Genomic DNA, 288,358 nt, shown 5'->3' with positions numbered 1-288,358 from the left:
ACAGCTTTGAATTCTATAATTGGACATTTTTTATACACCATCTCACTTTTACACCGTACCACAAGCACACAAAGACCTTCAGTCCCATAAGCATACAAAGAAGAATAATGTTAACTGAAATTTGGCCTTGCTTCTAGTGCAGAGAAGTGGACCAGAGCACCAAGAGTTCTCATCTGGCAGCTTAAAATATTCAGTATGTCTATGGTTCTCTAATGAGACAAGAGAGCTCCTACATACAGACTCTTGAGTAATAGTATCTTGAATGTACCTCATGAAGGCTGAAGCCGATTTAGACTGAATTGGAGGTACTCTGAACCATGATGGCAGTCACATACACATCACTGCAAGAACAGCTGGAGAAGATGGGCCAAAGAAAGAAGAATGAACTCCAGCACAAACACATCCTCATCTTTCCTTCTGGAAGCAGGACTGGCTGGGTCATCCTGCCTGCAGAGAGAAAAGACCACATCATGCCTATCTGTAAAGAGGAACAATCCACACCAAACAGAGGTACTTGTTTGTAGAATAAACCAGTCTTGGTTGTCAAACTCTCATTCAGTCTCACTTTCTCTCACCACTGGGTACTGTAGTTCTACTTTTAACCTCTTGTCATCACATCAAACACAAGGTTCTGACTGGGATCTAGAGTTGCTAGACCTGGCCAGATAAGATTTCATACAGACTCCTCCTGAGTCAGGACCTGAATCACAGTCTTAGTGACAAACTGGTAACACTGAGGTAAGTTTGCCTAGATAGATTCATTTTCCCTGAAACCTTTTTCTCTCTCTATCTTCTTTCAGTAATTTTTTTTTCTTCTGGATTTCAGCTGGGTTATGCACATACAAAAATTACTTATTGAAGTACAAAATAGGTGAGTATAATGACACATTTTCTCTTGGCATAGAGACAATTGAGCTAGAAAATAATGATAATAGTAAAAGATTGAACAAAGAACAACAGCAACAAAAACTGCAAGAGTATATTTGTAATTTTTTACTTCTCCTCAAAAACTGTCCCTAGGTACTTTGTGTGTTTCTGAAGTGTTCCTCTTATTCCACTTGCCTAAAGATGCATTGTGCAGGAGGCTGAATAATCTAACTATGAAGATGCTCGCTTGTTGTTGGATATGTTCCACACAAACAAAAATTCTGTGGATCACACAGGATTAAATATTTTTTTAACATTTCAGTATTGACAAATAAGCATTATTTGCAATAAGTAGAAGATATGTAGTCCATCAGCATGCACCTTCTGTTCTCTATACAATCACACAAAATCTCAGTCTCAGACCATGACTGCTTAAAATCCTGCCAATTTTTTAGCTGTGGTCAATTAAACACTGCTCTGACATGGGAGGGATACCATTTCTCACAGATGCTCAGCTGACTGCAAAACAAAAGCAGACTGTCACAGACTTGTGGGTGTTTGACAACCTGCTCTGCACAGCTGCGCGCCGAGAATGCAGGACCAAGCACAGTTCAGTCCAGCTCCTGTGATGCATAATTACTTTTATTCTGTTATAATAAAGATGTCATCCTCTCTGTAATTAAACCTGTGAATCATTAAATAGTCACTGCTTTAATATTTACAGAAGCAGTGAGTCTAATTTCTCATGATACTAGTCTCTGGAAGTATTTTTATGATTTGACATATTATAATGAACTCCAAAATACTTTTTTTCTTTTATCAAATCTGACAGAGAGAAGTTCTTAGACATAGTAGAGTGGCAATTTCCTGGGGCTGCAAGGAATCAGTGTTTATGTGTCCTGTATACTCTCAGCATATCAGAGATATCCATTTTATTTTTTACAGGCTATCAAAAATGACCTTTACTCAGGAAAAGTATACTTAGTTTATCCTTCAGTTCTTCCCACCAGATTCACCAAAGATTCAAAGCCTTGTTTCTTTCATTCCTGAAAGACATCTGGAAGGCAATTGAAGCCTTTAAATCAAGTCTATCCACTTATGGCAAAAGCAAATCAAAGCTGTATCTTCAAAACCCTCTGATTGCAACATCAGCTCTCTGTTGTTACCCCAAATCAATGCCTGAAAATGGCCAAGGATGGTCAAACCTTGTCATCCATAGTCTTTCTGGCTATGACCTGCAGGAAAGCTGATGGTGAAGGCATGCACAGGGCACTTAGCTGGGCTTGTAAGCTCAGATGAGCCCATCATGCACATCTGAGTGCAGCTTAGGTAATATGCAAGGACAAATTAAACATAATGTTTAGGTCAGACAGAGATATGGCAACCCTCCCCTGCTGTCTCCATCTTTCCCTCTTAAAAGAGGTTTTGTGGTTAATCACTGCCTGTAGATACTCTTGGACATAGAAACAGAGGCTGATTTGGAGTGACAGCAAATCCAAGGAGATGAAAGAAATAGTTCAGTAACATTGCATCTCCATTTATCCCTACACTTACTCATACTCCTGCATGCAAATATTTTGCTCTCTCTGGCTTTACATTCTACCAGCCTGTAAGAATGCTTTTAGCATTCTTGCAATAGGAAACCACTGTGGGGTTCCCAGCCTGGGCACTGCTGGAAGGCACAGGAGATGCTCTGGAGTGCTACAGACACTGCTCTTGGGCCAGCTGAGTGCCCTCTCCTATGGGTTTGTGGGAAAGAGGACTGGGGCACTGCTTTAGCCACTGCCCCTGGCCATTGTGGCCCCTACAATGTGAAATCAGGGTGCTTAAATGTACATTACTGTAATCAGAAAAGAGTGGCTTTCACTCAAACATCAGGCACTTCCTTAAATACTTGGCCACTTCTACTGGCACATGTCCCCATTTCTGTTGCTAATAATAGAAAGAGATATTAAAACCCGAGCTCTAAAATAAAACTCCTAAGGCAGTAAGTGCACATCTGAGAAATGTTATTTCTCTATCATTTAGCAGCACACAAGGCAAGGGAAGTCAGTGCTATCCAGCCTGGCACAGCAATATAGTTCAGGGTGCAATGAGCAGATCTGCCCAAAAATGTAGTGCTGTATCCTACAGCCCAGGGATGCCCACACCATCCATTCCCAGGGGTTCCCTTCACCAAGGACACTGAGAAGACACTGGCTACTGGCAGAGTAGCCCAGCATGTCCCATCTTGGGCTCGTTGCTATTTCAAGTCTAAAGCCCTTCGACAGGAATGCCATGAAGAGCACAAATGCTACATTCCCAAGTAACTAGGACAGAAATAAAGGAAGAGGGAGACATTTCCAAAAAGTGCTTTGACCTTCTCTCTGCCCCTATCCTCAGCAGTAAAGCAAACACCAAAAAAAAAAAAAATCCAAACAACTAAAATACTTTCTTGTGCAGTTTGTAAAGACAAATTGTGACCATTGAGGACTGCATTCCAGAGCACTCAGACATGGAGTTTTTGCGTTGTTTTAAATACAAGGAGGAGCAGCAGCTGTGGTGCAGTTCAAACCACACATCAACATATATTACACCAGATCCTTCCTTTTTTCTGGTCCATCAACTGCTCTAAATGTTTCTAAATAATACACATGGGCTGCTCTGACTCTGAAATAGACAGAGCACAATTTGGCATGTGGCAAACTGCTTTGCTGATGCTGCAATGATTTTCCCTGACTCTTGGGGCCTAGTTGCAAACACTGAAAACCAGTAGTTTAATTTAGTGGAACACGTCCTTGCAGCTTCTATTTCTTTATCACCAAGGAATAATAACTCAATAAAATTAAACCAAGATTTTTCACCCTTTTAGACTCTGGAAATTACATTTAGGCGCTTATTTAGGCGCTTATTTGGTGCACCTACAAATTTCACTCTAGTCAAGACACAGATGCACAAAACATACGGATCCCTGTAAATTTCCATTTGGATGTCTCCACCCTTCTCACTGAAGCCATTTGTGCACATGCCTAGCAGGACTCAAGTCAGAAGAGCTGAATTAAGCACCTAAGTAAATACAAGCCAGACTCTGTAGAATTAGGAGAGAAGGGGTTTTGACAAGAATATAAAAAATGTACCAGTCTAATTTAGATTGACAGTGCCTCTTCCCACTCTTCTTCTCCCCACTGCAGTGTGATACAGTTCTCACCTACCTTCTCACACAAAACATTTGGAGTTTCTTTTTGCCCAGGATCACTTCTATTGTTGCAGAAAAAAACTGCTCATTAATGTGAAAGGGTTTTGTAAATAAGGCCAGAAGAAAAAAAAAATCCTTTTCCTAAATATCAGTTATAGGGATCCAAATTAGAGTTAGTGAAATTTGAACCTTTTCATCCCTAGCCAAGAGGAATAAATGCTGGACAGCTTTGCTAGCTGCTCCTGACAGCCAGACAATGCCAGAGCAAGGTCATAAAAGCTAACAGAAACAAAATGCATACCATGAAATCTATGTATTTCATAGATCTAGGGAAGAAACCATGTGCTGCTAGGAAAATGGGATTATAATGAATATTTCCAGCTTCTCAAAATTTCATTTCACATATTGAGATTAATCTGGTTTATAAAATTTTCCAAATTCTTGATTTCTCTAGAATTTTAACTTTCATTATCTCCTACAGCTTTTGTTTTGTTTTTTTTTAAGGAGCAAATATTTATATTTAGAATTTTAAATGGTACATAAATCTCTTAAACATTGTTAATGACTGCAATGAGGCATTTTGTTCAGGCACATTAATTAAACTTGGAGCTTGTTACACCTGACAGAAATGGTATCGGGAATTTACAGAGGTTTCTTTGAGATTACCATGAAGAAGAAAGATTGTCCAAAACCTGGATTATTACCCTGCATTTCAGATGACAGATTAAGATTTTCAAAGTTCGCAGAATTCAGACAGGTTGACACAAAGGTATTCCAAGAGAGGAGTTACGTTGAAACTTAGGACAAAAAATAGTTAGACTTCATCTGGCAAAACTGACCTTAATTGACTCTGACAGGAAATTCTGCAGTTTTTGAGTTCTTCAAATGAGCATTTGCACAGATCAGGAGTGTCCATCAATCTTCCAGTGAACACTATTCCAGCAATTTCATAGGGTGGGATCTCATTTAGGTGTCTCACTTATCTGTTTTGCAAGCATCTTCTCATGTGCTGGTTTTAAGAAAATAAGAAAAACAAGGGGGTTTTTTTATATGATCTACCTAAGCATTATTTAACAATTATTTTGCATGAGATCAGGAGAGCAATTCCTCTCAACTCATAGAATCACAGAATCATAGAATGGTTTGGGTTGGAAGGGACCTTAAAGTTACCAAGTTCCAACCCCCCTGACATGAGTGGTACCTTCCACTAGAACAGGTTGCTCAAAGCCCCATCCAGCCTGGCCTTGCACACTTCCAGGGGTGAGGTATCCACACTGTCTCACACTGGGAAATGTGCACCAATGCCTCACCCCCCCTCATGGTGAAGAATTTCTTCCATAGATCTAATCTGAGCATACCTCTTATAGTTTAAAGGTCATTCCTCCATATGTTATCACTACACACCCTTGTCAAAAGTCCCTCCAGCTCTCTTGTATTCCCTCTAGGTGCTGAAAGATGCTAGTGCTCTCCTCTAGGCTAAACAGCCCCAACTCTCTCAGCCTGTCTTAATAGGAGAAGTACTCCAGCCTCTGAGCATCTTCCTCATCTCCTCTGGACTTGCTCCAACAGGTCCATGTCCTTCTTACATTGGGACTCCCAGAGCTGGACGCAGCATTCCAGGTGGGATCCCACCAGCACAGAGCAGAGGGGCAGAGTCTCCTCCCTCACATTTCTGGCCACACTGCTTTGGATGCAGCTCAGGACATGGGTGGCTTTATGAGCTGCAGTTGCCCATTGCTGGGACCTGCTGAGCTTCTCCTGAGCCAACAGCCCCACATCCTTCTCCCCAGAGCTGCTGTCAATACCTCCTCCTCCCAGCCTGCGTGTTTGCTTGGGATTGTCCCAACCCACATGCAGGACCTGGCACTTGGCCTTCTACTGAACCATTGAACTTCATGAGGTTCACACCTCTCAAGCCTGTCCAGGTCCCTCTGGAAGGCATCCCTTCCCTCAAGTGTGTCAGCTGCACCACAGAGCTTGGCAAAGCTTCTGAGGGTGCCCTCAGCACCCTCATCCCGTGAACAGTGAATCCACTGTTCACATCAACGAAAAAGACATTAAAGGGCACCAGTCCCAATAATAATTCCCAAGGAATTCCACTTGTCACTAATGTCCACTTGGACATCAAGATATTAAACACAACTCTCTAAATGCAATTTGTCTTGAGAGAAAGCTGTGTGTTTCTTGCTGTTCCAGTTCAGGAAAGGGTTCTTCAATTCAGAAAAAAATTATGCATTTTGTCAGTCTTCCAGATCCAGGTCCCCAACCACAATGGGCAAGTGACACTACTATCCATGCATTTGCACTCTTAAATTAAAAGACACTAAATAAGCCAGCTCATACTGACTGAGACAGCACAAGGTTAAGAGAGGGAGGTGTACTGAAGGGCAAGAGAGAATTAAGAGCAAAGAATGAGAAAAAAAAAACCCTAAGATTACAACTTGTGGAAAAGGGAAATAGGATATATACTCTGTAAGAAAAGCTGTATCAATATTGGTCAGTAAAAGACCCTCAAGCCACTTTGCAAGTCATGTCTCTTTTATCCTTAACTAAGAAATAATTCCTCTAGTGTCTCTTCTATTTTCTATGTGTTCAAGGGTCCTTTTGAAACCTGCCTTGGAAGGCAGCCAACAAGTCTCTGCCACTGTGCAGAGGATCTGCAGTTGAATACCAATTGATTTCACTGTGTAATACACTGAGGCTTGATCTATGCACCCAATGCAGAAGAGGAGACTGAACTCTTAGTAACTTGCTTTGATAAAGTGAACATCATGAAGTAGAAGACTGGAACTAGTTGATATGAATTATCTTTGCCATCCAAATGGCACAACAAAGACATCCTGAGAGAGCTCTGGTAGCTCTGCTGTTGTCCTGATAGTTATAGTGTAGCTCAAAGCAGCAAAAAAATTTAGTCTTTCACAATCAGAGGGCTGCAATACATAGCAGATTGTAGAAAAGATCCTATAAAACATAGGAACAGTGGCCTGTAGATAAGGGACAGAGTACAAAGTCCTTCAGCTACCTTTGCTTCTTCAGTTTATCATGGAAATTTTCTTGCCTGAGTAACAAACTGACATTCTAATAACACTAACTGTCAAGTAAGATATAAATGTACCATGCTGAGACCACTGGGCATCTTCTCCTTCTGTAAGATCAAGGCTTTCTGAAATACTTCTACCAAGTATGCAGAGCCAGGTATCACTCAGCCATATTCAACCACAGAGCAAGGGGAAACACAACTGAGCATTCTTTTTCCACTGTATGTTCAATCTATATGTGAGCTACATAATTAATACCTTGCAGCCAGGGGCTGTCTGTGAATAAAAATCCAAATTTTTATTTATAAAGAGAACATAGGGAAGCAGAAGATCACGCTTGGGTCAACAAGCCCAGTCTAAGCCCATACACCTTTTTGAACCTCAGTTTGGATATCTAAGCATTGTATTTCTGCACCTCAGAAGGGTAGTGGAGTGAAGAGCACAGAGAAGGATTCAGCTGGAGCAAGGTGCACACAGACAAGCCCTGCTACCTTGAGGAAGTCTTAAACAGGAGTTTAACCACTCATTAATCATCATTGGTCTTCGTCAGGGACTTTATAGTCTCTCAGATTTTGTTGAATGTTCTGCTAGTATTTCCTCCAAAATCACTAAAATACAACTTTCAGTTATAGGATTGGTTGAGCCACATTCTCTTATTTGCAATTATTTGAAATTCATCCTGGAATGTGCTCTGATAATAATTATAATTCTTGATTCAAAATTCTAGTTCAAAATCTGACATGCAACTTTAAATGAAAATCATCATCGATTTCATCCATAATAAATGTGAGATGCAATAGAGAAAAGAAGTTTGCAAAAATGCACACAGAGAGTTTCGAACTTCAACCCCAAATATCTTGCATTCTGTTCTGGCAGGAGAAAAAGAAGACCAAAAAAAATTTGGAAACTTTTAAAAACAAAATGGCAGACACAAGTTCCCAAGGAAAAGTAAAGATCATTCTTTCCTACTGTAGATCACTTACAGAAATTCAAAAAGTGAAACTCATTTCTCATATTTATGCAACCCCAAGAGCTTCCCTGCTCTTCATCATTCCAGTATGTCAGAACGTTAGGGCATTTTATAGAAAGTAACAGGCTGTCCTGTGCTTTCCTTTGGGTTTATCAGCAAACAGGACATCTTCTTCTTTTCAAGATTGCCTAAGGTAATTCCTAAGTGACACAGGGATTTCCCAGTGGCTCATCTCAGTTTACATGCTACAGATCTGCTTGGAAGAATCTAGGCAATACAGTCCTGGAGAAAAGAATGGTGGAGAGCAGGTTCATATCAAAGCCTTCTCCGAGCTCAAGAGCGGTCTGATCCAACATGCAAAAACCTATCAAATATGTAATAGGAGGCCTGCATGCATGAACAAGCAAGGAGCTGCTGACTAAACTTAAACATAGAAAGGAGGAATATACAGATACTGCCCAAACACACACACACACAAAAAAAAAAAAAAAAAAAAAAAAAGAAAAAAAAAAAAAAAGAAAAAATAAAGCTGGAGCTGAATCTGGCAAAAGACAACAGTAAGAAATTTTCTACAGCTCTATAAAAAGCAGAAAAAAATATTATGGAAAATTTGTGCTTCAGTATTTACTGATAGAAGTGGACTTTGGGAATCTCAGACCCTAAACAAGATAAAGAAATCTAGATAAGGCAATTTCCCCTCAATGAGGGGAAACAGGTCAGGTAGTACTTGAACTGGACATACATGGGAACTAATGATAGCTGAGCAGCCCTTTGATGACATCGTGAGGCTACTCTTGCTGTGGTAGTCCAGGCAACTGGAGGAATTTCCTAAGGACTGACAGAAAGCAAATGTCACTCCTATCTTCAAGAACAGCAAGAAGGAGGATCCAGAGAGGTATAGTCAGCCTCAACTTGATCCTTGGGAAGGTGATGGAGCACTTCCAAATTTCTTTAGCACAAATAGGTGACTGAGAGTTGTCAGCACAAATTTATGAAGGGAAAATCATGCCTGAACAAAAAGAGCCTTCCATAAGAAGATTAGTATCTTACTGGATAAGGGGAGAGTAGTGTATGTTCTTCATTTTGAATCTAGCAAAACCAAGCCTCCCATAACTTAGTGACAAACAGATGAAGCACAGACTAGACAAATGGACAGCAAGGTGGGCAGAAAACTGTTATCAAGTGCCAGGCTGAAAGTGTTATGGTCATCAGGACAGTGTCCACTGGAGGCCACACATTTGTGATGCACCTCAGGGCTGGTACTGAAGCCAAAACTGCTCACCATCTTCACAAATGACCCATTAAATGAGACAGACAGCATCCTCAGCAGGTTTTTAGGGGATTCAAAAACAGAAGGAGCATTTGATGCACTGGAAGGTTGTGGTTCCATACAGAGAGACCTCAACAAGCTGGAGAAATGAGCCAACACATAACAGATTGAAATGCAGCTTTGCAGAGGCAAGACATTGAATATGAACCAGAATTGGGCAGTTGTGGCAAAGAAAATTAAAAGCATAATGTGATGCTTTAGGTAGAGCATTGCCAGAAGGTGAAGGGAAGGGATCTTCCCCTGCTACTCAGCAATGGTGAGACTTCTGAAGTGCTGGATAAGTGCTGGAGTCCTCAACACAAGAAAGACAGGAGTGGGTCTAGTAAAAGTCATTCAGGAATTGTAGCATCTGCCATGCAAGGAGAGGTCAAGAGAACTGGGACTGTTCAGCCTGTAAAACAGAAGGCTCTGAGGCATCTTTTCAGTGTCTATAAATACCCGATGGAGTGGAATAATGAAGATGCAATCAACCTCTTCTCAGCAATGACCAGTTACAGGACAAGAGGCAATGCGTACAAATTAAAAATAAAGAAAATTCAATCTAAGCTTCTTTTTTTTTTTTTTTTTTTTTTTTTTACTTTGAGGAGAGTAAAGCACTTGTGCATGTTGCCCAGACAGTCTGTGTTTGAGTAATACTTTGGGAGATCCTTTGTTTCATACTGTACATGGTTCTGTCCAACCTTTTCTGGTTGACCTTACTTTGAGCAGAGGGTAGGACAAAGCTATCTGCAGAATTCCCTTCCTACATCAGCAATTTTTTAACTCTGTAATTCTATATGAAGTCATATTCACACCACCAGCTTTTCAAGGCATTACATGGCTGTCCCTAATAACTCAAGGAAAAGAGTTTTCACAAGTACCAGTACAATACAAGACTTGCTATGCCCTTGGAAAAAATAAGGCTCACATCTCCCCAGACAGGAGGGAAGTGAACCCAGCTTTTCCACATCCTATATGGTTTCCTAAAAGGTGGGCCAGAAGGTTAGTGCCAGTGCAGGAAATTGAACATAACAGGATTTATTCCCAAGCCTATTTCTTTGTGTCCTTCTAAGTGGAAAGAGATGGACTCTGGAGAGTGGTGGAGAACAATGGTAAACAAGCTGTTGCTGCGCATTGCCCTCTGAACAAAAGTGTATTTTTAAGAATAGTTCTGCTCTGTCCCCAGTAGTACATGAGGTACTCTAATGAGGTTTTCCAAGAGCTATTGTTTCTGCCAAGCTTCATATCCTACATTTGCATACCCTGGCATTTACAATGCTTTGAAAATTAAGAAATAAAAAGTACTGCCCTTTGCAAATCTTAAATCTGGCTATACACGAGCAGCTTTCAGCCTGCAGGCTCACAGCACTTTCATGGACAGAAATAGCCAAGACAAGTAGCACCCTGACCATTTAGAGAAGAGGCAAATCTGATGGGCTGCAAGGAAGAATCAGCTTGATGGGCTTTTGGGTGCTGTTGAGCTGATGGATGGCAAACTGACTCTACAGCAGAGGCACTAAGGGAGGTGGGGTAAGGAAAAGAGGGAGGAAAGTCTGCAGCATAGGACTGTGACCGTGTTGGTGACTATGCAAAAAAATGTTGGTAGAGATTTCTATAACCTTTTTCTCTTCTCTGGCCATAGAAGGTAGAAGAAGGGCAAAAGGAAATGAATTCTTCTGTTATAAATAAAAACAGAAAGGTAGCATGAAGATTACATTACCCCAAAGTAAAATTAAATTATCTACCCTGTTCTTACTGAATAGGGTGTTCTAATACAGAGCCCTGACTCAGATTTTAAAAGCAGCTTGTACCAAAAAAAGGGAAGATAGCAGTCAATGATTTTACAAGGTCATTATAGAAAGACTTGGAAATACCATTAAGCTCCAAATGAAAACAAAGAAGTAATTTAGAAGATTGCTTTGTTTCTTGTTGTTCTTTTAAATGCATGCCGTTGAGAAACCTCATCATGCACTGGTGGTGTTATAAAGGTGATAAGCAGGCCAGATTACCCTGAGGCTTCTGCTGGATGCCACAGCACCAAAGAAAAATTCCTTCACTTTCCACAGAAATAGTAACACTTTACCTAAGCTTCAAATGGACTTTTGAGCACCGCTTTTCCAAAAGAATTTGGACGAGCTGAAGAGATTTTAAAGGAACTCGGTGAGAATGATCTGTTGGCTTGGTCATTTGTCCTCAAATACATCTACAAATCAGATGAATTGTTGAATGATAGAATAAATCATAGAATGGTTTGAGTCAGAAGGGACCTTAAAGATCATCTAGGTACATCTCTCTATGGTATGGGCAGGGCCACATTCCATTAGACCAGGCTGCTCACAACCCCATGCAACCCAGCTGAACACTGCCAGCAGTGGGGCAGACCCAATTTCTCTAAGCAACCTGTTTCACTATTCTCATGGTAAATAATTTTTTTCTAATATCTATTCCAAATCTACACTATTTCAGTTTAAGCCTTTCTTACATGATCTAAGTCTTCTTCATGTCCCATATGGATATAACAAAACAAATTTTTTTCCCCCTACCCCTGCATTTAGTTCACAGACTGGAGAGAAAACTTCAAAATGCAATTCTCTAAACCAGACCTTAATTTCCTTGTGAGATCTTGCTCTGTATGTTATCTGTGTATGAACCCTGAAAGCAGCCTGATGTTCACCATTACTAAACTAAGGAGCTGATACCAACAGAGTCAGCTCAATGCCACCAAATCCAGTGAACTCAGGTAATATACACAGGAAATACTTTTCAATTTTAAATTATGATACAAAAGTTATTCAGATTGTTTTATCCAGTTCTCTGGCAGCCTATTTTGATCTTTTCCATCTCATCTTAATGCACCAAGATTTATATGACTACAAGGAGATTTAAGCTGTTACCAGACCCACAAGACAAATGTTCATTAAGCTGTGTAAGCTTTAAGGCATGGCTATCTTCCATGGACAAAAATGCAACAGGATGATGAATTATCCTGCTCAGGGGTTTGCATTTGTTTTCCCAATGAATGCACTTTAAATTGCTGGTAGGAGAAGGTTTTGCTGAAACAGATGGGTGACATTAACACAGCAGAGTACAACTGTCAGCGGTGGAAACTTTTGTCTTTATATTCTATTCCTGCATATGTGTATAGGGTTTTTTCCTCTTAAAGAAGCTTTAAACTTTAGGAAGTTTAAAAAACTCTTTCAGTTTGAACTTAAATAAGTGTTGTAATTAATAAATATTTGAACAGGTTGCAAAGGAGTAACCTTAAGAAACTGCTACAGTACTTTTGGTTTTACCTTTACTGCATAAAAAATTTGCCATGGCATCATTTTCCTTACCTAAAATTTAAAGTAACTTTCCACCACAACATGGAAAGGCTCTGCATTTTCAGGAATAAAACAGGGTTTTGTTCACTTTTTCCAACCAGATAATTAGATGTTTTGTTTTTTTTTTTATTAATACCTCTTCACCTTCTTACAACTCCTTCATTGCCTATGTTGGATACAGTTCAGGCTCATTTCTCAGCCAAACTCTGGCCTGGTGCCTCAGGTGCAGCCCTTTGGGCAGCTCACTGCCACCCTCAAAGAGCCTCCCAACATCCCACACAGGTTCACACCAAGGCAATGTGAAGCAACTTCTGTCTCATTAAAAAGGCTGCTGCAAATAAAAAATGATGCACTTATTGTAACACAAAACCCCATAATTATAAATTTGCATGGTGTGTCTACTGAAGAATACCTGAAACCTTAAAAAATTGTCTTCTCACCAGAATAGCACTTAATGACCTGCCACAAGGTGGGTGTCTTTAGAAAACTGTTTTAAAGTCCCTTTGCATCTCTCTCGCCTGGATTATTTGAACTATACTCTCCTTATAGGAAAGGTTGCCTGTTACTGTGGTATTGTTCAGTGGCTAGCAAAACAGGAACCTCTGTGTGCCACTGGGTTGAACTCTGTTTTTCTCTGTGCCTGTGGTACTAAAGAGCCTGTTTCAGTGCTGTAGCTGTAGTAGACTGTGCCTTGACAAAGAGCAGCTGAATACAAACAGAAGCTGAACTGTCCCCCACAGGGTTTGTGCTTTATGGGTCTGTGAATTATTTTGGCTAAACGTTGACTGGAAAATATCTCTGAGCCCTCAAGATTCCCTTGACAAGCTTTTTAAAAAATAAACTAACCAGAACTCATGATCTTTCCTCACAGTGCAAATCTCTTCACTTTAAAATACAGCCTACAAACAATACCAAAAGCTACTTTTTTCAGGTGAGATGTGGAATCGGCTGGGACTTGTCAATTTATTTGATTTACATCCACCACTTGGTACATTCAGGTGCAAGCCTGAGGAAAGTCATCTTTAGGATCTTATTTTAAAAATGCTTGAATTTGACTCAGAATTCTTGACAGTTGTAGTTTTGGTAGAATCCTTACCCAGGAAAATATCCTGTAGTTTGCTGAGTGAGAGCTAGTCCATGCCATGGCTTGTGCCTCTACTAACCCCTTATTCTCCATCCCACCCTTTTTTTATTCCTTTAAATTGAAAAAGACAGTCGGCTTCAGTTGCCCAGTGGAGCAGGACCTGATGAGGATATCACTTCAAGAAGAAAATGACCCCAAGAAGGTCTCTCCAGTCTTGAATGGGGGAAGGAAGGGACCTCAGCTCCATGAAACCCATAGCTCCAAGAAACTCCCTACAGAATTTTACTCCTGAGGTGGAATAGGTGTGGTGATAGACAATATTTCAAAAGGTAGTTGGGCTAACTGCATTCAAAGGCTCCTTTTACTAAACTTGGCAGCACTAATCTAAAGATTTGATTGGAAAGAAGGATAAATAGGCCTTCTTCCCCTAATCATATCAATATGAGAGTTACAAAACTCTCCATTACTGTTTGTGGGTAGAGTTTGCCCTTATACTTTGTCATAATTTTAACTATTTGCAGCTCATTCTTAAATGAGAGAAAAAAGAGGAAGTACGTATTTGGACACAAAGTGGATTTTTATAGTTCCCTTGAGTCTTACCAAAAGCAGAAGGCAATTGCTTATGGTTTTATAGTCCAAACAAACCTTCAAATAAGACCAAAAGAAGAAGACATTTTTATTGTATGTCCTCTGTTGATCCATAACATTTTCAAAAAAGTAGCATTTTCAAAAGGACCTATTTTTGTTCAGCAGCTCTGAGAGCACTGGAGACTCATTCACATTTCTTCTGATCCTCACTCATAGAATAACACCTCCAATATTACAGAATGCCTTCTATTAAGGCCTTCCTCACCTTTTAGATCACTATTTCAAAAGAGTAATGTCAGGGTGAATTTTCCCAGATGAAAACTTGTTGCTGTGTTCTTACAGCGACAAAAAGAAGTCCTGGGTATCATACACCAAGATTAGAGTGTCAGCCTCAAACTTCAAGGAATCTTGTAGCAAAGTAAAAGGGGTGTTCTTAACCCCTGAAATGCAGTGTCATGGGTGAGAAACACTCTCCAAATGACTTGGAGGGCTCTCAGTTCCTCCCTGCTCCTGGGGGATAGAAAACATGGGCACTGCTTCATATACACAAAAGAAAAAGCTACTCTATTCCAGCAAGGACAAGAGAAAATACAAAGCTGCAAAATACAGACAGGCAAGGAAACAAAGGTGAAAGAGGAAACCTTGGGAAGTACCACCCTTTGTTGAGGTGTTCTTCAGACAGTTGAATGAAGAAAGTTCTGCTCACCAACAACTCTTCTGTATGTAGCTCCCTGGAAGAGACCAGGGAAGGTGGCCAGAGACCACAGACATGGTACTCACCTGATTCACAGAGCATTTCTCTGTCCTCTATGTATGTCTTTTTTAAGGTCCTACTCTCTTTTAATCAGCTGTGTCCCTGGGATATTGGAAGAGATAGTAGGCACATTGATTAAACTTCATGGACACTTGCCATCCTTTCCTTTTCCGGTTAAATCCAGAAGTATATATATATATATATAGTACTATATGTAGTACTATATATATATAGTACTATAATACACTATGTACATATATATATATATACACACACACATATATATACACATATATACATATACATACATATATATATATATATATATATATATATATACACACTATAGTACTATGTATAGTATATATAGTACTATATATACTATATATAGTACTACATCCAGGTTGCTATTCCAATCCTTTACCTGGACTGAACAGTTGCATAACAGTGATTTGGAAATCAAATGTCATAACTCTGAATATCTCCCCCTTCCTTTTATTCTTTCCCCAGTTCTATATGCAGAGCATGGTGGAATATGGTATGGAGCATCCCTGTAGTCAGTTTGGGTCAGCTGTCCCAGCTTTGTCCCCTCCCAACTCCTTGTGCACACCCAGCCTCCCCACTGGTGGGGTGGAGCAAGGAGCAGAAAAGGCTTTGGCTCCATGTAAGAACTGCTCAGCAGTGATGTGAATATCCCGGTGCTATCAACACTGTTTCCAACATGAGTCCAAATCATAGCTTGATGCAGAGCAGCTACTATGGAAAAAAAAATAACACTATCCTAGCCAAACTAGCACACTAAATAACACTTTTTCCTTTAGTTTGCCCTATGTATATATTCTCTAGTGCTCAGATAGGCACAGGAACAGGGTAAAATGCACACATAGATCCTAACAGCTAAGTAAACTCAGAGACAATCCAGAAGAACATAAGACCTTAAGAACCGTAAGACAGAAGGCAGATAATGTTTCTACATCTCTAAGACAAATTGAGTTTTGGGGATCATCTGCTAAAATCAACCTTATCCCTTATCCTTTAAATCTGCTTGCAAAAGCAAAGAGAACAAGACTTTTCATGCCAAGACACATTGAAATTACACAGTGTCCAGCAACTTAAAAAAAAAGAAAAACAGTTGTGTCTGAATTCTAGTCTGTTTACCGGACTAAACCCTGAAAATTCAGTGACAAAATGCTGCCAAATATCTGTGGGGGCTTTAGCCTTACCCCAGTCGCTGCAGGCTGTTTCAAAGTAGCACATGTTAAAAACTGTGAGAAGGCGGTGGAGGATTAGATTTTCCCTCAGCTCATATCCACTGAGATGTCCTGGAGAAGCAAGCAAAAAGAAATGAAGAGTTTCAGAAAGGTACAGCTCCAAATCCATTGAAGATGTTACACCAGTCAACAGTACATGGCACTGGTTCAGTCTTTCAAGATTCTTCACAGTCTCCCCTCAATCACAAAAGCAAAATCCTTCCCATGACTCACTGGGCTGCTACCTTGGGATGTGAGGGTTTCTTTGTGTATATCAAGACTGACCTGAGGGGTAGTGCAAGTAGAAAGGTTGCTTTGCTTTCTTTGGAATTTTGGATTGTCTCTTGTAGCTCACTTTTTCTAGTCACAGAACTTGGCCTCAGGCTGACAACAGAACAGGTTTCCTTGACAACCTCTATATGTCTTGGATGTATATATTTAAAATAGAATCTATTTTTTGTTCCTTACAGAAGCATGAAATGCCTGTTTTAATTACTAAAGAGGTCTGGTAGGCCAGAATACATTAAAATGAACCTTGGACTTTACACTAGAACATTCCAACTGTGTTCCACAAGTCCATGGTTCATTACACCAGTGTTACTGGCAGAGCTTTGACAATGGCTATTGAAGTAGTCACATTTCTGCCAGTCCATTTAGCTGGTCCTTCTGCCACTTGCTCTCACCCTTGCCTCTTCCAAGCACAGAGCACTAAGATAACCATTTTTTCTCTCAAGTCAAAACTCATTCTCCAAAGTAGAAAATACAGACTCTCCTAGACTGAGGAAAATTGCAGAATTTCAGTTTGTCAGTAAGCATCTTTGTAGAAATTTTGATCAAGAGTTGTTATCAGTCACTTTTTAGAATCACAGAGTCATAGAATACTTTGGGTTGGAAAGGATCTTAAAGGCCATCTAGTTCCAAACCTCCTGCTACTCAGGACAGGGATGCTACTCACTCAGGGTCCCATCCAACATGGACCTTGAATACTTCCAAGGACAAGGCACCCAAAACCTTTTTTTTAGACATGGACACAAATCTTTCTGCCCTAAAATCCCACCACAGTCAGATCAACAGCATTCAGATTTTACCTCTATACTTTAAAGGAAATGCTAACATGCAGTAACATAGGGTGCCCTCCAGCAAGACAGTGCCATCCATGGAATCAATTTTCCATGCTCCAACCATGTGCTGAGAGAATTCATTCACTTCACCGTAAAACCACCCTGTGAAATTAGGATTGAATGCTCATGTCAGGACTCCCTACACATTCCCAGGCATCTGAAAAATCATAGGTGCTCACAAATTCTGGGTCATTGGAGTGACTGTGTTGCTAACACACCATTTGATAGGTTGCTTTTACTGAGCTACGTGGCAATTTCCACCATAACTGCACCAGAAAGGCTCCTGCTGTGTCTCTGCTGTGACTATCCACTCTCCTCAGCTGTTAGCCTTTGCCAGTAGTTTGGGCCCATGCCAACCAACATTCTTCCAGACATATGCAGGACATAGGTTGGGGAATAGCACAGGACAGGGACTGTACCAGTGGGGAGCAGATAGGGTTTTATCCTGCTCTGGACAAAAGAGAAAAGAGGACATGCCATAACTCTTGTTTTCACGACTGGAGACAGGATCCTGGTCCATTTTATTTTAAGCACAAGACCATGCGTACATGGACCGAGCATAAAGCTTGGTACAAATTGTTCCAAGTTTACTCAGAAAGAAAACAGCTATGCAGTCCAACCTCAGCACTTCTCCTGTAGTACAGCACTTTCCTGTAGCCAAAGAAGGCCATGTCATAAAGTACCTAGAAAAGGAGATTTTTATTTTTCTTGAAAGCAGAACAGCAAAACACATCTGACAGCCATTTTTCCCAATCATACATTTCTGTTCATATCAGCTGAGGCTCTGCCTTTTTTAACAAATCGCATTTAAAAAATTAGAACTTCAAGCATTTTTTCACTTGTGACTGTCCATGTTTTATGGTCACTTCACCTTCTTTGTTCCAGAAGTGTTCTCTACAGTGTTTCGTATGTTCCTCTCCGTCTCTGTCTCTCAGTACACAAAAATTATCCAATACTGGACCTACTCTGGTTATTAACACATCCATATTGACAAAGAGGCTTTTTTCCCAGGCAGTCTCTTCTGGAACCAAAACTGAAGTTTTATCAGCCACAGTCCAGGCCCTTTTATTCCAAAATTTCATTTACAAAATACTTTCTTGAAAGTGTCCTTTCATGTCTCCACATAGAATCATAGAATAGGCCACACTGGAAGGGACCTTGAAAGATATTTTCATCCAATCCCTTGTGGGAAAGGAAGCCTAGTTGAGATTATCTACTGTCTTGTCCAACCATGTCTTGAAAATGCCCAGTGAAATACATGGGATAAGAAGACCATGCTAAATGATCAAAATATTTCCCCCATCCTTAAAAATAATCTGAATTCCACGAAGCAGCCTAGGGGAGGTTTTCCCACAGAAAAGACCTAGAAATCTGTTGTAACACACTGCAGGATCTCCCAAAGAACTGCACGGCAATTCAAGGCTGTAGTAAGCCAGGCCCTCGTAGCTTGTCTCTGGAACTGTTTTTTCCACCACAGCAGCCCAGAACCATGGAAACACAAAATTACCACCTTCCCTTTGTTGTCTTTTAGGAGCAGCATAGATTCTGCCTAAATATCTGCTTACACACAAACCTCCAGTAAAAGAACAGCAGCAAAATATTTATGACTCGCTGGTATAAAGTTAATTAGTCATTTGTCTGCCATTCTCTAACTCCCTGTTTTAACACAATTTAACACAATTTCTTTGGGTGATGATTTAGGACAATATTAGCTGGAGAGGCCATAAGCCTTTTGTGAATTATTTGGTGCAAGCACTTAACTAATATGCTTTACCTCTAACTCAGTTATGTCTCTATAGTAACTGCTGTTTACACAGTATGTTTGCTAACTCAGGATAATATTCTTTTCATGTGATTCTTTAAAATTAAGCTAATATGACACAAAGATTATTAATTTTCATTGAAATGCTATGAAAAGCCTATTAAAGCGCTGGACATCAGCCTAATAGCAAAATATATTTCTTTGCTCTGTCAGGATCTGAAGTGGACAAAATGGCCATTGATAATAGATGTTCTATTCAGATGAATAACTGAATGGGGCAGAGTTTTAAATACAAGAGAAATCTGAAGTGATACAAGTGTTTATTCATTACCATAAGGGCTGGATTTCTATCCAAGTGGCACTACTAAAAGGAAAACAGAAATCGTGATAGACTGCCTCCAGCAATGCAATATCTACCTGGGTCTGACCTCTGTGGACAAGGAGCTGCACCATCTGACTGCTGCTGAGGTCTGAGGTTCTGAGTCTCATTTAAAATAAAATATTATCTACTACACAGAGGTTCAGTTGTGGCCTGACCCTACTACTCAAGACCCTCTACCAGCACAGAGCTGGAATAACTCTTGTACAGAGGCCAAGACTGCAAAGGTATAAATAGCTTGGACCTTTATCTGCTGTTAACTGGTTCAAGTTCAATGAATGAAGTTAATGGTAAATGGATTTATATCTGAGGATGACCTGGCCCTGAGAATTTTAGAAAGTCACACACATTCTATCCAGACACAATGAATTATCTGGTTTTCTCAGACATTTTGTTTGGTATGGATAGCCACTGTTGTGTTCACTCTGCCTTTAGATTGAAAGTTGTTCAGGCAAGGACACAAGGACTTTGCCATCAGTTCAGGCCCATTGAGAGGAAATAAAACAGCTTATACTGCTAAAGAACAAAATAAAACTGCAAGGGACAGGGCCCAAGTGACTGTATTGTGAGTCTGGACACTGCCTCAAGGGAGAGTTCCAGGGATGGGACAAAGGAAGACCCAGGGTGTCACTGGTGTCACTTTCCTCAATTTTCTAGTGCCTCAACCACTCCTGAAAGCAGAATAAAAGGAGGCCCCCGAAGCTGTTGTTTTCAACAACCCACATATTTTAACCTCGTGAAATAATTTTATATTTCAAGAAAACTGTTTATTTTGATCTTTGAAACAAGAGAATAGTCAACAGGATTTACTCTAGGTAAGTTTACTTCATCAGATATTGCTACCTTTATTTCCAGCCTTCACAAACAAGCAAGCAATAGTTTAATTTATGCACATAGATATAGGTTTTTTATCCTTAAAATCTTACCTAGAATTTCTGAAAGGATTGCCTACAGTCATGAAAGCTTGAAAAACAGCCCTTTTTGCATAGGTATGTAGTATAAGAGTAAAAACTGAGTGCCTCAGTAAAAAACATGGATCATTTTTATAGATTTTGAAAATGGAAAAACCTCAAAAACTGTCTGCATAGGGCTTCTTATATGTAATATATACAATAAAAATATTTGGTTTGTTATTACTATTTATTATTACATACTCATTACTTATATTCATACCAAATATTTTTCCAAGTCATCCACTTTCTTTAATGTACTTTTTCAAAACATTTATGTATACACTTAGTCACCTAGTCCCTTTTTTAAAATAATTTCTTTTTAATTGCGTTAATTTATTTTTTAAATAGAAGATTACAGTTATAGTGGAGTCTGAAAGATGTGGCTTCATGGGGGCTGTGGGACAGCTAAAGCAATAGATTCAATAAGGGTAAAGTGGTGAGATACCTACAAGTGTTCCCTCAGGGATCTCCAGGTACAGACCTGGTGCATGTAGAAGAAAAAGATCAGTTCATTTCATTTTATGACCTCTTTCCAGCTTCATTCTGTTTCCATAGGTGCATAGTTAAATAGAAAAGGAATGTTGCGTGACTTAATTGAAGGAAATTATCAGGTATTTGTCTCTAACCTCAGCAAGAATGGAATGAGTATAGAGCTCCTGGTGTGCACCTTTCCTGCAAACACCCAAACTCTCTACAGATTTTCCTTCTCAAGGTCTTTTCAGATAAGTAGATTTTCATATTGTTTCTTTCCTCTTCTGACTTAGGCAAAAGAGCATTCTCAGGTACTCAGAGGCTTCAACCACAGCACAGAGATTTCCTATTTATTACCCTTATAAGCACAGATATATAATCTCAGCTCCCTTATCTTAATATCTTGCTTAACTCCTTTTTCTTATTTTAGGGGCTCTAATCCACAATCTGAGAAATGATTAGTCCATCCAGGAACCACTTTCTAAGAAGCTGCACTTTGGAGTTCTATCTTGTGTTGGAGCCTCCCTCTGGCTCTGCCCTGTAGAGTCCTAACATCAGCTGTATGTGCTTTGGACACACATACATTTCTACACTATTGGATTTTCTTTCTCAAGAGAGTCACAACAAAAGAAAGCCTGTTTTCAGACAGGGACTTCTCAAACTTTAGGGAAAACTATAAAAATTGACTTCTTAATTTCTAGGAATCCAAAGCAGAGGTTAGAATAAAGCCTAGTTTTTCAAATTTGCATTTAAAAAAGGAGAAAAAATCACAACAAATAATTCCCTTGTCACTTTAGATGCTAGTTAAAATGCAGAGTGTGCAGTTCCAAAGTGTTGGCATTATTTGTATTTTTTTCCTGTATAAATTCCCCTTAGGCAATTCATTACAAGGTTTGGCATTCACTTTTTAAAATGCTGTGCAAGTTTATGCTGCCATTATACTAAATGTTGCTATGCAGCTTAAAAAGCATACCTTGAAAGCATGAGAAGTTCTGTCCTACCAGATACAAGCTAGCAGAAAATGCTACATCATCTCCCTAAATATCAGTTATGCACTAGGCTGCCCTTGGAGACTGCAGCTGACACGGGCTGTGTGATCCCCAAGGCTTCCACCTCATGGGCAATTCCTTCAGCCAGAAAACCATTTGTAAAATGTTTGGGGGAAAGAGTCTGTCCTTACCTCTTGTGGCATCTGTATGTTTTTAATCTGAATTTCAGTTCTGGAGGGTCTTGTGCTTGCTGATAGGTGCCTGGCAGTTGCTGAGGAAGATGACTGGACCCAGCTGCAAGGGAGCGACAAAGTCAAAGGAGCTTCGGTAAGCTTAGGTACATCTCTAACCCCGCCAGAGTGAGAAACTGTTTAAGCTCAGGGGAGGACACAAGCCACAGAGAAAATTTTCTGATCAGGTTGGGAAGTGTGCAGTGATTTTAGAGTACAAAACCCACAAAATTAAGTAGGAGTTGAGAAGTCTTTCTGTTTCTTTAGCATCAGTTTGGTCATAGACACCTACTCTGTGTTCAGAAATCAGTCCAGCTCTCTGCAGTTCAGTCTCAAAGCATGCCTTTGCTTTGAAGTCAAACCCTGAGGGGAAGAGGGGGGTAAAAACCTGCAGAAAGAGGAGGTCATCTCCCTCCTTTTTCAGTAGCTCAGCAGTAAGGGAACTTGCCGAGATAAGGAGCGTGGTTATTATCCCAGTGTCTCTTCAAGGATTTGAAATTTTCACCTTCTAGGCAACTGTTCTTATCGCTGGGATAAACCTTACCTGCAGAATTTGCCAAAACCCTCTAGCAGATTGTTTCACTTTGATGATTCTATAAATGCACATTAAAGAGAGAAACTGTGTGACATAAATTACACATTTGCTACATCAGTAAATAAAACTTCTCTTCCCTGCACCCCCACCCCCAGGTGACACTTCTCCACAAGGCAATAGCCTTGTTCATGCTTCTCTAGCTCATCAAATATCAAACTGCTCTACTAAAGTAAAATAGTTTTTATAGACTGGATAGGAAAAAATCTCCCTTTGGTGCACAAGGCTGTGGTTCAGGTTGCTGGTGATACTGCTTCCTATCCTCTGAGGCCAGAAAATATCAAAATCACATATTCTCATTACTAAGCACTGTGAGGAAATTCCACAACCACCTCCTCTTGCAGCTGCAAGCCTCACTCAGTCTCCCAGTATGCATCCAAATCCTTAGGAGTGAAATGGATTTCATAGGTACATTCCCCCAGCATGTGGTAAGCTCAGACATTTTCCTCTTCACAGGGCTGGCTCTGGTGAGGCACCATATCCTCTCGTGCAGCTTCCACTAAATTAAAAGTCTGATGAAAGCAGCAGAGTAGTGCTTACCAAGTTGCAGCATAATTCCTCTTGCAGATGTAAGTTCTGCCAGGATCCCTTCTGCATTTTGGTCTTACCAATGAAATCTGCAATCTGTTCCAAAAACATCCCAGGTTTTACCAGACCTAATCTAATGTACCTGGTTCATTCCCTTTCCTCTTATCAGGGTGCTGCTCTGAATTCTTTCAAGACCATAAATTTCATAGAGTATACAGATGATTGCATAAAACCATCTGGACTTGCCAGGTGGTATAGTATGTATTAATCAGCTATAGAGAGCAGTTCCTTTATGACCATTGCCACTTATCAGCAAACTTCAGATTCATTATATTTTATCAAATAAAATTTCTGTAATTATGTTCCTTATTCCTAATGCTTAGTCTGAAAGGTCTGCAGGCATATTCACAAGAAACAACATGAAACACCAGGATTAAAATTGTGAAATTGAAATTCATCTCCTTATGATTTTGTTGAGTCTCTAACACAAAACTTACATTATTTTTTTCACCTATATCTTATCTGCTGTCTACTATGAACAGCACTCCTTGATCAGATGTTTAATGGTCTATTTTTTCTTTCCTCTGGAAGGTAAGCAGTCCCATGAATGCTTTGCTTTCAGATCACAGAGCACTTTAAACCAAAGAAAACTCTGCTTCTCAGCTGAGCTTGAGCAGCTTGCAGACAGAAGAGATGGAGACAGCAGCAGTTTTCCTGGAGGGCAACGTCAATAAAAAACAGAGCAGGATATTGTTTCCCAATAAACAAGCCCACAAAGAAAGATGAGTTAAGTTCCCATTTCAGCCTCCCTCATACCTTCTTCTGTTTCAGCTACTGCTTTGACCAGCAAAAGTCAAGAGCATGGGCACTACTGGTAGATAAATCTACTGGAAATGTTGCAAATCCAAAACAGGACATTAATAATGGAAATCATGGAGCTACAAATCTACTTGTACACTGGAGTGCTGCTACCACTCAGGCAAAAAGGTAAAACTTCTTGATTAGATAGATCTCTTGATTGCTGTTCTTGATTAGACAGCCGGGGGGAGAGGGGGGAGGAAACAGCAAAATTTTTGCTAAACTGAGGGCTATCTGAGCTCTCCTTATACCAGCGTTTATGAACAGCTGTTACCTAACTATATCCCAGCCAGCCCCAATGCCTTACCTAATGCAAGGCAGTCATTTATTAAATTGGGGGGTATTTTCCTATAGACCATAAGGTCTTTCTACCTTTTCTCTCAAAGAGTAAAATCTCGGAACCAAAAGGCAAGGCACCACCTTCTCAGCTCCCAGTACAGTTTGATCAAGGATTGCACACACCCAGCTTCTGCCTGTTTTGTTCCTGTCAGCATTCTGAGGTACATGCACCAAAACCAGACAAACAGATGCCTGCAGAACAGGTTATGCATGCCAGGATAGTATGGCTAGGAGCATGAAAGCTGATATTCCTTGGTGGCCAGCTTCACACAGGCTTCAATTACTACTGATGATCTGCATGCACTGTTTGCTTCAGCAGGGATCTGCTTACAAATTAATGGTGTTCAGGTTGCTTTAGGAGGCAACCTAGAGTAAGGACATGGCACAATGAGAACCCAGACCTCAAATTGTTCTCCACAAGATCACCCTTGAAGGTATATGCTATCCCTTAAAAATCCTTTAGAAACTTCCCTGTGTTTCCTTGCCCTGAAAGTGGGTTTTCTCCCAGAAAGGAATATGGAACAATTATTCCTTTGAGAACTGGTTCTGTTGAAGAAATCTACAATTCTGACAGTTTGAGCTGCATGTAACAGGCTGGAAATATGAGAAATGGGAACTTAAGATGACTTTGACCATTAGAACCCACTGGCTTCCAAAGCAACATGCTACTGAGAATAAAACTTCTGCTTTGGGTGTTGAGTGTACCTATTCTCTTGTGTGTGCCATGGGTTTATTGTACGCTTTGATAGCCTTGAAGAAGACTGAACTTCTTTCATCCAATTTCACATCTAACTGAAACACCATCAGTCCAGAGACACAGCGAGAACTGAAATGTTTCTGAACTCCTCTCCTGCTGAGAACAGAAAAGGTTTGATGAAGGTCTTCACAAATTCCAAAAGGCAAGACAGTCTGCTTGAAAAGAAGCATTTGCTTGAGATATTGGTTTTGTTTTGAGTTTGTTGGTTTTTTGGATTTTCTTTTTCTGCAGCGGATTAGGAAAAGACAACTTTTTCCAGAAGGAAAGTTTTGTCAACAGGAACAATATATTTTATTAAGCCAAATGTTATAGCTAGAAAAAAAAGCCAAGCACATTTCAGGAGTGCAAAGAACTGAAGAAAGTTTATGTACCTTAAAGCTTGCCATCTGCTCTAATACAAGATATTTCATCTCCCTATAATCCTTCTCTTGTTTATAACCTTGGAGCATCATAAGCATGCAAAAATTTATATTTATTTGATATGAAAAATCTATGTGTAATAGAATAGCCAGTAGGCCTCTGGGAAATAAGATGAATTGATTTATAGAGAAAAAGTTAATGCTTTTTTTATTATTATTTACAGAACTAACTTGGGCTCAGGATCTAGCTATTTACTTGGTTGGTTGATATTTTGCAGTGAAATGCTTGCTCTTTCTATGATATTAGAGTCAAATCTACTCAAGGTTGGAGTTATCACCCCTGCCACAAAAGTTGCATTCTCACAAATAGATGATTTTCTAAAATCAACATTTTTCTGACCAAAAGGAATCTCTCTCAAAAAAATTTAATCCAACTCTTTGTCTGTCTGTGGAGGCAGACGAAAATTATAAATAATACCAAAAATAAGAGAAACCTGGGAAAAAAATAATGCTAGAAACAAAACATTGTGATGTACATAATAGTTTCTGTCAGCCTGGACTAGGGAGTGGGAAGAAAGATTTAATAAAAAGTAGAAAAACAGTTCTCATTAGTGAGTAGGCAATTTCCAGAATGAAGGGCTCTTGAAAATAGCTGTGAAGGGTTGATCCTGGCTGGACACCATGTGCCCACCAACAATACTCTGTCCCTCCTCAGCACAGTGGGGGAAAAAAATATAACCAAATTCTCGAGGATGGAGATAAGGACAGGGAGAGGGACAATTGCTCACTCACCAATTACCATCGTGGGCAAAACAGACTCAATCTTAACTCAATTTATTGCCAATAAAATCAGAGTAAGGTAACAAAAAATAACAAGTAAATCTTAAAAAGTCTTTCCTAAAACCTCCTCCCATGCAGCAGCTCAGGAGCACAGGGAGTGGGGGCTGTGGTCAGGCCATCACACATTGTCTCTGCTGCTCCTCCCTCCTCAGGAGAGGATTCCTCCCACTCTTCCCCTGCTCCAGCCTCAGCTCTCTCCCACAGGAGACAATCCTCAACAAACTGCTCCAATGTAAGTCTCACAAGCTTCCCAAGGGCTCACAGCCTCCTTTAAGTTTCCACTTGCTCCAGGGGCTGCAGGTGGATCCCTGCTCCACCCTGTACCTCCGTAGACTGCCAGGGAATCTCAGCTCTGGTGCCTGGAGCATCTCCTGGCCCTCCTTCTGCACTGACCCTGAGGTCTGCAGGGCTGTTCCTGTGATATATTCTCATTCTTCTCCTCTGACTGCTGTTGCCCAGAAGTTTTACCCCCTTCTTGCATCTGTTACCTCAGAGGTGCTTCCACCATTGGCGCTGGGTTCAGCCTTGGCCTCTGGTGGATCTGTCCTGGATCTGGCTGGCATCAGACAAGAGGGAAGCTTCCAGCAGCTCCTCACAGAAGACACTACTGCAGTCCCACACTACCAAAACCCAATATAAGGCCTGGCTTGAATTAAAAGGGGAAAAGGGGGATTTAAATCAGATCATGACTATAGAGTTCTCTCATAAAGGATGTAATTGCATAAGGCTGTTTTAAAATGATGAGAAGCATAAGAGAATATTGGTATTATTTTTAAAATAGAGGAAAAAAAACACACCAAACAGAAAAAGTGGGGTTTAGCCCTTCAACAGACATCTTAAAGAGACTCCAAGTTAACTCTTAGAATCCCCTTTTCTCCATGGCTCCAAAGTACAATTTCACTTTTTTTCAAGAATCAAGAATATAAAAACTGCACTGTCACACATTGTTTAGATACCTGTAAGGACTCTTCCCATCTGCTGCCAAGATTTCCCTGATGAGTCGCCTTCATAAATCAGCCTCATTTTTCATTTAATTTTTCACCTGTCTGATGGTGACAATAAGCTGCATCTGCTTTTACAGCTGCTGCCAGGTGCCACAGAGGTACAACTCCGCCTCTGACTGGGTAGGGAGTCCTTTAGGGGTCAGCTGATGTGACTAAGCTTTCAGGTCCAGGCAATCTGCTTTGAAATTCCTGTCATTAAAATGAGAATAAGGAAAAAAAGGAGGGGAGGGGAGGCTGCAGAAGTAGAAGGGATGTGACCATGACACAAAATTTCCTGACAATGATAAAGGGAGGGATTAGAAGTGTCAGCCTCAGCTAAGGGGAAAGGAGGTGCTCAGGCACCCCAAAGGCTGCAGCCATGCTGAAAACATGACTTTTGCCAGGTATCACTTCTTTTCTTTAACTTTGAGTACTGAGATGTTTTAAGCAGCATGATTCCCTATGGTCAGAGGGATAAAAAAAATTAACTTCTTACCTTTGACTTTGAACTAGGACAATTTTCCTGAATTATCAAAGTCACTATGAAGCTTCCCCATTTATTCTGTCTCTCTCTGTAACTAACTCTAGATCCTAAGTCTCTAGGGTGAGGTTCACACAGATAAAATTCTTTTATTTAATTTCATTTAGCAATAACAAAAGCCTGGTTTTATCCCAATATTTGCCCTTGGCAGACATCAAGCCCAGTACACTTAGCCTTGATTCCAGGGCCAATTTCAGGAAGGGAAGCTGCAGCTGGCTGTTTCCACATGCCCCATGCTGCTGCTGTGTAGAGTGCAAGGTGGCAGCTATGCAGAAATGTGTGGGTCAGGTAGTGTCACTTGTCCATGTCTTGTCTCTCCACTTGACCCCTTTTTCCCTTGCAGTGACAATTTCCTCTCCAGCAGGTCAGTCGTGGGGAGTTTTGAATGCCAGCAGGGGCTCTGTGGAATACTGCACATTTTGATACATACATGCAGTGCACGGAGCCTCTTCTCATCTGAAGTGAGACTGATTCCCTTATACATTTCACAGGAAATTCTCCTAATTACTGAAATTCTTTTGGTCTGTTTTTTTTACTGGGTTTTTTTGGGGGTTTTGTTTTTCAAGTCAGTTATCTGTATTTTGGGTATTGATTGGAAAACATTCCAGAAGTTTTTTAGTGGGCACATAGTTGCCCTCCCTCCCCCTGCTTTTATTGCTGCCTGAAATGTAAATGGCAAGAAACACGAGCCTGTCATATGGAACAAGACATCCCAGCCTATGTCTGCTCTTCACTCCTTATTGTCTGGCATCCCACAGGCTGGAAGCCTTTTCTGTTATTCCAGTCTATTGTAGAGGATGCATCTTCATTATTATTTTGAATTTTTATCTGCACTTTCCCCCTACAAGCTCAAACTGACAAGTTCTTTCTGAATATAAAAATATTGCATATGCATATGCTTATTTTAACACATAGATTTCTTTAACTAATTTTTTTTTCTCTTTTCCTATTTTTTATTTCATAGGATTCATCCTACCTCACATTTGCTGGCAAGATACTTTTGTAAATTGTCTTTGCAGGTAAGAGAAGGAGATGACAGTTTTTTCCATGCAAGCACAGACTCCTGTTCAGCCCTCATTCTGTATGGATTACAGGGAGAGCTGAGACAGCCAGCTCAGTCTACATGTCTGAATCTCAGACTGCTAATGTTAAATGCATCTCACTCTCTTCCTAGCAAAACTAATCTCAAAAACTAAAAAATCAACACTTTACTATTTTTTTATGCTAAATTTTATCTCCTCCACTGTTTTTTGGAGGGTTTGTTTTGTTTTGTTTTGTTTTGTTTTGTTTTTTTTCTTTAGTGCAAGTCTAGGAATGCATATGGATAAGGATTCAATTTGGATGAGTTCTTTGCCCAAGCAGGAGCTTAGGTGCTGTTCCAACAGAGCCACAAGTGCTTGTATAGCTGCAGTAGGCTGCATATTGTCTCTCTAGCTGATGCTGATAGGGATCAAGAACACCACAGTCTGATTGATTGTTTTTAAAACCAGGCTGCAACCAAAAAAGTAAAGCAGAATAGTCTTCACTCAGTGTTCCTATTACCAATACCTAATTCTAACCATCTTCAAAATAATCATCAAGGTTGAAACAGCAGTTTAAGTTCCTTCTACACTTGACAGAGGGATACAGGTATCTCCATAGAACATCTTTCCAGCACTAGTCTTAGGAAGAGATTACATGGCCCTCATACACGTTTGCTTTTCCACCTTAACTGCAGAATGAGGCATGACAGCTTCTTCAGACAAACTATCCAATTTTTAAGTAGCTAAAGTTAGATAATACAAATTTTAGTTTATTTAACTAGCAGGCATATTCCATCAGTTGTGCTTTCATTAACAAGTATTTACTTAATTCCCTTAGTGCAGCATCTCATAATCCATGTAGCTATTTTGGACAGACATTTGAGCAGCAACAAAAGGAGAGTTCAGGCATCAAACGTGACTGAATGGATTCTGTGGCAAATAAACTCATAAAATGCCTTTCTACAATAAGCAACCTGAGACAGTGACACAGTCCTAGGGTGTTCAGCATCACAGCAATGTCTCACTTATATTCAGTGAGTAAAATTGGGATATTTTCATATCAATACATTCAGCTTTAAAGTGAGAGTACATAAAAGAGCTGATGGTTGAAGCATGTTGCTCAACAATAATTTACCTCACACACAATTATTGCAGCGTGAAATACTGCACAAAAATACCTAAGAAGTTGCTGCAGTTTCGAGAGACAGGGGAGAAGTCTGCTCTTTTTGGGGAAATTGCGACATCTGCTGGTTTTTAACAACAAACCCAGAAATGCTTCATCATTACCGGTTTCAGAAGAGGCGCACTGTGTGAGGGCACAGATGTGACTTTGGAGACACAAACGGTGGTGGCAACGCTGCAAGGCATCAAGGCAGGAGTTGAGGTTCTGGAAACAGAGTAAAATCATCAAGGGTTAAAAAAAATTTGAAGATCGGCTTCACAAAAATGTTTCACAAAACACCACAGATCATTGGAATCTGACAGAATTACTCTCAAGACTTCAGAAGTCAATATTCAGAAAGAAAGTTTAAGTTCAATTTTCTGTCTTTCCTGTTCCTGTCCTACAATTGCACACATAAATATAATTTAACACTGCATTTGAAATATAAACTCTTCAGTTCTGCAGTGAGAAGAAAAACCTTGCAGGGAGAAGTAATATAAACCAACCCATTGTTAACAACTTTTGCTAGTAGATATTTACCAATTAGAAAAACAATATCACAATGCACTAGGAGTGCTGGCCTGTTCTCAGGTGCCTGTTTTTAAATAAATGGTAAAAACCAGAACAATTGTGAATGCCATCTTTAAAGATATGTTACTTTTCACAAGCAAAGGACTATGAGTTTGACAGGCTCTGAATTGTTCTGCAGAACTGTATTCACAGCTAACACTTGCACATCTCCCAGCAACTGCTGCTTTATTTCAAATGAGTGTGGAGAGATCTATTCATAAACTGTGTGCACAACCATAATCATACACCACTTTTAAACATTTACAATGAGAGATGGCTCATAAAGACAAGAGGAAGCTGTATTTTTAAGTATGGAAATTAACACTGGAAATAAAAGTTTACCCTTCCCCTTGAAGACCAAAAGTCTGGACCCATTCTTCTAAGCTTAGAATTAAACTTAAATAGCGTTCAGTGCTTTGTAAGTTGACCTCCAATTTGCTTTGTTATTGAAGTATAATATATCCAACATGGCAAAGAGGAGTCAGGTACAGTCGTGGTTGGAAGAAAATAGATTATTTTCTTATCCATTCAGGGTATAATGAATAAAAGAAGTACGTTTGTCACTCTAGGCAATGTGCCTAGAGCTTGGGTCCTTAAGGAACAGAGGGCTTTTGCAAAATCTGCTACTGTTTAACAGACTTCAGCAGCACTGATTTCTAAACCAGGAAATTAACAGAAGGCTGAAAAGAATGAAATGTCTCCAATTGTATCCTTCAAGCACACCAATAAATTTGTCAGCATATTCTTGACATAGAAAAGATAAAACATAAAGTTGACAGTGACAGAGTGCTGCCACCTGAGACACCGAAACAGGGAGTTTTTCTGCCTTCTTGTCAGCAGCTTGTTTTAAAAAATCCCTACAACAGGATGAGAAAATGAGAAAGACTAGAGAAAAAAAAACTTTTCAAAATGTCAGTACCCAGAATTACGCCCAGATGCTCAATAGAAAACCAGTCACTGAAAATGTGGAATTGGCATCATTGTATTTTGATGCACAGCAGAGAAACACTTCCAAGGCAGAACTGGAAAAGGACCAGCATCTGCTACCTGCTAATTAACACTTTAAACACAGCATTGCAGGTGGCTGAAACAGAGCAATGCAAACCTGGAGCATACAGCATGCTGAGCCCTGCTCCGCTGGGAGGGATCTTGCTCCCTCCCTTCTCGCTGCAGAATCCATTCCAGAGCTGCCTGCAGTCTTTTGCATTTGTCTGCTTCTTCACTGCCTTGACAGCCAGTATTATAGTTATTTAGATGTTGTGTAACTGTATTACTTAATGTTTGCACAGTGCTTTGAATATGTGAATTGTTATCCAGCTATTCAGTGTTATTATTTCCATTAGGATGAACCATAAAAGCATACTGAAAAAGACAGTGCTTAAGTTGAATAACCTCCTTTAAAAAGGAATAGCAAATCCATCAGGTCTTGTCAAGATGTTCCACTACCTAAATATTTGAAAATTGTACCTGCATTTGCATTACACATACAGATACTTGGACATGCATATGATTTTATTTCAAAGATCAGTGGCTTAACTAGTACTTTCGTTTATTACTATCAAAGAGAACATATAAAACCCTACACCGTGAATATAATAAAGATTCGGTTAAGTTAAAATTTAATAACATGTCTTAATGATAGTATTAAGAAAACTAACCTTGGAAATGAAATTAATGACATTCTTTGATGTTGCTCTGTCTCAACTTTGTACCTTGTACAGGTCAGACTAATTTTATCAATTCAGGGAAATAAGGCAGAAAGGTTGTACAAATGTAATTATACTATTAACATTTTAAAGACAAAAATTTTAATCTGTATACTGTAACCAAAGTAAAATTACTTTTCTAATTCCAGGATAACTGTTAAAAAGAGTCTTGCCTCTCAGTTTAAAACTAAGCATATGATGAATTGCATCAGTAGGACTACAATAGTATAGACTAATACTTTATGGCAGCTTGACTTGCTATATCAAGAATTCTGTGGGTTTGAAAAGCTGCATAGTCAATCAATTTAAAAAAACACCACAAACAACTGTTTTCTGGCCATATGGGCATAGATAATTCCAGTCCTCCCAGAGATTTATCTCAGAAATAAACACTAGCTAGAATAAAGTTTCCTAATTCCTAATTTCCTAATTAAAAGTAATTTTAATTAGGAAATAATTAGGATAGAATTAATTGAAAAGACATTACAAAGAAGACTGGTAATAGTTGTGGTGGATATAGAAGCATCTATGTTTGCACAGAGAGTTTTTTATAATGAATGGGAAAAAAGAACAAACCTATTTGTCAGAAGCCAGTCCATTTCCCCCAGCTGTAGCTTTTAATTTAATGAGTTATCCTTCTCTTTAAAATGCATGCCTCATTTTAAAAGATTGATAGATTAATATTACTGAAGTGATAACTTCAAAGAACATGTCACATCTGATGACAAGGTATGTTTTCTTTAAAGATGAAATCAAATGAAACATTTGCTTTTTAACACACAATCTGAGGGTTTCAGTTCACATTTGTTGGTTCAGAGGAAGTCTGGAAGTACCCATGGGTTGAGAATTCTAACAGTCAGGCAAGCTAGAGATTGCGAAAAAATGTTGGGTTTCATTAGTATATAGTCCAATTTTTTTGGACTATAGGCTTAAAGATTAATCAATGTCTGATAAAAAGGATTAATCTGAGACTCATGTTGCTGTCTCCATCCTGCTGAACCAGTCCCTAGAGTCTCTGTTATGGCTGATAAAGGAAAATGGGCACTCTCAGAGATAATTTATCCCAATGTAGATTGCAAAATGAAATAGACAGACCTCCATATGGAGAGACTGGAATGAAAAGTAAAATTATGAAAAAAATAGATTACACATTGGCTCCAATACTGTTATCAGTAATTAATTGTCATGGTTGGGTGTCTAGAAGAGAAAACAAAATGTCTTGAACATTTCTGTGTTGCCTTCCTCTCGCCGCCTCAGTTAATACAAAGAACAGTCTTGGAAGAGGAAAGGCAAGGACCTTAAATCCCTGCATGAGGCTGTCTTGATGGCTGCAGATGTATTCAGGAAATAGAAGCTGCATCCCATCCCTGGTTCTCCTAGCTGCCCTTGCTTAGCTACTTGGCATTTCCCTAGACCAAGAACCCTTGGGAAACTGCCCTGGCTAAGGGAAGACATCCAGGAGAACAGAACGGCTTCTCTTGTTCCATCATTTTGAAAGAAAATAGGGGAAAACTTCCCCTAAATGTCAAAGCAAAAATAGTTTATAAAAACTCAAACCCAAGCACACACAAAAGAGCTCTGTAGTGATCAGAATCTTCAGATTTGCTCCTCCAGCCTTGACTCTGAAGCTTCCCTTCATGAGACCAATGAGGTGGTTGATACATAAACACCATTTCTGCCTCTCTCCTAGCATTCTTTCAGCCTCCATTTGGAACTTCTCTGCAGATTCTCCTTCTGTTATCTCTGTTTGTTAGATTTGTTCATTAAACACATCCAGAAGGAAAGGCAGAGTGAATCAAGCCTGTGCCATTATGAGGCTGTTTCCAGTCACCCTCTTCACTCAGTTTGTTAGCTCTGCTTTCTGGACCTCCCCATGTGTTTCTTCCCTAATCACTCTGTTGGCCTCTGGGTGTGGACTGGCTCTCACAAGTGATACCCATATTGTTGGACAAATGGGTATAATGGGGAAAACTCAAACACTGGACCTGTAAACATCCACATCACCTCCTATTTATTCCTGATTCTTATCTTCCTTTCAGTAGCAGTGTAGATGTAAGCACAGTGTCCATGAAATCCTTGGTATGACAGTATAGATTGCTTTATAAGCTCTGCCTGAGCAAATATTCAATGATGCTTCTCCATGCAGGGAGCTCTGAAGAGCTCATCCTTCCTTGCAGAGCCTCACACTTTCACTTCTAAATTAAATCCTTGGCAGCCTTGCACATCTGCCAGAGGACCTCTGCACAACACAAAGCACATTGCGGGTCCTCCCACGGCTGAAGGTCACGTCTCAATTGCTTAAGGAAGAGCTTATATGTTCTTCTTCCAGATGCTTTTCATACACAATTTAAATATGGGCTGAAGTAACCTCTGTCTTTTTTTTAGACTAAATAATCTGAAACAGCAATAAGCTGTTGAAATTCAAGTCATATCTTCTATCAAAGATATGACTTCACTGTGCTCAGAAACACTGTCTGGGGACAGCCAAAAAGGACAAGTATTCTGCTGCTCTTCTGGCACCTCCAGGAAGACTAATGAATCCATCATGGGAAGGTCAGAAAAGGCAGCACCACACCACTTCCAAGTCACTGCCACAGGAACACAGGAATTATTTTAATCTCAAAATTTCTCCTTCAATTGAGCGAGCAGCTGCCTCTGGCAGCCATGCAAGAGAGGTTTGGGCTGAAATAATTTAGCAATGTGGAAGGATGGAGCAAAGCAAGTGGAGAGAGAGATGGAGGGGGAAGCTGTAGTATAAAGTATATAAAGTTACAAAGTTTATTTCCTCCACACCCACAATGGGAGGAAGTTAGAAGGAACACCTTTGTTTCAGAGAGAGTTCCTCTGAGAACAGATAATCAGAGAAAGCTGTCATTTATCAAGTCACTCTGGCTGTCACTGTGCTGCTATTAACTCTGACTCAGTTCCAGCATTTCTGCATCAAATGATATTAACACCACCCCTGTGGAAATTATTGTTTCTCTGCTATATCAAAAAATTATCAAATACATGTTATTCCTTTCTTCTAAATAGTTTCTGCTATTTGGTTTAGAAGCAAGCAAGAAATAAAGGAAGCAGGAGGAAGACAGTTCTGAGAGCACTGAACTGCAAACACAAATGCTTGTTGTAGAGAGATGCTTATGTAGGGTGGCAGGTATGAAGAAAAAGTGACATTTATAAAAAAGTACTGATGGTCAGCTTGAAGATGCCCATTGCAGAGGGGTTGGACTGGATGATCTTTAAAGGTTCCTTCCAACCCAAGGCATGCAAATATTCTGTGATCAGTCAGGTGGTCCTGAGGTAACCCTGAGGTGGTATATTTTGCAATGCCCATTTTACTTTTAAGGCAAAATGAATGAATGGTGTCCAATTACCCCTTTCTACAAACTGTTGCTAAGGAGAGTTGTACATCTGCTTTCAGAGTAGGGTAATATTCTCAATAGCAACATAATCTCCAACATTTTGGGGCTCAGTAAAGTGAAATGCATTTTTCACTAGGTAACAGTAGGATTGGAATAAATATACCTGTTTCTTCTCATCATGCCTGTGTGAGTTGAAGCATTAAACATATTCTGCCTAGATTCCTAATCTGGAATGTATATTAAAACTGTTTAGATGTCATCAGTAACTAATATAAATTATAAGTCAATGATTGGCATAGAGAGCTTTAAAAACTTGCTTCATAAAACAGATGATTGCAGCAATTAGTCTACAAACAAATTTTGTAGTGAAGAATCAGCCAGGTATTCTTCCAACTACTGATCAGGTTAGGGTCCAAAGAACATGATGAAGAGTGAGGCAAAGTTCAGCTTGTTGAATCACAGCTGTGCAAGCTGTTTTTACACTAGCTCTGCAGAGGAAAGTCGTAGACAAGTGCAATGCCAAAATTTGGAAAGTAGGCATCAGCCAATCTCCTACCTTTGTAGACTGCTGCTCCAAACATCTCACCGAGGTTACTGTTCTTCACTTATTTCCTGTTCTTATTGCTGCCCCCTAGGACCTCTACTTCAACCCTGTCTATGAACTACAAGAACCAGAGATTTTCAAATTCCAAGGAGCATCAGGAAGCTGCAATTGTGCAGTGATGCCTAGGACTTCTGCCAGGGCAAAAGAAATTGTATTCTCTTTGAGCAGCTGCTGAAGGAGAAATACACCCCTTTATCACACAGAAATGCACTAAGCTCTCCTGACTGCCCACTGCTTTTAATTGTGTGTTGCATCATTAGTCTTGTCTTCTCAAAACACTCAGAAAGCAGCAAGAGTGAATTCCACAGCACCCAAAGGAATTTTACAGACAAACAATTGACCTGTTATTAGAGTAGATGGCATGGAACTTCACATCCCACCGGACATGTGGTTGTCAGTAAGCCTTAGCAGGGGAGCAGCTGCAGTCTCCTTTGGAGCTGGCACACTAGGTCCTCTCTGGGAGCCCAGAGTGCTCCTTTGCCTCTGAAAGAAATCATTTCACTTCTGTCAGATAGTTAGGATGATAAAATAATTAAGAATATTGTGGGTGTTTCACCATATATTTGGTTTGTGTGAGGTATTTCCGTATAGAGGGAAAAAAAATGGCTTAATATAGAATTTGTAAAGGAAGGTTATATAACCTTCCCACAAATCTAACAGTTCATTTTATCTATTTTCAGACTTAGGAGAAATACTTTGTTCCTTATCATTCATGTCTCTCTATAAATTTGTCAGTGGAAATGTGACAGTGTCACTCACTCCAAGGCAGCACTATCTCAAGGAATATTTTGCAAATGTTACATCACAGGAAAAATAAGTACCTGACAAACCCCATCCTTAGAGAGGTCACTTGCTGTGTAGAAGCAGAGACAGCTTCCAATGCAATCAGCTGGCTAAGGATTTTTCCAGAAATAAGTATCACAAAGCCCTGACAATGTTTGGTGCTGTACAGCTGAGACCTAAGGTGTGGTCTGTGTCTAAAAATATTAAAGAACTTTGAGATAAAACTTGTGTTCAATACTTAATGCTTCATAGTTCTGGAAAATCTTGAGCTCTATGGTATATTTTCCTATTTCATTTTGAACGTATTTAATTTATTTAAATAAAAATGCTTCTACTTAGTAAATGTGTGTATGTACATACTGATATATATGCATATATATATATAAGTATATATATAGGGTGTGTTGGTACTGACTACTTACTTGCTGAGAATCCTTCCTCAGCACGTTATGATTTTTGCAAAGCCTGTGAAAGAAAGACAAAAAGATAGAGTGACAAAAACTCATGTCAGAGAATTTTCTTTTGTAGGATGAAAGGACGGGGAATAGATTATTATGAAGACTGGAAACAGAATTTAAAATAAAATAGAAAGAAAGGGATGGGAAATTAGAATTTTTGGGCTAAATATGCTGTCACCTTTTCCTGAAAGGCTACCAGAAAAGTTCACAAGATGGATGGTTTATATTTCAGACAGTAATACTTTTTACAGTTTTCTCCAAAACACATCTCTACCCCAAAGAGTACCTTTTCTCCCGTATTATCCTAATATGAAACAAAATTTATTCTGATTGCAAGACTAGAAGATGACTGTAGTGAAAAACTCCAGTGACAGTAAAACAGCAACCTTTAAGTGCCTCAACATACTAGTTAACTCAACACTTTCATTTTCTTACAGATTTGAATTGGTCTCTTTACTATTACTTGTGTTAAAAGAGCTTCATGGTCATTTTTCAAGGCAAAAACGTGGGCACTGTTAGTCTATAACACAAACATCAAAACAATAAAAGAGATTTCTGAAACAGCCAAGTGTCTGCTCAAGGAACTAGGAGGTGAAGAGCATAATCCAGGGTGCAGATGGTTCCTAATTCTGATAAAGTTGTAATTTCCATGTTCCTTTCTCCTCTGGTGATCTTAGAGCATTTTTGACGGGGGACTGCTGTCCCCTTCTCCACATTTACACATTTGGCTACAGTCTAGGGCAGTTTTGCAGAAAGCCCAACCGCCTGTTTCTAAGTAAAAACACATTTCCATGACCCTTCATGATAACTTAGGGGTGGTAAGCAATATTCCCTATATCTTATCCCTGCCTACATTTCCAGTTACAACACAAGTATCCAGAAGGAGACAGCTGTCAGCATAGTTAAACTGCATGCAGCAGTAGACTGGAAGGATACTTGAGGGAAATTCCTTATTCCTGCCCCGAATTTCTCCTTTGTCCAGAATCAATTTATAAATTAATTTCCCAGATTATTTTCCAATTTTATCAATTTACAATTAATAAAATTGGAAAATAATCTGGGGAGAGACTTCATAAACATTTTGGTTAAAAACCTTTATCTTCACTGGTGTATTCAAACTTCCAGTAATGTTTGGCTTACACATTTGATAAGAACTTTAATGGAAAGACCTTTCACATAATGTGTTTGAGTAACAAAGAGAGACATGAAGCATTTACAGGGCAAACAATAATACATATTTTTCACTGTACTTACTGTATATTTAACATTTTCTGTCACTGTTTGTAAAACTCACAGTACCAGGGCTGTTTCAACAGTTGAACTTTACTCAATGACTTTGTCAACTTCATTGTCTTTGAGCATTAGTCAAATATTCTCAATTAATTTTAGAGTAATGGGAATTTTGGAAAGCAAAGATTGTGGTGAATATTTGATGAAGTAATGGTATGTCAACAGTCTAAGCATGGCTTGATTATGGAAATGAAATTTAGGCAGGGAATTAAACTATTAAAGCAGAAAATGTCTAATTAAATGGAAACCATGCATTGACTTCAATTATTCTTTACACAAGAATTATTTTTCAAGTTCTATTTAAGTAGTATTATACAGCAACATATAATTAAAAATCTAATACAACCTTCAAATTACAAAAGGCATCCCACTTTTAACAGGAAATAGCAGCCCACTTTTAACAGGAAAAAACAACCTATGTGAATGATTTCTGTTAACTGAAACAAATATTTTCACTTTCAAAATGTATTTGATGTTTTAAGTTCAGCACACAGAACACAGAACAGATTTCAAGGAAAAAAGTAAAAGCAATAAGAAAATGCATTCACAAGTGTATGAAGTATTTACATATCTTCTAGATAGTAGAGGAAATGCCCTCAGCTTCTGAATGTTTCATAAACATTAGCATGCATATTCTGTAAAGTTTATACCCAAAAGCTCATCATCTGCATCATCATTGAGTCATTTACTGAATGCCACTCTCCCAGTTAACACATTTTAATAATTCAGTCCCAAATCAGGAACAATTGGACAAGATTTGCATTTACAAAATATCATGAATAGAAGAAAGTCAGTCTGCAGATAGCACAGGCACTGATGGCACTGCTTGCCAGCCCCTAATGCCAGGGAGAGGCATGACAGATTGGTCACCTTATTTTCCAGCAGAAGATCATAGAATCATAGAATTTTAGAATCACAGAAGCCTAGAATGGTTTGGGTCGGAAGGGACCTTAAAGATCATCTCATTCCAACACCCCTGCCTAGGGTGGGGATACCCTTCACCAGAGCAGGTTGCTCAGAGCCTCATCCAGCCTGCCCAACCAGGGATGGGACATCCACAGCTTCTCTGGGCAACCTGGGCCGGTGCCTCACCACCCTTGATGGATATACATGATATACATTGCGCCCTCATATATTTAGGATGCTTAATCCTGATGCCCAGCTTTGTCCTCAAATGAGACAAACAATTCAAATATTCTATCAGCAGTCCTGGTGTCATTGTAATGTCTCAGAGGCCCAATGACAGTGCAGGATGGTGGTGAGGCTGATTAAACAAAGAACAGAGACAGGTTCCCTGTGACAGTGGTCACAAGGGTTCTTGGATGAGGGGAGAGATGAGAATGTTGACTCCATGTTCAGAAGGCTTGATTTATTATTTATGATATATATATTACATTATAACTAACAAAAAAGAATGGAAAAAAAAGGTTTTCTCTCAGAAGGCTAGCAAAGAATAGAATGGAATGAAAACAAAGGTCTGTGGCTCAGACAGAGAGAGAGAGACCACTCTGCTGTGAGTGGTCAGTAAATCCAAACATCCACATGAGACCAATCACAGATCCACCTGATGCATTCCACAGCAGCAGACAACCACTGTTTACATTTTGTCTCTGAGGCCTCTTAGCCTCTCAGAAGGAAAAACCCTAAAGAAAAGGATTTTCACAAAAGATGTCTGCAATAGGTTCCCTGTCTCATCCTCATAACTGAGTGTATGATCACTGAAAGAAAAACACAGGGATAGTTTATTTCATTAGGAATAATCTTTCCAAGGGGAATGAACTTTTCTTCACAATTGATAAGTGATTTCAGGTGTAAAAATCCATTAAAAATGAAAATTAATTGTTTCTTCATTTTTAGATTAAGAAATGTGATGTTTTCAATTTAAAATCCCTTTTTAAAACTCTATTTTTCTTTTTATATGTAATTTTATTCCCAAGTAGAAAAATTGATTGCTTGAATATCAAAGCAAAAATTCTGTTAGAATTACATCTTTTTAGTCTACTTAGAATCTAACAACCACACAGGCCACTTAGACTAGCTAAAGATGGGAGACATAGGTAGTCATCAATTGCAGTTTCCTAGCAGTTTAAATTTTCCCAAGCTATTTCCAAACATGCACACAAGTGATTGAAAAGATCTTAAGAGTGAGACCTCTGACCACGTCATGAAGATGTCCAACTCAAACCTGACATGTCTGAGGGACACCTCAGAAGAATTTGCTTGAAAATTTAATGCTTTCTGCGAAATCTTTCATATTTTTAATTTCAATTAATTTCTCACGGGTTGTTTGGTAATTTTATGCATCATCCTAAATAGCCTGACAATACTATATTCTTGTTAAAACTACCTGGAACTCATCCCACAGCACACACAGAAACAAAAACTGATGGCAAATTCTTCTCAGAGCACCTGTAAAATCAAGAACATGAATAACTAAACATCAGAATAGCACAATTATTTTAAAAATTGTTCTAGCTGGTTAGTATAATTACCCATGTCACCACAAACCAATTTTTCCAGCGGCATTTGCATCTCCAGATCAGCACTAAAGTGCTGAGTATAGCTAACACATTTGGAGCACCAGGGAATTTAAAGACTGAGAAAAGCTGTTGAGGAGAGAAAGTAATGGTGTTTAATACCAAATGAGATCAAAAGAAACCCATCAGTATGAAATGGGCTGTGTAGAATATCTCCCAGTATGGCAATTGCATTAATGAGCATGCAGTTTCATGAAGCCAAGTTGTTACAGACCCTGGACTGTGATACTAATTACACCCTGTGAAATAGAAACAACTCAGAAATGTAGAAAAGCTGCTCTAAATCCTGCAGCCAGCTCACACGTAGATGCAGATTCACTAGGAAGATAATGGTGTGAATTTCCTTGTTCCCCAGGTTTTGACACGGGAGAGTTAACATGCATGGATCAACAAGAAAAGGGGTCAGAGAAATACCTTTGCTAACATGGGGAAGAGTTCTTCAGCTCTAGAGCAGAAGGCCAGGTCAATCATGCATGATTCAGGACATCTTATGATGGTAAAAGGACCTGAACACAGGAAATTCAGACCTAGGATTCAGCAAGATACAGGTAGGAACTGGAATTCACTCTCTGCAAGCTGTAAGAGACTTTCTGACTATTAACACCTCTGTACATGGCCCAGCCAACAACTGCAAAACAAACCAAATCTATCCAAAACCAACTTCTGTGAGTGTAACACACTTCCAGCAGCACATGGGTGGAAGCTCTTACAGCTGCATGGTCCCAGCACAGCCAGACTCAGAGCTCTTCTTAGAGCACTGAGGAAAGATTGTAATCTCCCTTAGACCCTTCTTTAGTGATGCTTTGAAGTCCTAATAGGCCTTAGCTCCTACTCCTTAGAGACTCACATGTGGTTTCTGACACCTATGGGGTAGAGTAAATGTTTTAAACTAAAAGTGGGTCAATTTAGATTAGATATGAGGGAGAGGTCTCTTATAATGAGGCCACTACGCATTATCCAGAGAATTCTGGATATCCCATCCCTGAAAACATTCAAGGTCAAGTTGGACTGGGTCTTGAGTAGTTGAAGATGTCTCTGCTGCTGTCGGGAAAGTTGAACTATGTGGTCCTTGAAGGTCCCATCCAACCCAAACATGATTCTATGGTTCTACATTGCTGCAGCTCTGTTTTCAGCTGTTTGAGCTCAACAAGTACACAACATCACCAGCTGAACAAAAAAATATTCAGGACAAGGAGTCGAGACAGAGGAGATCAGGCAGAAAGAAGACAAGGATTTCTCTAGAATTACTCTGTCACAGTTCATTCTGACCTAAGGCCACAATTTTCTCCCTTTCTTGTCATTACATTAGTTTTGCTCGTTATTTTTGTGGAGCAAATTTCTTCCTTGCCCATTGAAATGATTGGCCAAGTATATGTAGTCTCTCAGTAGACTCCATCTCCATTCACTTCCCCTTTTTGGAAAGGAACACATCACCTGCCTTCTCTTTGCATTGGAACCAAAATGCTGTAGGAAAATGCAAAGGGAAAAGAAGACTCTTCTCTGGATAAATTACATCCTTAATATGACATATTAGATGTCATGTATATAATTGATGTCTCTAAAAGCTATCCCTACATTTCAGTATTGTCTTGCTGTTGCCAAGGAGTTTTTTTGTAAATACTTGCTTTTGGAAAAATGTAGTGACAAAACACTTTCCAGGTTTCCATGACTGCTGCAGTGTTTAATTTATTTTGATTAATTCTGTGTTTACATCTGCTTTCAGTCTTTGAGAATCCTTTGAGAATCCACCTAGCCTATGCTGATCTCCAAAAAACTGATTGGGAATTTCATGTTACAGTCTTTGTCTAAATAAAAAAAAAAAAGGGGGGGGCGGCATTTGATTTTGTAATTCTTCCCCCTGAAAGATTTGTGACATACAGGATATAACTATAGCAGATGTGAGTAAGAAACGGAGGTCCCAAGTCATCTATGTTGCACAGTTATTTCACTGGAATAAGAGGAGTTTTCCTTTCATTGTCTCATCATAGTTTGTTCCAGCTCTTGGCCAGTAGTATTTCCTGTAACCCTCATAACCCATATGAAGCACAGAAGAAAAGACACACTGTTTTAACCTCCATTCAGCAACACACAGAGTGCCCTTATTGCTAACAAAATTAAAACGTGTGATTCAATTCCTTTGAACAACTTTCTCAAAGTTATCTTCTCAATTCACGTCTTCCCTTTCATATTTGACGTTTGACATCCTTTTAGTTGCAGATCTAATTTCAACTACATGGCTAAAACACTGGGTGTGTCTTTTTAATCATCCTTAGTCATGAACCAGCTGAAAAGATTCCTGCAATGGGTGAACCACACAAAACTTACACCTGCAAAATTGCATGTTTATTGCAGATTTCCTCTCTGGTCAAGTGTGTGAGTACAAATCCATGTTAGTACATGTTGCCCCTGACAGCCACGTAGTTTGAAAGCTGCTTGAGATTTCCTAAGAGCATTTTCTTCAAGGGAAAATATAAAAAAGTAGAAGCAAAGAGAAGTCTGTTGTCTTCCTCTCCAGTCTGTTTTCAAAGGCAATGATACTCAACTATTCCTGCACTGAAGCATAGCAATGAGGAGACTTCTCCCATCCGGCCTTAGCTGATTCAGACATATCTTTCAGTCTTCTGGCTTTTCATCCCAGTTCATTACATGAGGACAAGTTGTGCATGTTACTAACTTTCTAGCCTGTTTTTTGTGTGAATTTTGGATAAGGATCTGCCTAGGCTTTAAAATTGGCTGGAAAAGTCCATTCTTCTGTGAAGAGAAGCAGCCTTTGCCCCTTCTATTCATTTTCACAATGACTTTTGGGGACATATAATCCAGAAGGATTCAATTCACTGATTTTTACAAAATTTAACACATTCCAAAATTTTTGCTGTTTTAAATAAAAGCACATTTGAAAGACAAAATATGCAGAGTTGCAGTGATTCCTGGTTTTCCTCTTTACTACTTCTGGGTTTCTTCCTTTACTGCTGTGTCTCCTCCATTTCCTATGTCCCTCTGTTTAAATATGAAGTTAAATAGTTTCCAGATGCAATTTTACTGCTCCTTTACCCACATAATGAAAACTAAAAGACACTGTAGAATCCCTGTTGAGACACCACCATCAATAAGTTTGGAAAATAACTGCGATAAAGTTGTTTTATTGCTCTGCTGATTTAAAAAGTAAGTCATGGAGAACCGAATGACGTGCAATAATGGTTTAATAGTAACAGATTCACTTTGGGGGTGTTATGATATGTCTTGAGAACTTTTGTTTAAAATATTCATAAAAACACATAGGATACAGTGTGGCAAGTGAAACCTTTCCTAGGCTATAAAGTCTGTGGATTAATCCAGTTATATTTGTGTGATAAACAAGGCTGCTGAGAAAAATCACACCATGTTTATTCCTAAAGCCAAATACTTATAGAAATTTACTTCCATTTTCTTTAACCTTTCAATAAAGTCAGTTTGCACCTTTTTGGTTTGTAATAACAGGATTAAAAAAAAACCTTACAGATTTTGCATTTCATGTTGAAGGTAATTTGATGCTTCTGTCAGAGATTATTTACACCTAGAAGTCAGAGTAAAATGACAGATTCTGGAAGGCTATAAAAAGGAGTTTATCTTTCTAATCCTAAATTTTAAATGCAGTAAAAGTTTAAGATTCAAAGTCACCTATGTGAATCTGTCTAACAAATTGTTATTCTCTCTCATTGTTTTTTTCCATGAGGACTTTACTCCTCCCTTTAAACAAAATAGAAAAGAATTTGGGTTTTATGGTCCAGACACACTATATTTTTACTGAAGCTTACCTTGGACCAGGTAATGCTTTTGGAAACAGAGTATGAACCAATATGGATGGAAAACATTAATTTCTGTATGCAAAATTTTTCATGTAAATTCCATATTTCTGCATGTATTCTTAGAATGGTAACAAGTACACCTGATCAGTGTAAATGAGGTCAGAACTCAGGTCAGGGAGTAAACCAGTTCCCTTCAAAACCACACAGTACATCAGGATTTACATAGATGAAAAAGATTATATTGGGCAAGTAATTTTCAAAACCGGGGAGAGTAAGAATGACCTAAACATGAGACTTTAAAAGAAAAATAAAAGAAAAAATTTAGTAGAAATTAGCAACCTAAAACCATTTGGTAACAGATTCAGCCCTCCTAAATTCCCCATCTGTGTGCACAAGGAAGGGCAGAGGAAGCCCGTTACCTGCCCACAGCTCCTCCTCAGGAAAGTTGCTCTCTAGACCTGCCCTCCAGACCTCTTGCCTTGCAAAGTTCTGCCCCAGCCAGGACACGACAGCCCCTTGGCCTCGAGCTTCACTGATACAACAGCATATAACCTGAAAAGTCCCTCCTCTGGGTTCTTCAATTTCCTTTCTTCCACACTCAGCCCAATCCCAGGTCACTGCAGCGGTTGAGCTATTCCTTATTCTCCAGATGAACGCCAGCTCTTGCTGCATGACACCAGCTGGATTCTCTCTTAACAGGACCATGTGACAGCATCCACTTGTTTTGTGGTGCAAGTTCAATCAGCACTGGCTTGACCCAAGGTGAAACTTGTCGCAAAAGCCTGTAGCTGCTGTCAGAGGAGAAGTGTTTCTGTTATGTCAATGATGCTTTTGCTCCTTGCTTTCAGGAAGGATAAAAAAAACCCTTCTCTTCAGTCTGAAACCCTTCACTTCAGCAGCTTTTCCTTCCCTTTTGCTATTGCACTCAAAAATGCTCATTTTTTTAAAGAAATGACTACTTTTCCTTGGAAACACATTCCTAGCCACTCCAAACCCTCCTGATTTTCTCATTTGCAGTCATTTGAATGAAATTAGCCACCGCTAAAGGAATCTTTCAACATCTGGCATTTAAGAAAAATAGCATAGCAGGAGACAGAAAACACTTTTAAATTTCTTTTAGAGTAGAAAACTCTGATCTTTGAAAGAAGTGCTTACCATGTTGAAGATCAGATGAGCTCTTAGCTTCCAGTACAACTTATATCCTTTTCACTGGGATTATAGAGACCTGTCTTAAAATCTAAATGCTGCCATGGAAACTGTCTACATTCTTTTACTCAGTGGGAAAAGTATTCTGCAAAAATTTCTGTTCCAAACATATTTTTATTCTATCTCAACCCATTGAGGCTGTAAAATGGAATGGGCACAGCTCCTTGAGATGGTCATGGGGAGTTGCAATACCAGGATGCAATCAGCTTAGGCCACCTCCCATACTGAGATAGCAAGATACATGCATTTGATGACATCATTTTGCATATAGATGTCTATATGAATAAGTCACTAAAAATGATGTAATGAAAGAAGCAAGATCACAAAATACTCACATGGTTTGTAACAAATTACAAAATTCGTATGTAGGGCCATAACAGGTGGAGATTTCCCAATTAGACCATTAAACATGTTTGTCCTGATAGTCAGGACAAGTCAGACCACAGCAGAACATAGGTAAATTGATCAGAGAAGAACACCTTTTCATTTCTCATCCATCAAGGCCTGTGAAGTTAGAGGAAGTAACATAGTGCAATAGATAAAGAAGCTATTAATAGTCCACAAGAGAGAAACTCACATTGCTGAGTGGACAGTTTGACATAAATATTCTTTTCCATCTCTAATTCCAGGGAGCCTGTGGAAAAAGCTATTGACTAGATAGAGATGAAGTATGAGTAATTTCATTATGTCACAATTTTATGCTTAGCATCTGGAGATTATTCTGTCTCCAAAGTAAAATCTCATATATGACAACAATGAACAATGAATCTGATTCTCATCTTCATTAAATTATGTCTTCATTGCTATAATTTCAGTCTATTTTTTCTCCTAATATTCAGTCATACTAAAATCAGCTGATTCAGAATGTGAATAGCTAATTAGATTTGCATGATTTCATGCATCTTAAAGAGGGAGCTGAAATTTGCCTGAATTTCTGTTAAAAAAAAATAACGCTAAAAGCGTCGAGATGTACTGCTCTGTAAATAAAACTTGTTTTCATATTCTAATCAAGTGGAATAGACAGCTTTGTGCCTCCTGGGTAACTGTATGATTTAGGTTACTGACTGGTTTCATTGAAGGTCAAGAGACAACTTTCTTTTGCGGCACTGAAATATTAGAGAAGTTAAATTGTGAATCACACAGTCTTTGGTGTGATAGCCTCCATCACCAGACATGTGGAGCAGCTAGAGGTGTTATCTTCTACAGACACTTGTCCAGCTGTCCCACTACCCCATTGTATAAAATCTGTTGGCTGCCTCACTGATCAGGGTCCATTAAAAATACTGAGTAACAGCAATTTGAATCAGAATTAAGCATTTGGAGTGACAAGGCAAAGTTGGTTTGGACCTCAAGGCATATTGTGAATGTTGAATATCACTGCCAGGTCAGACAAAGAGATGCTTTAATCTGCTGACTCCAGAGAGGTCAGTGAACAGGTCAGGTCATACACAGATTTTCATTCTGTTTCTGTCTCCCTCTCTGAAGTTTCACAAGTACTTGTTTCCTTTTCCAGCTAACTCACCTCAAAGCTTGTAGGCAAAGCAAGTACAGAGCAGGAGCTCTGTACTTCAAACAGAAGTTTGCACTAATTTGCCTTGAAGGATGGTGTAAATTTATTTGAAAACAAATACTTCTTGGAAACATTTCTCATAGAATCATAGATCTGTTAAATTTGGGAAAGACCTGCAAGATCATAGTCCAACTTCTATTTTCTGAAACACTGTTTTCCTTGAGGTGGGATAAGGATTTCTAATTAGTTCTCTTCAGCACAGACCTTAAGATACGTATCATTGCTAATTGTGTGGACATAAGACCTTGTATCAGCATCCTATTTTATCTGCTTTGTTCTCACACAAACAAGAATCTAATTTTAAGAACAGGTTTTCCAATTACAGTATAATTTATGTGATGATACTTCAATATTATTTTGGATTATAGCAATTAAATTACAATCCTAGTCCTTCCAGTGGTCACAGTGGTAATACCACTGACATCAACAGAAGCCAGATGAGGTCCAAAGGGAATGGCAAAGCCATTGTTTGCCTGGGCATCACTTCTACCAAGAGAAGTTTTCATACTCATGCCTAATTCATTTCCTGTAAACAGTCAAACACTAGGTATGTAGGCAAAACAGAGAAGTCCCTGGTTCCATTTAGTGGTGTTGTTTGAAGGTGAATAGACTGCATTTAAACTGGTGTAAGATCCATCCAGGGCCCATTTCTTCATTACCTGGACTGTTCCCTCTCCACAAGCCTAGCACCCTGTACACTACACAGTTCCTTCTTTTGAGATGCAGTGACAAGGGACACGTTGTGTCAGCTCAGCCATCCTGCTGCCCAGGACCATAGGCTGAGCTGTGCTGTCTCAGCCTTCCTATTTCTGATTTACAGTGCATCCCCTAGGTCTGCAACCTGACAGTCATAAATAATAAGTCAAAAATAAATAAGTCAATATCAGTCAAAACATATTTCAGTTTCTAATCACATATATCTTTCTCTCAGCCATCTTCTTCTCCACGTTTCCCCTACTACTGATTTTTCCTGAATTGAGACTACACACAGCTGTAATGCTAATGTCACTTCAGACTAACCTCAGCCCATTCCCCAAAAGATCTTGCTTGTTCCTTCCCTGTCAAGGGTGACATTACACAAAAATGATAGGCCTGAATTAGACTGAAGGTTCATCTCTCTGATGGTCTGACAGGTACATGGCCTCCAACAATTTCTGAGATTTTTTTTGAGGCACACTGGGATGACATTCCGGTTCCTAAATATGAGTGCCTGCTGCTACTTCAGATCCCTATGTGTGTTCTTGGCAACCAGCTGCTTCTTCAGGAGGTCACCACTCTTCCACAGGTGCTGTGGCATATCTTTCAGCTCCAGGTAGATGTGTCATGTATTTTAAGGTACCTATTTCTCACAATAAATCCCAGAAGTCATGTCTCTATATTCAATACTCTTTGATAAATTTCTGGTCTATGTATTATTCTACTCTTTTTAATTACAGTTTTAGCTCTAACCTCATAGCAAGGAGGTTCATAAATTTTAAGAAAAATTGCACGCTTTTGTTGGTTATGAATTTGCTATTGCAGTTGACCTGAGCTGAAGCAGAGGTCTCTTGCAGCTATAGGACAGATGCACACAGGTATAGTTAATGCTTACTTGCCTTAAACCCATACCTAAGCACACTAAAATACCATCACCATCCTCAACAAAGCATATTGTCACATAGCAGTGTATATAAGGCAAGTTAAAATTTAAACAATAGCCATAACTGTAAAAAAACAATAGTGACTTGAGATATGGCCTCAACAATGGGATGCACAAAAAAACATGTGCAAGTTCTAAAATATGCAAGAGAACAACTAAGGATGTACAGTGAGCTGGAAGGGTATCTGATAAAACTGGAATTCCTGTTCAGATACCCAATAAGCAAAACCCCTACAAGACTTGATCCCAAAACCAAATATCAAGATGAGAATATCTCCCTGGTCGTTTTGGGCATGGGGCAGAAAGACCTAAAACTTCAAGAACGGATGAGAAAAAAACAGGAAACACAGCCCACTTCAGTTCTGGCTTCCCACATAGAGAGCTTTGAGGACCATCAGAAACTGTAGCCATCAATCTGGACTGAAACAACATCAGTTCTGCATGTATACTCACAGCTGTAGCTCAGGATAAGTTGATAAAAGACAATTTTGTTCTAGATGTGGTGATAATGAAATTCTTTTCAATGTCATTGATGATTATACAGACCTCCATCAATTCCCACTCTTATCTATGTGTTTAAAGAGCTCCTGCCTATTTATCTGTTCAAAATATGGAAGAAAATTTTTAACTTTAAACACCTGTAATGTTTTCCTAAGCATTTTTCAGTTCTGCCACAGCCTTTTAAGGTGGAGGAAATAGAATTGCTAAAATTTCAACTCACCATGGTCCAAGCAGAGACATAACAACATCCATAGATGCTCATTCTGTTCTTTCCTTACTAAATCCTAACAAACAGCTGACTCTCCATTTTGGCTGCTTACAGCATTTGTTGTGGCTATGGCAGAACAGGCCATTCTGGCATTGTGAGGTGCAGGTTAATTGCTGCTCTTTCACAGGGTTTGTATATTATATTGCATAGACTCCTCCAATAGACAGATGAAGTTAAGATCATATTTATTTTTGTTAGTGTAGGATTAACACCTTCCATTGCAAGTAATTTAAAACTGGATTTTTGCCTAATTAAATCACTAGCTCAGCTCAGCTATTCTCCCTGAACTTGACTATAACAGAGGGGGAAAGAAAAGAGATACTCAGAAGGGACCATAACTTTTTGAGAGTGTTCATATAACACTACAGAGAAAAAGGGGCTTGGGCTTTTTTAATATCATTCTGGCTGTACATTGGGATACCAACAGTACCATATCCCCTTAAAATGAAAAAGTGAGACCAAGAGGTGCATTTATGTTCCTTTTCACTGCTGGTTTTAATACACAGTTCCTTTTGGGGTTTGCTTGGTGTCTTTGAGTCTCAGTCCTCCACAGACTTCCCGGGACTCAGCTATATATTATATAGCTTATTTTATTCTTCCCACTGCTCTGCTGGCTGTAGGAGTTCAATACTGTTAAGTTCCAAGTTATTGTTCATTATGGAAAATGTGTGAAGAAAAAAATAAAAGAACTGATCACAACAGAGATTGTAGAATACTGTATTCATAATCCATCAATTCCATTAATAGTATATTCTTGCCCTTGATAGCCACCATGATGTCAAAATACTCTGGATTTCCTTCTGCTCCAGTGTCTTTGCAGTGTTACAGATTTAGAGTTCCAGATACCTGGATTTGGGATATTTTTTCCTATCTTTATACTTCTGCAGGACTAAGAAGTCTTGGTATCTTGTGCTTAATTTTAGATATTCTGAAGGTTTATTTAGCAACAGCAATAAAAAGGTAAAGATATGTCAAGATTGTAATCAAACATTAAGAATACTCATGAGTGTAGAGATTTTATGGATAAACTGATATAAATATATATAATGATAGGATACTGTGGAAATTGAGTTTAAACATCCTGTTTCTCCTAGAGCATAAATTGCTGCTATTCAAGCTGAGTAAAAAAAGAAGATATCTATCCCTAATGAAAAAAATCATCAGCTCTTCAGGATCTTATTAGCACAATTTAGGTTTCAATTCCATGAGACTTCAGGAAGATTTAGATAAAATATCACACAGTAAGTTCCCTGAAATTTAAATATTTCTACAGTATTTGTTTTGCTTTTCTTTACCAGACATGAAAATCAGTTTATCTGCAATGTTTGAGTGGAGTAGTTTGTCATGTTGCTCCCTGAGCCTGACAGTCACTGACATTCTTATTTTCATTTTCCCATAGCTGACAATAATTTACCACATTTGTCACCCTCATTGATTTTACTAGCTGTGGATCTAATATTTCCACCTTAATACAAACAGAACTCCTCCAGGTCACCCAAGTAACGGCAGATAAACAGAGTCCTACACAACTTCAGACAAAAACAAGTTTTTCTTCTATAAATAGTCATATATAGACAAACAAAATATTATATATATACACATCCCCATATTTTACTGAAAATAGGCATTTTTCTCTTATGTATCTATTTCACTACCAATCAGCCTCCTAGCTACAACAAACCAATTCCCTTTGTCTTCTAGCATTTGTTTTCAGGGGCACAGAACAGCTCTGTGCTGCTGAGAGTACACTGATGTGTTGGCAATGTGCATATTTAGCTCAGTTCAGAACAGTCATTGTTGCCCAGCTGGGTGTCCTGTGCCTTGAGCAGCCCTGAGAACACAGCAAGAACTTCAGCCATTATCTCAGAGTCTGATTATTTTATTGACTTTTCTTTTTGGTGCCTAGGAAAAGGCTTTTTGGTGTGGGGATCAGGGGAATGCATGGACTGCTGCTGAGGGTGGGCCATGAGCCAGATTTTATTCTGTCAGAATGGGCAAGGCCTGGTGAAAGCTGCCCAGAGAGTCTCTATCCTTGGAGATACTCAGAACCTGCCAAGACACAGCTCTGTATGACCCTGCTTTGAGCAGAGGGTTTGGAGTAGACAATCTGAAGAAGTACCACATCAACAATTCTGTGATTCTATCAAATGTTCTACAACAGCCATCCCCAAAAGAGCTACTGCACCATGGAGTGCACTCTGGAGTAGGGGTTTACACCTATCCTTACTCCCAAGAAGAGAAAACATCTGATGGAGCTGGTACAACATCTGATGGAAGAAGTACCACAACACTACACCAGGCACTGTTGAAGATTGCACACTGTTGTAGCTCAGACCACAGTAATTTTTTGCAGGGAAATGAGATATTTTTTCAAACAATTCAGGATCTGACTCTGACTGGAAGCAACAGGAAGAAAGTTCTTTCCTCCTCTTCGGTAATTAATTCCCACCATGTAATAGAGTGAGTGGAAACAGTTCAGATCAGGTTGTAAACTCATAACATCTTAGTCTCACCTCTGTGTTTATCCTGTGTCTTTATCCTTACATCTGTGCAACAGTTCTAAGACACAAGGAGCTCTGAATAATGTAGTCTTTGCCAGATGACAGAAGAACAGTGAGGCTTTTTGCCCTCAAGTACTGCAGTCCCGTTCTGCAGCCTCACACAATATTCATCTCATGTCTGAACAGCACCCAATCCAAAATTATGTCAGGCAAAAAACACAGATTTTTGAACAATCAACATCTACCCAACATTTCTTCACAACCTCTACTCCTCTTCAAACTGGACTTTTTCATGTTAACACAGGAGCAGGACACTTAGAACTATCAACCAGCAACAACTGCTTTTAGCCTAGAGATGGTGTCTTATGATAGCAACATAAATGTGTCACAACACTGATGGGACTGCTGCCCTTCAGTCACATCTTTATAGATATGCAGCCACTGACCCAATTTCCACGGCTTTGGCTTTGTCTTGGGCACTCTGTCTATACAGAGGAAGGTCATTTCTGTAATGACAATGAAATGTCTTCACTCTTCAGTAAGCTGTGAGGATTTAGAGAGCCCTGTGCTCCCTCTTGCTTCTGAATTTGGGGTTGGTTGGTGCAGGTAAAATGAGAGGAAGTCCTTCATTATTTCATTATTTCCTTCATTATTTTATCATTCCTTCATTTCCTTCATCATTCCTTCATTATTTCCCCTTCATGCTACTGGGAACTGAGGTACTGAGTGAAGGAAAACTTGTCTCTCTTGCTCACAGATGAACAACACAGGCACGTCCTGTGTTTGAGTATTTTCAGACTCTTTATAAAAATAAGTGATAAAACAAAACAGCTTGCTTCCTTGTTTTAAGATTAAACACAGGCACAGCCAGAATTTCACAAAAAATTATTCATACCATCAATTTTTAACTGAGATTAATTGACCTTTCAGTACCATGAACTAATAAGGCTTTCAAGGAATGGTACAGGATTAATTAGAAAGGGGAGCTCTCAATGGTTGCTAAGAAACAAGTATATATTTGTAATCACTTTTTTACCCTTGGCAGCAATGCCTTGTCATAGATTCAAGAATGTTTCTCTCAGAACAAATTTTTGTCGTTTTCAATTAGCAGGCTAAGAATTTAAAATCCAGTTGCTGATTAGTGTAGCAAGACAGGAGGAGGTATGTCTGCTGAAGTAAAGATAGAGAATCACAAATTATATCTATATTAAAGGCCTAAACATCACATGCAGGTCTGGACACGCTGAATTAGCAGGTCCACAGCATGGTTTTCATCTAGGTCAACTAACAATCTCACAAGGAAAAGCAAGGCATGGATATGGGGGTGCCATGACCAGGCAGCTCTTCCAGCATGCAGCTCAGATTCAATCACCCTCCCTTAGGACGTCCAAGAGAGCTTTGTCCTGCTGACCGGCTTCTGGGCCTTGGTCACCAGCCTGCTTTAGCTGCAGCTACAGGATAGCCATAGAAATCTGAACAAGTCAAAGAATAGATGAAAATCCAAAACCAAATAGACTACTGAAAGATGGGACACTTTAACACCTTTCTAATTTTCCCTCAAAAATGACTCATTAATTTTTTTCAAATGACGTCTCAGCTATGATTGTCTTTGTGATGCATAATTGCACTTCTTTATTTTGAATATTCCCTAGTCCATTGCAATGTGCTCCTTAGAAAACAACCCCTTTAAATCCTGCACAGCATTCTGTTTATGTGAATTGTTCCTTTACTGCCATGTAGCCACTTCCCATGGGTCAAGTTAGGAATGTGCTGAAGCATTTACAGAACTTAATGGACTACACAGGAATATCAGAAATCAACTGCATCCAGAGCACTTCCAAAACATGAAGACTAATAAAACCAGAAAACCCTAGAAATCCCTTTTTTATTTTCATTGGAAAGGATTACTAGTAAGAAAAGAGCAAGATTTTTAAACAAAAACATGACATTCATAGTAACGTTCCTTTTAAAACAGTGTTTGCATGTAAAGAATGACCTTCAGCTTTTATGAAAGATATTTTTTCAGGGCCCTGCACAGATTGGTTTTTGATACAGAACCAAAAAATCCAAAATTTGAAGCTAAACTGAAAGTTTAAAGTTATAAATCACACAGGAAGGTGGTGAGAGGGAAGTACCTGGATAATTTGGGAAGCTGGTCTTCAAGAATCACAGAAGTTTGAGAACAATCTTAAAGACAGTGATTCAGAACCTTGTCCTGGTTAACTTCGTGATAAAAATAACAAAGAGATCCCTTAATCAGAGGCTGGGAAAGTTTGTATTTTTAAATTACTGGAATTTCTAAAGGGGATGGAAAAAGTTTTGTTATTGTCTACTGATTGCCTCTGGGTTTGCCAGATTTACATGATGGATTTATTTTTGTCTCAATGCACAGATTATTTTCAGGAATGGAAGAGAGGTGTTGCCTTCTTCTGAGGCAACAGAAGAAGTAGTATAATTAGTTATGCTGAGATGGATCACAGCTAGGAACAAGGGATTGTGTCTCAGCAGATCTCGTCCCAAGGTCAAACGCTCTATCAGATCTGTCAGGACTGAAATTTTACTTGAATAAGTCTGGCAGTTTGTTTTTCTAGGATTTCTTCTAAAACACAGGATCTAGGTCATCTTGAAGACTATTTATTTGTTTTACATAAATGTCATTGAGGGAGGATTACTGATCCTCATCTTTCTTCCTCTTCAATTTACAGAAACAGATGCTCTATGTGCTCTGTGGGATGTCCATCTATGATACAGCTCCCAAAGATCATGGAGATCTGAATTTGCTAGTCCAGGAATAATATCCCATCCCATACTTTCTTTTTCTTAGCTATTTGGGAATAAGACATTGACTCTTCAATGTAACAAAAAAATTATGCTTCAGAGGGTAAAATGGAAAGTAAACTATTTCAGATTAGAATTAAGATTTTTTTTTCCTAACAGAAGAATACTGAACTTATTGGAACAGCTTTCCCTGAGCTGCTATAGATACCCTTTTATAGTCACCTTTTTGCATATAATCTTTTAAAACTTCAAAAGGAGGGAACTTAGGGTGTCTGGACTGGCTGTGCATGGCAAGCAAAACTGGCAACAGCCACTTATTCTCACTTTATAACATCTTGCATTTTTATCTTGTGAAATTACAGACATAACAAACTCAGCCTAAGGGGAGGTGTAAAATAAACACTTTTTTTTTTTTTTTTTTTTGCATTCTCTTATGTCTTTTGATATATTCTTATAAGACCAGGTAATGTCATGGCATAACTATAGCTTTTCTGGACTAGTCAGATTTTCAAAGATAAAAAATATCCTCTCTACCTGCATGGAGATTTATCATAGCTTGGAAGAGCAGTCTGGCACCTGATTTGCAGAGCAGCATCTTCCCGCAGCAGCAGTCGCTTCCCAACTCCAGTACATCCCCAATGCCATACACTTGGTTCTTCTGCATAAAAGTCTAGATGTTTTTTTCTGTTATCCTATGCAATTTGTTTCTTTGAAGATAAATATTAGCAATTATTTCTATAACAAAATTTCTGAAGAAGTATTTTTTGTGGTTAATTATTGGCCAAGACAAGTATTAACCACCATCTATTATTATTTCAGACTGTGACTTCTCTTTCAACATTAAAAACTTAGAAATAGGTCTGTACTCCTTAATTAGCCCTCCTTTATTGTCCTACCAGCATACAGACATGGTATTAATCTGAGCAGTGGCAACGACTGTTATCTATAACCTCAATTGACTAATCTTTGCTTGTGAAAGAGAAGCTTAAAGGAAACATCTTGCTACTTTTGGATAAAAACTGACTGGGTAACACATTTTGTCCTTTGAAAGGGAAGCTTCTGTTAAACACAGTCATTCCTCATCTATCTCATTATTTCACACTCTTTATAGAGAACATCTTGACCAGATAAAGAAAATGTGAGCCCATTAAAGTCAGTATGCTTATTGATGGGATACCTAACTTACCTGTGTAGTTAAAACCTGACATTTACTTTTTAGCTTCTAATGTAATCCAGAAAAGCATCCTCAAAATTCCTCCAAAAAAATGAGCAGACAGCAACTTTGTCCTTTACATAAACCTTTCATTTTCCATTGAAGCTCTGAACCTTCTCCAAGCACTTCTTCTGGCTCCTTCCCATTCCTATCTCAGTGAAAATCCTCAAAAGAATAATCTTTAACTAACAGGATACTAGACACTTTTTTTAAACCCAGTTCTCTTTCCTAGTGGCCATTTCTCCTCACTACTCTCCTCAGGCACCTTCTTGAGTCACAGGGTAGCTGCCACTCAAGGATGCAGAGACACCAGGGATATACAGGGAGTACAGCATCTGTGGGATGCTGCTGGCACACTGGGCAGTCCCTGCAGCAGACCCTGCACCTGCTCCTGCCTGTCCAGAGCAGGAGTTATGAGTCTATCCTTTGGTCCTGTTGTGAATACATGCTTGTCCACGCTGTGAGTATATCCTTTTCCCCTCTGCTGGGCATTCATGAGCCTCACAATTTCTCATGCAGGAAAGCAAAGAGTGTGTGGGCAACTCTTTCATGCCACAGCTTCTGCTGCCCTGCAGAACAGTTGTCTGGCACCTGCAGATGCTAAAGAGATGCTGCTTCTGGTCATCTTTCTTTTTCCTTGGTTTTTCCAAGGAAGACCCAACAGTCCAAATCAGACCCTACTACACACTGAGAGCCAAGTGGGTCTGTGTTGTTCAGAGGAACTTTCTGGCCCTAATCATGGGGACCATAACCTTCTCTCAGAAAGTCCCTAGACACATGCAAGATACACACAATTATGCACATGAGGTTTTTTTCTCCAGGATGCCCCTGTTCTGATGACACTCAATGGACAGTTATTGGCAAGAAAAGCCTGCAGTGAGAGGTCTGCCATGCCATGACAGCCACATCACATTTTCACTACTGCTTTATGGGAGCAGCCATCATCATCCCATAGAGTATAAAAGACCAAGACAGTTGTGATGTCATTACGACATCACAAGTGAGGTGGTCCATGAAATTCTGCATTGGCTTTCCTACCCTCTCTTCTAGAGAGTCTGTTCAAAAGCAGTTCTTGAAATATCTGTTTTTTGCAAGAATCAAAGGATAGCCTTTCCCAAAGACATAGTGTATAGCTTTTATATGAATGTCAGAGTGGCTCAGGTCACCCTAAAAAAGGTTACAACAAATCATGCTCAGATGTTGGTATTCAACCTACTGTGTACCACAGATGTCATTTTGAAAATTTAGAAACTCTGCTAGATTAATATTGCAGTTATCTTAAAGCAGAAGCATACTGAAACTAATACTAAAACACAGAGACATTTTTTAAAAGCATCATATTTCTTATTGCATTTTATTACACCCTTTTCAGCTTTGTGGAATTTACTGTCAATACTAATGCAGAGTATTGTCTTTTTTCTAAAGCTCTGTCATGGTTGAGGAATAGCACTCCCCAATTCCGTGCCCCTTCCAAGACTCTCACCAGCAGATGTCACTTGCTCACTCCCTTCTCCTTTCCCACTCCAGGGATGGAGTTGAGATTTGGTGGCACAAGGGTAAAAATTACAGTTGAGATAAGAACAATTTGCTGGAAACAGCAACGAGATAAGAAAAGGAACAGTAACTGCTGCAATAACAAAATACATAAGACAAAGAAACTGATTACATGGAAATAAAACAATCTCCTTCACCCCCAGCCTCCCATGATTTCTCCAGAGAAGAGACATTTACTCACAACCCTGGCAAGTGATGAGATGGTATCAAATAACAGCAGGGTCTGGCCATGTCCCCTTCCCAGTTACTGTAACAATCTAACCCTGTTCTGGCCAAAACCAGGACACTGTCACTAAATGTGCTGACAAAATTGTTATTAACCAGCACAACAGGAGAAAAAACAGGTACAACAAGCAATACTTTAAAAAATGGCTGTCATCTTCTCTCTTCTAACCGATCTTTTCCACGCCCTTACCAACCCAGCAGCAAATTCAGCAGAGAGGGTGAAGTAGATAGGGATAGGCAGGTATTAAGATCTGTGTAAACCATCTACAAAACTGCTGTAAAATACTGTGACTACAGCTATTATTTTGTTGTTTTAGCAGAAACTAAGTGGAAAAGTCATTTCCTAGCAATCAATGAACATAACTTTGCCAGAACAATCAATCACTCTCCCAGAATCCATTATTTAGAAGGGAAAGTGTTTACAAGAAAAACCCTGTAAGTGGTTTGGAAGCTAAACTGAGAAAAGGTGTTGCCAAGGGCCATCTTCTCAATGGATATGTATCATCCACTTAAGAAGCCTGTGGCTCAGCATCACCTTATACCTTATAGCTGAGATTAGAGATGCATGGGCTGAAAACCTCTCCTGCCACAGGCACAATGGTCCATCACAGGCATTTAACCTAACAAGCCATAACTTCTCCATAAAATGTGGATATCACCTGGGGTAATTCACCAAGTTTCTAACATTCTCACATTACCTCACATATAAATCTGCATTCCTGTCAAAGTGAATTGTACTTCAAAGGCCAGAATTAGATTTCTTGTTATTGAAACTCAAACCTTCCTATTCAAGTAGGTTTCTTATTCTCACAGGGCAGCATTTTGTTCCCCAAAAAGGCACAGTGAATGGACTTCTACAAAAAAAACGATGTGAAATAAGGACCCACAGGTGATGGGAGATTCCACAATGCCATATTTAGAAGTCAAGTACTGAACTCAGAAGTCAGGTGTTCAGCTTTAGAGTTAGCCAGGTTAGGTACCCTGAACACTGCATTGGAAGGAGAGGCTCTGACTTCCCCCCCAGCAACACTGGGATGCCCTGGTGCCTGAGAGAAAACATCACAGAAACACAAACCATCAGCTGGACACACATCTTCAAAACTGAGCCTAGGCACCTCTGCAAAATAGGAATTTAGAGCCTCAAATTATGTTTACCTTCTTATCAGTGCCTTAGTGGTACCGTACCTTGCCAGGAAAAGAGAGTTTAAGGTAGGATTCAGAGTACCAAATTGCTCCATTAACATATTCCACTGCCTTCAGCAGAGAAGGGCAGCAGAGTGGAGTCTCTTGTAATAGTGTGCACAATTCAGCTGTATAAATGCTCAGTGAAATACTGAAGTGGCTTTCCTGGATCATCTATCCCTGGCATATCACAGGCAGCCACAGGGTATAATCTTTCACATGTAGTCATAGAACTTGCATGAATTAAACAAACTCTGTCCTTGACAGAGTATCTTATTCTCTTTACTACAAGAAAGTTGTAAAACCTTAAACCTTGTTCTAACTAAACCAAAAACCAAAGTCATGGAAAATTAGATTATACCCATTTGTTCTTGTGCCAAGATTGGCCTTTAACAGAAACATCTAAGCTCACTAGGACATGCTTTTACTCCTGCAGTACTTGTTGAGAGAAATGTATCTTCTCTTAGTCCTGGTTATGCTCAAGTGATTAAGTTAAAATCTGTAGTGTGAGGAGACATGAATGCCTCCTTCCTTTCTGTGGAACTTAGAGTTTCTCTCTTTGCAAGACTTTTGGCTTCAAAGCTCTTTCTTCTTGATGGTAACTCTTTTAACTGTATCCCCCATGCAAGCTGCTCAGGACCTTATGCACTTTCTACCTGAAATCCCTCTGTTCACATACCCCAAACTCACATTTACCTTTTTCACAATTTTTTTTATTCATGCCACAGCCATTCTGTTACAGGGAGATTTATAATTTTTTTTCTTTTCCACGATTTCTTCCAGGTTCCCATTTTTGGTTTGTAATGATTTCATTACCTCAGGAGCCCAGGTCTCCTATTCTTACCCTGCTCACCATACACCTTTTCTTGTGTGACAGTCCAGATTCCATGTACTTCCAACAGCTCTATGACAGATTTACTACTGAATTTTAGCAAGATTTGAGGTATTGCATTTCCACTGACTTCATGCACCACCTGTACCTGTGTAGAAGGGTGCAAAACATGACATATTTGATGATGATAGAGGGGGCACATACTGCTTATTATTAGTGTTAAGCTTCTTTTTTTCCTTTGTTTTCTGTAGTTCCTATGGCAATTTGTTAGTTTTAAGATATTTCAGTTTCTGTCCCTTTGCCTATCTGTGGGATCATTGAGCCCACTTCAGCCATTCACAGCTGTGGGGCAAACTGGGGTCACTCACAGAACAGCTACACCAAGAGCAAAAAACACACAAGAAAAAATAGAGAAGTCAATAAAAGGAAAACATGACTAAAATCTTGGTAAGTGAGGCATCATGACACAGGAAATGGAAAAGTATTAATGAGATATTTTCTCAATTTCTTTTTGCACATGCCTATCTCACTCAAGAATTTCAAATAAGGCCTATCACCTCCTGAGCTGAATGGAAAGAGAATGGCTAAGCACTCAAAGGCTCTTCATAACTTAGGACTAAAAGCAAAGGGCTCACCTTGATGCGCATAGAAAAACTCTTATAGTCCAAAACATGCTGGCTATGTCCATGCTTCTTTCTACAGGACAGTCACAGGCCCAGATGATCCCTCACTTTCTCATGGGCTGGAACTATGCCAAAAACCATACTAGTGACTAAACCACTGCCTGCCAGTCTTTTATCTGGATTTTTTACTGACCCAATCAAAGGAGTCAGCTCTGTTCCGTATTCCTGCAAACTCAGAGGGAAATTGCTCCAGAGCTGACTCTGCCCCCTTAAAAAGCCCATGACTTTAATAGGGATGAGCTCTCCACATCTCAGTTCTCTAGCTGTAAAATGGTAAGTGTTGGCAGGAATGGATTAGAAGTGGAAGACTGGCAAGGAGGACTGTAAATCACTTGAGTGACTCTTGATAAGGCTGCGTGAGCATCAGGCCAGTCATGGACCAGGTTTAATGGTGCCTGTGTCTCCACTTGAGTACTCCTGTCCATGTGTTGCCTTGGGGTCCCCTGCTTCACATGGCATTGGAAATAAATTTACTCCATGCTCTAGACACAAGTTTCTGGTTGTCCCAGGTGTCTGCCTGTATGAACTCACACAGCACCTACTACTTTAGTGTTTGAGATGAAAAAACAGAAAACCTTTAAAACATATGATGTCCCTTTCTCTAGGGGATTGGGGTGGGGGGGAAAGGTGAATTTCTTTATTCCGCACTTCAAATTCTGTTTCTAAACAAATCATGAACACATCCAAGTTAAAGATTCCCTTCTGGCACACCTATGAGCATAAGAATAATTTAGGTATAAGCCAGTGAATAAATCTGTATCACATTTGTTTCTTTTTGCTCTTTGTCCTACTTCTTTCAATTCCTGTTTATGAGGATCTTATTTTTCACCTGAGACTTGAAAAAACCATTTTCACTATGAAATGCAGATAGGAGGTGACACTCATACTTGTGTTACCTCCAGTTTTCATTTGCAGGTACTGACCATCTGTTCAAACAGGCTGGAGTTAGAATAGAGAATGAAAACTTGCAAATTAAAGTCATCCCGATGTCAAAATATAATCAAATTTCGAAGAGTCAGGAATATTGTAAAGCACTAACAATTTTTTTAGAGATATTGTACTCAGCAGACGAATCTTTTATGAAGCAGTGTGGTGCCTGGATGAACACATCTCTGATATTCACTCCCTCCCCAACAGGTTTCCACACTTTGCAAGCAAAAAGCCACGTCAGATGGAACTTTGAGTAACCAAAGCTTTTTCTCATAGCATGTAATTCCACATTGCCCAAAGGTTTTCTATTAAAAAAAAAAAAAAAAAAGAGTAATAAAACCGAGAAAAATAGTTTCTCAAAATTAAAAAAAAAAAGAAAAATAAAATTGTAGTACATGAGGAAAAGAAATCAAAGATTTTATGCCACTTTTTTCCCCCACTGTCTGTATCCTACAAGTGGGTGGTCTCCTACCCTTGGTTGCAGCCAGTTAAGTGCATCTGGTAGCAAACTCTAATCAGTCCCCATTGGTACTAAGAAATTTTCTGATCACATTTGTATCCTGGTTTCTTACTCTCCATTTTTGGCTGGGTTTTGGTTGTGTCTACATCAGCTGCCCCCTGCCACCCCTTCCCCACTCGTTTCACATCTTCTGAAACTTGTTCAGCCTCAGCAGCTCCCTCAGGCATGACACAATCACCCCTCCAAAAGTTCTCCTCTTGGCCCAGACACCTAAGGGAAGACGTACAGTTTTGGGAGGAAAGGAGCAAGATCAATCTGTTATGGACATGTGGTTTACATTCCCTGGACAATGAGCAGCTGTGCCTATGCTGTTTCATCTGCACCCACACTAGTGCTACAAATAAATATCACAGAATGCCACAGAACACTCTGAGTTGGAAGGGACCCACAGGGATCTTTGGGTCCAACTCTTCAGTGAATGGTCCATATGGGGACTGGACCCACAATCTTGGTGATATTAGCACCAAGCTCTAACCAGCTGAGCTATAAAGTTTCACTAACCAGCCCAGAAACTGGCTGATGGAATGGTTTGCACAGGAATTTCTGCAGAGAGCATGTTTTCTCAAAGTCCAGAACATTTCTTTGGTGTGCTGAAAAGAAGTCAAACATCTTTGACTTCTGAGCTCTCCATCTGCCTAATTCTCTGAGAAAAGAAGGCGAGCTCTTCAGCCCTGACACATCCCCAAAGGTGCCCTTTCACAAAGGTTTGTTCCCAGCCTGCCTCCAAGCTGCACACAAAGCTTTCTGCTGTGGTGGCTGGCAGCCACAGGACCCCACTAAACAGCAGAAGGGAAGAAATTCCTCCAGAGGACAATTTGCAGAAGGAACATGCCTTGCACGCACAAACTGCCTGTTGGAGGATATTTTCTCTCTCTGCTGACTTTGTGAGGAGCCTGGGGAGATCAGCCTTCTGACTCAAATACTGCATTTAGGTGTTTGAAGTTCAGTAGTAATTCACAGGATTGCTAAGCACATATAGCTTTCTAAGTTAACATCAGATAAGAGATGTAACTACATTTTGAAGCCTGTGATAAAATGCTGGAGGTAGAGGGAGGCCCTAATCAGTCATCGAGTACATCAATCACCAAAACTGGGTTTTCATTTAATTGACAAATTTTATTACATTTTACAGTTTGATTTTTGCAACCCATATAAGCCCTTCTACTGATAAAGGAACTAGAGCAGACAGTGGTTTTGTGTCTGCTACAGACCAGCAGGACAATTTCTGGAGTTGTGTATAGAATCACAACAAATTATTTGCATATGTCTGTTCAAGAAGCCAGATTGTCCCAAGGACCTTAGGGAAAGCATTTACAGAGACTGAAGGGACAGACAGCTACCAAATGTTCCCAATCCAGTGCTTGATTAGTGCAGTCACACAGCACTGAACACAGAGCTGAGCATTAAAATCTCCTCAGGAAAAGACAGAAATGGAGTCCCCCTATACCCAAATGAAAATTCTCACCTATCAGTCACATCAAACACCTTTCTCCTTCTCAGCTCTGGGAAGGCTTCAGCTCCCTGTGCAAACCTGCTGCTGCTTTGCTTTGTCAAGTCACTGCCCAGTGCAGCAGTGCCCAAAGCTCTGTGTCCCAAAGCAGTGGCACTCTGGAGCAAAAGAGCCAGTTCAGCTCTTAAAACTTATTCCCACTTGACAGGAGTGAGTGGAAGGCAGAAAGAAAAGGATCTGACAGCTCCCAGTCAAGTACAAACCATAAAAGAATTTCCCTGCATACTCAGTTCTTCATAGGTTAGCTAATAAAGATGGTGAGCACTATGTTGTCAGTAAAAGCAATGATTTTTAGCTACACAAAGCAGAAAAAATGCACGTGTTTCTGCTCAGCCACAGAAGTCTTTAACATGATGATGGCTTGTTTTCACCTTTTTTTTTTCACACCTCAATGCTATAATTCCTCAAGGACCTTCTGACAATCGAGATGTGTTTTGCAGTGACTGGAGTCATTGCATAATTGTGAAAAAAATGACACATATTTCTTTTATCTCGTTATCTTAATCTGAGTAGACCAAGTGAGTCACAGAGACAAGAATACATGCTAACATCTGAGAGAAAAAAAAAAAGATAATTTTAGATTGGATAAAAAAGAAATGGATGACTCTAACTGTTATATAACATGGACCTTTATATCCTTCTGTGTCCCAGATACAGGTACAGACCTGAAATACTACAAATTCCCCAACAACAGACCAGGGTAAAGAGCCTGCCCCCCTCTGTCCCAGACATGCAGCCCCACAAAAAAAGTGAAAAAGACATCAGGGAAGCTTAGTATACATGCTGGCTCTCAGTGAAATTAACAACTGGCAGGAGGGAGCAAACAGCAAACTCACTGAATACTTCATTACCCATTTCAATTCTTTTGTTCCCTGAGGGAGTTAGTAGAGCAAAAGCACTCTTACACTCTCTAATCCAGTCCTCAAACTTATAATCACTTTGAGATAGGAAAGGCAATTTGCAGGGAGTTCATGGTAACTGACTCGCATTTCCCAGTGATTTTATGCACTTGGCCACTGTACTTCTGCTGAAGGCAGGAAACCCACATGGGCTTATGTGGCACAAGGATCTGCCTCCATTAGCAACCTGTCTCCAAGGATGGTAACAGTCACCAGGAACCACACACTTGAGAAGGCCTCATTAGACAGTTGAAACCAAATAAGTAGTGCTAAACAGAAAGAAAAAAGGGCCAGCTTCTTCTCCTTGCATAAGTGGAGGAGTGAAAGGCAACTTCCCTAAGACCTGTATCTCAGCCCCAAGCAAAGGGCTTTAGTTCCCTTCAGTCTGTCCTCTGTGCCAGCCCATGGCTTCTCTTGTCCTGGAAAGCTGCTCTCAGCATTTTGACACCTCATCTAACATGCACAACCTGCCAGCAGAATAACTCTGATGCTCTCCTACTATATTCAGTGAAGTTACTCAAGATGAAAATAATACAACTCAAGATAAAAATCATCTGTTCTCCAGTCATCAGCCACCCAGGGGATAGGAGTGTGCAGAGGATGGTCCTGTCCCTCCCCTTCTCATCCCTGAGGGAACCACTGGAGAGATTAAAACCACAGATGTATCCTGTCCCAGAGGAAAACAAGTGTTCACCACTCTTCTCCAAGCAGTCCTTCTTCAGTCTGAGGGATATTCAGCTGGCAGGAGATGGTATTCATGATTCTCTACAACAAATAAACAGGAATCCTCAGATGCATCTGGTTCCAACAGCGTGTCTGCTCCTACCAGAGGGAATCCAATTCTCAAAAGGCTGCACCAGAAGTAGGGAAGCTGCTTGGGTGGGAATGAGCCTCATGGGCAGAAGGCAAGCAGGGACCAAAGACACATGGGAGTGGACTCATGGGCTTTTCCCAAGATGATCTTGTGAGAAAAGAAAAAATAATAATATTGATAAGGAAGAGAACAAATAAAACTAACAGAAAGGAATGTGGTAAATGTGAGAAAGATGCTGTACAAACGTTCAAGCTGTGGGTGGGGTGTCATGAGTCCAGAGAAAAATACACAAGAGGTTGAGTGGGAGGGTGGAGTCAGAGTCTCTGAGGACATCTGCCAGCCAAGCTTAGCAGCTGGGAATGCCCATTAGGACTCAGAGAGAAACAGCAATGTCAGCCTCTCCTGATCATGAAGTAAGGGGGGAAAGTACCCAAACTACAACATTTTGAAGATCAAAATGAAGGTGTGTGGGCTGACTGCACAGCAGAGAAGTAAATATCTGCGATACAGCAAATGTTTGAGGACAGGATTATTCCATTTAAAACAGAGCTCTATTCCCTGAGTTTGGGTTTCATCAAGATAAGCCCTCACATTATGTATAGATGCTCCTCTTTCCTGGTTTTATTGCCAACTTTTTTGCCTTTCTTTAAATAAAAAGGGAATGCAACCATTGGAATTTTATGGACCCTCCAGGGGATGCCCTTGTCAGAACAGAATTTACTGCAAGCATCCTTAGCTTCCACAAGGCATAAATACTTATTAGATCAGTATGGATGAGACAATTTTCAAATCTAACACCAGGGTATAAAAATTTTGTGAATAAAAAAGGCAAATTAGGTTTTTGCTCTGGAGAGAAACATTCATAAATCAATCAGTGGATTGTATAATGCAGGAGGCAACGTGAAGCAAGAGGCTCAAGAAAAAAGAGAAATTAAGACAAACTTTTCAGAAAACTGAAATAGAAGTAACAATTTTGATTATTAAGTTTAAAATCCAATAACTCATTTAGCATAAACAGGGGGAGTGTTGTAGAGAGGGGAGAATTTTTCAGACTCAGAGAGGCCACTGGTTTTCAGGAGAAGCAACAGCTGTTTTGAATACCCAGAAGAAACCAAGTGGGAGAATAGAAAGTTCAGCTTCACTCCTGGAAATCTGCTTGTTTGATGTTAATATGAAATATAAAGAAATGTCATAGCGGCTGGTTTTCTACAAAATTCTATTATTCCATATAATTTAAAAACAAACAAAATGGTCTTTAAGATGTTTGTTTAGAGTTGACATTTAAAAGTAGGATTTATTATTTATATGGCTCTTCAGACAGTTTGTCCTTTAGCTATGCTTGAGGGATATGGCTTCAAAACATAAGCCACGGTTAAATAAGATTGTTGTGGAAAAGAAAGAGATAAGACAGGAGATAACTCAGGCGTGTCTCTCTCTTGGTAATGGTACAAGCTTGAAAACAATGTGACTTTAAAACATCAACAAGCAGGAGCTCCACGCCTTTTGGCACTATCTATCTTTTACATCCACACCATTACCTTTACCTGGCACTGAGGATATTTATCAATTTTCAACATAAGTCCTGTAAAACTAGCCACTTGTAATGTCATATGAAGAAATCAAGCCATAATTTAATATTTACTGTAAGCCAGGCAAATCCAGTGAATTTATTTCAAGATAGATTTCATGTTTCTATTCAAATTTTGTAAAACAATCGCCATGTTTCCTCAGAAAAACAAGCATAATGGATTTTCCCCAATTTGCTTCCAGATGGCCAAGTTGCTGGATTTAATTTCCAGTCAGTCTCTCCTAAGACTTTACATTGAAGGCAGGTTATATCAAAAACAGTGGAAATGCTGTTTGAATAAGGATTAGAGAAGTAGGGATTAAGGGATTCTTCTTCCAAGGAGACAAATTGATAGACTCATTCATGTTTCCATGAATTTCAGTGTTAGTTTTTCAAACCATCCTTAAAATTAGCAAATTGGTTCAGGCCAATTAAACAATGTACATAGTTGGCATATGTGATTGTAAGCAATATTGTACCCACCCTGCCAGATCATGGGACCATAAAGGAAAGGAGTTTAGGTCACTTAGGTCTTAAAAAGAAAAGTCTCCGTATCTCCTCATATTACAAATCATTATTCTGGCTGATTAGCCACCAAGTTTTTCCCAGTCTACTGCAAAGCCATTGCTTCAGACCACGCTTTCCATTCTTGAAGTCAGCCCATTACTGATAGGAATTGAGCTTAGCATAAGAAAAAAAGGAATAATTCCACAACTTTTGTCTTTTGCTAACTTGTTCACAAAGTATTAATCTTCATTTGGAGCAGTGAGATCAATGTTCAAAGGATCACATGCTCTAAGAATGAATTCATTCCAAGACTTCATAATGTGCTCTAGTATATTCCCAAAGGAAAAAGAATGCCTGAAATATATTATTCTTTTTGATTTTTTTCCAAGGATTTAGAACAAATTCTTTACAAGTACCAAACCATTCAGCACTGTCATACTACTCTTGTCCAACAAGATGTTTGTGGCTGGTCTAATTCCATCATGAAGGACACATTGCTTTGTTGTGGGATCCACAGTGATCACTTCAAATGATGGAATAAAAGAACTTACATTTATAATGAATGCTGTTACAGGGATATAATTTTGATAAGCTTCAGACAGATTCCTCCCCTCCTAAGGGATGGCTGAGTGCCCTGCTCTCAAGGCACCTGAAAACACAAATTAAGGGTCTGGTTTTCAGTCATCAGTGGTCACATACATTTTTATGAATGATCTTTGCAAATTTGGTGAGAGTTTTTTGTGTTGCAATTCAGCAGTGCCACTGTCAGGCCCTGGGAAACTGAGTTCTGCAACAGGAGCCAGGGCCTCACTCCAGCTCTTAGGCCAGCCAGGAGAGCTCTGTGAACTGTGCTGTGCTTTCTGCTGCTCAGCATGGCATTTGGCATGTGTCTCACCCTTGTAACCATCTTCTATCCACACAGCCATGAGTGCCTCCTCTGAACACTGATGTTGGGGCCCAGAGTCCTCATTTCAGAGCGACCACGCAATATCCAAAGTTTACACTTCAAGACTGAGCACCTGGCTTTGGCCTGGACCCAGGGTTCCCTCCTGTTTTCCATGTTGTTTTGACTGCCTAGACTGTGATCACTCATCTTTCCCACAGCCATCCATTTAAAAACAGCATTGATTTTTCTGACACCAAGCCCTGGCTTGTATTCTTACAATGCCTGACTGCCATCCTCATCCTGGAGTCCAGCCTGGCAGCAGTCACTGTTTTGGGGGATTTCCCATGTCTGTGGTGTGTCCCTAGTGGCTGCAGCTACAGAACATCCTAAACCTCCCTGACTGTTAAAGATTTTGTTTACTTAAAGCTTGACAAGGTACAGTGCAAACAAACTCTCAGGTATTTAAATATTAAGAGCAAGAGCCCAGGCATGAATATTCTGACAGCTTTTCTGACTAACAACAGCATTATTCTTTTGCTCAGTGATTCTACTCTTTCTACCACTAGGACCTTTCCTTTTGATTGGCTTGAAAGAACATTCAGTCTGAGGAAAAGCAGATGCCAATGCTCCCTGAGTGTTCCCTAGTGTGTCCCTGTGAGCCAACATTATCGGCACTTTAACCAACCCATGAAAGCAGCCCTCAGTCCTCCTCCATTTCATGACTTATTAATAGGCAAGTCTTTCTTTCAAAGTAGTCTTTCCTCTATTATTAAAGTGTTTTTTTATTGTGAGCAGGTCTGGAAGTAAAGAAGTTGAAACTAACCTGACTTCTTGTATCTGCAAAGTAGAAGTGTGTACCTGAGATCATCATATACTCCTTCTCCGTATTCTGATAAACAGGTTCTTTCTAAACCTGGATATCTACCTAAGGATTAAAATTCTGGAATTTAAACTGTACTCATGTCTACTCTATAGCACCTAACACTAAGAGAGATGAAGATTTCCTGAAGCTTGTCTGAAAAAATCAACAAAATAATGTCAAATTCCTCACAAGCAGTAAACCTCACTTTTGACAATACCTAAACTCACAAACTGTTGTGAGTTAATGATCACTGCCTAAAGACCTTCATGCTCCTTGTTGCCAGAAGCATCTGGGGATGTTAATATGGTTCACATAGATCGTTCATTTAACTAATGGCAATACACGTTATGGCTGATTGAGGTCTCAGGTACAAGGATTTTCCTATAAACTCCATGGCAAAGGTGCAGAGGGCAACATCAGGACACGGTCTGAACTGCGTCTACCATTAGCCTGTGCAGACAGGCTTATGGAACAAGACTTCTTGTCCAAGATGGAAAGAACAGCAATTGCTAGTGTGGTTAATTGTTTTAGAGACCTAGCTGACACCTGAAGATGTGCCAACAGAATTTAGCCTTCTGTGAACAACTCTTCCATGACTGCAGGGAATCTGCCTTCTTCTTGTGCTAAAGTGAGTGAAAGCACTTCTTTTGGAGCATATTCACAATGTGATCAAAGATCACTGAGGAATGATGGAAAACAAAACAATGCAAAACACCTCTGAGATATGGGATTTACCATCCTAAAATCTGTGAAAGCTGTTAGCTGTGCAAAATTAGTGTAAAACGCAATAGACATAGGTTTTGAACAAAGTATGAGTGCATATCAATCAGAAAGGGAAAAGAAAGATGAGATGGGGTAAAATATCTTTCTTTTTGGGGTAAAATATCTTTCTTTTTGAGGTAAACAGACTTTTACAAAGTCTGTTTACATGCTTAAATCTCCTGTTGAAAGCCATTCTAAAGTCTCTTACATCACATGCTTCCTCTGGACTGAAGAGAATATGCATTCACTACAGATGCTCTACTTCACCATTTAAAAGTATTTTTTATCTTTAACTTTAGAAGGTTGATTCTATTAATCAGAACAGCGGAGAGTGTGACAGCTAGAAGGGGAACTAGTGGAAAGCTGGGAAAATTTATTACAGCCTTTTGGGGCTCAGGGTATCTGAGTCTTATTTAATATTTTGACACATTGAACACTAAGCAATTTTTTTTATCATCACCACTCAGCTCTGATACATAAATACAGGCATCTATTAATTATACTGGCAGATAATATATATGAAAATGCCTACTTAGCTTCCACTTATGAGAAAATGCATTACACTCATCAGGGTTGCCCCAAGGGCATGAATGACTTGTCCTTGTGAAGACATGCTTGGCCCCCCAATTAAAATCCTGAGCAGAAAGCATCCACCTCTCTTATGGGACTGCTACTTCTGACAGGCATCAAAAATTACCTTCCCTTAGCCTCAGGGTATAGGGGTCAGAACAAGCCAAGAATTAAAACATTGTAATGAGAGAGGACTTTCACTGCTTAAGAAGATATTTCCTGCATAGTAAATATAGCTGTTACTTGATATGCAGCAGCCAGAGCTCAAATTGTGTCTTAAGATGGAATTTTAAATGTCAGCACAGTAGGAAACACCCTCCTTTTTAGGCCCAGGGGCTCAGTACATCAGGAGCAAACAGGGACATACCTGAATCACAACTTGATCCCTAACTACAAAATAGTGTCCTGGAACTGAGCAGGGCGGGGATCCATGGAATTCCCTAAGATGTACTGGGGGACCAAAACCAACTTAATGTATAGGAAGCTGTCTTTGTTTATTTTTTTTTTCTGACCATCTGCTAGCTGCAGGTTTCCCACAGTGAGAAATCTGACCCTGAGTAAGACTCATCTCATGGTCCAAAATTGAAGTCGCTGACTGATTATTGCTACCACAGTTAAGAGTTAGACTGGTGCAACGAGCTGACCCACAGCACCCCAATGCTTCCCGTGCCCTGGCTACTGCCATGGGCTCTGCTCTGCCCAAATCTGGACTGCAGGGAGCTACCTGGCATTTTCCCATGGAAGGCACTGATGTGGAAGGTGAGAAATAGTAACCAATTATCTAATGGGGGGCTGAAGAAAATCGGATCCCTCAGTGGTTTAAATCAGTATGTGCTGACTGGCTTCATACAAGGTTAGCCACATCCAGTCTTCATAGAAAGAAAAGGTTGTACTCTTTTCTTTCTAGGAAGATTCTTCTAAGACTTCCTAGAGGCAGTTCCAGCTTTAAGTAGATAATGATTTCATTTTGGAAAAAACCTTCCAAGTCCCACCCCTCCTCCCCACAAAAAATCCCCAAAAAAACAGCAGTGAAATGAAACTCATTCATGCCTAGCTGTTCTCATGGTTATTAATCTTGTAGTCCCATTATTAACTTTAATGCAATTTCTCAATAATCAAAATTGGAATTCAGGTTCTGGATCTCAGAGTAACATTTTTTGGTAGTCATTTGTTACCCACTTTTTTTCCCTGAGCAACTTCTTTTCAGAGTATTGTATTCACAGTTTGTTCATATTCTGTTCTTAACATGATTTGCAAATGGATATAATATGAAATGTGTAAGCACAAAGTATGTTTTTCAAGTGTTCACAAAATAATTTTGGGAGCGAATTCTTTCTGCAAGAGTCTACAATACTCTGGGTATCAGATGACAAAAAAAAAAATCTATCAACAGGTGAGTCCAGTTCATCTATTCTGCTGCATACTAAGTTTATTTATTATGGGAAATAGAACTTTTGAATTGGTGGTACAACTTTGAATAGACTTTTCAAAGTTAAATACTACCTGGCTTTACAGTCTTAATATCAGAAGAGATGATAAGCAGCAATGATATTAATAATAAATATTCTCAAAATTGAGATGCAGAACCCGAGTGCAGAATGAAATATAGCTTGCCTCAATACACATATCTGTAGAAATCTAATCAAGGCTGATCTTATATTCAGAGCCCAAGTGTCTCAGGTGGACTGGAGGCATGAAAATGGCAACAAGCTGGTTCTTCTTGTAATCCTGGGCAAGGATAAGAGAATTAATAATTAAAGTCCCCTTGCTCAACAAGGAACCAAAGAAAATGTCAGAAAATCTATGCAGAAGACTTCTTTGAGAAGAAAACAAATTCCAACTCTTTCTGAAGTCACCATTCTTTTATGTACAACATGAAATATTTAGATGCTGGAGAATTGAAAACTGAATTCTGATGGAGCTCGTTTTTGACTCACTTGCCCTAAGAACTTCATCCTCATATTTTCCCCAAGTACCCACCTACAACCAGGACAGTACTTGCTTTAGACATCATCTCTTTCTACCCATCTTTTATAGAGCCATGAAACAGGAGTTGCATCTGTGCCTCCCTGACTCTGCATCACAGGATATAGAACACCATGAGAATCCCTTCATGGGACTTTTGGAAGTTCACTGATGTTTTAAGAAAAGAGAAATAGAGAGAGAGAGAGAGAGAGAGATGATGTTTTTACAATACTGAAGATTCCCAGAAGTTAGAACAGTAAGTTTTACTCTATACACCTCCGATTATGCTCCCCCACTTTGGTCATCATCAGAGAATAACAACTGAATACAGGAGGAGATTTTATAACCTCCTTTAATATAATTATATATTTATAACTATTTATAAATAGTAATTTAATTACTCTTCAGATTTTGCCTTCTCCGGAAATGATTATTGCTCTGTTTTGCTATGAACTCAGTTTGGCACGGCCACAAGCAAAGCAGCAAAACCCTGTCCAACAACAGCCAGTGGGGCACTCAGCCAAATTTACCACCTCTCGTTTCTGCATACTTCATGCTGTAATACATTGTGTTGTATATATTAGTCACATGTCACAAACAATTTCTGCATGGATGGGTGTCCATACACACACACTTTTCCACACCTGTTACTTTTCATCCTGTACAACAATTGCCATCCATTCCAGGGGCCTGACAAACACATTCTTGGTGTTGGGGACTAATTAGTGTATCTGGCATTATGACCAAGTCCAGCTCAGTTTGGAGGAATTAGAGGCTTCTGTCAACTGCTACCAGCCTTCAGTATTTGATGGGGCCAGCAGTATCTATCAGTCCCCACCTCAGCACATATATAGCTGACACACATAATAGCTGACAGCTTCTTTCACTAGCTGTCATTCAAAAATGTGCTGAACATGCCCTAGGCCTGCCCCATTACCTGTATTTTCAAAGAACAACATCTCATACAAAATGCGAGCAAAGCCATCTCACTCTGCAGAAGGTATCAGCTTTCAGCAGCCATTTGTTATGTACACAGTCAAATGCCCTTCCATGGTTTCCCACATCACCTTTCACTGACAGGAGCTTCTCATAGACCCCCCCAAACCTGCTCAGGCTGAATTCCTCCAAAATCCACTGTGCTCAGACATTCTGGGACTCTGTTGTGTGGGTGACAAGTGCTGCTTTGCTCTCCTCACAGCTTCCTGCCTCTAGGCTTACACTGAGCTTTCTGTAGTGGTCACGGTACCAGCTGGATCTCACATTTGAAAATGCAAGAAGAGGCACTCTCAATCCCAAGGTCTATTTGGGATTTTCTTTCTATTGAATTTGACATCTTTGACCAATAATATCTCCAAGTGGATTGTAAGTAAAGAAATGATGCACACCAACAACAATTTTGTTAAAATGTGGAACTTTGCCAGACTCAGGAAGATCTGCAGCACTTGGCAGCAGACTGAAATATATAAGTGCAACCAGGGAAATATTGTGAGTTTACTATCCTCAAAAAGTTTACTGTCCCAGAAAATTGTTATGGTACAGAACACATGCCAAGTTAATATTGTAATGGATTTTATGGCTTGGAACAGCAGTTAGCTAGTGCTTGTAGCCAGAGGGCTACATCCTCAGATGGTGTAAAATAAGTGAAGGTGGAGGCAATCACAGATTTATCAGGAACAGACTTTTAAATGTGGTACAGCTGGCCCGAGAATAAACCTGTGGTTGCAAACCTTCCCTTAAAGAAATTGATTCTGTGATTTTGTGTAATTGCGAACATAAGAAATGTATAACTTCTAACAAATTTAGAGGAAGAGAGATGTGTAAAGCCTTGAAGACAGGTGGATTAAATGTAATAAAGCAGTATAAGAATTTCTATCTAATAACAGAAGACAATTATTCCTTGCTGATGCACATGGGACTATTGTGCCTATGGTTATGATCACCTGAATCCACAGAAAAATCTTTGCTGCTCCTACCTGCTTCTTGCAGAGGTGCTGCAGCATGTGAGAACACAGCTGAAATGGAGAGAGAAGAGCAGACACCAAGCTGTTGCAGAATGGCTTCACCTTGTATTGCTCAAGTCCTTTACTCTGCAGTACTGTAGCCTGTCTTCTTCTACTTGCAGGTCTGTAAACTTGCACTGAAGCCGCTTCATTATTTTTAAGCTTTCTCCTGCTGTTGTTTTTGTGCTGTTATTCGTATGGCGTTGCACCTGCAAACCTTGACATTATTCTTATCTCTGATTTCTCATGGGAAGAAACTGTCACTGGAGTAAGAATGACTCCTTCCTTCCCCTTGCTCTTCCCCACCTCTTCTTTTATAACTTGAAGTTTACATTAAAGGAAAAGCATAAATTAGCATAACATAGTGGCTAACAGAAACTTGAATCTCCAGTTGGACTTATATACCCCAGCTCACTGTGAAACACTTGGGCTCATTCAGAGTAAGCTGTTTTAAGCAGGAATATCCAGAAGGGAATTTGAATAGGTCACAATGAAAGGCATATGGTCACTATGGAAAAACATGGAGAAAATTCATCATCATTAGCATCACCTGGAGAGAATCACCAGAAGATACCTTTAATGGAGATTTTGCTGCACCTCTTTTTGGCCATCCACGAGTGAAAGCTTCTGTCTTCTCTGTTCTCTTTCTTTCTCTCCTTTGTATTTTTCCCAACAGTAACTTTAGAGTGGGTGTGTGCCATCAGCTACAGACTCCATGAATAAAACTTTAAATATTTGAGTCTGTCTCAGCACCCTTTGTATCTATCTCAACATCATATGACCAACTTTATCTTGCCTAGGGCTGAAAAAACTTCCTTTTGTGCCAGGCTTGACACTGACTTAGCATGTAACTTTTTGCAAGTTATTCCAGCCTAGCTGCTGTCTCCCACAGCAGTGATGTGCCTGTAGCAACTAAGCCGGGAGTTCTGTCCCATCTCATTGATGGAAAAACTCACAGTGCAACCCAGCCACAGCCTGAGTGGACTTCAGTCTCCCTCTACAAAAATCTCTATCTTGGTATGTATAAACTCTCCCCTGGACTCTTCTATAGCTTTATCTAATACAGAGGCAATCTGAAAATTGCTTTCTCAGTTAAAGCTTAAAATAGCTGTGTGTAGGAGTCCATGCTTTATTTCCCCCATATCTCAGTTCCTCAGCTGCAAAGCACCCTGTGGTGTGGACTCCATATCCCACAACACAAAAACTTTTTTCAGAGGCTTGCATGCAATTATGGCACAAATTGCACCAATGAAGTCAGTGGTGGCATGTCTGGGTGCTACAGCTATGTCTATATTTGTAAGTTAAAGAGTTGCATGGAAGGCAAAGCAGTGGAAATTAATTGTCTGCACTGTAAACTTGCATTATTAAATTATTCCAGTGCAGTTTGGGCCATGTCAGATGGCTTTGGCCCTCTCCAAAAGACTCTCTGGAAGAGAGCTAAAATGGGCCAGGGACAGTCACAGGCAGTTCATATGCAGCCTCCATTTTGGAGGGTCAGAGAGTATAATAATGCATTTTGGGACAGTTCTGTAAGAGCTGGTCCTACTGCTCCTGGGTGAAAAAAAACCTGAAGAACTAAGTGACAGTATGTAGTCCGATTAAACATGCTTATGCAACACATTTAATCCTCAAAGATGCCATTCCCCATTCCAAAGGGTAAAACCACTTTCAGAAAGATCCTTAATGCATAAAAAAAAATCTGTCCAGTATTATTACTTTGAAATGTCTAAACCTTCCTGCTTACAGTTTCAAAATCAATATTTAGTCTCTTTAGCACATGAAGTTTTAGCTCTCGTTGTTGTTGAGCACCTGTCTCCCTTCAACACTGGACTCTGAAAGAGCTCAACACTTCTGAAAAAGAGGACATTTTAGTCAGTTCCTGGATAATGGAGCTGAATCAGAAGAGACCAATTCCCTTCAATTTTCTAAGCATGGTAATGAAGGAAACCCTTCTTCTAAGCTATGACCTAATTTGAAGGCAAACTTAGCTGCTGTGCATTCAGAACAGATGTTCATTCACTAAGGTTGCTTAGGTTTTTGCATGGAAATACAAAATTGAAACATTGCATTCTCATTATTGAGGGAACAATGAAGTCGTGAAAAGAAGCAAAAATGTTATAAAATCAATTCTTCCTGTCAGCTTTGGAATAATCTGAAATATCTAGAAGTGGTGTGCTTGTATGATTTTCAGTATCATGCAAGGCTGATTAAATGAGTTTTTCAAATAGAAAGGCAGTATCATAAAATGGTTTAGGTTGGAAAAGATCTCTAAGATCAAGTCCTACCTTTAATCCAGCACTGTCAGGTCCACCATTAAACCATGTCTATAAGCACCTACCTGCACATCCTTTAAACACCTTCAGGGATGGTTACTCCACCACTTTCCTTGGAGAGCCTATTCCAGTGCTTGGCAGTCCTTGCAGGGAAGAAATTTTTCTGAATGTCCAATCTAAACCTCCTCTGGCACAACTTGAAACCATTTTTTCTTGTCTATTTTTTGTTATTTGGGATAAGAGACCTCCCCTCATCTTGATACCTCTTCCTTTCAAATATTTGTAGAGAACAAGAGCAAATCATCACAGACCCAAGAGAAATTTTCCTATATAAGCTTGAAAACTTCAAAATTAACATGACTGCAAAGAAATTAAAAGAATCAAACAGAAAGTTTAGCCTTCAGAGGAACCAGGGTTTTCATGATGCCAGAAAAGGTTCACACACCAAACACTGAATGGAAAATCACTGCAGAAAATATTCAAAGACTGTTCAGCAGTGTTCATTCTGGGGCAGCTGAAACCCACAAGTAACCATGTGGGTGAGCCATGTGCTATGGACTTGCATGTGAATTAAGCTTCCTATTTGTTCTATGTTTACTTGCTCAGACTCTGCATAGCATCATAACCATTTATAGTTTCCAACAACAATTACCTTTAGTTGTGTTTAGAATAATGGAGAATATGGATGTCACATTCAGGTTTCAATTCTGCAGCTAAACATCAGGATTCATGTAATCTGTGAAAGGATCAGCAAAGGAAATACACAAATATATACCTATATAAGATAACACTATTTTTCTGCTGTCTCTGCTTTAATGTCCTCCTTCTTGTATTCCTGTTCACACAGAGTAGTACCCTTCTCTTCAAGCAGTCTCACTGATTTTAAGTTGCTGTGAGGGAGAGTCAAACTCTATTCAGCATATGTAAGAGACCCTTGTGGGCACAGTGAAAGAACAGGGTTTGCACAAGATATGTGAAGGAGGAAGATGTTTAATGCAAAACACTTGGTCAGTTCTCATCTGAAACATGAAGGGCATTTTAATAAATGTTTAGCAATGGCCTTTGTCCTTCTCTTGTGTCTATTAAAATGAGAAGCCAGGCTCAACAAATATATTCCAAGGATTATTAGAAGATAAAGAACACTGGGTTTTGGGTTAAAGATTTTGGGGGGGAAGGAAATTTTTTTGGGGTCAGTTATGGGGTTTTTCACAGTTAATCTCAGTAACAATTTTTAACAGAAAATATAAAATAATTCTTAACGTGGAGTAAAGACTTAATTCTGCACAAATTTATATTGCAGATGCCATTTAAAAAATCTCAGGATTAGATACATTTTAACTACATTTCTTGCCTTCCCACTTTAGAACAAAATTTGATACTAAACTGAATTTCATCTGTGATAATATCAGAATCATAACTTGCTATCAGGGACATTAAACAGTACTAGATTTGTAAGTGAGCCATATTTTGCTAGTTAATGTTCAACCTAAATCCTAATGACATCCTAAAATTTATATTAATTCTCTGTTTTATATTGGGCATCCTTGGTTTATGGGCTTGATCTTCTTCATTTTGCAGTACCTTGCAAGACTGACTCCATTTAGCTAAATGTTATTACACTGTGTTATGAGGCCCTGTGTGAATCCATGCCTTTTTGTGTTGTGGTGTGTTGTTTAATTTCCCCAATTATTTCCCCATTTTATGTATTCTCCCCCCAGTTTTCTGTAAAATGGTTCCTCCCTCCCCTGGTTTTCCCGCCACTGCCTCCCCTGACTGCTGGTCTCCTTGGTTACCCCCTTCCCCCTCAACAGTCAATCTTCCTTATTATGTAATCACCCCTCCTTCATTCCCCTTATAAGTAAGTTTTCCCTCCTCCCTGGGCCCAGTCAATCACCCCCCACTCCTCCCAAGTTTCCAGAATCTTCTACTCTCTGGGGGCTGTGGTTGGCTGTGGTCCCGGGGCCCCTCCTTTATGTTGTATTTATTGGTTCGTTTTCCTTGCCAATTATGTTTGTACCCTTCCCCGATTGGCTAGTTGGGCTCCCCTCCTCTCTCCACCCCTTGTTTTTAAAACTGTACCTCCCCCCTCATTCCTGGCCACTTGCTGGTTGGCACCCTCCTTACCTGTTCCTGTCACCGAACCTTCAATAAATCGGAGTTAGCCCCCAGCCTGTGGTCACCTCTGACTTCGTTCCTTCGCGCTTCTGTCCGCACTGCGCAGCCAGCTCAGCCCGAGGCCAAGACGCCGAGGGGGGCTGACGGTATATGCGCCGGGGGTGTCGGCCACTTCCCTCGTAACAGCGGCTAGCCGGACACTCGGGCCAGATACGCCCTCGCGCAGGTTGGCGCCCAACGTGGGGCCTGAGAAGTGGACATCTGGACAGCTGACCACGGACCGGACCCCTCGGACTGGGATTTGCAAATTCCATTGGCCGTCAGCCTACCCCAAGGTAGTAGCAGGCCCGTTTTAGGGCAGCGCTCCCTGGGGATTGGAGTCGGGATTCCCAGGCACCCTTCGGGACGACTCCTGGAACGAAGACCCCCTCGCCTCGGTTTGTGTTCCCGCCCCAACGAGTTTGGTAAGTCCGGGCCCCTTCTCCCTGGGGACTTCCTGGGCTTCCCCCTTCGCCTTTTTAAACGTTTCCCTAGGGGTACGGGCCCTGCTCTGGGGACCTGCCCCCCACCCTTTTCCCTATCACCCAGATTTTGTTGTTTTAACTTTCCTGTGGGAGCCGGACTCTCCCCGGACGCGGGGGCCGGACCCACCACCCTAATTCCCTGTCCCTCACACCTTTTCCCCGGACTTCGGGGTGGTGGGAGGGCGAAGGCTCGTTGGTCGCAGTTTGTTGTTTTAGTTTGCGTTTTCCCCGGGCGAGAGGGGAGTGCCATCGGTTTCCTTTCCCCCTTTCTAGTAGTAAAATTTTTGCTGCTAGAAAGGTGCCATGGGTGCAGGCTTGGGAAAGGAACAAAAAGAGGTTTACTATTATGTTAAAGGTTTATTGTTAACTGGTGGGCACAAGGCGCCCAAACCTGAGTTAAAATTGTTAGTTAAGTGGGTCTTTTCGAAGTTCCCCAATGTCTCCTCGGAAGTTGTTAAGCAGCCACGTTTTTGGACTGCCGTTGTAGCCAAATTGAACGAAGCAGTGAAGTCCGGGGAGGCAAAGCTGGTTAACGTGGCGTACTGGGCTGGTGTTGTGCTCGCCACTCTCCGCCCAGTAGGGGAGCCGAAGAAAGGGCCCTCAAGTTCTGTTTTGTCCCCCCGTTCCCCTCGTTCGCTTGCCCTTGTCCCTCATTCCGCTCCCTCATCCCTTAGGCAGGAGCCCTCGAGGGGGATTTTAAAGGCCGAAAAGAAGCAGGGGGTTCCACCTGCCCCTGCTCCCCCTCGACCTGCTCGGCCTTCCCCTTCGAGGAGCCCTGGCCAGGCTTCTCCTCTTCCCGACCCCTCTGTCCCTACCCCCAAGTCCCCAGTTGTTAGACCCAAAGTTCGGTTCATTGAAGGTTATGAAGATGGTTCCCAGGGTGCCCAAAATGGCGCCGGCCACATGGCCGTTCCCGCCAGGGCCCCTTCTCTTCCCCAGAACCCCTTTCTCCCTAATCCCAACCCCTTTTTCCCTCCTGACCAAACCTCATTTTCGGCTGCCCCTCCCTCATATTCTGCTCCTCCCTCTACCCCCTATGTTCCTCCGCCCACGGTCCAACCCTCTATTGATCCCGCCCCTGTCCCTCCCATTTCGTTCGCTCCTCCCTCTGCTCCTCCTGTATCTCCTCCCCCAGTTCAGCCCCCCGCAGACCCCTCCCCTGTGACGCCTTCATGTTTGGCTCCGCCCCCATGTTCCACCCAGGGGGCGGAGAGGGGTGGTGTGCCGTGCCCGCCCCCTTGTCCTGCCTCACTGTCAGGCCCCGCCTCAACCTCCTCCACTTCCGGTTCCCACGCCTCCCCTTCCGGTTCCCACGCTTTGTGTACCGGGGGGGGGGGGAGTGGATGACCGGAGGCCGGGACAGGCGCCCTTGTTGGAAGCCGCCCCGGTTTCGTACACCCTAAGCGGAGAGGGGAGTTCTCTGGCGCAGTGGGTGCCTTTACCATCAGCCAGGATCAAGGAACTGTGCAAGGCGCAGAAGGACTACTCCCGGGAGTCTGAATACTTCCGGGGGTTGCTCCGTGATGCCCTTGCACGGGGAGACCTGGTACCCGCTGACCTTAGGGCTCTCTTCTCCAGCTTAACCGGCCCTATGGAGTTCCGGATTTGGGTGGCGGAGTGGAGGAGGGAGATTGTGGAGGTTCTCCCAAACCTTTGGGGGAGTCCTACCACGTCTCATGACGCGGATGGTCTGATAGTGCAAGAAGAACACCTGCTGGGCGAGGGGCAATGGGCAAATGGGGCAGCCCAGGCTCGGGCTCTTTTCCCCCAACACCTAGTGGAGACGGCTCAGGCTGCGGAGCGAGCCTTCTTTAGGCTGGCAGTAGTCACCTCCCAATGGGAGGAGGACGAAGTGCGGCAGGGCGCGCAGGAGCCCTACTTAGCCTTCATCGAACGCCTCTACCGTTTCGTGGAAGCGCAGGTGTCTGGGGACCGGGAGAGAGAGTGCATGCTAAGAAAAATGGCATATTACAACGCCAATGCGGAGTGCCGAAAGACAATTCGCACTCTCCCCCGGACCCCCCAGCCCACGGTGGAGGCAATGATGGAGGCGGTAAGGGCTCACGTTCCACTCTCTGCGCGCCCATGCCGAAGCTCCGTAGCCTTTGCCGACCTCCCAGAGCCCGAGCCGTTCGACCTGGAGGCTGCCCCCGCTGCTGGGCCACCGACACCAGGGCCCAGCAGAAGGACGACAGACACCCACCCCTGCCATTTGTGTGGCGAGATGGGGCACTGGATGCCCCAGTGTCCCATGAGGGCGGACTATTTGAATTTCAGGAGGCAAAGGGAGAGGGAAAAGTCTACAAAAAACTAGAACGAGAGCGCAGCCCCTCCCTGCGCGCAGACAAAAGTGCGGCGGGCAGAACAACAACACGTGGGGAGGAGGAAGATAAGGGAGTGCCGCCGCCAAACTTCGTTCTGCCAGATTTGACGCAACTATCGGATGTGACAAATACCTGTGGTGCAGTTCCTGCGCTTAACACCTTGTCCTCTGCTTCCCCTTACAGGCTGCAGCTAACTAGGGATTTTTACATCCCTAACAGTAACATCCAGCTGGTGTCTGTCGACCTCCATCATCCGGGTCGCTGGAGGAAACTAGGACGTTGCAGGTGGACTGTCATCGGTGACACAAAGCACACGCCGCGAGACGTGCACATTATCCCCGGGCTGGTCACTACCGACCGGGATCGTTTCGCGGTAGGGCTGTACTGTGTCCGACCCCCACTTCTCCTTCCCAAGGGACAGGTCATCGCCCAGGCCATCCCCGTTCCCGACCAAGACCACTGGGGTAGCGGCGCGGAGAAGACATCGCCTCCATCGGTGGCCTGGGCACAGCTCGTAGGGAGGGAGAAGCCCCGCCTGACATGTCAGCTTTCGTTGGGCGGGGATCGCAAGGTCATCAGGGGTCTCTTGGACACGGGTGCAGATGTGACGATCATTCCCTCTCGGGAGTGGCCGTCACATTGGGATTTGCAAAGTGCAGCGGGCACGATTTCTGGTGTCGGGGGTCTACAATTGGCCAAACAATCAAGGAGCACTGTACAAATTAAGGGGCCAGACGGGCAATTGGCTTCAGTATGCCCGTTTGTTTTGGATTACAGCGAGCCTCTCTGGGGGAGAGATCTGCTAGCCCAGTGGGGGGCCAGAATTGACCTGCCAAAGGCTCCCCAGGTTTTTCGGGCAGTGGCCATTGAGGAGCGCCGGACTTGGAAGCTGGATTGGCTTTCGGATAAACCAGTACAAGTCCAACAGTGGCCACTTAACAAGCAGAAATTAAAGGCGCTCCACGAGCTCGTGCAGGAGCAGCTACTGAAGGGCAACATCGAGGAGTCCATGTCTCCATGGAACTCCCCGGTCTTCGTTATCAAAAAGCCCAATAAGGATAAGTGGCGGCTCCTGACTGACCTCCGCCAAATTAATGATATAATCGTTGACATGGGATCTCTCCAACCAGGGATGCCATCCCCAGCAATGCTCCCCCAAAATTGGAATCTGGCCGTCATTGATATAAAGGATTGTTTCTTCCAAATTCCCCTTCACCCGGACGATGCCCCGCGCTTTGCTTTCACGGTGCCGTCAATCAACCGTGAGTCCCCGGCCAAGCGCTATCATTGGCGGGTATTACCACAGGGCATGAAGAACAGCCCTGTGATCTGCCAATGGTACATCGCTTCGCTGCTGTCACCTTTACGTACAGCCCTCGGGGATGCCGTCATCATCCATCATTACATGGACGACATCCTCGTGTGTGCGGCCGACCACAGTCTACTTGCCCATGCGCTTGACCTGACAACCAATGCGTTGGTTGCGGCAGGGTTCGAGCTCCAGCAGGATAAGATTCAGCGGATGCCACCTTGGAAATACCTGGGCCTCGAAATCACAAAGCGGACCATTGTTCCGCAAAAATTGGCTATTCGGACGAAAGTCCAGACCCTAGCGGATGTCCATCAACTGTGTGGGTCTTTAAATTGGGTGAGACCCTGGCTAGGCATCCCCACCGAAGACCTAGCCCCCCTTTTCAATTTGTTGAAAGGGGGAGAGGGGCTTAGTTCCCCTAGGACTCTCACCCCAGAGGCGGAGGTGGCTCTGGAGAAGGTACAAAAGACTATTTCGGCCAGGCAGGCCCATCGGTACCATCCGGGCCTGCCATTCAAATTTATTGTACTGGGAAAGCTGCCACACCTCCATGGCATAATACACCAGTGGGACCAAGACCTAAAGGACCAGGGCCTGGGTGACCCCCTCTTAATTATAGAGTGGGTGTTCCTCAGCCACAACAGGTCCAAAAGGATGACACGGCCACAGGAGTTGGTAGCCGAACTGATCCTCAAGGCAAGATCGAGGATCAGGGAGTTGGCAGGGTGTGATTTTTCATGCATACACATCCCAATTAGATTGGAATCGGGCCAATTAAAATTAAAAACCTTCAAAGAATTGCTGCAAACAAATGAATATCTTCAGTTTGCACTCGACAGCTACACTGGACGCATCGCGGTTGATCGGCCGGCCCACAAATTATTTAATTCGGAGTTCAAATTGTCTCTCAAAAAGGTCCAAAGTAGGGAACCATTGGATGCCGTGACAGTTTTTACTGACGCGTCTGGAGCATCCCACAAGTCAGTGATGACTTGGAAGGATCCTCAGACTCGGCAGTGGGAGACCGATGTTGTTGTTGTGGAGGGTTCTCCACAGATTGCTGAGTTGGACGCAGTCGTCAGGGCATTCCAGAGATTCCCAGGACCTTTTAATTTGGTAACAGATTCGGCGTATGTAGCCGGTGTAGTGTCAAGAGCTGAGTGTGCAGTTCTTCAGGAGGTTTCTAACAAAAATTTATTTAATTTACTAAATAGGCTCGTCGAGTTGGTCTCCCACCGCGAGCATCCGTTCTACGTTATGCATGTTAGATCACACACAGATCTGCCTGGGTTTATTGCGGAAGGCAACCGTCGTGCCGATTCTTTGGCCGCGGCTGCTGTGACGCAGGGCCCTCTCCCGGATGTGTTCGGCCAGGCTAAGATCAGCCACCAACTCTTCCATCAGAATGCGCCCGGCCTGGTTCGGCAATTCAATCTGACGCAGGACCAGGCCAAGGCGATTGTGGCCACATGTCCCCAATGCCAGCGAGATCAAATGCCCACCGTGGTCTCGGGGGCTAATCCTCGAGGCCTGGCGAGCTGTGAGGTGTGGCAGATGGACGTAACACATGTTCCATCTTTTGGCCGGTTGTGTTACGTCCACGTCTCAGTGGATACCTTCTCCGGTGCCATCTACGCTTCTGCCCACACAGGGGAGAAGGCAGCGGATGTTCAGAAGCATCTGCTTCAGGCATTCGCTGTCTTGGGCATCCCTAGGGCCCTAAAAACCGATAATGGCCCTGCGTATGTTTCTAAGGAGCTGCGGAGCTTCCTGCAGCAATGGGGAATAGTCCATAAGACCGGCATCCCCTATTCCCCGACAGGCCAAGCCATGGTGGAGAGGGCCCACCAGAGCCTTAAGAAGACCCTGTCCCGACAACAACCGGCGATGAAGGTGGAGACCCCCCACGTCCGGCTGTCGAGAGCATTGTATACCCTGAACTTCCTTAATTGCTCTTTCGACAGCCAAAATCCTCCAGTGGTTCGGCACTTCGGCAGCCACCAGCAGCTGCAGCCCAAAGTCAGGCCTCCGGTTCTAGTTAAGGATCCGGAGACCTGGCGGACGGAGGGTCCCTTCGACTTGGTGACCTGGGGGAGGGGATACGCTTGTGTGTCTACTCCCTCAGGTCCCAAGTGGGTTCCATCCAAGTGGGTAAGGCCCTTCGTCCCGAAGCAGGGGACAAAAGCAGGAACTGTACCGCAAGTTCGGCAGGCGTGTTGGCGGCGACGGAGGAGACCCCACCATCTGTCATCAGCTCCTCCAGATCTCCCCTCCGTAGAGGAAGAGCCTTCCCCTCCGGCCTCTCCTCCACCGTTGGACCTTCTCCTCCATGTTTCCACCTGTTCTCCCCCTCTCCCTGATTTATCCCCTCGTATGTTTTATTTAAGTTGGCTTTTCGGGGAGGAACCATATTTATAGTTTTGATATACTCTCACCTTTCTTTGTCGTTTCAGTTCCATCTCCCTAATGGCCCCCGCTTTGCCACCGCTGGCCCCAAGCCCTGGAGTGCTGACCATCTTTGTAATCACCTACTGGCTCCTGACACCATCCGTGGAGCCGTGGGTCGTCCCCCAGCCCAAGGTCAACGTCTGGCGTGCCTTGGCTCAATCCCTTGGACAAGATAGTATTTGCCTGGACACCGGCTTGCAATGACAATTGACTTCGTTTGTTGTTCCCTGATATATTAGAGTTATGAAGCTCCACAGTGGCACATTTAACCATTGGGTTTCCTTCAGTTTTATTTCACAGAGTTGAGCATTATCAGAAGACTGAGGGCAAAGAATTGAATGAAAAGTCATCCATCAGTACAGGGTCCTTTTCCTTTATTTAATTTGATGAAACAAGCACTGCTGTCAATTCTTCAGCCTTTCTGTGAGCAGGACTCCCCTGATCAACAGATGTGGATATTGGATGATTGCAAGATTATACCAGCCAAATGAAAAATGCACTTGGTCCTTGAATTGTGTTTTATTCTACAATACAAAAGTTATTCTTTCTCTGCAACTAACAGCCATTCACCAGCCAAGTTTCCCTTTAATTATACATTGCTACAGTTTTCCAGGACCTTGGAGCTTTTTTTTTTGTTTCCTCTTTTAAAAGATCTTTACTATTCCTCCCAGTATTCATAACTCGATAGCAATAATCTGAGCCAGAACAAAAGTTTGCTAAGCATCTGTTTGAAGTGTGGCTGGGCAGGGCACATCACTGAACTTCATGAGAGCAGCAGGAGAAAGTTGCTCCACCCTTTGTAACAAGTCAGACCCTCTGCTTGAACTTGCCTCAACTTGCACTCTGAGATCGGCTTGTAGAGGTCCTGAGCCTTAGTTGAAGTCATCTCTACTTACTCTCATGAATTTACATAAAAATTCTGCAAAAAGGAAAGCCCTAAGGATTCAAATGTTATTTTGACAAAATCATGTCTGTTAGATGGTTTAGCCCCAGAGAAAATGTCAACTAGAGAAATTTTCATGTAGTAGAGCTGGATAAGGTAAGTACCATTATTTTTCAGTCTATAAAATTTCACTCTAAAATCTTCAGTTATATTGAAAAGGCACATAATTAATTGCCTTCTGTAATACAATACCTGAATTTAATGAAATTGAGAAGTTAGGACATTTTTGTGCTCAGCCCAGTTTTCATTTTCTAGATTGTCACTTCCACAGCCCTGAAATAGCCTTAAAGAGATATAGAGACAAAGACAGATGAACCAGAGGCAGTTTCTCCATACTAACCTTCCAAAATACTGAATTGGTAGAGATGGGAAAAGCATGAAGAGAACAGGAAGGGCTCCTGCTGTTTTAGGACTAGCTGAGCAAACAGGGACTCTTGGCTACTACAGCTGGCTATGAGGAGCGATTGCAGAGCCAGGTGACAATTTCTAGGGAAGAGCACTGGCTTCATTCAGTGACCCTCTGAAACAGTTAACATCTGGCAGACACTTGTACCCTGATGCCGGGGGGGCTTCCCTCCCTCTCTTCATTGCTCTCACAGAGAAGTCAGTCAGCGTTGGCTGAAGTGAGCTCTGGAGCTTGTCTCCACCCCTGGGGTGCCGTGCTCCATGCAGCAGGATGAGTTGAAGGAATTCAGGAACTGGCTCATTTGTGTATGAGAGGGAAAGTGTCACCACCACCCCTGGGTTTGGGAAACAACCAGGACCTCTGGAGTGGTGATGATGGTTTTACTCTGTCCCATGGGGTGCAAGGACGGTGGCTTCAATACTTCTTTTGTCATGAGCATCCTCCTACCTCAGAGAGAAAGCAGTGTGGTAGGAATTTTCTTATTTCCCTTTCCTCTGTCAGTGCTCAAATGAAAGGTCAAGGAGCCCTACTTAAAAAAAATCATGCTTATCTTTTATTCCTATTGTGCCAGGAAAGAGGACATAGTCTGTTTGTAAAGGATTCTGACTTATTCTGTCCCCAAACCTCTGTTTACATAAGGAACCAAAGTTGTTCAGTCCCACTGACCTTCATTGGTTCCGCTGTGGTCTCAGGAGGTCTCAAGATTTCAGATAATAGCTTCAGTGTCTCACAATAATGTGCTCACACGAAGCCAAGCAACACCACGTTAATATTTATGTTGACAGATATATTCCATCTATAAAGCTTTTTTTTTCCTGATAAAATGTATTATACCCACTTGGGAATGGTGTACAGCCTCGTGGGAATTTTTTCCAGGTGTGGGACTGATTTTTGATTATACAAGGAAAGAGACCCTATCAGTTGCAAAACACTGGTGCTATTCCCAGCACTGGGAATACTGTCCCTTGCATCACAGGGCTATGCTCCAGTACCCACCCATAAGCAGATTCTGAAACACTCTTATTTTAATTACTTCAATTATACCTCAGTTTGCTTGTAAATCAGACCTCAATGAAAAGAGATATAACGTCAACAGGCAGTTTGGCAACCATTAAGAACACCCAGGAGGAATAAAATTTGTTGTTGAAGCTTTAATAGACCCCAAAAATCTGCAACAGCCTGAACTAAACCTTTTTCCTGTATTTTATTTTATTCTCTTCAGCTATCAAACACATATCCTTCAATAATTACTGTTACATCATCCAAGCAAGCCTCCTGTGAGTCCTGCTCTATTAAGTTTACCTGGTTATATCTGCACTTGGAATGAATAACTTGTATTTAACAAAAAGATTGTTCATGTTTGGCTAAACCAGGCTTCCTGGGAGGACAGTGAAAGACATATCAAGTGGTGGTTAATCTGCCATCACTGAAACACTGATTTTATGTTTTGTCACTTGAATTATCTTGCTTTCATTTCTGATGCTTGTATTCTTTTCCTCCTGAAGAGCTCTTTTAGTGCCTGTTGTCTCTTTCCACGGAGGCACTTGACCACTGTAACAAAGCCACTCTTCAGCCTTTCTTTACAAACAGATTGAACTGAGTTCAATCCACTCACCCTGGAGTATTATCCTCAGCTTTCATGTAATTTCACAGATTCACAGGCCAGCTGAGGTGGGAAGGCCTCTCTGGAGACCATCTGCTCAAAACAGGGTCACCCAGAGAAGGCTGCTCAGGACTCTGTCTAAACAGGTTTGAAATAAATATTAAATAATAATATAAATAAATAATTATTCAGGTTGCATGGATCTACGTTCAGCATTCCACTCAGAGGGTGGAATGGTAAAACAGAGTTGGCTGAAAGGGATCTGCAGATCTGCTCTATTCCCCAACACTCAATGCAAATGCAGCACCCAAGTGGCATCATATTGCTCCAGTCAGGTTTGGAAATTTTCTAAAAACATCCCCATAAGTTCACTGGGATGCTTCAGCAAAGCTTATGGTGAAGACTTCACTTCTTGTGTCCAGGTGTAATTTACCTGGCCTCATGTCTCCCTGGTGCTTGCTGTCTATACATTGAGCACTGCTGTGTTCAAATACTCCATCACCCCTGGAATTTTTAAGTTCACTGTAGTCCTATGCATTCTTGCTTTTTAAAGAAAATAAAAGTATTTTAAAAGTAGTTTGATTTATGTGTTCATCCAAGCTAGCCATAATCACCTAAGAGACAAATAAAGTTTTCACACTTGGGTGCTCTAGACTAAAAACCACAGACCTCACACCAAAATGTTAGACAAGAGCTTTACGAATAACAGGAAAATGTGACTTCTTTTTTCAATTGTGTCCTAATCAGCTTTTAACCAAGACCGAATCTTTCCAACACAATATGCAGGCCATGTGGAATAAAACTTCAGATCAACAATTCATTTTGGTACAGAACTGGAATTCTGTATGGGAAAAGTCTAAGAACAACTAGAATATAGAATTTGAGATCAAAATTAATTAAGTGCTTTGGTTTCACCCTATTTTGCTGTCCTTGACTCCAGTATGTGTTTGGGGCATTGCAGTAAGAGCCTGTCCTGACAGGGTTGTTACCTACAGCTTCAGAGTGGTGAAGAACCTGTATGTCCATTCTTCTTTCAGGTCCTCCCCTCCACCTGAACATCTCTACCCAGGTCCCATCCACGTCCTCAGGTAATGTCCTGTGGCTACAGTCCCACAGAATGTGCTTCCCAAAAGCAATTCAGGTGCGGCAGCTGAGCCAGCACACATCCAGAGCCAGGGAGCTGACAAGTCCTCAAAATTTCCACGTATGGAAGGCCATGAGGCAGAAGAAGATTTGAGGGTGTATAAGATGTCCATAAGATTTAAAGGTGTACCTTCATATAATATGTTACATTTAAGGTCCCTACAATGGATTTGGGAGGGATATTTACAAAAGTATTTTCCCTGCCATCATTATTTAGGGAGCAAAGAATTAAACGCTTTCCTACAGCATACAAATGACTGTGCATGGGGAATTTCAGTATCTGGCCTCTGTTAGGAGCATGTAACATGCATTGAGTAAAGAACCTGATCCCTGGATAGCTCATTTACTTAGTAAGTACAGGCGAAGTCTTTATTCATTTCCTCCTGCTACGGCACTGAGGTGGCAGCCTCACTGCTCAGCAACCCAAACAAAGCTTTTAACCCTTAGCCCCAAGGCAGCATGTAGGCATTGAATTTGCTGCTCAGCTGGCCCTGTAATAGTCCAGCCTCATTATGGAGTGTACTGTGCCTGTGTTTTGTCAGGTTATCTCTGAGCACCATGACTATGTTCAGAGAACAAATTCATTAATAATGTCATATTATTCAGAAGTCATACCCATGCATCATGTCATTCACTGTGTATTTTGGCAACAGAAAACTAGCCTGTCTGAAGATGCACTTATTCTTGAAACAGAGAAGAATAATGTATAATTCTAGCACACCTCATTCCAGACATGCAGAAGTAACAACTGAAGCTTGATTATTTAAACAGAAATGTATGGAATTGAAGAAATACAGAATCATAGAATGGTTGACTTGGAAGAGATCTTAAAAATCATCTAGTTCCATCCCCCCTGCCATGGGCAGGGACACCTTCCACTAGAACAGGGTGCTCAAAGCCCTGTTCAAGCCCAGCCTTGAACATTTCCAGGGATGGGGCATCCACAGCTTCTCTGGGCAACTTGTTCCAGTGCCTCATTACTCTCACAGTAAATAATTTCTTTCTAGGGTCCCATCTAAACCTACCCTCTTTCAGTTTATATGTGTGTGTGTACATGTGTATATATGCATGCCATATGTAAACAGTCCTGCTTTGGAAGCAATCCCACTCATGTGGATTGCTGCACTTACCCATTAGCCACTCCAGCCCACAGCTGAACAATATGCTCTGGAAAAGCAATTATACAGTCCTTACAGGTTGTGTGCACCCCTTTTAAAAGGAATAGGTTTTATAATTAGGGCAAAATGTTCCCCAGAACAGACTTGGATCCAGCAACACAGTTACGTGCATATTCAACTTCAAAATTGCACACTGTAGTGCAGCCACTTATTAACTGTACCTCTGTAGAGCTACCAGCAAGCCACCAATGTATTTCTCTCTGGGTAATTTGGCTATGTAAGACACATCCATACTCTATTAAACAAATCAAGAAAGTATATTGAGCAATCTCATATGGATAAACAGATGCCAGAGCCTGAACTGCAGCAACTTTACTGCAGAACAACTTGGAGGCAATCTCTGTTAGGCAGTCACTTATATCTCCCGAGCATGTTGGAAATATAAAACAAAATGAACTAATTTATTTCAGGGAAGTAAAGTAACTCTGTTTCTCAGCAGTAAGCCACGGAGCCACACTTACTCATTTTCTTGCAGACATATGTACATGCTATTAAACTGCAAATCTTTGAGAGTTAGGAGAATATAAAACTATCTCCACAAAATAAAAACAATAAAATATATGTTGAAAAAGAAATCTCCAAGATGTGCCATCAGTAATTGATAATAAATAAAAGAGCATTTTGGAATTAACATGAAATAATAATAATAATAATAATAATAATAGTAATAATAATAATAGCTAGAACACCACTATAAATAAAACAAAGGCAAAATTTTGACCAAGAAAATAATCACCAGGTAAGAAGGAAATGATTGTGTTTCTGTAGAAATTATTGCTGTAGATGGAAAAGCTTCATATTACTGAAGACCTGGTTTTAGAAGAAAAAAGTGTTGTCTGGCTTTTCTCATTCCAAGACTGACACTCCCGTGGCAAACACTCTGATGAGATTTCCTGTGGAGGTGGGTGGAGAGGGAGTAAGGTAAACAATCAAAGGATGAAGTGTTATCCCACAGCATGCAGCTGGACATTGCAAGCTAAGAAAAGCTGACAGGGATTGGATCATATAAATTCCATCCCAGAGATCTGCAGGAAGCCACAAGGGACAACAGAAAGCCTCAGAAGGAGCCTTTTTTTCACATAATGCTTTGCATGCACGAGGAAGAATTAAGTAATGGAGCCAAGTATAATTAATTGGGATCATGGTAAAAGTTCTAGTGGAAGGTTGAAAAAGCAGTTGCACATGGAGAGGGAGGAACAAGGGCCACGGTAAAGAGGTTACCTCAAACTTATTTGTGATTCTTAGCCCTTAGAGGGAGGCATTCATGCCTTGAGTTTCTTGAGCAACAATGGCCTGAAGTACAGACTGTGAATTTATAAATAAAAAGCTGCCATTACCCGAATGACTGCCCCTGCTGGAGTTGTGCATTTCAGTTCTCTGGTCAGCAACACACAGATGGGCACTGAGGAGGCAGGGGCACAGAAGCAACACCTCCAGGATGGTGACAGTGACAAGCAGTTGCAACATCAAACTTCAGATGCAGAACTTCCAAACTCTGTCTGGAAAGTTCATAATCTAGAACAAGGTTTGCAGGAGAGCCTGAGGTAGACCACCATGGTGTGGAGGACTAGGCTGGAGGAAGAAACAGACACCCCTCTTTTGGCAAGCCCATGCATTGTGTCAAGATGTCAGATATCAGCCTGGAGAAGAGAAGGCTCCAGGAAGACCTTCTAGCAGCCTTCCAGAACCTAAAGAGGTCTACAAATAAGTTAGAGATGCTCTTTTTGCAAGGACATAAAATGAGAGGACCAGGGATAATGGTTTCACACAGAAAGAGGGTACTTTATATTGGATTAGGAATAAATTCTTAACTGCGAAGATGCTAAGACACTGGAGCAGGTTGCGTAGAGAAATTGTGGATGCCCTGTCTCTGGAAGTGCTCAAGGCCAATCTGGATGGGGCTTGGAGCAACATGGTCTAGTGGAAGGTGTCTCTGCCCATGGGCAGGGATTGGAACTAAATTATCTATGAGGTCCCTTCCAAAACATTCTATGATTCTGTATTTTGGGTTCGAAGACACATGGGGTGAAGAACAGGGTTTTGACAGAAGAGAACAGTTTTTGGCAAGCTGGAAAAGAGCACAGGATTAAGAATGTCCTTAAGGACACCATCAGAACCTGCAATGATGTTGAGAGGCAGCCAAGCCCTCACTGAGATGAGGCATAGATGCCTGGGGAATAATGCCCTGTTGATAACAGCAATATTCCTAGAGTCCCATACAGGAACTGCCTTTTGCAATTTACGTGGGAAAAGCGTGCTCAACATCTGGCAGACACTGAGCCCTCAAGGAATTATTGCTCTGGTCTCCACATGTCCTCTGGCTGCCCCCAGCATGACATACAGCAAATCTGACAGAGCAACAGAGACAAATGCTGATGACTGTGAGGATAAGTACCCTGTGCCACATGTGGACACTGCAAGACTTCCCAGACGATGCAGCCCAGCCCAGACCCAGCTAATTTAAGAATTTATTCATCATTCATTGCTCTGCCTGAAATAATTCTGTGAGCTAAAAAAGGACATTTCAAAACACAGCAATTACATTTGTTTGGGACAGGTTTTTTATGTTTCCATTTCTTCCTTATTTTTAGCTAAACGTGCATCTAGTTTTGTCTGAGCATTGTCCAAATCTCTGGTAATAAAATTTGCTTAGTGCAAGTCACAAGCCAGATTTCAGCAATGTCTGTAATCAGAATTCAAGCTAAGTGCATGCTGAAGGGCAGCCAGTATAAAAATGGTCTTAATATTTTCATTTTAAATTGAATTAAGAGTGCACAGAACTTACTTTATCAGAACAGCTACTATTTTCTCCTGAGAAAACCTATGTACATTATTTTTGTAATGTTAGAGATATTTTTTGCTCAGCTCCAGGAAGGTAAGTGAAAACAGTTGGACTGACACAAAAGAAAACATCCACAGGATCTTGGAAAACTCTGGTGTTTATGCCTCTGGGCTCCTATCTTCTAACACATACATGTGCCTTGTCAATCATAGTGGATTCAATGCCAAATTTTACAGGGCAAGACCAGTTTTGCACAAGAAATTTTTAGGTTTAAATATCTAAAATCTTCACAAAGGTCAGGACAAGCAATAAGCACTCCTAAATTATCTGCTAAACTGATACTCTGCCTGTTGCTCCTAAAATCCAGCTGGTTTATTCTAATTGTCCTGAGAATATCAAAAAGCACTCAGCAACCATCTATTCTGTTCAGGCCAGCAGCAGTGAAATCCCAGCTCCCTTCGAATATCATTTTTCATCTTGTTTATAAAGTCTGCCAAGTTCCTGAAGAACTGAGGTCTTACTCAGCTTTGCCCTGATTGTAAACATACAGGGAAGAACACAGGCAGCAAGGAGTCCATATCTGTTTGCATCAAAAGTTTTCGTGTGGGCACAGAATATCAAGAGGCTCCTTCACTCATCCATCCAATCAGTTGGGTCTGAAAGATTAATTCTGTCCATGCTGCAAGGGCAGCGACCGTCTCCACTGACTTGCTTCTACTAGTGTGACACTGGAATAAATTCCTTTAGTGAGTGAGTTCAATGAATCTAAGTAACTAGCAGAGACACTAAAAATACTTTGGGATACATATTTCATACACACACACACATATATATATATACATATATACATATATGTAAGTGTATATGTGTCTATATATGTGTGTGTATATATATATAAATCAGAATGTCATTTGGATCTTGAATTTTTGAGGGAAAATTTTTAAGCAACCATCAACTGCCTGAAGCCACAGAAGAGTGAGTTACAGTAATAATCAATTGTTCTCCGATATTAATTAAAACTCATCTTAAACTGTACCTTGCCAGACACCACGGCAGATCATCAAGGGACTTCTTATCTGTGAAATCTCCCTTCACACACAGCAGCCTGACAGAAACAGAATAATAACTGTGTTGGTTCTTCCAACTCCTTCTGTCATTTTAGACTGCATTTATCAAAAGGGAACAGTGTTTCTGCCAAAGGTAATATTAACATAACTTAACATGAATTCCTGCAATTAAATCTCCCTGAGAAACACAGTTTTCTTCAGTGGTTTCAATCCAAAACACAGACATCTGAAAGCAAATCTGACTGCAAAGAAAGGTGACGAACCACTTGGTTTCCATTCTCTGAAGAGGGAAAACAGCATTAAATAATTATGAGATTGGTCCAGTCCAAGAAAATGGAAAAAGAAAAAAAACTTATATACTAACTCAATGATACACTGAAGGGAGGGAGGGAGGGAGGGAGGGAGGGAGGGAGGGAGGGAGGGAGGGAGGGAGGGAGGGAGGGAGGGAGGGAGGGAGGGAGGGAGGGAGGGAGGGAGGGAGGGAGGGAGGGAGGGAGGGAGGAGTTTCTACCTGGAGAGGGCAAGGGCAGGTTGCTTATGGATCTGCAGGTGAGGCAAAGGATCACCAACAGAGAGCCAACCTACACCAGCTTCCTAGAACACATATTTTTTATTTGGGAAGAAGATGATTGAGATCCCATCTCCCAGCCAAGACAGTTGTTTTCACTTGTATTAAAATCAAATGACAAAATAAAGCCCCATCCAAAACCATAAAACTCTCCTGGTTTTGTGTTACAACTGGATGAAGCCTCCACTCAGCTTTACGTGGTTTCCACACAAAAATATAAATTATACACAGGTTTGGCAATAGGAAGAACCATTCCCCATTCAGGGTTAAAGTGAAAGAAATAAAATTAAATGAATGAAAGCTGCATGTTTATGGGCTTCTTCTTAAAGATTTTTCACAGCTGTATCTGTTTTAGAAATAGAATCAGTCAAATTAGTTGTACACTAATATCCATTACAAAAGTGGTTCTACTGTATTTTCCACAAATTCATCTCTTTTCTTTGTGGGTTGTTTTTTTTTGTTTGTTTGTTTTGTGTTTTGGTTTTTTTTTTTTTAAGTGAAGATTGACTCTTTGTTTGTAAGGTTTTTGTCAATATCTTGTTTGAGCACTTGTACAGTAAAATCCCAGATTCTTTCCAAATGGCCAATATGATTATTCATTGTTTTTTGCATGTCAGTAACTACAAAATCATTGAGTATTGTCTCCACTCAGTTGGCAGAGTGGCAATGGAAGTACCAGAAGCTAAAGGAGACTGGGTTATGAACACTTTTCTGGGGGGTTACGTTCTGGATTAATTATTCATGCAAAAATCCACAAAATTGTCAGGATTTTTAAATGTTTTCAACTACACAAAGCAGTTCTTCCAGTATTCACAAATACAAATGATTTTTTAAAGCCGATCTCGGTATCATTATTTGGAAGATACTAAGCTATTTTTTCTACTATCAAATTAATCCTACACACAATTGTGTTTATTCCTAAAGCCTTAAAAAATATTGCATAGTATCCTCTGACAGTTACAGTATTAGAAAAGCTATTTTAAAGTTTTTATTGTACTCCTTCAAACTGTAATTGCAAATAGAGAAAATGAGGCAACAGGGGGATAGCGCTTTTTAGTTAAAAATAGCAGGAATAGGGGAATAGTAAGAGATTCAGCAAGTTGACCTAGAAATCAAGAAACTACACTGCATTCAAGTTGAATAATGTAACTACACAGAGGTTTGAGGTGAGGATCTCAGCACTGCATTAGCCTTGAGCTCACCCATTTCTCTCTCTGAGTGACAGGCAAGGTGGATAAAACAGCTCCTACCCAAAGGGGACCAGCCAAAGGCCACATGGATGCCTCCAGATCTCACAATGCTGCCAGAGCAAGGATCTGCTCGGTTCAGATGAGATACCAGACCTTGAGATCGCTTGATTGCAGGCCATCTGATAAATGTACCAGTGTCAAGGAGACAAACCTGCATTTACTGAGAATATGTAGAGACCCGAGTGGGAGGGCACCTTCTCAGAGCTGGCATAACCCAGCCCTACAGCCAGCATTTTTCTTTCTTTTCAAGGAAGAGGTGTAGGTTAGTCTCCAGGTGCAAAGATCAAAGGTGTTACCCAAAAGAAGCCACAGAGGAAGGATACTCCAAGTGACCCAAAATACCTCACTCACTCACAAGCAATGAGATGGGGAAGGGATTAAACCTGGAAAAAAAAAAAAAAAAAGGCAGAAGAAATAGGTCCTTTAATAGGTCCTTTCTGTTTACTGTAATAACAATGCTTGCTGATCCATGACTTGATTTGCTCTCCATATAGCCACAGCTATTTAAGAGCCCAGGCTGTTGCACTGCAAATTCCACAGATGCAGAGTAGTGGAGTGTTCATAGGCCTCTATGCACAGGGCTGATTAAATGCTCAAGAAATTAATAATGACTGAGAGAACTACCATAATCTTCCAGGGCAGCAACAGCTGTGGATATGACATTTACATCACATGCTCCCCACACAACTATTTGATGGGAAAGGTAAAACATTCCCATATGTATTTTTTTTCCCCAAAAAGGCTTCTCTGAGGTCTGAGGTGCTACCAGAGTTTGATAATCTCAAAGATCAGCAGAACAGGTCTGTAAATAAAGAGAGAAGAACTTCTCTCTGGGTCATATTCTATCCATAGTGCTGTCTCTGGAGTCTGCTACAAGATAATTCCACCAGAGAGAGATCAGTGCTCAGGAACACCAAGGGAAGGTGGCTCCCTTCAGTAAAGCAGTGTGAATGCCCCCGTGGTGAGATGACGGATCACCAAGCTAGCAGAGCAGCAATGGCCATAAATGAGGCAAGAAAAGGGTTTGCTGAGAGACCACCAGCTGAAGCCAGAGGTGGGTGAAAAAGGACACTCACCAGTGGGTAGCACTCACACAGGTGTTATGGGGTGCACACAGAGGGCACAGCAGAGCAGTTGTTCATAATGGGCTATGACTAATTATCTTCATTCACCAGCACATTTGGAACTATATTTCTCAAACAGTAACTTCATGAATGGTAACGAGACCCCAGGGTATTTACCACACCACTTATCTGTTATTAGAGCACACTACTAATGTGTCTGTGGGAAGCTGAACATTAGCGGAGGGGCTGGAATAAAAGGGCATTCAAATGCCAAGAAAAATTAATTATCTAAAAGCACAAAACAGTGATGAATCAATCAAAAACCAGCACACTAATAGGAAAAGATGGTCAGGTCAGTTGCAGCAGGCATCCACCCTTTCCACCCTTCAAACATTGTCTGGATCTAGGGATCAGAATTAAACTCCTGCTCCCCAGGGTCCTCCCTGTCTGAGTCCTCCCACTCACAGGATGAAATGGCACAGCCAGACATGCTGTGCTGCCATGGCTTAAGAGATTACAGTCCCTGCATGTCCCTGGCCTCTTGCCCCCACCTTTGCCTCCCACCACATTTGATGCCAGTTATTATCCTTCTATAACCCCTAGCAAAAACTGTGCTCCTGTCCAGGTTTGTATCTAAAACGTTTTAGTGCATTTTGCTTGTTCAGATCTTTCAAGAGGACATTTTGGCAGCCTGAATCTTGGAAAAACTACATCAGCAGAACTTTAGGGGGAGGTGAGGAGGACTGGTCATCAGGGTGGTGGGCTGAGCACCTCTACACCAGCTGAGCTATGGCCAAATCAGCCTGATGGACTGCAGAAGAAAACAGGGAAACTCTACTTACAGCATTGGCCAAGGGAGGTGACATCACACGTTTTTCAAGATTTGGGCCAAATTTTGCCCAACTAGGGGCACAGATCATTTCTCTGTTACTGTATTGGGCAACCCAGAATGCCAACATTCTTCTTCTTCCATTCCTCCCAACAAAAGGAAGGCATGGAATTTGGGGGATTTTGAGTGGACCTACAAGAAATCCAGGAGAAGAGGCAGTTTTAAGATGTGGTAACACAGATGGCACTTGTGACATGGAGACTGTGCAGTACAGAAGAGGATCTCCTCTATAGCCACAAATGTCCTTCACTGATCAAATCACCCAGAGAAGATGCCAGGTAGGAAGCACATGTCAAAGTCAGGACAGTGTGACAGTGCTGTCAAAGCTGCTGCTACACAAGGCTTGACAGCCCTTGAGCTACAGCTGAATGCTTTGAGACACTCTCTTGTATTCCACTCCACTCCAGCACTTGAAAAATAAATCCAGAAGCAGAACTAGCTATGAGCAGAGGGCTTACAACATCAGAAGTTATTTTTTGGGATCTACTATGCAGATCTGGGGGAGAGGAAGCTGTGTCAGTGCCAGCCTGCTGGGAGGACTAATATCACCCAGAAATCAGGACAAATGTGCTGGCAGAACCCAAGCAGAGCATGAACCTGCTGCAATGCACCACATGGCCAGGACTGCTGCAGGGAGCTCAGCACTGCACACAGATTTCTGTGGGCACTTGCATATCATACAACCCACAGAGGGTCCTGAGAAGGCTCTATTTGGCATTGTAAAAGTATCAAACGTTTTCACTGCATGTTAAAGACGACTTGATGCTTGATTTGAAGAATGGTACCTTCAGTGACTGAAATGTTACTACTCTTTATCCAATCACACACATTCTTACAAATGCAGGCACTACTGACATTGGTGATTTGATTCAAAACTCAAAGTGTCAAAATGAATATATCCCCCAGATCATTCAGCAACTGATGAACTTCATGGGAAGTATCTTTTCTGGCATGTTAAAGCTAGGAGGAACCATATCACTGAGAGATCTGGGGCCATGAGGATTACTTAAAAGGCCCAGATCCCCTTTTTAGAAATTGTGTGAAAAATTCCATTATCAATACTGAAAACAAGGCTAGTAAATTTGTCTTCTCTGCGCCAAAAGAAATTAATTTCCAATGAAGAGCTTAAAAATTTAGTCAAGCACCCTCACTTTTCTTTCCAGAGTTTCTACCCCTTGCAGCAGTTACAGCTTCAGTATTTGACTCTTCTCAGGAGGTAAAATGTTTCCTGGGGAGCAGAGATAGAATAAATGACTAATGCTAGGAAAAAGTGGGGGAACGACTGGTAGGTCTGCATGCTCCTGCAAGGGCCCTGTTCCTCAAGTCCCAACTGTGATTTGGGAGGCTTCTGCCCTGCACGTTTCCTTTTCTGCTCTTCAGTCATACCAAGGGCCAGAGAAGCTGTTTCTGTGCCCTTGTAGCAATGTGACAACTGCAAGAGAAAAAGCAACCTCTTAAAGCATTATTGATAAGCTATTTCAGCTATGAATTCTGAATTTTTTTTAAAAAAAGTACTAAACTGATCACCGTGTAACATCCCTATTTCAAAGTAAACCAAGGAAAAGGAAAATACATTCATGAACATCCATGAATTATTATTTTGCTTGATGAGCGGGCAATATGTAGATGTTTGCTCAAAACAGCCCCAGGAGGTTCTGTATTTTCTAACAAAGGAATCAGTTATTGCAGTTAAAGACAGCAGCTTAAGACCGTCAAAAAAGACAGAAAGTACATCCCACAGGCAGAAAGGAATCCAAATTTGCCATATAAATGAGTTATTGTGAATTTTTGGCTCAGCTCTGTAAGGCAGATTAGCATTCGACCGAGCAGCCACCTTCCATATGTCTGAAACCGAGTGACATCGGTCCGTGTCAGTGTCAGTGCAGCAACCACAGACTGCAGGTTGAACAAACACTTTCCACAGTTGCAAAGAACAGATGTTGCACCATTCTCTCTGGCTATGAAAGATTGAAATAATTGGTCTTTGTGCTAATATACTTTTATGGCTTCTATTGCCCATGATCTCAACACTCTCTCATATCCCTACTGTCCCCTATGAAATGGGAACAATAACCCATTAACACAACCAAACAGGCTGTATTGGGCAAAAAGGCATCAGGAGAGGACAGGCAAACACAGGAAGCTTTTCCTTGGCCAGTTCAATTGCTAATGTCTGTTAGTCCTTGCAGCTTTCAATTTTCCTCCAGAGAGCATGACTGAATTAGGCTTTTAAAGTAAAACAATAAAAAGTAATTAGACTGTTCTACAGGGTTCAGCTTAACTAGATTTTTTTTAATATTTTAGTTTCTTTATTTTCATCTTGTGAAAAACGTATTGTAAATCACCGCCTATCAGAGCCACTTTTCTAAAACCATTGAATTGCTTTAAAGAGTTTGCTTTGTTTAAAACTTAACTAAAATAAACAATCTCACACAACTGCAAGTTACAAGACTGATACAGATCACCATTTCTTTTTTTAATTTTTTTTTAATTTTGGAGCATGTATTTGAAAAATAACAAAATTGACCATGAGAAAAATAACCCTTTTTCAACCAGTCCTATTCCCTAAAAATTTCTAGATCACTTTTGGTTTTGCATTGCCCATGTGAGCCTCCTCCCATGTGAGCAGGACCATCAAGATAGCTTGGTCTGCTTCTGTAGGTCCCTCAGAGTAAGCAAGAATGGTTTTCTTCTAACATATTGCAAATTTCTAGCCACAATCCCATGTTTAGGTTGCATGGATCTGCAGTGGGCTGAGTCCCAGGCAGACTGCTGCTTTAAGTGTGAAAAGACAAATAAATTTCCCATGTTTAGCAGCAGTACTACTAACATGGCATGGCAGTTCAGTTATCCTTCATATAATTTTCTTAGCCACAAAACCTTAAAATATTTCTTGTGTGAAATCACCGCAGTACAAGAAGTTTCAGCCTGAGTATCAGAAGTGTATTAAATGCATAAAGCCATTTTTTGAGTCTTACACACTCCAGCATTTCCAAGTATTTACATGCCAGCCTATAGCTATAAACACAGCTCTGACCATAACAAAAATGAGACTTCTCCTTTTCCTCAGGCTGCACACATCTGCCACTTGTCTCCCTGAGTAACAGGACAACAGTTTGGAGGCACTCCTGCAGGGAATGGAGCACTCTGTCCTGTCCAAAGCCTTTACAGATGCTTATGAAACTGGAGGCTTGAGCTACAGGCTCAACCCTAAGTGGGGCCAGCAGAGAAGGTGCTGCTCACAAAATCACAGAATATTTGAGATAGGAAGGGATGTCTTGGAGATTGTTCAGCCCAAGCCCCTGCACAAAGCAAGGGTCATCAGGAGCAGGTTGCTAGGGGCCAAGTACTGCTGCATTTTTAATATCTCCATGGCTCTCATGCTGGTGTCACAATGCTTTTACCCCTGCAGTTCAGTCAGTTTTCAGTCCACATCCCTGTCTATTTATCTGCCCTATATTTCATCAGTTTGCCTATGAGGATGCTACAGAACAGTGTCAAAAGCCATCTCTCCTCATTCACTGAACTCATCATTTCTTTCTAGAATGCTCTTTGTTTGGTCAGGTAAGACTCCCCTTTCTTTAGCCTGTGCTGACTGCTCCCAATCACCTTCTTGAACTTAATATGTTTAGAAATGGTTTTCAGGAGTATTGCTTTCTCAAGGTGAGGCCGAGCAACCTGCAGCTCTCAAATCCAACTTCTTGCTCATCTGAAGTAACACTCATGTGGGTGACAGGAGTGACACTGGGTGAAAGAAATGCAAAATCTTAACTGAGAGAGCATGACCACCCAAGGCAACCATCCAGTTTTGCTCATCACCAGGGTTTGCTGACCTTTCTCATTACTGTAAAAATAAGAGCTGTCCCAGATAAGCAAGGTAAAGTATATTTCTGCTTTTTCTTTTTTTTTGTTTTTTTCTCTGTACTGGATACTGTTGGGCACAGATGTCTACTTAGGACACTTATAACACATTTATCTGCTGATTGTCCCTCCAGGAGACATCAAGGTACTTAAAGTTCCCAATGAAGATCCTGTGAATGTGAGACTTCTTCCAACTGTCTGAGGAAGATCTCAACTAGTTTTACTTCATCAGGTGGTCTGTAGCAGAAATCTGCAACAACAATACCAACTTCCAATCCTGACCCACAAGGTCTCAGTTTATGGCTTATCCCTCACACCGGAGGCAGAGCTTGACATGTTTCCAATGCTCTCTCTCATACAGGGCAGATCCCTCTCCTCACCTCCTTCTTTTGGAGCCTCTACCCAGCCTTTAGAGCACTCCAGTTGTGTGAAATATCTCACCATGATCCTAAAGAAGTTGTGGCCCTGCTATTGCACAGAGAGCTCTAATTCCTTCTGTTTGTTGTGCTGCACTGTTGGAGTGCCAGCACTTCAGGGAGGTGTCCTGTCATAATGATTTCCCAGAAGAGGCATGAGAACTTTCCTAGTTTTTGACCAGGTTGTTGAGGACCCCAGTGTGTTGACTCCAGTCAGTTTTGCATGGGTTCATTTGAGCCCCATTTCTCCTGTAGCAGTCAAGCTGATGAAGTTCCCCAAGTCCTGAATCTGTCCACAAGGCCTGAGAAATGAAGAGGATTTGTTTTCCTGCCCGGTACCCTTTATTAACCACTAGTCCAAGTTCAAAACAGATGCGAAATTTTGCTAATTCCATGAAAAGTTTCACCTGATGCCTTTAAAGAATTGCATCTTTCTGCACACCCCAGTTTTACTAAGGTGGACATGATCCTGCTGAGCAACATCACACTGCAGATACCCAAAAATCTCCCACCACTTACAAAGCAGGTTCCTTTCCCCCTGTTACTTGTGTGACCTGTCAACATCCTCTGGTTTGGCATTATCAGTATTTCAATCCTTTTTTCACAAAGGGGGGATGTTCACACAGTCCTGATGTGATCCTTCAGTGGGACAGCCTGCCTCACAAATGTTCATGAAAACAAGTAGACAAAATTTATTTCAGAAGAGGAATGGTGAGTGGAGATCCACAGAAACTCATTGACCACCTTGGAACTAAACCAGTCATACTCTAATCTGCTCACAAAAGATAAGTAGCCATGAGGCTTGAATTTATTCTAGTTTATATTCTAGAAGACACTGTTGTTCAGGAGTAAATATCATATGTGAATAAAAGACAGATTGTGAGCTGTAGATTTTCAGTAGCAGATAAAACCATAAAACTTAGCTTATCACTAGACTCCATGCATTCCAGTAATGCTAAATACCAGACTAGAATGACCAGAGAACAAAAATTAGTGAACAAATCCCACACATTTCAATGAGTTTCATAGCTTATAGCTCCTTTGAAACAGAAAAAGTGCAAGATTTTATATGTATTTATACAATGCCACCTAGTGTCGCATTCACCAACACTTTTTAGACCAGAGATCTCCCAGCATTTTTTAAAAATCAGCGTTTGCTGGCACATTGTCACCAAAATGCTTCTCAAAAACTGAAAACCAGCAGTCAGATTACATGGCCAGACTTCATTCTTTATCTCCATTTTTTCCTGTGTTGTTCTTTACAGTGCATGCAGGAATGTGACTTCATTCTTACTATTTCTAATTTGCAGCTATTTTATAAGCCCTGATGTCACACACCACAAAAAAAAAAAAAAGAAAAAAAAAGAAAAAAAAAAAGAAAAAAAATATTTTATAACAGTCCTGTATCTAGACCAGTTTTGTAGGCACTTTGAGGGACTATGTCATTTAACCCTTAAATCAATGTATAAGATAGGGCAGATGAATTACAGCCCCAGAGTTTGGCTTTCTCTCTGCTGGCTGTCTCTGCTATTCTGCAGTAGAGAAGCAGGCAGTGTCTACCTCCCACTACTAAAGTAAACAAAATTTCTGGGGAAGGGGAAAAGTGGAAGCCAGTGAATTCTGGCATCAGGGTGAAGGCTTCTGCCTCACCTAAGGGCTTAGCACTGCAAAATGGATTCACCACCATCAAAGACAAAGGGGGAACAGATGTGACTACAAGTGAAAGGCCTGGTCCTGCACACAATATTCCAGGTGAGACAATCCCCTCCCTTGCCCAGCTGGCCATGCTGTGCCAGGTGCCCCCTAGACAAGTTTGGCTCTCCTGGCTGCCCGGGTAGTGCTGACTCTTGTTCACCTTGCCCAGGACCCCCAGGCCCCTTTTTTGGCACTGCTTTCAGCCACTCATTTCCCTGTACACACACCAAGGGTTGCCCCATCCCAAGTGTAGGATCCAGCTCTTTCCCTGTGTGAGTGACAGGGCTTTGGGTTCTGTGGCCATGGGATGCTGTCTGCAGAGTAGCATCTGCTTGGAAGGTGCTTCCTAAGCAGAGAGAAGTCATTTTCATCATGGCAGCTGATCTCATAAGGAGGGCTTTAAATTCAGGAAAATCAAGGGCAGAGTAACTAGCAGTCTTGTGAAGGAGAGATGGACAGAATCACCAAAGGGCATGAGGAGTGATGTCATGGAAGGGACCATAAAGTCAGCAAAATGAGGCTTAAGATCTCCAGCATGTGTCAAGGAAGTGCCTGCAAGGCTCAATTATGGAGAACTCTTCCAAACCACCTCCAGAAACTCAGGGTTCTGGCTCTCTGAAGCGCCTGAACAGTCCTGCTGTAGTATGGGGCACACACAAAACCACAAGAAATACTGCCTGAACATCAGGAGACACTTTGTTCACGTGAGGGAGCACCAGCACTGGTTGCCTAGAGTGCTTGTCACCTCGATCCTCTGGGATATTCCAAAGCCATGTGGACAACTGGCTCAAGGTAGCCCTGTGTGAATAGAGGGGCTGGATGAGAGAACCTCCAGACATCCCTTCCAACCCTAACCACCATTCTGTGATTCTCTAAAGATAGCCAGAGTCCCTTGATCAGACTTCCACACTGCACAATTCCAAGGTTCTGTACAGGAAAGAAGAATATTGACCCCAAACCCATTATATTTTTAAAAAGGGGATAAAAGGTCTTGATGCCAACCAGCTCACTGTTTGGGCCCATGTACTTAATATTTTGGAACAAACTTGGAAGGAAAGGATAATTAAAGTCAAGAGCTAAAACTGTCCTATCTAAGCATTCAGGGAATTGGAGTTCTCTCAGGAGATACTGGGCTTCTTACATGAGTATAAAGCAGAGCATCTATACTTACTGCCTCTTTTTAAGCAAATAGTGGATATAGTGCTTCATGTCCTAAAATAGGGTCTCCTGAAAGAGGAATCACCAGGCTAGCAAAAGGTTGATAGTGCTGTTTCTCAATATTCAACTGGGGCACCAAGCCAGGTTAATGCTTTTATTTCACTGTTGCCCTGTATGCCATTAAATTCAGGATTGCCATTACTATAAAAGACCACAGGCTTCATTCTTTCTCTGCAAGGCCTCAGGACTTGCCAGGCTTTGTTCAAACGTGTCTTGGCTTGCCCAAAGTTTTGCTTTAGCTTGCTCAACTCTAACAGCAGTTTTTCTAGAGACCATGGTCATTATTGCCTCGTTTGTTTTCTTTGTTATAATAACGTGGTAAAAACGTATTTATTTTTTTGTATAGACAATATTTATTCTGCACTAAATGAAACATTTATGACCCCGGGATAATGATACATTGTATGGGGAAAGCAAGGCTGATATGATAGCAGAGGCCTTGAGAGTGGGGACGCGGGATGCAGTGCAAGCAGGCAGAGGGTGACAGAGACACTCATTAGCACTGGAGACTCCCCCAAGGCTACAAAGATCCCACCAAAACGTGCTCTTAAAGGAGTGCACACCTGTAGCTGAGCAAAACAGCTTCAGGGGCGACAAGAAGACCAAAGAAGCCGTCTTTGCCCTGGAGTCTCACTGATAGCTGGGATTCTCACCAGCTGTCCTGGGCGTGTATCTAGTAAAGCTGTTAAGCCTGTGCTTAACTTGAAAGAGCGCTAATGGAACTCAAAGCTTGAAGCAAACAGGACTTAGGCTGAAGTTAAAGTAGCTGTCTGGACTGAATGGCTTGTTTATATTAAAGTATTACAGCTCTGTGAAGCTGAGCAAAGTTTTCCAGTTTCGTCATGATGAAATATTACTTCAAATACAAGAAGAATTACCTTCTCAAAATGTATGTATATTTGTAAGCACAAACTTACATACTTTCTTATTTACACAGAGAATGATGTGTCTTCAATGTTACACTGTTTGCTATATACCTACTCAAAATTTTATGGTCTTAGTCTAAATGTTTATGATTTAAAAATTTAAATCACATGGTTTAAACATTAGTGACAAGGGCAAGCTAGTATCTTAGAGAAACTTGGTCTCAAACCAGGTGGTTATTTTATTCCCCTGAGGATTTATTGATTTCTGCAGTTTGAGATTTTCTTCTTTGGAAAAGGGGCTCTTCTCTTCCCCACCCTTATCAGTACAGCTGTGTAACTTCACTAATCTAAGTCATGCTCTTGCACCAGGCACTGCCCCACTGAAACGCTGCTAAAGTCAATATTTATGGGTGTGAATTGCACAGAAATGAGGTGAGAATCTGACTGATTTCAGTAGCTCTGATCTACTGAAAACTGAAGGGAAATCCAGGGCTGCAGTTTTCTAAGCCTTCATGTCAAGATAACCAGCATCAAGTAGTTTCCTGTGCTCAGACAGAGAGTATTCAAGTAAAAAATGTATGATTTTTACCTGCTGAGAGTTGTGTCCAGAAGCACCAATGTCCTGTGATGACAAAAGGAACCACAGATCCATTGGACTGGGTCACTGTTGGTTATCTTAGCTATACATTCATAGAATCATAGAACAGTTTGGATGAGAAGGGACCTTTTAAAGTTATCTAGTCCATTTCCCTCTGCTGTGAGCAGGCACATCTTCAAAAAGACCAGATTGCTCAAAACTCTATCTAACCTGACCTTGAACACCTGCAGGGACAGGGTGTCCACAACTTCTCTGGTCAACATGTTCCAGTGTTTCATCACCCTCGTAAAAAAAATAAAAATTAGTTCTTATAAGTGCTCTAAATCATCTCTCATTCGGTTTAAAGCCATTACCCTTTCTCCTACCACAACAGGCCCCGCTAGGAAGCTAGTCCCCATCTCTCTTATAGGTCCCCTTCAAGTACTGAAAGTCCACAAGTTCAGCTGTTATAGGATTGGAATGGTGGTGGGTGGGGAGGGAATTGGGCAGCCTTTGGGGCTTTTTCCCATGTGGGTGTTAATTATGCAGTACTTACCTTTGAGCTCTTTCTGGTAATCCTCTACCAATAGGAGAAGAGATCTTGCTCTTCTGCCTCTCTGGGTGATGTAATTTTAGTGCACCAATCAGCAGTGGGCTGGCAATGATCAGAAAACCTGAGAACTCATCTCTCACAGGCCAAGGATGAATTCTGTAGCTGACCAAGCAGAGAAAAGTAGATGAATTCTGTCTAGGCCATATTAAGAACAGGTCAACCCTCATTAACTATGTTTGGCCTTGACCACACTGTTACTTGCACTACCATTCTTCTCACAATTTCAAATATATCTATTTCAACCTGCATAAAGTAAAGGAGTGTAAAGCATGGAAAAGTCTAACTAGAAACAGAGCAGAGCTTCCATTGCCACTGACAAAATCTCATGGTCACCCAATGACCAGATCAGGGCAGGGAGCAGGGCCAGACAACCTCCCACAGTCCCTTCAGAAGTACATCACTCTGTGATGCCCTGACAGTAGCTCCTTCTTCTGTTGTACAACTGCAGATTGAAAGATCATCTTGATCCAAAATCCACATGTTTACAGTTAAAATGTTCTTTTTTTCCATTCAAAACAGTCCCAGACAGGACATGATGGACGCGGAGTGAAAGAGGAAACAACAGACAGACATTGAACAGCTTTGCTCAATGTCGTAGAATAGACTGAAAGCAGAAATGGAAATAAAACACTGTGTACAAGTCCAATAAAGAAGGAAATGGGAATTTTGGATCACTAAATCAAGGAAGATCAAGGAACATGACTGCTGAGTAGGGAAGGTTTCCAGAAATAGCATGCTGCATGCAACAATTATTCCCTAATGCTGCCTTCCAGACATGTGTGCAAAATCCCCTCAAAATCCCCATCTCCCCTGAGACGAGGACTGTGCCCTCATGACTAATGGTGGCTTAAGACCTCCACACATGTTGCAGAACTCACAGACAGCCCTGGCTGAGGGGAAAACTCACCTGACTGCTCACCAGGCCGAAAGCACAGAAAGAGGCCCACATGTTGCTAACCTGAATGAATTTGTCTGCTGCCTGCTTAAGCCAGGATACTCTGGAGAGTTGATCTGGGCACCACACTGACCTCAGTGAACAGAGGAGGAGCTATGCCTGCTCCTGTGGCTCCTCTTCCAGCAGCTGCCTTTCCGTGCCAGCCAGGAGCCCCAGCAGCCTGCTCAAAGGCCTTCGTGCCCCCCACAGCCCTGGGGGAGCCCGGTGCCCACCACAGTACCAACCAGCAGCACAGGGCAGGCTGCAGTCTAAGCCAACACTTAGACTGTGTGCACTGTGAGTGTTTCACATCCACTGTGGCAGGCCTGCATCGCTGCCTTCCCACGTCTCCATGGGGAGGTGTGAAGATGTTCCCGTGGGAAGGTGTTTGGTGTTGCTGCTTGCCCAGGTACCTGTAATAAATGTCTCATTTAACCTGATAAAAAAAAAAAAAAAAAAAAGTAATTACCCAAAAACTTTTCCATTTCCAAACTTTGCCACTTCTGTGACAAAAGAGAAAAAAGGTGCAAAATCATGTATTTTTAAAATTTTTTTTTCAGCAAAAATAATGAAAGGAGAGCTGGGGCTCTTCCTAAGAAGTAGAGGAGACAGGCACTTTCAGGAAGCCTTGTGCAGCTTCCCATGGTCCTGTGACTCAGAGAGCTGCTGTCCCAGTGATCTGAGAGGATGTTCTCAGCTGTCATCCACGACCCTCTCACCTGCTACAGTGCAAGAACAGTTAGCGCATAAACCTTTCCAGAGAGAAATGTGTCAAACACTTCAAAACAAAATCAATGCCTCAAACAGCAACACCCACAAAGGAAAACATGGTTCTGCAAGTGGAAAGTGTTCTGCTTTCTGACAGAGCACAGCATTTCTCAGATGCTGCAGGGTATAGCTTGGGTTTCCTCTGGTTCACCCAAATCCTAAGGAGGAGGGCAAGGATGCCTGGAACAGGCTAAAATAGACAGCTCAGCTCAGCTGCTCTTCCCCCACATGCTCCCAGCCTGGGCTGTAACCTGGCACTCAGGGCCTTCTCAGAATAGATGCTACTGACAGCAACTGGCACAGAGATCCCAGCTAACATTCCTATGGGAACCAAGAAATAATATATTTCCAATTTTTTCCAGGCTGTATTGACTTTATATTCAGTGATTTAAAAAAATGTTGCTCTGCAGGGTGTGGTTTGTCACAGTGTTAGAGCTGCCGATCATCTCTTTCTCCCCTCTCTGCCAGCAACAGGCTTGCTCACATCTGGCCTGTCAGGTCTTGCATTTCAAAGACAGAGAGCAAAGTGCTCTATTTAATTTCTGCCAGTTATTTCTTTCTTTTTTCCTTCCTGCTTTACTACAGTCACATGAACATGATTCAGCAGTGCCCAGGTGCCAAGAAGGCCAGTGGCACCCTGGCCTGGATCAGCACTGGTGTGGCCAGCAGGAGCAGGGCAGGGATTGTCCCCATGTACAGGGCACTGCTGAGGCCACAGCTCCAATCCTGTGTCCAGTTCTGGGACCCTCACTGCAGGAAGGACATTGAGGGGCTGGAGAGTGTCCAGAGAAGGGAAATGGAGCTGGGGAAGGGTCTGGGGCACAAAACTGGTGAGGAACAGCTGATGGAGCTGGGGGTGCTTAGCCTGGAGAAAAGGAGGCTCAGGGAGACCTTCTTTCTACAGCTACCTGAAAGGAGAATGTAGCCAGGCAGAGTTGGTTTCTTCTCCCAAGTGACAAAATAATGTGAAAAGAAGAAAAGGCCTCAAGCTAAGGGAAGCTATTGGATATCAGAAAAAATATGTCTGCTGAAAGTGTGGTCATGCATTGTAACAGGCTGACTCGAAAAGTGGAGGAGTTACCACCCCTGGAAATGTTGAAAATTATGAGGATATGGCACTTGTGGATATGGTTTGGTGGTGAACTTGGTGGTGCTGGATTGATGGTTGGATTTGATGGTCTTAGAAGTCTTTTTAAACATAAACAATTCAATGATTCAGTGATATCATAAAGAATCTTATAAGCATTTCCAGCTGTGCATAATAGTTCATGGTATTTCATTGATTGGTTCTTGACTTGAGACCTTCTTGGGGAGCCTGATCTTTATGCTGGGAGGAATCAGCACTGCTTGCGCCATCAGTGTGATAAAAGGTTGCCCTTGTATTTGTAGGAACCCATAAATAAGCCTTCCAGAGGTATGGGGTGGGGCATCTTTTTACTCGCCTGTTGTTTTTTTCCTTAATAAAAGTTCAGCTCTGTGAATACCTTTTGTTCATCAGCTGCCTAATTTTGAAGGAGCTGTAGGCAGCAAAAATTGCAAAAGACTCTTTCCATTGACTTCTCCCACCTCAGCTCCAGGTATGTTCTTGGAGGGTGCAGACAGTTCTTCAGGATGGGTGTAAGTATTGATGTTCCTGGAAAAAGTTGCAAAAGATCCTCAACCCTCTGGGTCACTATCACCTCTGTGTCCCCTTCAGGCTGTGTGCCCTGCTCAGCAAGCTGAGGCACTTTGGGCCAGCTGCATCCCTGCAGGGATGGACCAGACTCCAGATGAGTCCTGCAGAAGACATAGATTATTCAGAATGCAGGAGAGGCAGCTCTGGGCAGCTCAGGCTCAGCATGGGGGTGAGAGCCCATGGTTACACCCTGTGTGGAGCACTCCCTGTGTCAGAACTTGCCTTGGCACTCTGTTATGGTGAAGTAAGAGAAGCTCATCTTATACAAAACCTCACAAATTAGGTGCAACATAGCAGACACAGGCCTCAGAAACATTCGTTGGGTAATTTTGTTCTCATATGAACTCCAGCTCAGGGATGCATCCTGCAGAAACAAGAAACTCCTCTCCCTCCTCCAGGGATGACACTACACTTTTGGATCCCTGCCATGGGCAACCCAGGGCTTAACAACCCAGGTCATGGTGACTCACTTCCATCTCGGAGTTCAGGGAGACAGAATGTGGCACTCACTGCACTGAAAAATGCCCCAAGATCAAATCCACCATCACCCACCTGCACCTCAGTGAGTTCTGGTGGGAAACCATCTGGTGAGAGCCTCTGTCCTGCCCCTGACAGCACTCACTGACAAACTGCATCCAGGCAAGTCACCTGAAAATGAGCACAGGCATCCAATGAGAGCTGTTTGCTGGTGTGTTATCAACAGCTGCAAATCGTGAGGTTTTATGGTCATCCCAGAGCAAGAGTGAAGATTTCTGAAGTGACTTGTGGGCTCCAGGTGCAGCTCATGCACTTGATAGACTCCAGCTCCCACTGGAGTGAAGACTTTTACAGCTGCATCAGGCAAAGCTGCATCCAGAGCAAACTCTATTTCAGACTTCTTTGTTCATCTAGAGACAACCCAAAAATCAGAAGATAAAAGTTTGGCCCAGGGAATTCAAATACTTCAATAGGACCTGATTTCATGCAAAAAAATCTGTTTACAGAGGAGGGACAAGTAACTAACCAGGTGTTGATGGAAGAAATTAGTTTGACCACCATATATGTGTTAGATATAATTAAGCTCAATAGTTTTATTTTCTATAGTTCATTTGTAATAAAAACACCATTACCAGGAAAAGATTGACATTAGCCTTCAGCAACAGAGATTTTATATAGCATTTGTAGGAGAGAAATACATATACACTTCATCTCTATTAAAATGTTTCCTTTGATTTCTCCTTTGATTAAAAAAAATCACATGTCTATTCTCACTGTAGCATCAAATTAAACCACATGAAACAAAACTAAGTAAAGTGCCAAACTTTTATACCCTGTGCTGTGTTGATCTGCACGTGTGTGTTCCTGTGGGTGTATTTTTATATCAGCCTCAGCCATCTCATGGCATCAGGGCACTTAGGGATGTGAGGGATTCCTGGGTGCTGAGGTTTGGAAACGTGTTTGTTGATAGGGAGGTATTTTTCGCCTTGGCATCTCAGCACAGTGAGGACTCCTCATCTTCCATGGGGGAAGCTCAGGAAGGAACCAGGGCTGGATCTGAGTGTTCATGACAGTCACGTGGGCAAGGGCTGTGTGGCTGGAGAGTACAAGCAGCTGTGTCTGTAAGAAGCAACAGTACTTTCCTCAGCTCTTTAAAACCCCTAAAAGGAGATGAGAGCAGAGGACAAGCCCCATGGCACGGTACAGGCATGTAGCAGGTTTCATGGGCAAACGTCTCCCTTAGGCTCCAGATGAGAGACAAGTGATTTCCTCTAAAAGGGGCAATTTCTCAGGCACAGGAATGGCAGGAGAGTAGGAACCTGCCTACCAGTCTGCTGAGGTCCCCTGGTCTGCTCAAAAGGTGCCATATTCATTTGCTGATGTCCCCATCTCTCCTACAGAAGCAGAGCTGCTTGGTTCCACACTCACTGCCATAAAACAAATCCACTTTTTCATTCACAGCATCAGAACTTATTGGATAAATTAAATTTAAACCTGAGGAGCAACATTTCATCTACTTCATGTGCCCCTGCACAAGGATGAACTTAGAAATGCCAAATGCCTACAAACAACATGCTGTTGGACTCTCCTCTCCTCTCCTCTCCTCTCCTCTCCTCTCCTCTCCTCTCCTCTCCTCTCCTCTCCTCTCCTCTCCTCTCCTCTCCTCTCCTCTCCTCTCCTCTCCTCTCCTCTCCTCTCCTCTCCTCTCCTCTCCTCTCCTCTCCTCTCCTCTCCTCTCCTCTCCTCTCCTCTCCTCTCCTCTCCTCTCCTCTCCTCTCCTCTCCTCTCCTCTCCTCTCCCAATTTTTATGGCCTCATGGTTTTGTTGGCACAAAGTGTACTCTCTTCCCTGTGGAGTTTGGCACAGATTCACATAACTTTTCAGAAATTTTGTATATCTCATGAGGGGCTGCTTTTCCTCACATGGTAGTTACTTGTTTTCCTCCTTCATTTCTTGACTTCAAAGGCAAAAAAAAAAGGTATTTTGTTTAAAGAAGCAGTAAAAGGATGTTGATGAGAGCAGAGTGTGTCCTCTCAGCCAGGTTTTCTCCCTGGAACATGAAAATGCTCCTTCTGTGCTCTAGGATATCACCCCTGGGAAGGTTTCTCTGGCCAAGGAGGGAGGATGGAGATGCCCCTCCTGCTCCCAGCACCCACCACAGCAGCCCATGGGATGGGCCTGCCTGGGACATGCTGGCTGCTCTGCCCTGGAGCCTGGCTGCAGCAGGGACCACAGACAGCATGGGCTGTTGGCAGCACACATGAAAGTCTGTGCACTTCCTAGTGAATTCATGGTGATTTCCAGGGAAGGACAAAGGGGGGAGCAAGAGGAAACAGGCACAGCCATCTCTGGTTTCCTCTCCTGCTTTGTCCATGCAGTAAATTTTGGAGGTTAAAGCTGTAAAATGCACATCACCCTGTCTGACCCTGGCCCTTGGCAAAGCAGCACCGCTCCCTCCCACAGTGACTGCCCACAGGAGAAATGTGTTTATGTGCATTACTGGCTCAGGCAATTAATTTGCAGCCACGATAATGAATCTGAGGCCTTTTTGCCTGATTTCTCCTTTGCTGCCAGGCTGTCTGGGCAGTCCCTAGTAAGTCATTTCCCTGCATATCTCCTCAGGTCAATAGGAAACTCCATGAGTCACTTTCCTCCCTTTTAGCAGCAGTAAGCGACAACTGGGAATCAGAAACTTCCTGTGAAAACAAAAGGCACAGAGCCTTGCCTTGACAAGTCTAAATCACAACTAAATCTTTGTCAATCCTCCAGCTAAGGCTGCCATGCCTCTCCTCCCTCTGCTGTGCTCTGTGCAGCAACAGCCCCTTGGCAGTGCTGGAGGTGTGGGAAGCCCTGTCCCTCCTCAAAGAATCATGTCATGATTAAGGTTGGAAAAGACCACCAGGATCACTGAGTCCAACAGTTAACCCAGCACTGCCAGGTCCACCACTAAACCACGTCCCTGAGCAGCACACCAACATGCCTTCTGAACACTTCCAGGGACAGTGATTTATTCCACTACTTTCTTTCGCAGCCTGTTTCAATGCTTGGCACCTTTTCTGCGAAGAAATTTTCCCTCATATCCAATCCAAACCTCCCTTTATACAGCTTGAGGCCTTTTCTTCTTGTTCCATTGCTTTTTGTCTGTGAGAAGAGACTGAGTCCCCCCTGGCTACGGCCTCCTTTCAGGCAACTGTGGAATGTGAGAAGGTCCCGCTGAGCCTCTCTTCCTCCAGGAAAACACTCACACCTTTCTCAGCCACTCCTCACCAGTTTTGTGCCCCAACCCTTCCCCAGCTCCATTTCCCTTCTCTGGACACTCTCCAGCCCCTCAATGTCCATCTTGCAGTGAGGGGCCCAGAACTGAGCACAGGATTGGAGGTGAGGCCTCACCAGTGCCCAGTACAGGGGACAATCCCTGCCCTGCTCCTGCTGGCCACACCAGTGCTGATCCAGGCCAGGGTGCCACTGGCCTTCTTGGCCACCTGGGCACTGCTGGCTCATGTTCAGCTGCTGCTGACCAGCAACCCCAGGGCCTTTTCCAAGGGACACCTTTCCAGCCATGCATCAGTGCTGCATCCATACCTCTAGACTGAAGGGTACCAGGGGATGTTGCTAGGACAGAAAAGGTGAGCTCTCAGAGCTAATGTGTTTGTAAGCTCAACAAATTGACATTTGTTGGCCAGGACCAACCCGGACACAGCCAGCAGGTCTTGGGACATATCCAGGAGTTTACATGGGCCAGACCTCATTCCGTCTGGTCAGCTGTTGCCCTAGGGGACTGGCCTTGGCAAGGGGACCCTTGCACCCTTGTGGTCCTGTGGGAGGCAGAAGGCTTCTCAGCATTATCACAGCTCACAAAATCCATGCAGAAGTGGCAGCACAGAAGGTTCTTGGAGGTTTTCACAACTGAAAGGAGAACACTACTGTCAAGTTAAACTTAACCTCAGACGGATTTTGAGAATCATGATTTGAAGCTGAACCTCCAAAAATGGAGACTGAAACTCCTAAGTCACTTAGGAATCTAATCCATGCTCTCAACTACTGCAGGAGGGAGCATACAGGAGGGGAGGAAGATCTTGCTTGTACATGACAGCATAAAGTGCTTTTTTTGTCAAGTCCAGGGCAACACTGCCCAACACAGCAAGCAAAAGGTCACTCTTTCCTTATCAAACAGAAAACTCTTAAGAATGAGAGCTCAAAGGAAGATTTGTTCCAAGGTTCTGAGCTAACGTCTGAAAACATGGCTTCAGCCCCTCCAGATTCCCAGGAAAAACACTTTGCATTGCTACATACACTGTTTTATTTGGACTCAGTCTCATCTTTGTGAGAATATTCTCTTCCCACTCCAACTTATTACAGCAAAATAATTTAAAACTAACTCATGGAATCAAAAATTAATCCCATGCTGAGTGGTATTATGATTGCTGGAGCAAGCAATAATTCCTGCCCAGCATCCTTGTCTGTGTACAGATCAAAGCCAGCATTAAAGCCAAAGACATCCTCAGCTAAGGGCAGCCCCACTGCTGCTGTTCCCAGCTGAGCAAAAAGGCTGAGCTCTCCCTGTTGGATCATCTTTGGAGTTTACAAGGCCTGGAGCTGGGATGCAGATAATCTTCAACAGCTGCAGGTAACCATGGGGTTGAATGAGGACCATGCAGCTGGAGGGGGACAGACAGATGAGCAGAAACTCCAGCTGAGGTGAGCAAGACTTCAGCATTCAGCTTCCACAGGAGCACTGTGAAGGCTGTATTGAGGCTCCCTCTTTCCCAGAGACAGATGAAGCTGAAGTCATGCTCACAAACAGCTGACCATCGGAGACTGCATGGAGCTGAGTTCCCAGGCAGGCCAGCACGGGAGGGGCACCATCAAAGGGGAGGTTTTCCATCAGAGCAGCTTTGTTCTGTGTGTTGCACATGGTGGGGAGCTGCTGGGCACAGCTCTGGTGGCAGCAGCCAGTCTGGCTCAGCCCCCTTTGCTGGGACTGCTCTAATCCGCCCCGTCCTGGCTGACTCCAGCAGGGACCTGAGAAACAGGCTCCAAGGCATCACAGGAAGCCTGTGGTGGTGAGTGGCCTTGGGCTTAACAATCCCCAGTTTGTTCTTGTGGCCACTGGTTTCCTGCCTGGCTTCCAGCAGGCTGTGCCTGGGCAGATGAAGCTGGTTCCATACAGAAAAACCCATATGACAGGGGATGTCTTTGATCCTTGTAAGCCTGCAAGCATGAAGTAGAACTATCAGGGCACACACCAGCTTTTTCATTTCCTGACATCCTCTGCATGAGCAACACCGTTGTGTTTTTGGATCCACAGCAGTTTGTGCTCCACTGACAGTTGTGGGACAGAGCACCTGGCTGAACAGGACACCTGCTGATTTCCAGGACACCTGCTGATTTCCAGACACCTCCTTGCTGTCCCTGTGACCTTGCAGAGGATTAAGCTGTACTGTTATATAAACCAACTGGATTTCTTCATCATCCCTGGTACATGAGCTGGGAAATCAAGGCCATGTGCCTTCAAAGATGACTTTTGTCCAAACTACTGTTCCACACTGCACACTACCCACAGCTCCTGTAGGTGAACATAATGCACAGATAATACTGTCTCAAACCCATGTGGCAGTGATGGCAATGGGTTAAGGACTGCACCACATGAGCCAATGTCTTTTTTAAGCCTTTGGGTATAGTTAGAGCTGACATTTTGGTCACTTTTTCAACTAATGTAAATGGTCAAGGGAAAGGAGTTTCCCAGTTGAGTTACTTATCATGGTGAGGAGGGAAATTTCTTTCATTTTTCATTTGTTTTGCAGCCAATAGACAAAGAGCAAACCAACATTTCTGGGTTCTTTAGAACTAGGTTTTTTTATGTTTGTATCAATGCAGTGCAATCAGCAGCACTTTAAGGTGGGACTCTCACATCAGATCTGTTCATCCCAGCCCAATTTGCCCTTTCTTGCAAGTTTTTACTGTCTGTTATGGGAAAATAGGCTTTCACTCTAAAATACTAGGAAAATACAGAAAAAAAGCCTTGCCTCTGTCCCTGACCATGTGATCAGGTCTCCTGTAAACTTCAAGCAGGCCTGGGAACAGTCTCATCAGCTCCTGCTCCAACAGCCATAGCAGCATCTTTTATCCCTCCATTGTAGCAGCTGAAGGGAAGAATCATCCATTGGATTCCACCAGCATGAGGAGATTAATCATTCACCTGGATTTCCAACAGACTCCTCTACCCTGCACAAAATTTTGGCATTAATGTTTAGAATTCTTCTGACTGGTCTCCATTTTAATTAGTGAGTAGAAATCTCCCTGGCCTGTGCCAGGGAAAAAAAAATGGTCCTTGGGATTAAAGTGGGCTCTAGTTCACATTTCTGCTTGCCATATTCAAAGCAGCATGTTGGTAAAGCAAGTGTCCTGTTTGATGGAGATGTAAGGACATAATCCATCTGCTGCAAAGGGTGAGTGCTGTGTCCTGAGTGAAGGCATCCCATTCCAGTGTGGCTAAAGGCAAGGAAGAGCACTGGGTGATTTTGCCAGTATATCCACAATGGCAGTTTTAGGCTTCTTATGGGGGAAAAATTGTTGCCTTAAAATCTTACTGTTAAGGTATCTACAGGATAAATAAAACATCCAGGATCTACTACTAAATAGTAAGAAAACCCAAGAAAACTGTGTAGCTCAAGGAAAACTGTCATATTTTTCTGTTGCATTCTCAAAGGTGGGAGAGAAAATGTATTGGTTTTGTCAAAGGACATGACTTGTGAGGCACCCTCCCACTGGAAATTAAGAGAAAAACCAATCTGGAAATGGAGACCTCTGGACAAATATTTAGGCACAAAACTACAGCCACCAAAATGACTTCACTGACTGGAACTGCATTTTGCTACATCCCCCTAGTCCTGTGCTTTTGCACCAGAGTAAGGGCTCATAACACTAGTGTAGAATCACATAAGTTGATAAAGACCTCTAAAACCATTGAGTCCAGACACAGAAAGCCTGGGACCTGCCTCTTCCCCCAAGTTAAATGCAGTTGTGTAAAAAAAAATCCTCAGAATCATAAAACCTCAGTACAATCCTCACTGATTTTCTTGCTACCTTTTTGTGCCTTGTCAGTGCACGCACACTCAAGGACCACTTGTCCAAAAATATTTTCCTCTGACAGAGTTGGCAATTGAAGCTGCACACAAGCTGTTCTGAATCTGAGCATAAGGCTGGGCTCAGACCACAGCAGACTCTTTTACCTGGGATGTCACCAGGAATCTGGAAAAAAACTTTCTCGTGTCCCCAAACATAGGCAAAAGCACAGTGGCTTGGAAAAAAGGAAGGGGTACTCACAAAGGGGAATGACCCAACACTGAGATGAGCAGAGGTGAGGGAGGGATGAAGAACTACGCCATAGGCCATGCTTGTTTCTGGGAGCCATGGGTGAGGAAGCACCAGCCTCCTGAGATGCCTGCAGGGAGCCAAGCACTGTTGCCCTGAGCAGACTCCCTAAGGACACCCAAACTTCTACTGCAGAACTGTGACATTTCAGGTTGACCCACCACTTCCCACCTACCCCTGTATTCCTCTCTGCAAAATAAACTTTTGCAGGAAGTTTGGCATCATCAGAGAGCCACCATCCTGTGATGATGAACATCCGGAGGCAGAAAGGGCTGGCCTTTCAGCCACATGTGGCCCAACCATCCAGCCAGGCGGCCAGCAGAGCTCAGGCTGTGTGGCTCTTCCCTGCCCGCACATCAGGACAGGCGGTTTGCTCTGTTTGAAAAAGAAACAGCAACATCAACTGTGGAGAGCTTGGTTCAAGCATGGCTTAAAGAAAGAGGCCATGAAGGTATACAGCTGATGGGAAAGTAAAAGGTAGCTGTAAAGCAGCAGTTCCCAGGCTTGATTTTGTAAATAACTAGGTTCTCAGGCACCTTTTCTATAAACAACAGGATTCTCAGACAGTCTTCTCATAACAGTCCTTGGCTGCTCTGGGAACAGATATGAAGGTTTTGAGAACAGATATGAAGGTTTTGAGAACTTTTCATATTACAGTGAGAACACTAATTTTGGTTTCAATAAACAACCACGGGTATTGTAAACAAAAGGAGGGGTTAGAGTTTTCTCTGTAACCTATCGTGAGCTCGGATTTTGCAATATGCATGAAGTTAATTAACACTATTATAAAAGGTGACTGATTTGATCAATAAATCAGAGTCGATGCTGATCAACAAAGATGGGTCGTCTCCCTTCGCTTTCAACAATCAACTCACCTCATTACTCATGGAAGTGCAGAGCTGAAGTTGCTAGTTGAACAGCCCTGGTGTTCCCTCTTTGTTCCAGATTGCAATGCAAGATGTATTCCATTACCATCTGCAGATTATCTTTTGTCAAGTGGGCAGTATGCCTTATCTCTCTCTTTGAGTGACCACAATCACTCCTCCCTTGGGAGGGGACATCTGCTGATAACAGGCAATTGAATGTCAGTGCATGACTGATAAGAACTATAACATCCCATTGTGAGATGCTTTGCTCAGGGGAGGAGCCAAGCATTGCTACCCAGATATAATCCAGAGGTTTTGAGACACCAGCACAGCTTACTCCACTGGATTCCCCAGAGGAACAGCAGCTGCCTCTTCTTCTACTGGATCTTCAGAGGAAGAATACATCCTTCCCTACAGGACCCCCCTGCTCCAACAGAACCTTCCCTGGCACGTCAGGAGGACTGCAGCCACATTTCCAATTGGACTGCTACCAACACCCTGACCCACAGGGCGTCAGGTTGGGTTCTGACTCTGTCAGTGTTGTTCTAGTGTACTGCATTGTTTATTTTATCCTTTTATTTTTTTCTTCCCTATTAAAGAACTGTTATTACCTTCTCCCATATTTTTTGCCTGAGAGCCCCTTAATTTAAAAGCAATTCGGAGGGGTGGGGAGGGTTTACATTCTCCATTATCAGGGGAGGCTCCTGCCTTCCTTAGCAGATTCCTGTCTTTCCAAACCAAGACACTTTTCACTGACATTGCATTAAGACTTTATTTTGCAACAAATTTAAATGCACGGTCACATTCCTGGCGTTCCTTCACCACCAGGAATCACTTCCAGGGCTAATGCCTACAAACTGAAGGAGAGTCTACTGGATTAGATATAGAAAGAAGCTTTTTACAAGGAGGGTGGTGAGGCAGTGGCACAGGTTGCCCAGAGAGATGGTGGATGCCCCATCCCTGGAAACATGCAAGGCCAGGTTGGATGGCTCTGAGCAACCTGGTCTAGTGGAAGGTGTCCCTGCCCACGGCAGGGAGCTTTGGAACTAGATGGCCTTTCCTTCCAACCCAAACCATTGTATGATCCTATGACTTCATTTCACTTACAACTCTAGAGAGCTTATTAACCACATGGCCAAAAAAGTCACTTTTTAAAGCAGCAACTGTTTATTATTGGGAAGAACATTAGGACTTTATTTTTTTTTTCTTACATATATTCAATTTGAATAAAAATAATTTAAAAATTTTTAATTTCTCTTTATATTACATGAAAATAACTTGAAACAACTGTGAATTTTGGAAGCAAGAAACATAGACAAAACTGTTATTTAGCTGCTGAGATGTAGTTCCTGGATTTTTTTTCCCAAAAAAACCCCTCAAATAGAGAAACAATCACAATTGTCATTCCAGTGGAGAAACTTAACCCATCTATAAAATATCTTTAAGTTTGAGAATGGTATATTGTTACACTAGAAAGTATTCATAATATATTGTGTGAGTTCTAATATACCACCGAAAATATATAACTTCTCAGACTTTACAAGGTCAAATACTTCAGACCATATTCCAGTGGAAAAACACTACAAATCTCTTACAATCCTTTTAAAGTTTTTGTTCAATTAACTTTTATTTCCTTTTGAGGAATTCGAATATAATTCCAAGCAACAAAATACTGGATACAAACTAGCTTGTAGAACTTTAGTCACACTAAATTGGACAACCACTGTTTAAAAGGATGAAGCACCTTTAGTAACAGTGACGAAACATCACTGTTCATGTAGCTGACGAAGAAGCAGATTTTGTGCACAGATTTGTAAAATTATCATGACAATAAATTTGATAAAAATTTATATTTGATAGTATATTCAATAGTAAGAAATTCAGCTAATTGGAATTAAAATATGGTTATGGCTGGGGTAAGATTACAGTGTTACAAGACAAAGAGTCTACTAATTAGTCCGGTTCATATTATCTGATAAAGACTTCCAATAAAACACTGATTTCTTCTTTTTTTTTTTTTTGTTTTTAAAATACATGTAAACCTACTGCAATTTCCCTGGCTCATCTCGCTTCTTTTCCGTTTTTTCAGTTGAATGTGAATATAGTTCATCTTCTCATTAACTTCTAGGGTAATGAACACCATTCAGCACCACCAGAATGGGTTATAATTAAAAAAGCTCAAAAAAGCAAAGGAAAAAAAAGGCAATTAGCATGTCAAGGTTTCACTTTAGAACACAAATCTGTGGAAATATGTACACTAAAAATGAGATGGACTTTGTGTAGGTAGTTATTTGCATTGAGTACCACATAAAATTTAATGTAACTCTGCCAGTCGTGAGTCCGATAGCCTGGTGGAAAACCACTCTTCACCAATAACAAGGAAAACAGACTATTAATCTGATTGTCAAAACTGTTCTCTGCAACAGCCTAACCTCACGGGTCAGTTCTCTTCCAAAGAAATGCTTGAAATGCTGGCTGGTGCTGCAGCCCAACAAACAACCTAATGCCATCTAAGGTGACAATGTCAAACCCTTTCAAAAATAAACATTTTTCTTCAGTATATTTTATCTGGGGAGGGGGGAGGTGGGCGGGTGTTTTGCTTTGTTTTGTTTTGTTCTTGGCTTTTTTTTTTTTTTGTAACTGTCTGCTGTTTCCAACACCATCTCAGAGGCTGGAATGTTTCATTCCTTCCTCTGCCAGCTGTGTCCTTTTCCACTTGGCAGATGCTGACCACCACACCCGCCGCTCCTCAGCGCACAGAGGCCAGCGGAACCGCCTTCTTGTTTTCCTTGCCTGTTATCTGTGTCATCAGAGGAATTTACAGCCCTGGAATGTGATTTCTGAATCAATATGCATTTTCTTTTCCTAAGGAATGCCTTATTTTGCAACCACAGCTGTGAAAAAATAATCTAATTTTAACTAACGAGGGGGTGGTGGCTCTTTTGAGACAAATCATTGACGCAATTTGAAAAACCAGGGAGGCATTTTCACCAGACTGCAATCTTTTTAAGATCAGGTAAAATTCTGGACCTAAACTATGCCAATTGTCTTCATTTCTAAATTAAGAATTACTTTTAGTTTTACCAAGAAATAGTCTACTGGTATGAACTATGGAATTTTTGAAATTATGAAGCATATTTATGTTTTACTTCTCTAAATATATTACTCATTTGTTTAATTCATTCAGGATTCTACCATATTGTCAACCAACTACAGCAATCCAGAAATGTTTTCTGCTTATGGAAAGGGCTTAATCACTAAGCCACACCTCCCTGCAAAGCTTCAGTATTTCTGATTGGTAAAAAGCTTTTCTCATTGAAGTAATACTGAAGTGGAGCCCTAGTCCTCCTCCATACATACGACTGTCAAGTTAATTAACTTTTCAGGACAAAATGCTGATCACATTCAATGTCAAGCCACACTGTCGTGTTCAAGACAGCTCCAGTGGTAGCTCTGGTGGCACAACTGTGTATCTTGGGTCAAGTTTAGGTGTGAAATCCTTGAAGTTCTTAGATGCTTCAGTACCAAACACATCTAAAACTTTCCTATTCATGAGAGCAAACCTGAAAAAGAAAAGACAAGAAAGTATGAATGCATGACTCACTTACTTATGAAAAAATAAAATAAATAAAATTATTTAATGTCACGAAAGTTTACCAAAATCTGTGACATATAGGCTTCAACCTGCACTGTTCAGATATTGAAAGTTTTTCACCTCAGGCAATAAAAATTTTTTTAAAAATTTGAAAAATGTGGCTAATAATGTTTGTGTTAGTGTACTTCAAAAATGCAACTTATGAAAAAGAGGAAGGGTCCCCTTTTACTTTCAATTCCACAAAAAAAAGGTCAAACCAAAATATACTGCTGTTCTCTCTCACTCCAGAGCAAACTGTGGCCCTGCCTGTCCAAGTCTGGATGCCAATTTTCTGGGTGTTACAACCTACTTCCATTTTGTTGTTCTTCACAACTATAGAATGAAAAGCGTATGAAATATCAAAAGAAATTGCCTTTATGGAGAGAGTGTCAAAATTACTATTAGAGGGATTTGCTTCAGATAAAATAAATAAGCAGAATAGAATTTGTACTCCTTCCTCTCCTTCAATTAAGGCAAGCTTAGGATTAGTACAAAATGAAAAAATGCAGCCAAAATTGGACATCTGTACTGACATCATTCCCTGTATCATGTTTGTATGGCCTCAGAGGTTGCCTAAGGACTGCCTCCAGGCATCCCAAGGAAAGCTTCCCACTAAATCTTGCAATGTATTCAATCACCTCGTGTGTACTGTGCCACGGGGAGTGTAGGTTCAACATGCTCCAGGGACTAGCCTCTGATTTCACTTCTAATTTTACAGCCTGGAGAGCTCGTTGTCACGAGAAACATTACTTTTTATAACCCCATTCATAAACTGATCAAGATTTGGATGCCTTGTTCCTGCCACACACTGCACCAGTATATCAGTGTACAATTCACTAAACTGTATTTTTGTAAGTCAGTTACAGCAAGATCTCATTTTAAAAGAAAGTTTTTTAGATTCCTGCAGCAAAGAGGAAAAACATCCACTATATTACAGTGTATATTCATGATTATGATCAGTGAAAATTTTTCATTAGCTTTACAAGAAAAAAAAAAACCCTTTCCCAACTGAAACACCTATTAAAAACTACTGAAACTTTCAAGTATTCTTATGAGATATTCTGACATTTCCAGTAATGCTTTTAAACCCATAGTAATACCATGCTGTTAATCACTGTACATACTGATTTCTTCAACAGTCATTTACTGGATTCTTCATGTTCCAATAGAACTTGAAAGCATCCCACCCTCCATAGGGTGGGCTAAAAAGGCTTCAAGTAAAATACTCATCTGCTAGATAGTCTTCACTAGAGCAGTTTGCTCCTGTCATTACACTAAACCCAGCAATGTCACTTCAGCAGCAAAGAACTTCAAGGGTACTGGAAACCATTTGAAAAGCAAAGTAAATCCACAGGAAATTAGCCCTCATGTACTTGTAGCACTCTGCTGCTGGCAGTGAATGACACAGAAAGCTGAGTGTGATCAATGACAGGTTTAGACAAGCCAGAACACAGCCCTGAGTACATACCTGCCCCTTGTTAATCGTAAAAGAAATTTCCAGTATGAAGGTCTCAGGTTCTGAACTTCCATGACAGCCTGCAAGGAGAGGATTCTGTCAGAGCCAGCTGACAGTGTCAGGCAAAAGTTTCATCTGCTACATTAGGTAGCCAAAATCAGCAAAAGGATTGTTATGGAACTCATTTTTACTGCTCTCTGCTGAATTCAATGCTTGTATGACCACCACCAGCATAGACAAATATTCCCAAAATACAGTATTTTACCAGTGATGACAATTAACTTACATCTCATTGCAGAGAAGGCAACAACAATCATTACTCCTATGTGCGCGACTCTGGACTGGTGGATGCCAAATTTACCTCCTACTTAATCCCCTATCCATTCTGCATTTTGTGATCCACCATTTCTTGTAGTCATATTTATATTTCATGCTACATTATCCTAAATAATGTCATACATTCAAAATCCATGTCTCCTCTCTATTCCATTACTTTTCCGGGTCACTTAGAAATATAGAGAATAACAAACATCTCAGCATACATAGATCCTTTCTCTAATTTCTCCTTCCTTCTTCCTGCTAAACCTAGCAATTTGTTTCTAGTCTTAGATTAGTTTTCCAATTAGTTATTATGTAACCAAAAAACTCTTCTTTTCTCATATGAACTTTTTGTCTGTTAGTCTCACACAGTTGTCCCTGTCAGGAGTATTTTGGAGACCTTCAGGCACATCCCAAGCACCAAAATATCAATTCACTTTGATACTAGACTTAGAACTATTCCCAAGCACATGGGAAGAATGAGGAGGAGGAGTGTATCCTGTTAAGCACAAGAGTGCAGAAGATTGCTTTAGGGTCATTTTATATTCTCTTTATTGGGGGGCACAAAAAATATAAATAGTTATCGAGGTCCAGAGAATATGTAGTTCATGCAGGGATGTTTCAGCAGAAGGTCTAGAAACGGTGAGATGTAGTAGAATAGTAGAGCTATTTGGGTAGCACTGAAAAGTTGATTTTCTAGCTGATGCAGACAATAAAAGGACTGAGGTTAAAGGCATGTAGCTAACTTGAGAAGTAGAAAAAATGGTACTACTGCTTGTGTCAAATGAAACACTTCACGGTTTTCACTGTTTTAGGCAATGTTAATTTAAGTGAGTGGAAACTTTCAGTTGATTTAAAAAAACATAAAATATTGTATTATACAGTTTGCCTACTTGAAAAACTGTCCTTTCACATGCTCATGGAAGTTCGTACATTAATGTTCATCTTCCGGGTGAGTGCATTTTAAGATTCTTTCCAAAGAATTCAATGTTTTGTATAATGTATTCAGCTGTAAGCAAAGGAGAAACCGAGTCCTAGGATTGACCTTCCCCCAGTGACACTCAAATCAGGATGCAGGAGCATGGTGCTGTGAATCACTACATCTCACCATCTTTTCTACAGAACTATCTCCCTGTGCTCCTCTTTTCATTCAACATTTGATGTAAAGCATTTCATGTGTTAGAGAACATACTTACTGCCTGAAAGCATATCGATGTAGAAATGGCATAGATGATGCTGTCTGCATGAGGAAAATAGGGAACCTTCCCTGCTTCAATGCCTTTGAAGTATATAGTCTATAAAAATAAACAAAAAATGTTGAATGCAACAAAATCAAAGTATCTTTTTACTTTTTTCTTTTACCTTTAAAAAAAACCCACATCAACTTTATCTTTTTTTATATGCCCACAAATGTGATGTTAATTAAAACAGATTACAGATGTTGCACAAGATCAATCTACTAAGAAGCTATTACTGCACATAACAGGACTAGCAACAGCTTGGGTTTTATAGAACCTAAACATAAAAAGGGGAAAGTTTGCTCTGTTAGATTCTTCATTTTAAAAAAGCAAAAGAACAATGCAATAACTATTCCAACAAAGTGAATATTCACTGTTCTTAAACAGCTTGAAATCACATACTTTACTTTCTGAGAAAACATGTACAGTTTATTTTCCTGAGCACAGCCTGACCTTGCAAAGCAGCACACGCCTCTTTGGTCAGTTACCCTTGGCTTGCATAAGATGATAAAAGTAGTAAAAAAAAAAAAAGGAAAGAACACACAGCGCTTTTCTTATTTCACCATAGCCAAGATGTCTCAAAGTCCCCAGAAAAGCATCAGCAATACAAGATAATACTGGGTTTTTTTACAACTTGAGTTCTAAAAGTCGTTATGGATAACTCAGATTTGCCTTTATAAGACCAACTGCCTTCAGAGCTTGGTCTAGGATAACCAGGAGGAGAAACAGAGAGTATCTTCCCTTTTTATATTTCATTTTATGTGTAACAAAAAAAAAAGTTTCTTCTTTTTATGATCTCTAAAATTAATTCTGCTCTGGTAATGGACGTGGATAATTATCACTAGAGAACAAGGCCTTCAAGTTCTGCAGGAGAAATATGTGATTCAGGTATGATGCATAGTGAAAGAACCTTATCAACTCATTGCAGTAGTAGTGTTGGGGAATTCACCATGACTAAGTCTCAATTTTCTGGAAGAATCACAGTAAGAAATCAAATGCTGGTTAGAAAAGTATAATCAACATACCCAAACTCTGTAACTAATTTTTTTTTCCTGATTTCCAAATTTTAGCAAGTTCAGAGAAATAATTCAAGCCTGAAGAATAGTAATTAGAACAAAGTTCCTTCCAAAGCTGGGAATTCAATGAGCTATAGTACAGTGACAAACAACTTCAGCTATAGACCAAAACCTAAGCTATTCTGAGTTATCTTAGACTGTTGAATGCCAAAGTAAGGGAACAAAGGCAGGAAGTTAAGCTGCAGCTTTTGGCAATAAATCTGCAATTAAAGACTAGGTCTGATTTATGCTTCTGGCAGAATAGACATTCTTGGAACTTTCTGATTTTAAAAATCTGCAAAAACTACAAAGCAAAGGGTTGTCAGGAGATTAAAAAAAATTGGTGGAGAATATACATGAAGACCAGTGGATAAAGGACATTTAAAATTAGTCAAAGAAAAGAAAGTAAGAAAGACATGAGATCACATGGCAACATTGCCTCTTGGCACACATGTCGTGAAACACCATCACCATACAACTTTGTATTTTACTGGAATTGCCTGATAAAACCTCTGACATTCACTTTCTTTTCTTCTGCCTTGAAAAATAGATGAAATGAAGACCTCCTTTAGGAGGATAATAACTTACCTCTACTAATTTAGACACCAGATACATAGAGATAGTTGTACTTTTGTAAAACATCATAGAAATTCCTGCTAGACACCCTGTAACAATTAGAAAAGCATTGTTAAGGTTGTGGTTTGCGTTGTTAAGGTCACTGTTGTGTGTCAGTCCAACAAACACTGCACAGGACTATTTATTTCTGCTGCTACAGACAGCACAGTTCAGTGATGGTTTTTTGCTGCCCAAATATGGTTTGTAGCACTAAAAAGAGAAAGTCTCAGAAAGCTGAAACAAATCTGTTCTCAGGAGCACACTGTCAAATTTCTCTGGTTTTTGTGGGATGAGAGATCTCTGTGGTTCTAACATGTGACAGATGCACATGAGGGAAGGGCCTCACCACCACACAAATTTCATGGTAAAATCATCTTTCTTTGGACCCCGTGGAGCTCAATGTGTATTCTGTGAAATATGGAAGAGTGAGTACTTTCATCTCACATGTCTACAGCTGCAGATTAAAGGACAAGTTTATATTTATGCACACCGTAATATACTGTCCTTGGAGCTGACCATAAACTCCACATTTGACTGAATTTGCCTTACAATTTTAATTGCAACTCTTTCCTTGACACTACTTGAAACATCGCTGTCACTTTGACACAACCTTGATGTACACAGGAAGAGGAACAAAGTCCTATTTTCATCACAGAAGTCTGAAAATGGAATGGGAGGACAGACAAGAGGAATACTTGCAGAGTCCCAACACATACAACACAAACTTTCCATGGACTCACCAGCTACGAGTGCATGAAGCTCATCATCAAGGTTTCGGACCCAGCGCAGGAAGCAACTTGTACCCTGCAGGTGAACAGAATGCAAGCTTAGCCCTACTTATTTCTTATAACACACAGACTGCAGGTATTCCTTATAAGCTAGTCATGTAGCACACAGGATGAATAAAGAATGTAGTGTGATAATACCCATAATCACAGAATCATAAAATGATTTGGGTTGGAAGAGACCTTAAAGATCACCTCGTTCCATCTCCCCTGCCATGGGCTGGGACACCTTCCACTACACCAGGTTGCTCAGAGCACCATCCAGCCTGGCCTTGAACACTTCCAGGGATAACGTATTCTTCTTCTTCTTGGTATGGTTGTTAGAATAAAAAGCAATTTAATTGATAAGTGAGTAGGCAAACCTTCCCATTTTTTCAGTCTTGTAAGGGAAATGTAAAATCCCATTGCAATTTCTTAAGAGCTGTAGAAACTTTCATTACTGAGACACATTAGGTCTGATTAGGTAATCTTTACCACATCAAGAAACACTAAATTACATCAACAAAAACACAAGAAATCAACAAAACTGAAGAACAAGCTTTTTAAAAGCACTGGTGATATTAAAGTCCAGAGATTTGGACATAGTACCCATAACATTTCAGTGTCTTAAATTTACAATTTACTGCTGCCATTTCTTTCAAAACTGGAGTTAGATTAAATTAATCTAATTAATCTAATTAGTCAAATTAGATTAATCTAATTTGAATTCCAATCTAATACCAAAGCTAATCATGAATTCATATCATCCTCATTTGCTGTACCTGCTAGACTCTTTCCCATGATAAAGGTTTTTTTCAACTACATACCAAACCTCCAAAGATTTTTTTCATGCATCCAATAAATTCCGGAACTAGGAAAACACATTAATCTAAAAAAGTAGAACTGCATATCCCTTGGATCCAAAATGCATCAAGCATATAAATTTTTTTGCCATGGTCCAATTTTTTTGAGTGACTAGAATTTTTGCTGCCCTACTCGCCTATTTAGACTGAAAGAAAAATAAAATGCAACCCAAATTTGTGTAAGTTATGAAATGCAAACAATAACATATAGTAGATCATAGAATTCGAGGATCATTTAGCCCGGAAAGGGCATTTAAGATCAATTCCAACTGTTAACCTAGTGTCCACCAAGCCACCACTAATCCACATCCCCAAGTGCCAAATCCACACACCTGAACACTTCCAGAGATGGCAATTTCACCACTTCCTTGGACATCCTGTTGCAGTGCCTGACAACCCTTTAAGTGAAGATTTCCTACTATCAAATCTAAACCTTCCCTGGTCAACTTGAGGCCAATTCCTCTTGTCCTGTCGCTTGCTACTTGGGAGAAGAGACTGACCTACACCTGGCTGCAGCCTCCTTCCAGGCAGTTGTAGAGAGTGATAAGGTCACCCCTGATCCTCCTTTTCTCCAGGCTGAACACCCAGCTCCCTCAGCTGTTCCTCACCAGACTTGTGCTCCAGACCCTTCCCCAGCTCCATTTCCCATCTCTGGACACGCTCCAGCCCCTCAATGTCCTTCTTGTACTGAGGGGCCCAGAAATGAACACAGGACACAAGGTGTGGCCTCACCAGCGCTGAGTACATACTTTAAAAATAATAAATAAAGGTCAGAATATGTCACCCTCATTTTATGAGTATCCACTGGGCTGAATTGCACTTCTCAATTGAAGCTTTTAAACACATCAAAATCATTTTAGCTTTTGCAATTTAATTTCTTTTCTTCTCTAAAGGCTTTTTTCTTAAAGTTTAAGAAAAAAATTAATTTTCAAGTAAACTCTGAACAGCTCATTAGCACTTTGCTATCAAAAAATTTAGACTCTGTAACCTACAAATTATTGTCTCGATTTAATTACCAATCAAGTGAAGTGCTGTTTTACTTACGTTTAAGACCTCTTTTTTATTTTTAGGTAAATAACATTTAACCTGAAATAATACAGCATGATCTTGAATTTGAAGAACAAATAAAGTGGCAGGTGAAAAATGCCATGTGATGAGAAAACAAAAGTGCAAAAGACACTTCAGCACTGCACTGTGCTGAAGTGCTATTCTGCATTAGGGCAGGTGCTTTGCCACATTCTCTTTTGGCATAAATAAACATAATTTGATTCATTCCAACAATGCTGTATGAATGCAGATCAGTTCACAATCTGTCATCTTATAATGGGGTAGAAAGGATACACTTCCAAGCAGTAAGTGCAATATCTCCTCAGCTACATGCTGTATGTTCTCCAGTCTCCTGCTATTCAGTGTCAAGAAAGAATTTCAGATATGTGATCCAACAAAATCTGCACATGGCTTCTCTCTGGCAACACAGACACTACTGCAGTCACTACTTGTGCCTGCATGAAAATGCTTTTGTGTAGAAGCAAATCCCTCTCAAATATGAATTCACTTTCTCTGAAGTACTCTCTATCTCCTGATCTTGAAATAAAGCTGCAAAATCCATCAGGTTTATTTAGCAATTACAGAAAAAACACACAGAATGGAAGAACAGCTTTCTATTTACAATTTGATTATTACAATAGTATAAAGTTTGTCAGTAACATGCTGTAGGAAACAGCACCAGTACCATTAAACAGCTTGAGTTTTTAGCTCTTCGCGATATTCTGAAAAGTGAAATAAAAACCAGTGCATTTGTAATTTCTGTATGCTATAAACTTACTTTGTATATACTGACAAAAGATCCCAGAAAAGCTCCAAGTTGGAAATTTTCCTTGTTGTAGAAGAGGGAAAGTAGCCGTGATGGCTGCGTAAGCAGATGCCGGAAGGTGGAAGGAATCCGAAGGCAACACTGGATCAGGTAACCAATGCTAAACATCCTAATGAAGCCCTAGAGAAAAGAAATAGAGATCTTGTGGTAAGAAACCACAAATTCTGGAAAAGAAAAAGCCAAAGCTTCTACAGAAGGTTTTATTTTTGACATCAAATAGTTTAAAACCCACTCTGAAGGTAATATGTAAAACACATAAATGTATTCTACCCACACCTTCTAACTCAAGAGTTTTCTTTTTCCCAGTTACCCTGTAAAACAGCAAATGCAGTAAAATCACAGACAATTGACTCTTCTTTAATTTCTGGGAATTTCTGAAAGGTCTCAAGAAAAAGCCTTCTATTCTACTCCAAAATTCTGTCATTTGAAATAATCCTGATGACTTCATTTCTAGGTTACTGACCAGCTTTTAACCACAAATGGGTTTATAGAGGAAAGCAATGCAGTGGAAAAAAATGAACACTTCTGTACTCAAATGTCTCAAGAAAACAGTAAGGAGGAAAGAGTCCACCAAAAATAAATTTCAGAAAGCGTGAGAATTAGAAGTTAACCCTGGTGGCTGGGCACATGCTCACGGACTTTTCCTCAGCCAAACATGAGGTTGTAGGATGCCTCCAGCAAGAGAAAGGGAGAAACTGGAAGGGACTTCATATGCAGAGCTACTGAGAAGGGATAAAATGGGTTCCAAAGAATTTACTTACTATTCCACCTTGGATAGGGATCTGGTTTTGTTTTTAACATGACACAAAACCACACTCAATTTTTTTTCCAAATTATTCTCCCCGGTTTCTTCTAACTTCCTCCAAACTTCCTACCATTATTCTTAACCTTTAAGGTGAACCTTTTAAAATAATTCTGAATAAATTTTACCTAGTTTTTGTCTGGAAGATTCTTTATGTGAAAACTATTTCTGCACTCACCTGCAAATAAGGCAGGCACTTTATTCAATTACAGGGACACAATTCCAGTGACAAGGAAATCTGGCAGAGGGTTTGACTGAGCAACCTTTCAGACTCAGAAGCTCAAACCATTTTTGCCTCCTAAAGGACTTTATAATGCATCATAAAGATCATAAAATTTTATTGTGGTTAAACATCCAGTAATAAACTCTTCCTGAAGTACTCTTCCTGCTACTCAAGAAGTCGTTTATGAGAACCAAGTGGAAGAAAATAATAAAATCATCCAATGATAAAACAGCATTTTTTTGATTGAAAAAATTCCATTACTTCATGCCATTATAAAAAAATAAGAAAATGTCCTAAACCTTTGTGAGGAACAAAGCCCAAAACAAGAAACAACAGAATGGTGTGTTTAATGTTTTTACCAAGCAAAGGTGACTTCAGTGGGGTGAAGAAACATTTAAATTACAACTGGTTAAACACTCAACACATGCCTGATTTTATTCCTATTAGTAGCCAAATTAGAAGCGCTGAACCACAGGACTGAGGTTTAGTGTTGATGCCCATGAAATACCAAGTATTGTGCAAAATCTCTCTATTTAGCTCATTACTACAACCAGGTGGAATCATATCACACCTACAGGTGTTTTTTCACAGTCACAGGAAGCATTATATCTTATAATCCATGTACAGTATTGTAACCTTTATCTTCCATAAAAAGACATCCAATAAGAATGGATGTAGTACACAGCAGAGCATATGCAGGGCACTGTAATAAACACAAGTGAGCAAAGAAAACTCTAAGAGCCATTTCTCCACAGAGATTTTGAGTTGGAGGTCAGATCAGCCAGAATTGGTAGCACAGTGTAATGACATATCTCCAGAATTTGTTGAATAAACCTTTCTGCTTTTGAGAAACAAATTTCTTAATACATTCAAGATACTTGCTAAAACTCAAATTCAGAAAAGTACATGTGCATATAAACAGAGTTCAGAAACATACCATAAATTCAGTCAACCTGTTGCAATATATGAGGAATTAGTTAAGATAGTTAAAATCAATTAATTAAGATATTCAATGTTTATTCTGGGTATATAGTACCCCACGTTCCTTCAAAAGACAGAACTTTGAGACTACAATCATAGAAAATAATCTCAGAGAAGTCATGGATATCCAATTCCTGGAACTGCTCAAGGTCAGGTTGGAAGGGGCTTTGAGTAACCTGGTGTAGTGGAAGGTGTCCTTGCCCATAGCAGGGGGGCTGGAATGCTTTAAGGTCCCTTCCAACTCAAACCATTGCATGATCCTACAACCTTCTTTGAGGCCACCTTAGTCACCAGTGAATTTGGAGAGTTATCTGGTCCTGTCTGCAGCACCAGCAGAAGAAACAGACAACTGGACTTCTACTGTGGCTAATGGCTCCTCACTGTCAACAAGCAAAATCCTAGAGAGGAAAAATATTGTTCCACTGCTTCTGTCACAGCTCTTTTCAGACACTTACAAGAACAAAGCATTTCAAGTATTTAAAGTTTGAAGGGAAGTCAATGAACTCAGGTGATATGGCACTACTGAATGTTACATCATGTAAAAGCCATGAGGCTGTCAATGAGCTAATGTGCATTTAAATGTGAAGCAGGAGAAGAAGAGCATGCAAATGGCAGTTAAAGCACAGATGTATTAATGAGAAGAAAACTTGTTCAAGGGTAAGGGAAAACTGAGGGAAAGTTTTGGCAATAAGCAGCTTATCACCTCGTTATCAGGTTTGACAGCTCCATTACAGAAAAGGAATTGTAAAAACATGCTCAAATGATGTCAGCTGACAGTTGTTACTGATCAACTCCAGGAACAGTCACAGAACTGAACTTTGAGAATTTTGGATCTTTAAAAATATAAATACATAATTTTTTTCCACTCATGTTTTAATTTAAGTAAAAAGTCACAAAACAGTCAGAAAATTAGAGGATCTGACTGCCACTTGAGCAGTAACTTCCTCACTAGGTTATTGTAGTCAAGAATAATTTACACCAAAATCCTAAAGAGGACAAGTCCAAGAATGAAATATATTTCAAATGCACAACTGTCTTGTCTAAAGAGAGAACAGCCTTATAAAAATTTATTTTTAAAATTTACTTTTTGTCAGGTCAAGTTTTTACTCAGCTTTATTATCAGTTAGGCTTTTTCCTTCCCTCATTCTATTTAAGGATATATAAAACAAAACAAAATTATGCTCAATCAATAAGTGAAAAGGATGTGTATTCCTGAACATCCACCTTCCTCCCCATCCTCGGATTCCTTTAACATTTTAAAAAGTTATTTTTTAAAGTAATATGCATTAAAAGCATCTGAAGATACTCAAACACATTTTTGCTGCTCCATATATAAAACCAGGTCAACTGTTAAGGGGTTGAGATCTTCTGGAGCCTTACCAACTCCCAAAACAGGCATAGCAGGTGGTACCACCTGTGCCAACCCAACGCCAGCTAATACAAATTTCTGCACAGCAATTCTCTGAAAAAAATGCAGTGATCACATTAATAATGGAGGATGAATTCTATCACCAGAGATAAACAGCCCTTCCTGGGCGTAGCAACTGTGACCAATCTCTCATTACCCCAAGCCCTTAAAATAAATGACTGGAGGGGTGCACCCAGTGCCCAGCAGCGACGTTCCAGAGCCGTGCAGCTGCACGGGAACCGGGGCTGCCTGCCACAGCAGCACATTCCAGGTGCTTTATTTAGGGGGACTCACAAGTGGGCTCAGCCGTGAAGTGCATCACATAGTTAAACAAGTTCCTTGCTTGCTAGGCTGTTTTTTCCCACACATTTTATGTTACTCATTCACTACAGCTAATCTGAAAGACCAGAGAACTTTAACCCCACCACCGCCCCGTCCTAAATTGAGAAAATCTGTTTTCTGGCTTGTCACATTTTCAATAGAAAAGAATGAGTAACAGGCTCATTGCTCACTTCCTAAGCATATGCTTTTCCTGACTTTTACCCCTTCTTTGCCAGAGTTTGTCAATCCAACATTTTCTGCACTTACTTTAATACAGTATGAGATGCAATTATCTCCATAGTGTTTACAGCATCTATGCCTTGGGCCATGTTTGCACCTGCAAAAAGCATAATGAAACACGTATTAACTCGTAGCTGTTTTCAGCAACAGGAGACTTCATACATTTTTCTTGCCTAAAAATACATAAAGTGCTATTTGCCCAGCACTCATTCTCCCCATTATCCACTGAAGGGCACTGTGAACTTTTATGATGCCATAAAAGGACAATAAAAACTAACAATACTTTAGTTGTACACCAAGAAAATGTGTCTGCACACTTACTTATTTGGATCCAACCTCTTGCCATGCTACACATAAAATGCTAAATTAAAGAACAAATTTTCTGCTATGGTCAACAAGAAGAAGTGATGTGACCTCTCCTGGTTTGTCTCTGCTCCATGGTTCTGGAAGGATATTTGAGCAAGCATCTGTTGCCTGTGCCCTTTCATCTTTCACACCACTGTAAGGGTCACTGAAAGCCAATACAGATCACACTAATGCATACCCTGTGAGACTTCTCTCAATTACAAGTCTCTCACTTTTGGGCTATTTCTTCTGCAGTGTAGATTTTTATGTAGCTCTTCCTTTGGACTGAGAATTTGACCTTGAGTGTTTAAAACAGACTGGCTTGGGCTGGTGGGATGTGTGGATTGTACAGTTTCTAGCCCTGCATTATGTAGAATTAAAATAAGTAATTCATACTGGGTCTGAACATTATATTTTGCTATATCCAAGTATTTAAGATTTAATGTAAAATAAATTACACAACTTATATACTATGTCAAATATCTTGGAAGTTTTGAATCGTGTACTATAAAGTCTAATGGCCATAAATCATCTGTGAGGTCAGTTTATGTAGCAAAATTGTAATGAGAATGTGCTCAGGTTACAGGCATTTAGACTCAATTATATTGAAAAGAACCATATGGAGGAGAAACCAGTGGGAGCATAAAAACTCCATATTGAAAGTTTGCTGAATGTCTGAGTTGGGAGTTTCAAAACCCTAAAACATTGCTCTTCTCCATCTTCAATCCTTGTATTTAACCAACAACAGAAGAGCAATGAACTATCTCTAGCAAACTGAGTCACGGGTATTTAAGACAAAACAGGCATAAGCAATTCAGGTAAAAGCATTTGATTATGGCTGGAGGTGTCTTTTCCTTGTAGGACTTTTGCTGTCTAATACAGTCATGCCTGAAAAACCACTGATGACTTCCCTCATCTTTTTCAACTAAAACCCACAGCAAATCATAGGAAGTCACCATGTGATGGGGATCAATTCATGTTTGTTCATCATCTGAGCAAGCAAAATAAGCCACTACTTTGAGTACACAGTGCACGTGGAGGACTCCCTCCTGCATGAGAGCAGGCAGAGATTTGGTCATAAAACTGCTCTGGAAGAGGTCAGCAGAAGTGAAGATTCATAGGTGTCATGTGAATGTACCCCCAACCCATTTTTTACTCCATCTTCCCTGTAAATGAATGACTCCCTGTGGTATCCAGTGTGCCTGAAGCAGAGCAATCAGTCATAGCAGAAGTAAGTCATATGTTCAGTCTGAACATATCAGACTGAAAAGCTCACTGCTCTCCCTTCTTTAAGCTCATAAAAGACAGTGAATTGGATCCTGTAGATAGGGGGACACCCACCTTGCCTAACTTCACATGTCTAGATCCGACCTCGTGTAAAACAGTTTTAGACTCTGCTTTGCAATTTCCTATCCCCAGACAGCAGAGGCAGCCCACGTACTGGGTAGTTTTAGGTAGTTCTCTTTTAGGTAGTTCTCCTTTATGCAAAACAGGGATGTAGGTCCCCCAAAAGACTATGTTACAGTCACTTATGGTGACATAAGTAAGATCTGCTGCTGTGTAATTTTTCTCCTTCATAGTACCACTCGTTTCAGCAGAACTATGCCATGAACTGATTTTGTTGAAAACTGCAGAAAAAGCAACACCATCCTGCACTCATCATGGGCTGAGTTTGTTCTCCCTTGTTAGACAACTGCATGTTGCAAGGTCATACAGTTCTTCAAGTTTTGCTTTCACCAGAGTTCGTCATCTGCCACTATTAACTACCTAGTAAAAATGAAATAAAAAACGCTGAAATGTAAAGCAGAAGCATTACAAAACGTTGTAAAATACAACATAACAGAAATTAAAGCACTCTATATAACAATGATTCAATTTTTTTTTTCTTTTGGGTTTTTTTACTCACACTTTGTCCATGAGCTTTTTTGTTAGTGCCAGTATGTTCATTGGCTGTGATACTTTTTCACTATGCTTGATTTTTCTATCTGTTTTTGAAAATGCTGCTTCAGGTGAAAAAGAATGGGTGGGGATTTCTTCTTTCCCTACAATGAACCTGAAAGAAAAAAGCAAAACAGACCAAAGCAATTACATAACTCGAAGAAATACATGAAGTCCTGTATAAGCCTCTCAGTCTTATATCAGACTGAAGTTACTCCCAGGTCTGTAAAAACCCATCTTATACTGCTGCCAAACCTCATACTTCTTTAGAGAAGATCAATCCACTGACATATATTTAAAGACATGCTTCAGCTAGAGGATACAATTGATGCAGGGAATATTTTAAAATTAAAACCAAAAACATTAACAGGGAAGTCTGACTCTCAGACAAAGGAAGAGCACTAAGTAGGAATATAAAAAAGCACTTGAAATATCTCAATTCTCTCCAGCAAAATGGGGTTACATAAAGGTTGATAATTACTACAATATTTTTATAAAATATCAATTTTGCAGAATCTTCAAAATGTTTTTGCTCCCACTTAAATCACCAACTTTGTTTCACTTGGCCTCATCTTCAGCCTTCTTTTCTTCACCCAGAAGCTGATATTGTCAATATATTGGCTCATCTTAGATGTAGAATTACTGCGTATCAATGGCAAAGGAGGACACAATGGCAAAATGTTTCCTAAAATCACGCACTAGAATCCAAGTTACACTGTACCTTGGCAGTCTTGCCAGTCTAGCCAAGGGTAAAGAAGATGTAAAAACTTTGTAATTATGTTATGCAGCAAATAAGATCCAAGTAAAAACACAGCAGCCATTTGCTTCCAGGAAAATATTGCTTATCATGAATTCCACTTTTAGAAAGACAGAAGATAAGTGCTCCTTCCAAAACATGCAATCATATGTCTGAGTTTCCTTTAATAACAGTCAGAAGTACAAAGGGATTTCTCTCTTGCTAGCACACAAAGAGGAAACTGCCTCAAGCTACACCAGAGGAGGTTTAGATTGGATATTAGAAAAATTTCTTCACTGAAACGATTGTCCAGCGTTGGAACAGGCTGCCAAGGAAGTGATGGAGCTACTGTCCCTGGAGGGGACAAAAGACATGTGGATGCAGCATTTGGGGACATGGTTTAGTGGTGGACCTGGCAGTGTGGGGTTAAAGGTTGGACTGGATGATCTTAGAAGTCTTTTCTTACCCAAACGATTCTATGATTATGCCTTCTTCAAAATATGTTGTATACCCAAAAGTTGGACAAATTTTAGAGCAGCATGATTTTTCTTAGGAATAATCTTTTCTTACAATGCAGCTGCCACTGTGCATCATTCCTCAATATCTTGTCTTACATAGTCACAGAAACTTTACTTACTTTAGTGCAGAGTATGTAAATCCTTTCAAGCCATCTTTGCACCTGAAAGACAAAACCAAAAGATTTCTCTATAATGGGCTACTGGCAATATAAAGTGTTACAGATTACATATGGCAAAGAAGGGCTGTGGAGGAACACCAGCTTTTCATTAACAAAAACCAGCACGTTTGCAACAACTCTGTGGTTATCCTTGATTCCCAGTTGCCACCACAGCCTTGGGACATCTCTGAAACAAAGGACACAGCATCAAATGCCAGTGCTTCTCTTTTTTATCCAAACCAAGAGTGGAGAAATTTTTGAAGGATGGTAACAGAACAACTAGGGCAACAATGCAAGATGACAAAGAACTGTTGCTTTATGGAAAAGTAGTCATGATGAGTTTAACAAAACAGATGTTTTACTGCAAGGAGAGAAAGGAGGGTTGGATCTCAACGAAAACACCCACCCTTCTTGTGAAAAGCTGCAGGGAATTTCTCTGACTTTGAGATAAACTGTTGTACTTTGCAAAGTGCTGATCTCTACAGCTTCTTACTTTAAGAAGACTCTTAATCTGAAAGTCCCAGTTTTTTAATTATACAGTCAGTGGTTGCTGTGATTCTGAGCTTGATAGTATGTATATATATATAATATATATCTGTTCTTACCAACTATAGGGTTCCTTTTTTGAAGAACGACCACAGCAAGGAGCCCATATTTGGCTGTGGAAGATTTTGGTTATTGACTTTTTTTTCTGTCCAAGATACAATGAAAGGAGCTGTAGCTTGCAGCTGCTACTGATTTCTCCTGAAAAACCATGTTGATAGCATAGGAGAGAGGAGATATTTGTGTTTTCTCTCCTTTTCTTTTTTGAATTGTATGGGGAATACATGATGGTAAAAATGCATTCCTGACACAGTACACAAAGCACAAACTAGTAACTTAGCAGCACCACCATTTCAAGAGCATACCTACTCTAAGGGAAGGCAGGAGAGCAGTTACAAAAGGTTTGTGAAAAGAAGCAGCTGATGACAACCCTTTGCCTTCCACCTGCAGAGACCACATTATCCCTGGAAGTGCCCACACACCCTTCAAGAGCAGGTGACATCACCTCCCAAAAGATTCCATGCATGGGCCAACATGTACTACCAATGGTTGGATACACCCAAACAGCAGGAAAAACATCAAATCAAAGATGTTCACAAATGAAGAAAGTCTTGCTTTGTCCTGGCAGGGGAGTGCCTGGTGCAGAGCTGGTAAGACATCACAGCACTAAACACTCCTTTCCAAATTCTTTCCAAGGTTACGACCTTCAATACATATGATTCCAAGGACTTGGTTTTGTCAGCATGAACACAGTTACATACAGCACCAAAAAAAAATCATTGCAAAGAGTTTGTCTTTTAAGATGACTGCAGTTAAAATACTGGTCACATATTTATGATGTAGAGGGGTTCAAGGCAAATACATAAAAATAAAATTGCTCATTGTATCTTCAACTAACATAGAACTTTGAAACCAAAGACATGTAGTAATTTTAATTGTGATTCTTTACACATACATACAATTCAGAAGCTGAAACACTATTACAGCACTTTTACAGAATGATGGACTCAAAGATGGGTTGAAAACTAAATGATGGACTGAAAAAATCAGCTTAGCCCAGAGAATACAGTGAATCACTGGCAGAAGTCCAGAGTCCAAATGCACAGGTTTAATATATACTCCACTTCATCCACAGTACCACAGTCCAGTTTTCTAAGTTTGATTTTAAACCTGCAGCTGACTGTAAGTTAAATGCCCTTTGAGTGAAGGGTGTCCAACACATTATGCCTGCAAGCTGCCAGCTCATGAATAGGGCTTTAGTTTCTACTTTTCCAGTAAATTAAAACCATACACAGACTGCAATCTAAACATGCACATAAGTGTTTCTAGAATAATATCAGAACAGAAAAGTAATCACAGTATGGTCATAATTATGTTTTCTCCTTAATTATTCCAATGTAACTCACTTCCAGTTGCAAGTCTTCAATGATTCCTTTACTGCACCACCAGATGTCCCTGCCCAGCTGTGCTTGAAGCACCCTGATGGATGCTATCCTACAACTCATTTCCTTTAAACTGACCTCAAAGAAAATGTCAAATCCTTTCTTCATTAATATTGTAAATCAGAAGACATCTGAACCACCAAAAGAGAAAACAGCACTCCAACCCCCTAATTTCTTCCTCCAAGAAACAAAAAATATTTCTAATGCCTATTCTAATTACACAAAAAAGTCAATTCAATTCAGAAAGTATTTAGTGTATTGGAATTTATTAGCTATGCTTACTTTTCTTTTTTTTTTTTTTTTGTTGCTGTTTTGTTTATTTGGATCTACAGCTATGAATCTCCCTGAAAAATACATCAAAGTTAAATATGTAGTTCAGTAAGGAAGTGACACTAAAGACACAATTAGAATTTTTTCCTCCTTAACTTCCTGTTTAATTTTAAAAAAGTAAAAAGTGCAATTAAGCTTTTAAATAAAATATAATTAGTGTTGCTTGCTGTCTAAACTGTCTCCTGTAAAACCATTCTGCAAAACTAATGGGTGTGTGGGAAAATTGTTTATTAAGAGTTTTATAAACAGGAGTCCGAGAGAAACAATACTTGCAGTCAAGAGTAATTTGTACTGTAACTCCCCTTCTCTGGCATGGCCATTTTGCTCTTACGAATGAAGAGGCAACCAACAACAAAGCTGTAATTCTAATTTTTTGTTTTACATCATGGATAATGAATTCACTATATTTAAGGTTTCAGAATGCTGGTCTAGAGATTGAAATGACCTTTTTTATTCACTGACTAGGTACACAACACTGGCAGCAACCATAAAAGCCCTACACACTGACTTCAAGCACACATTTTTTGGGGGGAGATTGTGACAACCCCCTTACAAAGACATCACAAATTCAGTGACTGGCCTCAACAGTGACTGCTGAGGTACAACACTGGCTGCACATGGCACGTTTCACAAACACCTGGCTGCTAATAACTGAACTTAGAGTAATGATTTGCTTCATGCAGCCACTAATTGGTAATAATAATGCCACCACTAATTGGTTATAATAACTTTTACTCAATGCTTCATTGCTCAAGGGGTGAAAAAGCCTGCACTCTGCTGCTGACCCCAACGAACTACTCAAGCTTCAAATGAGCCTAGCACAATACATCATATGTGCCCAGCACTGCAGACACCCTGAGAGGGGAAAAATCTAAATAGTGAATTGTAAGGGGTTTTTTTAGGGTACTATTGAACTCGCAGAGTTGTATGGCATCAGAGGGACTCGCTGTAGCTCACCTACCCTTCTGCAAGGGCATCTAGTGATAGGACAAGGAGGACAGGCTTTAAACTGAGGGAGGATGTTTAGATTAGGTATTAGGAAGAAACTCTTCACTCTGAGGGTGATGAGGCACAGGTTGCCCAGAAAAACTGTGGATGCCCCATCCCTGGCAGCGTTCAAGGCCAGCTTGGATGGGTCTTTGAACAACCCCATCTAGAGGAAGGTGTCCCGGCCCATGACAATCATTAAGGTTCCTTCTAAACCAAAACATTCTACTGCTCTATGTTTCCCACCACCCTGAATGTCCCAGGGACCAAATCCCATTCTGCAGGAGGGCAACACTGTTTCCTGCCCAGCAAGCAGTAATTCAAATGGTGCATAATTTGGCTACATTCTCCCATCAGATGGGGACTGTCCCTGGTACAAAGCCAAGAGTGGCAGTGACTTTGCCAGCTGTCCCTGCTGGCACCATGGACCTGATCACACAGCAGAAATGCTCTACTCCATTCCAGCTTTTGTTTGGCCAGAGCTTGTGTTTGGTTGGAGCCAAAGGAGCAGAAGAATCAAGGAGCCAAAGCAATAAATTTGGATTCTCAAAATTCCCCTGCTGGGACTATTCTGGCACATGAGCAAATAGGGTTGATTTTAATCGTGCATATTTATAAGATAAATTTAACATTCGGCCACACACATTTATTTTTTCATAAAGAAAACAGCAAAAGTGGAATAGAGCCAAGGCTTGATACAAACTATACTTCCAACAAGACATGAACTAACTGTAATTATGTTTGTATATGTATAGAGGTGCTATACATGAGTTAACTCTCCCTCCATCCTGTGGGAAGAAATTCCCACACTGAACTGCAAGCCCGGATGCCAGCAATTATATTTTGGGGGTTTTTATTAGTACGTCTGTTTTGGGGTTTTTTATTAGTATGTCTTGTCATAGCTCTTCTCAAGATTTCCTCTAAATATACAGTGCACAAGAAACCTTCTGAAGGAACATCACTTGTCACCCACGGAACTGGTAAGCAGAAAGCAGCTCACAGTAGTAACAACATGCCGTGTTTAACAACATCCCCACAGTGCTTACGGTATCCTTTAGGGTAAGAGTAAATTAGAAACTCCTACATGCAGAGCTCTCATTATGGCCACGTGGGAAGGAAGTACTTCAAGCACAGGACATGTGTTAGCATTTTACTGCAGCACCTCTGCCTGGTCAGGGGGACCACGTTTCCATGTTAAGGTGTCTTCTTTATGGAGAAGTGAAGATCATCCTGATGAAATGCGACAGTGTCTGAACATGCCAGCTATACCTCTTGCTATTAAATCCCTTGCTTTTAGGAATTAAAGGCTATCTACGGTATTTTGTAACCTATGCTGATCTCTAGAGGATAATCCATTTTCTGTTTTAAGTTGCTTAGAGAGGTTTCTGTTTTTCAGCTGGACTCCATGATGTTAAATACTTCATTCCTCATCCTCTCCCCAGTGTTAAAAGTCAACAGCAACAGGTGCCATTTTTCTAAGATGCATTCTGTATTTATTTCTCTTCTTCCTTTTCTATCTTCTCTTTTGCCATTTCTTCCTACAAGTTGAGCTGCTCTTACACATTTCCCCCCAGCTGTCCTTCAAACGTTATTCTCGAAAGCGCATTTCTCTTTCTTAAGAAAAATTGCACTGAGGAAATCCAGAAGTAAATTTATGGGAAAAAAATATTCATACCCAGATTATCTCGTCTGAATTTCTGCTTTTATAGATTGAACATATATTTTCTTTCTATTTTTACACACGGCTCTTACCTATTCAAGCCAGAACTGTGAAAAAAATATAAAGTGCAATTATAAGCCAAAAACCTAATCTCCTACCCCATGGAAAACATGCAACTTCTGTAAAACATGTCAGAAATCCCATTAGAAACAACTGAAATCAGAGGAGTTGTAGTTTATAAAAATTATACTTCAAACTTTTAAATGTGCAAATGTAACCAGGATCAAAATTCAGTCAGAAGTCTCATAACTTGCGCTTCCAAATCAGATAGCTAACTTCTGCATGTTTAACTAAAACACTAAAAAATGTATCCATGGCATTTCTTTTAGTTGCGCCTGAAGAATAAAACGATCTTTTGAAAAGGCCATGGTTTTGCAAAAATTACATGCAGTGAATATAAAATCATATTTTATAAAAAAGTAAATGAACAAAGAAACAGTATATAGAGACAACATTCAAGGAGAAGGACGAGATAACCACCAAGGAGGATGTACATTATTTTTTTCTTGACCCAAGTTGAATGTATCATTTCCAATACTTGGAAAGAAAAGATGCATGGAAATGACAAATCATGTAGTCAACAGTGACCTATGGTTCCATTAAGCTCTCATGTAAATCCAGGGAATTACATTTTAAAACAAAAATACTGCAATTCTGTGAAGAATGTGACACTGCAATTAAAAAGAAAGCTGTTTATATTGAAGTTAAATTACAATACTGGAGTCAGAGTTGAAAACCAAAGCTGCTATCAATCAACTTCACATCTGATTGTTAATCAAGTTTTCTGTGTTATTGTCGAATTGAAATCAGATTTCTAGTGATGCTAATTATCCTACTACTTACAACACTCTCATTTCTTCAGAGGTTAGCACTTTCTGAAATGTGCAAGTAACTGCAATTCCAGTGGGTCAAATTTCTCTTAAAAGATCTTGTAAATGACAAAAAATTTTTGTTATTTTAGCTGGATGCAGATAGTCCATATCTTTTTGTACCAACAATGCTGCACTGTGGGCTCAGGAGCCACAACCGAATCATTCAGATGGCCACGTTTCCATCCCAAAATCCTTAATCAAAGTCCCTGCCTCACACAGCTAATAGAAGAAGCCAACACAGAACCACAGAACAGTATGGGGTGAAGGTACCTTTACAGATCCTCTAGTCCAACATCCCTGCCAAGGGTAAGGACACCCTCCACTGGATCAGGTTCCTCAGAGCCCCACTCAGGCTGGCTTTCAATGTTTTCAGCGATGGGACATCTACCACCTCCCTGGGAAACTTCTGCCAGTGTCTCACTACCCTTATAATAAAACATTTCTTTCTTATATCCAGTCTAACTCTACCCTTTTATTTTAAAACCATCAATTCTTGCCCCGTCACTACAGGTTCTATTAAAAAGTCTGTCCCCTCCTTTCTCATAAATCCCCTTTAGATACTGGAAGGTGCTCTAAGGTCTCCCAGGAGCCCTCTCTTCTCCAGGCTGAACAACCCCAATTCAGCTCATCACAGGAAAGGTGTCCCAGCCCTCTGATCATCTTTGTGGCCTCCTCTGAACCTGCACCAACAGGTACATGTCTTTCCTGTGCTGAGGACTTCAGAGCTGAATAAAGCTCTCTAAGCAATTAAAAAAGCTGACTGAACAATGAAGTTAAGAATTTATCTGCTTAATTCAATTGATTTGTTGAATTTTGCAAAGTGACGAAATTTTTCCACTATTCAATTTTGACCTTTTTCTTACAAGTGTTTTAACAAAATACAGCAACCTTCTGTTAAAGCAAAACCCAAACACTCTCTCCAAATCAGGCACAGAACAAAAATAGGAAATGGAAAAAACCCCTGGAGACATGAAGATGGGAAGTCTTGTCTCCAGAGGCATGAGGACACAGAGAAATGTACCTCGACACGTGTTGAAAGCCACGTCCACCTCTGGAGCCAGGGCTGCACTGATGCCATCTCATTGTTGTCAGAACAATGAGTCAGTCACTAAAGGGACACGCTGTTACAGGATTACAAAACAAATAATCCTTAAACCCACAACGGGTTTTGCTCATTATTAAATAATAGTGGCACCTGCAGTGATTCTATCTTAGAAGGAGAATTGTGCTAAATTTATCTACTGCCAAATTTTCCTCTGGCTTTTTCTTATGGCTCTTTGCAAATGGAAAAAAAAGAAAAAGAAAAAATAAGAGGCTAAATTTGCTGGAACTGTTTTTTGTAAACATACTTAATGGTCTTTGCAAATGATTCAAAATTTCAGCAAGCTAAACCTCTCTCATTGATTGATTAATTCATGCATTCAAGAGAAATGGATACAACACTTGATTTTCCCAAATGATCCCAAAATTGGATTTGAGGGAAAGGTTTGGCTGTTTGTTTTGTTTCAATTTGGGGAAAATGTTATTAAAAGAAGAAAATCCATTTATATTTTTACATTTATTAATCCTATCTCTGACATTTAATAACATATATCATCAGGATAAATTTATAATGAAATGAAAAGCTATAAAAATATTTTAAAGAAATTAGCAATCATTCTGAATGTGCTCAGGCCATTGCTGAGCTAGAATAAAAAGCGAAGATCAGTGAGTTGTTTTCAACACATTAACTTGAATTGAGATCTTCACTCTATTATTTAGAAATATTTTTAATTCCATATAATGCAGAATGCTGCCAAAATCATCAAGATTATTACAAGTATTTAGCCATAAGCATTAGGACAACATCAGCTGGTTGTTACACACAAACTAAATGACTATGTTGCAAAGTTTGTTGAAATTCAACTTCTATTTCTTTGTGATGATGACTGTCCCTTGCAGATTCACCCACTGACCCTTATCTCCAAGATGAATGCTGTGGTATTTGCCTCTGATGCTTGTAAGTACCGTTGGATGTCTTGAAATGAAATTAAAATGTAAAATCTGTTCTGGAAGAACCACATAGTGAATAAAGTGTTTGCGCACAGCCTCAAGAAAACACTATTTTGAAAACAAAATTTCAGTGCAACCACAGAAATCCACTCCTGAGTAACTCCCTTGCTGGCTTATACTTCAGCAAGAGACCACATTTTACTCTAACATAACAGTTTTATTTTAAATTACTACAGTGCTGGTCAATTAGACTGTATTTTTAGTGCTGAATATCCAGGCGCAGTATTTAGAATAGAAAGTTGCATCACCAAAAAAAATCCAAAAAAACCAACTTGAGAGACTGGTTATTGGACCTGGAGTGAGCTGACACAAAGCCCAAGCCTACAGGTCACAGTCAGAGGGAGGACGTGTCATTTCTGTGATGGACAATGCATGTTCTTTCTTCTTCTAATAATCACATAAATGTGGCTTCTGAACATCTGTAATTGCTTCCAATTTTGATTTTTTTGAAAAAACAATTTTTAAGAAAAAAATTAACTCCATACCAAGAATGTATATAATCATCTAGATAAAACACAAGATTCCCTCCAAAATATGAAGAAAAATAAAATTAATTGTTTTACACTGAATAGTTGCTGCAGTTAACTAATTTAAGCAAGAACATGGTATTTATGAAAATAATCAACCAATAACAATTGCTAGGAAGTAAAGGCTGTTGGTATCGTTTAGGAGATCAGTAGAACCTCCCGCAATTATTTCACTTTGTAAATATACCACATCTGCTTTTGTCAGCTACAAAGTATGCAACATAATCTGCATGTTCCTGGCAATCCTAGAGAAGGCCAGGTACAGACTGATTATGAGCCACCAAAGCGACCTCAATAGTGAGAAAGCTCCATAACTGTGGGATGTTTGGTTATTTTTAGAAAAGACAGTGCTAATCACTAACTATGGTACTGTCTGGGAAAGGAGGAATTAGACAAAACTGCAATTCAACTGGCTTCCTAAGGAGGAAGGCTGTACATAAACAGGCCCTGTAAGCACCTGGAAGACAATCATGAGGACATGACTAACAATGAATACACGCTTATCAAAAAAAATCCTTGTAGCACGGGGTCTCACGACTAGGAATGCAAAGAGATATGTGTCATATGCTATTGACTTAATTCAGGCTTTGAACCTAAAGCATGTGACATTTTCTTACAATAACAAACACAGAAACATAATTTAATGAAAGATAGCTAGAATGAATACAAAAGTGGTTAGACAAGAGTAGAGAGAGAACAGTTATCAATGGCTTGCTGAAAAACTGGAAGGACAGACCAAGTGGTATTCCACAAGGACCAATTCTGGATGTCTGCTACTCAGCAATTTCAGAAGTGAGAGTGGTGACAGAGAAAAAAGTGCATGCCTATTACATCTGCAGATAATACTGAGCAGAAAAGGGCTACAAGGGCTGCTAAAACAGGCTGAGAAAGTTGAGGTTGTTCAGCCAGGAGAAGACTTTGGGGAGACCCTATATCACCTTCTAATACCTAAAGAGAACCAGAACAAGAGAACCAGAGTGGGACTTCTTAGAAAAGTCTTAGGACACGAGGTAGAAAATTTAAACTGAGAGCAGGTTTAGATTAAATATTAGGAAAAAAAATTCCTGTGTGCATGATGAGACACTGTTACAGGTTGCCCAGAGAAGCTGTGGATGCCTCGGCCTTGGAAGTATTCAATGTTCAAGTTGGATGGGGCTCTGAGCAACCTGATTTAGTGGCAAGTGTCCCTGCCTATGGCAGGGAGGCAGGAGCTAGATTATCTTTAAGACTCTTTTCAACCCAAACCATTTTGTGATTCTATGATTTTATGAAGTGGAAGACATTGGCTCAGGAAAAAACCCCAGGATGTTATTCATCAACTGCATGTGCATTATATGTATGGAGAAACAATCAACTACACAAATACAGGATAAGACCTGTGAAGCATTGAAAAGCAAAAGCTGATCTGGAATGTAAAAGAAAGGCTACAATTTGCAAAACACTGAATTGTCTTGCTCTATTTTATTTATCAAGCTTTATCAGCTGAAATAAATTGTCTTGTGCATCAGAAAAGAGAACAGGGTAGAGGGATACAAGGGGGAGAAAAATATAGCAGTATGTGATAAATTTTGCTACTAAAGTTTGCCACAAAGTAAAGCAAATAATCCGTTTCACTCATGTTTGTGGATGAGAGAAGAAGGAATAGACCAAAATTGTATCAAGATATATTCAATCAGACTCTGTAAAACTCTTATCCAAAAAAATGGCTAAGAATAGATTGCTTAAGGATGTCATGGACTCTCCATTACCAAAGACTTAAAAGAAAAATAAAAGTCAGATGTTTGACATGAATGGGGAGAAAACAAGACAATCTCTCATGAATTCAAGTATTTTTATTCTACATTAAAAGACTGAAAAATAGAGCCAACACTTAACATAAATTACCTCACACATCCAAAATTTAAACCAACGGCATAACCTTATTAAGGAGGGAACGGAAAGTGGAGATTCTCTCAAGCTGTTCTGAAGGTTTCTTTGTCCTTGATAACAAAGTATCACTGCAGTGAACGCAAAAGCAGAAGGGATCAGCTCATGATCAACACTTGGTTCCTTCAGCTGAAAAAACCCTCAAAAATAGTAAACAAGAGCTAGAAAATCTGATTTTAACTTTGAATTCACCTATTTCATATGGGCATTTTCATTCACTTTTAATGTTCAAGTCACAAATGTAACCATTTGTCCTCCTAGAATAAAACTGATCTTGCCCTCATTTTACATTTAGCCAGCAAGTACAATGCACTTTGTTGTTGTTGAAAATATAAAGCCATATAAAAATGGTTTTGCAAACAAACCTTCACATGGCTGCAGTCCCAGCAGGCCTGGGAATGGAAGGTGTTGCATTATGTCTGCTATCCAAAAGTAAAGGTCAGTTTTGGAGCTTAACTTCATGAGGAAAAGCAGGGCTAGTCAGTAATCAGCCCAAAGAAGAGGCACAGCCAGGTAAATAAATCCACACTGACAAAATCCACATCTGGAGAAGCGACACAACTGGCTTGGCTGTGGAACACAACTGTGAGACAGATGCAGGAAGGCCAGAAAGCACATCTGCCACTACTTCTGTGTTTGATACAAATGTGCAGCCAACTGGAATTAACTGTTCTACTGGTCTGCGCCAGGCACCTTTTTCAAAGTCAGTATTTTGTAAGAAACAACGTCAAGTGTGACTGGTAGAAAGGACTCAGTATGAAACTATGGGCTGTGCCTGTACCCATCCAGTTAAGCTGGCCATCCTTCTCTCCTTTTCCTTTGAGTTTTCTTGTACAGAGTGCCTCAGGAGAGATCTTATGTTTCTGTCTTGCTTCTGTGTTCTCTTCATAAAGGTTTAGTAAGAATAAATAAACAGGGATTGCCAATTACACGTCTCCTTAATTCCAAGAGAAGCACCAAACTAAATATGGCAAAGTAAAGAAAGAGTGTAATACTGCAAAGGAAATTTTTGGGCCGCTTGACCTACTAATACTCCACATTTGAACAGGAAAGAAAATCAGCAGACAAAAGATTTGCACCATGTTCCTTCAGCTCTGACAGTTTTCCAGTAAAAAAGTTTAGAGTAATAGCCAGGACATTTGGACTGTTTTCCTCAGGGGATTACATTCTTCCATCTATCTCTTCCCAAGCCAGAACATGTCTTTTTTCTAACTGCACCTGATGCTGACTCATGGACTGCTCTGGACACTGCAAAGCCATGAAAGCAGATTAGACAAGGCTGCTTAATTTTTAATTTGCAGTCATTAGGTGGAGAGGAATCCAAGTTCTAGTGGCACATTCTTTGTGGTGTTTTACTACTTTAATATACTCATCAATGTTATGTGAACAGTGTTCCTAACTTCACATGGCAGATGTTAATTCTTGGACTTATATAATCTTAATTGTTTAAAATAAAGTTAAAAAAACTAGACAGCTGTGGAAAAGATCATTATGGTTTCAGAATTTTACTTGTAATCCAGCAAGAAACTACAGCAAAAGTTTTACTTTCATATGGCAACCACAGTTCAAAACAAGTACATTAAAGTCAAGTTATTAGCAAGCATGTAAACCAGGCAGTACATAGTAGCTGCATGGTCCTTCATTCTACCCATTACTCGCTAAAGTCTAATTAAATTCATTACTTTCCACTGGCTACTAGAAATAAAACATTTTTTAACAACATAATTATTTTATATGTTTCACCCAAAATACACTGATAGTTGAAGGTAAAAGATATAAGCACTAGTTAAAGTGAAAAAAAATGGAAGGTTTATGAAATTAGGTAGTTGTATGAATGTACAGATTCAAAGTTCAAATTTTACTATATGCACAGAAAACGAGTTTTGAAATAACTGAAAATTAACTACTCTTCAACAGGACTTAGGAAACCCCCAGGACTTGTGAAAAGAGATGATTAGCACTGTATTCACCCAAGAACTGACGTTTTAAAAAAAATGTGAAGAAGCCATGTTTTGAATTGATGTGTTTCAGTCTACGATGCTGAGAATAAGGAAAGGATTCATAGCAAGGATTAGGATGCTACAAATCATATGGAACATATGAATAGGAGTCTGTTTCCATGTATCAATAGGGGTTTAATTTCTGAATGAGAAGCTTAAGCAAGGGCACATTCTTTTGTAAAATATCCCACGGGTTTCCTAGAATACACAGATGTAGTGACATCCTCACTTCTAACTTTACTCAATAGGTTCTTATAAATCCTTGATGAATGTTTAATTTAATTCATAAAAAAGTAACATATTTGAAATTGTTTTTTGAGAAGGGTAATAAAAAGAGAAATAAAGTCCATGACACAAAGAAAACTACATTCCCTCAGCCTAAGATATATTTATTAAGGATAATTGCTTATAACTTCTCCAAGTTTGCTACTCTGACTGCTATCTGAAACCATGATTTCCCAGGGGGAAAAAAAAAAACTCAAACCAAACCAAAACAGCTGGAACACATCCTAGAGATAAAAAATAAATCACTTGCAAGTGAATTCCACACTCAGAAGCCCCAGTCAGTACTCTATACAAACAGCAAAACAAACAAAGCCCAGAAGGAGCATTAACATCCCTGGTAAATGGGTGTCTACTAATTGCAGAGCATCAGGACAGCTTCAGTGGAAAAGCAGAGCCTGAATAGGATTGTCTGATAAATCTACTACCCTCAAACACTCCACATAGTATTCTTGACCCTGTAGGTCGCAACCTTTTGCTCCCAAGTCACTCATGCCAAAGGGAATAAAGAGGTTTATCCCATTCTGTTGAGTCCCTGTAATTATTTGTTACAGTTTTAAGTCATCTAGCATTATGTACATAGCAGTTGGGTGAATCACACATGCTCTTTTCAAACAAAAATTCAACAGACAAAACGGATGTAATTTAAAAACCAGTAAGGTAGCCCAAAACTTTACAAGTTTAATTATTTCTATATTTAGCTTGTAAGAATTCTATGTAGTAAACAATTTGTAGCAGACAAATTAGATGCAATGGCCTCCAATTATGTCTAAACCAAACAAACATGAATTAATTCACAATAGGAGAAGGTTAGAAATTTATCTAAAGCTTAAATTCACGAAGATGGGAAAAACACATACTGACAACTATTAGGTAAGAAAGGGTACCATCAGAGAGCAGCATAGTCATAAGTAAGTCTTCAGAGAGTTTTCATTCTCAAATTTCAGATTGCTAACAGTTTGCTGTCAAATACAATATTTCTTTTATGGTGTAATTTGGCTGGAGTCTGCCAAATGCACTGTATAAAAATGATTACTTCACCTTATGAATCACTTTTCATCAGCATACTTTTAAATACAGCTGTGAACTTTTGTTCTAGAGAAAAACAACAATTTTACACTGTTGATTTATCTGTGATGGAGCAGAGGGTGGAGCCTAGGGATTAAGGATGTTTTTAGTTTTTTTATATTCACTTATTTGTTATGTATTTTAAGTATAACTACTTTTATAAATACATTTCAAAATACATAAAAATATGTGCATTGTTCGCTTGCAAAACAACATTATATGGCATTCAGAGATTAATGTGTTTCATAACATGCTTGCGAAAAATTGACCTGGGGAATGCAGCCAAGAGAGTTTTGGGGGTCACACTGCAGTCTGGAATATAATTTTGGACTCCATTAGAAAGAACATTTTAGCCATATTGCTAATCCTACCAGTAATGGTAAGGTCTAAATTCCCTAGAGCCATGTCCTCTTTAAGGGCCACATCTTGCAAAACATGCAGATGTATCTAAAACTGGCAGTTTGAAGGGACAAAGTAATCAATGCCTGTCTTACTCATATCAAATCCCAGTAAGAGTACTTCATTAATTCTTTTCTCATTTTTGGATTCATGATCCATCTCTATGGGCCAGAAGAAATCACGTGCATGAAAGTTTAATAGATGAGGAGCAAAGGAAAGTTGATTACAAGCAATCTGCACCAAGAACAGCATTAGTGTTTTCAACGGTGTTTCAGAAAAGGTTTCCATAGAGGTTTTTGTGCTGTTTGTTTATAATGTGCACAGAATCACATTATTAAGTTAATCTCTGGAAGGTTATCCTCCAAAATGTTGCGCATTCCTATTATCAGTGCAAATATTCCATACTTCTTGATAGAGGCAAGCCACACTGATGTCCAGACAACTAATGAACCCTGCAGCTACAACCTTGACAAAGCAGTATGTGCCTTGACACTTCAGAATATTTATGTGGTCAAGTCACAGAGGCTCCACAGAGCACTTGGTGACACACATTTTTAGCTCTCGCTTGATAAATGGATACAGTTTGATCTAGACTCGGTTCCAGACCTTCTTACGCCTTGCAAATGGGTAACAGGGGCTGCAGAACACCTTTCCTCACATGGAAGGCTCATGAAGATGCAAGAGGCTGTGTAGTGGTGGTGTCAAATAAAAAGACAGAATAATGCTGCATCTCTTCAATAAACCTATTGGTTTGCCAGGAGAAACGTCCACAGAGGAGAGGCATACGTACAAATCTGCTGGTGTTTTTTATATTGAAGCCAGAGAGAGACCATGAAAAAAAGACATCTTTTATCTTCTCAGATTTATCTTGCCCTCCTGGAGGATTCAGATTCTCTTACCTCTCTTTGTTTTTTGAGGTTTCTACATGGTTTTTTTTTTTTCTTGTTGTTCCATCAATACACAATTTGCATGGTTACAAACAGTAACAACTTTAAAAGTTATATGGAAATTGTGTCCCAAATTAATTTAAACTAAAAATTAACAATCATAGAATTAAAGAATCATTTGTATCTGAAGGTACCTTCTATCTTATCTAGTTTATACTCCTCTATTATAGGCAGGGACACCTTCTACTAAACTTGGTTACTCAGAGCCCCATTCAACCTGGCCTTGTACATTTTCAGGGATGGGGCAGTAACAGCTATGCTGGGAAACCTGAGCCAGTGCCTCACCACTCTCATAGTAAAGAATTTCTTCCTTCTATCAAACTAAATCCATTCTCATTCAGTGTAAAGCCATTTCCCCTTGTCCTATCATTGCACGCCCCTGTAAGAAGTCCCTGGAAGGTGCTATAAACTGTCCCTGGAGCCTTCTCTTCTCCAAGCTGAACAACCCCACCTCTCTCAGCTTGTCTTCACAGGAGAGGTGCTCCAGCTCTCTGATCATCTCCATGACTCCTCTCTGGATTCTGTCCAACAGTTCACATCTTTCCTGTGCTGGGACCCCCAGAGCTGCACACAGCACTGCAGGGGGGGTCTCACCAGAGCAGAGCTGAGGGGCAGAATCACCTGCCTTGCCCTGTGCCCATGCTGCTTTGGATGGTTGGATTTCTGGGCTGTAAGGGCACATTGCCAGGAAATGTTGAACTTCTTGGCAAACAATACTTATCAACTTTTTGTTCTGATACATCAAAGCCATGTCTTACACAACTCATATTTTGAGTATCTGCACACAGTAAGCATTTTTATTGCTACTTTATCTAACTTGCCAGCACATCAAACCATAACTTGATGAACTTCTCTACCTTCTAGGGCTTTTTTTTTCCAAAAATGTAGTTTTCCTTTTTTTGCTATTAATAGTTTTTAAAAAAATAATCTATACTGAGAAGAGTGCACATAAACAGTTACTCTTTTAGAGACAAGAAAAATACCAGACTTTTAAATACCCTTTATTATTGATTAGACGAGGTTTTTCTGATCATCCCCACTCAACTTCAACATGACAGTGGCAAAGTTGTTTAAAACCTGTTAGGCTAAATCAATTTTGTTTTTTTCATGAACAGTTAAGGCAACAATTTCTTCCAGGAGCAAATGAATTCACAGAGCCTGGTTTCCGGGAAACTCGCAGAGCAAGTGTATTCCATGAGTGCAACACCCTCAAGCACTTCTCTGAGGTCTACAAAGGACCAGGTTCATCCAGGAGCATGTGATCACCAGCACAGCTGTCTTGTCTGCACAACTGCTTACTGTCATGAAAAAAGCAAGATTTCCTGCTTGTATCTTTGGGACCTTTATGATTTTACAAATATGACTGAAACTGTCTCTAGGTTTCAAAGCTTCCTTAGGAAAGAGACTGGCAGAAATACAAGGGAGTGCTGTGGGTAACATCCTTCCTCCTTTAAAAACCAGGTGAAACACAGGATTTCATTACTAATACATGAGGCCTTACAGTTATCTCCCCTGACAGAAATGATGTCTGTTAAAAGGCTAACCTGAAAAAGATACACTTAAGAAAAACAAACTTTCCCCTACTCTTATCTTTTTCACATCTCATCATCTGTTTTTGTGGGAAGTTTCTATTAACATATGTTCACAATATGAATTTCAAAAGTCACATATTAAATTCAATCCATTATATTTTGAAATGGAGATTCTCATATATCACTTTTTTAACCTCTTTTTGCCCTCAGATTGCCTCATTCTGCCAGCATAAAGCAGCTCAAATTTAAATCCACAAGGAATTTTGAAAATCACACTATTTGTTGCTTAAAATCTCCTTAAATGAGCAGTTTTAAAATTTACCTGAGTCGTTTTTCTAAACAGATGTACCATAGCTACAGTTCTTTTGCAAAACTCTCAAGGAAACACCACACAATTATATGAACCACAAGAAAGTGCCATAGTTTGTTTGCCACAGATTGCCTTAATCAATGCTTTAGTAAATTGTGATTATTTGAGCTGTAAGCATTTTATGAAAACCCACACTCCATAATACATTCATGCAAAAATCTAAATGTGGATGCTTAAATAAATATAATGTACATTATAAATTACTCCTCAGATCCCAGTGTTAGCTGAAAAACTGAAATATTGCACCAGCTTGCACATCGATGCCTATAAGAATAAATTCATATATCTATGTCAAAAGAATTATTCACTTTACTGGCAAAACCTGACTTATTTCTCCAAGATGGGTCTCAATAAAATTTCAGAAAATGTAATAATGGAAAATTTGCTGCTGGATCCTGGTTCTTTGGTATCATTTGGATAAAGTGTTTTTCTCAAGGTTAGCTGAGAAAGAGCCTGTCAGTGACTGCAGCCATCACAACATAAAAGCAAACATTATGAAGACCATATTTCATTTGCAGATAAGAGCAGAATGAAACAGTAAAGATACAATTTGGGGCACTCACATTTTTATCATTCCTAAATGAGGTTCCCAATATCAGAGAAACCTACTTTTTTACCCTGTTGATATTTTTTTAAATAGTGCTTTTTAAACTGGAGAACATCTGGTGGGTCACCCTACCATTCAACAGGGCATGCCAGAAAGGCATGGTATTTCATTGAATTTTGTCAAATTGCTTTATGATACACATATATAATACACACAATTTTTTTTTTTTTTGTCTTGTTCCCTAATAGAGGTACCTGTACTCAAGGATACAATTTGTTAGATGCTGTGCCCATACTCTGGCAACACAGAGACATGGCTGGAAGGAGACTGTGCTGCAGGGTCACGCCCATTACCTAGAGTAAGCAAATTTAATTCTCAGCAAGGAACCACACTTCTGGTAAGCCAATCTTCTTATTCCTTATTCTAAAAACTCATCAGACTTCTTTGCTGTGAAGCCTTTCCCTAAGGAAGATGTGAAAAAAAAAAGGAAATTAAAAGGTGGATTTTCCTTTCCTCAGCATTCTGCTGGCCTCAGCAGGCAGCTCAATGCTCAGTTTAATCTATTTAGATTTAAGAGACATAAAACATGGCTTCAGATCTGGGTGGTCTGTGCAATGTCCAAGAATATATGAATTGGCTCACCTTCAAAATAATATTTTGCTGCTTTCTTTTCCTCAAACAATAAATTATACCCTCTTTTGCAATAAAATCACAGGGTAGTATCTAACAATACTGTTCCTCCACATCTACTCCTGGGTGTGTATCGCTGACATCCACCTGCCTCTTCCATTTAAAACAGCAAATCACTTCAGTAAAACTATTATTACAACTGGATGATGTAAAGTCAGAAGGCGCTGGTTTTATACAGTTTCATAAACAGATCAAAACTCTTTTTTTTTTTTTCCATCATGCCCTAAGGGAAAAAAAAAAGGCAGCTTTCCCTCTGTAAAATTAGCTATGTGCAAGGTGTAGCCAGAACTCTCTTGAAGCCAGGAAAAATCTGACAAGGAAGAAAAGAGCCATGAAACTGAGTTGTGCCATAAATTGCTGAAGAAGTCAACATATCAAGCTACTACCTTCTGTAAGACATTTTCTGATATAAAATCATATTTTTAATAATATGAACATCTGTGTACTGCTTCAATCATCTTCACAGCACCTCAGGCTTATTTAACACTACATGAGTTCCTAAGTGTAATCCAAAATTAACATTCCATCCAATCCAATCTTGTAAAGTCATACCACACCTCTAATTATGTGTTTTATAAATACACTGGTTTCAATTTTTATTTTATATTTCATAGTTCCCACTTATAACTAATTTTTACAAAGGAAACAATTTTGAAGTCCTAGTAAGCATTAAGAGAATATTTTATCCTTCTATATTACTGGTATTTCAAAAGTAAATCTGCTAAATAGAGTATTTAATTTTCTGAGACCAAAACCCACATTATGTCACCCTTAACTGTGTGGTAAGTATACATATTAAACCATTAAAATCCCATGCTGCCTGACAACCACCAGGCAAACATTTTATTTAAAAAAACACTGTCATAGACATACAGTATAAAACATAGTATTTTGTTCAAGGATGGGGAATGTACCTAAAATCTGGTATTTTCCACAAGTATGTCAACAGCACTAAAATTTACTTGCACTGCCTCTATCCACTGGCATTCACTAACAGGTTAATTTCACCCTATGCTTTTCAAGCAGCTTTGAAACCTAAAACACTTAAATTTAAATGCACCAGAACAGTGCCTGCTCTGAGATCCCAACCACACACATGCAGCAATAGCACTGCTGGGTATTCACCAGTCATGCCATTGCCAGAGACCACTGCAGGACATGTGCTGCTCACAAGGGACTCCAGTTGAGCCTAACAGAGGGCTCTGTGGATGCCATGACCTCCACTCAGATTATCACCAACACTCACTTCTTCAATACTGAGGAACTTTCCAGCCCTGAAAGGGATAGGCTAACTTTACAGGAAGGTTTCTACATGGCTTCCTCGCTATTTCCTCAATCTACTGCAGACAGGCTTTAAATAAGTTAATCATGTTTTCTCCTGATTGCTTCCAAGATGGAAAGGGAAATTCCTCCTCTTCCATTCCCCAAAGAAGGATTCAGAACCTTCACACCAGGGACTACTCAGGAACCAGCTCTGTCACATCTGAACAGATGCTACATCAAACTGTAGATCCTACATGTATATCCCAGGTTCATGACCAACCATACACCCAACCATTATCAGACTGGTTTACACATGACAGGGCTCATAGGAAGGTTGTTCCCGTTTCTTGCGGCTACAGCAGATCTGTGGGGGTTGGTTTGCACCTTCACAAGACACACTCCGCCCTGTAAGTGCCATACTCTGCCATTTAGAAGGCACCACTTGAGCATCTTCCTCCAAGGAATGGGGCAAATGCTTGTTTATTAGCAGAACTGAAACACACAATGACCTTACAAAACAGTGGTTCGCCGTACGCTGTCCCCCTGCCCCCAGCTATACAAAATATCATTTTTCCATCTTACAAGGCTCTGCAGAGACAGGAGAACAAGGAGCTCTGTCCTTGGCTCTGGGGAAGGAAGACAGGTCAGTACAGAAGGCCTGTGGCACAGACCTGGCTCTAACAGGCACCCCAAGCCACACAGTCCCACCTTGCAAGTACAGAGCAAGGGCTCACAAGCAGTGGCCTCCCAGAAGACCATGAAACTTTAACTCAATGAAGGAATGAGACCTCCTGTGGGGCAGGAAGATGGAGGTGGGGGAGATCATTCACCCATGATTTGCACTCTGCTGCCAGGTCTCCAGCTGGGTTAAGCATTGTGTGACAGACCTGAAGTCCTGATCAAGTCCTTGATTTATGTTTTGGCATGCTTCACCAGTGCTTCTCAGCAGGACTAGATGAATCATTGATCTGTTCCAGTACAATGATTTCTATGTATGCTCATAACCTTGGAAGAATCTGTTTAACATTTGAACATGCATTTAGCTTGCTCAGTGCTCAGTTTTAAATGCTGAATTGTATTCAAGTTGCACACTTACATTGTTGCTGCCTAAGTCTGCACATTTTAAAAAACTAATTTTGGAAAAAATTACAAATTTTTGAGAAAAAATATAATAATCTCTTAGACATTTAGGCCTGAATTTAAACATTTTGTGAGACAAATGGTTCACAGATTAACTGTATCAGACAATGTTACTCTTGTAAAATCTCTGACCCCAGAAAAGCTTGATTTAATTACTGAATAAAATAAACGTATCAAGAGAGACAGCTAGTCCTTGAGCATTCCTCCTGAATTCTGTCTCAACCATGCTCATGCAGGTCAGACACAGACAGACAGTCATACACAAATGAAAGTAACTAAAACTGCCAGTGCTCAAAGAGCTCGAATAACTCTCTATCCTTGCACAGCCAGGAGCCCACTGACATCACCCTTTAAAACAAATGCAAAAAAAGGATAAAATTATAACGATCTAAAGAAATTTCCTGTTATTCTGCTCATGAGAAAACCCCCATCCCATGTCCTTCCCATATGGTGGGGACCATCAGCATTTTCCAGGCTCAGGACTCAGGGCATATTTTCTTAACGAACATTACAGACAGATTTCCAAAGCTGTAACACTTGTGAGGCCTTTGGAGCACCAGGAGCTCCAGACTCCTTAGGGGTCCCTGACCTCCTCTTCACAGGTGGGTGCCACAAGGCTGAGGATCAGACCAGAGCAGCTCTGCTTCCCACCTGCCACCTCACTGACTCTGGAAACACTGAGTTTGCAGCCCTACCTCCCCCTTTGGTTTTCTCAAATTAGGCTCAATTTGATCCTTACAGCTCCATTTCACATCTAATGTACCACCTTGAGCAACTCTGGCAGTTAGTATAAAGGAGAGACAATTACCTAGTTACAGAAATACTATACACAATGCAAACAATTCTTTCCTCTATATATCCAAGAATGCCTGAGGTTTTATAGGGTGTTATTTAGGAAATATTCATTACACAATTATGCACAGAAAACAAAGAACATTTTGTTTTACTGAGTCTTGCTCAAGCTGAGGAGCACCAACGTATTCACCATCACCTACCAACTTACTCAATTGTGAAAAATAAGCAACTTCTTCCTCTTTGTTAAATTTCCCCATCAGAAACCACCCGAGATTATATTAGATTAAATATCCAATTCCCAAGCACTACTTTTAAAGCACCAGGCAAAATATTTCAGACAATATCCCACTTCAATAATTTTTCAATCAATAAATATAAAAAAGTGCTTAACTATTATTCCAAAACTAACAGCAAATAATACTTTAACTAAAAAGAAAATTAAAATAATTATTTCTCTTCCCCCAACTTTTTTTTAATTGCTAGCATACTCAATATCAAAAAAGTTCTTAAAAATCAGGAAATGTCATGGTAGAACTACAACATCTGGTATTTTAAAAGAAAAAGGAATTTACTATTAATTCTTTAAAAACCCTAAATGAACCTTAAGTGGCAATGCCTTCTGAAGCACTTTCATGCAATGGCACTAAACTGCAGATGTAGTTTATTAAACTTTCTTTTTCTTTCACCTGTCTTTATCTTTTAAGCTGTAATTGTCACAGAGCATGAAATAAATAACACAAAAATTGCAACTTGAAAAGGACATTTGAGTGCACATTTTAAAGTAATGGTACTTCAAAACTCTTAGGTACAGAGGAGATTTCTGAAAAACCTTCGTCAATATAAAAATGCAGATGAGGTTATCTACCTTCTACCTACCTAGATATCTAAAACAAGATATCTGCACCAAATTAGACCTGACATAAGATGAAAAGAGCAAAGCACAGGACAAGAGATGTTAAGCAGAACAGGGAAGGTGTTGGGCTCTTGAGATGAATGTCAAGTATGCCAGGTAATCATTTCCAGCTAAGGGAAAGAAGCAAAAAAAAAAAAAAAAAAAGGCTATTACTGAGCAGATGGCTACTGAAAGAGAAATTCTCCAAAAAGCTCACTCTACCTGGTGTCAGAGTAAGAGCTATGTGTGAATAGCACCCTGAGGTTTACCAGCAGACTGGGGGCACACAGTATGCCAAGAAGCACTGGTGGAAGTGAGAAATTATCCTACATTGCACACACCACAAAGCCCTTCAGACCTGAATTGATTTTATCTCTACATTATCAGACACCTTCTGAAATGCTAAAGGGCGTGTGGGTTTTTTCTTCATTCCCTGCTTTTGCAAATAAAATAAAATGACAGAAAAATCACAAGCCTAGCAGATCATCTCATTTGGGGAAAGGAAACCTCCGGGACTGATCTAATGGGCATAGGTTAGGATATCCTGTACAGAATTAAGGGTTAAACATTTCCAGTTTCCTGAAAAGAAAAACACCTCTAAATAGATGATTTCTTTATGTGTAATCTATAGAACAGAGAAAAAAAGGTTGGAAAAAACAAAACCTCAAACTTAAGTATTTGCAAATCTCATCTTGGTGCTCTGACAATTTAGAACACCAAATCTTCCCCTAACATGGAATCTTACATTATTTCAATTAATAGAGGGCTTCTAAATATATATACACATATACACAATATATAGTATTTACATACAAACTAGTTTTGCTCAAAGTCCAAAAAATAGTTTCAGCTGAAGTTGTACTTTACAAGGAAGAATAGAGAGGTACCAATTAGAGGGCAAATAACAGGAATGCACATTTTAAATTTAATTTAGCAGAAGACAATCAACCAAATAGTTCCTAGATCCTGAAACATACCATCACAGCCTTGGTTGTTTTCCAAAGTATTTTTTATTTTATATTAAATTAATACAGTAATATAAATTAAAGTCTTAAAATGCATGTGTAGATCAAATGCCAGAGGACTTCTTCAAGATTAGAATTTAAACAGAACTGAAAGTGCAGGCATTTCTACCTTTGCGTACATTATTTAATGAGACTAAAAATATTCAAAAGAAAATTGACTTTATATTCATTTTCTCTCTCCTGAGAAATGCTGCATTTTTTAATGTCTCTCATTGAAACCTAGATAACTGCATGTCAACGAATACATGTGAGCACAAATGTGCATATCAGTCACAGTGTTATCTATAATCCTGAGTAGCAGGTGGCATGTTCAACATTCTATTAATTGCTGCTATGCTACTTGATTGGAAGAGCACTTAAAAGAGGGATATGCACAAAATTATGCATAAAATTAGTCTTTTGTATTTTTAAAATTAATAGTAGCTGTCTGTGAATTGAATATGTCTGAAATAAGGACACACTGAGAGGCTGAGAGCACAACAAAGAACCACCGGACTGCTTTGGTAAATCACAATAATAGCTCCTGGGTAAGTCACTCTGTGCTTCCCAAAGACAACTGACTGCAGATTAACAGTGAACCTACTGTAAACGATCACATCTTCAGCTTATCAAACATAAAATGCAAGCAAATGTTTCTTATACTGCCAAAAAGAAAAGCATGGATATCAGTTAAGAAACTCAAATAATTTATTCCTGCACTTTTCCTTTACATTCATCACTTCTTAAAACACACTCAAGCACTTTATAACGCCAAATAAACCATTTTGATAGTGGTCTAGAGCAGTCAATGATTTTACATTCTAATCAATATGATTTTCATTGTATTTTAATGTGACTCTTTAGACTAGAACTGCTTGGGTGGGTTGTGCTGATATAACTCGAACTGACACTGCTCTGTCACCTACTCACAGCACACTCAGTACAGTGAAAACATTCACACCCTTATCAGAAGCCACAAATAAAGCTCCAAACCTCTTAAACGATTTGAAAGCTTTGCTTTCAGCACAAGGCTTACCCTTTTTTTGTCCCTGTGAGAAGAGGTGCATCAGCAAGAAATTATCAGTAACCTGTCAGTCTTTATTACAGAGTGACCATAGAGGATAAGTTAAATTCCAATTTCATTAAGTCACTTTTGGACGCATGCTGAAAACCTAATAGTGCTACCTTTTAGCTGCGTCTAACTTTTAACTTTTCTAAAGGACAGGGACAAATCAAATCACTTCCTTATTTTATCAACTGATCTTTACAAAATTAGAAGAATGAAACTTGAAGCAGAATTCCAGAAAGAGGCTTTCCTATTTATTCATATATTCTGGTTTCAAGCATTTTATGACTTCAGTTTTTCCTCAAGTGCTACAGGCAGTTATCGCTTTAGTTAATTCTTCATGAAGCAACAAAGAGAGAAAAGATATTCTAAACGAGGAAATGAATAATTGAAAAAACCTGAAGTTCCTTGGTATTTCCACTGCTCAGATGATGAGATTTTGAGATTTCAAAAGCCTTCTAGTGCAGCTGCTAAATAAAGACCTGAGCTGCAATCACGTATCTATCTTTCTTTCCTCAGGAGACCTTGGTCCTGGAAGAAATGCAGACAAGCACGTATAGAGACCCAGCCTATGACAGCTACCACAGGTTTACATATCATGAAGTCACAAAGGTGCTCCAGCACATCAAAGGTGTCCTCAACACATCATCTTCCTCTCTACAGCTGACCTTTGTTGCTTCAGTGACATTTATTTTGCCAGCAGTCCTTCCTCAGAAATTCTACCACTAAATACAATCTACTGTTCTTGGCACCTAGGTGATACAAAACAAGGTATTTCCAATAGATTCTCTTCTAGGAGTGATGGTTCATGCCTTATGCAGGAACAGTTCCTGTAGGGAACAGAAATCACTATTTTTTAAAAATCCAATATAAATATCAAAATTTCCATGTTAGTTCAACACCAGCCATTTAGCCTCCATGTATGAATGCTGGCCCACTTGAGTTCTCCTGTGCTTAGAATCAACATGCACTCTCAGAGACAGGGTCATAATCACACTTGAACTTAGATCACAGGTCATATAGAATGATGACATAAAATTACAGAAGAAATTTCAAATAGTCGCTTCTCCATCAAAAACAAGGACTGCAGCTCTACCCTTCATGTCAACTCTGGTCATCAAACCATCCCTCACTATTTGCTGAGTATTAATATTAGAAAGTTTCTCAAATATAATTATTTCTAACCTATGTGTAGACCCTGCAATTTTAGACTATTTTTTTTCGCTTTTTGCCCAAAATAGTCCTTCATTCTTCTCCTCATTACAGAAGTACTGCACACATGAAAGACTATTACAGCTTAACATCTTTCCAGAGTAAACAAAACATTTCAAGTTTCTCAAACAATATGGTGTATAAATGTCTGATCACTTCCATTCTGCTCTGGCTCTGCACAATGTGACCATGTATAGATGAATTTTGTTACTGCAGCTGACATTACTGACACTAAGGAGAGATCAGTGGTAACTTCACATGATTTGTATGCTGTACTCTTATTTATGTCATTATAGAATCAGAGAATGTTTTGGCCTGGAAGGGACTTTAAAGATTGTCTAGCTCCAACATCACTGCCATGGGAGGGGGACATCTTCAATTAGACCAGGTTGTTCAAAGTCCCACCCAGCCTGGCCTGGAGCACTTCCAGGGATGGAAGTGCACTCAGTCTCACTGTCTATACCATTGATGAAGACTACTAACAGAACTGTGTTCCAAGACAGAGCTGTGAGGGACACCACTCATCATCAGCCTCCACCTGGACACAGAGCCATTGATGACAGCTCTCTGGCTGTGTCCATCCAGCCACATATATACAATTACAATTGCTGTTTTCCACATCTTGGTACTTTGACTCATGACCAGGTTGCCATCTAATTCCTACACACTGCTATGAAGAGCTGAGACCTGCAAAGAGGTTCCAAATTCTCCATCTGTATAGTTGATTCTTTTTTCTAAAGTGCAGAACCTTCCATCAATTTGCACTGTATATTTTGGGAGTATTTTCCAATTTGCCAAATTGCTCTGAATGACATATTCATTAAATCTGTGGAAAAAGCCAGACATCTTGGAAGACAGGTTTGGTCTCATTGTTCAACAACTTTAATAATGATCAGGATGATTACTTAGAGCTTGATATTAAATCTGTGGATGGAACCAATTATCCCCTCCACTCTGATGGTAAATTCAGTACTCGGGTTTTTCAGCCAGTTTTAAGCAGGAGGTTTTTTTTCTACAGTCTACTTTCTGGCCTTTCCTATGAGACTGTCACATGAGAGTCTGTCTAAAGGTTTACTGAAGATATATGATATCCTCTATTACTTCTGAATTAACGAAGCCTCTAATCTTCACAGAGGGAAGCCAGATTGACTTGACACAATTCATTCTTCATCAATAACTGTGCACACGGTTTATTCACCTCCTTGTTCCTACTAAGTGTCTTCAAAGAGTTTATTTAAGGAATCATGCCTGAATTTTTGCCATTTGCATGATCCTGGACTAAACACTACTGTAATGTCTCATTGAAAAAAATTAAATATATTTTCATTCAAATTTATAGAAAAAAAACCTCTGGCATATCAGAAAATTACTATTTAAAACACCTAAGGTATCCTACCAACTTTACAGACTTAAAAACAGACTTTAATCTAAAATGCACTAATCTTATTCCTTTCAGCAAATACTCAAATATGACTGCTCTAACATAATTTTTTCAGGGTTTTCCTCACTTACTATCTACTTATATTATCTTATTAATATAAGATTAACTTACTTCTTAATTATCTTATTTACACCATAAGTGAAATCCAAGTTTTTTCACAAGTTAATTAAAATGAACTATAGTTTCACCTGATGATGAGAACCATGGTTTGGTATTAATGTAAGAGTAGAGTCAGAATCTGAATTAAATTGTATTATTATATTAATCAGATCTGGTTTGTTCATGGCAAGGTTTATTTAGGAAAAAAATTTAAGACTAAAACCTTTCCTCAGTATGGTTTCTAGTCAATGTATCAAACACATGAAAGAGAATAAAGAATGTCTCATTCTTCAGAGTATTTCAAATGGCCCATAAAGTCTCAGATTCACAGAAGAAACTGGTTTTTCTTGCAGCAGTTTCTTTTTCTGTGAAATTGAGACTTTATGAACTGAAGTACATCTGTGAAAATCATCTATGACATAATTTATACTCTTGCAACCGAATAAGCAGATGGTAGAATGAAGAACTATGTAAATCAATGTTTATAAAGTAGCAGACATTTGACAGGCTTCAAATTATGTCCAGGGTACACCGACAGATGCCATTATACATTACTGTGCTTTCTCTGACATTTTATCTAAGGGCCAAAAGCCAAAAGAAAGACCACAAGCATCTGACCACAAAGTAGCCCTTATTTTCCTATTCTAGTCAGCAATTAGCTCACAGGAACAGAATTTCAAGTATTTCCAATGCCTGTAGTTAAAAATATGCCTTTTTCTAAAATGAAATACAAATGTCATATGCTAAAAGCCATATTTGGGGCTGCAGTCTTTGGACTACAAATGTATATTCAATTTGCACAGTAGTTACATGTGAAATATTGGATCATGTGCAACCCTTACACAAACAGAAAGATTATTTATTTTAAAAATATATACCAAAACATGTAGACTCTAATGTAATGTAATTGCCTTCTGCTTTTCATGAAACGGAGATTTTCTGCCCTGTCTGCTATCAAATCAGAAACATGTGATGAGCGTGAGTTACCAGTTCAGGACTTCTATTTCATGACCACACTGGTGTCTGCAAACACTCAGTCTCGCCACAAAGGATTGCAGCAATCAAATAGATGCAGGTAACATTCAAATGACAAGCACGGATTTCTGAACTCTAAATCCATCTTCTAAAAATTATAGTTCATTTCTTTGTATGACTGTCCCTTCATAGCTAGGTGGATTTTGTTAATACATAGATGGTTCTTAAATTTTTCCTAACTGCTGCTCAAAGGGATCTCTCTTTCTTTAATGTCAGGAGCCAATTTTCTTTGCTAATTTAAACAAGCAACTACACAGACCCTCAGCTCAGCAAAACTAGGCAACTATTTTTAAGAGAGCAGCAGCAGCAAAACCAGGAAGAACTGACAGGCAACAAATGGGCAGAAGAAATTAAGCTGAGCTGGGATAGCAAAGAAAACAAGAGGAGAAAAGAGTACAGTATGTGTTGATGATAACTTCCTTCTCCAAGTGATAGAAGAGCCAATGAGGACAGGAGCTATGCTGCACTGCTCTCACCAAGACAGGGCTGGTGGGGCATGTGAAGCTCAAGGGCAGCCTGGGATGTTGTGACCATGAAGCAGTGGGGTTCAAGATCCTTATGGCTGCAAGGAGGACACACAGCAAGCTCAACACCCTTCAGGAGAGCAGACTTTGGCCTCTTCAGGGAGCTGCTCGATATAATACCATGGGATAAGGCCCTGGATGCCTCAAGAAATCTGGTTGATACTGAAGGATCATATCCTTCAAGTTCAGGAGTGACGCATGTCAAAGAGGAAGTTCAGTAAAAATGCCTGGAGGCCTGCATAGATGAACAACGGGCTCCTAGGCAAACTCAAACAAACAAACAAACAAACAAACAAAAAAGCCTACAGAGGACGGCAGCAAGGACAGGTAGCCTGAAAGAAAAACAGAGAAATTGCCTGAGCAGCCAGGGATGAGGTCAGGAAAGAAAAATCCTGAGAGAATTAAATCTGGCCAGAGACACCAGGAGAAACAAGAAAAGGTTCTGTAGGTACTGGCGATAAAAAAGAAAAAAGCGGAAATGCAGGCCCTCTCTAGAAGGAAATGAGAGACATGGTTCCATGGGATTTGGAGAAAAATGAGGTACTCAGTGACCTTTTTGCCTTAGTCTTCATCAAGTGCTCCAGCAACACCACCTGAGTTGCACAAAGAAAAGCCAGGGACTGGGAGATGGAAGAGCCATCTGGTATAGGAAAAGATCAATCTCAAGACCATCTTTGGAACCTGAAGGTGCACAAATCCATAGAACCTGAGGAGATGCATCCAGATCCCAAGGAAACTGACAGATGAAGTAGCTAAGCCACTTTCCATCCTTTCTGAGCACTTGTGGCAGGCCAGTGAAATTCCCAGTGACTGGAAAAGGGGAAACAAAATTGTCACTTTTAAAAAAGAAAAAAACAAAGACCCAGGGAACACAAGCCAGCCAGTCTCACCTAAGTGCCTGGCAAGATCATGGAGGAGATTCTCCAGGAAACTATGCTAAGGTACATGTAAAACAAGGCAGTGATTGCTGACAGCTTTACTAATCATGCCTGACAAATCTGGGGGTCTTTCACAATGGAGGTACAGTGGTGGTGGATAAGTAAGAGTGAGTGATGTCACTTGCCTGGACTTGTGCAAAGCACTCAGCCCTATCCTGCATAATATCCTTGTCTCTTGCCTCTTTCTACGGTTCTGTATAATTGTTTATATACTACTTTCTACCTAATTCTCTGGCAGCAATTCTGTACCATGCCCCACTTTTCAAAGCTAAATTATGTCCTGTAACAAGAATGCAGGAGAGATAGTCTTGTGATTTAAGAACTGGACTGGAACTCTACAGCTTGAAGGCACACAAATTTTGTCTCTGACCTTCGGCAGGGTACTTAAATCTTCTCCTTTAGTACTCCGTAAATAAAATGTAAAGTGCCTCAAATGTATGTGAAAGAGTAAGTCAATTAGTTGCCAAATCTTTGCTATACAGTTCAGACATAAGAAAAGGCATACATAAAAATAATTTTAAATAAGGAAGAAAAAAAATGTAGTTGCTTGTAGTGCTGGCAAAAACCATAAATAAAATACATTTAAAAGTTTTGAAATCCTGCAAAAATACAAGAGAATCCCTACATCCTGTGAATGGATCTTTTTAGCAGTGGGATTAAAGCGACCAGAAATCTTGTCTGCACTGTATTTCCACTCACAGAGCTGGGTACTTTAATGCCAGGATCAAAAACAGAAATCGAATCTGTGAACCTCAATTGCTTTTTCATCATCTGACTTGTAATATCAGCCTTGTTCTGGCCAGTGCCTGGGAGCTAGAGGGGTGATGTGAGATAGTGCCAGTGATCACATCCCCACAGAAGGCATTTCAGGGCAGCTGGGATGCCGAGGTCCCCAGCAGCCACAAGCAGTTTATTCTCAAAGCCTGAGAACCAGAAACTATTTCCTTTCTTTTATTTTGCATTTAAGGATGACAGGAAGATGATAAACAGCCAAAGCCCAGACACATCAATATGCTAGCAGTACAAAAGCCCTTTGTGATTGACTGACAAAACCTAAAGAAGGGGAGGAGACCCTCTTTTTCTTCACTGGGGATGGCTCTGGATAGAGACGCCTGAAATTTTAGCCCTCAAAAGCTTCTCCTGTTACCACCAGATCACCTTGCAGGTAAACACTTTCCTGGTTCATTGAGTCACTGTTACGTATCTGAAAAAGAATCTCCACTGAAAAGTGATAATGGTGGAAAAATACTCCCTATTGTACAGCCATAATTCTTGTACTGCTTGTCTGCAGGCAATGCATTTCCTCTCTTGAGGAGGCTGTGCAACTGGATCCAGCTACATGTAAAGCAATCTGTTAAAATGAGGACAGGATTTACTGTTGGAAAGAAAAAGTTGAAATACATTCCAGGAACCTATGTACCATATGGCTAAAAGCGACTAAACATGGTAAAATAAACTTAATCTCTTCACATTACATTCAAAAGTTTGTATTTTTCTATACAAAAGCAAATTTACTGATTTAGCAAATGCAATGGACTATTTGTAATAACTGGTATTCCATTTTAACTCCTAAAGAAATATCTTTGTAGGCTAATTAGGTAAATTCTTAATAGTGTATGCACAGTACTAAAATCCCTATTTCACTTACTTCCTAGCATGCAAATTGGAATGTGTACCTTGCAATGTGGCAATAGAAACCATGATGCTTTTATCAAAATTTTTCCTTTCTTCCCCTATAGCTGTAAAATCATTGGTACTACTTAATCCACAGGAAGCAATTAAGCAAGGCTTCTGAATTTATGGTAAAAGGGCTTTTGTTTCTTTTAAAAGCAGTGAAGCCCAACAAAAGAGAAGTCACATGCTTTAAAGATTCTTTAAAGAATCTTCTTGACTTTTGACAAATGTATTACCATTGAACAGATGTACAAGCATATCTCAATATGAAAAACTACAACCACAAAAAAAGATAGGAAAGACAGGAACTAAACAGAACATAATTTTCCTCCCTCACTGGCAGCTAAAAAAGCCTACTCTGCAGCCTTTTTTGCAGACTGCAGGAATCAGGAGCAGCATGATTTAACATAGGGAAAATGAAAACTAACCCAAGTTCAGCCCACTTGATACTTCTCATTTGGACCTGACCTAACCACAGCTCATGCCTTCAAGAACAGAGCTAGTTTGAAGACAAGGGTATAATACAACCATAAAATACTTGCCTACTCATTTCAATCCACTGTTAGCTTTCAAACTTGAAAGACAAAGTGAAAAATAGTATGTACTGGGACTGGCAAACTTCCTATAACAAGAAAGATGGTTCAAGGGATTGGAGGCAGTATCTGTCTTTTGTAAAAAGCCAAAAGGACAATGATCACCTTTATTCTGGGCTATCATTTGATACAGATAACATTAAGGTACTGCTTAGGTATATAAAAACCAAGTTGTAGAAAGCATGCTGCAAAAGTATGTAATTGTTAGGTCAAGAGGCAGAAACAAAAAAAGAAAAAAAAATTACCTAATGACTTGCAAATTAGTTACTTTTATGACCCACTATGCTTTTAAACAAGTACTTTATCTGAAGAGCTTTGGTAAAGCCAAAGACAAAAAGCTGCACTACACCCCTAATAATGCAACCACCCATGTTCTCCTACTCCTTTAATTACAATTGGATCATTGCTGGTCAAAGCTCTGTCCTGCTTGGCTTCTCACTCCTTCTCTGTGGATACTGTTCCATCTCTCCTCCTCACATTTCTCTTTTCTTCTCTGGTCAAGCAGTGCATCTGATAACAGGAGTAGGTCAAGAGGAAACAGACAGTTTTGAAACTCAGTATAATCCATCAGTCACCCTCAAGAGGATCCAAAGAAAAAAATATTTTGAAAGGCACTCAAGAGAAGCGTTTGTTTCCCCACTGCACATAGTCCCATACGGAGCCTCCTCCCAGTCCCTTCCCTCCCCTTGGCTCCCATCACCACTGCTCCCAGTCGATCACAACTCTGGGAAAGCAATGTTAATCATCTGTCTCTGCTGATAGTGACACTGTCACTGTGACTCTGTCTCACCTTTCCTACACTCTCACCTGCTTTTCAGGAGACTGCAGAGCTGCCGGCTCGGACGCGGCAGGCAGAGATGCCTCAGCACCAGGTAACAGCTGCTTTCATCTTATTACCAGATGGAGTGTTTGAAATACTGTAAATATATTTATGCTTATCCCTCTGAACACCTAAATCTTGTAGTATGAACTCTCAGGTTTGGTTTCGTTTCCTATGGTGCATATGGACATGCATCCTGCACCTCTTCTTGGGGTAGGCACAGACACGGTGACATTGCTTGCATTGGCATGACAGCCACACCACAGCTGAATAAAACAACCAGCACAAGGACTAAAGGCTGATGTGGTGTGCATTTCCTTGGGAGAAACTGTACATACAACAGGCATCACGCAATCAACGACCATTATCAAAACGTCAGAAGTTTTCTCTCAGGGTATTTTCAGGAAATTCGTCCAATAACTCCTAGTATCTTAAGACTAAGTCTATTTTAGCAACATTTCAGTATCACAAACACATATATTTGGAAGGCAAACATAAATATTAAATGCTACATTCTAATTACTAAACTAAATATAGTGTTAACACATTCTTTCTCAAGAAAAGGTATTAGAAAAAAACTTCATAAAATTAACATCACATGACAAGTCTCTAATTTAAAGCAGTACTTTATATACTGTTACCAAACTGGAATGTACATTTTGAAAGACAGAGATAAATAACAGCAAATTTAAACCTTTCCAGTTCCAAAGATGCATCTCTAGGGCACAAAAAAGGTATAAATACTTTCACTTTTTCCTCTTGACAAAGATCTAAAGAGATCACAGAGTTTACTGAAGTTCTGAACTTTATATTACTGTAAAAATTACAATAATTCTGTTTAGAACTTAAAAGGATATTTTTAAGTGTTTGACATATTTTTTCCCAAGGAGGAGAGCAGTTTGTTCTATGCTGTCCTTTTCCTGTAATTTCCATCCAAAAACTTTGGCAATAACCCATAAAAATCAATACTTAAATGAATACTTTTAATAAACTTGTCCTTTTCAGGTTTTTTTGCATTTATTAGCAGAACAAAAGGTAAATTTTTTTCATCTCAAAGTCAAGAAATGGAAAGATGATATGGGCCATGTATGCTGAATAGGCTAGAAAAAACTTAAAATCATAGTATCTCAACATTTCATTAATTCCAAACACTTACCATCCCTCAGAATAATTTTAACAGGATCTCTAGGTAACTTTAAAGAAAAATGTTAGCTAAGATGAACTCCACCTGGAGCTATGCAAGTAAGTTTAGTGCACAATCCTCTATATAATCAATTAGAGAGAGGAAGCTCCTCAACATGAGTTGAACCAACCCAAGATGGGAACTACCTTTAATTTGCCCATTTTTCCCTCCAATTTCCTAACTTTAATCAGATAGGTGCCTAAAGCTGAAGATGACTCCTGGAAAGAGGCCCTAGAGACATGTTAAAGATCCAGTTGTTGTAAGGCTCTCTTTAATGCTATGCTGGGGATCAAAATGGATTTCTTCCAATTTTATGCATACCACTCATGTCTTGTTCCTCCAGTATCTCCCAAATGAATAGGTGAAAAATAATGGTTCTCACTTGAAAATACAAGAACACAAAAATTGCAAAAGTGGGATTTGCTCATGGATGTTGTATAGCAGCCACTGTAAACAATGAAGGTGTACGAGTGTCAGAAGATGCTCAAAAACCAACTAGACATGCCCCCATGCCCCTCCCCTTAATCTTGCTGGACACTGAAATTTTCCACCCTAAATTACTTTTTTGGTAAAATCTCTAAGTCCAGATATTTCTTACTTGTATGAAAATCTAAAAATCTCACATTATTGCAGTAATAAAAATATGCTTAAGATGCATCTTTATCATTTCTGAACTACACGTGTATGTCCAGCATTAGCCTGAGAAGATCAGTCTCCCTCTCCTGTGAATGCAGCAGCTTGGATCAGAGCCCCACACAATTCAGCAATCCACAGAATTCCCCTGCAAACCAAATCCAAAAGTACTCTATCATATAGCAAGATTTAAGAGACAAAAAAAGAAACAGAAAAGAAAAACTAAAATGCAGCGGAAGTCTGCTAAAAGACTAGAGAACAAAGAATATGTTTCATGAAAAGAGTAAAAATCCTTTTTCACTTTTTATTCTATTGGTAGATAAACAGAACATGGATTATCTCACCTTTTACCCATATTTATATTTGAACCCAGTCTGTACAGTCCAGCAGCAGGTCTCTGGGGCGCATTTTTAGTTGGTTTGTGAGCCTCTCCAGAAGTGCCTGCATTAACCCAGAAGGTTATCTTCTCATCCCCAACCCCCTCCTGCAATCCATGTTCTACTTTTGCTCACACTAAATAAAGAAAACTGGTATTTATAGCATTTCTTAGGAGGCCAAATGTTTTCATCTACTCACCAGGTCATCCAAAATACCTCAGAAATCACGTTTCATGACATTTACCAAAACAATGCTTTGAATCACTAACTTGGAGATGTTTATATAAGGGTAGTAAAAAACATATAAACATAGAAAAAAATTCTCATCTGTTTTTTCTTCTGATTTATTACATAATAATTCAACAGCAGAGGGCTTTTAATGCACTCCTGTAACTCTACAGCAAATGGAAAAGGCTCCAACATAATCTTTATAAGAAAGGGGAAGATGATTTCATATTAAATTCATGTAACAGCAACTCCGACTGTTAAGCTTACTGATTCTACTGCAGCAGGAAAGTAGAATTATAAGGCAAAAATATCTTTCAAGCAGTTGCTTCAGCACAGAAAGCAGTGTAGGTGATTAAACAAGAGACTAATATGGCACTGGTACCACACATTTTTAAAAGAAAATAAAGGCACTTTGAAATATCATGTCAAAAATACTGAATAAATTACAGGATATGTGTTTCACAGAGAAAGAAGAGCAAATAGCTGTAATTTGGGAGGCTAGAATTTCCTTAATGAGATAGCATAAAGGGCTCTGCAAACAAAAGGACCTTTCTCAAAGGTTTTCAGTGTCTTTACACAAGTTTCAGTATTCTAGTAGCAGTATATGACACTGCACCTGCATTTCTTAGGGTTTTTTTCCACTAACCATTTTTAATCAGCACATAATATACAAATGGCATTAAGAGATCAAGAGCTTTCTCTTGTGAGCTATGCAAATCCTGAGTTATGAAAAACATGTTGTCCCACTCTGTGAAATCACAGCAGTAACTTCAGATTGTCTGAAATTACTGTTTCAGAACATAACACTTTAGCATTTATCTCTAGAGAAGGCAGCCTTCATCCTCAACTCATGATCAATCAATCATCAGAAACATTCAGCCTTCATTAATAGCTGGTTTCAGCTCATAGGTGGAGCTTTGCTTTCTAAAGTTCAGAGCAGATGAATTAACATGTGCATATTATAAGTTGGTGGCATATGGTCTAAGGATTAACTACCATAGCAACCAGTACTGAAGTTTGCCAACACATATTCACCCAAATTCCTGGATTTTCTAAGTTTATATGGATAGGATTTCTATGTAGGTGTTCATTTATTGTACAAAGATTGCAAGTTTTATATTAAGTGGATTTCTCCAAGCACGAAAATGCACAGCCATGCATCACCCTTCCAAAAAATATCTTGTGCATTATTCAAAATGAAACTCCTACTAAAAAAACAATTGCCCTGTGTTTTACAAATATTTCTTTTACAGATTGTAGGACTACTCCTGCTTCTTCATTTCATCCTATCCAATTACTCCAGAAGAGTATTCTGGACAGTACCATGAATTATTCAAACTGAAATAAACTGGCATGAAACCATGGTATAATCAAAACCTTTCTACCGACAAACTTAATTCCATGCAAACTGCAATTGAAAAAAACTATTAGAATTAAAGAAAAGTGTACTTTTATTATAAGACACTTTCAGAACAGTCTCTGAGGACTGATCAAGTACTTCTCAGCTGTCTCTTCTCCTTGAAGGGAACTGGAATTGGCTGGACTGTGCATACCTGGGGTTTCTTTAGGAAAGCAGCACACTGTGAAGAAATCCTACTCACAACACATCAGATGACACCATTAAGTACTGGGCTTTTTGAGTAAGTGGCGAACATTCAGACCCCGAGGACTTCAATATCACCTGAAAATTAATTCCCACAGATAATATCCTACAGATATAAGAACATTCCTTTCCCCAGATACACTTCTGCATGTAAGATTCTTAGGCAAATATGGGGGGAAGGGGGACAATCCTTCAGCTGTTTCAGCTATGGTTGCCTATATGTGTGAATTAAATATATACGTATCAGATTCTGCCACATTGTGTATACTACAGCTATCTACAAATGAGTAATGCATTTTAATTTCATCACTTCCAGTGGAGTGGAGCAGAAGCATTTTGAGAAAAAAACAGAAGTCCAAGTTAGAAGAAAAGTACCACAAGATGAGGATGGAAGAGAAGAAATAAAAAAGTACTGCACTAAAATATGCTTCCTCTGAGTGTAAATATAACTCTGTTAGTTGTAAACCTATCATCTGCATTTCAGCTGCTTTTTTCCTAGTATATTCTTCTATTTTTTCCTGTCTCCTGACATGACCTTTTTTCTTCCCTCTTTGGTCACTCTCTCCCACCTTCTTCCTACTGTTTTCCTTTGTATGTTGCTCTTCTGAACTTACCTTTCACTTTGACTCTCCTCTCACTTTATCTATTCTGAAGTAATTATTCCTGGTTTTTCCTTCTACCATTTCAGTTCTGTAACCTCACTTCTTTACTCCTGAGATTTAGCACCTTCTTTTTCTTGTCCTGTAGCAGATGCAATAATGTTTGAACAGTCCAACAGAATTTGGGGAAAACTCCAGTAATAAATATCAAGGCTGCTTGGTGATGTTTTCAACTAGTATGAAACATCTGCCTCATTAACAGACCATTATTACAGGATTTGTGTAGAAAACAATATAAGATAGAGATTATAGCAAGATACTGAAGACAATCAATATACTAGAAAAGGAAATAATCAAATAAATCAAGAAGAACAGCATCTATACTTCCACAGACCAAGACTCATGCATCTGTTACAGCAGTATTTCCTGCTACAGTAGGGAGTAGGTAGGAAGACACCCACCTCAAGGGACGGGTATGATCATGTGGCAATTAAGTGCAACATTTTTTTTCTCTTGTAAAGGATGACTATCAACCATTGGCCTTCCAGAAGCAACACTAAGCAAACTCAACTTTACAGGCTGCTGTTAACCTGGCAACCTGAAAGCTACCCTGGAAGCTGTGTGATGCATAGAACATACCTCAATTCTTCCACATAGAAAACAGTTTTGAACTTTCCAAATCAAATAACTTTTAATTTCCTAGATTCAGCAAAGATCACCTAAAGTCATGCTGGTAGGCAGTTACTTGAAAATGACCAAAGTCCATGGGAATGTTGTGGAGCATCTGTGCTCTCCATGCTTTCCCAATCAGCACCATTGGCTCAATCCAATGCAGCTACCGTGCATCACAGTACAAGCTGTGCAAGGAAAATTATTCAGCTCAAAACTGCCTAGAGAAGAAAAAAGCAGCCAAATTTAGTTAAATCTGGAGCTGTTAGGAATTCAGCTCCAACCAGGGCTACCTATTAGGGACAGTAATAATTTTTAAGATCAGAGAACCCAATAACTTCAGATAAGGCAGTTTATATGAACTCAGAAAATAAAAGACTACTTTGCTTTTATTCTGTGCAACATTTGACTCCCAAGCATCAGTCACACTTTCATAGCATAGAGGTAGACTTAGATTAAATCTCTTTTTAGAAAAGTTTTAAGCTTCAAATTACACCCAATATATATTAGGATTTTATCTTTAATAATGAAAGACATTTCATATGATCTTGGGGACCATGAGTGCTACTGCTCTCAGTACCTTTGCTGACATTTTAGTTGGGTGGAGAGGACAAAGCCACTCTGGGAACAAGTTAAGTAAAATGCAAAGGATATTTTTCTGGTTTTCAGGTCAGTGAATGCTTGTTAGGAGTTAACAGTGTTTTATAGTCAACAGGAATATATTCTACAAGCCAAACAGATCTGCCTTTGAATAAGGTGTTTATTCCAAAAGTATGAACATGATTTTATCAGTTTGATCCATTTATGATTAAGAAAAAGGGTGAAGTGATTTTGAGCCATTAAATAGGAAACGTAATTTAATGACTCTCTCAATTACTTTCTGCTTTAGATGACAACAGAAACAGGAAGATTGCCTTCCATAGGCACACAGGATTTTTCCAAGGCCTGTCCAAAATCTTACTGAAGGGCATCAATAGTTAATTCACTTATCAATTCAGACAGCAACCAGCTCACAATCACAGCTAGCTCCAACAAATGGGCAACTCTGAGGCCTGATTAAGTGACCTCTCTGCTGTCTCTTCTCCCTGAGCAGTTGACCAGACTCTGTTCATACCCAGAGGTATTTTCACCCAGACCCCTTTATATCTGGTTTCTTTAGGAAAGTATGTGAAGAAGTCTTCACACAAAAGAAGATTCACAAAACTGATTATACTGAGAAAGGAAGAAAAAAAACCACCTCAAAAACTAGTTTGTGCTAATTATTTTGGACAAATTTGTCTTAATACATTCACTGGTGTTTACAAATAGATTTTTTCCCCCAATAATTAAACTAAACTTGAGCCTCTATTTTAATTCCCCTGTTAAAACAAAGACAAAAGGAATTAAATGTTGTCAATGATTGCTCAACAGGATATTCCATCAGCCTTGGCATGAGTCACTATTTTAGAAGAGAAAGTGGTTTGGAGACCATTCAATTGCCAGTGTTTCTGTGTCAGGTCAAGGAAAAATTCACCAAATACATCTGGGCTCTGTCAGTTCTCACCTCTAGAGAGGCCACAGGAAAGCTGGAGAGGGACTTTTTACAAGGGCATGCAGTGACAGGACGAGGTATTGGCCTCAAACTGAAAGAGGGTAGCTTAGATTTGGTATTAGGAAGAAATTCTTTACTGTGACATAACATGTGGCGGTGAGTCACCGGAATGGTTTCCTTGACAAGCTGTGGATGTCTCATCTCTGAAAGTGCTCAAGGCCAGGCTGGATGGGGCTTTGAGCACTGGTGCAGTGGAAAATGTCCCTGCTCATAGCAGGGGGGGTTGGAACTAGATTACCTTGAAGTCCTTTTCAGACCAAACTATTCTAGGATTCTGTGATTTAACTTGCAGGCTCTCTCTAAAACACCACTTCATTACCAAGACATAGGTAGGAGACAATTAGCTTCCTCCAAGATCATACAACATTTATAGTTTTGACCAGAATTTTAGTGCTCTGAGTTCATTTGACCAGCATGCATGCAGACAGGTGTCCAACCTCAACATTACAAGTCAAATTCTCTGAGGTTGTTATGGCTTAACTCAGAGACAAAGAAGAAAATAAAGCAAGAAGACTGCTAATGCAAAGTTCTTAATAGGTTATAGATGAAAGGAGGAATGCTTCTCTGAATCCCCTAAATTAACAGCCCTCTTCTATCCACAGACTGTTCTTGGCCAATATCCGTAAGTAATGGAATTATGAAAAACAAGCTGCAGCTTCCAGAGTTTTGCAATTACCAGGGGATCATACAGCTTCAAGAACCATAGATGGCTGCACGCCGCAGAAAATTCTAAGCCAAAGGGTTGTAGTCAAAGGTTACATTAAAAAGCAACTTTCCAATTTGAGATATAATGAAGAAAATTTGAGAGGTCTGGTATTTAAAGGGAAATAAGATAAATTACATACATCTATATTGCAAACTGAGAGATAAACAAGCCATTAAAATGAGTGTCTCATCTACCTCCCACCATTGTAAGTTTTAAAACATGGATATAATTCATAACTTGTGAAAACACATGAAAAAGTTTATTCTATAATAGAAAGAAGGTAGTTACACCCGCACACAAGTCAAATATTTGGCATTATTTAGGGCTGCAGAATTTGATTTTCCTGTTCTCCTCTATTTTTGCCAGAAGAGAAAATGCGATCTTCCTGCCCTGAGCTCTTAAAAAGAGCCGTGAAAAGCAGATTTCAGTTGTTTTTACACTGTGTTACATCTCCAGGGTCTTACTTAGGAGATGAAACTCCTTAAGTAATCAGTGTATTTTCCAGAAGACTCAACATTTCCCTTTTTAGCCCAATTATGATCACAGCACTGGGTGGTGCCACTGAAGCACTCTAGTCAATTCATCTTGAGTGAAGAATATACAGAGGAGTACCAAAAAGCAGTAAGTTCTAAAAAACACTGTTCAAAACAATTTTTACAACATAAATAGATACACCAGCAACATACCTGAAGAAGAACATGAACAGAGCAGCTGTGATGCAGAACAAAAGGACCTACAAGAAGAAGAACGACTGTTATTACGTAACACACTACTACTGCATGCATGTTCTGGATCATGAGGATTCTGTAACTTTTACTATGAAAGCTACACTTTATTTATATGCTGGAGGGGTCAGAATGAAAGTTTGTCTGAGTCCACCAAAAAGGATTGCCTAGTTTCTAGTGGACTTTGTAGAAGCTTAAAAAATTGAAACCCAAACCAGAGTAGTGGGACAACAGACACAGCAAATGGCACCACTTAAAAAGCATTTGTAATAAAAGTCCAAGAAAAAAAATATTTATAGAACAACATAATTTAAACAATAAAATATTAGAACTGAAATTTAAACATCATATTTTACCAGTCTTTGCTTTTGTGATTAATTGAAATATCATATTGCTAGTTCCAGTTTAAAAGGCCCAGTGTTTAAAAAATCTGTTTTGACAGCTGCTTGTCCTGAACTGCTTTCCAGCAAGTTTGAGAGTAGATAATTCTATTCCCAATTAACAATACCCTTTCTAGTAGTTTAGCTTAGTGCCAGACTCACTTGGAACAATCCTATGTTGCTCTGTATCATCAATGTGCTCATACAAGAGTCATTGAGCAAACTGAGCAGCTCTCCAGCACTGAGAGGGGAACATCCTACTTCCCACTGCCATCCTCTCTGCTGGGGCTTAGCGCTGTTACCTCCTCCTTATCACCTGCACAGGGACTCACAAGTGCTGAAGAACACCTGCCTTAATCCAATCCATCTTTGCCACGTACACCTCACAAGTGAGAAAATTTTGTTTTGTTCTAGATATACTGGCCCATATTCATAAAATCATTTAGGAGGCAAAATCCTTACAGAAATATTGTAAGTCTTTCAGAAAATATTTGCACCTATTTTCAAGGGTTGAAGAAGTTTTCATCATGAGAGGATACAGACATCTTATGTGAGAAGAAATGGAAGAGGTGGCAGAGGTGTAAATTAGAAGGTTATGAACACATAGAACAGGAGGCTGCTGCGTGTTAAAACAGATCAGAAAGTGTGAGAAAAATTTGCATAGGAAATCTTTACAACAACTTTCAGAGAAAAAAAAGTCTTACTAATGGCACCATTTCTCTTTTCTAAGTTCCTCTGTCTGTGACTTAAAACTAGGTTACATGAGACACAACATCTGCTGTGTAAACTACCAATTTTTTCCTTCATCAGTACTATCATACTTTATTAATCTGCATCAAAAATGTGAACATCTGAAATCCTTTTATACAAAATCATTAGGGCAAAGGTATATTTCATGAGAGTAATTGAGTATTTCATTTCAAACTAGCAGCAAAAGCAGACAAGCAGACTTGTTTTTAAACTCAAAATCTACTCAAAAAGGTCTGCCCTATTCCTCTGAAGTTCAAAATGTATTTCATCAGTCAAAAAAGCATCAATTCTCTGGAGGTTATTCTGGAGACACGGGGAGAAGGCGGCTTGACAGCCTGAGCAAACATATTGGGAAATAAGTGAGATATGGCAAAGAACCGGTTTTCTGGATGATGTGAGGGGATGACAAAACAAAAAAATCCCAAAAAAACAAACAACCACGCCCCCAAAAAAACACACAAAAACCAAAAACCCCAAAGCAACCAACACAATAAAAAAGTATGCCTTTGCATACCAAAAACACTTCACTAAGTAGTATTTTTCTTGCCCTTTTTTCTTTTATTCCTTTTTTACCTTTTTTTTTCCCCAGTAAGTTTGATAATAATCTAACAGATATTCTATGCAGTATTTCCAACAATCTATATGTATAATTAAGATTCCCTCAGAGCTCTTTCTACTCCAGGCTAAAGCAGCACAGCTTTCTCAGTCTGGGAAACCCAGCACTGGACACAACACTACAGACATGTCTCAGCAGCACTGAGCACGGGGGAAAGATCACCTTGTTCAGCCTTCTGGCAGTGGCCTCCTATGCTGGAAGGGGCCTTTGCTGGCTCATGTCCAGCTTGGTGCCCACCAGGACCCCCAATTCTTTTTTGAAAAGCTGCTTTCCAATGGTCCCAGGATATACTGGTGCCATTCCTCACCAAAGCCACGACTCATCCCTTTGTTGAACCTCCTGAGGACCACTATTAAAGAAAAGCATAGACAAAACAAGACAGTCCAGAAGATCATGATGGGAATAAAAGGCCTGTAGGGTACAACTGTTGGAAAACTGCTGAAACTATAAAAGTAGTAGCTAGTGATGATCATGACAACTCTTTTCGTATAATTATCATATACTGATAAATCTGTCTCATCAGGTACAGGAAGAGGAAGGCAGAGTTAAATCTGCAGCAAATAAAGCATTGGTTAGATAATAGAAAGAGCTCTCCAGGGTAGTGATACACCAGAACAAGATGTCTGTGACATAGTGGAATCTCCTTTATCAGAGATGCTTAAGATCAGTAGAGGCAAACATATCCAAGAAATGCTGTGGACATGTTTGACAGGGAGTCTCCAATATTTACTCAACTGAAGGACGGCAAAACATGCAGCTAAATTAGACCCAGACTCTTCTACATGAAATTCACAGCCCTACATGGAAAGTCCAGAGACTGCCTTATCATAGCACAAATAAGGCAGAAGCAGAAGAAAAATTGTCACTGTGCCCCAAATCTAAGCTACTTTCAAAATAAGCCTTTTTTAAACTTTTTCCCCATTCTAGAATTTTTGTAATATCTTCAGTACAATGTGCAGTACCTATTTTAGTTTTTAGTTTTTAAAATAATATTTTGAAAAAAGAAAAAATACTAAGGGCTACAGAAATAGAATTCTAAATATTAAGTGAAAAAGACTGCTATTCCAGTGAGCAGGAAGTCTCACTTGGGATTTTCCTTGCAGAGTCCATTACTTTTTGATTTACAACAGAAGACCAACACAATGTACTTGGCAAAATACAGACTTTGAAACTTTCCAGCTGAAGAAACAGATACAAGCAGAAAACCTGCATGTTGCTAATGAGAATGATATGCCCTAAAGATTTTAACATCTATGAAGAGATGCCTGTAGGTTACAAGGAAAAATCCTTGTGCTCCAGGACAGGTTAGCATATTTGGTATGTGAGTACTTTAATCTAATTGATTACATTATACTCCACTGTAGTATGCTAAACCTTAATAAAAAAATAATAAATAAAAGGAAATTTGCTGACAAAACTGAAAAGGTACTTTTTTCCAGATCTCTGTTGGCTGGCAAAGCCAGTATTTATTTTTTTCCAAGAAAGTTCAGCCATCACACAGTCAGCAAAAGGAAGTGACATCTGGCAGTACCCAGCACTGAGCACAAAACAAAAAGCTCTGGGTCAAAGTGGTTACCACTTGCCCTGGTCACAGCAGTAGACCCAGTAACACCAGTAGAAGTAGCTCACAAATGACCTTCCCTCACAGCCAGATAAAAATCTTGGCCCAAAGAAAGGAAAAAATAACACTGCTAAAACTATCAAAACTACTCGAGTCTTGTGTATTCAGGCTTTTCCCGCACCTTACTCAGTCCTGAGGTTATGTGCACTTTCTTTAATCATTTCCATTATAGTCAGATTTCCTTGGGTACAAAAGGTCTCTGATTGGAGGCTACTCTGCTACAGTCAGAATAAAGACTAGGACTGAGGTCTGTGATAAAGGAACACAGACCTAGTAACTAAAAAGAAAAGCACTGAAGCTACTCAAAATCTATTTAATGAAGACAGGAGGAGGTAAATGGGCAGATCAGTCCTATTAGTGGTAGAAGCATCCAGAGTGTTGGAGCTACAGTTCAACACTGCATAGTGCTACCACCAGCTCACAGAACACCTAAGGCAGCTTCATAAACTGGCACATAACACTTGACTTCCAGCAAAAATGAGCTATTCCATTCTCAGAGTGGCCAGTGCTTATTAAAGAAGTCAGACAGTTCCTGAACAGAAATGTCATTAATGAAGTTTTTAAAACAAAGATATTTTACAATGAAAAAGGGTTATTTGGTTTTGTATGAAAACATAAGGACTTAGGGAAAATGGTGGCTGTCCTTCACCAAGCTCAAACTTCTAGAAATCCCAAAAGACATACGCCAATTGGAAATCCTGAAATGGAGCCACATCACCCTGGTAATTTCAAAGGATGCAATGCTTTACCTTCTTCCACTAGCTGATCCTGTCAAATGGAAATCTTTGTAAGACCTTATCTCCACCTCTAATTGAAATGCAGCACAGCTGGGGAGAACTGCACGAGCTCTCAAAAGTAACAGCAAAAACTCTTGTCATACCCATGGTCATCCGCATAATGTTTATCTTCCTAGCTGAAATTAAATAACTTTTGAAGCAAAATTACTGCTGCTTTAAAATTGATAGGCTTTATGAAAATGCAGAAAACAATTTGTCAGATACTTATTGGGCACAGGGCCAGTTCAACTACACCTACAACACTCAGCTGTCAGAGGTTCCTGATTTCTTTTCTGCCAGCAAGTCTGAAGCAATCTCTGGGCTGATAAGATCAAAAGAAACATGAGTATGTGTTATTAAACAAGAGATTATATAGATTCTTGTTAAAGCACTGTTGTTGGATCACGATTAAAAGATTACAATTGGCAAATGCAGACAGTAACTGAGCCAAGATCAGGAGCACCTGCCAGTCCCACAAGAACTGCAATGAATAAAAAAAAAAGCTAAACCTCTGATTTTCTAGTTCATAAATTCTGTGTGTGTGTGTATATATATATATACACATGCATATCTATAACTGAGCATTTCAGCAGTCTTAATTTGTTTTCTCAAAAAAACACTCGTCAAGTTTCTTCCCCCATTTTTCATATTCTACTAGCCATAGCAAACAGAGTTACAACATACATTGACAGAGCCACCAAATATTCTTTCTGGAAGCTTCTCAGGAAAGTCCACTGCCTTCAAGAATGCACAAGGCTTGAGAGACTGAAGCACCAAAAAAGTAGTTGCCAAATGACACTGAAGTTTTATCACCAACAAAAACAAAAGTTGTGTGTTATACCACTGGAGTGTACTGAGTTCAATTTAAAAATCTACACCTCAAATCCACATTTAAAAATCTGGGACTGGGTCACTATGATCCTTCTACAACCTGACATGTTCCTCATGATGGCTACACATGCTGCTGTGCAGGTATGCCCATTGCTGGGCCATGCACACAGCTTGAGTTGAAACTACAATGTACTTTCAGGCAAATGAACATATGTAGTCATCACTCCTCCTCCAGCACCTATTTTTGATGATTATCCCACGTGTCTTCTTCTGGCACAGAGATGCACAGAAGAACAAATCTTAGATGTGACCCACCTGAAAGCAACTATTTTCTGCTCTCAAGGACTGCATAGGGGCAGGGCCAGACAGCTTAAACCACACCCAGATCAAATCATAGCCTGATACTAACAACATAGTCAATTCAACCAGCACGATTTGAACCTCCCTCCATTATAATTTTGACAAATAAACGTGAATTAGTTGTAAATTGTTCAAAATATATTGAAAAGGCAGAGTTAGTGATATACTTGAAATACAACACCGCAAATGAAAACTACAAAAACACTAACATCTCTAAGTATTAAATCCATATGTAAGCTGAAATTTAAATCGGGTTACTTATCCTACAAGAGCTTTACAAATGTAGTAAATACTAAAAACCCAATAAATTTTCTTAGTAGTCCCTGCACATGTCTTGTATTAGGCTTCTGAACATAACTGCTTAGCTCATGTTACAATCATCCAAGATTTCATCTCCACCATGAGAATTTCTGCTTATCTGTCTCTTCTTCTTCCAGAGCTCACAATCACTGAAGAATTACAAGGTTTGATATTACCTTAGTATCCAAAAAGGAACTGCAAGTTATTAATCTTTAAAAGCTTACAGGTATTAAAATAATTTTGTTGCTGTGAAGCACGTGCATTAATAGTATAAGAACAACAATTTGCAAGGCAGCATCATGAATGCCACTAATGCCACTTACTATCCAGTAATGATTTATACTGGTGAAATTTCTGAAAAGTAGCAGAATGTGATGAATTTCTGATATGCATTAAAAGCTAGTAAAGGGACAGGGTGAAAGAGGTAGAAATAAATTACCTATTTTGATAATTCGGATATAAAAAGCAGAGTTTTCCCACTATTGCAAGCATTTAACTATTATTTATGTATTTGATAATTAAAGTCAGTTAGGTGGACAAATTTTAAAATTACTAAAAATCTAGCATGCTCAGATTCATTGTAAGTTGACAACAGACAAATAGTTATCTTTTGGGCTCAAGAGCTTCCTGCCCCATATGCCTACACCCAGAGCTGCCCCCTCTGCTCTGCTGGTTGAGACTGTGGGCCGTGCAAAGAAGAGGCTGAGGAAACCAATGGAGCAGCCAGGAGAAATACACATTAAAGAATGTGCTCAGAAACTGTGCATTTCTTTTCTTAAAAATGCTGCATAACTAGCAGACACAAATGCTGTTTCTATATATATATATATATACAGCAATATTTTGATGTTTACTAACTGAGGAAAAATATTTAAAATTGATGATAATTATTTATGCTTGTGCATAAATCCTGATACCTTGTATAAGATGTCATTTAATATTCCTGTATCTCTCCCCAATTTTGGCAGAGTTTTCATTAGCATTCTGAACTGCATGCATTGCTTTGCAAGTAAGAGCCCCCTTGAGAACGTGAGGAGGGGGAATTGCTAAATTGATAAGCTAAAATGCCTCTCACATTTCCCCTGATAGGAGCCTCCACAATGTACAGCTGACACTGGCTGTCATCATAAGACACAGTCAGCTCTTCAGGGGAACAAGGGCTCTTGAAAAGTAACATTTATGTGAGCATGTAAGGAAAGAGAATCACACCTGACTGGAAGGGGGTGAAAGCACTGATTGTGTTATCTGTTGAATGGAGGAGCTCATGCTGCTCATGGAATTACTTTCCAGTGAATTTTCCTGAGAAAGTACAGATACCATTGAGGCATGTGAAAGGAAGGACTTGAATTCTTGCCACAGATGTCTACTCCATCCCACTGCTGGAGGTTCCTTCTCCCTCAGCATCCACATCACTGCAGTAAGCCAGGGAAGGGGCTCAGGCTGCTGGTGATGGCTGTGCTTCAGAGACAACTCATTTTGAAGAGCCCCTCTGGTGGTCCTTCAACCACCTCCAACATGAAGACTGAGTGGAAAGAGGAGATGCTGTGCAGAAGCTCATGAAGCACTATTATAAACTGTTCTAGCTTGACTCACAGTGCCTTCCCCTATCTTCTTATTAAGCTATAATAGTCTTAGAACTTAGATATAGAAGCTGAAAACTAATGCAGAAATCAGTGGAAAAATAATAGTGTTTTACTTAAAGTACTTAATTTTTAAAGATTACAGCAAAGGCCCACACACCAATAGCAAACACCCATTCTTCCTCCATTACAGAACTTTATCACACCTTGATTAAAATCAACAGTATAGATTATATTATGCTTCTCTTTCTCCCAACAGTTTAAATTTTGTCTTGTTTGTTTTACCAATCACTTTAGTGTTAGAAGATTTGTCACCCACTTCTCCACATAACACCTACAGGTTCAGGAAAAAGTCTTGGCACCAGCAGAGAATGCTACTGAAAAGGCAGATTAATTTTTATTCCTTCTGCTATTGTTTCTACCACCACAACACAGAAAAAAATAAGATCAAAACAACATAAGCAAATTGAAACAAGGTTAACATAAGATTATGCCCTTTGGTCATTGTTTAAATATTCTCTTAGATATTTAAAAGTTGGTGTGAATGTTTATTCATGCCTAGAGTTATTACTCTGTTTCTGATCCAAAACCAGACTACAAGATTTTATAACTGGTATATACAGTTATAAAACAACTAAATGGTCACAATTTCATTTATATTACATCCCTGCCATATTCTGCTCTGCAGCCCCACCTCTCTCACCCTTTCCTGTCCTCTGGGAAGGGAGGATGGCTGCCTGCACACAGCTTCTCCTGCCAGGAGCTGGAGAAGGAGGATACCACAAAGACTGTCCCAGACCCACAAATTACCTCTTTCACAGCATCCACCATGGGGGATAAAATCCCCAATGGCAAACTGCATCCACGCAGTGGTATCAGACCAGTAGGAAAACGGGATAGGAAAGAAAAGCAAAAGGGCAGATAATGCGGGTTACCTGGTATACCAAATTTCCTAAGTCTGCTCTTGAACTTCAAAAGTACTGTGGCACTTTGTAATAATGTGATTTTTTTTTTTTTGTAACTTTTATAAAATATAAATGAGGACACATTCAAATAGTGTCACAACTGGGCACAAAACACCTCAAAGAAAGAAGTCACCTTGATAAGAGGAGTTTAAAAACCCTTAAAAAGCATGTAATTAGCAAAGAGCTGGTTATCAAGATCTAAACCAATCCATCTGCAAAGATTATTTTCATTTAGCAATATTAATCGTTACTGAGAAAATTAATGAAAATCCAGTTCTAGAAAACAGCTGTGCAATCCACTGAGGTAAGTGCAGACAGGACCCATGCCCAAGACTATAGTGTTGTGTCCTGAAAACTACAGGAATCTGAAAAGATCACAATAGGGAGATTAGCTGCACTTGTAACTGACCACACAGCTAAATTTACTGAGCTCTTGACACTGCTGCAGCGTCACCACACCCAATTGTTTCAAATGCCTGGGCACATTTTAGGAAGCTACTCAAAAATTTCAAGTTGTTCATTATTTTAGGCAATAATGTCAAATACTACATGACTGGGAACACACATTGTCTCCTGTTTGCCAAGGGACTATGGATTTACTTTGAGCTCTCCTTCATCTAGACTCTCCCTACTCAGCAAGCACTCCCGAGTGCAAGTTACAAGCTGAAAGGACAAAACCTTTCAGCAGCTAAACCTGAGAGAGAAGTCTGATCTTTCTTGCAACACCTTCTCTCACTCATATCTTTTCCAGTCTCTACCTCAGAGCCATGGAGCACGGTATCATTGCTTTTTCAAATACAAAATACATTAACTAATGGCTAAAAATAGTGTTAGAGACTATACCACAAACAAGATGTTTAAACCAAAGTTTGAACTGCTGCTAACTGTGGCTTTTTTTAACTGTTTCACATTTGATTTGGCTGCAGAAACACAGCTAACACTGAGTAAAAGTACCAGGTCTATGCAAAGCACATAGTACAATACAGCATGTGTGAGTTCAACTCTTTTCTAATATGCATGTCCCAAATTTCAGGGCAGCACAAAACAATTATCCCATGAGAAAAACTTATATCTGAAAAATGTCTTACTGCACTAATAACTTAAAAAAATTAATGAATTTTTGTTTATGGAAAAATAAGGTAACTTATTTAAATTATTTTTTAAAATGTAAAGGCTTATGATATGTGTGATTTTTACCTACAGAAGAAAACAGAATATTATTTAAACAATTTTATTAATGAAATATCTGCATTTAATGCAGTTGATACTACTCCAAAATACATAATCAACTATATTTTTTCCTGTAAAATAAGTGCTTTAGATTTGAATCTTCACAAACATCACATTTTCAAAGTGTTATGAGATTATTTTTTCCCCTCAAATATTACATGCAAATAATTCTTAGCCCCAGATTAGTCCTAAATGTCACTAGACAAATGTCAAGCCTCCTTGGCTTCACCAGGGAGCCACAACACAAGTACATTTGAAAGATGTGTCTTATTCGCTTGACAGTAAAAGGATGAAGAACAACTGCAAGAATTCTAGAAAGATTTTTTGTGATAAAAGAAAAAGTGAAGGAAAGCACATCATGAGTTCCCTCAGTTCAATGAACTGTGTAAAAGACTCAACAGGAATATATTCAAATACAAGAGCAAAGAGCTCAGGTGATTCCCTCCTGCTCTCCAGAACACACCTGCTGCCCTTTTGAACTGTCTCATTATTAAGTATTGCTCTGAAGCACACGGGCGAGCTTCAGCTAGTGAAGATTACAGGACTCCACACATCACTCTTTCAGGAAACAATTTAATTATCTGTCTTCTGCTCTTGTAGATGCACCACAAATGGTGCAGAAGACCAGATGATTTGGTTAAGATCCCAAAATTAAAGGCTTTTTGATTATAGAACAGGTACTCTGAAAGCAGTACAGCAAAAGGTGAAATGTACCCATAGGTGGTCATGAAATATTTGCTCCATTAAACTGATTCAAGTTTTCCAAGTCATCACTGAGAAACACAGTATTCCAAGGTGTGAGTAAATGAACTCCCAGCTAATGAAATAAAATGGTATTCAAAACAGGATTATACAAAAAAAAAAAAAAACACAACTATTTAAACTTCAAAGAAAATGGATGATTATAATGTAAATCAAACAACCCAAACACCCTTGGGTTCAGGGATGACCAGTTGAAAACATCTTTTCATCTCTCAGCCACTCCCAGACAAGTTTTTACAGAAAAACAGGACTAAGAACAAATTGTGGGGCCTGTTCCCTATTGCACCAAAAAATGCTACCTTAGTTGTACCCAAAAGCATAACTGAGCTACGAGAACATCCAAATGCAATACAACAACACTAGAATCTTCTCTTTCCAAGCACAACTTTTCATTTTTATGTCTTTAATGCTGAAAAGAAGAGCAAAACAAAGTGGCCCAACTATGGTTAACACAAGGGGTTAACAAATTCAAACCCAGAAAAATGTGAACTCAAAATACAATTTCCTTCCTGCAAATTGCAGCAATGGAATTGAAATTAAACTGTATTTAGTTTAAATCCTATTATCACTGGAAATTCTTTTTAAAAAGTCAGCAGCTTTGGCATAATTATGCTTCTGGCCTGTTTCCTCAACAGTCTCAAAAGACTTTCCTGTAAAACAGCTTAAGTGCACATCCTACTCTGTAAAATGACAGAGTGCATAATATCAGGGTATCCATCACATTTAGATGTGCCTTTTTTCCCAATAGAGCACATAAGAACAAATCAATCAACCAAAAGAAGACTTCAGCATATCTTAATGAAAGTATCCTGAAACAAAGCCTTCTTTCTGCTAACTTAATAACAGAGACAACTGAGGTAAAAGAAGATGGCATATAAGGTTATCTCATCAAATTTCATTACTCCATATTTAAGGGAATGCTTTCACAAATACTCCTGAAATCTTTGAGTAAACTGTTATATCATAATTTCCAGGGATTTCAGAGATTTTAGTAGTTTCTCTGAATCCAAGGCAGAAACAAAAGGATTTAATTTTTATTTTGTTTCCTTAATAGCAGCCTCAACAGCCCAGCAGTACCCAGCACCACAGCCCCCTGCACTCACCTCTGCATGGAAAAAGGGCTCTCTGGGGGAAACCAAGAGCTCCTTTTATTCCACCAGCTCCTTATATTCCAACAGCTGTTCATTCAGAGTATAAGCAGAAGCCTATAATCTTACAATTTAGAACAGACTTATTAAAAAGCTGAAAAAAGGGAGTTTTGTTGTTGCCAATGATATTTTTTTAATAACTTGCCTGCCTCGCTACCTCTTCTGGCACTGTTACCAGTAATATTAAATTACTTCTTAGCATCAGCTGGTAGAGAGAGGAATTTTTTGAGCTTTCAAATCACTCACATGTACACATCACTTCCTACTTTGCAAAAGGCATTTGTAGCCTAGAGCCATCTCTTCTTTTTGGAACCTGTAAGAAAACATTTTGTGTTCCCTCCATGCACTCTCACTGTCATCAGGGACTAAAATTATTCCTTAGCGGGGCCAGTTTCCTTTTCATGCTACCCAGGTTCAGGTGGTGGTTAAATAGAAACAGCTTTACAAAAACTCTAAAAGTAAAGAAATACAATACATACAAAACATGAAAAAAGAAACTCAGAGACAGAAGATCCCTAAACATGCTCAATTTACAGGATTTTTTTTTAAAGCAAAATACAAAAGGGGGTTGGGAACAGGAGCATACTCAGAGATTCAAATCTGAACCTAAAGATAAACCAAACTTCATGCAACATTCTTGCTAGCTGCACACAAATCCCTAGGCTCTAAATTAAATACAGGAAACACCATGTAACCCCCCCATATTTGTCATTATTTGCACTATTATCACTATCTACAAGGTATGGCTGACCTCACATGAACCCTAATGTTCACAGACTGCAGGGAATCATTAAAGAAGTGAAAACTAGGGAGACAAAAGCAGAGTGGAGTCAAGCAGGCAGCACATGCCCCAGAACAGCCAAAATTCAGACAAATAGATCAGGTTACACAAACTCAAGCAAGTACATACCAGTGTAAAACAGGAACCAATAGTTTCAGCTATCAAATTACAGAAAAGAAAATCCTTGTAGAAATGCAACACCAATATAGATAAAATGTTAATCTGGACAATATTTAATAGATTAATAGTTAAGAGATTACTTATGTTATTGATATTTGGTTGGAAGTCAAAAAATAAATATAATAGTTCTGGTAAACAAAAATGAACTATTGCGCTCACATTAGCATTTTTTAAGCAACATCTTGCAAGTAACAATTTTCAGGTACTTCATTCATGCAATCAAAATTATGCTATCACATAATAACTGAAGGTATTAATGTTTTTGACACTTTAGATTATCTACTTACTATCAATTTCAGCCTCCACTTAGAACAAAAGAAATACTGGGGGAAAAATCCCCTCAACATAGTTAAAATTGAAGCATAAAATTGGGTATATTATCGTTCTTGAAATGATACTGTCTGTAGATGCACAAAGGGACTCACACATAAAACAGGCATTAAGTAAAAGCATCAGCCTTTCCAGATTTAAAACTTTCTGGAGGGAGGATTAAAAACCAACTTCCTTCCCAGCTGGGTTGGGCTCTTCTCCCACAGAACAGGCAACAGAACAAGAGGGGAAAGCCTGAAGCTGTAGCCAAGGGTGGTTTGTTTTAGCTATTACCAAAAAAAGATATTCATGTAAAGATTTGCCAAGCATTGGAAGAGGCTGCTCAGAGAAATGGTGGAGCCATCACCCCTAGTAAGATTTAAAAGATGAGTGAAAGTGGCACTTGGGGACGTAAGTTTAGTGGTGGACCTGGCAGTGCCAGGTTATAGTTAATCTTAGGGGTCTTTTCCAACCTTAATTATTCTGTGATTCTACTCCACTTTTCTGATGACTCTGCATCCAATTTTTGCAGTGACCAGGGCCTGAACAACATCTAGTCTTTACCACAACAAAGATATTTGAGATGTCAGCCAAGGGGAATACAGCATGCTTATTATTTCAGTTCATGAGTTTGTGTCTTTGAGGTATTTTCTCCCATCATTCTTGGTATGCACCCATGTGCTCTATCAGGTTTCTGGCTTATTTTCCTGAATATCAGAGCATCATCTCTTTGAGCAAAGTGCTATTTTCAGAACAAACACTAATTTTCCATTTCAGCTGTAGGAATAGCAAAGCTTTCAAGTATAGACTGTTTCAAGTGTGAGTCTGGAGCACCAGGTGAGTTCAGAAGACACCCAAGGATGTCCTCTCGCACAGCTTACTGCATTTGCTGCACTCACTGATGCTGCTCTGGTCTTGTGCAAATCAGTTGCTTCTGTTACAAGGATAACAGAGCTTGGACAAAAGTCTGTTGATCATGAGATCAGTTCATGAAGACTCAGTAAAATATATCAACTATTCTGATTCACATATTAATCTGTGTTGTTCTCCCATTATGTAAGTTTTCTTCCTCTACCCACTCACACAGAAGTAGGTTTCCTGGCATTCTTTTAGCTAGGATTATGCCCTTCTCACTCTTCAGCACCCCACCTCCTTCACTTGCCATAAATCAAATGCGGTTGCCGAATTATGTTTTTGCAGAATTATGCTATTCATCTACTGGAAAAAGCGAAACTGATCATCTGCATCTTTCCTCATTCCTTGAGAAATAACCAAGCCAAGCAGAGCACAACCAGGAGTTACCTATCAGATGAGATGAATCACTCAGTAGTGAGATAACATCAGGATAGCTCTTATACTATACAAAACATAATATAACACTACATTAAAAAAGGTGGACAGGTAGGCAGAAAAGGGGAAAAATTTGCAATTTTTTTGGAAATTATAAAAGAGGATCATTTTGGTAGGCGGTTTGGTCTTTGTATAAATCAGCTACTCCCTTGCCAGTGAGTGACATGAAAAATGTGTTTCCTGAAGCAAAGGGGAAAAAGGAAATAACAGTGGAGACATTGATGGAGACAATATGGAAAAGTTCAGCATGTTGAGTTATTTTAAGTTTAGAAAAAATGCCAGGAACCCAGGAAAGAAAAAATATAACGCGAGGGAGGGAATTTTACTTCAATTTTTAAAAATGTGTTGGAAAGAAAGTTCTAATCTAACTTTATGAGAAAATATTGTAGCCAGTAAAGCTGATTTAAACCCTTGAAATTGCAGCCAGGATGATGATTGTGAAATTAAAAAAACACTCATAAGAAGTAAAGGAAATGTCTTATTGGCTTATCTGCAATTAAGTAAAACACAGGTTACCTGAGGAAGAATAATTCACTAGTACAACTCACAAAAAAAGTGAAACAAAATGGAAGAAACAATTTTATCACTGCCCAATCATCAATGGAACTGGTCAATTTTGGGCTAGTCATCAGTCTATTCACTGATACTTAGGAATAATTAAACCTGTCAGGACAAGGAAGAGGAACAAATTAGTACACCATTAAGAGTCCCTTTCAACCCTAATTACAAGCTACCTTTTGTAAAAAAAAAAAAAACAACCAAAAAAAAACCCACGAAAAAAAACAAGAAACTAAATCGAGCCTTGCACGGGTTCCTAAGCTTGGTACCCCTGTACAAATATCACATCAAAGCAATTCTCAGATTGCATCCAGAACTTCTGGCAGTGTTTCATACTATTCCTAGAACACCTACTTCACTACTGAGGCAATGAAATGCATCTCCAAACACTGACCAATACAGTGCTCATTACACACATAAAGGAGAAGCACACATGAAAATACTGTTGGGAGGAAAATCACAGACCCTTATTACCATTCAGCTTCGTAAAACAAAAAATTAAATTCACAACACATACACATCACATGAAAACTGAATGAAGGCTTAACACTAGCAGATTTAATGTAAGAAGCCTTTATAAATCTGACCTGAGGTCTCTATGCTTTTGAGGAGAAACAAATCCAAGACAGAAAATTAAACAACAGAAAAATTCAACAACTCAAAAATAACCAAGAAATATTTGAGAATTAAATTCTGTTAACTTCTGGTTCTCTTGAAAATGTGTTTTCCATTGGAAAGCTTTGATATTTAAATTAGGAGCTTTCTCAGGCCTTACCTATAATAAGTACTGAATCTTTAGCAAAGACTTTTTGCTTCCAATTAAAGAACAAATGTTCATACCTGAAAGGTTTTGATTCATTTTAAGGCAACCTTACACAACTGGATAAACAGGCTTGTATATTCTGAAAGGGTAAAACTCTGCTAAATCTATAGACATTAAAGAAAAAATGGTTAAATTAGAAAAAACTTTTAAAGTATTTTCTCTCCTCCAAGTACAGCACCACTTTTATCTGCTTGCTAGGTCACCTGAGCAGAAACTACTTTAGAATCATGTAACACATGACAAATCAGGCCTTATCTTCAAAGGTGGTGCTGGGAAAACCCAAAGGAATTTCAAACTCCTGAGATACCAACAAAGAATTTAATTATTAAGTGATTTACTACAGTATTTTGATACTATAATCTGCCCACAATACAGGAATGGGTCAAAGAAAAATTGAAGCAACTCTGGTTCATTACTCTATCCTCAAATGTTTAATGTGTATATTTTCAAATGTTTAATATAATGTCAGATAGGAACAGAAACACTATTCTTTCTTTTTTAGAGATCTTGCATAAAATTCTTTAAGATACCCTGAGGGAATTAATAGAGACAAATCTCAACTCTCATCTATACTGGGAAAATGACTGAATGAGGTATTTCAGCAATAAAAGCAGCTTTGTCTAAGTTTAGCTCTCCTAAAATCCCTTCTTAGGGAACCTTTCACATTCAGAGCTGTGGGACTGAAGACATCTTAATAGCAGGCAGCACAGAAATTATGTTGTAACTCACAGACAACCTTTCCCACAGTCTTCTGATCAGATGGTGACACCAGTCCAAAGAGTCCCCCTTCAACAGGCTGGCCCAGTTCTCCCAGTGCCACTCCAGCAACACTGATACCCTCTAACCACATTTTTCTGCCACAGCTCTCACTCCAGGGATGAAGCTGAAAATCTGCTCCAGAAAGGCTCTTTCTACTTACTATTAGAAAAGACTTTGTCTGGATGCACCTTCAAGAAACCAACCGTTAAATACTGGAGAAAACAAAAATGGGGAAGGGTGAAGATGCAAAGAGAGAACTTCCAAATTCTGTCTGTCTGCTTCAGACATAAGTACAGCATTTGAAATGCTAAACAGGTGTCACTTTTCACTCCAGAATTAGTAATGTAACCTCAAATTGTCATTTTTTTGGCATAAAAATGCATTGAGATAAGGGACCAAGGCAGGAACCTTTTCATAGCCAGCTGTTTGTAACCACATCCATTGTTGAGCAGCACTTTAATAGTTTTAAAATCATGTACTGATATTTTAATATACATCAAAATATTTATTAGTCAACAGAATCAAATACCTTTATTTCTGCCCTTTGTACACAAAGTTCCACTATCTAGAACAGTATTTCCCATATTATTGATACATTAAAATAATAAAAATATTTTGTGCATTTTGATGCCAAATGCTGTTTGTAGAAACTGCATACCCTGGAACTGAAATAATTTATATTGGGAGTGCAAAAAACACTCATTTAAGCCAGTTTAACAAGTACAGTTCACTGCTGGAAGAACATGCTTTGGAAAATAAGACATCTCACACAGGAATTATTTCTTGATACCCACCACCTCTACCAGACCACACTGGTCACCAGCTGTTATTTTTAAATGGCTCTCTGTCATTCAAGATGAAACAAGAGAATGAACTTAAGGATCTTTGGTGGCCAAGAACATAGAAAGAGATATTAGTCAATCTTTCCTTTAAACATCACCACTAGAATTCAAATGAAGTGAAGGGCACTTTCTTTAAGTCTGATAAACAGCTCCAGGGTCAGATTTGATTACATAAAAGTTTTGAGTTCCAGCAACTTAAAAGCTTTTTTTAAAATTTTTTTTATAAACCTCATATTTTATCAAACATATGTGAACACTTCCAAATGTCAGGAATTCCAAGCACTTTCCTTATGACTGGAAAATTGTACCCACTCATGGTCTCTTCACACAGTCATCCCAAAGTGAAACCGAGTTCAAGGACATGCAGATGACACAGGGAAATTTATTTGTCTACATTTTTGTCCTAAATTTACATGAAGTCTGATGAGCTGTACTGAACGCCACAGAGAGGAGTACATTGTGTACAAAATAATCTTACTGAAAAGAAATATTTCCACATCTGCCTCTGTTCAGTTCCATCCTGCACAGACCGCAAAATGACAGCTCAGAGCAAATTCAGAGAAGTAAACTATACATAAGTGTTGAACTCTTCTTCCAAACAAATAACAGAGATTTAAAATCCAACATGAAAGGGAGTCAAAGCACCTTCCAGAAAGGAGCTCTGTAAAGAATACAATGCATCTCTCCCTTTGCTATAAACACTTCAGCCATGAACAAAAGGAGGCAGCAAGGCTGCTACCGTTAATCCAACAAAAGATTTTCTTCTAATTAGGAGTGAAACTTAGCTTACAAACTTTAGTAGAATTCAAGAGTTAGACAAAGAGTATGATTTATCCTATATCCCAACAATATTATTAGTCCTAATTTTTTAGCATGAAGTTTCCAGGGCAGCCAGCACCATCCTATATCACTGGATGGTTGAAAAGAACAGAGGCTGCCAAACCACTGCATCCATCTCCACCCGAAGCTAAAACTGCAGGAGACCATCATATTTCACTGCAGGTAATCCATTAATTAGTTTACTATAGGAGTTAAGCACATCTATTGCATGACCTATTGCAAAATAAGGAGTAGCATTTTGGCTATATAGTGAGGAGAGCAAAAGCTTACTTTTCACATGTATTCATAGTCACTCACTTACCTATGCCAAGCCTCTCAAGGAGATGTCAATAATCAACTTTTTCCCAGTATCTTCCCAAGTTTATTCAGGTAGTTAACTGTCCAAGGCAAGTGTCCCTTACTGAGTTCATGTAGTTCCTGATAGACACTGCGGGTGCAACTGTAATTCAGGTCTCTGGTCCATCTCTCATTACTTTGTCAAGTGATGGATTTTGTGAAAGACCTTGTTCCTCCTTCATGAAAGGAGGAAAACTGACATTGCATAGTGCAGATGGGAAGCACCATCCTCATTATCCCAGAAAATGTTAGCCTGACAAGATCAAATTAAAAAAAAAAAAAATTGGTATATATATAACGCAACATAATAAATATAAGCCAAGGTTGGTAACTATTCCAGAGAGTCTAAATATAATGCTAAAATAGTGCTGATTCCAATGACTCTTTCAATGCTCTGACCTAAGATAAAAAAAGTAAAATTTAAAAAAGAACCCTTCAAGTACATGCTTAAATTATTATTTCCTGCCTAGCAAAAAGCTTAAGTCACTTGTTTGGTTAAATACTGTTAAAATCAAGGGGACCTATACACACTCTTAAATTCACTTCCCACTGAGTAAAGCACTAGAGCATGTGCTAAACATGCCCTTGGGAATTAGTGTCTCATGCTGCACACTCCTGCAAATATTTTAGCATGTGTTTGTTTTGTTACCATGAATATTTCCATTGATAAATATGTCCATAACTGTTAACAGGAAAAAGACCTGGAGCATTACTAAGGAGGAAATTTATCAAACAAATTACAACTGCAATATTGCATATTTTTGTAAATTACAATCTTAGAGGTGAATGAGAAATTTCTCTACATGAAGAGATAAGAGTAAGGGAGTCAAAGCTGTTAAGGTGAAAAATATACTACAGAAATAAAGCAAGTTATTGCCACAGCTGACTAACAGAAAAGTAAATTTTCTTTGCTCAGCTTCCACATCTTTTCCATACTCACAGTTATTTAATAGGGCACATAAATCCAAAACAGCATAGCATTTGCATTTTTAATCCCACATAATTAATGAGCACTTTTCCCTCTTACTTCAATCAGAACCCCCATATAGGAAAATATAAGGCAATTGATGCCATATGTCCTTCTGAATTGTTATTCCAGATGTATTCCTTGTATTCCTTGGAGTCACAGAATTAAAGTTCCTGTTTCCTTGAAAAATAACACATTCCTAAAAACTCAAATGAAGTAATTTTGAGTATAAAGTAGTTTATTAATATGATTCATTTTTTTGGTAATGTTCATTTCCTTCAGCATTTTGTCCTATAACCTAAGTACAAAATAAAGGAAAAATTTACTTATAACATATTGAATTACCGAGAAGCACAAATGCATTTACCTATATCTTTTAGCTTAAGATTTTTCTGGCCAGAATGGTTAACTAACACTTAAGCATTTGAGAACTAATGTTTAAGTTTTCATTTCCATTAGCAGAGAATAACTTCCCCCATAGTCTGAAGCAGTGGGATTTGATCAGAATGCTTGCTTTTAAAATACTGCAATGTTTCATTATCTTTTTCTTTAGCCTTGTAAAAAAGAAAGAAATAAAAATGCACCGGTTTTGTGTGAATATTTGCTTAACTGAAAGTTAACTGTGCTTTAAGTACTGCAAACAGAAAATCAGAAGTGGGGAAGGGAATTGCAGCAATAGCTTTCCCACACTGCCCTGCCAACAACCTCAACCTTGTTGAGCCATTTTCTCTAAGGGCTAGAAGTAATTAAGTTTCATTGCTAAATCAGTCTTGAGGCTGTCTTGAGCAGAAAAATCACTTATGCTTAATTGCATGCGGTGATGTGGTGAGCAGTCCATTAGTCAGACTGCAGATACCAGTTTACTTTTTGCAGCTCTGCAGGATACTTATAAATGAAAGGTCATTATTTTATTCAAGCAGTCACTTATATAATACATATTTCCTACAGAAAACAGTGGTACTTCAAAAAAGGTTCATATTTGAGTTTTTGCTACTTAGTTCTACTAAATATTATTTTAAGGGTTGTTGGGTTTAAAAGCTTGAGTTTCTAAAGCTTAAGAACAATAAAACTAAATATTGACTCTACCATAATAAACATATATTTAATAATTATAATTTTATCAATTATAATACAAATATTTTTAAAACAGTATATTTAAAAAACAAAACTGCCCATAATTTTTAATATAGGAAGATAAATATGTAACACAAATAATATGTGTAGTCACACACATCTGAACACATGCACATGGCCTGAGGAATGTTCTCCATGACCAAGAAACTCTACAGACTCTTTGCTAATCAGAACCATATATTTTTCACCTGATTCCATCAACAAAGAATTAGTTTCCATAAAATTGTAGCTGCCAGGAACAGATTGGTTTCATGGTTCAGAGTGGGAGAATTGTTCCAGCAGTTCATGCACCCTATCATTCCTGCTGCTGGCAGACCAGATTTTCACCCATCACAATCACCTTGCACTGAGATATCAGTCAAGAAAGACAACATAATCCTTCCTAAGTGATTAAATATTGTAAAATATTAAAATAGGTTATTACAATGAAACAGTGCAGACTATTACTACAGAACTCTAGCAGTGTTAATTTCCATTAATATCCACTATTCCTGATTCTTGAGTACCGAGTCCTGAACAGCCAGCAACAGTATTTGATCTTGCCCATAACAATAACTTCCTTAACAACCATAAAGGTATCTAAATATCTCAGGCTGGACTGTTCTCCTGCTCTCATGCTGTTATTTAGGAACAGGGATGGTCTCACAGAGCAAATGCATAGAAGTTTTTTAAAAGAAGGAAGAACACCTAAGATTTTTAAATTAGAAATCATTTCAGATCACTGGAGTATAGTACCAATATTACAGAGTCCAAAAAAGCCAGCTGTGCTCACCCAGTAAGGATCACAACCTGTCATGTGATGGAAATGCTCCAGAGTCTCTTCCCCCTGCCACCAAATAATGTCACACTATTGAAAACTACACCCTGGTATGGGTTCCCAATCCTAGCAGACAACTTCCCTATCAACAGCATTTTCCCACATCTTCACATTTTGGAAAGAACTATAAAACCCTTGGCCTTTATAAGCAGGAACTGCTTACCCTAGGTATTGTAATTTGATTTTTCTACAGCTTAAGAGAAATGTATTTAAATTTTATCTTTTATATAATATTAATCACGTATATGCCCAATAAAAGTAGGATTATTCTAGTTTTATACCTACAGGAAAATGTTTGGGAATTTAGGTCTTTAAGCACAGAGTAGCACACAGAATCACAGTACTATTGTTTAGGTGGGAATGGAATGGAAAAAGCTTTCTCACTGACTATAGGCACATTGATCTTTTTTTCAGAAATCCAAAAGAAGACATTTCTAACTGCATTTTGATTTATTCAACCTGTTAACATACAGGACAATTAAAAGTTACCAAATATGACTATTATTTCTTGTTTCAACAATACTTTACTAAATATAACACATGGACAAGAAGCATAAAATAATTTGAATTGACTAAGAACACTGTTTTACAAAAGGAATGTTATATTTAATTAGCTGAAAGTCATTGAATGTAAGAAACATTTACACTAAAATTAAGACTCCTTCAAAGTGGCTGGAGAAGCAAATGTTGCATGGAGACTTCATGGCAACCATCCTGCATCTGAAGGGGGCCTATTGGGAAGCCAAGAGAGGTTTCTTCACCAGGCACTGCAGTGATAGGATAAGGGGGAGTGGCTTCAAACTGAGAGAACATTTGTATAAGATGTTAGAAAGAAATTCTTTACTGTGAGGGTGATGAGGGACTGGCACAGGCTGCCCAGAGAAGCTGTGGATGCCCCATCCCTGGAACTGTTCAAGGCCAGGCTGGATATGGCTTTGAGCAACCTGGTCAGTGGAAGGTGTCCCTGCCCATGATGGGGGGGGGAGATGGAATTAGATGTTCCTCAAGGTCCCTCCCAACCCAAACCATTCTATATTCTGTGACTATACATACAGCAGTAATTTAGTTTACATGCATATATTTACACTACAAAGTGTTATTGAAAATGGTGGACATTCAGACACTGGCTAATTCTTCCAACAACTTGCACAAAAACTAAGGATTAGTTACATGCATGCTTCAGTAACACTCAGTATTCTTAAATGCTTAGTGTTACTAAGGGAATGTGAACAAATTCTTAGCTTTATCAGGTTAAGTATCTTCTTACAGTTGTCTATTTCTTCAACTCTATGAATGAATTAACATACAGCAGTGTGGACACCACCAAAGTGAGAAAGAAGCATTATTCAAGCACCAAACTCCAGTAGCACCTACTCTGCCTTTCCTCATGTACAGGAGTAAAAATCTCCCTGCACATGATCTTTTCTCTTGCAGAACAATAGAGTTGCAGGGGGCAATTTTGGTGACAGGTTTTAAGTATAAAGCAAAATGACAGCTTCATTCCAAGGCCATGACATAGAAGACTAAAAAAAAAACTAGATTGGGAGCTAAATACATTTCCTTACACTTAGCTTTGTTGCCATAATTTTTTATTGTCTACTTTTACCATGCACTAGCTGCTTTGCTGATGCAAGACAGTAAGAAATCTGAAATACATAGGCTAAGTACTAAGAAAGGAAAAAAAGAGAAATCTTTAAAATAGGTAATTCCCTCCTTACTTTACTCCCTGCCAATACTTTCTTGGTGAAACACACCTGGAAAATACCTCTGGGCATAATTTAATTTACTTTTCAGCCTTGTGTTACACTTCATTAAGGGAATTTAAGACTATTCTAAGATAAATACATACCATGAGTTTGAACTAAAGAAAATTACAACAATAATAATGCCCAGCATGATATGCTAAATGCTTGAAGTACTAAATTCTATTGTTCCACTCCATGAAAAATAGACAGACTATATTTTCCATACACTTAAAAGAAAACTACAAAGCATGAGTTACATAGATATTATTTCACTTCTGTTTTGAAATTCAAGTTCTCAGAGTTCCCAAACTTGTGTGTTACCTTTCTTCAGTGGTACCTCTCCATATTCTGCAATATAACCACTGAAATGTAACCACTCTCTTATTTACAGGTATTTCTACCTTAAATGTACACCAGCCATGATTCCTACAGTGTATTAATTTTTCACATTCCCTAACAAACTAATGCTATCACAACAAAATTACTTAGAGCAGATTAATACTCTGTCAAGGCTAGAGATGATCTTTAGTAAGTAACAGATTATCTGTAGGCAAATGGCATTTTAAAAGAGCAGAAAAGTTCTTGATATTCAACTATGGTTTTAAAACAAATTTTCCTTTCTCTTCATGACTAAAAATTAATTAAAAATCCATAGGCCACTTAAAATGGATAACCCAGGGCAAGCTAGACACATAACACCTTCACACAACTGAACACATGGCAAAAACAGCACTGGAACACTGTACACTGGAACACCTCAAAGGCAATCTGCTGGTTTCTCTCCCCAGGGTTCAACTGCATTCTCAACCTCTCTCTCTCTCTCTATCCAATCAAGCTTTAGTTTTCACTGCATTTAATCAGAAGAATTATTTACCTTTGACTTACTTCCAGATAAGGTATGCCAGTCTTTGGCAATTAAATTACCTTTGAACTGTTACCCATTGTGACCTGCCAGCAGAATTTTCCAGATCCCAGTACTATTTTAAAATACTTCTGACACGTATGCCCCAACCCAAAACCTTAAGCCAAAGGACTATAAAATAGTTCTATTCTTGTGGATACATCTTATCCATTGCTTCTTCTTTAGAAGAAGTTATAAAATACAGGCTCTATACTACTTCCGAAATAGATTTCACTAATGAGAAAGCTATAACTATGCGTGCCAATAATTTGAGCTGTTAACTGATGGTTCAGAACACTCTTATAGAATAACTTTTTAATTTTGAATTTTTTTGAACACATTTCTTTTGAAAAAACTAAAAATTAAACATTATTTTCTTAGGACAGAGAGAAGGGGCTTCACTTTAGATGAACAGGCACTCAGACCTGCCTGCAACCAAACCCTTTCTTTTAGTTTTGCAAAAACCTTTCAAATATAAGGGGGTAATTTTATATGAGAAATTAATACTGAAACCTACTGGCACTTTGGATCTTACACAACATTCAGAAATACAATTTGGCTAAATTAAATTTACACCATTTTGCAATCTATTAAATTTAAAAAACACACATGTTTTCTGTGTGCCAACAACCCTTAACCAGGACAGGAAAACCCCAGAGGATAAAATTCAAGAGACTAACAATCCTTCATGTGGAGGAGATTATCATTTAATGAATCACAGAATCACAGAATCACAGAATTTTCAAGGCTGGAAGAGACCTATAAGATCATCTAGTCCAGCCCGATGTTCTAACTGTTCAGCTAGATCATGGCAGCAAGTGCCACATCCAGTCTTTTTTTAAATTCTTCAAGGGATGATGCCTCTACCACCTCACTGGGTAAATGATTCCAGTTTCTGACCACTCTTTCTGTGAAGTATTTCCTTCTTACTTCTAACTTACATCTAGCTTGACGCAACTTGAGACTGTGTCCTCTTGTTCTATCCGTTGTCGCCCGGAGAAAGAGGCCAACCCCCAGCTCACTACAGCCACCCTTCAGGAAGTTGTAGAGAGTGATGAGGTCACCCCTTAGTCTCCTTTCTCCAGGCTGAACAACCCCAGCTCCCTCAGTCGCTCTTCATATGGCTTGTGTTCCAAGCCCCTTATTAGTTTCGTTGCTCTCCTCTGGACACGCTCAAGTAACTCAACATCCCTCTTAAAGTGAGGGGCCCAGAACTGGATACAGTACTCCAAGTGAGGCCTCACTTAGTTCCATGTCATCTTCACATTACACAACTAAATATGATGACAGGTGTCCTAATATCTCTTTTGAATCACTCCATTGGCAAAATCAAGAAGTTCCTCCTCATGAAAAAAGCCATCACAGTTTCTGTTAATAATACAAAAGGTTCATGTCTATATGACTATAATTCCACAGGCAAGTTTCCAGGAGACTACACTGCACTCTGCTATGGCACAGTGGGCTGTGAAGAAAGAGGGCAAGGAAAACCTGAGCTGGCACTAATGTCACTTCAACTATGTACCCTCCTGTCCAAGGTTCTTTCAGTACATCTGTTGAACAAAAAGCAGTGCTGCACGAAGGAGTGCTTCATATTGCTGTTCCCACTGTTATGGATTCATTTGTACAAATATTAAAGAAATCACATTTTAAAGACCCTTACTGATCCCCTTGTTCAATGTTTAGCTAACTGTTGTATCACAAACACATCACTGGTACTAACTATGAACACAAATCTACAGAAATTACATTTTACACATATCTGGGCTAAATTCATAAAACTTTGCAATTCACATTACTGAATTTACAGAAAACACACAGAATGGTGAAATCTCTTAAAAACTGCTTTAAACAAAAGCAAAAACTTGTCTTTTTCCAACAAAGTCCACTTTGAAGCACGGGTATGTACTGCCATAGAAATGCATACAGTTGCATGTATTGCACTGCAAAGCAGTAAGCCATTTTAGGCTAGAAAAGCTTACATTTTTATGCTAACAGTCACAAAGGTCATGCATGTCTGGTATCAGTTGTGGCTCTCTGGGAATCATAACTCTACCATTAGACCTGTTGACTGTCAGCCTATGTATTTCATGCATTTTTTCCATTAAGCCTTCCACCCTCTCAGTTTATCCCCCTGCTCCTTCTCTGTGTAGATCCATTTCCCTCATCTACAGGCCTGAGGCCATCAATGTCCTGTGAGCTCATTGTCCTCACCAGATCTCTCCTTCCTGTTCAGCATCTCCACAAGATATCCACATCCTATGTGACACTGGTTCTGGTGTATCATTGGAACAACGTGAATAAAATTGGTCATTTCCAGTAAAATTCTGGAAGTTCTCTCTGTGTATAGTCACCAAACTGATCTCAGCTTGTGCCAAATGTATTCCATCCTGCTGCCATGCACTCAGTAACTCCTCACAGCCCATTGCTGCCAACCCTTACTCCTCCTTACAGCTTTCCCTTGGGGACTCAGCACACAGCAGTAGAGGCTTCAGGAATGCAGAACTGGAAAGTGGAAAAAGTCACCTCTGAAGCAGGAGCCTCCTTGTATTCCTCTTGTCACTCATTTGCTGCTGTTGTTTCCTCAACCCCATCACTGCTGCCCTATCAGCCAGCTCCACAGAGACAGCAGGCCTGTCTGGAGGAGACTGAACACTGAGAGGAACTGATGGCAGCAGACCTGAGCCTCTTGCATGAAGACCAGAGCAGAAGAAGCATCTGGAGAAGCTCTCTAGGTGGTGCCAGGTCAGGGCTCCTCAAATGCACGGCTCTCAGCTTTGTGTCATTAATGAAATGCACATTAGGATTCCCAGAGAGAAGCACAGCCATAGGATTTGGTGTGATCACATTTGCTCCCACAATTTTTGGATCATTTAGGCATCAGCTAGAAGTGGTAACAGAAATGAATAGGGCTCTGCCTCGTGCACCACCCCCACAACAAAGTAACTGATAGGAATATCTAATTAACACAGACAACAACATATTGAATCCTGAGAATGAATTCCTTCTGGGTTTGATTCCCTCCCACAGATGCTACTACACTTAAACCCACCCAGGAGCAAAATAACTGCTGAGAAGATTCTTCAGGAACCTCTATGATTATTATTCCACAGTTAAATAATTTTTGGCATGATGCACCCAATTTTGATAATTAGTTTTGGCAGCATAATTATACAAACTCTTAACAATGATTTTATAAACCACATGCAAAAGTAGAAAGACCAAACCTATACATCCTCATTTTTTAATTTCTTCAAGGAAAATAAATGAAAAACATAAAAATTCTATATGCATAAAGACCTGATACGGCCAAATGAATGAGGAAGTATTGAAAGGAGAAATAAAAGGGACTGCCAACTTATAAATCCACCTGGTGATAACAACTGGGTCATAATGCACAGCTTTAAACGCATACTGTGCTGCCTGTAGAAGAAATGTTTGCACAATAATCTGTTCAGTGGTACAGAAAGAATAATGCCATCTTTCTATTAATTTAAAATAAACAGGTATGACTTTTGCCTTCTAGCAGTGAACATTTTTACCCTCTCTCAAATTTTAAATGGTGTTACATTTTTAAGTGCTGATGTGAAAGTTGAACAGCACTTTTGCACATTTGGATTGCTGCCTCCATATTTTGAAATTTCCATTTTAAAAGTTTCTCTGTTTTGTTTTTCACTGCCAAATTCACACTTCTCAAACAGAATACAGTCAACTTTAGTTCATATTCAACTTTTTTTCTGGCTCCCTTTCTACTACTGTGTGCAAACATCCAGCAACTTCTTGGAAGAGCAAAAAAAATTTTAGTATGACTTGATAATTATATGTTTCTTCTGGAAAAATTAGCTTCATTTGAATAATGTAATTTCTCATTTTCAGACTAAGTGAATTATAATTACAATGGAATTCAATGAAAATAATTCCCTTGAGAGAAAACATTTTCTGCTGCATAAAGTCCAATAAAAATACAAGAGAGAAAAAAGGTATTTTCTTGTTTCTCCCACTGCCTTCTTACACAAAAAGCCAATTCTGGACCATTATTACATGTTTTATCTATAAATTATCTAGCTTAGTCTTAATTCCATTTCCACTGAGGCCCCAGGAATACCTCAGAAAAAGTATCACAGGACACCATACAGCAACATGAAGCTGACTTTCTTACACTTCTTTTCTTGCTAACCATGGTAACATCTTCTCACCACTTATGCTACTGCTTCTCCTCTGCTTCTCTCTAGCCTTCGAGGTGGTTTAATGGATAAAAAATGAGAAGGAATACCTGAAGAAAAAATTTAAATTTTTTCTACCTTATCAGTGAGCTAAACTGGCTCAACAGAAGATGTATCAGATTCAGAAATTACTAATATTATTCACAACAGACATCATTACATCTGTAGTTGTCCCAGTATTTTGGATTGCAAACAGTACAATTAGTTACTCTTTAAGAAAACCAATAATTTTTTTTTCCATAATTCACATCACTGACTGGGTAACTACATAAACCTTTTGGACAACCTGGTCTTTAAAACAGAAAATTAAGAACCCCTCACTGAAAAAAAAAAACAAAACTAATCAGGGAATTTGGAAAGGATGCACACATTAGGTAACTAACAATTCTGGAAATGGCATTACATTCTTCTGTGTAGAAAATAGCAATACACAAAATTCAGAGAGGACCCATATACTCAGAAAAGCTAAAACTACAGACTATGGCAGGACATGATATCTGAGGTACATCTTCAGACACTGATGCAGAGATACATTATTTTGTCACAAAAAAGAGATTAAGGCAACCTCATCAGTATAAGGAACATTTTACAGCACAGCTGGGACTCCAGGGTCAGTGTAGGTCAAGATTACAGACTGAACAGTGTGCCTCTGATAAGAACTTTTTGCAAACTTACTAGGAATTTGATCAAAACAATATTACCATGAAAAGACAGTGAGGTTTCTTACACTGAAAACCCACACACACTCTAGCATCCAGCTGTGGCAATGCCCAGATCATCCTTCACTTCCAGTGACATGACTGACTGAAGTATTTTATTTTTTAAATTAAATTCAACCTAAGTATAAATGGCACCAACTCATATTGGAGATATTCAATCATCAATGTTCAAAAGCATGCTTACCAGATATAAAACTGAACAAAAAAGGAAAAAAAAAATGTTCACCACAAACAGAAGTGTGTATGACCAACATAAAATTCCAATACATTTATCCTCTCTGGAATAATTGATGTGTTAATATTTTGTATATTACATGAAGTTACTATTTCTCAAAAGGAACAAAGGATGAAGTAACCCCTTCACAGCTATCCAGTAACAAATATTGACCTCCTGTGAATTTCTCTAGTTTTGACCATCTTTAATCGAGAAAATTCAGTGGAAAAACTGGAACCCAGCACTTGGCAAAGCAGCTGAAAGGCTCTCTTGAGCCACTTCTATCATATGGCTAAGTAATGATTGAAGCAAAGAGAAGCATAGGGAATTCCTTGAAAAATACTTCATTTCTGACTAGGCAGTATTTATGTTCCTGTTCTCCATTAAAACAATACTGGAATGTAGGTATGCAAGTTATATGTAGTCCAACTCTCTTCACTTACCTGAAGACAGCATGACTTCCAGGAATTTATAAAACACTATATTAATAAAGCATTACATCACACATAAATAAGAAACAAAAAAAATAGATCTATTTAGCCTTACTTCTCCATGTCTTAAAGGTGTGATAGCTCCTCTTGCTACTGCCATTCGGAACAATGTTTCTGTGGCCTGCATCAACAAACACACAGACAAATTAATCATTAAAAAACAGCTTATGACAGTTTGTTTCAACTTGTTACAACATTTTTTATATTTTCTGCTAGCACCTATTTTACATTTGAATTGCTCCAGTAATTCCTTTAGAACAATCTGCACAGTTTAGGGAAGGTGAGACATATTGAGGGCTTTGGTCTCAGCCTAAGTAACAGTACATGATCCCTCAGGCAACATCCCAGCTGTTCCAGAAGACTCTTTGAGCAGGTCAGAGATGCTCAGCCCCAGAAAACTGTTCTCCAGAAGCTGTAAAGTACAAGTGGGGTACTGTGGAAAAAACAACCATATGGTATTTCATGACTCATGAAACTTAATTTCAAAATTGCTGTTTAATAATATACATTTAAACTGACCAATGAGTATGACAAAATAATATGATGTGGTGCTATTCCTAAAAGCCCCTCTTAACTCTCAGTAATGGTGAGATTATAAAACACAACATTGTCATGTGCAAATGGCAGGGAATACAATTTTGGGGAAATCTCCCATCTTTAATTAGATTGAATACCTTTTTGCGTTAGTTCCTCCATCCTTTCCTTAATGCAGTGAGACAATTAAAACATACCTCTGATACAGATATAGGTTACTGGCTTAATATCAACTATAATAGGTTCTGTACCACCTATCTTTCTACAAGCTGGTTGGAAAAAAGCATGAAAAAAATCTGCAAGCTACATAAATTCATGGATTGGCACAACAGCACACAAATGAACAGTTTTGTTTTAAAAACTTGTTTCCATAGCAAACAGTGAAGGTGGTTTCAATTTCAACTGCAAAAAACCGTGGTTTTAATCTCTGGTTCTAATTAAAAAAATACCCTGACATTTAAGGATCTGTTTTAAGGAGTAGTTAGCAGGCTGTTTAGGAAAAAACAACAACAACAACAACAACCACATTTAGAAAGATTATAAATAAAAGCAGTTTGCAGTAGCTGATCATGTTTCCAAACAGTGATTTGGAAAAAAAGTATCTCAGTGTTTCCATGCTCACATGACTTGCTGGGTTCCCACTAACACTACCTTAAGACAGCTGTATCTCAATAAATATGGTATCAAAGACCTCTCTTGAGATTAATTCCTCAGTCTTCCAAGAGACAGATTAAGTGAGGTTTACTCCTTCCTACATAATTTTCTGCAGAAAATAACTTAATAAAAGATATTTTAATTACCTTATGTATTCCACACACACCTGTAAATGAATGTGTACACTCCAGAACATTGGGCTGCAAAATCCATTACTTCATTTACACCCACAAGGACGCAGGGCAGTGCTCCACTGTGATTCTGCTTCTCAAACCTTTCTTCTCTGAGAGATGAAGTGAACCTCACACAGCCTTTTGTATTTCACGAAATTGGCTTCTTTCACCAATATTTTAAGGGATGTTTCAACCAAATTGAGCATTCTGTCAATACAGCTAAGCTGCTTTTGTTCCTTTTGAAAACCACTGGTGTGTGTGACTTTCTGTTCACATCTACTAGTAAGAGATCTCTCTTAGTACACTTGTACTCACCTCATTAATGCCAGATCTCAAAACCATTCAGAAACAAGGAAAAATCACAGCAAAAGCAAAAGCAACATCACAGATGCCTTCCAGTAGGCCACCCTTGATTAAGAAGATTAGCCCTACAAACACAGCTTCCCACACAAACGGCATAGTGGGGATGAGGCCACCTGTAGCCTTTGACTGGCAATGACAAGGCTGCAGAAAGCACTATTGGGCGTTTCAGTGTGCAAAATCCAAGAGAAGGCTTAAAGAAGTTCATCTTTCAGAACAGTAATCAGCCCAAGCCTACTGTTGGTGTAAGCTTTAAGGTGAAGAAGGTGGACACTGGCAGTAAATAGTTCAGGTCTGCACTCTTTTGACAAAGCAAACTAGCTGTGAACATGGGGAGATTCAGTAAGGCAATGTCTTACAAGGTAGAAGAGCATGATGCAACCATTCAGAATATTTTAACACCTTCAGAGTGCTATAATGTCACAAAGACTAATGATAAAATTAATCAGTTAGCAAAATTTTGCCAGTCTTAAAATGTAAATTTATCTGTAACACTTCTGGTTCTTTAAAGCTTCCACACTGTCTTCAATTTCTATCTTTTTCCCTTCTGCCCTGCAAATGCAGAAACAAACAGAATCATACTGGACCATATCCAAGGAAGTGTAGCAGCCCTGGGAAAGGGTCTGGAACACAAGTCTTATGAGGAGCAGCTGAAGGAGCTGGGGATGTTTAGTCTGGGGAAAAGAAGCTCAGAGAGGACCTTATCCCTCTCTGCAACTGCCTGAAAGAAGGTTGTAACCAGGTGAGAGTCAGTCTCTTCTCCCAGGTAACAAGTGACAGGACAAGAAGAAATGGCCTCAAGTTACACTGGGGAAGAGGTTTAGATGGGATATTAGGAAAAGTTTCTTCCTGGAAAGGGTTGTAAAGCACTTGAACACAGGCTGACATGGGAAGCGTTTGAGTCACCATCCCTGGAGGTATTTAAAAGCATTTGGGAACATGGTTTAGTGGTGGACTTGGCAGTGCTGGGTTAATGGATGGACTCTATGACCTTAAAGGCTTTTTTCAACCTTAACAACTCCATGATTCTCTCTGATCCTGCTCAAGTTCCCTTGAACCAGCTTGTCTAGGCCCATTTTCAGCATCTCAAAGATTGCAGGTCTCACGACCTCTCTGATCAACATGTTTCAGCATTTCAAAACAACATTTTAAGTGACAAGCCCACAAAAAAAAATGCAATTTACAGATGACCTGTAAATTCCTTCTGCTCTCCAAAGGAACACAGCCCAATTCCTCAAATTCTCTCTAAGTGGTGGAAATGCTTTGTGCCAGCCAAGTGGAAGGCTATCCTGCAGTTTCTAGCTGTGACAAGCCAAGACACAAGGAAATCCAAAAACACAGAACATCCTGCTGGCATTTGAGCTGCACATGTTGAACATGAAAGAATAAGCATAAGGGTGGAGAAAGTCAAAATATACATGGACCTTATTTTTTTTTTTAATGTTAGAGACAAACTTCATCATACTTAATGCTCCATAAAGTACAGAGGAAAAAAAAGCTGCATGAAGAACCACAACAGCAATATAAAAACAACAATATTCTTGCACATTTCATGTATTTTCTATTTATAATAATATCTTGCTGAGAGTAAAAGGATCCGTACAGGACAGCAAATCTACTTTGACTAAAAATCCAGTTTATTGAACACATCTTGCCTGACATATCCTTGGTATGTAATTTCAAATCTACCAAAGTTACCAGTATAATAATAGTCAATATTCATGCTGCAAAGTATTTGCAAACAACTTGTTTTAACACTGACTAAATCTATTAAAGACATTTGAGTTCAAAGGATTTACTTTTAAGTAATGTGTTAAAAGATACAAAGTATATTGAAATGGCAAGTTTATTTAATTGTATTAAATCTGCTAAAAGCATGCAAATTATAGCTCTGTCACAAATCAAACTAGGCATTACTGTCTATTTAAGAAACTATACTATCCTCAAAGAAACTGCTGACTATGAATTTAGCTAATTTTTAACTGTTTTTCACTGATTATTACAATATAATCTGATATTTTAGAAAGCTGTAAAAACTTGAGATTTATTTGCATTCAATTCACTGTGAATAAGCCTTCTACTCATCCATGGGAGTCAGAGGTTCCTAAGAAAGCAAACTGTCAACACATGGTTCTAGTGATCTCAGTGTGAAATAAATGTGTTGCCAAGATGATTGTTACTGAATCCTAAAATTGTTGCTCATTACAAAGAACACGCGGTGCGTTACAATATACTGAGGTGAAATGGCAGCCTGAGGTACGCTCTGCAACACTGTGCAAGCTCTAAGGTCATCTCCTGACAAAGATGACCAACTGTTCCCACTCCAACAAAGCAGTTGCTTCTGATCAAATTCATTGCAAGCGGGTTAAAAAAAACAGAGGAATCACTTGTATGAACCAGAACTAAAGTGGAAGATAATTGTGCATTATTGATGGAAATGGTATGAAAAACAGAAACACTGCATTAGATTCCAGATGTCTTGAATTTTCTAGGTATGCTCAAAAATAAAATGGTCTCACATAATACCTCACCAGAATAGTTACTGTTTTACCGAAGTTAAAACTGGAAATGCAAGCAGTGAAGAGATTGATCACACAAGTTAATGAATTTAGAAATGCACACTTTTTAATCACCTGACAAATTTTGGCATTTCTTCTGTATGTGCATTAAAAAATCCAAAACAAAACAGAAAAAAAACCCTATTTGAATTAAAATTAAAATAATGCAAATTGTTTATAAGAATAAAAAAGAATGGAATACCACAAAAGACATTTTTCTTTCCTATTAGGTTTGCTGATCTTGGATACAATATCTAGCTGACAGCTCTAGCCTGTAAAATTTGTGCTGCTTTATGAAAAGCAAATTACATGAAGAAAGGGTTTTGACAGTCTATCCAAAATCATTAATAACAATCTTTCAACTTGATTATACATGAACTATTGTTAAAGCCCTTATTAGCTAACCATCACACAACTTTTGAAAACAAGGAGGAGTGCTAGATAAAAAAGATCTGGTGAGATTTAGAAGCAATAATTACTAGGAAAACACAGAAGAAGTTTTTGAATTTTTTTTCCTGAATTCTGTCCACAAAGTCAAATGTAAAGCAACTCTCTGCATTTAAACCTTACTCAAGATGACAGATTTAACTGAGGAGCTTAATTATTGTTACAGCTTTTAATGAAATTACCACAGTACCAAAATAAAATGCATTGCCATTCTACATACTGTAGAGATTTAAAATATTTTATAAATATGTTAAAATACAATACTGAAGCTGAACTGAAGCTTTTAAAAAGACAGGTATGCAAATTCCCACTCTCTGAAAAACCATTAAAAGTTCAATTAATTCCATTGTACAGATGTGAACTCCATATACCTCCATCTTTTACTTTGTTGAATGACTCTGAACGTCTCTGCCTTCATTACTGAACTATTGGAACCTTATTTGTACAATGCACAGATCAGGCTATATTTGGCATCAGTGAGACACAAGCTCTTTCCAGTCACCAATTAATAGATCAAATAATATCCTACCCTTACTTTCAATAGAAGTAACTTAACTGGGAACTCTCCAAAGACTAAACAATTTAAACCTCATGATAAAGCATATTTTACAGAGTTTATGAAAGCCTTGTACCCATTCTTCAAAACATCTCTATTTTGTTTCCCAAATTCAGCTTTCAGAATTTGTTGCACCAAACACCCATCTCTGCATCCCATAATACCTGATATCCCTCTCCTCTGGTTACTTACCCAACATTTGTGCAAAGCACACATCTGGCCATGTATCTTATAAGTACTATTGGAAATGTTCTTCTTTCTTAAATAATAAACATGTGTTGCCTCCCTAACTAGAGGTTTGGAGACATGCAAAACACATCACTAATATAGCATAAATAAATCAGTATTAAAACTAACAAGACTATCAGCAGAGTAACTTTTTTTGTCTTGCTTGTTCCTGAGAGTATTTGCAGACTTATCATGTAAACATAGGTTCAAATTTGAATACAGTTCAGTGTAACTTCTATTCCATTTACAAATTCCGTTTGCTCATTGACCTGAATGTGCACTTTCAGGGTTAATAAACTACCTTATGAACCAATTTATCTCTACCCTCTACCTAACTAACTAAACTATCCCAATCTTCCTCCCTGCTGCAGCCTGCTCAGGAACCTCAGCCTGTCCTTAAAGAGCTTTATAATTTAAAACTGCAGAACACACACTCAACAAACGAACCAAGCATGGAAATAATCACATGATATATGCTGCTAAAAGGATGAAATAAAAAACATTTGTATGTATTTATCTTAATCTGAAGCTAGTAGTTTGCAGTTGTGGTATTTGTAACATTTGCCAAGATCATGATAATTGCTTTTTTTCTCCTGACTTCTACCTGTTTCTCTCCCTTTCCTTCCTCCCAGCCCCCTCACAAAAAATGCTTGGTATTTACACTGGGATTCCTGGTCCCAACCTGTAACTGACTTTCACCTTTTTCTAGTTTTCTCTGCACAAAGGATTGAAAGGGCTCAACATTGCAATTAACAAAGTATCAGGAAGCCAGAAAAAAAAAAAAATCCAGCAATATAATGCTCATGAACTGAATTACCCACAAACCAGGCCAGCAGCCAGCATGGGAAACTGGAGAAATAGGTCATTTAATCTCCCCTGCCTTGACAGAAATGCCAGAGAAAGGAGGTCCAAGCAGCCTGCCCCACCATCATCATAGAGAAGAGGTTTCTGCATCTGAGAAATGATCAGTGAAGCCAACTAAAACCTTCCTTTTTTCCAATCACACAGCAGAAGGACAGCAAACAGCTGCAAGCCAGGCTGCAGAAAGCACATGGCAACTGTCAAAGCTGGTTTTGATTAGTAATGCTGCCAGAGCAGAAAAGTCAGTGGCCGATACACCAGTCTGGCCAGACCAGCAATATACAAGCACATTTGCTTGTACAGTCAGTGATCGCCCCTGGATTTAGGGGCAGCACAAACTTCAGATTTTCAGCTCCAAAATAGTGAGAAGGAGCACTGATCATGCACCATCTCTTTCTATCCCTTTTGAAACTAATCCATGGAGAACTTTGCTGCTGCCTGGCCAAAGGCTGCTGAAGGAACAACGTGCAGAAACAGCAGGTCTGACAAGGCTTGATGTAGCCACCAAGTTTTCAGGATAAAACGGTGACACTGCCCTGCATCCAGAGCTGCAATGAACTCCAACACTGTACAGAATTATTGAATGGTTTGGGTTGGACAGGACCTCTAAAGACCATCTAGTCCAACTCCCCTGCCATGGGCAAGAACCTCCTCCACTGGACCTGGTTGCTCAAAGCCCCATTCAATCTGGTCTTAAACACTTCCATGGAATGGGGCAGTCACATCTTGGGACAAACTGTTCCAGTGCCTCATCACCCTCACAGCAAAGAATTTCTTTCTTGCATATCATCTAAACACGCCCTCTTTCAGTTTTAAACCATTGACCCCCGTCCCATCACCACAGACACTTCTAAAATGTTTGTCCTCATCTTTTTCTTAGGTCTGCTTCAAGTACTGAAAGGGTACAGTGAGGTCTCCCTGGAATCTTCTCCAGGCTGAACAACCACAACTCTCCCAGTCTGCCTTCATAACAGAGGTGCTCCAGCCCTCTCATCATCTTTGTAGACATGCTCCAACAGGTTCAAGTCCTTTTTATGTTGAGGACCCCACAGCTGGACACAGCACTCCAGGTAGAGTCTCACGAGAGCCGAGCAGAGGGCAGAATTCCCTCCCTCACTCTACTACCCACACTGCTTTGGATGCAGTCCAGGATGAGGCCAGCTTTCTGGGCTGTGAGTGCACATTGCTAGGTCATGTTGAGCTTCTCATCCACCAACAGCCCCAAGTTCTCTCCAAGGCTGCTCTCAATCCATTCTCTGCTCAACCTGGATTTGTGCTTGGGCTTGCCCAAACCCAAGTACAGCATCTTACACTTGGACTTGTTGATCATCCTACTCTTGTTTCTACATCTTTGCCTGTCCATCCATTTTGATTTTTTGCTGTGAGTTAGTAGCACCACATCCTCCTCATCTTACAAGGACTGGTGAAAGAAACAACGGAAGAGAAGACAGGGTGTGTGACATCACAACAGGCACCAGGATGTTCCTGTAGAATTCATTCCCAAGCTACTTTAAGTGAATCCAAATTCTTCTCCCACACAAGTTAAATAAGACTGAGGTGAGCTTTCATGGTCCACCTGTAGTTCCTTAGTGTGTTATTGGGACAACAGAGAGCAAAATCAAAAGGTCCTTGATCTCTCTTCTTCATTCTAACCCCTGAAAAATGGCAGATATTTAAACACCAGCAAGCTATACCAGCCTTGGATCTTGTAACAGACATTCACCATGACCAGGAAATTAATGAGAGCTGAATATTTACACAGCTTTATTTCATATTATCCAAGCACATGTTCTGGAATTCCAGACTAATTTAAACAGTCATTTACAATTCCTTTATCTGCCTTCATTGACCAGAATTTCTTGTTAAGCATGAACTCTGAGTGGGTTCAATTCAGTACTTCAGTACATTCCCTACAAGTTTTACAAGATTTACATTTAATGTGTTTCACAACCAGTGCCCTTTTTCTTTAGGGGATTACCTCACCTTTTACATTTCCCACTGGTAGCAATTTTAAGTAGTAGTTCTCTGTATTTGCAAATGGAACAGAAATTTCTTTGTCTCATTTGGTTTGTTTCCATGTATTGTGATTTACTCACAGTGTTGTGTGCTAAACTAATATGAATACAATCCAAAAAACATTTTTTAATTAGTGATTTATTATGACCACGGTGTAAACAGTACAACAGATTACATCGACTTTGCATGAGACAGTTAACTCACTTTCCAAACTCGTTGTTTAAACACATATATGTCACACAATCTTTCAGAACTAATTAGAAACACAGGTTAACACTACTTCATCTTTGGAGCAGCTTATAAAAAGGTTTTACTAATGGTAGAGAAAAGCTAAATTGCTTTTGAGGAAGAATACGTCTGTTCTGGTGATGACCTAATAAAAAATTGTGATTTATCATATGCTGTTATCTATAAAACACTTAACTAAATCAGATACTGATTATGATTGAAACCACTTAATATAAAATAACCAGCAAGAAAATTCAAAAAGCCATATACTATATAGGGAATGATAATTAATTACCATTAGTTAATTAGTGCTATCAATTAACTACCATTAGTAATGTAGTGCTCCGAATCATTTTTTAATCAACTTTTTTTCTTTTTAAGAGAGCTAAAAATTTTAGGAGAGCTAATTCCTTGGAACAATATTTTAAGAACTGGCGGAAACACTGGTTAAATGCTTCCTGTTCCCAAGAAAGTTGTTCTTATTTTGGCCATGAGTAACTAATAGAAACCCTCACTTATGGGCTGCACAACACTCAAGAGTTTGCAAGTGAAGCCATTTCAGACAAACTAAATGAGCAAGAATTCTAATTCCCAAGCATTTTTCCTCAAAATTGACAGGAAAACAGTCCCTCCAACATCTAAGAATCACTCCTCTCTGCCAAGCAGGGCAAAGCCCATAGCAAAGCATGCATGCATGCTGTTTTCTCTTTTTAAGAAAAGCAGGAAACTTTTACCACAAGACTAATCTCAGGAGGAAGCCACACTTCTCCTTCACATACACCATCAGAAGAGCCATGTCTACTTTCAACATTTAGGCTGTTGACAGAAGCCATGGTGCAGCTGTACTCCACAAGCCCTGCTGCATTATGCACATGTACAACAGCGAAAAGTAGTAAAATCTGTCAGATCTTCTCAAACAAAATGCATGAGAACTCACCACCTCTAATTTTGTAGCTAAAGAATTCTAAACCTACAAATCTGTAGGATTTACCTATAAGTCTAAAACACTTCCCTTCTGTTTCTCTGTCATCCCGGATGGATACTTCTCCTTCTTGCTCTTGACTGTTTTCCACAAAGGGAAGGCAGCTGCCCTGACCCTGCAGTGGATGAATTACTGCATCCAGCCCAGCCGCATGACCAGAGGACAAGCAGCAAATGTCAAAGCAGAAGAAAGCATCTCTAGCAAGCTGAACTAGTAAAATGCCCTTAAAAATCAAGGCATGAGCCAGACTCAGACTCAAGCCACCTGAAATGAAGTTGGCCTCCATATCCTGACACACATTAGATCCAGAGAGGCTTTCAGTCAGAACTACTCGAGAACACTGCAGGCACCAAAATTACTGGAGTGAATTGACTTCAATACTATGGAATATTCTTGCCTGGTTTATAATAATTTGGTAATTGCTGCCAACTAATTTTGTCAACCTAACTATAATGGTTTTGTATAGGGAAAAAAGTGTAGCCTACTCTAACTCAAGAAATATGGGACTTGATTTCCATTTTCATGTGTGGGTTATCTCAGGGGATATATGACTTTCATCACAATTCAAATGGTTGCTATAGACAGTGGTAAAAGAAGGAAATGAAGCTACATGGCAATCAGTGCCAGGTCTGTAAAACCCCTCTCCTCTTTCTCTAAAACTTGGGAGGCAAATCACAAGGAAACACAATGAGATTACTGGTAAAACAAGTAGAGTGCAGAAAGGAGGGCCAAGGAGGGCCAGATTCTAGCTTTTGTTTTTCTTATCTGACATCAGGCAGGACAATTGAAACACAAAGGATTGTTCTGTAAACAAGTAGAGTGGTCTTCTTTCCCAAGGGTGGGAGACTCTCAATCAAGACATCCTAAAAATCTGCTCCTGATGGTACTACCAATTCCTCATCCAAAAGAGGAGTAATACTTTTCATTTACCTCCCAAAAGTTATAAAGAATATTCACTTAGTTATTTCCATACACGGCCTTGAGAACATACAGAACAATTACAATTCCAATGTGGTAAAAAATGTAACCAAAGAAATTTGGAAGTAGTCAAGGACAAATGCCTCAGCTTTCTAACACTGAATCACACCAAGTTACTGAATACTTTTTGAACACAATCCAAATAAATAATTCTATGATTCTACTTCTCCTGCAAAAAATGGTTACTATATTTATCACTCAGAGTTCACTCATGAGAATAAATTTTAAGAGATTGTGAAGTATTTAGAGACTGCAGGTAAGGACAGTAAGAGAAAAGCCACTGGAGGAACCTGTATCTTATGGAAGTTTTGAACACACCAATAGTTAGAGTTATGAAACTGAGCAGCTGCTAATCTGCAAGACATCCATAATCTCTTATTGGGAATGAGCAATGTTCCCAAGGAAAAGACAGTGACTGCACAGTAAAAGGCCACTGATTCAGATCACAGGAGACACTATTAGTACATCTACTGCTAGATTTACTAAATCAGAAATTGCAGCAGGGCCCTAAGCTAGTCCAAGTGATGTAAGGATGTATCACACAGTTGGGAAGGTTATGAGGAGGTGGCCTGAAGTTCAATTCAAATATAGCTCAGAGTCTTGCTTCCAGCCTCAGGGACAGACAAACAGAATTTCTTCACCAGACCAGTTTATTCACACTACATTTACCTATTCTCTTTATTTAAAACACGCAATGAACTCAACAAAATTATAGAGAGTTTAAGATTTACAACACTTTAACCAAGTTCAAAACAACAAGAAAGAAGATCTTTGACAGGGAACAAAATGTACAGTTATTCCTGGCAAGGTTTAATGGTACCAAATACATGTAGTGGGTCTGTTCCATAAACTGCACTGGATTGCACAGACAGGTTTATTTAATCACTCTGTACACTAGCACAGCCAAATAATAGCTCATACTTCTTAAGGAAAAAGTACATAAATTACAACAAGTAGACCATTACAGAACAAGGAATTGTCTAAGGAATATAGCAAAACTGAAAACAATTTAGAAACCACAGCAGACAATCAATTGAGCCTAAAACACACAGTGCTCCCCATCAAATGAGTAAATTAATCCTGATAAGTGCAAAAATGTCAAACAAGAACATAAATCAGAAGCTTTCAGTTGGACTCACTCTTCAGAAAGTTTTCAAAATATGGCTGAAAAAAGGATGCCTCTGTTTTGCAAACAGAGTAGCTAGCACCATGATAGGTTTAAGTACCATATGTCAGTTCAGGTCTTCACTACAAGTTTTTCCCTCTCATCTGTCAGATGTTTAAGGTCTCACCTCTTCACTGACAAAATATACAGGAAAAAAAAAATGGATACTAAATTGGAAGGGCTTCATTGGCCCTTAAAGAACTTGCATAATCCAAACACCAGAAAAACTGTCAGCATGAACTGTCAACAGTAAGATGCTCCTCCAAGACATCTCTGTTCCATGCTTTATGCTCACACAAGTATCTATACAGAAACACTTTCCAATAGCAGCCAAATCCTTCACTCAGTAGAAAGAGAGAAGGATGAATTACCACTTTACAAAAGCCTACAAATAAAACAGCTTCAACTAAAGCAGTGAGGGTGGATTTGTTTTTTCAAATACATGTCTTACCAAAGCAATTAGCCAACACTCATCTTTCTTAAGTCTGGATGTAAATGCCCAGTAGCTGTTCAAAAATATGTTACCAAACAGAAGTGTCTAAAAAAGGCTAATGTGAAAGGTTTGTCATCAAGCTGGAAGAGGGCTGTCAGCAAACTAGCCAGTAAATCATAATGACTAGCACAGGCTACAAGGAAATCATATTCCAAAAATTGATCCATATAATTGAACCTTCATAACTAATAAAGACTCTGTTAAAGACTCTCTGTGGAAGGAGTCAGAATAATTTAAAATAAAATATAAAAAGGCACATCCTTTTTTAGGAGGGAAGTATGTGTGCATGTGTTTGTAGAAAGGGCTAAAGGGCCATTCTCAATCCTTTCCTATAAACCAAGGTCTCATTTCCAGAGTATACTACAGATACAGTTGCAGAGCAACACATGGTCATAAACAGCCAGACCCCATTACAGCTTCCAAAATGCAAGTGCCACAGAAACATGGAGAAGTGACTTGGGATTAGGCTTCAGAAATTGCTGGAGTCTCTGTGGCTGGCACCCACAGAGCCAGAAAGGCAGAATGAATGGATCCCTCAGTGGTTTGTAGTAATTAGGCACATTTCTGAAACTGGTGCTGCGATTGCCTCGTCTGCACTAATTGAGCACAATGCAAAGCAGTGCTCTGAAATGCCAAATGGCACATTTAACAACCTTATAAAGGAGCCAGGAGTACAGATTCCTTCTTTTTCTCCTTAATATGAAAAAAAAAGCACTGGCCTAACTTGTTGCTGCACAATACAGAGAGCTGGAAAGTGCCCAAAATTGCTCTGTAAGTGTTGTTTTATTAGCTTGAGACTGTTAATAAATATATTGTAAATGAACTTATACTTGCTTGGGTGAACATAAAGAAAGAATTGTATCACTGTTCTTACAATGTTTGCAATTTACTCTAGTTTTTCACTTTTTTTTATCCTAGTTGCACTGTTTCTATACTAGTTTACCTTAGCAACTGACATTTATTTGGGCCATAAATTACCCTAATGCAGTTTAGTGCTCTTTCATAAATTTTACTAACACAACACTTACAGAACATAGACTTGTATTAATTAAACCCATGCCTACACAAATCAAACATTTCCTTTTAACGTTTTTACTTACTGCTAATTCTGGAAAACGTACAAAAGGACAAAGGCTTTCTCTTCTCTTTCACCAGGTGTGAATATACATACACATAAATGTACATATAAAATGTGGGAGTTTGAATGTGTATCTTGTTACCAGTGTGTCACAGCTGATAGCTGACAATCTCTGAGAAGAAAAAGACTATCTTCCAAGAACTTGGCATACTGAGCTACAAATTTGATCCTTTCATTAAGAGAAGCTTAATTAACTTAGCAATTTCCACTTTTGACTTTACTACTGCAAGACTGCCATTACTTGTCAGAAACAGCTTTAGCAATTTCAAACCCTAACTGTTAAAAGTCTTTTAAGATTAACACTTCAGTCCAGTAATAGAAGTTTAAGAAATTTGAAAAAAGGTTTGTTTCCTATAGGAACAAAAAAACATTTGAGGTACATATTGATAAGACAGGCACTGTAAATATTAAGGTAATTTTGGTTTTGTAATGCTTAATGATTTTATGCCCAAGTTGAGTTTTAAAATGGAAAAAATAAAGCTTCTGTTATGCAATATCTGCATATGAATAGTCAATCAATATTCTGAATAACTATAGCAGTAGAGCACACTACAGTACAGAAAGACACATGACATATACATGACAATGCACGTAATATGCACTTAAGATGTCACTTAGCCACATTTGTCTTCTATTTGCCAATATTTGAAAATGTGAGTATTTTCTACAGAAAATACATCATACTAAATCAAAAGCAGAACAACCTGAGGTGCTGCACACCCTATCCTGGGCTCCTGCTTCCCTCAGGCAAAGCCCCTGGGCTCCCAACACATGGAACTTGAGGTGAGCAGCAAAACAATCCCACCACTGCCATACCCAGGACCTCACAGAATGTCTACAACCACAAAGCACTCAGACAGACTGCCCTGTGTAAGGCAGCATCTGCTCTACTGGAAGCAGAGCATGAAGCCCCAGGTTTTGTGTTCAGCCTGCTCTGGTCACTCACTCACTACAAGAATAAGGGCAGGTCTGTGTGCCCCCAGCTGCACACACACACCCCCAGGGCCACACCAGACAGCAGGAAGCATTGCTCCCAGGCACACATAAACTCTACACAGGCATTTAATCCGACATGACATATTTGTGAACAATTTAAGCTAACACAGCAGCACTTACGCCACAGTAAAGCCTTAGAGATACGATAAATAATTTACAAGAGCAGTGCAGTCACCACCAGTGTTTGTTTTCTCGGTGGTCTTTATTAAACCAAATCACTGGGATTAAAGCTACTACAACAAAAACTGGAGTCAGACATGAGTGGGTTGACTATTCTTCTGTTTGTTCAAGCCTCCTTACCAAGAAGACTCAAGTTAAATATGACCAGAAATAAATTTGTCACAATACAATTTTAATTCTCAAATATCTGGAACCAATTAACTTCGGGAAAGTTTCAAAAGGGCCACCCAGTGATGTACACAAAATCATTTGTATCTGCTGTCTTGTTTGTGATAATTTCTTTTATTGCTACCTCAGTTTCAGATGTCAGAGTAATGACTTCCACATTCTGATAAAAATGTGAATTGAATCCATATGGAAAAGATGCTGAAGCCCATCAAAATCGCAAGAGCTCCCTTATTTCTAAGTTTTTCTACAAAGAATTTTATAAAGCCTAACATTTTGACCATTCGCAATCAAAACCAGGAAATTTTTAATATTCTCAAAGAATCAGATACGTCTTTCTGTGACATAACTGTTACTTAAGGGAAAGGTTAATGTAATCTATTTTACTTACAAGTCTCCAGCTAAAATTAGCATGTAACCCTTCAAAAGATACAGCAGCCCTAATTGCCAAATGATTTAATTTTCTGTTAAAATTATTTAGGAAATACACATTATTATGATTATTTAATGTTCCACACATTCAGATACTTACATCAAAGATCCTATATACAGCATATTTATCTTCCCGCTGAAAAATAACCTGAGGAAATTGCCAAGACTCAAAAGAAGACTGTAAAAGAAGCTATCGCCTCCTTCTTGAGTCACAAAGTCAATGTCTTTCCATCCTTCCAGCTTGAAGAAAGAAATACCTCACCACTCCTCTAGGAGTTTGTTTCTCCTAGCTAACAGAGAATGAACAGTTACAGGCAGAACTCATACACACAGTTCTCTAAAACCATCCAGTATTTCTTTTGTGTTTCTTTTTGAAAAATATCGCTTCTGCCCATATTTTCTATGACAATTAAAGTGTGCAAGTGCTTTTAAAGTAGCGAGGAGGGAAGGGGAAGAGATCTGCATTATCTGACAAGGTCAAGCAAAACTATGGAATCAGTGTTACAGCAGTCTTCCTAATCACACAGCTAAAAGCTCCCCCCTGTCCGTCCACTGGAATAGAGACTCCCACATGTGTCAGGGACACAAGCTCAGCTGAAAAGAGCTCTCTTCCCATCTGTATACACTAACAGAGCATTTAGTAAGATACATCCACCCAAGCACACACCATGTCTGAGTAACCAGGTGCTAACAACGCAAGCTGTTTGTCCACGGATTCCACCACAAACACTCTGAAGCGCAAAACGCCATGGGCCTTCCCTGCATTTTCATTAGCACCTGTTTTGCCTGAGTTTTTTACATAAGGTAAGAAGAATTAAGAATTAGGCCTAGAAAGAAAATCCTGCTTATGTATGCTCAATAAATTATTCCATGGACAGCTAGGAGAATGAAAAATAAATACACAGTTAAGAGCCTAAACACCAAGAGGCAATGGGAGGGGGAGGGATGTGCTGCAGCAAGCTCTGCACAGGACTCCTAGAGGTCCAGTAGGTCACCCCACTAACTGTGGAAATCGTTCCCCAGCTTTACACAGATGGCAAAATGCCTTCCTGCTGTTGGAACTGAACTGGCCTGAGGAAGTGCAAGACCTGCCTCGCCAGATGTAGGTGTACAAAGCCTTTGAATTCCCACTCCACAGGCCAAAGGAGAAATATCTGCATTAGATCCCACAGCACAAGTACACAAAGAAGAGATCCACAGCATAGCTAGCACAATTCCTGGTTTGAAAAACCACCAGCAACAAGTGCCTGAAAAATACCTTCCCTGCCATACAGTGAAGGAAATTCCAGGGCACAGCTGCCAAAACAACATACAGGATTGCCACATGTGATTGCCCTCATGAATTATTTTTCCCACAATTTCTCCTGCAGCCCACAAGAAAGCTTTTGGCTTTCTAATTGTCTCGTGTAGCTTCACATCTGTGTGCATCAGTTTGTTTTGAATTGCTAACAGTTTTCTTTGGCATCCCTTCATTCCCATCTTACAAGTAAATAATTCATCACCATTCCCCCTCTCCATACAAACACGATTTTACATTTCTTGTCTCCTACTCATTCTCCCCCAGGCTAAGTTTACTGAACTTAGCTCCTCCACTTACACATGTTCTTCAACACCTTTGCATCTTTATTTTTCCACGAGGTACTTTCTCTACTTCTATTACACTTTAAAGAGGACCAGAACTGCAGACAGCAGTAAACCTGTCAGCACACCCATGATTTACATAGTGGCATGATAATGATTTTTCAGTTTTATCCTCTACTCCTTTCCCAGTCATCCAAAATATTAAATGGAAGGGAATAGGGGAAATGGTGGTGTTTAATAGCTACAAAATGTGGAACTGACATTTTCCTCATATTTTTGAGTTCCTGTCTGAGTGAAGAATCATACTCCATATATGGAATACACATATACATATAAGAGAGGAGTTTGCTCCCCACATGCACCGCATTACTGCCACTTCATCAGTGGCACAGTGCTACAAGGCTTTAGAACCAGCTCTCACTTTTACAATCTTGGACAAGCTATAAATAGCAAAAACTTGTCTTCTCAGTTTCCTCTTTCCCAGAGCGCTTATGACAATGTCAATAGGCGCTCTTCCCCATTACCTCGTGTTTGGCCCTGTTTGGACGATCCCCACTTTTGCAGTGCCAATCTGAAATGCTGTGGCTGAATTTAAAGAACTAAAAATGGAGTTGGTGAACATGGATGCCTGAAAATTATCAATATGAAGAAATTTTAAAAATAAAAAATTCTGTTCTAAGTTCATCTTCTTCTAAGTTCATCCTAAAAATATATACATCATAAAAATATACACAATTTCTCTGTATTTGTTTTCTACCTGCACAACAGGAATATTTTATCAATTCTTTAACCAAGCAATCTTGGCATTCACTCACCAAGCGGTTAATTACTCTCCTTTTTCTGACCAATCTGTTTTTCCAGTTTTCACCTGATGACACATCTTACGAGTCTTTAAACTTTCTAGATTGCTTTATGAAAAGAAAATCTATCCATACTAAAAATTCCTAAATTCTGTTCTTTTAAATAAAAGCCGCGCATTTTTGAGACAAGCATATAAAGTGTACTTTTCCCTTAGTCTTAGCATCCATTTTCTTCTTTAACCATTACATAATACATTGGAAAGTTTATAGGAATCTGGTTCTGCTTGTTTTTGTTTTTCTGTCACCTATGCCACTGCTTGCCAATCCAGCACCAAAAGGAGTCAACTACCAACTTTGCTCAGTGACAACTTGCACAGAACAACAGCCCACCTTCACTCCTTGTAGCCTCACCACTTAACAGCATTGTCTGTCATCTCAGAATGTATTTACACCAGGTTGCATCTGGTTGTAAGCAATTAAGTTGCTATTTAAGACTTGAACATTGATCTCAAGGATGATCACGTGTCATGATCTAAACATTCAATCTAATTTCAATAGCCAGGCTAAAAATGCTTCATGAGAAAAGAAAATGTCACAGAAACTGTCACAGTTAACATGTTTTAGTGAGATGAACTTCCTCTCATTATTTTATTAATCTAATACATATTGGGTGATTATTTAAAAATATTCTAGGAGCTCCTGATCACATTGTTTGTGCCCTCAAAATTCAGTATTAACACTATTACTACACCTGCCAAGTATTTTTTCTCCAAATCACCTGTTCAAGAGACCTGTAAACATAAAAGTTTAATGACTTTTATAGGTAATGCAAATATACTCTGCAAACTTGCTTTCATTAACAAAAAAGGACCTCTAATTAGGGAGATATCATGTTTTATCTGACTTCTCTTATTTGAGCAACACATAAGCAATCAGTGAAGTAACAGATTAATTAATTCTCTGCATTTGAAATTACAAGTCCAAATCGAAAGTAAGTATTTGAACACTGCTATAATAGTAAGCAACAGTACAAAAGTGACCACAGACCAGTGGAGAATTATTACATTTGCAAATACTTCAGGACAGTGCACTGAAGTCCGTGCAGAAGATTTGGCAGGTTGAAAAAATGAAAAGAATCACATCTGTACTACCGCCAAAAAATATATACTTGGTCTTATGACTTGATTTGGAAATGCCCCTAGTGTGAGACCCAGATGTACACTGAGCTCAGCTGGTCAGAACACAGTTCTAATTTAGTAACATCAGGGCTGTGGGTTCAATCCCTGTATGGGCCATTCACTGAAGGGTTGGACTCTGATCCTTGTGGGTCTCCTCCAACTGAGAGTATTCTGTTGATTAATCTGTTGATTTTTCACACAAGATGGCCCATGAACTGAAAAAATATGTTAAAAATACAAACATGAACATCATCTACAGGTTTTGTTTCTTAGGATATTGCAAAACATCAACTAATTTTCTTCATTTTAGTGCCTAACAGTTTGTTTGATCTTATGCTTTCAGTAAGTCTCAAGTAATCAATCACCTACTTTTGCTGAAGGTCATAATGCTCATCGACAGACTGTTATGCTGGCCCTTCCTCTTAACCTAGTGGTAAAATTCCTGTAGCTGAGTCTTCTACTACTGCTCACACCAGCTTTTTTATTTTCAATTCACTGCATAGGTTTAAGGTTTTCCACACCCCTGACCTGTGACTGCAGCTTCCTTCCACCCCCACTCACATGAGTGAGTACTATTTAACACAAATCAATTTGACTTCACTTTGAACTACTGCTCAAAGTACAGATTGCAGTAACTCCATTCAGTAAAGTTCCAAATATAATCCTTCCAGGATGACACACATTCTGTGAGTCTCTACATGCACAATACGCAGGCTACTTTGCAGAGAAGCCAGAATTCTGAGAGAAAAATTACATATTTTTGTTCATTAGCAAAGCTTTCCTAACAAATCAGTGAGAGGCCTTACTCTAAAATTTGTCAAAGCAGAAACATCTTCAACTTCTGGTTCACTCAGATTCATAAATGCCAAACAAGCAATAAATCAGGAAATCCAGTAGAAAACCTATACAGACTTTCTTTTGGGGAGAGGAGGGAGGGATCCAAGAGCTTCATTATTTATGACCATGGCAAAGACCAGCAAGGTTATTTATATCAGTGAATTCCCAATACATCTTGCTTTGCCTAAGGCCACTGACTTACTGTGATTAGCAAGCATTAGCAAACAATGCCGATATTCAAGTTCAGTGCATCCACTTTGACAGAAAATGGTTGATATTGTGTGCCAGAGCCCTGGCTCAGGACTCAAGGGGCCAGTTTGAACAGCTTAACGTGCTCAGGAACATGGTTCAGCTCCCAGCAGTCTTAATTAGGCCAGGAATAACTAAGAGACATGATGAACATCAGGGTTTAAATGTAAAGTAAAAGGGTTATTAAAAAAAATCATTTCTTGAACAGCAGAGAATTGCAGTGCGTTAAAAGAACTGTTGTGACCAAAACCAGCCTTATATTTTTACATAGGACAATGACCATAATTTGTAAAGCTCCTCCTGGTTAATAAAAACAAAGAGAAAAATGGAGAGAAAAGACAGTACCTGCATGGATGCATGCATCCATGTGTGTGTGCCAGGAAGCAGGGAAGGTTTTTATACTTCTTAAACAAAAAAATTCCTATACAAGCATCTGAAGAATTCAAAATTTTCAAATATTCAAAACAAAAACAATTGCTTATGAAATATTTCTAAGTAGCTATCTGAGCTTACACATATAAGAAGTGTGTATTTCCAATCCAACTGTACAATCCACTCTTTGAAAATTTTTGTAATATGACTGATATTTAAAGATCTTTTATTCAACATAGTGATCTGCAAAACACATCAAATTATTGAATTTAAATGTTCCAAATAGAATTTTGTGTCAGAAACTGTACCAGCACATATGTGTAAGAGTGAAGCCAACAGTTACTTTATTCAAGGCTGCTGACACAGATGATTTTACATAAACAAAAACAACTTTTCAAGATTAATAAATTTACAATTGGAAAATAGTACAATCATTTACGCTTCAAAATATTCAAATGTGAGAATTATTAAGTTACATTTTGGAGGAGTGTTAAGCAAATTCAGGACACTTTTAAGAAGTTACTTACTTTCTATGAATTTTAAATCTAACACATCTTACTGAAAACTATGTCTATGTTTTTTAACCCAAACTATGGTAGGTATACTTTACAAAATTCAGAAACATGCGAAACACTGGCATATGTGCCAGTTTATTGAATGTGCTGTCAACATAAGCCAGGTATTAAAGTTGAGAAATTTATGTTCTTAAATATATGGCATTGAGACTCTCTTTCTGATTGCCACTTCAGATCATTCTTCTCCCTAGAAACACTGAGCAGGCAATTTCCATTTCCAGACTTATTTCAATCAAGTCTGCAAAAATCTCCTGCAGTTCTCGAGATTTGAGGTGAGCAGCAGCTATTGAGGCACCCCATTGCATCTGAGCAGAGAGAGAAGAGTTACTGAACCAGAAAGAAACTCCTTTAAGAATCACACAGCTCACATTACAAAAACATTAATAGTTCACACGGAAGTGACCACACAAGATCAATCTCAAATGATGCAGTTCCTCAGAAATCACCCCATTCAGCAGAATACTGATGTAAGATACAGTAACTGATGCACTATTGTAACTTCCATAGTCACTAATGGTCTAATTTACTGATCCATTGTGTGGAAAGGGTAGAAAAGAGAGAGGAGCAGATTCAGAAAAGATTCTAATGTCACACTCATTGCTGGATTTTCCTTTAAAAATACTACAAAACTCAGTTTGTCTTCCAAAGACAGAACAGTCTTAAAGACAGGACACTAACCAAGTTTCACACATGAACAGGACTCAAACCAAAACAAAAGTCTGCCTTAGAAAAAGCAGTCAGATTTACATGTAGAGAAAATACATCTTACTCCTTCTTTCCTCACATTCAACAGATGTAGATTGGTACTTTAGAATTACTTCCTTCTGCTATACTAAGAAACTCTACATTTTCTTTACCAATGTTTCCTCGTTAGAGCTCAGCTTCAAGGATAGATTTTTCCTTTCATTTTCCAACACCAATATAGTTTTCAAGCTGACCTGTCTTCCATCCAGACTGACATTTACAAGCTGTGCTAGAAGCTGTCCTCCTCCGCTTTTCTAACCTTATTAGAGGCATAAGGAGCATATCACAGAGACAAGATTTCAAATGAACCACCTCCCCCTGAATGCCAAACCACTGACTGTTTAGACAATTAAAAAACTTAGTCTCAGCACTGTTTAAAAATCTACGTATCCTGTACCAGCATCATGTAAAGAACTTCAGCAGCCACGTGTTAACATTTGCCATACACCAGCACATCCATTCTATCTACTATAAACATAATCAAAAACATTTACTCTTTCAGAAAAAGACTTTTAACACCATTTTATACATAGCATGAGAAATATTTTTCAACAGAGAAAATATTTCAACATGTAGAAGTGAAAAAGAACATTATTTTAGACTGTATGTGCAAAGGTATAGTTTTTGTTGTGCATGACAGAAACCATTAAAACTGAGAAACTAACTGCAATATTTTTGAAAACAACTCATTTTTGCAAGGGAAAAAAAGTTATAATTTTTGGTTATAATGATTATAACTTTTAGACCAAACTGGTTTTGCTCCAAAACTCTGGAACTCTATTTAAGGAATGCGAATGCACAATTGACTTTTATTTTGACAGCTTAGCGTTTCAAAAGGAGCAGAATGATTTCTGGCTGAAACTGCTGCTCTGTTTAATTATCATCCTATAAATGATGTCAGGAACAGTATAAGACTAGAACTGGCACTAATATACTATAAATGGATATAGGCAATTAAAACATGAAGGATTTTATTTCAACTGAAACATATGGAGCACAGAAAATAATAATTAAATGTAATATGCAGTTAATCAGAAAGAATGTCTGCTCATTCCACTGGCCAGCTCTATGGTAAGATTAACACTGTTTAAAAAAAATCAAATAACCAAGAGAATAAACTTAAACTTTGCAAACTTTTGTCCTCTTAGAAACACCTTCCTTCTGCATATTTTGAAAATAGAATTGAGGATTTCTTCTTCTACAAAATGAAATCTGTACTCCATGACTAGTTTTCATAATACCTGAATCATCTGAGAAGCCCTAAAGAAGCAGCTTGTCAACAACTACCATCAACACAATAACTCAACCATTTTAAGTAGGACTGCCAAAACCCCAAAAAATAGATTCCACAATTTGATACATTAAATTTTTTTTTTTAGAATTAGACTAAGTGGATGTTTACAGAGTCATCCAATGCACTCTGTTAGCAGTTATGCTGCTCCACTGACTTCTGTATCTTTGCCTACACAAAACCAGCCTTACCCCATTTCCTCTGTGCTCCAACAAGAGGGAGCCAAACAAAGTTTAGTATGTTCTTGGTCAATCTAGTATCTGACACAAGGTCCTTACAACTGCTCCCTAGAACTGTTCCCCATCAGCAGCTTGCAGAGAACCCAGCTCAAGAACTTTCCCTCCACTCTTCATGCCTGAGCTCACCACTGGACAAAGTAGAGACATTAATAATCTTCTGCCTCAAGCACACTCTTGCCATGCCTCACTCCAATGGACTATTTTTATTTTCAAACTTTAGCAGAGGACTCCAGGGTTTGTGGTTGCACAGGAGTGACAAACCTGCAGCAGCATTTCACCTGCTTCACTGAACACTCAGAGCATGCTCTCCTGCAGCTGCACCTGGACCCTGAGCACTGCTCTGAAGCAGATGGAGATGCAAATGGGAAATACTGCCGGAAATGGAAAAAATCCCTCCCTTCCAAAGAAGTTTCTCTATCTACACATCACTACATACAGAATAAAAAAAACATTCTTTTTGCTTAAGGTCCCAACCTTTTCAGTCCCCAGATGGCATCTTCACCTCACTTCCCGCAGAGCAGGGCCATTTGTCCTTCTTCCCAAACCTCACAAACTTAGAAGCACAAGAGGGCAGCAGAAATTGCCAGGTAACAGGAACTGAAGCTGGAAAAAGGAGGATAATGCCCGTGTTTTTCAAAGGCTTGAGGAAGATAAGAGGGCTGCCTGACAACGTGAAGATCTGAGAAAAGGGAAGACTGCTAAGACTGTCGTGAAATAGAAAAACCAGGAGATTCTTGCCTTCGCAAGCTTTTACCAGAAGACCTCTGAAAACTCTTTCCTCCCACTAGGAAAATCCTCAAGCATCTTGAAACTTGGATTTGCCCTGTTGGGGAGTCTTAAATTCTCTCTTGGCCCATTTTTCTCCTCTATCAAATCACTGCCCACAGCAATTCTTATAATCAGAAATGCTACATGTACTACAGATGGGTGTCTGGAGCTCTTCAGAATCTGAAGCTACCCATTATTTTCAACTCCACTACTGACTAGCAAGGAGTTAACCGTAAAAGTCAACTACTTTTCTTTAGCTGGTATATTTTTTATAGGAAATTCTGCATAAGCTATCAACTGTGGCTGAGATGTAAGTCTCAAAACTGAATTGTAATATTGACACTTTTGCCAATTCTAGAAAGTCAAATAGTTAGCTATTCCTTATAGAAGATCATGTTAAAGGAGCATAATGATAAGTATTACATCGAGTTTCTAATGAGACACACAGGAAAGCTCAAAATGCAAAGCAGCTTTCCACAGAAAGCAAGAGATAAAGTATTGAATGTTTTCTCTGACTCTCGCCAAAAGTCCTGCTCTGAATTGATGGATGAGGTTTCCTGAGGCTAAGATGCCAAAGCCAATTAGCCATGTCAATCCACAAGAATGCCAGCTGCCAGGATCTAACTTTATTACAGTATTACTTAAAAGTGAAGACATCAGCAATGTTTAAGTTCACATGACTCCTAATTTTAAAACCTGCCTTTTTTAGATTTAGGGTGGGGGCAGTGACAATGACCTTAAGTTTCAACCTATTGAAATCCTCACTGAGTGCCATGATTACCCATAATTTAATTATGTAAAGCATTCTGTTAATCAAATTAGACTACATTATGCACTATTCAAAGGAAAGTAAGACTTCAGCTTATTTCCCTTCTCATATGAATTCTATGTAATGTTTATATTTAAAAGTAGCAATTTATTTCAATAGTGCCTGTTTCAGTTGCCAAGCTACATATCCCACAGAACATGATATGTGTAAAGTATATAGCTTACCCATTTATGGCATCTAATTCTGAATTCCAGAATAAAATTTTTGGAAAGTGTCTTGAGTATCAGTCGACTAGAATAAAGCATGTCCAAGTCTTTGATTATTTGAAAACATCTGTATTTAATTTCTAAGCAAGGAGTTTGGAAATGTTGATCTTACAATACACTTCCCTGCACATTCACCACAATAAACTCAATCATTCCATGAAAGGGTAAAATTTTTCTTCTGTTTAGGTGCCTATGAAATAAATTTGAACATTAATGTCAAGAAACAAAAAGCATCCATTTCTTGGGAATAATGTCCATATTCCTCCAAACTTCTCAGAAAACTCTGTACACTTCAAGTAGTCTATATTAACTTTATTGCCATCTTAATTCAAAGTTTGGCTTTTTGCTTCTACTACATTTATATTGCCTTTACCACCCCAGTATACAACTGGTAATTCTTCTTGAACTATTCTATACCTCAAGGATGGTGAGAGAATGTTATACTTCTCTGCTTTTGTCTCAAAGTTAAAGAACAATTGCAAGTCTTCTGGAAGAAAAATCAAGCTTTCTTTTCTAGCTTCTTATCCAAAACTGGGCATAGTTTTAATCATTTCTTGGCTGGATAGTTTTTGTTCCTGCAGACACATGCCTCTACAGAGCTAGATATACAGCAAATAAGAATCATTACCAAATAAGTAAGAACTTAAAATTAATAAAAGTTTGTTCTCAACTCTCAATTTAACCTGTCAAAGGAAAAAGACTGGAATGAGTGACCAGTATATTCTAGTTATGCAGATCTTTGACTCTGTAAATCCTGTTTCATTAGGCTTTATTTTCTTCCTTTGAGATGTTTCTGAAAGAGAACTTCATAGTGTAAGTGCCATCAAGTGTCCAAGAAGGCTATATTTTGTTACCATTTATAGAGCATTAAGGTTTGCCTATTGAAATGACATGTAGAAAACAAATCCTATTTCTCATTCCAGCACACTGTCTTCGAGTGTAAACTAACATTATTAGCTTTCTTTTATGAGATTTGACCTTTAAAGGATAAAAATCCATTGATCTTGGTTCTTGTTCCTGGGTTTCAAAAGCCAGATTACTGCCACTGTCACAAAGTGCATCTGTGATGCGTGACTGTCCATGCTGTGACACCAGCCATATCCCAAGTGTGACTCTAAGAACACGGGGCAGCACAAAAGTGAAGGCCATGTTTAACAAACAAACACTGCATGAGCTCCATCTGAGCGTGCCTTCCATGAAATGGGAAAGATGTGAGCTCTTTGTTGCCTACCTTATTTTTTCCACTAAGATCCAGGCAGTAATGAAGCAGAAGCCAGTGAAGATTCTCTCCTCCTAAACCCAGATGACAAAATAGGAGAAAAAAACCATCCCACAACAGGAGGCAGAATTTCCCAAGGAACATCACATGACCTGACAGAGGAAGAAGCAACCAAGTCTTGACAAAATCCCATGCTACAATGTGGGCCAGAACAGTTGTAAAAATGCTGCTATTAGAAGCAGGGATCCAGGACTCTCTTGAGCTTCAAACTTGAAATGTGTTATATTAGAACTATAGCCCCAGGGAAAACACTGGTTGATTACCTACTGAAACTACTGAGTTGATTTCAATGTCTAAATTGATACCTGACAAGAGCTGGTTTCTGGTTGGCACTAAAATTAAAGGCTTAACTTGTGACAGAACTACAAAAATTACCAACTACAGCAAATGGCAAGACATCACCTGAGAGAGTTTGTTCATGCAAAAGCAGAAATTCTGTCACAAGTGCGAACTTCACACTTCTTTCCAGCCAGGACTAAATTATGTCCTTTTTGCTCTTCCCTCACCCAGGCAGCAATGACTCAGTGGTGGATGCTTCCCTACAAGAATCAGGACGTGCTTGAGAACACTCTCCCAAAATGGGGCTTTGCCCTACACATGCTTTAAAATCCTGAGCTTCAGTTTAACAGCTTCCAAGAAGGAAAACCTTTCCCTCTGAGCCTTCCAATTTTCACAGAATCACAGAATTGTTTAGGCCGCGAAGAGCCTTAAGATTATCAGCTCTGACCATTAACCCAGCATTGCCAAGCCCCCCAGTAAAGCATGTCCCCAAGTGCCATGTACATGCCTTTTAAATCCTTCCAGGCTTGGTGACTCCACCACATTCCTGGGCAGCCTGTTCTAGTGCTTGACAACCCTTTTGATGAAGAAATTTTTCCTAGTATCCAATCTAAACCAAATATCAAAGTACTTCTCCTATTCCAACAGTAACTTATAACACCACTTACTATTCTAACAAAACAAAAGTAGCTCAGTACTTAAGGCTTTTTTGAATGAAAGAAGGAACTAAGCAATGGTTTTACCTTAACTAGCACACTATCAGTTTAAAAGGTGACAATACAAGGAATGAACAGGGAATCTGGACATCATCAGACAATAAATACATGTTTCCTGACAGCTGCTGATGTAATCAAAGCCACTGTCACCCCAGAAGAGGGCTACAGAAAACAGTGACAAAGCAATCCTGGAAGACAAGTGTCTCAAGCATTTACTCGATGCACTTTCAGTTATGGATATTACTTCTGAAATGTTAGAAAAATTTTTAAAAAACATTAATTTCTATCTGGATAATATGCTAAAAGAATAGCTAAAGTCTTGCATCCTGGCAGACCTTGTACAATGTTAGTACTAAGGATTACATGAAAGCACACAACAAAATTTTAATTATCTAAAAAAACAAAGCAGGACTGGTCAAATTCATCTTACTACAACTAAGAGGTTCAAAACATTTAAAACGTGCATTTGGAAAATTTAAATCCACCTGTCCTTTGTAATTTTGGATTCCCTCCATGTTTTGACTAAGATGAAACTTACCAATGGAGAAGAAAAGGTGGCAGTTAGTCCTGTTTATGAAATGTCAGTTCAGTAAGTTCAAACAGAAAACATTTTCCTGTGCTATGATGAATAAACTGTGTAGCCAAATATAATGCTTTGCTGAAACAAATAAGATGTGTGAAATACCTGTTACTTCACAGAGTTACAAACAAAGAAGTGACAATGTTCTTTTTTTCATTTTAAAGGATATTTTTGAATTGGTACACAATGTTTTATAGCATGTAGCAGCACTGGGTGATAATTTCTCTGAGTTGCAAGTTATATTAATGACAAATGATTGCACATTACTGTAAAAACTCCACAAAACAAAAACACCCTTCAACCTACATTATTCACAGTATCCTCCCTCATTTAATTGTAACTGGCACAAGGTATTTCTTGAGACATCTGTAATAACTCAGATACACCAGCAATTCTGTAAAAGCATATCAAATGCAGAAAGCATTTGATAAGCTGGTAAGAAAAATCACTTAGGAATGCTCAGTGTTAGAGCATTTCTTGCATGCAAGTACCTTCCTTTACAATACCACCAGTTTGCCTTTAGCAAAAAGTTAAAACTACAGGATCAGCAAAATCACAGATTAAAAGTGGCTGTTGTTGTTTATTCTCTTGCTACAGCAAGGGCTCATTCCGCTTTCTTTCATCCATCCACCTATCACCCTCAAAAGGCATGAAACAATTACAAATTTATTGCATATGAAAAGTTATATTGGAGGGCTCTTGGCCTCAAACATTTGAACCATGTCCTATATTGTGCCATATCTCTGTCAAGCTTGGTACCTACTTGGCTCTCTGTGTGTGCCAGATAGCTAAAATTAGGCTAATAGCTTTGAGGTTTTCTAAAGTATTACACAGCATGAAAATTTTGCGATATTTTGAATCACTATGACTTCCACCCTGTAAAAAAACCATACAAATATCTGGAATTAAAGCTGACTGAAGAGCAATGGATACTCATTTCTCCATTAGATCCTGAGGGATTTATTTTTGAGTCAGTGTTTCAGCATTTTTGCGTGCTCCTAGACCAAATAGTTCAAGCTTTAAGAGCGCAACTTACATGCAACCTTCACACTTGACTAGTTGGAATAAACAATGATACAGCCAAAATGAACCCAGATTTAGCCTGCTTGGACTACTTTAAAACAGAAAAAAATTCTGCTCAGCTGTGTTACTTTATCATATACAGAAGCAGAGCATTACCCACTGGAATGCTACTAATCAACACATTCCATACTTGTCTAAACAGTATCTGTTCCTCTGTGTATGAGGATCTGAGCACAGTATTTCATAAACAGCAGATGCACCGATGACCCAATATCAGCACAGGAATAAATTAGATTCAGCATCCTCTGATTTCTCTATAAACTCTGTCTAGATGCAATTGCTGACAATTTTCCCCTTCCATTTCCAGGACACCAACAATATAATCTCTCTGTCTCTTTCTGGTCTCTTCTTAAAATTTTCTTAATATTAATTAATTAATTAATCTAATCCTTTCGTGGCAAACTCATCATTTTTATCACCTGCTCTCTGCTTTAACTAGAATAAACTCTACATTTTCTCATTTTTTCCACTTGTTTTACCTCTAACACTCCCATACATCAACTCCCGTTATGTCAGTCCAGCTCCATGTCTCTCGCCTCAATAAATTTCTGGGTTTTACTTGTAGATTGTGCTTCTCTACTTCCTTTCTTCATATCTTTCTTATCTTACTTTTAAACTTTATAGCTTTTCACTCAGTAATGTTTTCTCTATGGCTGGGACATGCCCCTACACTTCTCCCATCGCTCTCCAGAAACAGCCCTCAACAGCACCACTCTGCCTCTTGCATCCTGCTGCTTCACCTTGTGCTAAAGCTTTATATCATTTAATCCATGACCCTCAAGAGCCTCTTATTAACATTTCCAATTCTGTAAGCAGCCCACCATACACCAGAAGTCCTAGTAGAGAATGAAAAAAGACTTTGATGTAGTGATGCACAGTGTGAATTTCAAACATAGCAGGCAGCTCAGCACATGCTAGGATAACTGCCTCCTCTCTGGTGTAGCATATCAATGACAACAGCAATTTTTCTCAAGTTTTGTTTCTCAAAGAAGCTTGATATCAAGTCAGTCCTAGTTCAGATTAGTCTCTTCCTATCCTGCATTTTGAAGGCAGTCTTTGTTTGTTTTGTTTTCAAACTAAAAAGCCAAACCCTAACCCAAAGACACAGTTTCTTCAATGTAAAAGCAATAACTCAACTGTTGAGCTGTTCACAACAAAGCATGCCCCAAGTGTCTGGAAACATAAGAGCTACAGGTCGTCTTCATGGACAGTCATTAATATCATCTACTGTTCCAGATAAAAATAACTGAAAGATTACATTTCACTTTCCACCTTTTGCTGGAATCTTGGGGTTCCCTTTGATCTCAAATTATCCATGAAGGATCATCTCATATGTTCACTATCAATGCATCTCTTATGATCCTAGAAATTTTGTGACTTTAATACATGCAATCCAAAATAGAATTTGAAAGCTCCATGGCTCTGTGTGTCCACAGCACTGATTACCACTACTCTGTTCTGGGCTATTACAGAAACTTTAGGTCTCAAATCCACATGTTAAGCAATGTTAGGACTTAGGTGTACTAATTTAGTTCTAAAAACTCCAAATTACTTCCAGTGAGAAGTTAAGAAGTTGATTTTAGACTCTGCACATTAAAATTAAAGCTACAAATTCTTCAGTCCCATGCTTATTTCTAATTTCTATCTCAAAAAAAACAAAAAAGAAGATCCAAATCCTAAAGTACATTCTTATATAGCTTCAATTTAGCAGCAAGCTAGTCTGAAAAAAAACACTTTTATTCTATTTTTCCATAGAGCATATATAGCTGAACCATCCTATTTTTAATCTATGTTAACATGTAAGCAGCAAGGAAATGCAGCTAGGGAGTTCAGGTTCACATAAATCTATAATCACTGACTTATTTTAAATGAACCAGGACACTCATTCACATGTTTCCATTCACAAGTTTCTAGTAGCTCCAGATTAAAAAAACAATAAAAATGTCACATTTAGAACAAGAGTCCTAAGACCCCACCGCCTTTCATGTTCTACTGAATTTAACTCACTGAAATGAAAAACAGCAACCCATGCATAAAGATTTAACACACCTTTCCACTACATAAATTCATCTCTGAAGACAAATTGTCACATAGTGCCAACTGGACAACAGGACTTAAATTTTCTGATTTAAAAGCCCTAATCTGGCTATAAAAAGTCAGTGCAGCAACAGTCACGATAATCACTTATAACAACCAACAGTAATTACAGTTACCTCCTGCTTACCTGGGCAAAGGCACACATGAAAAATCACAAAAAAAAGCTTTAGTTATTATTGCTCAGGCTGCAAAACCCAGTATAGCAAAACATGAAACAAAACAAAGGAATATATTTAGTTCCCTTAACATCTTAACAGGTCCTGACACGAGTTTTACAGAATGCAAGAAATGCAGGCTAATTTCACAATATATCTGCCATCACTAATGATTAAAATGTGACAGCTTTCAAAATGGGACATGCTGCAATCTAAAGCTAACAGACATAAATCTTTTAAAGGCTTAGTAACTTTATAAGTGAATCTTATAAAAGTATATAAAGTTCTAGGCCAAAGACAAGCAACACAAACAGGGAAACATTTACTGTGATTACAGGGCTTGCTAACAAGGTGTCACATGATCACAAGTTTACAGAGCAAACTCTGGCAGCTCTGGCTTCACCAAAGATTTGTGACTAAAATAAGTCCTTGTGCTGAAGAGAATATCCATGCCAAATGGTATCCATAAAAAGTAACTCCATAGCTTGACTTTTCCCTTACAGCTCTGTTCAATACCAGGTGACCTGTGTGGTCCTTCATCCTTAGAGCCATGAACACAATGACAGCTTCCTCAGAATCTTGATACTCAGAAGTGCTGCTATTTAAGCACACCTATTGCTCCCTTCTCTTGGAAAGGAGTGATAGTATTCCAAAGGAGTGATAGTATGTTCAACTAAATACCACCATCCTTATAACCTCTATTCCCTGAATGAGGAGTTTCTAAACAGCGCCCTTCTGAATTCAAGGAAAACTTCCAAGGTTAAGATTTCATTGCAGGAGTCAAACCTTGTTCCCATGCACTGCTGGGACTCTGAACAGCTAAGTAATTGAATTTCAAAAGGAGAATTTGCCACCTTTTTAAATTAGGTTAAAAAAATTCATAGAGAAAAGGAATCCTAAAGGACAGAATATGAGTCATACAAATCAGGAAGCTATAAAATTTACAATGGTACTTCAACAATAATGATAAAGTGAAAAGCAAAAATTAATTTTTTCTCTTCTGAAGTCTGTAAGTTCTCCTCATGAGTCTGTCTGTAAAGACAGAGTCTATGAATACAGAACAACCCAAGAAACAATTTCTGCCTAAAAGAAATTGTTAAGCACCAGAGTTTGAGAGAGAACTATATAACGGGTTTGGTAAATGCAAAAAAGGACTTTCCAGGATATTTACCTGCTAACACATGTCATGATAATCAGGTCCTTCCAAAAGCTCTGACCCCACAAAATACTCAGAATTACAAGTCATCAACAATGATTGTACAAGGCCAGAAGAGAACCTATTAATTTTATCACCCTAATCTGTACTATGATACATTGCCTTTGTCTCACTCCTTTTAGTCATTAATCTTACCATCACCATCAGAGTTCAACTCAGGCACAGCCCTACTGAGGCCCCAGCAAACTCTCTCAGTAGTCTGAACACAGTTATCATTTTCTTTTTTGTGTTTCTGTGACTATTTATGCAACTCAAACTGTACAAAAACTTGACATTAATTCCTCTGGCAAAGTAAGATCTTTCCTAAAGGAGTACGATCAAGTAACAGAAGCATTTTATATTTGGAAAAAGTTAATGCACAAAGCATCATTTAGATAAATGCTATTTATTTGGAGAGTAAAACAAATATGACTCAAGATTTAAATTGATGCAATCATGTGTTAAAAATGTTTGCAAGCACAACTGACACAAGTTACGAAATTATTAATGGCAAAACTGAAGTATATGGTGTTGGATTTCTCATCTGCAAAATAATGATCATTTAAGTACCAGATGCCATTCTATCATGGAAGGGAAATACAAAATTACCATCTTCTTGGGGCTACAATACACAAAACTGAGCATAATACAATGAACCACATTTCAGCCTCTGCTTTACAGCTACTTCTGAAAGACCTCTCATTGCAGTTTGCCCTTAAGGGAGTTTATCTAATTATGCATAATTCTTAAAGAAAAATCCTGCAACAATTTAAAAAATGCAATGAATCTCAGCATCTATCAACTTTAAACAAGACATTTCCCATGGATCTTACATGTTTTTATTCTTTATTGAAATAAAGGACTACTTACTTGATTAGCCATGTATATTGTGAGAAGACCTCTCCTATAAACAGAAAAGATAAAATAAGTGGATGAAACAAATATTTTTTTTAGACTGAAGAAAAACACTTTAATCATTAAGAATATCTTATTAAAAAAGAGGATTTTAAAAACAGATTATTGATGGAGGATGAATCATTACCACCTTATAGAAAAATAAGTGCAAACATAAAAATAGCATCTTGATAGCACAGTATCCAAAGCAGTTAGGAATTACAGGAACCAAGTTATATATAGCAACTGGCTGCTCCTCATGAGTCCTGAAGCTGTCAGAAGGAGCAAGGCACCTTGAATTACACACAGCACTTATCACAACTTAAGCCTACATATGAGCCAGTAACATAAGCATGCAAACAATGACCTAAGCCTACGTTAAATTGTGAATTTGTAGCAAAATGCTTGTGTGTTAACTTCTGTTTTGTAATTGGTGCTATGCAACTCCAGGCACCTCAGCCCTTCTGTCTACAATATCAGGAAATGTTTTCTGCTGAGACTGATGCACAAATCTTGGCTCAAGCCAGTTGAAAGTCACAGTGCCAACAGTCCCCTGGAACAGTGACCACCATCTTCTCTTCTAATCTTTATCTACTTTTTTTCACTCCTATTTTTTAATGTGTCAGCCTACAGCTCACACTGTTCTTTAGGAAAAGTATAAACTTGGGCTCAAGCTCACATTTTTGTTGATTCTATTGCCGCACAAGATGAAAACTGAACTTGACTACATAGATGTGAGCTACTCCAGCAACCGACTGCACTGTAGGGTCCAGATGAAATTAAAATTATTTCCTATACATCAGTCACAAGCAACCATCACCCTTGAGAAAGTGGAAGACATTACCATTGGAGGTATGCTTTGCCTTGAATTATTCCTCCTCTTCTGCAAAGATTTCATTAGAAACTGTGGGCAAAGTCTGGAATACACAGTTTCAGTATTCCTACTGGGGTGGTGTTCTTATCTTCTTGAGTTTACCACCAGCCTTGTAGTATTTGGGATTGTTCATAACCTGACTCCACATTTGTCTTCATGTCATTTAGGATTTTTTTTATAATATTGCTACTACAGAAGGTAATATATAACTGAAGGCTTAACTCAGACTTGTATGTTCCATTGTCATGACATTTTAAATTTCTAAGCATTCATAAAGTGATTAAGAGAGACGTGTTAACAGAAACATATCTTGCTATCAGTTCATTTGAAGGTGAACAAAACCAAAGCACAGAGAGCAGGAAACAAATCTGTGTTGCACACTTCCCAAGCTTGATTCATTCAAAAGGTTTACTCAGTATTTACTAACCCCCACGTTTACATCTCCGTAACTTTGTCAAACTCCACATCCAGATCAAGGCTTTTCACAGCAGCCATCTAAGCTACAGGGAAGCTACATTCCACTTAAAAGTTTTACTGCTTCCACATCACAATGAAGTTGTGTGTAAATTTCATTTTTCTCCCGGCTGATTTACGACCGGTGATAGCTCAGGGACGCCACTTGCTCGGTTTCTCGGCTGTTTAGGCTTGTAAGGTTTTCTGTGAGCTGTTTAGGTGGCCTGGAAAGGCCCAGGGATGGCCTTGAAGAGCCGACGCTTCAAAGGACGAGGAGAGACTTCTGATCTTGTCTCGGTCTTGGTGTTTATTAATTGTTTATCTAAAAGATTTTCTTTCAGCCCGACAGAGGTCTGCACAGCAAGTCAGCCATGGGCACACTCCCGAAGCCCCTGGGCGGTCACTTATCTTTATACCCTAAGTTACGTGTACAATATTTATCATTTCTCCCCAATACCTTCTACCCTTATTAACCGGTGCACTTCTAGTAATAACCAATCCCAAAGTGCCACCACCACCACAGAAGATGGAGGCCAAGAAGAAGAAGAAGAAGGACAGGACACGCCCCAATTCCTCCATCTTACTTCTTTAGACCCCCCTGTACCAAAATCCTAAACCCTGTGTTTTACACTTTAACTAACTTATCCCTTCACCATTCACCCAGTGAATTCCTCCCAGTCCTCATACAGGTCTCATCTCCTGTGTAGGATCAAAGTCCAGCCACCAGACACTTCTGGCAACGTTCCAGGATTCCCAAGCCCCCCAAGGGTGGTCTCGGCCTCTCTGCACCTCCATCCTGAGGTGCTGAGATCCCACAGTTGTGGAAAGCAGTAACACAGCATACTGACTTCCACTAATTGCTCTCTACTCACAGAGAAGATTCAAATTTGGAGTAAGTTCAAAACTTTAACTATCAAAATCAGTTGGTTTCATGGTAGTTTTTGTTTTTTTTAATGCAGAATTACAAATCTGCTCTCTGTATACCTTCTCTACCCAGTACCTCCCTGTGCCAGATACTAGAAACAAGATTCTAGCATGAAAGCCTAAGGAAAAAAAGCCTGAATATTAAGAGTTGATGGGAATGAGGCATACAAGAAAAAAAGAAGACAAAAGGTAGGGAATATGGTCAATGAGTATTTAAGGAAAATAGCCCCCATAACTTGCAATAAAGCATCAAAATACTGTATGACATTTCTGAACAGGAAGGGGTAAAAATTCACCTGATGCAATAGATAAATTCAACTCTCAGGCTGGTCTGCAAACATTCACCTAGTCTTTCAGTTCACTAGCTCAAATGATAAAACAATATTGGTGCCCCAATCCTCCTGAGTAGCGAACTACCAGATAATGCACAGTTCTGTGTACTGTAAAACTTATTTTAATTTGTTCTCAAGAAAATATACTGGATATTTCCTGTTTCTTAGATTTTGTCTTTACCCCTGTAATAGCATTAAAAATTTATGATAAACATCCACTCAGCCGTTTGGAAACACAGAGATAAACCTATCCATAAGAGCTAACCTGGTAACTCAATCCACTTTGAGTATTCTGGAAAATGTCAGAACATCAAAAACATCCTGCAGTAACACACCTGTGAGTAGACTCAACCAGCAACCGAGCGACAGACGCAGCTTTCAGAGCACACTCTGTATTCACACTTGTAGATTCTACAGTGGGCACGAAGCAGGATGACCATTGTGATGTGCACATAACTTACTTAGTGGATTCTCCCCTGCAGTCTCTCTGTCATGCAGGCAGGGCTTTTTAGCCTCCCACTGAAATTTATTTAGTCTTTTTTAAAACACTAACAAACTAAGAACTAAATGAGTTTTAGTTTCTATTGTAGTCCCTTTGGGGGTAAAACGCAACTCACCAACCACAAAGACAAAGAAAGGAAAAGGGGCCAGAGAAGAGGAAGGAAAGAACTCAGAAGCTGCAGTGCAGCTGGAGCAAGGTCAATGCGAGAAGTAGGTGGCTGGGAGGAGACGAAATGCGCAGACAATAAATTTGTGCAAGGAAGTCACTTCCGGAACCGAAAACACAGCAAGTTGTTACATGACGTCATCTCCAATTGCCTGCAACAAGTCCGGCTGTGAGGCCCAGGCAACTCCAAGCAGAAAGAGTTTTCTTTCTCCAAATTAATTCTGTGACTGTTTTAAAAATAAATAGCCCCATGTTTCCATGGAAAAGGGAAAAAAAGGGGAGGGGGAAAGGGCATTCTTCCTGGCCCTGTGCAAATGTGATCCAACAAGCCTAACCCAAACCTGAACTCTGCTATTAAAAACCAGTTGGAAGCTCAGAAAATGTTGCACTATTTTGTAGCAATGACAGCTGACAGAAAACAGGACAGAAAGATGGAGGTAGGCCAAGTAAAAGGGTCACTGGTACAACCCAAGGACTGTACTAAAACTGCAGCTGGTAAATAGGGGGAGAATGTAATTGGGAAATGGTATTAGGAGAGCAGGAAATTATTAAACAATAAAAATAATTAGTCAGCCATGTCTAACCACATGCTTTGGGGAGGTTTAAAGATACAAATAAACAGCTTACATGTCACTGCTAAAGTCCATGAACCTGTGCTGAATGCTAATCCTGGCAACACCAACTCCAGCAGGTGGCTACAGCAGTGTCAGTCTGGCAAGGTCACTACAGGAAAGCCCGACCAGACACACACAAATCCCTACTGCCTGCTCTTCCTCCTTGCTTTCTGTCTTAGGCCATTTTCTCCAAAGCCTGCTCCATAAATATCTTCATTGTAGCTTCCCACTGACTCCCAGTCATGTCTCCAGTTGACTGTCTCTCCTATACTCAGCTCTGTTTCTAATGACACCTGTGATCTTAGGAAGGAAAAACATGAGCTAGGGGTAACCTTAAATTCATGAGCAGTAGACCAAGGTCCATCCTACCAGTTTCTTGTACTAAATTAAAGAACCAAAAAAATACTTTGCTGAAAAAGTGTTAACAATAGCAGTCTCCACCTGAAAATGGAGGCTTGCATGAAAGTAATGTTTTATTTGCTCTTAAATTCAAGTCTCAAAGAGAAGTAGAGTTTAGTATACTTTTCACTTTGGTGAAAAGTACTTTGTTTTTCCTCCTTTTTCTTCTCAATTCACACTTTTAAATGAATTTTCTAACATGCTTGATAGAGAACTGAGTAGGCAAAATTTCAGAGTTTAGTTATCCAACACAGGTCACATTATCTACAGTTGAATAATTCCAATCTTGCAGATTCCACATTTAATGGTTAAATTACAAAAGACCACAGGCTTCTAGAAGATAATTCTCTTGTTCATTTAAACTTTTCTTTGAGGAATGTATAACTCGATAAAACTTGCTTTTTGGACAACTTGGGAACATTCAGACCAAATTATAACAGCAATAGCTCTTAAACTATGGCCTATAAACCTCAACAGAGAGCCACATATTTCTGTTATTGCACTGCCCAGAGGAAAGAGCCTAAAATAACTACTAAAAACCCCAAAAAGCTACAGGATAAAAATAACAAGGAAACCTAGCAGTGTACTGGGCTGTATTACCAGAAGTTTAGGTAGGAGGTCAAGGGAAATGATTAATCACCTTTACTTGGCACTCACTACACCAGACCCCGTGCCTGGTTGTGGTCTCCAATACAAGCAGGCACTGATCAGCTGGCATGGAGGACCAGCAGTAGGTCCTGACCCAAGGAAGACAGGAGAGCACTGGAACAGGGACTCAGAGGTTTGCAAGGCTGAGCAGACAAATCCCCAGGCAAGCTGGACTGAATTCAGTGCCAGCCCTGCTCCAAGCAGGAAGCTGCACTAGCTGAATTCCCAAGACTTACCTGAACAACTCTATTATTCTACAGAAAAAGGTGGAAAGCAACTTCAAAATATCATCAATAATTGTTTTCACAGATTACAAAATCAGAAGAGATTACAGTGATAAACAATCTGTTTTCCTAATGAATACAAAACACAAACTCTCATTTGATGAATTAGCCATTTACTTAAAAAGATCAAATTTTTCTTTTAAGTATTTCCAATCACCACAATCACTGATACATTATTTTATGGGTACTTATCTTTACAATTTGCACCCTAAGACAAGAATTAGTCTGGCCTCTGAAAAGTTACGTCTTGACCTCCCCTCTAACACTACCCCCTCCAACCAAGTCCCCTTCAATACCATCTCTTAAACAAGAACTGAACTCCTTCAGTTTTTCCAGACTGTTCATTAAGTTTTTAATCATACTTAGAGCTCTTTGCTAAAACTATCCCAAATTTTTCAAAATTTACCTTCAGGACTTCAAATAAAAATATAGGAAATATAAACCAGATTAAAGTTCTCCTATCTTTTGTTTAACCAAAAGTATTTTAGAGTCAAAGAAATCATTGGGTGCTGCTCTCAGGCTTTGCATTTGCTGGTGAGCAAGGTATTTAAATCGTCTTGTAAGTGCTGTAAACTCTGGAAAACTTATTTGATTGAGGCCAAAGTCCAATTTCCCTTACACGTGAGTAAAAAATTTCTATTTGTGCCAACAGAAGCAGCAAGTGTCCAAATCTGCATGCCAACATATTGTTTGTGGAACACTTTGCTGAAGAATGTTTTCTTGCTTGGCTTGATGGGCTATAAAACTAAAAAATAACTCTATTTTCCCAAGCAGCATAAGCTTTTGCTTCATATAATAGTAAATCATACAAAATACCAATCTTTAAATACAACCAAGATTGTTTTTTCCTACAAAACTCATTGACAGTTCTCTCTCATTTATGGTTTTCCTTCAATGTATTTATGGTTTCCCTTAAATACAGAGTTGTTGCTAAGTTAAAAAAAATAAAAACCAAACAAAACACAACAGCACCATCCACACACACAAAAAAACCCAACCAACCAACCAACCTTGCCTGAAGGCGGGATGAATCCTTAGAAAGTACTTACACTCATGGAAATTTTACCATAAATTAATTATTGCAACCACAGAAGCCCCCCAAAAAAATTTCCAACAGAAAGCAAACACCTTCTCTTTCTCTAAAAAGCCACAGAAGAGAGGAAGGACCAGTCATCTTTAAGCTAAATCTTTCTCAATATTTATTCTTCCTCCTGAATATTTCTTTCTTTCATGCATTTTGCCTTGCCCAGCCCATCTTTCGTGTCTAATAGCAACACTCCTGTTCCTAGAATTTCCTCATGAAAAACTGGTTTTGGTGATAGGAAGTTTAAAGAATTGTTTTCTCTATTGCCTTGTTTCAGTTTAACCACAAACCTTTCTGAGCGGACATCCTGAAATCTAACATTCACTGCAATTAATGAAATTTATTTGAACTACTATAACTGCTCTTTTTTACCAGTATTGTGGTTCTTATGATTGCTTTTTTTTGTCTTGCTCAAAACTAAAGGGGAAATAAGTTAGCAAGTCAGAAATAACAGGAAATACCTACAGCAAGACGAACACCACTGTGCACAGAATGAACACAAATTGACTGAACAGGCACCTCCTCCAGTGAGAGCAGCCCTAGGTGTGAGCTATAAGAGGGAGCCCCCAAATTCCCCCCCAGGGCAAGGGGCACACCAGGGCAGGTACACCCAGGCCCCATCCCTGTGGCAGCTCCCACAGCCCAACACACAGCAGCAGCAGCCAGCACGGGGGGACAGAAGCAGCCTGAAGATGGATATAGCAATATGTTAAAAATCTTCATGCATGCAATTAAGAGAACAGGTTCTCTGATTAAACATCTCATTGATGGATTATGTTTCTCCACATATGCAATATATTTAAACAGCTGGTGGGGCAAACACCCAGAAAATAAAAATATCCAACTCACTGCTAAGAGAAGAGCAGTTTTAGCTTTGCTATAAAGCGTTCTAACCTCATCCCCAGACCAAAACTTTAAACTCCTGATATCTGCTTTTCCAAAAACTCTTCATGCTGACAAACCAAGAAGACTTGGCACAAGAAGAAGCAGGTACTAGAGTCAAACTCACCTTTCCTTGTGGCCTACACAACAAAATCTGAACTCTACATTACTTTTTTCACCATTTTTTTCCATAAATTCATTATATTAGTTGCCTAGAAAATCAAGTCTGAATTTTACATGAATGTCACTGTTCACTGAATCTGCTGCTGAATATTCTGACACTTATCACTGTATTTTACCTATTTTTTATTATTATTTTTTACTAGTCTAAGAAATCACAAGCAAAACTACTTTTATAAGAATCTCTGGATTCAAAAGCAAATATGGAGTGGAATGTTAAGCAAAGGGAAAGAGCATAAAACCTATCCTGTACTCACTTGTTACAGCAAAGCAGTAATTTTAAGTGATAAATACTTTCATATATATGCATGTATCATATAAAAATATTTCTATTATAATTACATATGTATATATATAAATAAATGGCAAAACTTGAGAACATTTGTCCTCTTTCAATTTAAAAGAAAAAAGAATGAAAAAGAAAGATTCAAAAAGAGTTAACTTTGGCTTTAATTTCTGAACATAAACTAAGAAGCTAACATAATAGTTTGTAATGGCTCCCCAGACAGGACTCATGGTCTGCAAAAACAGGAAGAATTCCTCCCATCAGCTTCAATCCCTTCCCCCCCACTGTAAAACACCACTTTATAACCTGCAGAATTAAGTCAAACACACAAATCACAGGTTTCCCTGGGAGGTTTCCCTGGAATGAAAGAAGTTAAAATGAAGAGGTAAGGGGTAGGGTTTTCTCTGCTTTACAGCAGCTTGACACCACAAGCAAACCCAGCATAGATGTGGAGCTGTGATTGCATCCCTGTAATAACACAAGCACTACAGATTATGTTTAGGGTATTGTTAATCTCTCACACCCACCAATTTCCTACTGACAGCTGGAGGTCAGCAGCAAAGTCCTGGTGCAAAAGTTCACTTAAAATCAGCAGGAACAGACAAGTTTCAAAATAATGCTGAAAATTATGAAAACAGACCTAAGCAGTGAGTTTTCAAAAAAGAACATGGTAACTTTTTAGCCTAGTAAAGACCAGCAGGTAAGTCTTTACCACAAAAATAATGTTCAGAATTTCATCTCAAAAATATACAGTTTAAGGACTCGTGACCTACTTTTTTTAAAAGGAATATTCCTTTAAAAGGAATATTTTGGGTTGTTTAAAGTAGGAAATGGAACTTTTCAAGCTGGAGAAATTGAAATTGCTCAAAACTGTAAATCAGTAATTTTTGCTTGGAGCATATTACAATGTTCAGCAAAATGGTTTTATGCAAATACTCAGAATTTGTTGTTCTTAAAAGGAAATAAAATAAACTCAACATGTTCTATGATTTGAACACATGCCAAAGAAAGGGTATGAGAAAACTTGAACGGGAGAGAAGCCAAAAATAAAATATATCTACAGTAATACATTCCAGTTAAATTAGTACCAATAATTCTTACAGAGTTTCCAGAAAGTGCAACACAAGATAACATCTATAGTTCAATTTTTTAAACTCCTTTATGCTCTATTTTATACAGATTTTCTTTCACTATTCCCTCCCTCTTCCTCCTCTCTGAGTTTCTCTATGGTATCTACAGAGCAAAAACAAACGCTGACCTACAGAGGGGAAAAAACCTCTTAATTAAAGTGTGATTTAACCTCACAAGATTCCATGAAGAGATAAAAAGATTCCAAAAAGCTTATTAGTATTACAGAATGACTGACTGGGAGATAACAGAAGGAAAACAAATTAATCAAACCTCAAGAAAAGAAATGAAGGATTTTGGGATTTTTTAAATTATTCACATTCTTGGTACAGAAGGTCTATCTACTGTTAAGTAAGGCCCCAAATAACAATTTCTTTGGACTGTTGATAATAACACTGAACTGTTTTTAATCAGCTCAGTCAATCACAAAGAAAACACTCAGTTCTTTCTGGGCATGGGCTGTTTGGCCACTCTGTCTGGAAGGTATGAGCATAGGGCACAAAAGCAAACACTTTTGAACAAAACTGCTTTGGAGACTCTCAGCAGCAGCAGGTCATCGTTTAATGTATTCTGTTGGCAGTCACTACCACTCCCAAGTAAAATAGGACACTATGGACAGAACGGTTAATAAAAATTAGGAAGAGCAGCACAGGGCATGGAAAAAATTCAGAGTTGAAAATATGTCCAGTATTCATTGGCCTTGGACATATATTCAGTGTATTTTGAGAGTGAGAAGGCAGGAAGGAGGAAAAATTTGTCATATAAGGTCACTCCTTCAGTTGACAGCTTGGGGCTGTCCCAATACCAGCTGAAATTTATCCAGTATTTGACCTATTCTTCTCAACCTCTACCCTCTAGCCCTTCTCAAGTTAAGAGCCCTTCAACCCTACCTGCATATCCCAAAACAAGCTCGGAGCAGCTCAGCAAGAAGCAGCTCCAGAGGCTTCCAAAGAAGCCCCTTGGAATGGCTGCCTTTCCCTTTCCAATTTATATTCTGTGCCCAGTTTGAGACAGTCCAGTCCACAACACAAGTTTTTTGATAAGCTACTCAAATCATCAGTTATTTCATCTATTTCAAAAGACTTCAGCAGCCTGATACTGTTTTTCAAGTCTGTTACACTAATAGCTATTGTAGTGTTTGCATGTTTAGAACTAATTTTCTCTTTAAAGTCATAATGTTTTAATGTTACATTTCTGATAGGATAATACTGTTTACAAAGCACCTGAAACAATTAAAAAAAAAAAAAAAAAGCTATTTGATTTGACAAATCAATCTAACTCCAACAAGTAACTATTGAAACTTTTCACATGGTGTGACTAACTTCTAAATGCCCTTGTATTCAGCAACAGCAGACCAGCACTTCCAAGAGAAGTAGTGTATGGAGTTAGACTTGTCAACATACAGTGACATTTGCTTTCTTCCCTCCCTTTAGACCCTCTAATGGCAGCCTATTAAGTAATTTTAAAAACAGGCTTTAAATCCAGTTAGGAACTATTAATTTAATCACTCAGAAGACAGATGAAGAATGTGCCTATTAAGAATGTGCCTACGTCCATAATGGGGGTCCCACAAGGGCTCCCAAGGAACAGCAACATCAGAAATCAATGTGAACCTTCTCTAGAAAGGCAAGCAAACTACACAAAGTGTGACTGAGTGTCATTTCAACACATCCCTATTGACTGAGAAGCCAGTATCTGGCAGGACATCAATAGTGGATGATGAACTGTGCCAGATACTACAGACAGACGTTAATGAGACATTTCACCCACCAAAGAGAGAAATAAACCATTGCCAAGTCCAGTTTGAACCTACTATTTTCTGGCATTAAGCTCAAATATCCAAACTGCCAAAAGTTGATATTGGAACACTTTTGCTAGTTCCTCAGTCCGTTGCTCAGAAGGAATGAATAACAGACACCGAAGAGCTTAAAAGGAAAAACATATCACTGAAGCAGCAAGATGGAGCCCACATAAATTCCTTCACGCAGATCAAATTATGCTGTACTACCTGACAGTCCATATTGTTTCAGTCTTTCACCAAAGCTGGAGAAGTCTGGATTGCAATAACAGATACTGGCCCAAATTCATGAGACCTGCTTAATACCAGGCTTGCCTTTAATACCATGGACACTGTTTGGTCCTGCTTCTTAGACAGACTGTCTATAGAAGAACATTTTAATGGCATACACTCACTTTATCAAAAAATATTAAATCTGGAATAGAGGTCATTAGATTACAAGAAACACTACAACACATGGCAATTTATTTCCTTACCAAAGGAAATTAAAACATGCCATTTTCTGTCCCGGGATGTGGAGGGGAGAGGCCAGGAAGGGGAAGTAAAATGTTTGACCTAAGAATAGTGCTGTAATCTTTGCCACAGAAAAGCTTTGTGTGATTACTATTAGCAAATCATTATCATTCTAAGTCTTTACCTTCACACTTTTCCTGCTGCAGGAGCTGACAATAACCTTAGCTCCTTGGGAACAATGAGGTTCCAGAAAAGTCAGTTCTTTTACAGAGAGTTTTTAGGAGTGGTTTGCATGGAAACAATTCTTAAGCTGCTCTCATCTATAGTATCTAAAAACAATATCCTACAAGCAGACCTGAGGAACACAGCACCGAATATTTCCCTCCAAGACCTCCAGCCATTGCACTAGAGGCATGCTAGGCATGGATATTATCTTGCCAGGTAAATGTCAGCACTCAAGCCAGCTCACCTAAGCAGCATCTGAAGTTTATTCTATACTAGCAGAGTATTTATTATTCCCCCTCTGGGAGCTCCATGTTACACACAAGCATTCAGACACAGAAGATGTATTAAGTGTTTGCTTAAGCCAAGGAAGTCCAAATGAGTGTGTCCTGGATGCTAGTGCTGAGCCGACAGGACAGAGTAATTAATCCACTGTTTGTGCCATTTGAATTTAAGTCAGATTCACAGAATAGTCCAATGTTCAGCAGCAGTCTAAATTTTAACATTTTATCTGTCAGCATTTCAACAGGACTGTAAGTTTTACAAATTTTGGTGTGGTGTTTTATGGTTAGTGATGAAAAACAAAGAATACAAAATTATACTACTATGCAGATGACTAAATCTTTTTTACTTAAGTTTTCAGCCTACAAAGTGAACATATCAGAAACAGATTTGCCAAAAGTAGTTCTTGAAATAATTTTTAAAAATCAAATTTTAATTATCATCAAGTCTCAGTTAGTCATGGAGCCATGCAGAAACTCAGGAAGGCATCTGCACAGCCACCTGGGATCTATCAGAGCTTGCTGCTTGACCTTAGCACCACCCTTTGTTCACCCAGGCTGGCCCCATGTGCACTGACAGAGTAAGCCAGAGCTTAATAGGCGCTGCCCAAGATGTCTTTACATTCATGAAGCAGCCACATGGCTGGTGCTGAACCTATGCTGGTAAATCCTTCTGAAACTCAAGAGATGTGGAGGCCACTGAGCAATTGCAACCAAAGAGTCCTGCATGATCCACCTCAGCCCTGACTCTAACAACACAGAGAGAAAATAAACTCAGTCTCTACAGACTCATCCAGATGCTGCAATGCATTCTGTAGTGTCTCCAGAATCACAGGTCTATATTTCACATGGGATCTTGCAGTATTCTTCCCTGTCTGCCTGTGTTATCCTTGAAAATGAATTGTCAGCTATAAAGCTGTAGCTGCTCTGCTGCTCTTCAACTTGTGCAAGACTTCAGTTACCACACAAGAAAGCTGAAGCAAATTTTTACAGCATCCAAATGCTGCAGCCTGAATGTTAAACTTGGTTGCTGAATACTCATACAGAAACAGTAAAGTTTTTCAGAATCCTGGATTGTTTATAACCCAGACTGACTGACTACACATGTATGGAACTGTAGTCACCGATTCCCAAAAAATCCTCTTGCTCTGTTCACAAGTAAAGAATTTACCGTGCCAAAATTTTGCTATCTCATGTGGATGAAATCTAGTTTACAACAGTTATCTAGACAGTAATGAGACACAGAATGGCGAATCATGCAACTGGTGGGAAAGAAATGACCAGTATGAAATAGAAACACACAATTCAGATAGTTGGGAAAAGTCCAAGTGATGAGTGCAACCACTCCTTTTATCCAGAAGTATAAGGATTATACCCATATCTTATGTGCACACACAGAATCACAAGGAATAAAGGGCAGGAATGAAGGACAGACTTACTGTAGGAATAATTAAGAACACCAGCTTTCTCACACAGTAAACCAAGTGGTTTCCTCAGTTTATATAAATGAAGCAAATTTTACTCTGCAGCTACTTTTACAAATGGAGCAGACAGTTTATACCATGCCAGTAACAAAGCATCTTTCTATGACCCACAGAGGACGTCCTCTTCCTTCACACAAGACAGCCTCACAATATGGCTACAATTTAAATGACAGCACTTTCCTCATCCACTAAATGGGTGACCTGGTTACAGAAGGACATCAAATAAGTTAAACAGGACTTGCACCCTGTGAACTCGCATTAACTGTGCCTGGTGATCATGATGTTCCTTTAAAAGCCTTTCAATATTACCCAGAATAATCTTCAGAATGTTTCCAGAAACTGAGGTTAGACCAACAGGTCTATAGCTTATTGGGTCTTCCCTCAGACCCTTCCTGTACATAGAGTAACACTGAGAGAGGTCCTGTTGCCACATCCAATAGCTCCTTCAGAACTCTGGCATGAATCCTCATGGACTTGTGAACATCCAGCTGATACAGCTGGTTCCTTACAATTTCAGTGTCTGCAAATGGATTGTACTGATATACATGGTCCTCCAAATCAAAGAGCTGAGCAGCCTATCAATGTTATCAAAGATGGAAGCAAAAAACAGTCTCTGCTCCTTCTACATCTCTATTAGTCAGGTGATCACCTTCAACAAGTATCAATGTGTTTTCGTTAGACTTTTCCTTGCTATTAACGTACTTTAAAAAGCCCTTCCCTGTTGTCAGATACAGCATTGACCAGTTTCAGCTCTAATTGAGTTTTTGGCCTTTCAAATCTTCTCCCTGCATATGCAAACCATAGCTCTGTACTCCTCCTATGATGCCTGACCTCACTTCCAGAGATCACACAGTTTCCCTTTACTCTTGAGCTCCACGAGTTCAATGTTCAGCCAAACTGCTCTTCTGGCCCACTTGCTGGACTTACAACACGCTGCAATTGCCTGCTCCTGCACTTAGAAAAGACGGTTCTTAAAAACTGAGTTTATCAGTATTGATCTAACTGAACAGTTTAAAAAATGCCAGAAACTGTTTCTAAAATTAATACATGATTCAATAATAGTAAGACAAACAGAAAACTCTCTGAATATATCACCAAAGTTATCACTGCCAGGGATATACCTTAGAGAGAGCACCAATTCTTCTAGTTTAAAATACTAGCCTATTGCAGGTTTTTCCATAAAAAATATCCTAAGAGCTGCCTATCCTGAGCAACCTGCCATTCACAATGTTGTCTCCATCACAGCACCTTTCAGATTGACTTCTGCACTCCCAGCCTTGAATGATCAGTTTTCCTTTCTTCTGATAACTTTAAGCAATCTGTTTTTGGGGAAGTGTCCCTGTCCATGGCAGGGGTGTTGGAACTAGACAAGCTTTTAGGTCCCTTCCAATCCAAAACATTTTATGAGACGGTTCTAGAACTACAGCACAGTAGCAGTCCTCCAAGCATGCAGCAAAACATGTTCAAACATTTATGCATTGTTACTATAAAAACATAAATCCTCAAACACTGGCTTTCACCAAGGCAGTTGCTGAAGTACCATTAAATTTAACATATTTTGGTTTAGAAACAGAAACCTTTCCCAGTAACTTCTACAGCCTGGCTCCATATTCCACACCAATAATCACTCTAGAGGAGTACAATTCCAAAAAATTTGTTTCCCTGCTAGGTCTCCTTATCAGATTACACCACAAAATACTCACGTCAGTGATCCAAACTCCAGAGTTTTCTCACTACAATACAAAGAATGTGGAAAAAATCACTCCTCAATATGGCTTGCTTTCTCAATTTCTTACCTGTACCAAGTACAACTAAAGTTTGCAAAAACACTTGCTGTGTTTAAAGTTTGTTCACTTGTTTTGATTACTCACCCCACCAAAATGGAGATTTATCTGCTTCCCTAAAATATACCAAACTGAATAACCACAAAACATTTTTGAGAAAGGAAATTACCACCTCAAGTCTAAATATACTATACTACTATAAAGAAATATACATCAACAAATTTGTATTTGAATGTTACAAAGTTACAAAATTCATGTATTTCTTTACAGTGTATACTTTTAACGATTACAATGCTGTGATATCCCTCCTTTTTAATGTGTTTAGACTAATGGCAGTTATGGCAAGCAAATACTCTTAACAGCACTGAATGTTTCATCAGAAACAACATACAGTATAAAAATTCCACATTGTTCTCACACAAGTGTTTCTGTCACTTTTCCAAGCAATACAGAGTAATACTTTCTTTCCAAGAACACTAAATAGATGTGTTTATATACAGATCTCTTATATAACACACACTGTTGCACTGCTTTACTTTTTAAATGCATGTACTTTAGATATTTTTCTAAGAGTCCAGCACACTGATTTTTTTTTATTAAAAACACCCAAAGTTTTCAACTAAAAACATATTACAAATACTTGCCCAGAGCACGATTTTACAACCAAATTATAAAAGCCCTAAATCTCAGGTTTTATAATACCATCGGTGACAGAGTCATAACTGCAGCGACGCGACAGGCGCCGCTATAATGTTAACAGCCAGTATGCAAACACTGAGGCAGCCCAAGGGAGGAGCAGGGGCAGCCCCACAAGTGTCCCTTCACACATGCCACAGAAACTTTAGGTGGCTGTAGTTAAACTTTCTCTAGTTTAATTAGCTACAAAAGGCAGGGAGAAAAAATCCCAAACAGCCAGGCAACAAGACAATTAATTTCATTAAAACTGGAATTGTGTCCCCTCTTAAAGCTTTATAGTTCTTGAAATTCATTAATACATGACTTCTTGATCAAGGGCCAATAAAATGAAGTTTGCCATCTAGTTACTAGCAAAACACAACTTAAAATGGTTTTGAAACATCAGCACATTTACAAAACACTTAGAGAACACAATTTTTTCCTAGAAAGTAGTCACAGAGGACTTAAGTACAGGCTCTCCGCCAAGCTATGGTACTTCTTTAGAAGTCAGCAAGGTACAACTGATCTAATCAGATATCCAGTAACTGGCTGGCTTCAGCCAAGTCTCAAATCACATTTCAACAGCTTGATTCACAACAATTTTAACAAGTATATTCAGTTACTTCCTTGTTTTCTAACAGTTTCAGTACTTCTAGAATGAGGCAGTGCCATGTCTTTCACTCCAAGCCACGTATCTCCTCCTTCCTGAATGTTCAATTCCTGGCGATATCATTTAATAGATGTTGAAAGAAATGACAGGAGACTGCAACTTGGAATTACAAACAGAAACCAAAAGACACAAGCAAAATATGCTTTTTTAAAAATCATAAATAAAATTGCTTCAGATCACCAGTTGGAAACACCTCCTGTAGGAGCCAACAAGGATTGTATGGTTAAACAACTCCATACAAAAGTTAATAAAATGAATGCAATAATTTCCTAAGGAAACTCAATGAAATTTAAGGAACTGAATCATCTCTATTTTTGAGGAGACATTAACACAGCCTTTAATGTCTAATACTACAAAACTGAATTCTATGATGAAACAATTGCAGACTTTAATAGAAGATGTAAAACAGGTGAATCTGCAAAGAACATTATATTAAGTATAATCATGCAACTGCACCTATCAGAACCTTGCTTGCTTATTATTATATATCCATAGCTATTATGACAATATAAACATAAAGAATGACTAAAATATTGACAATTAAAACAAATTAGAGCCAGTAAAAATGCTTCCTCCTAACCCTAGAAGGCAACACACAAAGCTTGAGAGCACTAGAAAAAGTGGAAAATTCTGAGTTCCTCCTAGTGGAGTAAGGGACGAAAGGCATAGAATATATGTTTGCAATGTGCAGATTCATAATATCCATGTTTATCTATCCAAATCCAACTCTTATCTAAGAAATAATTTTTATCAAAACATTACTAAATCATATTAATGTGACCAGTTCTCTTTCAGTAATCTCACAGAACATTTATGGATACATATACAAAAAAAAGTTAAGAAGTGCTTTTATTCCTTGGCCCTTTCCACAGATCCTGATAAACTAGTTCTCATAGACAGCAAAACTATATTTTATGGTCATCACATAGAACACACATGGACATATTAATGTGCCATTTATATTTTTATAGACCTGCAGGAGCATAATATAGTGCAGAGCATTTCCTGGGGCTGTTTGAAGCTTCTATGCAATGTCACCTCCCCTCCTCACTGCGAGTGTCCTGAAAATCTGTAATTAGACATAACACAGATAAAATCTACAATCAAACTAATTCTGTCACACATTAGAAACCATGTTCCTGCTCACGATTATAATGTGCCTAGCCAAGCTATCGATCTCTTTTTCCCAATCTTCCATATGAATTACATACTACAAGGCTGGTACACATGAACAGCAACACTTGGAAGAAAATCTGATTTATAAGCCTGCTGTTCCCAAGTTCAGGACTGACAAGGACACTGCACAAGCAATGCCAGTGAGGTACTTAAAATAGGGTATCCACTTGGGAAGAGATTAAGTGATTAAGTTCAATGTTGCTGCCAGCTGCTAGCAGCAATTTGAAGGGCTAGAGATAGGTTTATGAACTCAAATCAGGACTTTTTCCCACTTTCCTGATTTTTCACTACAATTTGTTCTAAGCTGTTCAGCAGATAACTGAAAATGCCCCTGTGTGTCCATGTGAAATATCAGTTTCCTAAGGGAATGCGAGTCTATTAAAATTTGATTTTGCCTGTAACAGAAGCTAACAGGCAAACAGATGTGAAATCAGAAAGTCATATTTCACTGTCAGCAGCAGCATTTTGCACATTATTCATAGTTGCCATCTGAGAACATACCAAACAACTTTGTATTTTAAAAAAACCCTAATTTTCAAATACCTCTTGACATCCTTTAACAATTCCTTTCATTACGAACAATGACTCCACATTTTCATATATGTGTTATACTGCAATACCAAGAGTTCCTTCTTTCCTTTAACTGATCCAACATAATGTGAATTTTTAGACAAAATATCTTAGGTCACACATCATGGATTCTGACAGAAAGGGGAATAACCCTACAGAAATTAAGTATTCTAGCATCATTCATTGCATACATGCTGTACCAATATACTTTTGTCATTTCCACATACATCTATTTCAACTTCTATTTCTTTCAAATTTCAGATGCTAAACAGAATCCTGTTCACAGGTCACAGCTTCCATACATTGCCACGAACAAGTCTAGAAAAACCCATTTTATATAAAATTTGTTTGCCTACTCTTTCTGTTACTCTTAAAGAGCATGGCTTTGCAACTTTCTCATAGTTGTTTTGCTGTTATTCGAAAGCCTTGTACAAGTTTAGCCTCATAAGCAGTTTCAACTCTCCCCTCACAAATATTTTGAAAGGTACAAGAAGGTCACAGACTGACAACCAGCCTGATTTCTTCCTCTTTAATGTTACCTAGAAATATTAAAAGTCAGGCACAGAAAAGCCTCACATTGTAACAAGTCTGTAGGAAAAGTTAAGCGCGTGTTACCACCGATAAAAGGGAAAAAATACATTTGCTCTCACCCCAAAATGATACTCTGATGCCAACAGCAGTGCTGGAGTCTAACTAACTAGATAAAGTTTTACTAACATGTATCCAAACTCTTAACAGTAATTACTACAAGATGAAAATCAGTGAGCTAGAGAGGACATGAAAAAGATAATTAACTCATTTGGTAACTTGATTATGATTATTTGGTAACTTAATTACAATTATTTTCTCTATAATTACATTAAACAAAGTGATTTAGAAGTGCTCCCATACTTCCAGAAACTCTTACATGTCCTAAATCTTCAAAAACAATGGCTCTAACGCATTCTTTTAAAAGGACAGAACTTTGACATACAGAAAACTTGGCATAGGATTTGCTTACTCCACAGCTGAAGTTCAGGAACGGGGCCTCCTGACCGTGAGTCAACAACATAATGATACATATTTGCCATTATTTTTAAATGACTGCTTAAGGAAGTTTCAGACATCCACAGCAATCTAAAGTGCATTCACACCACGAGTAGTACCTCCTTCACTATCTTTTTAAAAAGAGTAATCCTTTACTTTACCTTTCTTTTACCTTCTCTTCCTTAAATTAAACTTACTAACCAGATGCCTAAAGCACCTCACTCCACAGTAAATTAAAAAAGTATTGTAATTGACACTATTTTACAAGCTACCAACATAAACTGAATTTCCAACAATAAAACTGTACTAGCCAGGATTTCATCTGCCATCTTCCTGGGCACATTACAAATGGCAGCTTTGGGCTATCCTTGGAGTTTTCTTCCCCCTCTTAATACTTTCATAATGAACTTACCTCTGACAGATGAACTTCAGCACCTTGCCTTAAGTGAAAGGCTTTGCTTTCTGTACCACTACATTTCATCCAATCTGAATTATTTCAACTCACCCACAATTTTCTCCACAACATCTTGTAATACCTCCATCTTAACCAATGCCAAGTTGTTAACTCAAGTCATCAGCATTCTCCTTCTTTGTGACTAATTACAAACATTGCTCAAATTATATTTTAAAAAACAAACAAGAACAAAACAAAAGTTTCATTAGGGAGCCCTAAGCAACCAAGCTTTATCAGGCAATTCTGAGCAATGCAATTGCACATTAAACAAAACAAACCACAAACAGGAAACTGAATGTTCGTAAAGTTTTTCACTGCAGTTTTCTAGATTTAAATTTAAGGTTACAAAAAGACACTATTTCAGATAAAAAGACACTATTTCAGATTAACTGTATTTCCAGCACTCTGAAATAAGCACAGTGAACTGTCAAATGTCAATCATCAAATGACCAAAGCAAGAAGTATTATTATATTAAGCTGAAAATCCATAAACACAAATCCTACCTGCTTTTCCTTTCAATGAGAATAGCCATGTAAGAAGCAGGTAAAGCTGCACCAAAGCCAGGAGACCAAAAGTAGAATTTTCCAAGTATCTTCCTGAAAAATTTAGACACATATTACATGCAAATGGAACATTCATGCACCACACTGTATTTTATCTGTATTACAAAATTAGCAATGATTTATTAACTTTGTCTTCTTACATTAATCTGTACTTAGTAATGAACACTAGCCATTATATTTTTACAGTTTGAGAATTCTCAGAGGAGTTGCCAAAGTGCTTCAGAAATACCTGAAACATTTCATTAATGTATTCATTTCATTTAAGTGGCTACTTTTCTTCCAGGAAGTCAGTGTCTTCCAACACATATTTTTGAAAAGTTGCAGATACTAATTACAAAAAAATCTTCTAAAAGACCTTATAGCAATTCATCTCTTTGCTACTTGTCCAAATACAAGTAGGATATTCAAGAAGACCTGCCTTGTGGAACAAGTGATGCAGTCAGGTGAGACAGAAATCAAATCAAATAATTATAATACATGCCACACTCCAAACAGACGATTCACTGATGCTAAAAACAGCAAAGTACACATTTACAGTAAGCCAAGGAATCAGTCTCTACATTACAAGTGGAAGCAACAGTGAATTCCCAGTCCTATTAAGCTGGCTAAGCTCTCATTTTTGGCAGATAGATCTGGATTTCTTTTGGAGTTCACACAATTTGAACTACCAAAATTCCTTCAACAATAAGAATTAAAAAAAAAATTCATTATACAAATGGCAATATCTAAGAAAATCTTTCTATAAATCGGTCATTATTAAAGGAAGAAAGCCAAACTGCATGCCAGACACAATGTCGCCCACCATGTTTGGTCTGCTGAGGAGACCTGCAACTTCAAACTTATTCAGGCCAATCACAGGCAAACGAGTCAGAGCTGTGACATTTGGTACCATGATAATAAATATACTTCCATTATACCAATGCTGCTCAGCTGACAAGCACTATCAGTGAGAAAACAAAGCTCTAGTAGAGTCTACCCTTCTAAAAACACAGCAAAAAAAATAAACAAAATGGCAAAAACACGGTAGAAGAGGACACCTTCTTAGACAAAATTTCACATTGACAAGACAGAAGAGAGAACCAAGATAATTAATCAACACCATCTGATTAGCTCACTTTCAGTCTTGCCGTCAAAGGCATGAGCAGCCTCATCTCATACTTCTGCAAAAATAACATTACCAGCAAGCAATGCCAGCTTACGTTCCTAAGTGAAAAGAGAGCCAGTGTATCAGCAGCAAGTGATGTAATGGCAATTACACACACTGCTCATTCCCACGGCTGCAAAAGGATAATTTCTCAGGATGACAATGCCAAATGCTGCAGGAGCTAAAGTTCATTATTAGGACTCTCTCAGAAAGTAATTACTGTATGAAGTTTCAGGGAAGTCATTTTAAGCATCTTAATAAGTATGAACACATCTTACCAGACACACCTGTTAAATAACAGAACAAATGCCTTTTCTGTGGGAAAGAAACAGTAATTTGTTCCTTTGGCATGGTTTAGAATCCTTTTATAAATGCTTGCATGTTTGGTTTGACAAGATTTCGGAAACAACAGTGACACATTTTACATAATAAAGTCCAGTGGAAATAAAAATGCACAGTCACTAACTGAAACATTTAAACTTCTCCTGAAGTAAATGAAATAAGGTTTTGTTATTACTTGCATGGTTATTTTCACATGTTCTGTGGATAGAAATTGGAGTAAGAATGAGGAGTTCTTTCAGGTCATGCACCTAATTCCTCAATCTACAAGTTGTATATGGACAAAGTTAATTACTGTAGTTGATAGACTAACAGAACCATGTCTTTGTGAGGTTTTACATGTCATTGAACCATAAACCTAAAAATCACACCTTTCATTTAACAGATGCAATGCCTGTCAACACAGGAACCCAGCACTTCCATCTGAAGCCCAGACAGATGTAGTCTGCTGGATCTCACCAGTGGAAGAGATTACAACCCCCAGCTGGACTGTCACACATCCTTCACAGAGATCATCACCCTCACTGCTCTGCCAACAGAGCAGCCTGTACACAGACCCTAATTCATCACACAAAAAAAATAGGAGCTAAAAGAAAGTCAGTCAAGTTAGCTTGGCAATCTCTTCTAAAACAAGAACATCTACCCACTGCCTAAGTTATTGCTGACATTGGATTTAGATATTTTTGACATTTTACCCACCTGTAAAATTCTAAGAGTATTAAACAATGCCTGGAATAATTTAAATTCTACATTCTTGCCTAAAGTTTACATCCTTGAGAATTTTCATCCATTTCAATTTTGGTAGCTTTTCCTAGCAGAAAGGAAGAAACTACATGAGTTAACATGTCCAGCTATAAATCCTTACTCCATTGCTTTGGTCTAGAACTCCAGGAGGGCAAGAGCCATCCACTGCATGGGGTTTGCTGGACAATGCTGCTTACGAGTTACTGCTGCTGCTAGAATACACCTTTCAAGCAAAAACAGATAGAAAAACTGCAGCATATATCCTATAGTACAAATCTATCACATCCAATCTCTCATCACTATCTGGAACCAGATGGAGAGCACCTAGATCTTCACAGCCTCCAACAATCTCTTTTCATGGTTGCATATCAATTCCAGAAATACTCAGGCCAGTTAGCAGAAACAGAGGTGCTGGTACTTCTTTGATAGTTTCAAATGTTTCTGGCCTAGATAATCACATACCATGACTCTTGCTCTCAGGGGCTACTGAAGGAAGTACAGCAATAAGTTCAAAGAATAATACAACCTCAATCAAAACATTAAGAAAACATAAACATTAAAAAAGACCAAATTGGTTAAAAATAAAGGACTGAAGTCTCACATTTCCATCCTCCATCAACCACCCAAGAGCAGGTGAGAGAAGCAAGCTTATATGACTCAAGCTGCAAGACAAGTATATTAAATACAAGATATTAAGTACATTTCAAGTGAATGATTTTTCAACATTATGAACTTAGAAGAAACTCTTAAAAAGGTATGCAGAGCTCAGTTTGTAAAGGTGTCATGTACTCATTCAGCTTCCTGGTGCAGTCTCATTTTTTCTCCAAACACCACTCACACAGCTCCTTGACCATATTCAAGTGTTGAAGTGATTTGTTCAAAGAACCAACCCGTAATGATCCTCAAACACCTTCCTGACAAATAGCAGCTAGTTTAAAGCCTGTCCCTGAGTAAGGACAGAGCTGCTTTTTTACTTTGCACTTTTCTCTATCAAATTTTATAAGTGATTTTAATCAAGATTTTTCTGAAATGGATGAGACTCAGTTTTAGATTTGTGTACCCTAAATAATCTCATGCAATCTCTCATACTAGTATTCAGCCCCTCTTCCAGATTCCTTAGGTATTCCAAAACAAAGGACATAACAGGAACTTCACTGGTAACTTATTCTACTATGGAAACCAATTATTTATGCCTTATTTTGGTTCACATATATTAACTACTTGCTAATCATTTACTAATTCCTGGAAGACAGAGGACCTTTCTTCCTGAAGAGTCCTAGCAAGCATTCTTGTCACAGGCACCTGGGAATACATGGAAAATGCACCACATAGATCACCACCAGGTATGTACTCATTCTTCAAAGGATACAAGTTTGGAAAGTATTTCTTCTCTGATACATAACATGGATAACAATCATGTTATCCACTGTTTTCTGAAATGTCATTTAATAGCTCTTACATATCCTAATCACTTAATTGCTGAGGCTCTGAATTTCATTTTGAACAGAAAAGCTCCAAAATTCTCATTATACTTGGACATTCATGTACTTCAACAGGCACCATTACCATGGCTGCCTTAAATACTTGTTTGCCTCTATTAGTGATTTCAGTTCACCAGTTTCAATCAGCACTCTAGCCAACAACTTCTTAGTGGCAAGTCCTGCAATTGCAGGTGGTGGGCAGTGTGCAGAGACTCTGCCAACAAGGATTCTGCTGCAGCTGTTTGCTCCTCAGGGGCATCCCTTTGCAAGAGAAAAAGCACATACACCTCCCAAGATGCTGGTTGGTTACTGTGCAGCACAGCTGTATAAATGGCAGGGTAAGCACTTACATGTGTTCCTTGTCCCATTTTTGGAATGTGATAATCACTGGAACTGTCCTTTACATGGTTCTCACCTAGTTCACCCAAACAATGCTTCAAGGAGACTTGGAGGGCAGGTGGGCTAGGCAGCATTTCCATTACCCAGTCTGCATCTGGCCACGCTGTTCTGGAGGTCAGAACAGCTTGAACTGCTATGCCCACATAGGTGAAAGTGAAGCCATGCCAGAGCAGGACACTAATCTCTTACCTACTTCACTGACCAGCACAGGCACGGTCATGGATCTGTTAGATGGCTAACATCCTCTGTAAGAGGAACTGCTGAAATAAAACCATAGCAGCAGAATAACATTTTACTACAGCACTGGAATAAAGCACTGCAGATTGACAGGCAAATTCATGGCAGAATAAGGAACAGCACTCTGTAGTTCAGAGGAATAAAGATGAATCGATATTAATACAACCTAGACTGCTAGAAAACATCATATTCTTTAGAGCTCATTACTTATAGATTCACTTTGACCTTTGAGAATTATTTACTTGAAAAGTATTCCATGGCTTCTCAGCCAACTCCTCTTCTTCTCTGCCTTCTCCTCCACCTTTGAAGGAAAGTTGAGAGGCCTCTAAACAGATTCAGAAGTAGGGCATAAGGGGTTTATCTTTTAGAGGGGCTGGTGAGTATGCTGTGAGTTAACTTTCAAACATTCATAGCTCCTGTAGGCTTTACATGTCTGTGTGTAACATCTCTTAAAATAAATGCATAATCATATTAATAAAATGCAACTTTTAATTATTAACTATCCTGATAGTTACTTGAAATATATGCTGGAAACAGAATACAGAGATGCCTTTTACGCTCATTTTTCAGAGCAAATCTGTATCTTACAGAATCCCAGAGGCTGTGCTGGGATTTCCTTCACTTATGATCATAAGGAAAAGTACAAACTTGGATAACTGGATAAATTCAGTATAATTAAAAGTTACCACAGCCTCTGCATGAGGAAAATAGAAACCAATATTAAATTACATCAATTATTTCTATAAAAGACAGATTAGGCCTTTTTAACTCCCCTCTAGAAATTATCTGAATTTCCTGCAACAATGTATTTTGAATCTGTAAAACAGAGAAAAAGAAGCAAAGTGGATACCTTTACTTGTTTACTCATTTAGAAAATTATAAAAATGAGAAGAAAGTAATTTTTAAAAAGCAAAATTTCATATTCAAATGGTAAAATCAGAAACCAAGATGATTGTTGTAGCTTTTCTTATTTCAAAGCACTACAAACAAGTCAATTAGAAAAAGACAAAAATTATTATACAAATTGAAAAGTTGCACAAAAATAGCTTTATTACATTTCATTTTTAGGAGAGTATACCAACCTTAGAATGCAAAAGCAAGCAATATACAAGGTCCCATTTGCTGTCAGAAAGGAAGTTGACTGCAAGATCTCAGGTAGCAGTTTGTACAAATAATAATCAAGCTTTCGTTTCCTGAGAATAGCTGCAACCTGAGAGAGAAGGGAAGAAAAAAAATGGAGGACAGACTTTAATTCAGTTCGGCACTTTTTGCACATGGTAAAGAAATAGAAAAACAGAAAATGAGGCATACCCACTTAAGTAGTAAAACAAAGCCTATTAAACTTTATGGACAATACCACAAAGATTTGCTTTGAACTTGGTCAAGCCGTTACAATATTTATACCAGGAAATACATCAAGCAATATGAAATGGGAAGTATAGGAGGAATTTTATTACCTTGTTAACATTGGCCATAATTGTCAGAAACATTGTCTGCCAGGTATCAAAACTTTTAAGATGTTGACATATCTACAGAGTTCTATCTTTGAGACAATAGACAATCACATAATTGTGGTCAGAATATCACTAAAGTAATCCAAATACACGTCTTACACAGTGCCTGTGAAGTGGTGATGTATTTTTAAAGGTTTTCTACTTCAATTAAAAAACTGCAAGTCCTCAAGAAATGTTCATGATCTGCTGGGAGAACAACAAATTCCTGACATATTTCACAGAATTGGTATATTACCTAAAAAACTACCTGTAGCAGAAAACAGGCTCAATCTAAAGAATAAACATTATTTTTGTTCAGTTTAATGTATGTCCCAGGTATTATAAAGAATAGCTTATTTAGTGACTCAAACACTAAAGGTCTTCAAACTTTTTTTTGTCTACAGAAATTCTGCAATTAGCTAACAGGAAGATGTAGCAAACCAGGCTTGTCTCAGAGACACCCAGGGCTAGACAAGAGGCAACAGACAAGCTCAAGTATGGGAAACTCTGGTTAGACCTAAAGAAAAGAAGTTTTCATTTGAGGGTGGCTGAATATTGGAGGAGGTTGTTCAAAGTTATTGTGGACTCTCCACCCCTGGAGACCCTTGAAACTTAACTAGAAAAGTCCTCAAGCAACCTCAGGGCCTCCCAAGGTCCCTTCAGCCTATGTGCTCTTATGACTCCATGAAAGTATACTTTGAGTGCACCATGAGACAATTTTTCATTCTACTAGGATTATTATCTGCAAGATTGATCTCTAATGCAATACAACAATTATCTTTAGCTGCACTGATCTCCCTGGGAGTCTCACAAGTGGATGGAGTTTTTGGTCAATGCTTGGAGAAACAGAGCAAGCTTCATATTGCTAGTGCTGATGAGAAGAAAGAAAGACATCCTGTCAAATCCATACTGCCAGCACATCTCAAAGGCTTGGTTGTGAGAGGGAGATATTCCTCCCAAACACTGTCCACTGAATAGCAAGTGGATGTTTTAGAATCAGAGATGGGCTGAAGATTCCACTAAAACTAACCATGGGAAAGTTCTGCCAAAATCTTGTTTCCAAAATGAAGCTTGAACTAAGGATTAAGAAGAAATCCACGCATGAACAGACCTCTGAAAACAGATTTACACATTACTTAATCAAGTATCAAGACTGCTTTGAGCATAATGGATTAGGCAATAATGCAATCCAGATAATTGTCCTGCTGAAGGAAAGTCTTAACATAGTCTAAATGCCAGATAACTAGTTGCTACCCACTCAGCTATTTCTAGCATACTGTAGGAAGGACATGAACATTGGAACAAAATAATTTTTTTGTTTTAAGAACACAGCTTTTACACCAAAGCATGAAGTCTTGCTCCCTCAGACCAAAGTGTAAGAAGTGCAACACAGAAAGATTGGTATCTTACAAATTAATGTCAAATCAAATTCAAAAATTTATTTCTGTAATGTCTCCAGGAAGTTTTAGATTAATATAAGTTTCTGGTTTCCTTCCCTTCACTGTGCTACTCCCAAATGAAAAACAGAAAAGAATCAGAAACAATAACACACAAACCATTCCAAAGAAAATTGCTCACACTAATTGAAAGAGAAATATGTGTGAGAGCAATAGAGCTTCATGCACGCACACACACACAAAAAAAAAAGTTTATAAAGGCTTAAATTTTCTAATTGCTTTATAGACACAAATGAAGCTAAATATTGTGTAGGGCTGAAAGCAGGCAGGAGCAGTCTATAGAGTTCTTCTAGTCTTCTACTGCCAGTGATGTGATTACAGGGAAAAAATACCAGATATTTCAGGATACCATTTTGCTGTCCCTATCAATGCCACACATTTCAGAAAAGTATTATTAAAGTGCAGAAAGGTTATGAAATCTGATGTCAGAATACAGCAGCTCATGGCTCCCACTGGGATACACTTTGCTCAAGTGAGCTGGGAGGACATTGTGATGAAAACCAAATTCTTACAATAAATGTACTGGTCAAGGCTTAGCAGTGGATGCCAATAGCAGAAAGAATGGAAGGAGAGGGCATTAGGACATCCAGTGGGTACTTCCTTGGCAAAATAATAATCTCCACAAAGATGCATTGAAAAAAAAAATGGTTAGAATTAATAAAGAAATAGATAGGAAAAATATTTTCTAGCATTAACTGTAGAATTCACACAAACGCATTTTGACTCTCCAACATAAAAAATGGAATTATAAAATTTCAGTCCACCAGTTTCATGATACCTCAGTTTGTGGAATATCATTACTCAAGTCCTTTTTCTTTTTTAATTTAGTCTTTATATGAAAATGCTAAGCCCCCTAGATCTAAAAAAAAATCAGAATTTATTTACTGTGTCCTAACCATGGAAAGAATATACACAATTCCAACACCATCCCTAAACCACAGCTACACAGTCTAATGCAAGATTAGAGCTAGGCTATTGGTGTTCCAGCAGAAAAGGAACATGAGACAAACCCAAGCATGATTTGAGGCACCAGCCAAGCCTGATTATTTTCACAATGTGTCATGTAACGCCTACAAGCATTCATCATCCAACCACAATAACCTCAGCTTCACCTCCAGCATCCTTAATCCTCACCTGTGTCCCTGAACTATGCACTCCACAAGAGGCACTGCACACAGAGGATAGTTTGACTTAATTAATGCAATTAACTGGCTGACCAATGTACAGCTGGACAGGTTACACAGCAGGCTAAAACCACCACAGGCTTTCTGCCCATTCTGTTGCCCTGTGTACAACATTTCTGTCTCTCCCTCCTCCACCTCCCTCCCTAACCATGTCCTAAGTTTGTACAGAGTGCATGACTTCAAGGACTACCCCTCCATCAAAGTTTGGTGGAATCAGACAACACATACTACACTGACTGATGGAAAATGGAAACAAGCACTACCATCTCTCATTCCTTCACTACATCCAGCTGAAATCAACCGCACCATAACAAAATTTTATTAAAGAAAAAAAAAAGAATTTTAAAAACCCTATAGAAATATGCAGACACTTAGCCAAATCCTTAGGAAAGCAGAGGTCAATAGCATTTATAAGCACAACTATCTGACATGTTGAGGCAACTTTAAAATGCAAATTTGGAGATTACCAATACAACCATGCACATGGTTTATATAATCCATATGCTGCAAGTCATTAAAAACCCAAGGAAAAATTTATTAAGTAAGTCACATGATAAAAGCAATCTCCAGTATTTAAAACAGTTAAGAAAAAAACCCCAGATTACTCAAATGGTGGGCAGAGCTACAAATACATGTCAGATTTCTTTCAAAATCATATACAATTATTTATATGTTCTTGTAGAACCATTTGCAACTTTTTACAAATTTTACAACAACATTACTCTTTTGTTTTATAAAAATTATTTTTAAATGCTTTGGAGTAACTGAATCTCAAAATGCCCTCAGGTAACACTCGGGTTTTGAAAGACACTTGTTCAAATAAGCAACTTCTTTCTCATGTGTCCTCTGAAACACTCAGATTTGTTTTTCCTTAGTTAGCTCATCCCTTCTTGATTTCACAGATTACAAAACCTGGCTCCCATATTGTTTAATTTCATAACTCAGTTCCTGCAATACTCTGAGGAAGAACAATGTGCCTCCTGCTCTCTGAGTTGCCTGTCTCATGTGAGATGCTATATAAGGATCACCATCAGTGGTTTAAGTTGCTTTGATTTGGATTTTTTTAAATTTTCCATATCACCCGACCAACTAAAAACAGTACTCACATATTCTTTAATGACATCTAAATTACCTTCAAGCCTGAAATCACTCTCACTCCATGACAACTTATCTTTACTATTTGTTTTCCTTCTACTGAAATGAGTTGGAGACTGTATTTTATTCCCTTTAAAATGCCTAAGTCAGCATAATTTTAAAGGATTGTCCCCCTACCCTGAAATTCTTGTACTCTACTGTAAACTGTATGAACTTAAGAGAACAGATTTATTCCTTGATACACAGTCCCTGCTAGTTCTGAGTATTTGTAGTGTCTTTACCAAGATCTTTGCTCAGTCAGTCAAGACTGAGGCTTTCCCCGATTTCCAATATTACCGTGATGCAGGTTCCTGCTTACCCCTTTCATCTTTGAGCATAAGTGTTTCAGTTCACCCTAATTCATTATATGATTTTTTTAAATTCTCAGCATATCTGAGCAAAAGATTCCTTTTGTTTATTTTCAATTTATGAAAGAATTTTTATAGTGTGGCCCAAAAGCCACCTGAACAGAGTGGAACGATCACAGCCTGGAATGAAAAAGTCACAGATTCTTACTTTAGTAACATCTAGGCTAATTTTAGTCATATTTAACCCAGCTTCCAGAAGAATCCAAAGGCAAGAAGACAGTGACCTACATCTCATTCATAACATAGCAGAGACACAGGACATTGCACAGTACTAAGAGGAACAGATATCCAAAAGAAGGCAATCACATACCACCATCACAGCAACTCTAGGTACTGGATCAGACAGAAGATAGATTACTGACAGCCTAACCCAGAGATCCAAGCTGGCATCCAGAAGCATGTTCCACAGTAACACCATCATCCTCCCCAATCTCCCCATCCTACTTCTGAACACACAATGGTTTGCAGCACAAACATAGAGAAATCACATTTTAATATATCCAGCAATTCCTGAGTATTTTAGAATACAGTCTGGGCAGTGCAGCCCTCTTGCACCCCTCACAAAGATGATAATGACAACTCTATCTATGCTGGCAGATAAGAGAGGATCCCCTTTAGTGTTAGCTGGCTCCCCACCTTTGCTCAGGACCAGCTCAAACAGCTCTCCCAAGGGAAGCTGTGTGCAAAGCAAACGTGAAGCAGCAGCAGCACAGCCAAAGTGCACCATCCATCCTTGGGAACAACCTCTGGCCCAATCCCACAGCAATGTGCACACAGCCAGGAAAGTGATGTGAGACTCACACTGCAGCTTGATCTGTGGCTGGTGATTCTGTCCCACCTATAACATTTTCAGAATAATTCATCAGCACAGTAAGAGTTGTTCTTGCAGTTGTTGTCTCCAGCCAAACAGGGATTTCCCTGTGAAGTGTCCTGCCAGCTGCCACATGCTGCCTGCACTGCAGCTCCCTGGCCCATGCTGTACTCGTACCAATGTCCCTCCCACTGACACTGCAGAGGAAGGAAAAGCACTTTATATTTATACAATAGCTGATAGCATTTGTGTCTCTGACAGTATGATATCAATGCTATCCTATCCTAGAGAGGTTACAGAATAAAGAATGGAGATGAAGATACAGAATACAGTTATTGATGGGTCAAACAGGGCTCAGGAAGACAACAGCACTGGAATCTTAAGTAGAAAAAAATCCCTTCTGATACAGAAAGAAGCGATTGGCATCTAAAAACCTGAAGATTATTCTAGGCACAGGAAGAAGCAGATATGGCACAAATATTAAGAAGTATTAGAAGTGAAACCAAAATGAGAATCAAAAGTAAGAAAATGAGCATGAGAAGAAATTAAGAAAGAAAAAAATCAATAAAATAGGTCAAGTGCTGAGGATCATTAAAATCTGTACTGGGGCAGCAGACTGGTTACATCTGTTCTGAAGGGCGGGCTGAAGCAGCCCTCAGTGCAGAGGACATGTGAGACAGCCCCGCTGGCAGCCACAGTGCCCCAGGCCTGCTGCTCCTCTCCTCCATGCCAGCAGATCTGTGTGGGAGAGGCGTCTGCAGTCAGAGCCAGGGTAAGCCAAGAGTCAGCTCGGGCCAGGGCTCAGGCTGTGCTCTGGCTGTGCCCTTTAGCAGCAGGAAGGAAGGGCAGCAGATACAGGGGAGCAAGGGGGTGGTGCTGGGAAGGAAGGGCAGGAGAAGTAGCTGGGGAGGGAAGACCTGTGTTTGAAAGGGAAAAGGGTAGGACAGAAGTCAGGTTGGAAAGTGAGGGAGGGAGCCTGTCTTAAATTAGGTGGAGAACAGACAATCAGACTAAGAGAGAGGTAAATGGCATGACTGACTCTTGCCATTCCATAGGCAAAAGGTTAGAAGAATGAGTTCTAGAATTGCTACTACAAAGTAGCAAACAAACAATTTTTACCTTATTCAGATTAGGTGAAAATGTTACCTGATGAGCTTATCTCTGATGCACTACAAAGACTTCATACAAATGACTGAGCACATTTATCTACTGTGCACTATCAGCAAACAAATGTCTAAAACGTACAGGAACAGAGGACTTTGCTCTAATGCATGTGATGAACAGCACTTTACCCTTGTGAAATCAACAGAATCTTGGGAAATGGAAGCTGAGACAACTCAAAGCCAGTATTCCAGCCTTTTCCCAGCTTCATGCAATTTCCCTGTTAAATCATTTTCTTCTCCTCACTTCTGTGAATTTCTAGAAATCTGACTTCTCCAGCTTTGAAAACACAAGATGACACTTTCCCATTTCGTTTAGCTTTCATTAATGTAAAAACAAAGTATAGATGGAAGAAAATATAGCAAATTCAGAGGAAGGACTTTTTCATTGAAGCTTCAAGATATCAAGCCAAATAGTTCTCAAAAAGTGTAATTACAAGGTTTATGAAAGACTGTTTGGGGATTCTTCTGCAGGTATAGATGCTAAGCAACTTTTTTTTTTTTTAAGCGAGTCTTATAAGACTTGCATATGGAGACATTCAGTTTGTGCAAACACAGGCAGCTTTAATTACAAAACAGGCATTCCTGCCAGCCCCTTCATACAGGGAGAGACAATTCTATTTAGATGTGAAGCCCATTTTCACTAAAGCAATCCATTTGTACTGGAGCAAAAATAAAGACAGTGCAAGTATGGTGTCTCAAGGCTATACTTTTTCCTAACTAAAAAAATACTCAGGCACAATTACTAAAAAGAGAAGGAAAAAAAAAAAAAAACAAACAACAACTAAACAAAGAGAACAGCACTACTTAAAAGCAAAGACTCTATACAGTCACTTACTGACAGCCAATATTTCACTTACTAACACCACTTAATTCAGCTCCATCAGTCTCCCACAGACCAAAGAGAAACAAAGCCTTTGAGAGATGTGGGGTGAAGCTGTTATGAGTTTGGACTCTGGATTGTAACTGTCCCTAACCATGTTCTCTCAGGGAACAACCTCTGGTTATTTATTCTCATCTATTCATTCTCATTCATTTCTACACAAGCTTTTGTGAAAGGAAACTCTTTCATCTCCTTTCCTTAGTTATTAGCTTGTAGCAACAGGAGGAACAATCAGAAGCCATTTTACAGACTTGACATAGAAAAATGAAGTGCATTTTTTGTTGCTGAGCTCTACAAGGGACCAGGACTAAGTACTACCAGAAACATTATGAACATACACTGATAGAACTATGAATACAAAATAACTTAAGTCCATCCTCTTATGTGAACCTCAACATTTCTGCTGTACACCTGTGGTATTTCATTTACAATTAAAAGGTCTCAAGCACAGCTGTAACTCCAGCAAAGAATGACTTCTGTGATGACTCTCTTAATTCAAGACTGTTCTTTCCCTGCCAGGCTACTTAGCTTGCAAAGCTTCTGCTTCCTCCTCTGCAGCCCACATTGCACCCTTGTCCTCTTTACCTTACACTGGTTCTGGTGCTCATCAAATCCTGCTCAATAATCCTATTCAATTCATTACTGCATCTGAAAATGACCCCAGCTAAAAGCAGGGTAAGTAACCTCTTGTGGGTTAGCTCATGGAGAGATGAGGTCCAGAACCACACAAAGAAAAAGTACAGTGATGTGTCTGGGAGCAGAGAGTGGCAAGTGCTTTCTCTGTCTTTAGACAGGATCTGAGAGCAGCTCAGCTTTAGACTACTCTGGCAGGTCAAGTTAAACAGTATCAACAAGAACCTAAGAGAAACTAATCTGAACTGCAAAGAAGACAGTGCAAAAAGTGAGGCAGAGGTTTTACAATATAGCAGGACACTGGTTGAGAAGGTTCCCACTTCACTGTGGGTTTGTGACAAGATGTAACTCTTTATGGGGTCACAATGCAAAACAGGTCAGGAAAACATTTTGCTATTTTAGGTTTGTTTTTCTTTTCAAAGAAATAAAAAATGGGAACTTTCCCCCTAACCCATGACTGTACAACTGAGTGACCCATAACAGAGCTATAAGCAGGAAATCTCTTGACCAGGTTTGGTTGTTGGGGATTTTCGATTTAATTACAGAACTGTTTAAGCTGCTTTATACTCAGCCAGACCTGACAGATCCCCACTATACCTCTCATGGCTCACTTCAGAACCATGCTCTGCTGGTACAAGTATTTATGCTCCTACAGAGCAAACCAGATAGGAAACAGATCCAAAGAAAAGAGCACTGGTTAGGAAGAGGAGAAGAGAGAATGTTCTTTGTATTAGTTTCATGATACAGCTCACTGTATGCTCCCACCAACAGCTGCCACTCCTGTCTGTGGCAGTTCAGAGTGAAAATGTTCACTGCCAGAAACAACAACTTCTTAGGGTCACGCTGCTACCAGTTTTAGCAGTTACTGTTTTATCACATAAATGGATGTCATCATAATTTTCACTCATAAACCCTTCAATGGGAGCTTAACCAATGTCAGGATGCTGTAGCCCCACTCCTTTCCTTTCCTTTATTATAGCTCAATAATTTTGTTGCACCAGCACTGGTGCAGACTCAGTGACTTGCGCTTGTGTCCATCCAGCTTGGGAGCAGCTCGGTGGGCAGCTCACTGCTCATTCCCCAGGTACCAGTACGGGAGAAGCAGGGAGGTGGGGACAGACACACTCACCTGCAGCAACTCCAGCTTACATTGGCAGCCAGGGTGTTTACACAGGTGATGCAAACACATCCCAGCTCTTCTATCTACACCCCAATTTGCTGGAAACGTGCCAGCTGAGGTGATATAACCAAGCCTAATTGCACATTCTCACTAAGATACCTCACCTGTAGGATACTCTCTGAATACTCAGACTCCTTTAGCCCTCATAAATTTTTTTAGTCTTGCTTCATTATGCAATGGAATCTCCTTGATCTTAAAGCACTGATTAGGAAGGTGTCACCAAGACACGTGTATTACACTTGCTGCTGCCAAAGACACAATGCTAGCCTCCCAGGCAAACACTACAGCTTTTCATTCAGGTATCACAGGTATTGGAAGATGACAATAATACAACGTTCAGGCATGTGCCGTGCCCCTCTACCCACCAGCAGCAATCCTCTCACAGTATGTTATGCCTCCAGATGCCACCACCCCCATGTCTTGTCTCTGCCCTACTTGGCCAGGATTCAACATATTCTCCCTGCCATGCCTTTCCCCCCTCAAACACGAGGTTCTCCCCACCACACAACCCTGCTCCTTCTTACACCAAACGGCCCCACCACCATCCCTCTCCTCCCCAGCACCAGACTCCACACCAAACCATACTATTTGCCATTCTTTCCCTTCACTCCAGGGTCAGGCTGCCCCTTGACGTGTCTCCTATCCTTTGCCTCCGACCATAACCCTCTCCCCCCACCCCAGACGAGCTTCCCTTCCTCACTATGCCTTATGTCCTTCCCCCCCACCCCAAGCCAGACTCCCCTCGCCATGGCAGCGCTTGTGCCCTCCCCAAAAACACCCCTATGCCCTTCCCCCTCCGCTCAGGCCAGGCTCCCACCACGTCCTTTATAGCCCCCTTCCACGCCAGGCCAGGCTCCCCGCTGCGCCCTGGTATCCACCCAAAACCAAGGCCAGGCTCTCCCGTCTCTGATACCCCTCCTGCCCTTGGCGTCTGAGGCCAGGCCCCCCCTTAGGCCGGGCTGCCGCACACACACACGCACACACCCACCAGGTAGAGGGTGCCGTAGATGCGGAGGGACTCTGCCAGGGCGCTCTGGGTGACGTGCAGCACGGCCCAGGAGCACTTGGGGTGCCAGGTGTGCCCGATCTCGTAGCAGCTGTGGGGGATGGACTTGCTCAGCGCCGCCATCTTTGCAGCGCGCGCGCGGAGGGGAGGGGACGGGAGGGGGGCGCGGGGCGCGCGCGGCCGCCGCGTCACCGCCGGTGCCGGGGGAAGAGGTCGCGCGGGGCGCTGCGCGCGCCGGGGTTACTCGCGGGCACAGCCGCTCTTCCCACGCCCCCCGCCCCGCGCGCGCGCCGCTCGCGTGAGCCCCGCAGCCAATCCGGGGAGCGGCCGGGGCCGGGGGTGGCGCGAGCCGCGGGCGGGGGCCGGGGGGGGGGCCGGCGGCGCGCGGAGACGCTGAGGGCGGCTGTGTGTCCCGAGTGTGTGTGTGTGTGTGTGTGTGTGTGTGTGTGTGTGTGTGTGTGTGTGTCTGTGTGTCTGTGTGTCTGTGTGTCTGTGTGTGTGTGACCCGTCTGTGTCCCGAGTGTGTATGTGTGTGTGTGTGTCTGTCTGTCTGTCTGTCACCCGGGGGTGTGTGTGTGTGCGCGTGTGTGTGTCACCGTGTGTGTCTGTCACCGTGTGTGTCTGTCTGTGTATCACTGTGTGTGTGTCTCTGTCTGTGTGTGTGTCTGTGTGTGTTACCGTGTGTGTGTGTGTGTGACCCGTCTGTGTCCCGAGTGTGTGTGTGTGTGTGTGTGTGTCTGTCTGTCTGTCACCCGGGGGTGTGTGTGTGTGTGTCTGTGTGTCACCGTGTGTGTGTGTCTCTGTGTGTATGTCTGTGTGTCTGTGTCTGTCACCCGTGTGTCTGTGTGTGTGTGTGTGTGTCTGTCACCCGTGTGTGTGTGTGTGTGTGCGCGTGTGTGTGTCACCGTGTGTGTCTGTCTGTCTGTGTATCACTGTGTGTGTGTGTCTCTGTCTGTGTGTGTCTGTGTGTGTTACCGTGTGTGTGTGTGTGTGTGACCCGTGTGTCGTCTGTGTGTGTGTGTCACCGTGTGTCTGTCTCCCGAGTGTGTGTGTGTGTGTCACCATGTGTGTTGTCACCGTGTGTGTCTGTCCCCGTGTGTCTGTCCCCGTGTGTGTGTCCCGCGTGTGTCCTCCGTGTGTGTCCTTCGTGTGTGTCCCCCTTGCCCTTTGGGCGTCCCGCCTGTGTGTCCCGCGCCCGTCCCGAATGTGTTCCCTTCGTGTGTCCTGCGTGCATCCCGTGTCCTGTCACACCCCCGTGGCAGTACGGGCACTTGTGTGCCTGCACGAAGCTGCGGTTCTGTGCTCGGTGGGGTCAGAATCGCAGCCGTGCGGATTTTGGGATGTCTGCGGCGAGAGCCGCTCGCACGGCTGGGCTGGTTCCCGTCGTGGTGCTGAGACGAGGTTCCAGTGCAGGCGAGGAGTCTGAGCGCTCAGAATTAAAGGTCATGTCGCATTTGCTCGCCGCCCGTGACGGCAGCGACATCTCCTTCTGCTCGCTCCACCCGTGCAGCCCTGCTCCCTCTGGTTTTCGTGTCATCCCGCTCCTCCTGAGCCCTGGATAATGTCAAACGCTGTTTCCTGTCTCAATTGGTGTGGCCTCCTCACACGCTTAGGAGTCTGTCTCCTGTGGTTAGAGTGTTTGCAGGCTGGCTGGAGAGTTTTGTCAACTTGCTGGGAAGTAGATTGGCCTGTGCGTGAGTCCGTGTGCAGAACTGTATATAAAGTGCAAAAAAAACCGCTTTAATTATGAGTACAGTGATACCAGAAAAGTAAAAATATGCACTCATGTTCACATACACACGTACACAGCGTCCCGCATATCCCCTGTGTCCTGTCACTCTGCAGTGGACAAGCATAGGGAGTGGCTCCCAGTGCCACAGCAGTGAGCGGGATGGCCAGCCAGGGAGATAATTAACTGAGCTTTAAAGGGACACTGGAGATCATCTCGTCCAAGCTCCCTCCTTAAGCAGCATCCCCTGAAGCACGTCACTCAGGATTGTTTACAGGCAGCTTTTGGCTGTAAAAAATGAGGGAGACTCCACAACCTCTCTGGGCAGCCTTTTCCATTGCTTGGTCACCTACACAGTAAAGAAGTTCTTCTTCATGTTGAGGTGGAACTTCCTATGAATCAGTTTCTGCCCATTGCCTCATGTCCTCTTGCTTGGCATCACCAAGAAGAGCCTGGCTCCATCCTCTTGACACCCTTCCTTCAGAGACTGACAGACATTGGTGAGATCCCCTCTCAGTTTTCTCAGGTGAAAGAGCCCCAGGTCCCTCAGCCTTTCCTCACAGAAATGATGTCTCAATCCCCTAATCACCTTTGGACATGGTGGAGTTTTTACAAAACCATGGTGGCAATGACTGATGACACAGTTACAGCTCAATTGCAAAACTGGCATCTGGATCCAGCCTGAAATTTTGCTAATTTAGGGACTAAAGGGGCAGTGTGTATCAGGACCTGAGGATTTTATTTGTGTCTCTGTTAAATGACAGTGCACAAACACTCTGTCCTGCTGAAGCAAGCACACTCTGTATGTCCTGTGCTGAGGTTGAATTAAGAAGAGATTGTTTCCCTAGGTGGAACATATGTCCTGAAGTCCATAGGAAGAACAGCAAAGTAGCCTGCAGTGAAATGCAGACTTAAAACAGACCCACAGCAGGAAAATTCCGTCCTCTTACAGCCTGGCTCCAAACAAAGCTGTTGAAGAGTTCACCTCGCTGACCAGACTTGAGACCATCCTGTACCACTCACAAAAAGATAGAACCAATTTGTCACTGATTTTGCAAACTCTTTTACTGCTCTTCCAAAGGAGCTTGCTGTGGGTGCAAGAACATACTTGCATTTAAATTTTAGCAGCCCAGAGATGGGTAGGTTGGATGGTTCACAGAACTTGGGGCCACTGAGAGACTGTTTGCAGACTCACAACAAATCTGCAGTAGGAGATTTTTGGCCTAAATGGTTCAATTATGTTATTTCAGTCAGCATATCTGACCAACCAGCCCTCTCCAGGTAGAGCTCTGTCTATGACAGTTTGTATTTAAAATCTAGTAGAAGGCTCTAGAAATTACTTCTTTGAAAATTCAGCTTTAGTGCTGGGGTACAGCTCCCCTGCAGCTGTGGCTGTGTGGCAGCCCCAGGGATTGAACGTTGCTGTGTGCTGAGCCTCGCAGGGAAGCAGCCTTGGCAATATAACCTGCTGCAGTGCTGCCTGGACTTTGGCTTGGATCTAGTGCCTGCTTGCAGTTTTTGTAGTACTCTGTAAAACACTGCTTGTGGCCAGAAAAGGCAATTATTGCCTAAGTTATGGATTCTGGCTCTCTTTGCTTGCATGTTTTGGCTTTCATAATATTCTGGGCTCAAGTCTTGCTTGCTGCCTTGTGTTTGTAGGCAGAGAACTATGGCACATACAACAGTAATTGCACAAGCTGATTATTTCACCTCTGACACACATTTGTGCAGACAGTCCTAATTTTGGGACCACTTGCCCAGCTCAAGTTAAGCAAAACTGGCAGAGAAAGATCCAGCAAGATACTTTGTTTATTTGTGCAGCGCCCCTGATTAGGCTGAAGAGCTGCCTGCTCAGAACTGCAGGCTTTTGCACGTCTCCTGTTGGGTCAGCTGAGGAAGACTCTGATGATGCACTGATTTAAAGCAGCACAGTCCTGACCTTGCTCTGGGCTCTTTTCCATGGGGTTGCAATACTCTGAGAAGAAGCCCTGGGGGTGAGGCTACATGGGAATACTGCTGATGGCCCAATTGGCACTGGATGCCACCCAAGGATACTCTGTCCTGGGAAACCTACCCTTGATTGGAATAGGGACAAAAAAGTCTCAGAAAAGGATGGAATCTCATTAATTAAAATAAAACATTGAAGACCTTTATTTTTGCCCCAGAAGTACCTAGGGTTTTCAGGAATGCTTATTTTTGCTATACTGGGAATAGCAGGGTGTGTCCATAATGTTGCTTAAACAAACCCTGGTGGTGAATCCTGTGGCATAAAGCCAAGTGAAGTGGCACACACGGTTCAGAGCTTGCCTTGTAATATCCAGGTGCCTTGGAGAGACCTACCCAGAGTAGTACCAAAACCAAAGCCAAGGAGAGAGCTAATTGCTAGGCAACCTGAATGGTGGGGGAGTTGAGACTGCTCAGCTTGCTCCCTGGTCCTTGTTGGTGCAGCAGAGTCAAATACACCAATGTGTGTAGGCTGACAAAAATCTGAGCCTCATTAGACTAGGACAGCAATGATGTCCCGAGCTCCACGCCTTGTGTCACAGAAGGGAGATGTGGCAGCATCTCACTGCACTGAGACTCTGTTCCTGCTGCCCTTGTTAACAAAGTGCAGCTTTCAGCACAAGTCCCTGGCCAGACTCACCCTTTAGGAAGGTACCTAACTGATGGACAGCGCTGCAATCCTTTAGTTTATCCATGCAGATGATAAACTGATTATATTAGGGAGGCAGATGGCTTGGGTAGCAGTTGGAGGAAATGAAGGAAAGTAGTCGCTTCCTTTCCAGGTTTTAGTGGGGCTCACAGTTTGGAACATTCTCTGCTGCTATTGTCAGCATCTGCTAAGTCTGTAATCTACAAATAAATTACATATCTCATCCCATGAGAGTAACTGGAGGTGTGAAGATTTTTCTTTTGCCTTCACACTGAGCAGTTATCAGTGTTAGAAAGTGGCCTAGCCAGGAATCCAAGGCAGAGCATTCAACTAATTAGAACAAAATCAGGCAGAAAAAAATAAACTGATGAAAAAAGCCAACCAGGGGACATGACATTTCAGAAGGCTCTGCCTTCCAAATGCATTGGGATCTGGTAAATCTTCTTTCTAAATATTTTTAAATATCAGAACAATCTGGAAACAGTTTAACTTGGAAGAAATGTTATGCTTTGCCCTCTCCATTCTCTCTTGTTGCTTTCCAGCTTGTGTGCTTTGAGATTTTTTTGCTGTTTGTTTTCTCCCTCGGGACAAGGGATCCAACTTTTCCCTGCTACTCATGCTGTTCTCAGTGCTTGCATTTCAATTCTGGAAGAAACTTCTCTTGTCTGATAAGAACTGCTCTTTCTACCAGTAGGGGTTTTTTTCACTCAGTTATTTTCCTGCTTTTCCCATTCTTCCACTCTCATTGTTATTATCCCTCAGCTTGTTCTCCTGCCATCTGTGCAATTGTCTCATACCCCCATTATAAAGTTTATGAAATCCAGGCTGAAAAGTATTCTGCTGCTAAAAAAGCTGGGGATTAAATTCATTCTTCTCCTCAGGTCAGTGGTGACAGTGTGTACATGCAGATATCTACTTCCCTCAGTAAACTGCATAAAAACATGGAGATATTGCTCCAATCCAGGAGAAATGGTGGGTACAATATATTATATTATTATATTTCTTTAGAAACAAGCCACAAGCTTGTAACGTATCTAATCACTAATCACTAATACATGAAATGGCTGTATTGAATGGGAGTGAATGGCCATCAATTGAGTGGATTTACTTTCTTCCAAGAAAAAAAAAGGGCCCTTTAAGAACTACTTTTCACCCTTGTGCCTGAAACTATTTGTGCTTTTAACTTGACCCATTTTGCATTATTTGAAGAGAGATTCTCTTCTGGCTTGCAACCATGAATGTACTTGTTCATTTTTTAGCAGAGGATAAGCTCAAAATACCCTTATGTTTGCTGATATTTCGAGGTAAAGGAATTATCTGGAAGTTTTCCCATTTTCCAAGATGTAGTAATGTCCAAGCTAAATATGGGATGGACTGTGGGATAATACCCTGTGAACACTTTAATATACACAATAATATCCCCATGTTTATACAAATACAGATTTTTTTCCAGATCTAAATGTTGCAGTCTTTCTTACAGAGGTACCGAGGATTAAACTAAGAAAACAAAATCATAACATTCACCACACAGACTCTGTGGGCCAAACCAAGAGATGACACACTGAGCCATATTCATGCTACTGGCATCAATTGAATTGTACTTCCACTGTATTTAGCCTATGGTGTTGCTGTTCCTGGAGACACTGATTTCTCCTTTCTAAATCAGGTGACAGAATTGGTCATTAAAGGCTAAATTAAGCCACTGCTTTCACTACAGAAGGAATGAGAGGCAGTGCACGTGGACACATCATCCCAAGAGCAGCCCAAAACAGCAACTGTGACCCTGCTGCTGCTTCTCTGCTCTCCTGCTCTCCAGGAGAGCGCTTTCTATAGCTCTGGAAAGAATGCAAAAATCAGTCCTGCATCATGCTGGTACCTCAGCATGCTCCTGTGCTTGAAACTCCCTTGTCTAGTCCCCTACCTTTGTTTGACTGGAACAACTACAACACAGCTTTACACCACCCAAAGAGACCTAAATCTTTTCTGGTGCTATCAAAAGGTATGGCTGCCTGTGCTCTACAGTCACAGTGCTGTGTCTAGAGTTCATGTCCTTCCTCTCCCATCCTCTTACCTTGCTCTTCCCCAAACTGAGCAGTCAATTGAGCAAGTCCTACATAGCTTCGACGTCCTTCATTTCTGCCTGCCAGGTGGGGGCAGCAGCCTTCAAACACGCAGGTGATAATCACCTTTCCAAGAGCATGAGTGGGAAGGGTGGGAGGAGCTGGGATTCTGGGCTGCTGCACACAGGGAGCTCAGGGGCAGCATCAGATGGGTCTCCACTCCTAAAGAGCTCCAAGAACTGAAGTAGAGCTCTGCACCTCTATTCTCTGTGACGCCTGATGGCCGATTCCACTCTCTGGCACATTTTGGGGGTCTTTTGAATGATATCTGAGATCAATATGTTACAGAGAGGTCTGGCCCTAAGTAGGACACATACCAGCCAGTCATTGTCATTTGCCTGCAGGAGCAGCAGTGCGTGGTGGGCTGTTCTTCAGCAGTGTCAATGCCAAGGATCTTTCAGAAAATAGGAGAGAAAAAGGAGACAGGAGTGAATGATGACATCCTCAAACAAAACCTTTTGTTTGCCATTCCCAACTTTTGTGAGGTCATTATTAAGATTTTGTTTATTCTTCCAACACAAGCATTTTTCAGTCATGACCTTAAGAAAATACTCAGAAGGTGTCTTTTTTTTCTTTTGGAGTTTCTAGTGTGGTTAAAGCTTCTGTAATAAAACTCTCTGTCCGTCAAGTTGGGCTGCTGAGGCCACAGACAGAAATGTAATTATTCTAAAGCAATTGAGCACCCAACAGCTCCTTCAAAAATTAATGATAGCTTCTAAAATCTCAGCACTTTTGAAAAGACTTTCAATTTAAGCCTGATTTTCTTTTTTTCCAGAAGAATAATGAACAGTAAATTTCAGCTATGTAGTTGTCAAATGCTCATGCTGAAATAGCCTCAGGACTCCGATCACTCGTGCTGCCAGCACTTGGATGTCACAGCAGTAGAATTCAACAGCCTAAGCAGAAGCTGCTGAACTACTTCATTTTTCAGGTTTATATTTTTAAATAGGCAGTGATTTTATGTTATCCTGGGTTAATGAACTACATTGTCCTTCAGCAGGACTGTGGATATCCAAAGCTGCGAGCAGAGGGAGTGGCTCAGAGGAGGCTCTTTGAGGCAAGCCACTCCCTTTGCCTTTTTTTTCAACTTTGCTGCCAGTTGTCTCGAAAGTGCTTTAAATTGCAAATCAAAGAAACAGCACACCCATGATTGCTATGAGATTTTGAAGTATTGTGTTTAGGTGGGCAGATGTAGCTTTAGACATCCACATTTGGACCTCCTGTCAAAAACCAAAGCAGTGTAAAAAACAATTGTGGATTCGATGGGACTGCAACATCAGACTCTTGGTTGGTTGGTTCCTCTCTGCTAGACCAAGGTTTGTCAGTGCATATGAACAAGAATCAAGGGAATAAGTTGAAGCAAACTAGTTAAAACTCTCAACATTTTTTAAACATAGAAGCATTCAAAGGACAAAACCTTCTTTTCAGCACCTCTGGCTCATTCCTAGAAGCCCTTTCTAACTTACTGCTCAATTAGTTGAGAAAGTCACTAAAGCATAGCAACATCACAGGAAAAAAAGCACCAAAGAGCCTTGAGAAAACTCTGAATAATGCAGAAAGCAAGAACAAATGTTTTATATATGTGGTATTGTTAAAATTCTCAAGTGGCATAAATACAACAAACAATAGCAAAGAATAGGATATTTCTGTTTGTTTCCCCACACTTGAGATGACCTAACCTACCTCAAGCATGGTTCCACTTTGGGACTTATGAGTTATTTGATCAGTCCAAACTTGTGAAAATAAACACTATTATTCTACTGTTTTACATTCTTTTGTTCTCTGTAAAAAGACTGAGAACTAGTGAAGTAAATCATAATAAAATACAAATCAAAATAAAAACTGCAGATAAAGCAGAAACAACACAAGGGGGAAAAATGCAATAAACACAGAAATAATGAAGTTAAATACTCATCACTGAGAACAGCTCTGTGTGCACCAGATGATTTTGTCACTGTTTTGTGGTTGAGTTCTGATCTCATTCACAGACATCTCCTGCAGAGACTTCCTGCATGCTGACCCTGGCATGGCCAGGAGAAGGATCTAACACCTTGGGGTCAGTATTTCAAAAACCCTGTGGAGTTAGATGTTCACATTTCATTGGATTTCAGTGCAGATTGAACACCTAACTTTGTGTCTCTGAAAAAAAAATCCCCTTCTAAAGTAAAAGTAATAGGTAATTTCTTTGGCCCTACCTATATTGTCTTCCAGTCAGTATTTTCCAGTGTTTTTTCTCATTGTAAGCAAATGCTGTTGGGGCTATATAGTATCTGTGGACACAGCTAGAAGATATGAACTTGACTGTAAATTCTTTATTAAGAAGAGGTTTGCTCTCTGGGCCCTAGGCCCAAATCTCCATCCATGCTTCTGCATGGCAGTGGCATCTTGAAGGCGTGTCTTGCAGAACCTTTAATGTCCAGATTTGTGCACATCGTGTGTTAGTAATTACTATTGTTCATAATATCAATGATAGGGCTTTCATCACTCCCTGGGAGAAGTGATTTTGCAGCCTGATATATGTCACTCTTGGAAGGCTTCTCTTGATATTTTTATAGTGGTTTTTAGCACTCTGAAGATAGAGAGCAGAAAGCTCACGGCATTGGCTAGAGCTCAGTGTGCATGTGCATATGCATAGAGATGAGGTAACTGGTCAGACATGGTATCATTTTACATTCCCCTCCCACACCAGAAAAGCACCTTCCTTCTTTATCCTATTTATAGAAAATAGAAAAATTTACTTGGCTCTTTTTTTGGACAAGAAATGAAATGTTAATGTTTTATACAGATCTCTTCGGTCAAAAGCCCAGGAGGGAATCGATACAACCCTGGCTGGGAGAGCATGCTGCCCCTAAA

General features: G+C 39.7%; 1 protein-coding gene across 1 annotated transcript; it reads right to left on the bottom strand.

The window, feature by feature from the left end:
• Window positions 1-121,656: 121,656 nt before the first annotated feature.
• Window positions 121,657-279,165, bottom strand: TMEM135 (transmembrane protein 135). Its single transcript, XM_059465996.1, has 15 exons — window positions 278,986-279,165; window positions 268,777-268,904; window positions 263,291-263,383; window positions 243,415-243,448; window positions 210,403-210,468; window positions 181,004-181,050; window positions 139,960-140,001; window positions 138,555-138,701; window positions 136,331-136,400; window positions 132,281-132,448; window positions 129,569-129,632; window positions 128,802-128,878; window positions 127,117-127,215; window positions 125,615-125,682; window positions 121,657-124,075 (listed from the first exon to the last, which is right to left on the bottom strand). Exons 1-15 carry the CDS (start codon window positions 279,124-279,126, stop codon window positions 123,943-123,945), a joined length of 1,377 nt encoding a protein of 458 aa, XP_059321979.1. The 5' UTR covers window positions 279,127-279,165; the 3' UTR covers window positions 121,657-123,942.
• Window positions 279,166-288,358: the final 9,193 nt, after the last annotated feature.

Source organism: Ammospiza nelsoni, chromosome 2 (assembly GCF_027579445.1).
Source record: "Ammospiza nelsoni isolate bAmmNel1 chromosome 2, bAmmNel1.pri, whole genome shotgun sequence".
Lineage (NCBI taxonomy): Eukaryota > Metazoa > Chordata > Aves > Passeriformes > Passerellidae > Ammospiza > Ammospiza nelsoni.
The sequence above is the reverse complement of the archived record's forward strand: the minus strand, read 5'-3'. Positions and strand labels throughout refer to the sequence as shown.

What these genes read in the sequence shown, in the direction of transcription:
- TMEM135 (XM_059465996.1), bottom strand. Translation starts at nt 279,126, where the DNA reads ATGGCGGCGCTGAGCAAGTCCATCCCCCACAGCTGCTACGAGATCGGG. An exon ending in TCTACGGCACCCTCTACCTG is followed by an intron (nt 268,905 to 278,985) that starts GTGGGTGTGTGC and finishes CTTCTCTCTCAG; the next exon opens with GTTGCAGCTATTCTCAGGAA. An exon ending in TTACGATTAACAAGGGGCAG is followed by an intron (nt 124,076 to 125,614) that starts GTATGTACTCAG and finishes TTTCTTTTTCAG; the next exon opens with GTTTGCTCTCATGAATAGGA.